Here is a 243,793-nt window from a genome sequence, read left to right as displayed (position 1 = left end):
GTACATGGCCATATTTTGCAGCATACGAGCGTACAGAGTAAAGTATGGCTCTACTTGTGGTGGCTGGGAGCCACAGTTGCAGCGTATTTTTGCCATAAGATTGCAGTAGAGAAAGCGTTGTATGCGCTATGCACGCGTGAGGGCATATTTTTTAAATGTAAAATTTATAGGCATGAATGGCATTTTCTGCACCATATTCCTAAGGAAAAAAAAACAGGCCACAACTACAGACATTTTTTACAATGTATACCCATATGCTGGAATGTTTGGCCATGTGCAGGTGTTCTTACTCCCAAACTGAGCAGAAAATATGGCACAACTTTATCAACTTCTAGCCCGTCTAACCCATGTGACTAAGTCTCACTGAAGCATAACATGGGGATAATTGATAACACTTTAAATAGTATTGAGGAAAAAACTTTGTTTTGGGGTAGATTAATGACCTCTGAGTGATCATAGTACACAGCTGCAAGGACCCTAAAATAAAAGGTTCTAAGACAACATAGTAGGCTGCAGTGCTGGACAAACACAGGAACAAGCCTCTGACAATGAATTTATTTTTTAATGCTGTGGTTGTGCAGAAGCAGGACATTCCTCAAGCCAAACACTGCTTTGCTATACTGAATAGATTTTAAAAGTATTTCTTGCATTAAACAAATCATTACAGGAGATGCTGAGTGAAAGCAAACAGGCCTCTTCTAAGACCCACACCACACTAGTGACAAAAAATGCCAATATAACCATACATTTGTCCAATCCAGAATGTTTACCGGGGTCACAGCAAAGAAAATGGGCATCAAACAACTGCTACAACAAAATCAAGAAATCCATAGTAACCAATCAGTTGTCAGTTGACTGTAGTGAGATCAGAGAAAGATGATTGTGTTTGGTTGCGATGTTGCTTATTGTACGTCTCACATTTTAAAGAAACACAGCCCCCATTCAGGGCAATTTGTTTGCAAAGGGCTCCCCCCAACCCACTAGTATTTACCTTGCCAGTGCTCCCCTGCTGCTCCATTCTCTGCTGCAGCTGGCTACAATGCTCACTGCTTCTGGGTATGGAAAAGCATGTAACCTCCTTCAATGTCAGGTTCTAATGTCTACCAACCAATAGCTAGACTCAAGCACTGTCACATGACAGTGGGTGTAATGTCACTTCTCCCTCTAGTTCCATTTTAGTTCCAACTGTGATGGACAAAGGAGCGCGGTGGGGGAGTGCTGGCAAAGAGGGAGCATCTGTGGGTCTGGGCACCCCTTTGCAAAAACAATGCCAGTGTCTCTTTAATAGTTCTATTCAATATATTCAACAATTCCAATGCCTTTAAAACAATACACTGAACCAAGAACACATTGTTTTTGCTTGCTAAATACAACCTATTACACAGATAAATTTAATGCCGACATACTTATTTCAGACAATTTTTGGCAAGAAACAGATCATATGATTTGCTTTGTACTTGCTTCAACTAGCCTAGTGTTTAAAGAACTGGAAATAAGTGCAATTAGGATACAGGAAACATATCAGACCTATTAGCATCAAACATTTACAGCATTTAGGTCTTAAAGGTATGGCACATTTTAATGAGCAAGGACAAAAATCTACATCGGAAAAAAAATAATGTTCAAGTAAAATTGCCTCAATATGGTACAAGAGCTGGTAGACTGTATAAGATTCAGAAAAAAAGTCAACAATCATTTGCATGACAGACTTTATGCATTGGTGAGGACTAGCCTTCCTGCAAGAGATCACAATCACTCAAAATATTATACCAAAAGCCACACAGATAACATAGGCCATTCATACAAAACAACACAAAATAAAAAAGAAAAACAAATAAATTAAAAAGAAAAAAAAAAAATCAGACAATATAAGCTCCATCCTCATCTCTACCAAAGCTGGATTCTGGAGATCGTGAAGATCCAGAGCTGGACTTTTGTAAGTAGTTTCTGACATGGACGGGTTGGTTGGACTCCATTCCTAAAAGAGAACTGTTAGTCCTGATTTGGGGCATTGAAGACTGAAGGGCTGGTGAGGCTTTCTTGTTGCTGGTCATGACCTCTAGATGTCCTGCTGGGTCAATGATGGCATTTATGACTGTAGGGTGTGAAAAATACAGATATTAGGAACTTGTAAATTAGCTTTAAAAGGCAACATAAGCTAGCTAAATAGGCTGATTTGGAAGGAAGTGAAATTGATATGTGCAAAGCGAAGTAATCTACAGGAACCAGATTAATCTTTCTACCCATCTGATTGGTGACTACAAATGAAGAAACATGGTGCTATCTTGTTAAAGAAACCCTGTGAGCATTTGCACATATGATGAAAGGATTCACAAACAGATCTTAAAGTGGTAGTGAACCATTGCATACTGCATACCCACTGAAGTGACCAGCCTTAGATGATACACAGATCAATCAAATCCTCTTACATAAGTTGTACATGCTTATCTTCAACCCTTTCTTCTCTGCAGCTGTTCAAAGTGCACCATTTACCAGGCATCTCTGAGCAGACGGCAGGTGTGGGGATCTGATATCACACACTGCACAGCACACAAAGGAGAGCTGAGTGTAATCTGACACTTGAGTGGAGGGAATGGACACACCCCCTGTACACAATCTTATAGAGAAAAATGCACAGCTGAGGCTGTCAATCACCCGCTGTGTGCTGGAAGGGGGGGGGCTATCTCCTGGGACTGTTGGATGTTGTGTCAGAAAAAATTATCAGTGACTCCTACAGATAGCAGACGGAGGAAGGAACAGCTAGTAATCACACTAGCTGCTTTGGGCAGAGGCAAGTATATACAATAGAAGGAAATGCTTTATTCATTTTTCATTGTAGAGGTTTACAACCACTTTAAGTGAAAAAAATGTCAAAGTCATTCATGGACACGTAGATTTAGGCAGCTAGTGTTATATACAGCTTCATAAAAAAAAATGTGCTTGACCCCACCCCCTCCAATTTGCCAGACTCCCTACTGATCCTTATATGTAACAGTTGGCTTCATTAACATATAGACCAATAAAGTTTTGCAATGTGAATGGTGGCGTGAAAAAGATTGACTTACAGGACAAGTGGAAATTTAGCTATTACTACCAGTAACCCCTGCCTATGCAGTTTTTTTGTCAAATGCTCAGTTGCCGTCGTCCAAGAGTGTAATGATTACTTTTAATTTTGTCAAGACATTTAGGGCTTATTTAAAGTAGATTTGAAAGAATACTGGAAATCCCTAGAGTGTTATAGACCCCTCTGATTGAAGAGGGTTCCTGCTGGTGATATCTGCTGCTGCAACATGAACATAAAGCACACTTCCTGCTCATGGCTAAACTATCTTTTTAGCTCATTGGTGTAGTCCACCAAGCCCATTACAAATCAGCAGGATGGGGCACTATGAAAGATGGTGAACCATCCACGACACGGGTGGGACTTTCTCAGTTACTAACCCAAATTATGTGATACTGGAAACAAAAGTGGAGTACCTACCTTCTAGCTGCTTTTGGACTCTTCTCAACTCTTTCAAAATAGAGCTGATCTCCTTTAGAGAAAATAAAAGAAAATAAAAGGAGGATAACCATTTCAGCAATGTACTCCAACTGTATTTACAGCCAAGTATGAAAAGTGTTTTTTAGTACAGTGCAGAGAGCTGAAATTATACAGTATTAATCATTGCTAAAGCCCAATTGTAGCCTAAACTTTTACAAGTCAAGGAGCTCTGTTGCAACTGTAAATAAATGTAAAAGTAAAAACAAAATAAATTAAAATCAAATAGATTAAAAAAGCAAAAAAAACCCCAAACCCATAAATAAAAAAAAGTCCCTGCTCATGCCTTTACGCACATATGTAAAAACATGCGCACCTAGGATGTACATCCATACGTAAACATCAGTTGTGTAACATATATTTTGTATTACCACACAAGCCAAAACAAGAGGAATAATATTGGAGCCAATGTTTATGGTCAACTCATGAGCTGAAAAAAATCTGAAAGTTTCACCTATGGACAATATTGGGTATCATAGTTTGTTACTGTTTTGCGGCTGCACGCAATTTTTACATCTGACGTGTGTGGTATTTATTCATTTGTCATCTCATTGTGACAGAACGCCTGGCACCCAGCTTGTGCCTTCCATCAGAGAGCCGCTTTTTCGCCACTGGGACACAGGACCAAGGCATTATAGCTGGGCATTGCACCCAAGACTAGGCGACACTAGCTTGATGCAAACTGGAACTACTTTATTGAACAGAAACACAGATTTTTAATACATTCAGAAATAGGGGCAGTACCCACAAATATTACACATTGGAATAAACATTCCACACTGATTAGGTAAGAGCTTGATCACCTCATCCTAAACAAAAGCAAAAGGTAAACAGTACAGCCAACAGTGATCTAATTAACAGTCAGCTAATCAGCATCCAAGCACCCAGACAATGCTTTGATTAATCAGGGAGCACACAGCAGACAGAGCAGCAACAATTCCACCCCTGAACACACAAAGTCCATTAACCTCCCTGGCGGTATGATTATTTCAGATTTTTGGTGCTGAAAGCGGTACCATTATTTTGCATGGAAATATGTAGTTTTTTTATTGTCGGCTGTAATTTTTAAGAATAACTCACTGAAATCTGTCCGAACAAGAGTCTATTAAACATCCCGGGTATGATAAAATTTGAAACACGAAATCATAAATTATAATTTAATAAATAATCATAAAAAATAATATAATAATAAATTTAATTCAATAATATAATCAAACCAAAAACACTGAAATTTGAAATAGAGCGCCAAGTTCGTACATCACTGAGCAAAGTCGCAGAATCGTTTTCAGTGTCTGATGATGAATTTCCCCACAAATCATTATTACTCAATTCTGCAAGTGGTTCTAATTTACTATTGCTGTTCTCTAGATGGTCTAAAACCGCTTTTGACATAAAGGGACGCTTTTTGGACGCCATGGACATTTCTAAGTTTCCAGGCAGAAAGAACAGTCAAAATGCAGGCAGGGCACAGGACAAAGCAGTAGGGACAAAATGTATGTGAAATGGTTTGAAACAGCAATGTTTTACTATGTAATAATCGTTTTAAAAAAAAGTCATTTTTAAAAAATTTTCAAATTTGCCGCCGGCGCCCGTACGTCCCGACGTCACAGGCAGAACACGGAAGCTGGATGCCAGCATCGGCTGGAGGAGATGGCCGGTGACGCTGCAGGGGACACATCGCGGGAGCGAAGGACAAGGCAAGTGCTGCAGGGACCCCCAGAGCAACGCTGCATGGTAAGCCCGAGTGTAGCTCGGGGTTACCGCTTTTGGTACTGAAACTCTACCCCGAGCTACACACGGGAATACCACTAGGGAGGTTAAACATGCTGTCTATCAGGTGTTTGCTTTCACTTGTGTAATCTGTCCATCATAAGATAAAACTCATACAATATTTTAACAGTCCAAACAGTGGAATTAATCTACGTTCATAGATTTCTTGAGGGAGATTGTTGATAAATATTTCTGTCCCAAAAAGAGGAGCTTCGCCAACCCAGTCCGCATGAGGGTCAACATATTTCCTCTGACTGGTAACCTGTACAAGATTATTATTACATCTTTCCATCCACTTCAAAAGGGAAGATTTATTGTCTGTATGCAGAGAATTAATTTGAGCCTCGCTCTCAGAGTTCATCACGTTGTTGTCCATCATTAGAGAGTGATCTGCTCTCTCCATGAGCCTTAATCAGTGGGCAGAAGGCTAGCCCCTTGTCCCCTCCAAAAGCCCCTGTCCCAGGTTGAGTCTGTCACACTTATGATTTAGATTTATAAATAAATCAGGATTTTATTGTGCTTGTGTGCACTAAAATTAGATTTGGTGTATTTTTTTTTTCATAAAACTATATACTCAGCGGCCTCTTTGAGTACACCTGTTCAATTACTTGGTAACACAAATTGCTAATCAGCCAATCACATGGCAGCAACTCAATACATTGAGGCATCTGGATTTGGTGAAGATGACTTGCTGAAGTTCAAACTGAGCATCAGAATGGGGAAGAAAGGGGATTTAAATTTGAATGTGGCATGGTTGTTGGTGCCAGACGGACTGGTCTGAGTATTTCAAAAACTGCTGACCTACTGTGATTTTCATTCACAACCATCTCTAGGGTTTACAGAGAATGGTCCAAAAAAGAGAAAATATCCAGTGAGCAGCAGTTATGTGGATGAAAATGCCTTGTTGATGTCAGAGGAGAATGGGCAGACTGGCTTGAGATGATAGAAAGGCAACAGTAATGCACATAACCACTTGTTACAACCAAGGTATGAATACCATCTCTGAACGCACAACACATCGAACCTTGAAGCAGACCACACCAGGTGCCACTCCTGTCAGCTAAGAACAGGAAACTGAGGCTACAATTCACACAGGCTTACCAAAATTAAACAATAGAAGATTGGAAAAACGTTGCCTGGTCTGATGAGTCTCGATTTCAGCTGCGACATTCAAATGGTTGGGTCAAAATTTGGCATAAACAACATGAAAGCATGGATCCATCCTGCCTTGTATCAACAATTCAGGCTGGTGATAGTGGGGTAATTGTGTGGGGGATATTTTCTTGACACAATTGAGCATTGTTTAAATGCCATGGCCTACCCAAGTATTGGTGCTGACCATGTCCATCCCTTCATGACTACAGTGTACCAATCTTCTGATGGCTACTTCCAGCAGGATAATGCACCATGTCACAAACCTCAGATCATCTCATACTGGTTTCTTGAACATGACAATGAGTTCACTGTACTCCAATGGCCTCCACAGTCATCAGATCTCAAATCAATAAAGTACTTTTAGGATGTGGCAGATGTGTTTGCATCATGGATGTGCAACTGACAAATCTGCAGCAACTGTGTGATGCTATCATGTCAATATGGACCAAAATCTATGAGGAATGCTTCCAACACCTTGTTGAATCTAAGCCATGAAGAATTAATGCAGTTCTGAAGGCAAAAGGGGGTCCAACCCGGTACTAGCAAGATGTACCTAATAAAGTGGCCAGTGAGTGTAGGCTTGATACACAGTTGTCCAAATAAAATGCTAAATAAAATTTTGCAACTACCATCATTTTATTCTACATCATTTTATAGCTCTTGAAAATTATAGAATATTTGAGGGGTTTTGAGTAAATTTCAGGCCTAATATGTACAATTTTTCATGTGTGTGAAAAATGAAAAAAAACAAAGCTCTGGCTAAAAATGGTTCAAGGATAAGCCACATAAACACTACAATATGCGCTCTCTAGTAAATCTTTCATTAAAATACTTAGTTGGTGACAACAGACTGTACATGGTATAAAGTTTCCTAATTGCATAGTAATGTTGTCACCTTTCGCCTTTTCACACACCCTCTGTTGGAGAGGGCCTACATGTTGGCTTTATTTGCCTCCCTTCCTACTGATGGGCCCAATACTTTTTGTATTACCAGTTTGCCACCCTTTGGATGCTTGGGCCTACCCATATGCCAGATTTGCTTGGTAATATTGTTTTTGCTTATTTTATGTATGCACCATGTGGGCGGTGCCTGCCTCTTCCTTGTGGATATCAGCACTACTACTGTGTTGTTTATAGCTATATTTCTGTTGCATAGTTATTTTCTTACATAAAGATTACATGAAAAAAAAAAAAAACTGGAGAGCTCACTTAGGCATACAACGTATATATTGGTGATGGTGATGGGGTCCTACCACAAAACCAGACAGCATTGAAGTGTGGGGTGAAAATGTCTCTTCCTATCCAAAACAAAAAACCCAGTCCTTGGTGGAATTGCTCTTCAAAGTTTGGTTTGCAAACTGAACAGGTGACAAATTGCAGTTAATAACAGTATGATTTTTATGAAATTTACCTTGTTAGATGTTTTGAGGATTGGCACTTCATTTTCAGCATTAATTTTCGCCTCAATATCTTCCCAGCTTTTCTCTTTGTTCTTAAATAAAATTCTGTCGTAGAAAACAAAGGTACATTAATTCCTAAAACAAATTCAATAAACCAGACAGGTTTAAAGCAAGAACCTTAAAATGTAACCTACTTCATTTTTTCAGTAAGTATCTCGGTGTTTGCGCATATTGTATGTGACAGCTGCGATACAGGATTCAGCATGAGGTTGTCAAATATTACCTAAAGAAGAACAATACATAGTCATTTGTCATATAAATACAAAATGCTGATTGAACATGTACAAGCGATTCTACATAAAGCATAAATCCATCTTACTGTTAAATATATATATTTTCATTTTGTGACAAGATTCCACACACAATTTTTTTTTCTTTGAAATAAAATATAATACAGTACAAATAAAGAAGCCCGAGTTACCAGTACAAGCTTTCATTGTGCTTTACAACAGTAAGCGGTAACCCATGCACCACAGCAGGGTTCAATGTGGCACCATTCATTTAGGGATGAATGAATTATGCTGAATTTCAATCTAAGGTAACAACTCAACACAGCTGCACTGTAGTGCAGTCAAAATGCAAAAGATGTCATCCGTCTCTGAGCTGTGGTGCGATGGGTAAAAAAAAGAAAGGTTGTACACTTTTAGTGTGTTGGGAAGGATGTTAAATGTAAATGTGTTACCACAATGTTCTTGCCCTAAAGCCAAAACTTTTTTTTTTTTTTTACATTTTGTGTAGATGTTGAGAGCTCAGTCAGTGCGCTCCATACAGTGTGTAGACCTAAAGTTACATTAAAAGAGATGGAGTCGCAAAACATCACCAGCACACCTTGGTCAGCAAAAGGAAACATTTTACATTTTGGGACCCCAAAGTCAACAGTGGTCCCATTGAGGCCTCAAAATGTTTCATTAAATCTTTGGGACAATAAACATTTTCCCTTTTGGTGACCAAGGTGTGCTGCTAAGACCATGCACTATATCACCCCAAAGAGGACACCTATTACAGCAGGAACTGTCCAAAAGTGGTTTTCCTCTCACTACCTGTTGTGTCTTCAAAACAGAAAGTGAAGGTAAATCTCCCCAATGGGAAGACAGGTGAAAAAGACAGGTGTTTAAATATCCCCAATTATTTCATTAAAAATATTTTGGGTTTAGATCCACTTTAAGGTTAAAGAGCTTTGCAACACTGCTAATAAAACATTTTTTTAACTAATAGGCCAGTCAACCCATAGAAAGCAAATTGTTATGTTTCAGAAAAATTAGCATGATACTGTAGTTTACCAGATGAAAACAAGTGAACTATGAAGATGGAAAGTAGGAGAAAAAAAAAAAAAATCACCCTTGGTTTGGTATTCCCTGATCAAAATTAGAGAAAAAAAAAAAAGCATTGAGTAGTCTCTTTCACAGATAAGGTACAGTAGGTGAGTGTTGTCACCCTAGGATTGGAAGTGTGCTACTCAATTACTCAATAGATCACCATATGTAAAAGCCTCTAAAAGAAAATGAATGCTGCCGATAGAACCAGTAAGCTTTTTTGGACTCAAATACATTTTTACAGTACAATAAAGTATAACTAAAAGCAAAACTTTTTTTTTGGTATTGGCGATAGTGGAGAGGGGTCAGAACACTTGAGAGTTTTTTTTATTGCTCTCTGTGCTCCCATTATGGAGATTAACCCTCTATATTTGCCACATTTACTGTTATCAAAGAGAGTCAAATTGGAAGAAAATCCCAAATTATGAGCGGTCACTAGAAAAGGAATAGAGGGTACATTTTCCAATGGGAACAGTAGTACTGGTGACAGCCAGGGAGTGCCTCACTTTGGAGCGACTCCCACGTCCTGCCTTCACAGAATGTAAAGGGAAATCTCACCAAATGGGACACGGATAGCAAACCCCCCCCCCGAAACAAACACTGACAAGAGTTATAACTGTATCCAAATAAACAATTTTCATTTAGTTCTGCTTTAAATATAAACCTATTGTATTTTTCGTTTACATTTTAGTCATGTGATAATAAGGTTGCACAGAGCATTTTCCGCTATTTGCATCTAACAATGCAATATTTTTATGACAAACACCAATGCAGGCATACACAAAGCCAATGTGTTATATGCTCACCTCCTCTCTGTTTCTTGCTCTCCTTTTTAAAGGATCATCCTCTCGACTGTCATTCATGTTCTGATCAAATTCTATTCCTGTGGAGCCTGGTGGGACTTTTTGATAATTTAGACCTGCCTCTGGGATATGATGGACCAACTTTAAAACAAAAAGGAAGAATATATGTTTATACACACTTTTCATAACTTACCACAATTATGTATTAGAGACTGTTAAAGTGTGCTTTTTTTTACTGCATTTACATTGGGCTCAGATGCCCTTCCCCTATCTTTGGAAAGTTTGATGAGCAAAGTGCTGACTTTCCACTGGAATGTAGACTGCTGCTCAAATGTATGGGAGGACTCAGCCCAACAGTATACATTTTTTTTAGATGTTATGTAGTATCAAACAGCAGTACAGAAAAGATAAGTGTATGGCTTCAAAAGTTGTTTGGGATGGGCATTGGGGGACAAACGATTTAGGTGCACTTACACTTTAAAATGTAAACTAGAAAATGTACTTTAGTCACATCAAAGAAAGAGGATTTCTGGCTGACTACTTTGTACACCAATCTTTAACCATTCCCTCATAGAAATAACACAAAGTGCAACTCTGTTCTTCAATCAACTTTCAACAAAAACCAGAGCAATTCCAGCGTCATCCTAAAAATTGCCAACAGATAAATATGATATCTACTGGAATTCTATGAAAGCATTATACATACTTCTAGTTAATAAGACTATCATTTTCCTAATCAGAGGGATAAGAACAATGGAAGAAAAAGAATGAAAAGTAATGGCTAGATTTTAAATATATAGTGTATTACTAAAGAAAAAAAAAGTATAAATACATATCAAAATTCGTGTAAAGATATTTTCAAAGTAAACTTGCAATCCATTCAGAATATAGGCTACTAAAAGTGTTGCGTAAGAGATGTTATAACAAGGTGCCTACCATCGCCTCCCTTATCCAGAAGATACTCTTCAAAGCCTTGAGTCTGCTCTTAGTTTGCCAGTAAAGCCATGACTCTGGGCCTATGTTCTACTCACATGTGCTAAGCCCGACTTACCAATATTCTTGTTCAATACGAGAGCCCTTATTGAGTAACAAGGTGCTCAGTAGACAGGGGGCTAGTAGGTAGGTGGGCTTCATGCCATGGAGGCACTTAGGCCTTAAGCCCAGGTGTCACTAACAAAAGTAATCTTATATGAGGCACTGAAGACACGCTTTAGAGCTTTGACTTTATGTTTGTCACAGAGGCTTGGACTTTAGGCCTGAGAGACTTCCTGGTACAATGTCCACCAACTAGCCAGCCCCCTGTCTATAGATAGCACCTTTCAAGCCAATAAGAGGACTCTCACTGTGCTAAGGCCTGCCTGGTGGGCAGGCCTTAGCACAGAAGGGCAGAACACAGGTCCAAAGTTAAAGATTCATGAAAGCAACTAAAAGAAATCCTAAACAGGACTCTAAAGAAATGGTTTGGGACAAGGGAGGGAACTGGAGGAACATTATGATTCCTTCTTTTGCACTTTTATTTTTCTTTACGATATTCTCAATGGATTAAAGGGTTTATTATAAAGTGACCCATGCCATTCCGCTTTCTATCCCAGAACCTGCTCATAGCAGCTATTGTAAGCTCTTCATGGTTTCCTCGCTCACGTCGAAGCTTTCTACCAATCTCTAGATAGCAATCATAAAGACTCTGTGTAAAAATCAAAATGTATTTAAAGTTTTGTATAGAGCAGGAGAGGTTAGAACCTCTTCATAATTTTTGTGATCTGTTTCATCACTAGACAGATTTGGTCTCCATATATGACCACTATTACCAGGACTGAAATTGAGGGAAAATCCAAAGTTTTGAGTGGAGACCATAACAGGAGAAAACTGAAGGAAACATTTTCCTATGGGGACAGCTGTCTGAGATGGGGATTCCCTTGTTTTGATCAGGTATCCTCTTACTCTCTGTTGTGAAATGGCATTAATGCAATTGGCGGTGATGACACAGTACCACATACAGTGCTCAGCATAAACGAGTACACCCCAACAGATTTGTCAGAAAACGTTTACTTTCCTTTTAGAACCAACATTTTGTTTTGGGACACTATACTACAAAATACTCCCACAAATGCGGCCCATTGATTGCAAACAGGATTTGTTCATTTGCACACACAAAAAAGTATTTTTCCTAACAAATTCATTTCAGACCGTGTTGCAAAAATGAATACACCCCAATGAAAGTCTTCGGATTAAAGCAAAATTTTAGACAAAATCCTAATTAACAAGAATTCAACTATAGGCGAGTCTAATTATTCATTAAACAAGTGTCCAGCAGACAGTTGATTATAAAAAGGCGTTACTGCATGGGTGTCATCTACAAAGGAAGCCTCTCCTAAAGCCCATGCACAAAAAAGGCCACCTAGAATTTGCCAGGGCGCATGCTGAAAAAGAAGAAGATTATTGGGACTCTGTACTCTGCAGTGATGAGACCAAGATAAATGTTTTTGGAACTGATGGCTTCAAAACTGTATGGCGTTGCAAAAGTGAGGAGTACACAGAAAAATGCACGATGCCTACAGTAAAACATGGTAGTGGCAGTGTCCTTCTGTGGGGCTGCATGAGTGTTGCAGGTGTCAGGGAGCTGAATTTCATTGATGGTATCATGAATTTGGAAAAGTGCATCTTCTCTTTCAATGTAGATCAGTACATCTACATTGAAAGAGAAGATGCACTTTTCCAAAATGACAATGATCCAAAACACACATCTAAGGCCACTGTTGCATTTCTGAAGAAGAACAGGGTGAAAGTGATTCAGTGGCCAAGTATGTCTCCTGATCTGAACCAATCAAACACCTATGGGGAATTCCAAAGAGACAAGCTGAGCATCACTCTCCTTCCAGCATCCAGGCTCTAAAAGAGGTTGTTTTTGAAAAACGGAAAAAGAAAGATGTTGCAATATGTTGCCAACTTGTGGTTCCATGCCTAGAAGACTTGGTGCTGTCCTTACAAATCATGGAAGTCATACAATATACTAGATGGAGTAGTTTTTGTTGTGGGGTGTATTCATTTTTGCATCAACTAATTTGAGTAAAACTGAAGATTTTGTAATCTAAGTTATATTAGTAACCTGTCATGTAATGAGCTAAACAAATGTTCGATAAAACTCAGTTTTGTCAAAATTTTGGAAATTGTTCTTGTGTTCACCGAGATATTGATTAAAATCTTACTTTACAAAAAAGGGTGTACTCATTTATGCTGAGCACTGTACATATACCAATGCAGCCTCCATGTGTTACTCAGTCCTGATTAATATGCAAACATCTGTATAGGTAGTTTTATATATATATATATATATATATAAATAAAACAGTGATCTATAAACACTTTATTTCATTGTGACACTAACAATGAATTTATGAACACAAATAAAGTGACGCGGAAGCCGCACCCCCGCTGCCTATACATTACTGATTGATGCCTTTTGTAACCACAATACTTTTAGTAAAATGTGTTTTAAGAAATTACTTCACTATGAGGGTACCCCTTCTGTTGCTCCGCTTGGTTGCAGAACAGATATTGTGGTCTTAAAGGGCCATACACCCGGCAAGTGGGGTGTCATTATAGATGATTGCCGCATCACTTCCGCTATCGGCACCTGGCTGCTTGGTAAAAGAATAAAAGAGGACTAGGGATATTTGTAATACATTTTTCTCTTTGATGCTGAAATCTTCTGGCTCTTGACTAGTTCTCATATTGAAGATTGGGACTGTGCTGTTTATAAACCAAATGTACATTCATATATACAGGTACTGAGGTATTGCTTACATATGCATTATGTCTTTTTTTTTTCTGCAAGTAGGTGAAGTCTATTTTTACACAGAACTTTCATGACTGCTATCTAGAGAGGACAAGAGAGCTGTGACATACGAATATAAGCAACGAAAAACTTACAACAGCTTCTATGCAAGGATACTGGTAGATGAGCTAGCAAGAGGAATTGAATGGGTCACTTTAAAAAATATCTTCACCAACAGTACTGTGTGTAATATAACCATTTGACTAAATGTATCACCACCTACAGCTCAGTCGCTGAAAAACTGTTTACAGTTAGGCCAGTGGCATTAGTTTGGGCTGAGATAGTTCTTATTTGACTAACTGACCAAACTACAATTCACTAAAACAAAAAGAAAAGAAAATCAGGGCACCTGGGATGGGTATGCTCTTTGAGATGATCTTTTAAGTATCTGTGTTAAGAAAGAAAAAAGAAAATATAAAATCATAGATGTGAAAATAAAGTCAATGAAAATGTTAAAATGCTCTAGATGAATATAATAATGCACATTGTCCCTCTTGCAGAACATGGGTTTTGTTGGGAACGACAATGCTGCGGTTCTTAGTTTCACCAGTCAGAGAACTTTGGTGTTCTCACAATATAATATGGCAGAAGTTCTCTGTGATAGCGACTGTGTTCCTCCACATGGACTGAGGCCCGCCAAGTAATGAAGACAGAAGCAGAATTTATTTTTTATTATTATTATTTATTACATAGCTGAGGACCTTCTCCCCACCCACATGTGACACTCCGCCCCCATTGTGAGTAACCAATCGCCAACTATTAGCATTATCACACAGGAGAAAGGGGCACAAGTCACATGTTCTGCATCTGCCCAATGGTCAACTGGAGCATCAGGTGAGTGAACATAAAGCAGCTGGGATGGAAGGCAACTGAATGGCCTGCATGGGAAAAGCACAGGTTCAGTTTATAATCGCAGATCAAGTCTCTATCCTCTAGGTTGCTCTAATTAATTTAAAATCTTTATGACTTGGAACAGTGGGACTGTTGCTGCTTACAAATAAAGTAAAGTTTAGGAAGAAGGGGATCCTCTATGTTTCTGAATGAAATAGAGATCTCCATTGTTCTTGGATTGATGTGCTGATTTCACATTGTAGAAACACAAGGACAACAACAGGTTAAGTTTTAATTATACTATTCTTGGTCATAAGAACCTCAGTATACCTACAGTAATCAATATGGAGGAAGGAAAGAATAAAGAAGAGGAAAATGCTCAAACACAATATTTGAGAAACATGGCTTGTTACTCTCTATGTAAGGTTTCTAAAATGGACACTTCATAAAGAGATTTTTTTTAACATAACTGGGCTCAGAATCAGCTTCTTTTTTAACCATAGTTGCCCAAGGGGTAGTATAAAGGTACTCTCAATCTCTGTACAGAGTAAAAGACATTTGACATTCGTGGATTTTTTCTTTTTGGCCTTTTTCATCTCTGTGCCAGGGAAATGTAGTAGTAGTAAAACAGTAAATGATATTGTAATTCAATAATAATGTCATAGCAAAAGCCTAAAATATGGAAAATTAAGAATGGTTTGAACACGTGCATACACTACTGTTTGCACACTGTGCTTTTGTGAGCCACAAAAGTTAAGCAATTTAAAAATACCTTCTTTCCATATAATTCCCTGAAACATTTACTTGTTACTCCAAGAATGTTATCAAAACGTCCTATACAAATAATAAAAATTATGAAATTCATGTTCACTGGTCCTTGAATGCAAAAATGGCAGTTTAAGTTTTTAGGTAATAAGAGATCACATGACTAATTCTACCTCTCCCACACTAATCATAATTTACACAAACATCCACTACAATCTTATCTCAAATGCCTTCTTTTGGGACTCCCACTGTACATTATATGGGTTTGTGTGTGATGCTGTCGGCTGTGCTATACAAAACAAGAATCAAAGTAGACATTACATGCAGGGTGTTGGCAGCTCAGCCAAGCTGCACTGTAATTCAGGCTCAGAAGTGACTTCATGTGCCCATGATTCACCTCCCTGAAAATTGGTTTTCTTTTAATCTTAGCAAAGACTCTCTGCTTATACTATTCCAAATGGAAATCTGAATGTTTTAATGTGTTTGCCAGCCTAAGGATATAAGGAGCACAATCCTCAGGACAAAACATAATTGAATCCCTTTGTGAACTGATTTATAAAATGATACAAAGTTTTAAAACAGAGCAAGCACAAATACCCAAGTCTGTCTTTATATCAGTTTTCTATATTAGCTTCCTGTAATCCCCTGTAGAGCGGCAATCAGACAGAAGAATTAGCCTTTAGTAAGAGACAGCCAGGTTGCACTGCGCTGCATAGTACCGTCAGTCTAATGTCCCGTACACACGATAACAAAATCGTCCGAAAAATTTAGCGGAACCACTGATCGAATGATTTTCACTTAGTTGATGAGCAGGATGTTTTAACCGATAACGATATTGTGTACGAAAAAATCCAGGTGAACAACAGTGAAAAATGTCGTTTTGAATACGAACAACCAATTTTCTATGAGGTGGTATGACTGTCGTACGAAAAAAATCTATCAAGCGCTATCATGCATGAGCAGAAACAGAAGATGACCCGGATGTTTATGTCCAAGGAATCGTCGTAAACACGAACTAAGAATCCAAATGTTAAAAGTAGATTGGCCTAATCAGATAATGAAACCAAAATTCTGCATATTATATTTTTATGTATCACTATTTATGTATATAGATAATGTAAAACTATATTATACTCGTTGTGTATATCGCTCGTTCTGGCCGAAAGGGTGTGGCTACAAGGTCACATGCACACTGCATCACTTCTAATTGTACGGAAGACGTCAACACTACATATTGCCCGAAGAACAATTTTTTTAGATTGGTTAATGAGGGCCACGATTTCGACCAATGAACGAACGCCTCTCGGTCGTCGAATGACCAATCGGTCGATTTTCTAAACGTGTATTCCCACCTTAACACTGGTACCTTGTTTACAAAAGAAGAGAGTAGATTTATAATCTCAGTAGGTTGGTTATCAAGCTGTATTTATGGGTGTGTACCTGTATTTAGGTCAGCTCTCATTTGTGATCCGAATGTTGGTATAGTCAGAGTGTCTACACAGTTCTTGTGTTATCTTGAGTGCCCTGGGAGTCATGCCCCCTCCCAATTTTTGCAGCTTTCTATAAGTTCAAAGTGATGGGTGGCCACATTAACCAGACATCAACTTTCTCCAACTATCTGTATTTTACAGTTTTCCAGGTTTAGGGGCCCCCAAAAGGAACATAGAAGATAATGGAGGACAGTGCCATCTTAATAGCATCATGGGCCCCTGAGCAAAGTAAAGCACTGGGGCCTCTACCACGGAAAAGGTGACCCACAGCATGCTACGCAGAGTATGGCAAAAAGTATGCTACATATGGGCATGCCTTTTTAGTATGATGAGAAACAAATAAACACAACCAGGGAATTATCCCAAATTAAATTCACCCCTGTACACACTTTCCCAACCTCTCTACACACTACCATCCCTGTATACACTCGCCTTCTTTTTGGTGTATTATTTTTTTGCACAATTTTTTTCTACACAGACCCCTGGGGGTTTATTTACTAAAGCTGGAGAGTCCAAAATCAGACTCACTTCTGCATAGAAACCAATCAGCTTCTTACCTCAGCTTGTTCAATGAAGCTTTGGCAATGAAACCTGGAAGCTGATTGGTTTCTATGCAGAAGTGAGTCTGATTTTGGACTCTCCAGCTTTAGTAAATAAACCCCCTGATGTCTCACTTTTGGGACAGAAAAAAGCAACTGGGGACATAAAATTCCCCAATCCCTTTCTCTGCAGCTTCAGCTGCACTGGAGATGAATGAACAGGAAGCTCTGATGCGGTTTACTATGCATCAGTTATGAATAAACAGTGAGTGATCGGTACCGATCACTTGCTCTGCTCATTAAAGAAGGGAATTGGACGGTGAGTAAGTAGCCAGGTTACTGGCTGCTGATAGGCAGAACTGTGTAAGTCACAGAACTAGCTGAATAGCATTACAAACGCATGAGCAGTAAGACAATTTACTTGTATTTATTTCAATTTTGTGTTAGCCATCTACTGTTCAGCTTTATTAAATGTTTGTGTCACCTTTGCAAACGATCATTTTACTAGTCACAGTTGGGTTCAGTAACTACATCTACTGGTGTATTTCCGATAATGCATAGAAAGTTAAAGGTGACTTTTTGTTTTTATTATACAATGCAATCTTACCTCTTCCCTCGCAGAAATGATGGAGGCCGGTGTATTTGGCACAGAGCTTAAAGAGGTACTGTGTCCTGTCCCGGAGGAGCTCTGGGAATCCCCATCTCCAGCTACTTCATGTATCTCTTTAGCCAAGCTGGCTACATCTTTTACCAGGGTTTGACTTAACCTATGATATATATCAGACCATCATTCAAAGGATTTTCCACTGATTGGACTATTACAATCTGATTTATCTCACAAATGTTCTTTGCTCATCTGTACCTTTGATAGCAAATAGATTCAGGTTTCAATTACCTCCTGAACAATTTTTTTGTACAATACATGTATGGCCTCTTACTCTGCTATAGAACGTATTTGCTATACTCTGATTCTTACTGTCAAAGTTTTGACCACAATGATCCAACACCAATGAAGTCAATGCAGTAGATTTCTTCAATACATTTTCCCAGTTTTATCAATTTAAAGTAGAATTCCTGGTTTACCTTCACTTTAGATAGTTTGTTGGGCCAAACTGGTTCAAATGAACTATTTCTATTACAGAATAATATGGCTGCTGTGCATCCTGTAATATACTGTAGTAGCATTAGCTACATAGAATAAGCAGAGCTATGCTCCGGTAACAATGCAGACAACTTCCTGTCTGCTGCTGGATACAAAGACTTGGGTGAGCACTCCTCTGCCATTCAGAAGAAATCTTGTATTTTTTTTTCAATGAATACAAGGCTCTCTCTGATTGGCAGAGGTGGGAATTGTGACATCATCCACCCACCTCTCCACCACAGCCAATCAGAGCAGGACTTGTATTTGCTGAAAAAATTACAAGGCTTCTCCTGAATGGTGGAGAAGCACTCAACCATTTCTCTTTCATTCTGGCAGTAAATGGAAAGTCACCCGTACTGCTGCCGAAACATAGCGCTGCATATGGTGTGTTGCTAGTGCACACAACGGCAGTGTCGTTCTGCAATGAAAACATTTCGTTTGGGCCAGTGTGGCCTGAAATAACAATTTAAAGTGAAATTTAACCTGGAATTCTACTTTATAGACACTGCAAGTACAGACAAATTCCTGCTGATCTGCCAGAAATGTTGTCTGCTCCAAAGTCCTAACAATAGGCACAGTGTTAGGGTTCACATACACTTTAAAAGAGACCCTATTGTCAATTAAAGAACAAAAAAAACTGCAAAAGAAGTGTCTTAATAATAATACTTACCTGTCCCGGGGGTACACTAGTGACATAGTGGCTGGAGCCATGGAGAGATGTATGCATGCGACAAAACAGAGAGTGTCATTTTCTGAACATTCTGCTTGCCCTGTAGCTTTGTAAGAGAGCTAAGAACAGTGGCACAGATAGGTATTAATACTCTTTTTTTTGCAGTGTTTTTTTACATTTTCTACCTTTTTATTCGGTAACAGGGTTACCCTAAAATTAGCATAATAGGTCAACCTGGGTCATGCTTTGGACCAATGACAATATTATAATTTCATCTGGTCCTACGAATTACTAGACATGCCATTGTTGTCTCACTAACAACGAACGAATATAATATATCCTAATATGTGGCACTGCGGAAAGAACTGCCTCATTAATACTCAATCTCCCCAAGCTTTGTACCTGTGCAGGTGCTTATATCTTGGCAGTAAGTCCCTGTTTCATTTATTTATCTTCCAGTTGTAGCACAATCATTTCTGTATTATATACGGGAAATGAAGGCCAAGATCTGTCACATTTGTTGGTACACATACTGCATATACCAAATCTTTTTGACTAAGCTCAAACATGGAGATAAAAAGATTGATTTTTTTAAAAAGACAAATAGGCTGTTTACATTGCAAGGAAAGTTGCAGTTTGCAAGGGAATGTGCCCCAGAGTTTATTGAATGAGGGGAGGACCTGCTGACTTCCATTGTCCAATCAAGTGCAAGCAGAATGCGTTTTTTTTTCCTAGAATATGATTGAGTATTCTTTTGCAAAGTGCAATTTTACCATATTTACTACATGCTGGGGTTAATTTGCTTGCAAAGTGCAAATTTCCTTGCAGAGCGAACATTTTTTAGTAAATCAAAATTCCCTTTAGTAAATCAACCCCACTGTTGATTTACTAAAGGCATGCATAGGGCATATGCAGAAATCAATATATTCAGTCTCAGATTACTATAACTGCAGTCTTACTTTTAAAAGGTTTATAGCTGATCTTTTATTTAGCTGATCCTGATATTTTAGCTTTTTAGAAGATGTCTAAGGTCACCTAAAGCCTTGCACTTGCTTCCATGTCAACCATGTGCACACAGAAAACTCAAAGGCTGGGGAACAGACAGGGATGTCAGGAAGTTGTCAGGGCAGTAACAAAGTGGCTGTCCCAGATAGAGCAAAAAAAAAAAACAAAACAAAAAAAAACGAAATACAATAGCTGGGCAATTTAAACCTTTCATAAGTAAGGCTGCACAGTTATTCTAATTTAAAGTTGAACTCCAGAAAGGTAATAAACACCAATGAAAACAATTAAGTAATTATTAAAGAAAATAAATGAAGTTTTAAATGCAATTAGTACAAAATCTAAATGTAACTCGATTTCCATTTCATAATACACTGTACAGCAGCTCTGAGACTGGGAGAGGGAGGAACATAATAGGGCCATTCAGGTTCCTATACATGAGCATGTACTGACATAACTGTATTGCCTAACTGCAGCAGAAAAAAGTCAGGTCACCAAGTTGGCTGTACAGTCTGACAGGGCTGTGTGAATCACAGGACTGTATGGACAGAAACACACAGGCAAGTAAAACATCTCCCTTAGATGTGTTTTGTTGGTAAGTGTTTGCCTAGATTTTAGATTCATGACTGCAGATTCAAACATAAGTCCAAACATGACTAGTTTAATTTAAAGTGGAACTAAACTCACTTTATCAACTTTTTTTTCTTTTAACCCTCCCGTTCTGTCTTAAGCAAATTGTTAAAAAAAAAATTAACATTTTTAGAATTTTGTGGGTTTTTTTTGTACTGCAAGACTGTACTTTCTGGTTTCTGGCCTAGGCTGGGCACCACTGCCCTCTGGGATTGCTACATCACAGCTATCCCAGGAGGCAGTGTGTTGCAACTGTGCAGTGCTTTTTATGTGTACAGAAACACCGCCAGGGAGTATAGCGGAAATATGCCAGAGACTGGCAGGGTTTGTGCGCACGTGCAGAAGTCTGCCATGCAAGTGCATATGCTCCTAAGTAACTAGAGGATGCTGGTGGCACATATGTGCACACGCCAGAGCACAGAAGAGGGGTAACAGCTATTAATGCCTGCCCAAAACATGGTACTTTAAAGTAGTTCTAAAGGCTCAAGGTTTTTTACCTTCATGCATTCTATGCATGAAGGTAAAAAACCTTCTTTGTGCAGCAGCCCCTTCCCAGTCCACCTAATAATCACCTCAGTCCCCTCCCGATCCAGCGATGTGCACTGGATTCTCCACTATCACAGGACTCCCTCTCATTGGCGGAGACACAAGTGGGAGTCAATCACAGCCAGTGAGCCAATAAAAAGAGGGAGGGGGAGCTGTGGATCTGTGTGTGAAAGGACACACAGAGCAGCGGGTGCCCCCTTGGCAAGCTGCTTGCTGCAGGGGCACCTGACAGGAGGGAGGGGCCAGGAGTGCTGGCGGGGAACCCGAGAACAGGAGGATTTGGGCTGCTCTGTGCAAAATCACTGCACACATCAGGTAAGTATAGACATGTTTTTTTTTTTTTTTTTTAAAGAAAAAATAACAAAGTCATTAGAATCACTAACAAAAATCTAGCTAAAAAGAGCAAAAGCAAATGTGGTTTTCAAGTAACATATTGCTCTAAAGTAAAATAAATCTATTCTGTTGGTTGTAGTGTTTACTCCCCTCTTAAATGGCCTTTGACCCCGTGCTTTTTATTTCACCACTGTGGAACAAACATTACCTACAGATATTTGATTTTAGGATGTTTTTTCACAAACTGTTGGCCAAAAAATGCAAGTCCCTTTATGAACCTTTTCAGGTACGAAACGATAATCCTATTAACAATACAACACTCCACCTAACACACACATCCCCCTGCCCCAGAAATATTCAGACCTAAATAAGCAGAAGGTTACTGTGGCTTCAAGCACTCACCTGGCTATTTCTGCAATTTCAACAGATTGTGCCATGAAGTTGTTGTACACCTCCTGGTCATCATCATCATCATCCTGAAGCCGGTTGTGCCTTTGACTGTGAGAAACGCTGGTAGTGGCCCGGGGGGTCTGAGTGGCTGTTGAAGCATGGGATCGTTTGTGTTTAGGGGTGCTGTGATTAGAGCCATATTCCTCCTCAGATGTAGACAAATAATCTGAACCCTGCTGCCTCCGTCTTGATGCTTACAATGAATTGGTTTTAAAGAGAGAAAGTTAAAAGATCAATCCTCTCCTAGCCACCAGTGGGAGAGAAAGGAACGGTTTACATTGAGAGAGCCAACATACAAGTTGCTTGTAACAAAAAAAAATGCTATCCAAATGGAAAAGGGTTTAATCCCCTGCTGCAGTCTGTAGATTTATGCTGTCATGCACGAAGCCGTGCTGACTTTATGTTAATCTATGCCCACTAACCATCACTAGTCATTCAGAATCGTACACAATTATGGGATCCCTTTGTCTGCTACAACATAGTTATTATATTCAGGCTGGAGGCTTCATTCACAAAATGAGTTTAATAGTGTAACTGTCAAATACAATTACAGTATTCCTTTCCTTTGTTTTTTCTTTACATTATTGCACAACCAGCCCATTCATAAAAAAAACCAAAAAAACAGTGCAGGTCTTTAAAAAAAACCTCTATTAAATAAAACCCTTATATGTCCATAGAAAACATGTTAAAATAAAATTATTCAGTAAAATCAGAAAGGGTTTGAACCTCTGTCAAGTTATTTAGTTACTGTCCATCTTCCTGTCCAATGACCATCATCCCCCTCATACAGTATCTCGTCTTGTTGTCAAAGAAGCAGGAAGTAAGGTGCAACCACTCTACAAAAAAAAACTGGAGTGAAAGGATATGAGCATCAAGCCATAGAGATTGATCAAAATATGTTTTTTATACTGTGGTCACAATAATGGTTTACAGCTCACTTAGTAGGATTGTCTGTCAGCCCACTGTACTGAGCCAGATGTAAACTAGTTTATGAAAAATTGAACTCTAGGATTCACTACCTGTCCAGATTACTCTTGCAAAATAAATAATTCACTGGCTGTCAATCTTTTCATAGACCCTTCTGTTGTTGCAAATAAAAATGAATGAAAGAACAAACACAGGGTGCATCAGCTTAGAGCATTACCTTTTTATACCATTTATTGAATAAATAAAAGCAAATATTATACTCACAAACAAATGCCCACCAATATTTTCCAGAACCAGAAACACCAGATCTACTGCACATACTCTTCATCATGGGAGAAGCCATTCAGGTCTACTAAGGCTGACCCATTTCAAGGGGAGTCCCCTCTTCCTCAGATATCTGATGAAGAGGGGAATTCCCTTGCAATGGGCCAGCCTCAGTAGACCTGGGTGGCTTTTTCCCATGATGAAGAGTATATGCAGTAGATCTGGTATTCCTGGTTCTGAAAATATTGATGGGCTTGTGAACACATTTGTTTGTGAGTATAATATTTGTTCTTACTTCATTAATAAATGGTATATAAAGAAAGGTAATGTGCTAGGTCGGTGCGCCCTCTCTTTGTTCTTTCAGTGCTGTATGTATCGGGGCTTCCCTAGTCCTATGAGGGCAGCAAAGCTAATTTTATACTTCCAAAGTGGAAAAGTGAGAGTCAATTTCTAAGCACCATACTTGAGTGCAGGAGGTTGTTCTAACTGCCAAATAAAAACGAATACTGGACCAATCCTTATGGCCTGGCGCGGTCATCTTTTTATTTATACAAATTGGCCCTCTCAGGGACCCAACTGGGGATCCACCATGCAGTAAAGAGTTGCTACACTATAGCAATCATCTGATTTATTTGTAAGTGAATTTAATTTGATTTTATTAATCCACTAAGCTTGGAGTGTAGTGCTGCAACATCCCAATTTATTGAGTACTAAAAAATTTGACAGGTATTTTCCCTCCCCAAATCTGTGGCTGCACAAATGTGGCTGCAGTCAGGCTTTTAAATGCTTTCACAACCCACAACTCTATAGCTGGCCTTACACATACAGATTTTTTTTTCTGTTCAGCTTACATATTCTTCTAGCCACACATCACAGTGCTGATGGCTGAATCTACCACTGCAGCTTTTGTATTATACGGCTATTAAAATATCCAAACATCATTCAGCCAACAATTTTCCGCCTGGCTTCAATTAAGGGCTATCAGGTGGGAGGCAGAACAGGGCCACCCTCTGATCAAATTTTGGCCGGTTCATCAGGAAGTGGCCTAAATTTGAACAGTGTATGGCAAGCTTTGGATGTTTCATAAGAATTTAGTGTCATAGCAAGTAGAATAGTTTTTTTTTTCAGGTCCCCAAAAATATTTTTGGATTTATCTTTCATTTGCAATACAATTCAGTTGGCTTTGACACAATATAAACTCAAAGCATGAGTTAAAAAAAAAAAAAAAAATACTGGTAAGCCATTTTCTTTTTCTAATCTTCAGAGAGACACATAGATCCAGAATCCAATTGTGATTCATGAGTTGTAGGATTCTCAGTCCAGTGCACAAATTTGCATGCAGATATTTAAGCTAATAAAGCTTTCAATTCGATGATTCGGGACAGCGAGACATTTCCTGATCAACATTTGACTTCCTGTCAATAATTCCACTGGAGGGCAGTGTAGACTGTACTTTACTGCTCAACAACTTTGACTACAAAACTTTAAGAATATTTGTATATCTGATTTATTTTCTTCCATAGGGCATGTATTTTTAGTTTACTAGGATTTGTGTGTGAAAACGGCAAGTTCCCACAATAAAAAAATGACCAAAAATCAGCAACTTGTATGTTCGCTCTCATACTACAGGTGGAAAATATGTATATATTTTAAGGAGCATCCAGGAAAATGGAAATCTTTCCTTCTGACTCTTCTGAAAAGCATAAACATCTATCCAACTTCCACAGGATTTGATGACCACTCCGCGATGGACATCAGTAGTGTGCGGCAGACTTCCCCAGCTGACTGGTCTCAAAGGAAACAAGGAACAGCTGCCTTGGATAATTGAATCTAATGGCTAATGTTTTCCTCTAGACATGCCAGGTGCCCAGGCCTGCATTTTCCAGCTGGCCCCACAAATATAAACACGCATACTTGGGCAATCTAAAGGCTACATGAACAATTAAAATTTTCTACTGCTGAGAGATTTCCCGTTTGATGGCAGTCATCTGAATAGGCTAGAACTACACAGAAGGTTTCTAGTAGCGCTATCCTGCTACTAAAATCACTAGCAGTAGCATCTTGTAGCGATACAATCACACATGACTGGAGCACTGTGCGATCAATTGAGATTGATTGGTAATATACGTTAAGCTGGCAACACATGGATCGCAATTTGGCCAGTGCAGCAGGGACCAGCTGAGATTCGATCCATGCATGCGCAAGTGGATTGTACCCAAGTCGATCCATCAATTGACTTGGGTACAACCAGCCTGGTTGAGATTTTTTTCTACATTTGACTACTGCATGCGGCCATAGTCACTAGCAGTAATCATTGTGTTCTGCCATACGGGAAGACGCCCCCATCATCATCAGAACACAATAGCATTGCAGGAGGCACTACCCCATCATCACTGACTGTGTTGATGGGGAAATCGAGTGATTTTATTTTCTTCCATTACGGGTAGCTTTCTATATAGGAAACCATGTGTTCCATTTGTTTAGCAATCATTTGCTCCACCTAGTAATAAATCATTCGAAATTTTAGTAGCAGGACTGAGTTAATAAAAATTTCCTATGTAGCTCTAGCCTATTCAAGTGACTTCCAGCAAATGTTGAAATCTTTTAAGCCAGCCATAAATGACTGAACCAGCTGAGATTCAAACCATCCATGGGCAGGCTGATTGTAGCACAGTCGATTGTTGTACGACTTGGGTACAACCAACATGTCAGATTTTACATACGATTATTGCGAGAGGCTTTTATAGCCGCTAGCAGTAATCATTCACTGTTCTCTTGGCGGGGATGACTCAAAGTCAGGAGAACACAATAGCTCCACAGGAGGAATCAGTGTTGATGGAGGAATCAAGCATTTTTCTTTCCTGCAACCTCTGGTTTCAAGAAAGAAAATTGCATCATGTATGGCCTGCACTAGTACCACCCATGTAGCTTAGCCCTCAAGCTAGTCATGCATGTATAGATTGCTCTCACTCAGCCTACAGGCTGAACAATAGAAATCTACCAAATTCCTCCATCCAAGCTAAACAGTGACAATAGGGGAATCTTCCCTGCTGGCTATTGTATTCTGACATTTGACATCTGCAGCCTTCAGAATACCCAGACAGTGACTTCCTCAGATTGGATGCAGTCACTGTTCAGCCAACAATTTTTCACTCGGCGCCTTCAACAAAAGTTGATTGAAAAACCAACTTTTGACGAGCTAGGTGGGGTGTTGGCAGAATACCTTCAGCTAAAATTTTGCCTGATTTAGATTTAAGGGTGTACAATGAATTCTGATGTATTGCTGTCAATGGGTAGATGTGAGAAATTTTAGAGTCAAAAGTAAAACGCTCCATTGTCCTGAAAACCCCTAGAAACGCTTAGGAAAGAAACATGTGATTATCAGTTAGGCTAGATTTAGAACACTTGACTGGCAAACTGACTACAGATTAAAAATAATTAATCTAGAGAATATATATATATATATATATATATATATATATATATATATATAGTATTAATAGCCATTCAAAGTTTGCTAAATCTAGCCCTTAGAGTGAATGAAAACATTATCCAGGATTTCATTGAGATGGTTCACAGTCCATATAATTGGTTCTTTTGTTGTGCAAAGGCAGCCTATAGAATTTCAAAAGTGTCCAATACCAGAATAAAAAAAACCTCCCTTAAGAATCTGGTTATAATGGAAGTTTATAGATGATAATAGAATGTGAAATGATGGCAGTTATGATGAGATTTTTAGTTCTGTAATATTGGTGGCAGCTAAAGCTTTGCAAAACCTACCAAAGAACAATCTCCAAATAAGAGAGAAGGGGAACTTTTTATTTTTTTTTACGCAACAAAAGAAACATATATAGTTCTGTAGAAGAAGCTATGTAATAGTGTGGTGAAACTACAAATAACATCAACATAAAAACATACTGAACATTACTATCATTTTTAACCGTATGCAGGTGTAGAGAATACCAGAAAATTGAGATCAATAAACCAGTAACAAATTAATTGGATTTTAGGCTCTGTTATAACCTGCTACTGTCAATAATCTATACTGCACAGTGTCATAATGAGCTAGCATTGGGATCAAAGCCAGATCTACTACTAGCCACAGCAGGATTTTGCCTAAAGCTGCCCATAGATGGATCAAAATGCGATCAGTTCAGCGAGGACAGGAAGGATGAATTTTGATCCATCTACGGCCGTTCCTGATAAGCTCCTGTCAAACAGGACTGTTGGAAAACTTTTGTTGATCAGTGGCTGCAGCACTGATCAGTGTATACGGACACTGGAGGCGTCCCGCTGTCAGAATACAAATGGCACAGTGGGGAGAATACTTCTATTTACCTTGCTTGTGTAGATGAGGGAATCCAATCAGTGGACTGATTAATAAAAAATGCCCAGCTTAAGAGACATCAGCAATTTTGTAGTAGAGATTTCTAGCAGCTACAAATTTCTCCGTTTGTTTTCTCTGGTAATTTGTAGTTGGCTATAAAGTTGCTCTTGTAGCCAACTACAATGCTTGCCTAGGCAGCTTCAAATTGTTGTTGAGAGCTTGGAATTTCTGCAACACTTAGCACCGACTGCAATGCTTTTTTCATAGCGACAAAAAAATAAAAGAGAACATCTGTGGCTGCTACAAATCATTGCAACAAAGTCATTTTTGTGAACGCTGCCAAGCTGTTGACAAGGGCTAAATAAAGCCCAACTCCAGGAAAATGCTAAATTATCACTTGCAGTGGGGCTGCCTGCACTGCAAGGGTGGACAGATTGTTTTGTCTAGGAGAGAAGAGGTACAGTTTTACTTACCTGATCCTACGCTTCCTGGCAGACTGCCCTCCCCCAGGCTCTGGCAGTGGACTGACCCTCAGTATCATCACATCAAGTGTGGGACAATGGACCTTGATGTCAAGACCCTAGGCCACAGGAACATGAGGGAGAAGAGGCTGTTGGGACTACTCTAGCGGGATTAGCGGGTAAGTAAATCATCTTTTTTGTTCCCCTAGACCACATGTGTCAGCAGTCAGTAGCAGAGAAGAGGACAGAACTCCTCCTACAGATCCTGCGCCTCTGTGCAGCTGCAGCATCAAATAATGTCCGCCTCCCCTGGTCTCAGTATTCAGAAGACTCTGGCAGCTGACTCCAACCATCCTCTGGTCCTCCTCCAGACTCTGCACTTTCCGCTTCCCAGCTCCTTCCTGGCAGCAGCACAAGGTAATGTGAAGCAAGGGGGGTGGGGGCTCTTGACATCTGATGTAAGTGGTAGGGGGTGCTCCAGACATCTAGTTTTTCAGAAAAGACCGACCCTTTGAGAGCAAACACAATGGTGATGCGGCCTATGATTAAATAAATTTTGACACCCCTGCCCCAAACCATAATGAACAAATAATCCTTCAAGTGCAGGCACAGCTCTACTGCATGGGTTAATATTAGTTGCCTGGAGTTGGGCTTTAAATATTAATTTCAGTAATCTAACAGTTGACAACATTTGCCAAAGTTAAAGTTGAGTCTGTTGTATGAAGGTGACAGGTGCACTAAACAGACTGCCACAATAGACTAATATAAGGGCAGTGGTTTGTAGAAGTAAAAGCTATCACATTGTTATGAAATCAGCAAATATTTGAACATTTATTGTGCAAAGTAATCCCTGGAGTTTTTCCTTCACTGTCATTTCTAGTCCAGCTCCACCCTCCCGACAAATTAGTAATTGTGAAGCAGAACAATAAAACCCTCCACTTTGTAAGCAGTGTTTATTATTGATCTTGTTTCATTTGGACTACACAGACTTCAGAATTTTTTGTTCAGATATTTGTCTAGGAAGAGCTGCAGAGACAATCTGTAGTTCTCTTTATAGGCCTACGTGGCCATAGCATTCCATGTCTACAGTTTCCAAAAGACAAAACGCAAAATCTGAACACTGCCAAATGGACAAATAAATTATTCAAAAGCTTGTATAAGCTTCAGCGCACAAGAAATGTAACAGACGTTATTCATACTAACAAAGGGTCACATATCGACCTTCTTCACTTTCCAGTTAAATAGGATGGTGCGTCTGTCACCAATAGGTCTCTGTAATCATATGAATCTATCTTCTCGAATTGTTTTAACATTTCAACCTAACTTCTCACAAATTGATGTATTAAAAGATGTACTTGTATTCTCTCTCCATCAAAGCAGAAGCTTTAATTTACAAGGCCATTATAAATCCTGCATGAGATCACTGTCACAAGCCTTCTGCTGATCACAGACACTCACAATACTGCCATATGACAAATGTGCTGTCAGGATTACATAAAAACAGCCAAACGTTTTAGCAAAAACATAAGACAAGTCAGCACTCTGACGTCATTCCATAGGTTTTTTCTATCAAACTGGCTTCTGTTATAGTCCCAACTGACGCATTTCACCTTGATTGGGCTTATTTCAATTATCAGAGTGTGGCCTCGCCTTCTATGTTTGCTATTATATCAAACAGGACAAGCTCTTTGGAGCCATGATCAGATAAACAATACCCAAACTCAACTGCAAGTTCAGCTTCTAATGGCTGAAGATCAGTGCTCAGGCTATAGTGCTCCCATACTCAGACAATCAGATCCATAGTGAATTCAAGCTGGCAACTCGGTGTAGTCTATAAAATCCGAATATGTCTATGAGGAAGGCTGCTACAGCCAAAATAAGTTCGCTTGTTACCTGATTGTTTTACTATGTAGCCAATAAAGATTCGGATTTTACAGACCACACCGAGTTTCCAGCTTGAATTTACTATAGATCTTTGGGGTCATCATCTGGCACATCAATGGTGCTGATTCTCTTTGATTCATGACCAATAAAAGTTTTAGTTATTTGTAGATTATTATTCCTCCAACAGCCTGGACAGTGTTATGTATCAGCCCTAAGTTTAAGTCAGAGACAGCCTGCCTCAAAGCCTTACAGCCTGACATTGAGTTGACTTTCTGCACTGACAGGAAGAGAATACAAAACAAATAACAGACCACCAATCAATTCTGAGAGGCAAGGCTGCACTGTTATTACTACTGGAGATGATTTTGATTCTTGCAAATGCCCATTTCTGGCTGGTTCTGTGTAAGGGTTCATGTACACTGCAGCTGCGAAACTGACATTCAGGAGCTGATCAGTATTTTTTTCATCAGCCCCTGAACGCTCCCTAATGTTTTCCTATGTGTCCATGTACACATAGTCGTTTACAGGCAGTTGAGTTTACAGTCGTTTTTTTTTTTTTTTTTAAACACACCAAACTTGCGTTCAGAAGTAGATTTTACTGGCGTTTCAAACGCCAAACACTTGTAAACGCAGGTAACAGCGTTTATATGCATTTAGAAGCGTTTTTTAACGGTTCCATACCCTGATGCTATCCAGAGCCTTTTTTCATCATCAGAAATGCATGCACAGCGGTCTCCATGTATTCAAATGGACCCGGTACACCAGCGCAGTCAGTTCCAGGTTTCGTTTCAAGGAAAAAATGGCAGAACGTGCCGCATTATGCTCATGATGGGATCCATAGTGAATACAACCAGAAAAGACAGGTGATCTCAACACATACTGTTCTCTCTATTCCTCTCAAAATGTCTGAACTAGTTAATTTTTTACTATTTTTCAGTGCATTCTGGGCATTTGGGAAGGTCTCCTGAGGTTATCTTTTAAAAATGATTCTAAACGCAAACGCGCATAAACGCAATATGCAAATGTGGCTAAACTGACGTTTTTTAAACTACGTTTTCCAGCAGTCAGTTTCCATCGTTCAGAAGAGTTTTCCAAACGCCCCGTGTACATGAGCCCTAAAGGGATTTTGTTATAAAATAAAAATTCTTGTGGCTACATCCAACTTTTACCCATACGGAAGCTGTCACATCTGGGCTGCATGCAAGTTACAGGACAGTAAATCCACAGCAACCCAAACAGATTCCAATTGTCTATAACATAGGCATGATCTCATCGCTGATATTATTTCTGATATTCTCCAAGACATACCTGCATATAATATTACGGTTTTTCTTGCACCCATGAAACACTGCCCCTTGATTGCCAACAGGGAAGTTATTTATGACAACTGAATAACCTAAAAAGATTCTGAATAGTTCACTTAATTGTCTGAAATAACTACCATGTAGCACACAAGTTCTCCAAACTCAGATTCTACATTTTATTCAAGATCAGATAATAGTCAGGGCAATAAAGGCACCATGATAAATAAGGTCTTATATTTATGTAGTCATTTTTACCAAAATATTTGTTCATCCACGAATCCAATTTACTTGCAGTTCACCACACATTAAATAGCTCCTTGGGAAATCTACAATTAATAAATTCTTTCCTTAAACTCCATGTGCACAGTTGTCAAGCCTTTAGGGCTTCCTTTGAAAGCCATCAGTGCCATCCAGTGCTGGCACACACATTGACAGACCCCCTGTACTCAGTTATGGCCACGAGTCTGCCTTAGCAAGTCCAGCACAGTGTATAAAGTGGCCACCACACCTATCAGACTCACATAGAGATTTGACAGATGACTATCAAGTGGAAGACGTGTACATGGAGACTTTAAGGTTTAATAGGACAGGGAAACATATAAAACCAGTGATCAAAAGTACAGACTATGGAATTAAGTTAGTGTGCTACCAAGAGTTTGGAAAAACCAATTCATTTGAATACAAGAGCTACCGTCTTCGTATTCCTGGAACTTACATTTTTTAAGATAATTTTTTTGCATTCAGCTAAAATCAACATTTTCCTCTCTGCAACTATAAACAATAGCACATTTCTTTAAATTATTCTTAACACATCATATGTCAATTATCTTAATGCAAGCACACATGGATATTGACCATGTTAATGTGCAATCTTTTTTTTTTTTAAAGTGTAAGTGTAGGCAGGTATACAGCTGAAATACATAATAAACTTAGGCGAATGTGTTTGTAATTTTACTATGCCATAACATCAAGAAAGGACAAGGTGGAACAAAAAGCTATTTTTTCAGGATATGTGTGACCGTGGAAACGCGTTGGTTGTTGCACTTATTGCATGTTTGGAATAAAACCCTATTTTGGACTGTCAGGAATGGACTCACCATTAGTGGTGGGACTCATCTGCCTTGTGGGCTGCAGTACCAGGGCTGGCCAGCGGGTGCTCTCAGCAACCAGAAGCTCACTCCTGCAATCAGCCATCACCTGAGGCTGATTGCAGGAGGTGTATTTAAGGAATGGCCAGACCTGCAGTCAGTGCCTTGGTGTATGTTTCCTATGAGACCCTGTACCTGCATCCTGTCTGCTTCCTGCCTGATCCTGACTCTGCCTTGATCCTGACTCTGAACGAACTCCGCCTGTCCTGACCTCGGCTATTGCTGACCACTCTTCCGCTCACTCCTGGTACCGTTTGCCCATTTGCTACCGACCCGGCCTGCCCGACTACGTTTGATTGTATATATGGTTATCTGTTGGGTGTGGGTTGTTTGCACTGTGTTATGTATACCTTGCACTGCATTTGTGTTGTTTAGTCTTCAATAAATTGTCTTATTTACACTATACCTGAAGCCTGCGTTTCCCTGTGTCAGTCCACACACCTCTGGTCATACCGGGAGCCCTGGCATGGACTCTTATACTTTGGTCTGGTGTTTTGATTTTTAGATGAAAACATTTTTCTAAGCCAAACACTATACATAGTCCTGACCATTTACTGTTCTCTTCAAGTAATGCAATGCAGCCTGTGATTGAACAGTGAAGGAACACAAACTCATTGGTGATGTTATCTTTGTGTTCTCTCCTCCAATCAGCAAACGCCTTATTTTAGATTTACAGCCAAGGCTGGATTAACCATTAGGCAGAGTATGTCTTCACCTATAAGTGGCAGAGGCAAAGAGGCAGCTACTTTTTCTATATAGTCATTGGCCTTAAATATATTTTCCATCGTGGCTAGAAATACAATCATCCCATAAAATGTTTTAACATAATTACAACTATAAATCTAAGCCAGTTTAGATGTATTAAAAAACGTTTGAGTAAAAGATGTAATCCTAGCAGAGAGAAGATGATTTGGGAGTCATAGGTTGTGTGTCTATAGGTTTCGGTGATGGAAATTGGGATTTGTTCACAGCACTGTGCAATGCAATAAACCTGATTTGCTATCAGTGCTACCCCTTCTTTTCTCAGCCTGAATTATGAAAACCAGGCAATTACAGATGGCTGGAGCAAAAACAGATTATGCCCCGATAAAAATACACTGACATTTTTAATAAATGCATAATTTGATTAAATAGGGGTCTTTTATCACTGCCTACACTTACACTTTAAAGTGAAAACGTGTCCCCTGTGAAAAAAAAAGCACAGCGTTAAATCGATCATTAAAAAAAAGTACCCTATTCCAGAGCTGGAACCCCCTTTAGTGAACTCCCTCAAAGTCCAACCACTTGAAACATTTTGGCTTCTATCTAAAGCCAAAACATTTTTCAGTTTTGAATGGTGTGAGGAAACGTTGGAGTCTCTATCAGGTTTTCATTTCTGCCTGTGCTGTTCTAATTTGCATTTGACTTGAGTCAAGCACGTTTTGTATTCTTATTGACTTGTATGTGAATGCAAAACTTGTCTGAGTCGCAAAACAAAGCCCATCAACACAGGCCCTTAATCGTACTTCAGTTAAAAACGTTTGCCTAGATTAATATGAATAATATAATAAAAAACAGCATGTTATACAAAAAATTGCAGGCTTACAGTATGTCATGGTAAATAGAATATGTGATAAACTGAGCTAATACAGTAATCACACTAAATTATGGGGTAAAATAGATCTCTAAGGATTGTAGGCGATATAGCAAATATTAACAGAGCATTATGGGAAATTCAATTTTAGCAGGATTACATCTGTCTGATCATCATATAATTTTTTCTTCAATCCTTGTAAAACCAGGAATTGCAAAAAAATTTCCAGATATGGAGAATATATATATATATATATATACACACACATACACACATACATATACATACATATATACCCCCAATTGGGCTCAATTCTGAATTAGGGAATAAGAAGTGACAGTTAGCAATGTAAAACAATGCCATAACAGTGAGAAAACTTACAGGATATGGAAGAGTACTTGACACTACCTGATCGTGCTCTTGTTAAAGGTTGTTTGGGTACAGGTGCTACAGGTTTCTTGATGGGTTGTTTGACCTCTGCCATAGCAGGTTTACGACTTGTATAACCCTGGTCTGTGCTACGTCCTGAAAAGCCTGTCCTTGGAGAAGAAACTTCAGAGTCACTTGGAACATTGAAAGAGCCAGTCCGCTTTCTTGGCATTGCCAGGATATCAAGCCTGGAAAGTTTTTTGGATTCAGAAGAGCTTTTGGCTGAGGAAGAGTTTGCAGAAGATACTTCTGGACTGTTCAATCTTTCAGCATCAGCGCTTTCATTGTCAGAAGCTTCACCTAGTCGGGCCCGCCGTAATTTAGAAGCTCGTGTAGGCCTAGGAGTTGATAGGCTGTTTGACCTGGTGAGTGCCTGCTGAACCTTTTGTGCATTTGATGAAGTTCTGTTTGTATCTTCCTTGGCTGACTGAGCATAAGGTCTCCTTCTTGAGAGATTCCTTGATGAAGAATGTTCATAGTCTGAGGATACAGTATCGGTTGGTATATAAGGAAGACTGGAGCTTCGTTCTTCATCTGTAAAGTCAAGTGAACCACGGGGTCCAGTGCTGCGCTTCATTTCAAATCGCTTGGTGGCATCTCTCCTGGTCCCTACATCAGCACCACCAGTCCTCCGTTTTTCAGAGAGTCTCTCCCGAGCAGTGGGTTGGCTGTAATGATCTTGTATAGAAGAAGCAGAAGAGGACTTTTCCTTATGAAGGCCTACAACTCTATTTTTTTGAGGATGACTTGGCACATTCTTATCACTAACCAAACTTACAGTGCTGGCAGTATCCACATCCGAATCTCCAGATAAGGAATCATCTGGTGGACACTGAACACTGTCAATGCCCTCAAGATGATTTTGAGAAAAAAGCTTGGCTTCTAGAGCTGCTAAAGCAGTCTCAGTCTCCTTGAGAATCTGACGGGTCTCTTGGCTGTAGTCAGTGGTGGACTTTGTAACATTGAGATCTTTAAGCAAGGGATGGGTTGAGATATGTGGAAGCTTAGTAGGGGATATATTACTGCTGGATTTCTCTTTGGTAAAGCTTTCCTGTCGGACAAATGAAACGGATTCCCCCGAAGATCCATTATCTGTCTTCAACAGCTGGTTACCTATTCCTTCAGCATTTGTAGGCTCTGGAGGTTGCTGCTGGTTATCCTTTAGTTTCACTTGGACATCATAAGCTTTATAATCTTTTTGCATGTCTACAACAGGTAGTGCAGCATTTGCGTGTGGTAAACGTCCTATTTCGTTATCACTACCTACATAAAAGGAAGTAGATTTCAATTCAGTAGGTGCTTTACACGTTTTATGAACACTTTGTTCATGACTACTAAAATCATCTCTCCTCCAAACACTTCTAGATGCGTTAGGTGATGGATTAGACTTTCTACTAGATAAGACACCATCATCGGACTTGCTAGCATCACTTAGGCTATCTGGATCCAAATCTTCCTGTATGTTCAATAAACTGTTTTGCTCTGCTGGAGAAGTTTTCTCATCACCCTCTACTGCAATCTTTTTGGGAACTTCAGAAATGCACTCTGTCCGCACCAAAATAATAGGTGTAGGACTTTCAGATTTGTCATTGGGAGGGAGCTGAGGAAGGAGTCTCCTTGTCCTTGATGGGAATGAGGTATCTCCATCACCAAGAATTTCTGCAAGGTCAGTATTATGACCTACAAAACAGAGAACACAATGAACTGCTTAAAAGAACAAACATTTAAAAGTTAATGGATGCAGATGATACAATACTTCTGAAGAAAAATCAATAGAAGCTTTTTCTCTTTGCGCTCGCTGGCCGAAGGAAGCAGCAGGGGACTGAAAGCAAGGCAAGTTGCAGGTGGGGCCACCATTAAAGTGAACCTAATGCTTGACATGAATGAGCAAAGCAAAGGTTCAGTTTAACAAACCCAACTTCTAATAATAAACTATAATCCTATCCCACACTTACCTTCACCCCAAATATTTTACTAAAAATGTAACCCCCTTCCCTAACATTAACCTACTCTGCCGAATTTCTGACAAACTAAACCCAGCGACATATGTACCTAATTCCGAGTCTAAAACTGTGATGCCTAAAAATAACAATACTACAATAAAAACTAACAAGGCTGATCTACCAGCACTGAAAATGAATGATTCAAGTGGCAGAGGTTCAAATGTAGAGCTTCCAAAATAAGAGACGTGGCAGCCTTCATGTAGCACATGAACGTCTTTCATCATGGTTACAAAAAAAAAAAATTTATCCAGGAATGATGATTTTGTCCAAACTCTGCAGAATGGCTAGTGCAAAAACTGAACAAGCATTTGCCAATTTCACTACTGGCTTTCAAACTGGTATAAGCATCAATCTTAGCGGGGTTGTTTTACACTTTCACTATGAAATATTAATTATATTTACCATTATCTACAGTTAATTCCAGCTTTTGACCTTCTAAAGGAGACGTTGGAGAGGCATCAGGGTAGCTGTCAGCAAGGCTTGCCCATCGTGAAACCCATTTCTGTCCACTTTTGGCATTAGAGCCAGATGATTTTGTGGCCTGCAGATAATAACATTTCAAATAAGGAAACAAAACAATAAAGCTTGACATGTATTCCCTCTCAACTTGGAACCTTACAAGTGAGATTACTTTATAATAACCTTACTTGAGGACCTCTATCATGGTATTAGTATGATTATTTGCAAACTTACTTCTCAAGCACCAATATGCATTAATCGCATAATTTCCATAAATTAATTTTAAGTAAAAGTTTTGAATAAGATTCCTAAGTAGGTTCAGGTTTTAGATTATTAAAATAAAATACATTTAAAGTAAACCCAATCTCTAAAATCTCATAAAATCTCATCCTGTAACAACAAAATCAGTTTTAGAAATTTGATATTAGCAGCTTACATTTCAATCATGCTTGGTGATCCTGATTAGCAGTTCATGGAAGGGTGGTAATACGGGTCCCCCTCAGCTGTAAGCATCTAGACCCCACCACAGGCATTCTCAGTGGGCAGACAATTTAAAGTGGTTCTAAAGACAGGAGGTTTTTACCTTAATGCATTCTATGCATTAAGGTACAAAACTTTCTTTGTTCAGTTCTCCCCCCCCATCCCAGCCTCCCCCAAACATGTACCTGAACCTGCTCTTGATTCAGCCCTGAGCCTGAAAGCAGCTCTTACCTCCCTCTCCCTCCTCATTGGACACAGACAGCAACGGGAGCTGTTAAAAGCAGTCACAGAGCCTGGCTCAGGATTGAGCCCATGCAAGTGCTCCCCTAGCAAGCCGCTTGTTATGAGGGTACTCAGAAAGGGAGGAGCCAGGAGCACCAGCAGGGAACCCCAGAAGGGGAAGATCGGTGTTCTCTGTGCAAAATCAGAGCAGGTAAGTATGACATATTTGTTATTTAAAAAAATAATTTACATTCAAATCACTTTCATAGGAAAAAGTGAAAATACTGAATTTGAAAAGACACATTTGACCCTAAAGAGGGCACACAAGTAACTCCATGTTATGCTAATAAATGTCCAGTGGGTCATACAAAGCTGCATACATCATACAGTGTGCCTTTTGCAATGTATGATCATGCAAAGAAGCGTTATGACTTGGTCCCTTTTAATAAGGCACAATCATGGCAAACAGAGACACTCACCTGGCCATCAGCCTGAGAACCATTAAATGCTTTTGAAGTCTGAGTTATTGACAGCATCATAGACTTATGATTCACACTGCTGTCTTTCATAGAGGATTCTTCTTTTTCCAAATTAATGATCGGTCTGTACACTGTTGAGGAGATCATGGAATACTCCTCTGGATCAAAGATTCCAAACACCTAAATAAAAATAAATTTAGTTACTTAAGTACTCTTCTCTCTAAAATCAATACCTAAGTATTATATGCCACAGTATGGTTACATGCATACACTAGCCAGAAACAGAAAGGTGAAAAAATAAGTGTATGTGTGTTTGTCCCCAAGGAAAAAAAATAAAAACTCAATCCAAAACTTGCTTTTTTAGGTTTTGTCTACAGTGGGGAAAGGTTAACCCTCCAATTTTTTTTTTCATGCCATTTGTGTCCCTCATGAAGAAATTTCACCTAATTTTGTCCTGGTGACCAAACAGGAAGTGAGAAGATTTCCCCAATGGGCACATAGACAGCACTGAAAACTTTACAAACCTCCAAGCTAATTTTTATTACATTCTGTGATACCGCCGCATTCAGTGACCACATAGGAAGTGAATTAAATGCTCCTTGATGTCTACAGAAGCAGCAGTAAACAGCCCGAAAGAGATTAAAACCTGTTTTCATTGTGCCCAAAATGTCTGGAGTTGTGCTGTAATTGAAGATTGCAGAATAATTTGTGGATAAAATTTTAAAAATGTTAAAACATTTTTTAAAAAATCACCGTCCAGGGTTTGGGGGTGGGGGAGGGGGGTTGCTGAAATGAGAAAAATGCTTGAATGAGCATCAGCATTTCCAAATTTGTAGCTGCAATGGGTCAGTTCCGTGGACCATGCGCCAGTCTGGTGGATGGTACACAGAACTATCAGTTAGGGGTAGACTATGATAGGCTAATTATCCACTGGCCTTTATTATTTTTAAATAAACTCCATCAGTCATCTCTTACAAGTGCAGACCACAGCTCACTACAGCCATTACCTCTTTTCCCTGCAGTGCACACAGAAAGGAGTTGTTTAGCTCCATGTCACCATGTCCAACACCAATACAAGGTCTCCTAGTCTTGATGTGAGCCATTGTACATACTGGGCGGACTGCAGGGCAGATCCAACAAAGGAAAGAGATGTTTTCCTTTTGGGATTGAAGCATATTTTTCCATGAAATGCACTGATCTAAGCAGCCTATCACCCTCCAGCAACACAAGCAAGGACATGTGGTAGTGTTGGCAGTAAATAAACTTAATGCGAAGTATATTTTGTTGCAATAACAATAGAAAAAAAAATGCTGGAGGGAATGCTGTGATGCAACAATTGAACAGATACAACACGCCATAGGAATGATTTTATTTGGCATCTTAAAAAGTAATTTTATCTGTTTTGGGTGAGTACAAATGATCAATGATATATTGATATTATTAAAATGTTTGATATCCTTGAAAGTCCCTTTATGTCGAGTTTTTGCACAATATGGTTTTTTAGCATGTGGATATTTCTAGACCTTTATTGAACCGATTATCTGCCCACAAAGAAAGCGACTTCATACTTCAACATTTCTTGCAGTGCAAATTTAAAGCCCAGTTGTGCTTTAAAAAGAAAAAAAGACATGATCAATAGATGAAAACAGTAAGCGATAACCACAGTACTGTTTTTTACATTTCAAAGTTCTTCCAGCTCCAACAGAAAATTATGATACTGTCTAGAGATTGCAGCTAAATTCCGCTGAGCACTGTTTGAAAGCAGAGGTCTGTGTACAATGATCTAACACCCCCGCCTTGTCATCACTGCATTTGTGCTGACTGCAGTGCTGTAGCTCTGACTCGGCAGGGAGGAGTGTAAGGCAGGCCAGTGATTTTCTTTTCACCATGGCTGGAAGAAAAGAAAGTTGCTTGATTCCCCCAATTGATGGGGGAATCCCTCTGGCAGCGTTATTGTGTTCTGCCAGTGGGGAGCGATCCCTGCAGGCAGAACACAATACTCAGTATTCCCAGTTATACCTGGTGGCACTATTTGTTCAGGAAAAACTCGACAAGCTGGTTGTACACAAAGTGATCAATAGATTGGCATATGTACAACCAGGGTACTCATATATGGATTGAAATCCAGCCAATCACTGCTAAACTGGACAAATTCTGATTTATGTATGGCCAGTTTTAGACAGACCTCTACTCTCACACCAAGCTCAGTGGTCATTAGCTGCAATCTCTAATATGGCGTTGCGAGTTTTCGGTAGTGGTGAAAGGGATTTGAAAGGAACAAACAGTACCATGCCCAATGATAAGGACGTGCTTGCTTACTGTTTTCATGCAGCCCAAGTTTATAGGCCTCAATTTTAGTCAATGCACAACTGGGTTTTAATATGGATTCTAGCTACAATAACGAAACCTTCTTTTAATGGGAAGGCCAAGTGAGCAGAGCTAGGAACTAATGTTGAGAGACAACCAAAACCCAGTACATATTTTAAACCTACAGCAGCCACCCACTTCTCAAATAACAATTTTGGGTTGACTGACCCTTTGTAGAAGCAGATTCATGTTTTAGATCTAAAGATGTTTGTAGTATAGACATGCTCAATTGTGGCGAAAACAGCAAACAGATTTCATGTTTTGGTTAAAAATAAAGAAAAAGCTATACAAGTGGGTAAATCATGTTTCTGGTAAAAATCTTCAAAAGAAAAAAAAAAAAAAGATCCATCAATAAAAGTAAAAAAAGTATAGATGCTTAAGGGCATCATTTGTGTCAAAACTGCTTCTGTTTCTATACAAATAAATTAAAAAGCAAAAACAGCTTGGCCCAAGTCAAATAAACGTATATCTAAGGTGAATTGCACCAGCCAATGAACTGTAAATTACCTCAGAAGTGCCTCAAACTGATGTCAAATTCAAGCAGAATGCACCTAAAAGCAAGCTGCATTTGCCCATCAACAGAAGCTTTAAAGCCCATCAATACAAGCCCTATACCAGCAGCTCATGGCTGTACCTCATCAATTCTTTTCCGAGCTTCTTCAACCTCTTTATCTTGATTCTCAGTTTCAATTGTATATGTCCCAGCATCACTCAAGCTGTCCTCTTCTTCATTCTTCTTGTCTCTCACTGGTCTGTTATCAGGTTCTAGAGGCACAGAAGGTACAACACTGGTAGACTCCATTGGGTTGGTGGTTTGTTGCATGATCCCAGATGACAAAGGTAGGCTCATAGGTGGTTCAGCTATCTTTTTGGCTGCTTCTGCTGCTTCTTCACGCAGAAGCTCACTGGAGTATTCTTGAGCCAACTTGGATTTCTTGCCAATGCTTCCAAAGTTTTTCGAAGGAGGCTTTGCTGTTATCGGGGTGGAAGTATTTATTCGGTCATCAGTCTTTTCTCTTCTGAAAGAGTTGGATCTTTGAGGAAAGGAAGAGGTGTTTGCCAGTGGTTTGGTAAGGGATGGTGGTGGAGATGTCCCATTTATATTTGGCTTCTCTGGCGGTAATGTTGCTTTCCGTTTATCCCCATTTTTCCCCTTGGAGTCGGCATCAGTTTGAGCAGCATTCGCAGTATGTGTAAAGGACTGAGACCTCTTTTTTCGTGGGGCGTCATCGTCAAAGAATTCTATAACAAATGCCTGCTGGTTGTGCAACAGCTCTTCTGGTTCCCGTTTAATCTGGCGCTGAAGTTTTCCCTGATCAGCTGAGGCAGGTACAGACTCTTTTTCAGGGACTGCTACAGGCTGATCTTCTGAATCGCTTTGTGTACCATCTTCATGTCGGTTACCTTCATTAAAAGAAATAGTTTTTAGCTAAAAAAAAACAATGACTGGAATATACGATTTAAAAAAAAAAAAAAGCTAAATGGTGATAACTGAACAACCACATTTAAAACAATGAACTCTTTTTGAAAATTGTACCCATCGTTTTAGGGTGCACTGGTGTTTTTAAGTCTTACCGGAAATATATCTTTGTAGCATTTCCCCATTGCTACTAATACAGCCTTGTCCATTACAAGTAATCTGCAGCTATGGACCCCTGTTCTGAGAACAGTGATCTCACTGCAGCAGCCTTACCTGCCCCCCCGTTGAGTTAGACGAATAGCTCCACAATCAGTGGAAGTGCTTGCTTTATAGAAAAGGACTACTGCACCTGTTTGCTGCACTTTGATCTTCACAATGGAAAATAAATAGCAGTTGGCGTTTTTTCAGATTTTTTTGTTTTTCTTCAGATAGGAAGCCTTAACATTGTAGAAGTATTACCACCAAAACAGAGCCTCCTACCTCTACATCAGGGGCTGTACACAGACAAGTAATTTTGTGTAGCAAAGGACTTTAAAGGCCATATAGATAATGACACCACCAAAATATTTTGTTCACAAATATTAAATCACATGTAAGACCATATCCCATACTTTGGTGCAGAGTTCTCAGTTCTTTCCCGCATGATTACAGAATAGGAAAACCACATTCCACATATCATCTCAACGCGTTTCGAATAATCATACCTCTTCATCAGAAGCATGAGTGAATGAGATCCATGCAGTTGAACCCAATCATTTAAGAACAGATGATATAATTAGTTAGTGATGGGTAGACTGGAAGAATAGCACATGACTGAAGATGAGCCCATTCTTACACAAGGGACACCAGAAGAAGCCAAGCCAAAAAAAATCACTCCAAGGAAGGCAATTCCTAGGTCAAATAATCAAGAATGCCACAAAATACTCCAGCTTTGGTGTCCAATAGCCTCCCACCTGTTGGAGGTCACTGCCCACCAGGAAGTATTTTGTGGGATTGATCTAGGAGCTGCCTTCCCTTGGTACTGGTGTTATTTTTTTTGGTTTGGTGGCTTCTTATGGCATCCTTTGTATAAGAATGGGGTTTTCTTTGGTCATCTGCTGTTCCTCTATGCTCCCTTCTTGGAAATGATGGTCTACATCAACTACCCTACAAAAGATAATTTAATTCACATGTGCTCCTGATGAAGACGTATGATTCTTTGAAACACGTTGAGCTGACATATGGAATGTGGCTTATTATTAGGTATCAGTGGAAAAGAACAAAGAACTCTGCACAAAAGTATTGGATATAGTGTTACATGTGTTTTTAATATTTGTACAATAAACGCCAGGGGTTTTATAGTAATATTTTTGTGGTGCTATTATCTATGTGCCCTTTAAAGTCCTTTACTACATAAAATTACCGGTCTATGTACGATATTCAGGATGTGGGCATATAGGGTCATAGAATCTCCCTTCATAATAATGTTAGGGACTGTACAGCCTAGAAAGGCAGGCTAGAAAAAACCTTAAGGTGAGACTGTCCAATATAGCATACTAATTGAGCTGCATATGTGCGCTTTAAACATTTCCCACTGGTTAATAGTACATGACTACCTGCTCTGCTTGTAACTCAGTTGCTTACAGATCTACCATTGCATGAGAAATGCAGCCAATGGATAAATTCATGCAAAATTGTATGACACAATTGGCCCCATAAAAAATAAAACTGTCTAAGGTAAGCAATTATAGTTTCTTTAGCCTCTGTAGGCTGAAGTAGAAAACTGGCATTCAATGGTTCCTATGGGCAACACAACCATATTTCCCCCTCTCTAGTTTCCATACATGAAGTTCAGAAATCAAAAGTCCTGCTTTGTGCTTGGCTTACCTTTGAGTGTTCTGTTGTGGATGGGAAGGTCACTCTTGGTACTGTATACATCTTCTCCGGGTGATGGCCTTCTAATTAAGCTTGGGTCATTCTGAACCAACCAATCAGCCACTTTACTTTCTACAGACACCATCTCTGCTGGAGTGGTTTCCTTCCCTGCTCTCCTCTGTCTCATGGAGAACTTTGTGACATGGTCCTTAATCTTGATTTTTCCTGGCCGACAATCATCAAACTCAATGGTAAAAGAGGCATGACTCTGCATGACTGGAGGGGTCACAGTATCGGTGTCCTTGGTCGGGATTTCATGGACTTGGGCCTCTGGTGTTTTGGCTGGTTGCTGGAAGTCCTTTGTGGGAATTTCAAAATAGCTTGGTTCTCTCCTAAATGAATAGAGTGATTGGTCTGAGGTGTCTCTGTACCCCACATTACAATTCATTTCTTCTTCATGTGGGGGTATTCCCTTTGGTCGGTCTGTGAAATCAGTGTAAAAAGAAAAAAATGTATGTAGTAACAGGTCAGACTTAAAATTGAGTAAAATAAACCTATATAATAGAGTATTGGTCACAGTCTGCTGCCATGTTTAAAATCTAATAATATCTTGCCCTCGTTGGTTCAGCCAGAATCCCCCCCCCCCCCCCCAGGACATTGTATTCTGACAGTGGTACCCACTACTGTCAGAATACAGTGGTACCCATTGCTGTCAGAATACACTGATCAGCGGATGCAACTGCTGATCAACAAAAAACTTTTCTAGAATGTCCCTTTGACAGAAGACAATGAAAAAATTTACTTCTGTCAAGTTGGGGCAGCCACACACTTATTTGAATTAATCTAGACCCCGCTGAACCAGCTGAATTTTGATATATGTATAGCCAGCTTTAGGACTATGTCACACTAATTTCTTAGTGTATTGGTGTGAAATATAGACTGGACTTTCAGGGTTTGTAAACCTGCTTTGGCTGTCATAGGGGTTTCCCACTCAACCTGCTAGGATCTTTTTTTTATTTATCCTTTTAGAGAATATAACTGGAGGAGCCGGAGCAACCAACAGTAGGTTAAAACACCCAAACCCGCTTGACAGAACTATGGCTAGGGGATCTCCCTGATAAAGTGTCCAATACAAATATACTTTGCTTGCTTCTGGACTCTGATGCAAGTGACCAAACGAAGAGAAGGAAACCATTCATATGATTGTGCAGGTCATATGATAATGCCCTCTCCTTCCTTCCACAGCTGAAAGGAAAGAATTTCTCTTGATTCCCCTATCAACACAGTCAGTGCTGATGGGAGAACACCACCTGCAGTGCTATTGTGTTTCATTGGTGGGAAGCCTTCACGACCAGCAGAGCACCATGATTACTGCTAGCAGCTATAACCTCCTGCAGTAGTCGCATGTAAAATATCAACCAGGCTGGTTGTACCAAAGTCAATTGATGGATCGACTTGGGTGCAATCAGCCTGCTGATACAAGGATCAAATTTTGGCCATTCCCTGCTGAACTGGCTGAAATTGCAACCATCTATGTTCGGCTTACAGTGATAATAAAGTCTGTTTGCTTGTTTTTTTTCTTAAAAATAACAAACATGTCATACTTATCTGCTCTGTGCAGTGGTTTTGCACAGAGCAACCTGGATCCTCCTCTTCTTGGGTCCCCCGCCAATGCTCCTGGCTTGCTATGGGGGCACTAGAGCAGGCGCCGGGGCTCTGCGTGTCCATTCACACACAGAGCCACGGCTTATCCCCACCCTCTCCCGATTGGCTCAATGGCTGTGATTGACAGCATCGGGAGCCAATGTCTCCCGCTGCTGCCTCAGCCAATCAGGAGTGAGAGTCCCCAGAGAACCAAGGCTATTGTGAATATCACTGGATCAAAAAGGGGCTTAGTTTAGTGTTAGGGGGGCTGCTGCACACAGAAGGTTTTTTACCTTCATGCATACAATGCATAAAAAGAAAAACCTTGAGACTTTAGAACCACTTTAAGTGTAGTCAATACTTTTTTTATTCAAAGGTAAACAATTAATACCCCTATCACGTTTCTGTTGTAGTCTGTGTTCTTTTTAGGTAGGTTCACCTATTTTTCTGGCGATCATTATCATTGAGACAGTGATTGGAAATCCAGTTGCCACCAGAATATGGAAATCTCTTAATAAGGACATCTGTTCTGGTGACAAACATCTAAGAGAGAAATTTCCCTTACCTCTTCAAGATTTCCCCTCACTACCTGTTGTGTCTCCGGGACAGGAAGTGAAGGGACCTCTCCCCTGTGGGACACAGACAGCTACAAATAACCTAACAATAGTTTCAGACTCTTTTTACTTTATCAAAAACAAAAAGAGAAACTTTTTGGCATTTGGGATAAGCATGTACTGGCTGTGCACACAAAGTTGGTTGAGAGAACAAAATGGCTGCCTTGCTGCGCATAGCCAATGGGCTGTCTACAGGGGGCTATTACATATATTCATTGAATTTTGTGATTCTGATATAAGGGATTATGTTTAATGACCCTGTCAGAGCCATTATATGGGTTTTAGTATATGTATGATGATTTTAAAGAATGTTTGTACAATAAAGTATATTCCTTTTTACATTTATGTATGTGTGGCATATTTCAAGCTGCATTAAGTCCCAAGGGGGTATTTTCTTTTTGTATTAATGGGCTGATTACAACAGATAAAGCTTACTTACCTGAAAAATGATCTTCCGGCCTCCTCTCCTCATGTTTGTCATGCATGTTATTTGCATCATCATCTCCCCACCAAGATGGCTGCCCATAGAGCGGTGTTCGATATATTGAGGGCTCTGTAAAAACAAAAAAACACTTCCCACTATCAGCTTATAAAGACAAAACAAAAAAAACTTTGTTCAGTACTGTATTCTAACCAGGAGCTTCACAAGCCCACGCGCTCTGATGTGGTAACACCGGTACTGAAAAGTGACTTTTAATTACATGGCATAATTTCCTGGCGGAAGACCAATAAAAATTCTCCATAACAGAACTCTAGTGTTTCAGGCCTGTGTATACAACACGGTGTCAAGTTTACACAAAACAGGAACATTGGGAGTTCAAAGCAAAGCAGATTCCCATAGAAGGCCGCTAAAATAGTACATGCAAAATGATTGGAGCAAAAGGAAAATAAATAAATAGGAGAAAGCAATGGTGGTGAATGAGTTAACACGTACCACTGGGGGGTTTCTTCTCCACCTTATCCTGTTTCCCTGGCGACGGGTCTACATGAGAAGATTGTTCTTTAAGATGTTCTGTCCTCATATTCATGGAAGTCTTTAAATTCATCTGAAGTTGGCTGGTGTATTTTTCATGCTGAAAAAAAGAAGAAATCATTAGGAAAATGCATTTAAAAAAAGTAAAAAAAAAAAAAAAATCAACCCCTCCTAAAATCATTATTTTGAGTGGTTAAATACTGGCAGCTTCTATCTTTCAGGACTCCAGTGACAAGACATTTGCGCCAGAATTTTTGACTCCATTTGTCTGGTGAGCTCATTACAGCCAAATGACAGCATCAAACATCTCCATGCGCAGCTCAGTGTACATTCATTGAAAGACTGACAGGAGGCAGGTAAGCGCGTTTTATTGCAGAAGAGACATGGGGGAGATTTACTAAAACTGGAGCATGCAAAATCTGGTGCAGTACAGCATAGAAACCAATCAGCCTCCAAGTTTGACTGTCAAAGCTTAACTGAACAAGCTGATAGGCCACCATGCACCGCTGCACCAGATTCTGATTGCTCCAGTTTTAGTAAATATCCCCCATAAAACGTTTCTTTTACAAGAACTGCCTACTTGCAGTTTTTAAAATGTTAGGTTTAATTCTGCTTTAATGGCAGACAGTGCTGTGAAAAAGTATTTGGCCTTTCCTGATTTTTCATTTTTTGCATTTGTCACACTTAAATTATTCTGATCATTAAACAAATTTTAATAGTACACAAAGATAACCCGAGTAATCACAAAATGCAGTTTTTAAATGATTTCATTTATTAACGGAAAAAAACTGTCCAAAGCTGCCTGGCTCTATGTGAAAAGGTAATTGCCCCCCCCTCGCTATATCATGAATGAACTCTGTGATTAACCACAATTTTTGCAAAGCGGAGTTAAATTTCACTTGCCACACCCAGACCTGATTACTGCCAGACCTGTTAAATCAAGAAATCACTTAAAGTGATTCTAAAGGTTTTTTTTTCTGCTGTGTGCAGTGGCTTTGCACAGAGCAGCCCAGATCCTCCTCTCCTGTCTGGTGCCTCTATAGCAAGCAGCTTGCTATGGCGGAACCTGCTGCTTCATGTGTCCATTCACACATGGAGCCGCAGCTGGGCTCTGCCCCCTCTCTTTTCTCAGTGGCTCACTGGCTGTGACTGACAGCAGTGGGAGCCAATGGCCAATGAGAAGAGGGAGACCTGGTAGAGCAGAGACTCCAGTGCACATCGCTGGATTGAGAGGGGGCTCCGGTGAGTATTAGGGGGGGTGGGGGGGGGACTGCACACAGGTTTTTTACATTCATGCATAAAATGCATGAAGGTAAAAAGCCTTGAGCCTTTAGAACCACTTTAAATAGAAGCTGTCTGACAAAGTGAAGCACACTAAAAGATCTAAAAAAGCGACACATGACGTGATCTAAAGAAATACAAGAACAGATGAGAAACAAAGTAATTGACATGTATCAGTCTGGAAAGGGTTACAAAGCCTTTTCTAAGGCTGTGGGATTCCAGCAAACCATGGTGAGAGCCATTATCCACAGATGGTGAAAACTTGGAACAGTGGTGAATCTACCCAGGATTGGCCAGCCTAGTAAAATTACTCCAAGACCACAATGACAACTCATCCAGGTCGTCATAAAAGATCCCAGAACAACATCTAAAGAACTGCAGGCCTCATTTGCTTCAGTTAGGGTTAGTGTTCATGATTCAACAATAAGAAAGAGACCGGGCACAAATGGCATCTACGGGAGAGTTCCAAGACGAAAGCCACTGCTGACCAAAAATAACACAAAGGCTCATCTCACATCTGCCAAAAACATCTTGATTATCCCAAAGATATTTGGGCAAATATTCTGTGGACTGGTGAGTCAAAAGTTGAACTTTTGGGAAGGTGTGCATTGCATTACACCTTGCGTAAAAATAACACAGCATTTCATAAAAAGATCATCATAGCAACGTCAACATGGTGGTGGTAGTGTGATGGTCTGGAGCTGCTTTGCAGCTTTAGGACCTGGATTACTTTCCATAATTGATGGAACCATAAATTCCGTGCTCTACCACAAAATCCTGAAGGAGAACATCCGGCCATAAGTTTGCGACCTCAAGTTTAAGCACACTTGGGTTATGCAGCAGGGGGTTTATGGGGTACGTTTTTCACATAGAGCCTGGAATGTTTGGACAGCTCTTTTCCCAAAATAAATGAAATCAAAATTTAAAAACTGCATTTTGTATTTACTCGGTTATCTTTCGGTAATATTAAAATTAGTTTGATGATCTAAATCACTTAAGTGTGACAAACATGCAAATAAAATCAGGAAGGGGGCAAATATTTTTATATACAGTGCTGTAAAAAAGTAACTGTGGAAGCAGCTGAAAGAAACCATGTTTTGGGGAGGGGGCAGAGATCGAAGTTAATTCAGGAAAATCTTGACAAGTGGGTTTCTGAGAGCCTAAAGCTAAACTCAGGGTTTACTTTAACTTTAAATGGTTTGTTTGGGCAGGTAATATAACACCTCCTCACTGCCTGTCAAATACCCTCTGAAAAGCAGTGTGACTGGAAGGACAGAGCCGAAGATCGGTACAGTGGGGATTTCTGCAGATCCTTACCTGGAGTGAAGAACAGGTGCACGGCTCCTGGTGTTTGCAGATACAGGTGCTAACACAGGAAGACTTGGCCAGGTAGCAGAGTGGCGGAAGAGCATCAGAACATCTCCTAGGCAACGCTCTACCACCTGAACCAAGGTCCTCCCTGTACCGATCAGCTCCTCAGGGTCTCTCCTTCCAGTTCTTGAAGCTCTCTACATGGACATCTGTCAGTGTGCCTATCCAAGTCTGTCAGTTTCTTCAGTGCTGACAGTGGAGGCATTAAGGGCCAGATAAGGACAGCCAAAGGGCAGGTGTGGCCCTGGGGCTACTATTTGCCCATGTCTGATCTAAAACGATCACCCAAAGTGCTTTTATTATGGTCTACATTTCCATTAGAGAGCTTCCCCTGTTGACCATGAAGGATGTGAGGTTAACGTCCACAATGGGGACATAAAAAGCAAAAAAACCTGACAGAATTCTCAACCTTCTCTAACCTATCCAAATCAGAAAACAGGGTTTGGCTGGATTCTCACTTTAAATTTACATTTTGTTAGGTGCTGACTTCTTTATTACTGTTCAAATCATGGTCCAAGTATGTAGCTCAGAAATCAGTATATCTTTCCTCAGTTGTAGGTCTGGGAAAACACAATATTTCCTTCTTTCTTTAAATAAAAAAAGTCTGCATCAGTCTTGCTCAGCCTTTTTACCCTAGAAGAATCCTTGAAGTGGTCTTGGGTAGCCAGATTGAAAAAATTAATTGGAAGTGAGTTGGAAAAATTCCCCTATATTTGTCGGTCAGAATGCCCCTCCTATAGTGGTGCTCAGAATGCCACCCTTAAAAAAAGATCATTAGGATCACGTCACCAGCCCTGCCAAATAGTGTTGGCCCAGAACTATGCAGGCACTATCAAATGGGAGTTTAAATCAGGCACACACAGCTCAAGGAACCTCTAGAACCACTGAAGGAACCCCAGGGTGCCACAGAACCCAGGTTAAGAATGGCTGGTCTACAGGGACCACAGAGCTGTTATCAACCATCAACCCAGGTGGTAGGAAAAACAAGTCAAACACTTGACTCTGTCATGAGAGACTATGGAGGATGCCGTTGATGAAGTCCATTTTAAAAAATATAGTTCCCTGTCTATCATGTTGATGCTATGGCTTCCATGCTGCTTGAGCTGCTGTCCCAAAAGAGGTATAGAGGGCAGAAACTCTGAATAGTTTCTGACACTCATTTACTAACATTCTGAAAATGATGCCCTTTGGCATCCCCCACACTTCTCTCAAGACAGAGTCACATGACAAAATAATAATAAAATAAAAAGACATTCCCATAAGCATCATGGGAAATTGTAGTAAGACTGTGATCACTATAGATACCAATTACACACTATATGGACTAACCTTCAATGCTTCCTCCGGTACCTTATGCTGAATTTGTTCCAACACATACATATTGATATGTACAGAAGCAGATAAGGAAAAAAGAAAATCACAGTGACTAATGTACATTCAGATATCAACGCCCTGTATTGTCCTCAAAAAGAAGAATGAATGCAGAGGACTCTCATCCAGCTTGTATGAGGAGAACTCACATGGGGCCTCTAATATTCACTTCAGTGGTGAAGGAATTCATTTTTTACACTGAAAATGTAGCAACATAACGTGAATCTCTCTTATGCCAGGAAAGGCCAAAAGAGAATGTGTAAAAAATTACAACTATTTCTGTGAAAAAACATAAAATAATTCTATCCTGTGTGCAGCTGCATCTTTGGCATCATGTTGTAGCTTTTCCATTGCAAAAATTAAGGAGAAGTGTTAAAGTGGAACTAAACACCAAGTGAAGTTTTAGTAACCATTATAGAATGAATTGTGTCTAATCAGTAAATTCAAAGACTTACCTATTGTCTTAAATTGCTCCTGAAACAAGGCAGTGCACTTCCTATGCCCCTGCGCCCCTATGCCTTGAGGTTTACAGCTGTTTATTGGCAGATCATCTAAGGTACTGCTGTCTCTGACTGCTAGTGTCACAAAATTTGAAGTGAGATTTGGTGACATAACCACCTTACTGATCATTGTTCTCCTTGCTGTGAAGGAAGCTGCTTAGGAGGACTTGCAGTGCAATGATATCCCTGCTTCTTTTATCAATTCTGTGAATCTGTATTTTCTAAACCTCATCTGCTACTTCTTGATCATTACTCCACCAATCATCAGATCACCGATCACCAGGGAGGCAGCTTTGACATGTGGAATCAAAGCCCTGCCTCTACCAAGATGGCTGCCTCTACACAGAGACACAGCAAAGCTCAAGACATGGTACATCAATTAATGTGGAAAGGATGAGCTGCAGGAAGTCCACATGCAAAAATGATGACTAGTCCTCTGCTCTTCTCCACCATTAAAATAGGTCTTTTGGCAGTAGGACAAGATCAAAGATCTCCCACAATCCAGTGCCAGGTGACTAAGCAGACATTCATCATGCTTTAGCACGGTCATATGAAAAGGGGAAAAATGTGCTTAGCAAATGCAAGTTGCAACTTTCAGAAAGCCGAGGCTTGCACAGAAATTAAATGGGCTCTGGCCACAAATTTAGACAGCAGGAGAGAAATAAAGCAGCACTGGGCTTACTTTTAATTGGTATTCAAGTCTTTTTTTTTACTTTATCATAGCAAACATGTTATACTTACCTGCTCTGTGCAATTTCATTGCACAGAGCAGCCCTGATCCTTCTTTTCTCGAGTCCCCCCACCAGCACTCCTTGCTCCTCCTCTTCTTGCTGTGCCACCATAGGAAGCTGCTTCCTATTGTGGCAGACCTGCTGGTTCAATCCAGAGCCCCGCTGTCTGCGTCTACTAACACAGACAGAGAGGCTCGGCCCTGCTGCCTTGTCATTGGCTCCCGCTGCTCTTAGCAAAGCCTATGACAGTGGGGAGAAGAGGAGAGAGCCACTGTAGATGGGCATGGCGCTAAATCGGGCTCAGTTAAATATTGGGGGGTGGGGTGGGGGTTGTTGGGTGAGGGGTCGGTATACATACCTAAACATTTTTTTTACCTTAATGCAGTGATCATCACAAACTGATAAAGTATTAAAAAACAAGAAAATAATTCTATATATAATTTTTTGTCTAGAACAGCGCATTGCATATCCAGGCATATTCTCCTTTAACAATTTAGCAGTTAATTACCAGATAAAAGATCCAGGGCATTGTATTCATATGAGACTTTTCCGCATTCCTTTAAATGTACTAAATAGACCATAAACCAGTAAATTCACCACCTGACTCCCAGGGATTGAGAGACTAATCTGCTTTTCATGTGATCTCAGTATGTCATTGCACAATCAGAATGCCACCAGGAAGAAACCTTCTGCCATTGCAGCAGTTATAAAGGATATCATAGCCAAACCGAATCACGTCATTCAGTTTAAGGGTGATGTATTTCTGATCGGGGATCCTTACATCATTCACAAAGGTCTGCAGGGAAAAGAAGGAGATGAGATAAATGAAAATTGGCTTCCAGACTTCTTCTGCAAGCAAGCAATAAATATTTTATTTTTCAGAACATTTTGTGTACTTAATTAGGGAAGATATCATAGAACACATTGAAAAAGGCATGGCTGGCTGGTAGGGTCCTGGGAGAGGATTGGGTTTTCTGTAGATGGAGCTGAAAGGGTAAGTGCATTTTTAACATTCTATCACAGATCTGAAATGATTAAAGCATTACTATATAAGAAAAGTAGTAACTACAAAAATGTACCTGTAACAAGGGAGAACTCCTATTTCTGCATTGTTCGGACTTGCACTGTTGTTTCTGTGGTTACATAAATGATTCCCTCCCGTAAACCTCTAGTGTGTACTTAGTAAACAGGGAGGCGGGCTCTATGTTGGAATAGTCCTTCACCACTGGATGCCAACCTGACTCAGTGCCCGCCTTCTTGTCTTAGTTGACCAGTGGTGACAAGTGATGGCTACAATACAGGTACAGAGCAGACTGCATGTTAAAGAAACAGGGGCTTTGTATGTTTTGTACTTTTTAAAATTTTGAACTTCTAAGAAGATCAAAGTGTACAACAGGCTATGTGATACCTCTTTCCTTTGCACCCAAGTGACAACACTCAGACCTTGGATGCTCGCGCAAAGACTTCTGCATTGTGGGGGAAATTGGGGGAATGTCCTGTGTTCCCTTATACCCCGAAGTACCAATTATTTCTCTGGACTTTGGCAGCAGACTACAGCTTGCAAGGCAAGTACTGACTGTATACAGGGCATACAGTGAAGCAGCCAATCTCAACCAGAGTTCCACGGAATTCTAAGGTTCCTCAACCCGCTTAGGGGTTTCTTGAGCGTTGGCGGAAGGACCCCTCATCTGATGGTACCTGCAAAGTTCTCAGGTCAATGTGACCTGGCAAAACCAGTAGCATGACACAGCTATTTCATCAGCTGTCTGTAAAGGAGGCATTCTTCCTCTTGACAACCTAGAAGCATTTTCCCCATTGACCCTAGAAGAATTGTTTCAGTAAGGGTTCCCTGGATCCTGAAAATTATTTTCTGGGATCCTATGGGGTAAAAAGTTTGAAAAAGGTGCTCTAAAAACTGTTCTGAGTATGGGAAAACAAAAGCTTTATTTTCAGATTTATAATCTGGCAACATTTCAGAAACTACATTCGTACCATAGAACACTTTTCTTTAGATTTTCTGAAATGGCACCTTTTACATTTATACCAGCCTATTTCCAACCTTTCAACACAGAGGAATCCTTAAAAAAAAACAAAAAAAAAAAAAAACTTTCCAATCTCATGGAACCCCTGCTAAAAATGACTACATCTACAACTCTTAATGTATTAGTGTGATGGTCAGTGGGAAGAATGCTCTTTACAATTGTCATCATTGGTAAGAATTACAGATAGCTAAAAAGGATCAATGTTGTCAGTGGGAACTTATCTGAGAGGCAAAAATTGCTCATTGCTCATGGAAACCCTAGCAACCTCTGGAAGGAACCCTAAGGTTCCAATGAAACCTGGTTGAGAACCCCTGATTTACACAATTGGGTAGTTGATTTAAAAAAAAAAAAGATGTGCTAATATAGTCTAAATCAGTTACTATTTTAACAGTTACTAGGATGTAGACTAAACATTTGTTTTTTTCAGTGGCAAGCATATTTCCAGCTACTGTAAGGGCTGAAAAACCATGTATACTGGCTAAGCGTACCACATGGCTTCTATGTGGTGTCACAGTGGTGTTATAATAATACCACTGCAGGCCTAAAAGATGGCCAAGTACTGAGACGTTCTTGCCGGAAATCCTACTGTGGCATTTCACTATTTATTTTACTTTACAGAGACTGTAGCAAGAAGATGGGATCCTCAGTAAGACTGAGACCCCCTGTACTTGATGGAATTGAGAACCTGGATGCCACTGGCACTGGGATATAAAACATTGACCAATGATTCAGCCAATCTGCAAAGCAGATTTTAGCCTCCATAAACGTGATTCAGCCAATCTGCAAAGCAGATTTTAGCCTCCATAAACGTACAAAAAGTCCAAAACAAGTAGAAACCTTGAAAACTTCATAGAATTTGCAGCATAAGGGTATTACAATACAAGCTGGGACATCTCAGCGGCTTGCATTCTGAGCAGCTGCTCAACAGCAATAAATACATGAAATCTCCAGACGGCTTTTCTTTAAAAAGACCCAGATTAGTGTTCCTATTTTAATGAACACGTGTAACTCAAGATGTGTGTATGTATGAGGGCTCGGGTCTCCACGGGACTTCATACAACTGTATTACTGTCTGCTATAGTCACTGCAGAAGTGTGAATATTTCTCAAATAAGGCCTAAAGTGTAAAGTAAACGGTTTGCTTCAAACATTCAACTTTTTTTTCTCTAAATTGCCCTGCAAGTGATTGGATGTTTGAATTGGACACTCAATGGTTCATTCTCATTTGTTAATTTTATATAAAAGTTCAGTTCTCATCTATGCACCTTAGAAAATTTGTTTAGACCTCTACGCTGACCTACCCCTGGTTTTCTATTCTACATTCTGTGCATCTGGGTTTGGAAGCACGACATAGGATGCATTTTAGTACCAACATTGAAAAATTATTTTTTTTTTATTTATTTTTTTTAACCAAATTCCATACCGGGCAATTTTACACCTTCCTGCCCAGGCCATTTTTCAGGTTTCAGTGCTCTCACACTTTGAATGACAATTGCGCGGTCATACAACATTGTACCCAAACTAAAATTTTATCATTTTCTTCACACAACTAGAGCTTTCTTTTGGTGGTATTTAATCATCACTGGGGTTTTTATTTTTTGCTAAATTAACAAAAAAAGACCAAAAATTTTGAAAAAAAAAAAACATGTTTTTCTTTGTTTCTGTTATAAAAGTTTGAAACTAAATAATTGTTCTTCATAAATTTAGGCCGAGATGTATTCTGCTACATGTCTTTGGTGAAAATAACCCAAATTAGGATGTATTTTTTAGTTTGTAGGAAGGTTATAGAGTTCACAAACTATGGTATAGATCTGAATATTGATCAATCCTGAAGTACTGACAGCCAATCTAATTTCCTGAGGTCCAAGAATGTCAGAATAGTACAGATATCCCCCAAATGACCACTTTTTGCAAAGTAGACAGTCCGACGTACTTCATCAGAGGTATGGCGAGTTTTTTGAAGTTGTATTTTTTTTGTCATAATTTTTCGGAAAATTAAAAAAATAAAAAAAATTATTTTCACAATTTTTTTTTTACATACTGTCACCAGTGCAGTACAGCGTCATCATATAACTGGCATGGCGGTGATCAGGGACACTGACTGGTGACAGTGTGAAAAAAATATATAGATTATATTTCTTTTTTTTTTATTATTTTACATTTTTTATTAAATTTTTTTTAAGATTTGTTTTTCATATTTCACTATGTCCAAAGTAGTACAATGTTACCATAGTATTACTTTGCTATAAGCAAGCATTTACCTGAATGACATTGATTCATTCAGGGTTTTTTTTTTTTTTTTGTGCTTAGCTGTGATTTGGCCACAGCTAATCACATGACATGTGCATGTGATTAGCTGTGACCATTCACAGCTAAACACTAGTATACAATGGATGGCATGAATGAAGCCATCCATTGTATACAACTATCATGTGACCTGCTGTGATTGGTCCTTCTAAGGGTGTGACGTCAGGATGCACGTAGGCAGACCGGAAGTGTCACCGCGGCCATTTTTTTGGTTATTCACACATGGCTTACTGCATTTGTTTGGTAGAACTCGCATAGGAGCCATGTTTGGAGCTGGAAATGTGGAATTTTAATGTAAGTGGCTATTAAAAATCTTTCCCTATACTTTGGAGATGAGTCTTGAGACCCTTCTTATCTTTTGAGGACCTTGGAAAATATCTTTGGAGAGGAAATAGAAGATCTCTGATTGAATGCTGATTATATATATACAGAGGGTAATAGTATGTAATACTATTGGTGTTGGTGGATGCACAGTGTTGCAGTGTTCACGGAGAGGTCACAGTTTATTTTTTATGTGCACTATATATAATAACTAATTCAACAAAGAGTTTTGCACATTTTCTTAGGTTGTGTTTTGCACAGAGTGAATATATTTTTATATAAAGGTAATGCACTAGAGTATCTATATATTTTTTTTGAGGTATCACTGGATGAAATAGGATTCCTTCCGATTGGATGATAAAGTTTGGAAATCTGGGACTTTCTTTGTTTGGACACTGGATTTTTCATTGGACTTTTTCTTTTTTCTTTTGGACAATTTAAAGTTTTTTTGATTACATATGACACTGTAAGGTTTAATTAGAGTTTTTTATTTTATCACAAAAAGGTTATAATATATGACTATTGCACTTTCTAGGGAGAAGGTATGACTTTTTGAGGATTTGGGGTGGAGGAGGTTATACATTTATTTATTATATGGTACAGTTTCCAATCAGCACATTTCACATAAGGATGTATAGAACAGATATATGAATAGTACTGTATCTAAAGCGAAATTCTCCCCTATAGGCCCCAAAGCAGTTCTATCAACTTCTAGTAACCCTATTTTAGCACCACTTGCTTTGTAATACTAAATAATGCTAATAACAAAAAACGTATTGCATGTCAATTTTTGAAGAAATTGGTGTACCTGTCTCCAGCTTGAGGCAAGTCACATGACTACATGTTTTCTGAAAAAATGTTTAAGGCTCATTCACACAGGCACAGGAAAAATGAGCATCTCTCTTCACCCAGAAGTGACAGGCGTTTGCATATAGCTGTCTGTACAAATCAATGACAGGTTGTGGCTGTACACTGGTAACCGCACATACAAACTTTTACTTGCACACAGGGATGAATGTGAACCCATTCCTGTATGAAAGTAAATGTTTGGGTGTGCTCAAAGCGTAAATGAGCCCTTAGATAAAAGATGGCACTTGGCAGCTTTGACGATCAACAAATACTGCCAGACTGGTATTTATTTCAGGTACTTACATAGCATCATCAATTTATGCAGCGCTTTACACACACACACACACACACACACACACACACACATATATACACACATACACACACACACACACACATATATATACACACACACACATACACACACACACATTCACATCAGTCCCTGCCCTCAGGTAAGGTCCCTAACTCACATTCATACATACGCATACTAAGGCCAGTTCAGACAGGAGCCAATTAACCTACCAGAATGTCTTTGGAGTGTGTGAGGAAACCGGATTACCCAGAGGAAACCCACACAGGCACAGGGAAAACATGCAAACTCCAGGCAGGTAGTGCCGTGGTTAGGATTGCTGCTAGACGGAAGTGCAAGGCACTTGTGATATGTCATGGGGCAAGACAGGTAGAGTAGTTTCTTTAAGACAGATAAGTATTATGCAGATTTGGTTAATAAGGTCTGCATTAATACCAGGCGATAGGCTCACTTGAATCTGTCCTCTAATAGACTCAGCTTAAGTGAATCTGACACTTTGCCCATTTACAGAAAGAGAACACTGCTCCAGGCTGGTCTGCCACCACACTCCTCCACACCCCACACAGCTGGGTGCAAGCTCAGCTTGTTGCGCTGTATGCAGAAACTCAAAATGTCCAGACAACTGCACTCCAAACAAGATTCATTTATTGCTCATCAAAACACATAATATAGCAAAAAAGACACCGCAGGGATTAAACCAGTCAACACATTTCGTGCTCGGTGCTTATTCAAGGCAGTCATGATTAAGAGCTGAGACAGAGCAAAACATGTTGACTGGTTTAGTTCCCACGGTGTCTTTTTTGCTATATTATGTGTTTTGATGAGCAATAAACAGATCTTGTTTTCAATGCAACTGTCCGGGCATTCTGAGTTTTCTTTCCTTTTTGTTGTCCTCCCAGAACACAATGCTTAGTTCTGGGTGGCAAATGATAACATGGCGGGGCAGAGCATTCATTTGTGTAACCCCCAACACTAACCAACAGTGGTACAGGACTTAGTGTAACCCCCAACACTAACCAACAGTGGTACAGGACTTAGTGTAACCCCCAACATTAAGTGTGTGTGTGTGTGAGTTCAAGAGAATTTTTAAAGTGACAGATTCCCTTTAACTGCTACAAATCCAATGTATCTTTCCAGGTACCCCAGCAAAATAATTAATTTCAAGTATCATTCTAGTTTAACAGAAGAAAACTGAAAACTAAAATGTGAAGTCTGAAACTAAATTGTAATTATTCATCTGGCCTGTATGATCACAGAAAGAATATTTTACGGTTGATAGGCATCAGAACTTACTCCATTTAAGCTCCCAAGATCTTTCACGCGGTGTTCATCCTTCTCACTGTCGTAGTTGATGACGGCGTGCTGTTTATCCACACTGCGAGACTGAGAAAACACACAAATCTATAATTCATCTAAAGCTGTCAGAATAATGCAGACAGATGCAATGTACAGAGAAATGCAGGTCTATATCTGGTCTATATCTGGTGTACTAGCGTAACACTTAATGAACCCGAGCTGGGCCTTCTTGCACAATAGCCAAAATATTTCTTTGAAACAAATGCCTAATCCCATTATTCCAAGTGAATGAATAGAGACAACAGAGCATTGCGAGGCATTTTAGAAACTCTAAATGATGCATACCATAGGTTGGAGAATGGAAAATGTATTTAACTGCTGCACTAAAAAATGGTCTAAAAGCAAATTAGGATCATTCTACGATGCTTAAAGCAAGACCTGTCGCAAATAATAATAATAATAATAATTAAAAAAAAAAACCTGCCATTACCTGTAAAAAAAATATACACCTTTCTTGGCACACATGACCCCAAGCACCACTCCAATCACTAAAACTGGCCCCTGAAGTCTGCTAGAAAAATGACAATTTAAGGACTTTTAATCTCCTGGGTCCCTGCAGCTCCATTGTAAGTGGACCATATGGCAACTTGCTGACTTTACAAGATCCACAAGCAGTGTCAAAAAGTCTCAAGAGTAAATTCCAGCTAACTTGTTTCAGGACTGGCAATACACAAAATAATTTCTGAGTATATTTAAAGGTGAAAAAGCATTTCGTAGTGAAAGCCATCTGAGTCTCCAAAGGACGTCTTTAAATGGACAAAGATCAAACAAAAACTAACTAAAAGGAATGGCGAGGCAGTGGGTGTTTAGCTAAAGTCTATACCAAGGAGTGGCAAAACAGGAGGGGGAAAATACTCACTGTTCCATCCCTCTGACCCCATATCGCCACTCACGTCTGCTGTAAGATGAGGTCAGAGGGAGGAACCAGTGACAGTCACAGATGACCCAGGAGACTGGGAGTCCTGAAAGTGCTCTTTTTCCTAGCAGACCTCAGGAGAACCAGTCCTAGTGAAAGAAGTCATGTATGGCACTGGAAAAGATGTGTGTTTACTGGATTCTACTACAGACAACAGCAGGATAAAAAAAAAAAAAAAAACACACAGGACAGGGCCCCTTTTAATGGACGTCTGTCTTGAGACATAAATGCATTATGTCTTTACAAATCATCTGAAAATGCTAGTTGCCTGGATTTCATGGTACCAAGATGACATGATGACTTTAGTGATTCTGCAGTGCATTTTAGGATAAATTACTTCACAGAACTTGCAGCTACAGAGTTCAGTGGGAGCTGCTTAATATGCAAATATTACATGTCCCTAACATGGCCACAATTCTGCTTTAATTAATGAGAGAGTCATTTATTGGGGACCTGTTTATACAGAATCTGGTATTCTGATTTAAAAGAAACATATTTAAGCTGGCCATAGATGGATCGAATCTTGACAAGTTCAGCAGAGATCGAACGAGATGCAATCCATCTATGGGCAGGATGTTTGTACTAAGTGAATCCATCGATCAATTTCAGTACAACCAGTCTGTAGGATTCTTTTGGCACGATCACTGCTGGTGGCTATAGCCGTTAGTAGTGATCATTGTAATATGCCAGTTGGAAAGGCTCCATGCCAGTATAATGTATGCCCTACTTAAGGGTTTTGTTGGATTTAGTGCCATTACAGTCCTGAAGGTGGTGGCTGGTTTTTGAATTACAGTTACTGTGGATTTCCACCAGACCCCAGATACAACCCACAACTTTTTAGCCTTTGAAGTCAGACAAAGTTAAGACTTTGTAGTCATTTGATATTCAGTGTTAATTCTTATACAACGGACATACATAGGCTGCCATTGGTCAACTTTTTTCAAAAATGCTTGTGGCCTGGTTGTTTTGGTTGATCCAAAGGTTTCAGTTACTAACGTGAAACAAGTGTGGAATTCTGATTTTCTTCTTTTTCCCTACTGCAGGTTTATTACAGGTCAGGGACGACTACGGGTGTGTTCGGTCCTGAGCATACCTCCACCACAATTAGATTTTCTCTTTAACAGAGAACACCAGACACCATTTGAAGTGTATATGAACCCTAACAATTGACTTTCCTTAGTTGCTCCTTTTTAATCCCGGCAGAAATCCAGTGCTGACCATTGTACTCTGCAGTGTTATATCAAACAATTTTATCGAACGTGCTCAGTTCAACATTGTAAATGACAGAACACCTCTCCCCGATGTTATATAGAGAAGAGGAGTGTAGGTTTTCTGTAGTCCTATGACACTTCCTATCCTAAGGTGACGACGCTGCTCCTTCAGTGGGCGTTGTCACTCTAGGACAGAAAGCGTGTTACTGACATGATCACCAGATGAAAATAAAGAAAAATGCTTGAAAAAGGAAAAATGACTATAACCACTACATCTAAGAACTGGTAAGCAGCATTATGTAACATTTTTATTCTTGGTATGTTCACTGTTTGACCAACAAAGAATTTGTTGGTTTGTTCAGCCATTGCTGTGAAACACACACAAACTGCTGCCAGTTCATTTCAGCAGACAGGTGCAGGATGAAGACAGGATGAAGACAGGATGAAGACAGGATATGCCACGGGAAGAAACCGAAAGAGCATAGTGTGTACTTAGGATCTACTCATTAGGCCCCATTCACATGGGCGATGTCCAATCCATTCAGCAGGGGATTTGTGAACAGATGGCACATTGGTGATACGTGTGGCTATTTAGTGGAGCTTTATGGACACTTATTAAATCTTTATGTGGCTGGATGAAAACAAACAAACTTGTGTCTGTTTACATCAGACTACCTCCGATCTATCACATGAGGTCCAGAAAGACAGAAAGGTTGTTTTTCCCGACCTGGACCCGACTCAGATAAACAGATGTAGATGGACACGTGTCCATTTACACCTGCCTGCCCGCAGACGTCCGTGAAGTTTCCGATCAGGTCCACCTGAAAAACTGACAACCTGACCTGATTGCACCACCCATGTCAGAGGGGGCTTAGATTTCCTATTCATCTTACACCCATAGCACAAGGGGAACAGAGTGAGAAATTTTGGAGATCTCACTGTTAGAAAATTCACATAAGAAGCCAGGACCTGACTCAGCCCAGCAGGCTCCACCTGTCCTCTAATGGAATACCTAATCTCCATCATCCCAGGTGTACATTAGGGTAAAGGTCATCCAATTCTATGTATAGCCTCACTAATGCCGTGATGTAAGTGACAGCCAAGTCACAGTAGTGATTTATATTTAGCAGATATATCTTGGGCAGCGCACCCTAGCAAATTGTGACATTATGTATCTTCTGGAATTCTGCGGTAAAAGCTTTTCCAGTAGGTGGTAGGGAAAACCTGCAGCCAAGAAAAACACTTTATTGTGACGTATTGTAAATGTCTACACAATGAGCAGCTTTATGAGCACCATTAGAAGACAATGCCTCTCTAAAATGAAATGCATATATTTTAATTAACATTTCTTTTTTTCTTCCATAGTAAGGGTGCCCACCCATTAAGATGTTTCCCAGATGAGACCAACTGCTTTGCTTTAACTGGATTATAAAGGGTATAATTATTAGGAGAATCTGGCAATTAGAAAAGCAGTATATAGAGGTGCAGAAAAATGTATGTCACCCTGTCATAATGTGGACCAAAGCCTCAACAGCAGGCAGCCTACACTGTGCATGTTAAGGGATACAACTTCTGCAATATACAGCAATATATACAGTATATTGGTAAGCCAGAGTCTCCACACAGCTAGGTTACAGGAGTGGGAAGGACTAATTCACTACAAAAATGCTTGGATTATAAGAATAAAAAAAACAAAAAAAACACAATGACCCTTGAATAAGTTGGATATGCTTCCTAAATGCATTTAAAATGCTTTATTTTCAATATTTACAAAGTTGGTACAACCAACTTTACATTTACCAAAACTTTATAAAATGAAGACCTACCTAAAATTCTCTAATCAATCTGTATTCAAATCAGGCAGACCTTTCCGCCAGACAACTGTAGGTACATCTAAAGGAGAATGTATCATTTAAAAAAGTGCATGGTGAGCTTAAAGTGGTGGTAAACCCCAGACATGAAATATGAACAAAGCATATCCCTCCATAGTGTGTACTTTTCTCAATTAAGAGCACTAAGTGTCATTTCTGCCTGCTGCCTCCTTCCTCTGCTATCATCATGAATCACTAATGACAAGTTTTGATGACACCAAAAGAAAAAAATGTGACCGGGAGAGATTTCCAGCACACAGCTTGTTATTGACAGCCACAGCTCTGTTCCTATGTACTGGGTGAAGGGGATGCATCCCTTCCTTCTCCTCACTGAATTCTGTAATGGGTAATTTCAGCTCTTTGCCCCGTTTTCTGAAAGCTCAGACAAGCTTTACACATTCTGGAATTTGAACAGATGTAGAGAAGGGAAGACTGCAGATAAACAGGTACAGCCTGTGTAGGAGGATTTGTTTCATCTCTATGTACCACATGAGGCCAGTCACATCACTGGGTATATGTAAGGGTTTACAACCACTTTGAATTATTGTTGCTCTGGTAACATCATTCCAATCAGCTGATTTCATGTTACTTCTTTCTTTGCTTTCTTTTTTTATTAGGAGTTACTTCCTAAGAATATCACTTCCTTAAATTTTGACAGACACTACACTATATCACATGGGCTTAGAGATATTCGTATTTGTGGCCTCACCTATAGCAGTCTGATTTCAGGCCATTACAGAGATCACCAATAGCTACTATGAAATATGCGGTGTACTTCGCTCCGTAAGCAGCAAAGTTTCCAAAACAAGAAACCTTCTCTGAATGTGAGGACGTCTGGAACAGTCCACCGCTGGATTGTGGGGGAGTGCAGTTTGCCGATGGAGCAGAAGATTGGGTGAGTATAAGTTTTCTGTTCAACCATGGGCAAAATCAGCAGTCAACCCATGCGGTGCAGGCACAGCCCCACTGCATGGGAAAGCTTTTGGAAGTGTGGCTTTAATGTGAAATGCAAGCACAGAAGATGTATATACTGTACATGGTATATTATTGACCCAGCTCATCTCATTGTACATACTTGGCTGCAGGTGACCTAGTTAATTATTACGTTTGCTCTTGGAGTTAATGGTTAACTATACGGGCTGTCCATAGTTTGGAGCATTTACGTAGCCCATATAAACTATGCAAACTTGAACTTTGATGTAGTAATATATTTCTTTTCACCCCCTTTAGGAAGAGTAAAAGTTGATTAGATAAATGATTTGAATAGATGGGGAGAATTGACATATTAATGAACAGGCCCTGGTTTATAGTCTTACTTCCAAAAAAGAAATTACTAATGGTTTGTGTCATTTTCATTAACCTTTACATGTTGCATGCTGGGTTTTCTAATAGAAAAAAAGCCAAATGGTAAGGATACATCTTGATAGTCTGTATGAACCAACTAAGGGCATACTCATACTAGGCATTGGTTGCCTTGTACCATGCAAAAGCACAATGTTCCCCCTCTTGGCCTGTGCTCATCTTGTTAAAAATGGACAAAAAAAACAGAACAAAATGGATATGAATAGATATGAACCAGGCCTTGCTGACATACAGTTGCAAGAAAAAGTATGTGAACCCCTTGGGATTACGAGGAGTTTTGCAAGAATTGGGCATAAAATGTGCTCTGAACGTCATCTAAGTCACAACAATAGAAGAACACAGTCTGCTTAACATAATACTACACAAACATTAGATGTTGCCATGGTTTAATTGCACATAACATGTAAACATTCACAGTGCAGGGAGGAAAAAGTATGTGAACCTTTGGACTTAATAACTGGTTGACCCTCCGTTGGCAGCAATAACCTCAACCAAACGTTTCCTGTAGTTGCAGATCAGACCTGCACAATGATCTGGAGTACTTTTGGACCACTCCTCTTCACAAAACTGTTTCAGTGTAGCAATATTCTTGGGATGTCTGGTGTGAATCACTCTCTTAAGGTAATGCCACAGCATTTCAATTGTGTTGAGGTCAGGACTCTGACTGGGCCACTCCAGAAGGCGTATTCTGTGAGGCCCTAGCTTAATGACTTCTACCAGAGCTAATTGGAGCCAGGAGAGAGCCAACCAAAGTATGTGGAAAACTCATACAAATGAGCGCAGAGAGGCCACTCCAGGTGGAAACATGTGAACAGTTAATCATGAGCTCACCACTGCTGCCTTGTTAATCATATGCATGATAAAGAGAACTGGAAAAAAAGGCGCTGTGGAAAATGCTCTCAGACAAGCACCTTAGTGGAGGTGCATCTTTATTGGGTGAGATAAAGTAGCAAGTATAATAAAATTAACCAGCCTGAAGTGGAATCACACTGTCCACTTCAGGCTGGTTAATTTTATTATACTTGCTACTTTATCTCACCCAATAAAGATGCACCTCCACTAAGGTGCTTGTCTGAGAGCATTTTCCACAGCGCCTTTTTTTCCAGTTCTCTCAACCAAAGTATGTGAATCTTTGGACTTAACTGGTTGACCCTCCTTTGGCAGCAATAACCTCAACCAAACGTTTCCAGGAGTGAGCCAACCTTGACTCCAATCAGTGTGATTATATTGGATGTGTTGCTGACAGCTGTCCTGCCCTTAAACACACACCTGTTTTGGGTTTACTGGTTTCAAGAAGCACTGTCTGATGTGAACCATGCCTCGCAGAAAAGAGCTCTCAGAAGACCTACGATCAAGAATTGTTGACTTGCATGAAGCTGGAAAGGGTTACAAAAGTATCTACAAAAGCCTTGATGTTCATGTGTCCACGGTAAGACAGACTGTCTACAAATGGAGAAAAGTTTAGCACTGTTCCTACTCTCCCTAGGCGTGGTCGTCCTGTAAAAATGACTGCAAGAGCACAGCGCAGAATGCTGCATGAGGTAAAGAAGAATCCCAGAGTGGCAGCTAAAGACCTACAGAAATCTCTGGCACATGCTAACATTTTTGTTGACACATCTACAATAAGGAAAACATTAAACAAGAATGGAGTACATGGGAGGACACCACAGAGGAAGCCATTGCTGTCCAAAAAGAATATTGCAGCACGTCTTAAGTTTGCAAAAGAGCACCTAGATGTTCCACAGCACTACTGGCAAAATATACTGTGGACAGATGAAACCAAGATTGAGTTGTTTGGGAAGAACACACAACACTATGTGTGGAGAAAAAAAAGGCACAGCACACCAACATCAAAACCTCATCCCACTGTAAAACATGGCGGAGGGAGCATCATGGTTTGGGGCTGCTTTGCTGTCTCAGGGCCTAGACGGATTGTTGTCATTGATGGGAAAATTTATTCCAGAGTTTATCAAGACATTTTGCAGGAAAACGTACGACCATCTGTCCGCCAACTGAAGCTCCGCAGAGGATGGGTGATGCAACAGGACAATGACCCAAAGCATACAAGTAATTCAACAAAACAATGGCTGCAACAGCACAGAATACGCCTTCTGGAGTGGCCCAGTCAGAGTCCTGACCTCAACCCGATTGAAATGCTGTGGCATGACCTTAAGAGAGTGATTCACACCAGACATCCCAAGAATATTGCTACACTGAAACAGTTTTGTGAAGAGGAGTGGTCCAAAATTACTCCAGATCGTTGTGCAGGTCTGATCTGCAACTACAGGAAACGTTTGGTTGAAGTTATTGCTGCCAACGGAGGGTCAACCAGTTATTAAGTCCAAAGGTTCACATACTTTTTCCTCCCTGCACTGTGAATGTTTACATGTTATGTGCAATTAAACCATGGCAACATCTAATGTTTGTGTAGTATTATGTTCAGCAGACTGTGTTCTTCTATTGTTGTGACTTAGATGATGTTCAGAGCACATTTTATGCCCAATTCATGCAAAACTCCACGTAATCCCAAGGGGTTCACATACTTTTTCTTGCAACTGTATTTTTGTGTTCCCTAACCATTTTACTCCAAAATTTATTTAGATATTTTTTGGCTTGTGTTAAAATAAGCTGATGGCAAAATGTAGATAATCCAGCACTTGTCAGGACAAATCAGTCAATCATTGGCATCATAAGTGTTATAAAAATGTACAGCGAAGAATAGCATTATTCCGCCTCCACCCATCAAATAAATAAACGTCATTTATATATACACAATGGAAAAACAAAGCTTACTCCTCCAGCACAGACTTGCTCAGCCTCAGGTAACCATATGTCAAGAAATACACCAGGAAAAGGAACACGGACTCTAGACAGAGGCTATAGTCTTTTCAGTGAAGATATAGTTTGAGTAATTATCCTAATGGAGTATTTCCTTAAAGCAGAACAATAAAATCATGTTTGTGATGCAGACTGCCCCTACCAAAAAGACCGGGCTCTATTTTTGTAAGTACATTTTGTAAATATCTTTTGATCCTGCCAGTAGAATCATTCAATAGGCCCTTCCTTTCTTTAATAAAGTGGAAAAACTCTTGAAGTCGTGAAGTCACTGCACTGTTGTCAACCTACTACTGTAGTTGTTTAGATGCCGGGCTTATCCACATCAGTAAGTAGTCTCGCCTATCTCCAGCCGGAGCTTTTTAGATTGAGAGCACAGCGCTCCATCTGCAGGAATTTAGGGAAATGATGTAAAAGACCTGCTTTGTCCCTCCCATCTTCTATAGCAAAGTTCAGTGTTCCTTTCATCCAAAATGTTTTTGTTTTTCAAAAGTTTTTGAGATAACGTTCATAAAAAATGTGTATATATATATATAGCTGCATCAAGTGATACAGAGTATAGAGAGTGGTTTGAGGTGGGGTGAACTGGGTTGTATTTGAGAACAGATTTGCACACAAGCAACTACAAATAAGGTATTGTTAGGGCACAGGTGTAAAACAAAAAGGCCCACGGGCTGAATCTGGCCAGCCAGGCCATTTCATGTGGCCCCACCTTATCTCAGCAGAGAGGAGAACAGAACTCCTCCACCAGATCCTGCGCTTCTCAGTGCAGCCACAGCATCTCCTCTCCACCTCTCCTGGTCACAGGATTCAGTAGACTCCAGCAGCTGACTCCAGCCCTCTTCTGGTCCTCCTCAAGACCTTTCTACTTTCAAGCTTTACCCCTAGTTTCTTCCCAGGAGTAGCACAAGCACAAGGGGTGCACTCTAATGTAAGGGAGAGTGAGGGACTCTTGACTTCTGATGGTGGGGCGCTATTAACATCTAGTCTTACAAGTACAACTGGCCATTTGAGGGCAACCATAAAGCTGGTGTGGCCCACATTAGGGAGAAGCTAAGTACCAACATTCTTTCCCTGAGAGTACGCAGCAGGGGTGAGAAGGACAGGGAATCCCTCTACTTCATGACTCCATCCACCTCGTTTGTGTAGATAGAGGAACCTTTTTTTTGTCTATTGCCAGCTTTATTTTTTTTAAAAACGCAAGACACATGCACTACTCAACAGCCTTGAAACCTATGTTTCATGAAACGGTTTCTGTTTTTTGCCTTCTTGATCTACCAAACCTCTAATTTTTCCCTCAATTTTATTTGTCGGTACACGTTAGTTGCAGTCATTACACGGTTTGCACACTACACACCCCATAGTAAATAGCCCCTAGCCTATCTTGGGAGCAAACACTAGAGGATGGCTACATTCTTACATACATTGGGACCATGGGGAATGAACATAGCCACCTTCCAACTGGAAGTTGGATCACAGCACCAAAAAAAAAAAAAAAAAAAATCTGGAGATTTGCAGGTGCTGCGAGCAATAGAAGCAATTTGAGTTAGTTGTACACACTTTTAGCCAGCGTTTAGTGTCACTTTAAGGATAAAGGGTAGGCTAGAGATCAGGAACTCTGGAACATTTTATCTTTTACTTATTTTTCACAACAAAAACTAAAGTACAGTCAACAGTAATTGGACTGAGCATTTATAGATCCTTTTAGGTCTAGGACTTATCTAAGAGCTGGGAAACCCAAACATAGAAAGCATCTGAATTGACTCCAGCCCTTTTTATTAAACAGAATCAAGCCACAGATAGAAGCTTACCTGAAGCATAAGCTCGCAGTCCTCGCGGCCAACGAAGATCATCTCCCGGGGCAGTCGATGGCGAGTGCCTGAGCTGCTCACCAGGAACCACGAGGTGACGCTCATCTTGTTGCTTGGTTCAGTTCCTACCATTCAAACATCCTGTAATGACAAGACGTATAGTCAAGACATAGAGTACACAATGATTGTTTATACCAGGGGTCTGCAACCTTTAAGACATAAAGAGCCACTTGGACCCGTTTCCGAAGGGAAAAAAAAGACTGGGAGCCGCAAAACCATTGCAACATTTATAACAAATCCGACACTGCATATATTGCAAAAAGCACTCTGGTCATGAAGGGGGTTTAAGGGCCCAGTAAGCAAAGGGTTAATCAGGGCCACAGTGTATCTTCATAATCACAATCATAGCCTTAGGTCAGTGGTGGGCAACCTTTTTTTTCAACTGAGCCAAATCTCGCCAAAACCACGATTGAAATTTATTTTGACAGCCACATTTTTAAAACTGAAAATACATCCCCCATATAGTAATTCATCCCCCATAGTAATTCATCCCCCATATAGTAATTCATCCCCCATATAGTAATTCATCCCCCACATAGTAATTCATCCCCCATAGTAATTCATCCCCCATATAGTAATTCTTCCCCCATAGTAATTCATCCCCCATATAGTAATTCATCCCCCATATAGTAATTCTTCCCCCATAGTAATTCATCCCCCATATAGTAATTCATCCCCCATAGTAATTCATCCCCCATATAGTAATTCATCCCCCATATAGTAATTCATCCCCCATAGTAATTCATCCCCCACATAGTAATTCATCCCCCATAGTAATTCATCCCCCATAGTAATTCATCCCCCATAGTAATTCATCCCCCATATAGTAATTCATCCCCCATATAGTAATTCTTCCCCCATAGTAATTTATCCCCCATATAGTAATTCTTCCCCCATAGTAATTCATCCCCCATATAGTAATTCTTCCCCCATAGTAATTCATCCCCCACATAGTAATTCATTCCCCATAGTAATTCATCCCCCATATAGTAATTCTTCCCCCATAGTAATTCATCCCCCACATAGTAATTCATTCCCCATAGTAATTCATCCCCCACATAGTAATTCATTCCCCATAGTAATTCATCCCCCATATAGTAATTCTTCCCCCATAGTAATTCATCCCCCACATAGTAATTCATTCCCCATAGTAATTCATCCCCCACATAGTAATTCATCCCCCACATAGTAATTCAGTCCCCATAGTAATTCATCCCCCACACAGTAATTCATCCCCCATATTGTCTCAATTCACTTACCTTTGCTCCGCGCGTTCCTCTCGCTGTGTTCCCGCGCCGTTCTGGTCTTCAGGGCGGACTGAGAGAGGAGTTCGTCACTCTGCCCCGCCTACATCCTGGCTGCCCCACCTACATCCTGACAGCCAATGTTCCACGCTCCGCGGGCCGGATTTTTGAGGAGGGAGGGGAGCGGGCGCCCGGCACACAGAAGAGCCGCATGTGGCTCGCGATCTGCGGCTTGCCGACCACCTGGTGGGCAGTGTGCTCCGGAGCCGCAGCAAAGATGAAAAAGAGCCGCATGCGGCTCCGGAGCCGCGGGTTGCCGACACCCGGTTTATACCAATCACTTTTTTGGCCACTTTATGATCACTTTTTTTTTTTTTGTTCAATTTACACATTTATTATATCAATCTGTGAAGGTCAGCATTGACTCACACCTTTGGAAAGAATTTGGTTTACACTAAGCGCTGCACTGTTGTTATATATTTGTGTTGAATGCCTGCTATCAGGATATAGTGCCTAGCTGCTATCTTTTGTGTATGACCTCACCATAAGTGCAGATTGTTTTGTTAAGTTTTATTTGTTGAAGTAGTTCTAAAGGCTCAAGGTTTTTTACCTTCATGCATTCTATGCATGAAGGAAAAAAATTTCTTTGTGCAGCAGTGCCCCCAGCCCTTCCGAATACTCACCTAAGCCCTCTCTCGATCCAACGATGTGTACTGGAGTCTCAGCTATCCCGGAACTCCCTCGCCTCATTGGCTGAGGCAGAAGCGGGAGCCATTGGCTCCCACTGCTGTCAATCACAGCCAGTAAGCCAATGAGAAGAGAGAGGAATGTACTGTATATAATGGCAAGGGGTGCTGGAGGGTCTATTGAAGCTGGCTGCTGGGGATCTATTGTGGCTTCAGGGAATCTATTTTTGTGGGGGTATATTGTTGCTGGTGGGGGATATATTGTTGTTAGGGGTGGGTCTTATGATGCTGGGGGGGGGTCAATTGTTGCTGGGAGGGATCTACTGTTCAAGGAGGGTTCTATTGATGTTGACTGCTGGCGAGTTTATTTATGCTGGCTGTGAGGAGATCTGTTGTTGCTGCGACTGGTCTATTGTTGCCGGAGGGGTATTTTGTTGCAAGTTATCCATTATTGCTGGTGGGGGATATATTGTTGCAAGGGGTGGGTCTTATGATGCTGGGGGGGGCAATTGTTGCTGGGAGGGATCTACTGTTGAAGGAGGGTTCTATTGATGCTGACTGCTGGAGAGTTTATTTATGCTGGCTGTGGTGAGATCTGTTGTTGCTGCCACTGGTCTATTGTTGCTGGAGGGGTTTTTTGTTGCAGGTTGTCTATTATTGTTTCTTGCTGCAGGGGATCTATTTTACTGCTTTTCTTGTTATCATTACCAAATTCCATACAAATGACTTAGCACCACAAAATTATACTTGGTTCTGTATTCTTGAAAAGCGGTATGGAGAGGCGGGTAGGGGGTAGAACCAAGGAACAGTGGTTGGAGGTGGGTAGGAGTGGAGAGAAGGGGTGCCCTGGAAAGGGAAAGTTCCTGTACCTATTGTCTGAGAAAAAAAGCCCTGCACGTTAGTTTAAGGGGGGGGGGGGGGGGACGCTGGGGCTGCACCCAGAAGGTTTTTTACATTGATGCATAGAATCAATTAAGGTAAAAAAACTTTAGATCCACCTTAAAGGAGAACCACTGCTATTGAATCTGAAGAGAAATGTAATACCCTGGGGCTGAATTGCTAAAGTAATAGAGGCATTTCAATATATTTATATATTTACTAACATTCACTTTGCTAGATAAAGATGTGTTCACTTTGTATACTGGTGGTGGCAAAAATTATTTTTCTTTAGGCCTCATTCACATGGGTGCTGAGGCCCACACGTGATGAAAAGGCCATTCATGTATGCATCCATAGCAGGCAGGTGCTGTGTGCAGGCAGCCTATAAAGGAAGCAGTGGCTGCATGGACACAGCCGCTCATCCTAATGTGGCCATTGCAAATGCATGCCCCAAACCCAAACTGTCTGTGTTCAGGGCTGCTCACCTGCACCTCCACGTCTGTCACAATAGGACAAGTGGCTGTGTTAATGTGGCTGCTGCATCCTCATAGGCTTGAATGGGCTGCCTGCACACAGTACCTGTCCGGTTATGGATGATTGAATAAATGGCCCAGTCACCCTGTATGGGCATCAGCGCTCCAGTGAATGAGCACTAAATTCCCTTGCATGTGCTGAGTATTTATAATGATCACAGGATTAAACTTACTTAGCAACATTCCCTTTAAAAAGTAAACATGCACTTTTCAAACTGAACATTCACGTTTCTAGGCAAACAGCCACTATTTCTTTAGTAAACCATTCCCACTGGAAGAATAATTAAAATGGAATAGAAGTTGATTGAAAACAATACCCCCTAAAGCACTTTATTGAAAAGAGATTGAATTTTCTGCTGCTTTCCATCAAAATGCATTCAACTTGATTTCCCAGTTGTGGATAGAAAACAAGTAATTCATTATTTTTTTTAATCAAAATAGAGATTTGATGAATTAATTGTTATATGGCAGATAGGCATTACCTCCAACAATGAGCTATCTGCCCATTGCCAAGTGCGGGAATCCATCATACCGACAATTGCCAAGTGCGGGAATCCATCATACCGACAACGTCATATATGTCATACCTCTCATCCTTCACTCACCAGGAGATATTCCATCGTGTTGAAAGATGGAAGCCCGAGCAATAAGGAGTGCCTCCAAATGCCTGGGGTGCTTACGATTTAATCTCATAATGCTCCAGAGCAGATGACGAATTAAAAATATGTATACAATTTTAAAAATCAACTCCAGAAAAACAGATAAGAAAATAATATATTATATCATTCAGTTATGTTTTAATTTAAAGTCAGAGAAGGAAATGATTAAAACCCCTGTCAGGATTTTTCACCATCTGTGTCACCCTGGGGAGATTTCCCTTTACTTCCTTTCCTAAAGAAGCAACCGGAAGTAAGAAAAATCTCCCCAAAGTTACAAAAAATCCCCTCCTAGTTGCCAATAGAAAGAAAGTGTCCCCATTGGAAGATTTCCCCTATTTTTCTATTTTAGGGACAGCTCAAAAGTTTGTATTTACCCCTCACTTTCAGTCCCAGTGACAATGGTCAATATAGCATCCAAAACCAAGTGGGAAAAGTTAACAAGCTGAAATGAAAAACTTCCAAGATAAAAGGACTATACCAAAAGCTGAAAGGTGGACTCTACTATGAGACAATACTAAAGCTTCACTACAAGACGAAGAAAGACTGTCAAGATCAAGAACCTGTTTTCCTGTGATCACTTAATGCTTCCCTTTTACCCCTTCTCTGAGAAAATCATGGACCAGCTACAACAGAAACAAAGTGACCTATAATGTTCCCTATTGCAGTCAAACTATTACCAATTTTCAGTTGCTAAGAAAGGCTAGAAAGCTTGTGTATGTGTGTGTACGTATGCATATTTGTAGCACTCTGTGTCTTGTATTGTTTTCCTGTAACTGTAAGTAGACTCTAATCGCATCATTCTGGTGAAAGTGGAACATCCGTCCCCTCCCGGGCACCATCATTATGGCACATGTGCAGATGTGCCATGGGGCTCTGCCTGGCCTTCAGGTGCTGGGAGAGCCCATTGCCACATCTGCGTACGTGTAAACAGCTCTTGGGACCCCAGTCCTGAAGTGCATCTGTGCATACACTGGGGGCAGAGAGAAATTCGCACCTAGGCAAGAAACATAGAAGTGACACTTTGCAACACAGATAAATTACTGTGTAAAAACAAAAAAGTTAATTTGTAAAAAAGGGAGGAGGCAGGGCAGCACAGCATGACCTTCAGGGTGAAGGTTCGCTAACTTTTACATAAAAGCACATTAATATCCTACTGACCTTCCCTGGATTTGTTTCTAGAATTAAAATGGTTAAGCTGGACATGCATGGACTAGAATCTGATTGGTTCAGCAAGGCCAAAATTTCAATCCATGTATGGCCAGCCTGTTGGCAAATTTTCTCTCAATCAGCGCCAATGGCTATAGCTGCCATGGCTGATGTGTATTCTTAAGGCGAACTCCCCAATGTTAAAATACAAAGGCTCAGCGGGAAAGATTCAAGGAATCATGCTGAATTAAAGACAATTACCTGTGTGTCACCTGCCTTAGCTGAAAAGAATATACAAAAAACAGTCACCAGATAGACAGGACAAAATTTCCCTAACTTTGACAACAGTGGATATCAGGAAAAGAAGATCTAGAACCTCTATTTGTAGTTGGGTTTTTATTGAGGTCCTTGTCCAAGAAATCTTGTTGATCAGGTTAACTTGCTTTGGATAGGCTAGTGGCAAATACCAGAAAACGCACCCAATTGACGGACAACACATCCAACTATACAGGAAACAGAAGGAGCATCACACCAAAGGTATGAGTCCAAAGCAATGTTTTATTAAATGAACAGTACAAAGAAAGCCAACACACCTTGGAGACTTGGACAATGCCCCTTCATCAGGGCCTGTGTATTGTACAATCGCTAAATGTGGCTTGATTCAACTGAACATCAATAAATAGTTATATATTATATAACAAATTTCAACCAATGGCAATCTGTGCAGCATGGAGCAAAGTAGATCGTCAGAGCCCCCAGGGTGCATTGGCTTTCCTTCTACTGATCATTTAATAAAACATTGCTTTGGACTCTCAGACTTTTGGTGTGGCAATCCTTCTGAATCCTGCATAGCAATAAAAGCACAACAGGAATGACTATATCTAAAAAGGAAAAAAAAATTAGCTATTCGTATACTTTAAAGCAGACCTAAAGTCGGAAAAGAGGCAGTCAGTGCCTTTATCTCAAACAGAACCAAAAGGTGAAAAAAAAGGAAGAGTAGACATTGGCCTGCCAAACCCCAAAAGGACCCTGCTCCAGTTCTTGGGTAAGTGTTCACAAGGAATAACAGAATTATTTTACAGTTGTGACCAAAATTATTCAACCCCCAATGCTGTAAAGGGGTTTAGGGACTATAGTGTACATTTGGAATTGTATTCAGAATCAAATCCTACAAGGACGTTGTAACTACCCAAATGCAACTAAAATGACATCAATTGTTTATGTAATACAGTAGTAAATGGTTCTTATGTGGTTTCTTCATTGCCACAATTATTCAACCCCTTAAAGACTACCACTCTGAAGAACAGAGGTTCATACAGGTGCTTTCCATCAGGTATTGAAAACACCTGTGGATGTCACCGAGCAGCAATCAAGCATAATAAGCACCAATTAGGCAGCTTTAAAATGACTGTGATACTCAGCTCCTTCTAGACATTTACTGGTGTGGTTACAAACATGGTGAAGGCAAGAGAATGGTCCAGGAAGACAAGAGAAGAGGTGATTTCTCTTCACAGGAAGGGCAATGGCTATAAGAAGATTGCAAAGATGTTAAACATACCAAGAGACACCTTAGGAAGCATCATTCGCAAATTCAAGGCAAAGGGCACTGTTGAAACGCTACCTGGTCGTGGCAGAAAGAAGATGCTGACTTCGACTGCTGTGCGCTACCTGAAGCGTAGAGTGGAGAGAAGTCCCCGTGTGACTGCTGAGGAACTGAGAAAAGATTTGTCAGATGTGGGTACAGAAGTTTCAGCCCAGACAATAAGACGCACACTGCGTAATGAAGGCCTCCGTGCCAGAACTCCCAGGCGTACCCCCTTGCTGTCTCCAAAGAATAAGAAGAGTCGACTGCAGTATGCCAAAAGCCATGTGGACAAACCACAAAAGTTGTGGGATAGTGTTCTGTGGACTGATGAAACAAAATTAGAACTGTTTGGGCCCATGGATCAACGCTATGTTTGGAGGAGGAAGAACAAGGCCTATGATGAAAAGAACACCTTGCCTACTGTGAAGCATGGTGGAGGGTCAATCATGCTTTGGGGCTGTTTTGCTTCTGCAGGTACAGGGAAGCTTCAGCGTGTGCAAGGTACCATGAATTCTCTTCAGTACCAGGAGATATTGGATGGAAACGTGATGCAGTCCGTCACACACCTGAGGCTTGGGAGACGTTGGACCTTTCAACAGGACAATGATCCCAAGCATACCTCCAAGTCCACTAGAGCATGGTTGCAGAGGAAAGGCTGGAACATTTTGGAGTGGCCATCGCAGTCACCAGACTTAAATCCGATTGAGAACCTCTGGTGGGACTTAAAGAAAGCAGTTGCAGTGCGCAAGCCTAAGAATGTGACTGAACTGGAGGCCTTTGCCCATGAAGAATGGGCGAAGATACCCGTAGATCGCTGCAAGACACTTGTGTCAAGCTATGCTTCACGTTTAAAAGCTGTTATAACTGTAAAAGGATGCTGTACTAAGTACTAAGATTGAATGTCACTTGGGGGTTGAATAAAACTGATAATGCTGTGAGCACAGAAAAGACATTTGTGGTTATTTCATTATAACTGTTATGTTATATTTGTCTGACCTACAAGTGCCTCTTTAATGTAAATGTAAGCAAGATGACTGAATGATCAAAAGCAATGTCAAACTGGCCAAAACACTCAATTTCAGTGGGGGTTGAATAATTTTGGTCACAACTGTACATCTCAGTGACAAAAGGATGCTGCAAACTTTAGTATCTCTAGCTTTGGGAGATGACACTATGGATGTCTTTTTGGGCATCTACTGCATAGACACAGTCTTCAAGAAGATTTTGGCTGTTGACAGTACACCATGCTGAAGGCAGAAGCCATCAGATTCAGGTAGGTAACATTCGGAGGTGGAGAAAATACTTTCTCATACAGAAGGGCTAGGCATGCAGGATAACTGTACTTAACATGAAAATACCTTTACTCTTTAACACAGAACTGAAAATGAAACAAGAGTTCTGCTTTAATCCAGAAAAAAATATGTAACAAAAGGAAAGCAATCATGAAAACGTTCTAGCCCACAAAGAATGGAAAGATATCTAGTGAAGCTTGAAGATTCGGGGTAAAGAGAAGAAATAATAACCCATTATTCCGAATAGACCTACAGCTGGCACATACACAGAGTACAGAGTAAAATAATAGAATTGAGCCTTGGGAGCAGAAGTCGCTTAAAGCAGAACTCAAAAACTTGGTTTTATTTTTTAAAAAACCTTATGAGTCAGCCTTTTTAGCTCACAGAACCCTTAAAAAAAGTCTTGTTTTCTAACAATTTTGTGTGAACAGTAATTTGTAGATTTTATAATAAACAAAAACATATGGAGTACCTAGACTTGACATATGGTAGTGCTCTCTTACATTGTTAGTCAGTAGAAGATGGACCCACTTGCATTGATGGTGGAAAAATGCCCCTTAGCATACTGGCTTTTGGAAAAAATGTCACTCTTACAGACAGCAAAAAGAAAAAAAAAAAAAAAAGTAGGAGGTCAGTTAGCCACTGCTCATTACTCAAAGAACTCCTTGCAACCTCTGAAGGAAAGTTAAGGTTCCACGGAACCCTGGGTGAAAGTGGCAATAGATGGATAGCTAGGCACAGAGGCTGAGAAAGTGAAGTGACCAAGATAATTTATCTAAGGCAAAAAAAAACATCCTGTAGAGTCATTTTCATTGGGTGCTAGAACGATCTGGTGCCAGCACACAGTCTGGCAGGAAAGTATCTCAGAGCAAAGTTGCAGTTTAGAAGAAGTCTTCAAGAAGGCAGAAACACAGTAGCTGATCAAGACCAGATCCGAAAGCTTTGCTGACCACACAAGGCGAATGAAGACCTCTTTCCAAAACCCCTTAATCGCCCAGGCTTCTTTCTAGTCTATTCTTCAGGTGATGGTGTTCACAAGTTCCCTTACAGGACTGCACCCAACAAGTAGGAACTAGAAACTAGGGCAGTGCACCTGGCAGCAGGTAAATATTAATCGGATTTATAATTGCTTCCTGATTCATTCCAAGTGCAATTTGAAGATTAGTTATGCTATCAAACACACCATCCATTTACACTGCTCAGTTTCTGTAGCTCACTGAATAAATGGAGATATCAAACCTCCACACACAAAGCAGCCCAACATTCTATTAAGATAAATCAATACCTGCAACCTGTTTGAACCATTAATAACCATTAATAAATTGATGAAGGGCAGTGACTCACTGCTGCTTAGACAAATGAGTCTGAAGACTCAATCACACAAAAAAGACAAAACCAGGCAAAAAAGTCTCAAAGCAAGCAACTGCTGTGCTGTCTCTTTAGCTAACCCATAGTTCTTTGGGAATCATTTGCCATGTATTAAAATGTTCATTTGTAAACCCAAGACTGTATGTATGTATATATATACATACATATACACAGGCAGCAATAATTGGTCATCTAGGCATAATCGGCTTCTTCCTTGGCAGTGATGTGCAGTAATAGTCCCATGCAGATTCTCTTGCATCACTGTTTATCTTTAAAGAGCAAGTTCCGTCCCCTGTAATGTTGGCTACACCCCCATCTTTGAATTCCAGCCCGTGTACAAAAATGAGAAAAATGACCCTGCCCAATCTTTAGGTCCCTGCAAAGACCCTTGACACATTTGAGTACACATAAGGGGTTCCTGCTCATGTGCAGGCACCATGTTCCCGCAAGTGCAGGAAATCCCCATTTCAGATGTGCCACAGGTTTCTGCTGGGTCCTTAAGCCCTGTGGCAAATGTGTGTGCATGCACAGCGGCATGCATGTACAATCAGAGGCACTGAGAAGTGAAACATCACTCTCAACTAAAAGTGAAAGTACGAAGTGCTGAGCTGCAACACAAAAAAAAAGGCAGAAATTCTTAAAAAAAAAACAACTTTTTTTCATTTAATTGTGGGAGAAGGAGAGGGCGAAGAGCCAGGTGCAAATAAGTTGTTTTATTGGGTGAAGGTCCACTTTAATGAAGTACAATACCCACAGATGCTCCAATAGCAAGGAATCATGCAATCTTTTGACTAGGTTTTAGGTGACATGCGAGAGCTCAGAAGGAGAATTATTTTATTCTTGGAGAAAAGACATACTTGTTTTACCTAAATAAAAAAAATGTAGTCTTTATGCGTTTATGTAGAATGTGAATTTTATTGACAAGTCCACTTCAGCACCATCAAACTGAGATCGATATAAAACTAGTGATATTGACAAGCGTATCCTGAATAATTTACAAGGTGTCATCTTAACATGCAAATCGCTCAGTCCCAGCAATCATAAAAAGGAACAAATACCTGGAGGATTTATCACATTGTGAAACTGAAGGTGGGGCCACAAAATTGTGATCATCATATGTAAATACAGTCAGAATCCCAGGGAAAACCAGAAAGGTGAGCCAAGCATCAAAAGTTCCATTATGGATAGTTAGTATGTATAATGAGCTTACAGTCACCTCTGAATTATGTTAATGGCCATTATCCTTTAACTAGATATGCTATGCAGTGTATAATGTAAAATGCTACAGAAAACATAAGAGGTTGCAGAACTCAGCTAAGTACGATTTTATTTAGCAGTTTTATACACGTTGCAGATTCCTGCACAGAAAAAAATCCACACATGATACTAGTGTTGTGGTGTGAACAGGGCACATAGAGAACAATTCATTTCGTTGTGCTCTTAAAGAACTGACATCTATGCACACTGGTGTGAATGAGGCCAAACTAATTTAAACAATCACTTTTGTTATTCCACCACTAAAGCCAGCCATAGATGGATCGAAATTCATCCAGTTCAGCAGGAACTGGCTGAATTTTGATCCATTTTGTACTGATTTTGATCTATCAATCCATCTATGGGCAGGCTGGTTGTACGGAAGTCGATCTATCGATCCATTTATGGGTGGGCTGGTTGTACTGAAGATGATCTATTGATCCATCTATGGGCAGGCTGGTTGTACTGAAGTCGATCTATCGATCCATTTATGGGTGGGCTGGTTGTACTGAAGTCGATCTATCGATCCATTTATGGGTGGGCTGGTTGTACTGAAGTCGATCTATCGATCCATTTATGGGTAGGCTGGTTGTACTGAAGATGATCTATTGATCCATCTATGGGCAGGCTACTTGTACTGAAATCGATCTATCGACTTCAGTACAACCAGCCTGTCAGATGTTTTTGGTGCGATCACTGCTGTCCGCTGACTGTGTTGATGAGGGAATCATGCAATTTTCTTCCTTGAAAAGGTTGAAGGAAAGAAAATTGTGTAATGTATAGCCTGCCTAAGATTCTGACTTTGCATATATAAGCTGCCTGACTTGATGAAGCGACTTGATGAATCAAGAAAAATGAATTATTCAGTCCTCCTAATGAAAGGGATTTTTTTTTCCATGCAGTCTTTCTACAGCCCCTTCTCTATGGACCATCAATGGGCAAAGATGAATTCCAAATACTGCCTTGAGTCGTAGGGGATACATCAAAGCATTTTGGTGGCTGAGTTGAGATAGACATGCTCTTCCATGTGTGCAATTAGTGTCACCATAACTTTGGCAATAAAAAAAACAATATAATCTGATCTTTACCAGATTATACATTTAACTTTGACAGTGAGCTAGGGTACATCCCCTGATCAAGCCACAAGTGCCACTACCTGGAAAGATGATGTTGCTATTGAAGACAGAAGCACCCAACAGTGTTAAAGTGAAACTGCAGGATTTTTTTTTTACCTTTTTCATTTGTTAGAAAGAAAATTCCAAATTCTACCTACCCTCCCAAGCTTCAGCATTGTCCCTGACTTTATTAAAAGTCAATAATTTTGCATGCCACTCCAGGCAAGATTAGGTTCCACACTCCATAATCACATTTCAGGTGCTGGATCGGTTCGTCTTCATTGAACCAATCGATTGTACCAGCAATAGGAACACCACACACCAAGATGCAAAATGATATTCTTCCTTTATTAAAATAGCAGGAACTATTCTATTCTAGCTGCTGCTGGCTATTTTCATGAAGGAAGAATATTATTTCGCACAGGAACGCGGTATTCCTGTTGCTTGTACTATTGGCTGTTCCCAACATGCTGCTTGGTCCATTGCTGGCAGTTGTCTTCACGGCAGAATGATGCGGTCATTCTGCCTGTTTCCTGGGAGCCGAGCCAGTTGATTACATGTTTCCGCAAGGGGTGCGTCATCATACAGGCTGGCCTCATAATACTCCAGGCTTGAGTGGTGCTTACACGTCATTACATGAGTACCAGTCATGGATGGTTGCCCCCCCCTGCCATGAGAAACAGCATAGGAAGTCACACTGATGTCAAGGACTGGCAAGAAGTCTTCTAGAAAAAACAAAAGTACAGGGACAATAAAATACCTGGGGCTTTAATTCCTGCAGTTCTGCTCTAAAATATGAGGAAATTAATATATCTGTATATTTGGAAGAACGGTCAAGCATTACTTGTGTACCAGCCCAATGAACCATCAAGAACAAGCGTAAGGGCTTAGCTATATGAGTGATTTTTAAATTGCTTACTACTGAATTTACCAGCTCATTAGCAGCAATTGATTCCATTGTGCTGGAAATTAGGTGACTGCCAATAAATGGATAAGCCTCATGGTGTCAAGGAAAGAAGAATAGAATGACTATGTAGCATAGTCCTAAAGCCGCCCATAAATGTAGCATAGTCCTTAAACTGGCCATACAAGTAGCAATTGCCAGCCTATATCAGCAACTTTCTTTTCACTGGGAATCACGCAAACGATTGCAAGCAGTCATAAGAAACTAAGGGGTTTATTTACTAAAGCTGGTTCACTCAGGATCTCGTGCACTTCTGCATGGAAACCAATCAGCTTCCAGGTTTTATTGCTAAAGCTTAATTGAACAAGCTGAGGTTAAAGCTGATTGGCTCCCATGCACAGCTGCACCAGGTTCTGAGTGAACCAGTTTAGTAAATCAACCCCTAAGTGTCTACCTCTAATCTACCACCCACTGAACTTCTGTCGAATGCAAAGTAAAAACTGGGCAATATTTTGACAGCTTCAATATGGTTTACTAAAAGATCAAGTCAAAAATGGAAAAAAATTAGAACTTCATAGGAAGCATTATGTTCTCCCTATGCCCAGCCTAATGATACCTACAGAGGTAAAACAATGGTCACAAAGCCTTCACAAGCTGGACACGGAACAATCTAAAAAAAGTTTGTTCTACAAGTTCAAGTTCTTATTGTTAAATGCACAAAATTATGCCTATGGAGTTGGAAGTGCAAGGAGCGATGGCTGTCCTGAGGGTAACAATAGTAATTGACTGGAAAAAGGTCCCTCTAAGCAAGTTCATACAGGTCTGTAGGCACCTTAAAGTGGACCCTCACTCAAATACAAGGCTTGGTATCATTCTAAGCCTTTCCCCTCCCAGTTACATACTTGCAGGTATTTTTGGGGGATGAGAGTACCTTATTTTGGGGCTGGTGCTATGGTTCACTCCCTTATTCCATGTACACCAGGCCCACACACCTGCCTGGAGCCTTCCAGAATATGCGTCACACATCCTAGGAGGCTCCATAACGCTCGCCCTGTACAGCCAGGTTGTAGTAGAGTAAATCTTTACATTCCTGTATCAGAGGTTTCTGTTTGTGTTTAAAGTATAACTAAAAAGGCAAAGCTTTTTTTTTTTTAGTTTTGGGTAGAGTGGAGAGAAATTAGAACACCTGTCAGTTTTTCCAGAAACTGATGCGGTATATGGAGGAGCGGACGCAGCTCAAAACCAATGCCTCTGTGACCAAGCCCCGATGGATTTGGCAAAAGACGGCGTGTCTGGAGCAGCGGCTGGCGCCATCTACACCACGTTACCATTGTCCGACTCCGGGGATCGGTTTTGAGTGACATCCACTCTTTCATATACTGCATCAGTGTCTGGAATAACCTGGAACGCTGCTCCCCCTCTCCTTTCTCTGCCAGTGGGGTGACCTTCACCTGTATTCAGCCTCGATGGGCACCACAAGTATCCCATATGGTTTACACCTGTCAGTTTTTAAGGGGGTTCATACTCTCGATTTGTCCCGTTTACCATTATCATTGAAAGTGAACGTAAAAGAACATTTCAAATTTTGGGCTGTCCCCAGAAAAGTAATAGAGGGAAAATCTTCCAACGGGGACACTAGTTCTGGTGACCTGGAAGTCCCCAAGAAATTCCTTTATTTGCAGAGACTTTGTCTCACTTCCTTTTAGGCTATGGAACAGGAAGTGATGGGAAATCTCTGCAATAGGGCACAGATGGCAAAAAAAAAAAAAAAAATCTTACAGGGGTTATAACCCTCCCCAGCTCTATCCAAAATGCAAAAAATAAAAAGGTTTGCCTATAGTGAGGCATGGGTATTGGCACAGGTTAATGCATGACCTCTGACTTTAGTCTAAGACCTGACACTTCCTGTGAATAAATGACATATCCCACAATTCCTGGGTCTCTCCATCTAATGTATTGCAGATAAGAACTAAATACTAATTAGACCTGAAACAGAGACAAGCAGGCAAAGCAATAAAAAGGAAGAGATGTTATTTCATCGCATTAGCATTCCCACATTTGTGAAGCAACACAGAAGAAATGACAAGGCATAACAAGAAGTTGCCTAACTCTTTACCAAATAGGGACAAGCTAGGTAAATGAATACATGGATATAGTGGAATTGAAAGCCATGACAATACGAATTGCATCCATAACACGCGAGTCCAACATTACAAGGCAAAAAAAGTATAAAGCTTTTAAAGACCTTACATGCCTCCACGAATCGTTTTTGCTACGTCACAATATATAGCAACAGTATAGTATTATCATAAAAAGCTGTCCTTGCACTCCAGTCCAGAGCCTCTCCCTAGGCTGAGATGTCATCCGTCTGATGCAAATAGAAGGAAGCATTTCCCCATTCTCCTAACCCAGTGATCAGACAGAACTTTGTAACTTTGCAGTTGAGTCACAAGCTGAGAGGTGTAAAACATTTATGAACAGACAACAAACGCACAGGAACTAGTATGGACATGATTGCGTCATCTCTGAATCAACATCTCAGGCCAGGAAGTAGATGTTGACTCTGGATGATACCTGAACAAAGATGGCTCCTTTCTTCCGGAGGGAAAGTTGATAAAGAAATAGTCAGGGGTACTACTAAGAGGTACTATCAGTAAATACATTGAAGAGTTACTCTTAGGCCTCCTGTACCCAGGATGTTTTGCCAAATCTCCTAGAAGCCTTTCCTCCTGGCAGCAGCATTTTGGCAGAAAACACACTTGATGCTTGTAAAAGCACGTGGCACGTTTAGGCACATCAAGCACTTGGCCATTAATACATTTCAGTGGCTAGAATAATCATTTATTCTGGCTACTGAAATAAATTAACGCTCAAGCGCCTAGCTTTAATGTGCGTTTAAATGCCTCAAGCATTTTTTCTGCCAAAACGCAGCTGCTCCTGGACACACTGGCATTGGGGTTTTTTTCTGCCTGCAAACTCCCATGTGAGCATAGACACATAGGCTAATGAGCAGGAGTGTCTTGAGGCAGGAAACAAAAACTGCCAGACACTCCTAGGAGCAGCTACAAAAACGTCCAGTGTGCATGAGGACTTATATGGTATAATACTCATCATGCATGCACTTACCATGAAAAAATACACCTGATGCCCACAGTCTGTAGCTGTTACCCCAGAATCCTTGTGCAGCCTATACAATGATAGCCAAGTATGCTCTGACGTATTTTGCAGCAGTAGATGGAAAGTCTGCCTGCCCATAGTCATTATACAGCTTCCACTGTCCCTATTAGAGGCAAGATGTGAGCACTGTCTGCTGACAAGTCACCTGTATTAGGTCACACAGCAGGGGAGCTAGACTGCTCTGCCCTTGATAGGATTTACTATGCTAGAGGTTCATTTTAAATACCAGGAAACAATGGAAATTAAAAATAGCCAACTGGTCCAATCAAGGTCCAGGTGATACTATCCTTTGGTGTCTTCCTGTCCATGCATGGTCAGATTTGTACACAACTTCATCAAAGTCATGTGGATTGTTTAAGAATTTGTACATGGGGACCCTAACACAGAAAAGCAGTGCAATGCTCGGCAATGGGGTGCAAAGTCCAATAACCCATAGCAACCAGATTTCAGTTTCCTGAGGCCGGTTAAAAAAAAAAAATCAATTTCCTCTGGCTGCTGGAGGTTATTGCAGTTTGTTCATCTTCACTATACCATGCACCTTGTTACTGTATTAAAGAGATCTCTGTGTCCTACCTATAGCTAAATTGGCCCTAACGGCACACTCAACACATAAACTGTCTGTGCTGGCATTTCTATACGGAACAGAACATAATCAGACTTTTAAAGGACTTTATGTCCATTCGGAATACATATACCCTCACTATGGCTTTTAAAGGTCAGTGTAAGATGGACCTTTCTTTTCGGTGAAGCCTGGGCTGTATTCTGCTTTTCTAATGAGTCAGGATGAGCAATTTCGTCCATCTGTTCGGCTTATTGCACACAGATTTTTCAGCTTACCGAAAATGTGTGCAGGGAGGTCAAACTGTTCTTTTAATGTTGAAGAAAGGTGTTGGGTCTGGATCGCGTCTTTGCGTTGCAGCAACATGTGATAGCACACTATGAATGAATGACAGTAGTGTGTTGGCATCGTTCACTTTAAAGCTTTAGTTCACCTCTACAGAAGAAAGGTAACTGTGGACATCCTCCCCATCCCCCAGTTTCTACTATACTTACCTTCAGGGTTAAAGGTGCAAATACCAAGCGCAATGAAGTTCCAGGGGACATGTAGATAACCACAGTATGGGCAGCTCCAACAACTCATCTGACCAGCAATGAGACATGGGCACCAAACAACAAATAAAGGAGCGCTCCCAACCCTGTGGAAGTCAATAGAGTCACAAGTCCAGGAACAGTTAAAATCAAAATTCACTTTAATGTTGGCTTAAAAAGCATGACATGTAGGATTGTCCAGATTGATACATCACCAAGCCACTGGAAAGGAGAAACACATGTTCCCAAAAGCTGGATGACACATGATCCTGGACCCAACAGTAGGTTTCACAGCCCAGGAGCCTCAGGACAGTGGGAAGGTTGTGTGGATGGCAGCCGCTAGGATCACTGAGATGGCGCATCCGTCAAAAGTCATGTGTCCCAGATCCAGTTGTTATACCATACACCTGGTGAGAGACCGCCCGAAGAAGGGATGGTGAAGGCACACTGGAAGCCTAGGGGAGCACTCAAACCATGTCAAACCAAGGGAGAGAAGCTGGTCATCACGATACCACGTTTCAGGGACTTGCCTCTTCCTCAGATCAACCTCCAGGGTTGCCAAGCCCTCAGCACCCCCACAGCCACTCCAGTGGTCTGAGAGTTTGAAAACCCCACTCTTCTCCCTCTTCTCCATCAGTGCTTCCAGAATGGACCACGTGGATTCTGACTGGTCAGTGCCATCAAATTGACATTTACTTACCTTATCCTTTGTTCCCCCAGCAGACGACGCTCCCCTCTTCGTGCCAATGTATGTTTCGGGTTTTGGGCAGGTGCTCGGCGTTCTTATTTAGGGCTAGTTCACACCGGCAGCCAGGAGCAGTGAAAACAGGTAGCTGAGCCACAGATTTACTGCCCACACAAAGAAGAAAATGCAGCTGCTCAGAGCGATACACATGCTGTGGCCAAGATGCTCTGCTTCGTGGCAACGGCAAAAATTAAACCCCGTCACATTCGGTGGGCAGTAATGCTGCCTAACTTGACACCTTGAAGTGAACAAAGACAAGCTGTGACCACATGCTTGCAGTTGCAATGCAGTGGTTCAGCCTTTCCAGAGCTAAACAGGTGATGAGGAGGCATATCACCTTCCAACGGCCTGTTAACCACCTTCTGGAAAGGGATCCACCTAAAATTGCTTTTTGAAAAAGGGTAAGGGCTGCCATATAGCTGAATGAGGCCTTACAGTGCAGGACTCTTTGCTCTGTATCATACATGGTGACGTCATAGTGCAACTGCCAGCCGAAATGCTGAAGAGGCTTTCAGGGAATGGCTGCATGAAAAGAGAAGCCTGCAAGAGTAAGGAATGAGGCAAGTAAAAACTCATTTTTCCTGGTACCCCATTTTTTAAAAAGGTAAGTAAAATTTGTGTGTGGGATGGGGGAAGGGGGGTGCATGAGTGTTTCTGTCACTTAACTGAAGTTCATCTTTAAATGGTACCCCCAACTCACCAAGACAACCCAACAGCATTGAAGAATGATAAAATGCATGGTAATGCATTAATGTGCATTGTTGCTGCATCACACTGGCAACACCGGGGTGCGCTTGCAAGCTATTCAAAATGGATTGGCTGCTGTGACACAATAAACGTTAAAAAAAAAAAACACACACACACACTGTTCTCATACCAGCCTTAAATCACACAAGCAGAGCTGTATATCAACAATGCCAGATTAATACTTCCTGATCCCCTAGGCCAAATGTCTTCTTATAACCCTTCATAGCCTAATTGACTTACAAGCGCCAACAGGTTCAGTCAACATAGGCACACAAGGCACACCAAGGCAGGAGGTGGGGAGGCTGAAAAAGACGGTTTACCCACTCTGGGTCAGTTTACCTAGAACCAGAAGTGTGGGACACATTGTCACCTTCAAGTAGGTTGGTTCTAGGTTAGAGTTTCTCAACCATAGGTTGCTAGAATTTTCTTGAGCAATGATCAGTTTCTGCCTCTCAGATAGGTTCCTAAAGACACCAAAGATCTTTTTAGCTATCTGTAGGGGGAGTTCTTCCCAATGACCACAAGTGTAAGGACCATTCTTCCCAATGACCACAAGTGTAAGGACCATTCTTCCCAATGACCACAAAAGTGTAAGGACCATTCTTCCCAATGACCACAAAAGTGTAAGGACCATTCTTCCCAATGACCACAAAAGTGTAAGGACCATTCTTCTCAATGACCAAATGAATGTATAATGAGTTGTAGATATAGTCATTTTTAGCTGGGGTTTCCTGAGACCAGAAAGTTAATTCAAAGGTCCTGAAAAAGTTGGAGAAGGCTGTTCTAGGTATACGGATCCAGACTAGGTTATCTGTAGGTACACAGTACAGAATACTCAGGGAACCCCGTCTGATTATAATGGCAGGCAAGGTGGCACTTTCCCCTTCCTAGAGGCCTTGCCAGCCTAGGCAACAACCAATACCGTCTATGCAGAAACCTGGCCTTGCTCATGCACCAAGTCACACAAATGACTGCAGAGGGTCCCAGCAGGTAACATGGTAGGCAGATGTCTCCATGTCTTGGGGAGACATTTATCTTTCTTAAAGTGCAATTAGGCGTTGTTTAAAAATGGGCACCAGGAGCTTTTAGCCATAGTGTGCTAGTATTCACAGCATATTATCACATTATGGCAGACTTACCCCAGTGCTGCACTGTCAGCAGTCCAATCGGTCAAGAGCAATGCCATCTTCCTTCCAGTCTTCCTTTTGGGTTTCAACTCTTTGGCTAGGCAGCGATGAATTGACTTCCACATATGTGCATGGGGATCACATTGTCCCAACACAGAGCCATGCCATAAATGTGCGCTAAGCTGTGCATGTGTGAGTGTACACAAATTCTAACAGACGAGCAAAGAGCTTATGATAGACGGGACCAATATTATCTGAATTCAGCAGTATTGTATGCTATGAGCAAATTCACACAGTTCCATTTTGGCCCATAGTATTGAGCAAAACAGAAAAAATCTGTGTCCCCAGTTCGATTTTAACTTTTTTTTTATGCTGTGCGCCTGTGAACATTTGTGCGAATATTTACATGCGTACATTGTAAATGGACAGGGACATATGTGCTGATGCTGCCTAGTGAATTTAAGGCCAGGGGAGATGTAAACATCAACAATGTGTAGGCAACAGCGGCACAAGCGCTGATTAACCTTAGCCTTAAAGTGGAACTGTACTGCATCTGAGCACCACAAACTAAAAAATGCTATTCAATTCATATTTACTATTCAAAGCAAACTTTCCCATCCATGTCTCCATGATTTATTTTGCTGAGAAATCCCTTTGAAAGGCACCCCTCCTCCCCCCCTATAATTTCTGGCCATGGCCATCTTGAGTAAGGGCAGATGATTCATATAGCATTTACTTCCTGGAATCCATCTGCCCTTAGCTCAGGCATGCAGGTAGAAGGGTGTGCTTAACAAGAAAACCCCTCCTCCCCTCTTAAAGACTCCTAGCATTCATGACATCATTTGCTTAGGCATGGAACCCAGGAAGTAACTGAAAAAATTAAAAAAAAAAAAAAAAAAAAAAGAGAGAAAAAGCTTAAAACAAGTAAATATATTTTCCTATCTATTTACGAATGCTAGCAGCAGAAGGATAGGTAATGTTGATTGAGAGAGTGAGGTTCCACTTTAAATCACTTTAAATGATTGAAGGGCAAGGTCATTCTGCACCTGCGCCGATGCCACTGCTTACTGAATGAGTCATTTTAGAGGATGTAAACTACAATATGCAGGCAGCGGTGCAGGTGCAGAATGACTGTACATAGTATGCGACACAACTCATTCCAAAATAAAACGCATGTATGCCCATATGTGATGAGATGCATAAAAAAAACAACTTGCTGGCAGCAAGATCCTGCGTACATTTTAGAATGTTGTGTGCATCAAGACTTGAAATTAAATGATTCAAACCACAATGGAGAGATGCTTGAACCATGGAGTGTTATGCCTAGTACACATGATCGGAAAATCGTACCAAAAAGTACCGCTTTAGAAGTAATCATACGATAATCTGATCGTTAGTACACAGCTTTCGTACAAAATTATTAGAAGGGACAAGAGTAACAATGTTTCTCGTACAATACCAGATTGAATGATTTCCGGTTAATCAGTACAGTTTTCGCCCTAAAATACAATACCTTACTTTTTCATTTTTATTCTATCGTACGAGAATTTTTGTAACTTTAGTAATGTCTTCACTTTCAATATGAGACTATCATGCAAAAAAAACCAAAAAAACGGACGATCATTCGTCCGATATTTTCATCATGTGTACGGGGCTTCATAAAGTTATGATTCCAGTCACTGGCTATCGTTCTACTTTCCAAACAGTTCAAATTCCTTCACCTGAAGCTCTAGGAAACTTGATCCAATTCCATTTTCTGACAGGGGGTTAGAAAAGCATCATTGTTATCCTACAAATGAGGGTGGGGGGGGGGGGGGGTTGAGAGTCAATTACCTGGGACAATATGATGATCAGATTTTCCTAGGTCAGACTCTGTGTAAATATCTCACACAGGAAATGGGATTATATTCCTTTCAATGGGGACAATTAAAGAATATAATAGGCAATTGATTTCTAGTTAAAGAGACATGGCTAAACAATAACCACACTGATATCTATGGGAGGCATTCAATAAAACAATTGTGACAGTCAGTATGATCCTTTGAAAAAGTTACAAGCCAAATTCATGAAAGCTTTGGGGAAGGTTTTGATAAGAATTCCAACATGAGCACCAGAATGAGTTAGTTGTTGGCCTACAGACAGACCAGACTTATTGGGAAAGGTGTCTGTCTTCAACCTTATTAATGTGCTTTGTAGTTACTTCACTGGTTGCTGGGAAGAAGGCCGCCAGCATCCTAGTAACCAACGATGCAGGCTGATCACTGACAGTAGGACAAGCTTGATGGGGATGCTCAGAGACAGGGGCAAACTGACAACTCATGGGGCCCCTGGGCAATAGGGGATCATGGGGCCCCTGTATCATTGCCCAAACTCAAAAAAAGCCTATGAAAAAGGTACCAGGGGCATCTCATGGGGCCCCCTACTGACCCCAGGCCCTTGGGCAGTGCCCGAGTTTCCAAATGGTCAGTCCGCTCCTGCTCAGAGACTAGTTCCCCACCAGGTCTGCCTTCCTTGTAACAGAGCAGAAGGCAGTGGATGGACTCCATAGCCATCACTGGGATTAACCATGTTCATGAATGGAATATGCAATCCACCCACTGCCATTTGCTGTGAATCACATGGGAAGCGGACCTGAAAGGGAACTAGTCTCAGAGTTTACTATCAAGGTCCATCTACCCAACAAAATCAACTCCACACCGTTCCCCATCAAGGTCCATCCACCCAAAAATCAACTCTATGCCCACTGCTCCTGTTGGGTGCTGTGTGAAGACTATATCTCCATCAAGTATTGCTTGTGATTGAGAGCGGACAGCAGTAGGTGGTAACCACTAGTGACTATGACTAAACATAAAAATAGAATCGCACTACAAAGGCTTAGTAAACCGCTGGTACAACCATTGATACAAGTAGTATACCCAGTATAATTCCAAAAGTGCTGCGCTAAGAATGACAATAAAACATGTATACATAAAATATCAGTAACTATTCAAATAAATAAAGTGATCAAAGTGAAAAAAAGAAAGTTAAAAAAAAATTGCAAGTGACACAAGCAATCCCAAATGGTGCAAATGCAATTGGATGGAAGCAATTAATCCAAGTGTTGATTAGTGCTGCAGATAACGACACCTCATGTGCATCACCACATGGTGTAAAATAGGACTCTCAACAGAGCAAATAGGCTCTTTAAGGTAAAAAGTGTCAAGTGCACTTGTGTATCCAAATGGTTCTTCACTCGGTTCCGCTACAGCCTCATAGATGTCACATCAATAAACAGCCAATATGAAATCATGTGGAAGAAAAAAAATCCAAGGAAGCCACACTGGGAAACCGCACTCAAAATTTTATTAAAACAATTCTCTAATTACTCACAATATAAAAAATTTGACAAGCGCTCATCTGTAAAAATCCCAGAAATCGAACCAACAACTTCCTGGTTGTAGAATGCGTGGTGGCGTCATGAGTGATACCTTCTCCCTACACGTTTCGTCACATCTGATGTCATTGGGGGTAGGTGAGGCGTCGTTGCCTTCAGCGTTAAAGTGTTTCTAAAGTCTCAAGGTTTTTTACCTTTGTGCATTCTATGCATAAAGGTAAAACGCTTCTGTGTGTAGTAGCCCCCCCCTAACACTTACCTGAGCCCCCTCTTGATCCAGCGATGTCCATGAGAGCCTTGGTTTTCTGGGGACTCTCACTCCTGATTGGCTGAAGCAGCAGCAGGAGCCATTGGCTCCTGCTGTTGTCAATCACAGCCAGTGAGTCAATCATAAGAGGGAAGGAGCAGGCAGAGCAGAGCCACAGGTGTGTGTGTGAATGGAGCCGTTTGCTATGGGGGCACGCGGCAGGGGGGAGGGGTCAGGAGCGCTGGCAGGGGACATGAGAAGAGGAGGATCCAGGCTGCTCTGTGCACAACCACTGCACAGAGCAGGTAAGTATAGACATGTTTGTTATTTTAAAAAAAAAAAAAAAAAAAAAAACACAAGAATTTAGTATGAATTTAATCAACAATGTGGATTAATTACTTACACCCGCTTGCATTTGCACCATTTGGGATTTATTATGTCACTTGCACATTTTTGAACTTTTTTCACATAATTTTTTTATTTTATTTGAATAATTACAGATATATTATGTATGCATGTTTTATGGTCATTCTTAGCGAAGCACTTTTGGAATTATACTAGTGACTATGGCCAACAACAAACAAGGTGGACCTGATGGGAAGCTCTCAGAGTTCCCTATCAGGCTCTGCCCACCCACAGCAAAATTCTTCGCCCATCTTCTCTGTGTGATGGGCGCAGTGGCCGTGCAGGAAGTTCAGTTTTGCCAGGTCGCACTGTGGATGGAAGGTCTGCAATGGGCACTCCATCCTCGGTACTGCCACCCACCATGCCTCCATGAGGCAAATTCATATACCTGTTTCCAACAAGAACATGAATGCAACATTTTTCATGAGGAGGACCAACAGGATTGTAAACAGTGTTGAAAACTACAAAACAAATAATGGAAAGCTCCGTACTGTACAGTGCCAACAAACCCACTTTTTCCACATTCCAGTGTGATTTGAAATGAATGGGCTGCAAAACTGCACTGCATGGGAGCACGTGGGTATTGCACAGGAACGCGGCATTTCTGTGTGATTCTGGTGAAAACTGGCCTTATTTATCTCCTTGGCAAATTTGGAGGCTGCCATTGCGGACCTCACAGTGTTAGTTGCCTTTCGCCTGTCATGCTGACCCACTGGCTTTAATCCTTGACTGGATCAGGTACATAAGAACTTCTGATCTGCATATTTGTTCTGGGTCAGTGAATCAGAAACTATCCCAGCCAGAGGACAAGCACCAACTAGGCTGAACTCAAAGAGGAAACTATGGGACTTGTTGGAAAAATGTTATAAACATTTGGCGAAATTGACCTTTTTAGTTTTTCCAAAATGGCCGATCATTAAAAATAGACTTTGTGGTTTGTACACTGCATGTTCAGAATGTAAACTGTTCATGTTATTATTGTGCTTCTTTTCTCAATAAAATTGTTTTTGAAAAAATAAATAAACAGACTTTGGCATTTTACCGCATAGTCCAGTGGGGAAATAAAATCTTCACCCTTGCATCTCGTCGTCCTCCCCACCGCAAGGTTCGCATCTTGTTTTGCTTAGGAGATTATAATTAGGGCCAGTTTACACCATGATCACAAAGAAACGAGTGCAAAATTCCTGTGCGATTCCCACGTGCTCCCATGCAGTGCCATTTTCAGTGCACTGCTCTTCAAAACATGGAACATCAAACCGCATGGTACGGCAGTACTATGCGACTTGGTGCACTTGCAATCTACGTTTGGAGTGCCACGAACACTACATTGGCACCCATAGCAGATCACAAGGGCAATGCGTTCCAGTGCAGTGTGGGACCGCCTTTCCTGCGTTGTGTTCTACCGATACTTAGCTTACTCACGCAGGCTTCCTCCTCAATGGTTAACTGGTCCCCCAAAAGCCTTTTCCCCTCACTGCCCAATAGGTTGCAGCTCTCCGATGTCATCCTGTACCATGCAGTACCAGCAGTCCTGCCCTGTATGGGAGGACGCCCAGGGCCCCCACATTCCAATGTGTCAGGCAGTAGAGGAGAGCGTCAGCTGCCAAGGGTGCAAGGAATAAGGCAAGTCATTTGCATTCATCATTCCCATTGCAAATCAAGAGGTTAAGGCTTTTTATCCTCAAAACTCAGCTTTGATGTAATTTCAAAAGCTGATTTCAATATTTTAGAATCTGCAGCTTTAATTAACATCCCATAGTGACCCTCCCATAAAGAGCCTTGTGCAGGAGCTTCCTATTATGGGGTGACAACCGTCTCTTAATTGTGCCTACAAGTGGCCGTATTGATACGCATTGTACAAGCATTGTCCAAAGCTGGAGTGAATGCATTTAGACAGAATGTAGCTGAAAAGGCCTGCAGATCATCAGCACTAATGCAAAAAAGGTGAACAAGTTGCTATAGATAAAAAAAAAACTCCCAGAGATCACATCATCCTGTACTGTCTTGTTGCTAGGATGTTGCTAAGAGACTTCTAGCGCTTACTGTTCACATCCACCATCACAGCAGCAAACTCTTTTTCTGATTTAGACTCCCCTGATACAGTAACTCTGAGCCCAGCATTTGAGATCACCCCCATCTTCACAGGAGTGTGAACAGTAAGAGCTAGGATTTTCTTAGCAACGTCCTAGCAACAAGGCAGGATGGAATGATGATATCTCCAGGGGTTTTTCAGTGGCCCACATCTATAGCAAGAGCAGTAGTCAACTTTGGTCAAAGCTGCACAGCTTGTTTTCCTCTACAGCAGTGGTCTCCAATCTGCGACCCGGGGACTGGATGTGGCCCTTTACTTGCCTTTATCTGGTCCTCAAGGCACTATTCCTCCCACTGATACCAACGACGTGGCACTATTCTTCCCACTGATACCAACCATGGGGCACTATTCCTCCCACTGATACCAACCATGGGGCACTATTCCTCCCACTGATACCAACCATGAGGCACTATTCCTCCCACTGATACCAACCATGGGGCACTATTCCTCCCACTGATACCAACCATGGGGCACTATTCCTCCCACTGATACCAACCATGGGGCACTATTCCTCCCACTGATACCAACCATGGGGCACTATTCCTCCCACTGATACCAAGCATGGGGCACTATTCCTCCCACTGATACCAACGATGGGGCACTATTCCTCCCACGGATACAAACGATGGGGCACTATTCCTCCCACTGATACAAACGATGGGGCACTATTCCTCCCACTGATACAAACGATGGGGCACTATTCCTCCCACTGACACTAATGATGGGGCACTTCCTCCCACTGATACCAACGATGGGGCACTATTCCTCCCACTGATACCAGTGATGGGGCACTATTCCTCCCACTGACACCAACAATAGGACACTATTCCTCAAACTGACACCAATGATGGGGCACTTTTCCTCACACTGAGACAACTGGGAACTATTCCTCCCACTTACACCAATGAAGGGGCGCTATTCCTCCCCCTAATACCAAAGATGCGTTGTTTTTCTCCCACTGATGTAGGGACAATTTCTACTCCCAATGGCCACAGTTCGGCCCCCCAAAAATCTGATGAACAGTATACCGGCCCTATGTTTAGAAAGTTTGGAGACCCCCTGCTCAACAGGCACCCCTAATCTGCATAAGCAGTTTTTGGGTAAAGGTGCACTATGCCTTTATTAAGTCTATGGGAACTTGGAGGCTAGATTCACATGACAATTTTTATACAGAACAGATGGGACATGGGTGTGCTCGAGAACAGAGAGGCCAGGATGAGGAACTACTGTTGCCTATGCAAAAACCTAACTGTGCATACAGCCTTCAAAAATTAGTCAAATATGGGAGGAACATGCCACACGATGCACTTCAACTTGTCTACGTTTCCTTCATCAGATACAAAAATTATATTTAAAAATAAAAACACAAAGAGATTTTAATCTGATTGGCAGCCAGGGCACAGAACAGACTAAGGATTGGCTCACACCTATCAGTTTTGTAATGTTTTTTGCATTGTGCTTTGCGTTTTTATCACATTTTGCATCTTTTTAGCTTTCTTTTGTTTTGTCGAAGCAAAATGAGGTAAAAACGTGGCAAAAGCACACTACATGCGTTTCAGCATCTTCTCCATTGAACTTTATTGTAGCAAAAACGCTGCTTTTTACCTTTAAAAAAGTCCATGACCCTTTCCAAAAACGCAGCAGCTCAAAAAAAAAAGCATAAAATGTGAACATGTCCCATAGGGAACCATGTTAAAATGGACTGTAGTGTGTTTCTGCAAAAGGCATTAAAAAACGCATTGGTGTGAACCAGGCCCAAGAGCTGACTCAGATGTGCAGCCAGGAGGTGGTAAAAGCAGTTGAGGCATGGTTTTACTGCCCCCTGATCGTCCAACTAAACAAAGGCATGCAGCTGCCCATGGCTGTAAAGATGCCATAGCAAAAATTAAAGGGTGTCTGTAGATAAAAACAAACTGTGCAGCTCTGACTAAAGTTGAATAATGCCTTTGGTACAGGTGTAGGCCATGTATGTACCTCATGAAGCCTGACTAGAAAACTCCCAGGACACTGCTAAGTGAGGCCCAGTCATTACTGTTCAAACCCCCTCACATGCGTTTATCTCTACTGATGCAGTAGCTTGGCATTTGAGAGCTCACTCCTGTGATGGCGAGGATGAACAGTAAGTCCTCATTTACACTGTACCATTTACAGCGGCTGTTTTTAGCTTTTGGCATTTTTTTCTATAGCCAGTAAATTCCCCAGCATGTTATCCTATGTGTCCATGCACACTTAGGCTTTAACCGATTTCTCGCCGCCCTACGGCAGAAATACTGCTACAGGGCGGCAAAAAAAACAATCACGTATATATGTGATTTTACATTTCTGGGTAGGGAGCCATTGGCGGCCTCAGCTGTCGAACACCAGGTTCCGGCCGGTGATTCCCTGCCGTCACCCAGCAATCGCCGAGTATCATCCACGGGGGAGAGAACTGTTTATAAACAATACAGATCTCTCCCTTGTCAGCTCCTGCACATTGCTTAGAATGCCTGCCGCAGTCCCGCTATAAGTTGCTGATCACTGCCATTACTAGTATTAAAAAAAACAAAATTCCAGTATATTTACCGCCATTTGTAGAAGTTCTACAGTTCTACAGTTTTTAAGCGGTAAAAATGCTCGAACGCTGGTAAATGCGTTAAAACACGGCAAACCGGCAAGGTTTTTTTTTAGCCCCCCAATTTTTTTTTTTAACCGAAGAAAAATGCGGCTAAACGCTAATGCAAAAAAACTTGCGTTTTTAGGCTATGTTCACACTAGAGTTGTGTGCAGGCGGCAGAAAGGCATTTGGGAAGTGTTTTTACCGCTTCCAAAACGCCTCAGACAATTCTGCACATTGCAGCACATGGTGCTGTTCTAATGGGGGCGTTAGCGTAGTGGCGCAGCAAAACGGACGCCTCTGGTTGAGTCAGGAGGCGTTGAAGCCTCCTATTCTAGTCTATGGTGCCGCTCCGCAAATGCCCGGCCGGCGTTTGCGGTGCGGTTGCGACACGGTTGCGGGGCGTTTGCGGAGCGGTAACACCATTCAAACTTCATTATAGGCGTTTGTAGGGCGTTTTTAACGCTTGGCAAATGCCTAGCAACCACCGCTGAACCGCTCATGCGTTTGCAGAGCATTTGCTGAGCGTTAAAAAACACTCCGCAGACGCTGGACCAACGCTTGCCAAATGCTATAGGGGCGTTTGGCAAGAGTTGGTAAAACAGTCAAGTGTGGACGAGCCCTTAGAGTGACTCTGTACAGGTAACGCTACAGGCGGTTTTAAAACACCCAGTGTGCTTGAGGACTAATAGCTAGGCCTCACTTAGCAACGTCCTGGGAGTTTTCCGGTCAGGCTTTATGAGGTACCCTAAATGGCCTACACCTATAGCAAGGACATTATTTTACTTTAGTCAAAGCTGCGCAGTTTATCTACAGATGCCACTTATCTGCATAGGCAGTTTTTTGGTAAAGGTGAACTAACCCTTTAAATGGCATGTTGTATCCAGGAGGCAGTACCTCAGCTGAACACAACCCATGGGGCTCTTGCCACCATGCATGCAGATGTGGCGTGATGGGTTGACATTTTCAGGGTTAAAATAGAATGTGAGGAAGTGACATACCCCCTGTCAAACGCCTGTATAAAGCGATCCATTGCCAAATGCTTTTCAGAAGGGCAGCAAAGATTTCCACATGTATGAATGAGCCCTGAGGATGTTTTTTTTCAATAGATGCCAACTTGGCCGATATATGACAACAAAAGCAAAATGGCATGGTTGCCCATAGCAACTAACTCCTTTTCATCCTTCAGATGGGAGGACGACTTTTGCTCCGGTTTTTCTCCTCTTTCCACATATCTGCTCCAAGAATCCCACCTTTGTATTTATTCTGTTCACAAAGCTCTTAGAACCTGGTGAACGTCCAATGCTGCTTTTAGCTCTGGTTAGAACAGGCCTCGGCAACCATGTTGGAAAAGGCTGCTAAGACTCCGGGAATAAACAGTCCCTAATCTTCCTAACAACCGACACACACAAAGCCTGTGCAGGAATTCCTGAGACACACGCTGGGTACTTGCAGCCCTCCACAGCTCCACAGGACATAATAATATGTTCCAGAATGTTCTGGAGATCCGCGGCCATCACCACAGCATTTTATTGGAGTTCAGCAGCCTTAAAAAAACATGAAAGAGATATGTAGGATGCTGCTGCTGTCCACTCATTGTGAAAATGCTAGCTGCCTGGCTGTCATACTGATCCGTTAGCTTCAATACTTTGTAACTGACCCAGAACCAGGATGCAGATAAGACGTTCTGGCTTTATGATTACTTCCTAGTGTATATGCTTGTTCCAGAGCAGAGACTTAGGGGCCATTCACACCATCCCTGCCGGGCAGCATTGCACAGCGCATAGTGCATAGGCAAGGCGATCTGCCTTATGTGCGTTTATTTCAACGCATCACACCGTCCCTACACAACGCACCCCAGCAAACAAGGGGTATACAGAGAGCAGCATGAATGAGCCCTTCTACTAGGTTCACACGTGTAACTCGTACCCTCCCTCATAAATATGACATTTACCTGAAACGTCAGCAAACGCATTATTAAACGCGCCTCTAGAAATGTGCCTTAGCCCCCATTTTAAAGAGGAGCTACACTGCATCAAAGCAACACAAACCAAAAACCCTATTTAATTCATTTTTATTATTTAACCACTTGCCCTCCAGAGGATTTACCCCCCCCCCCTTCCTGATCAGGACATCTTTTGCGATACGGTGCTGCGTTACTTTAACTGACAATTGCGTGGTCATGCAATGCTGCACCCAAATGAAATTTAAGTCCTTTTTACCCCCACAAATAGAGCTTTCTTTCGGTGGTATTTGATCGCCTCTGCGTTTTTAATTTTTTTGCGCTATAAACAAAAAAAAAAAAAAAACGGACAGTTTTGAAAAAAAAAAAAAAAAAACTATATTTTTGACTTTTTGTTATTAACCACTTTCCTACCGGGCACTTATACCCCCTTCCTGCCCAGGCCAATTGTCATTCAAAGTGCTGTCGTACTATGAATGACAATTGCGCGGTCATGCAACACTGTACCCATGAAATTTTTATAATTTTTTACACACATAGAGCTTACTTTCGGTGGTATTTAATCGCCACTGTGTTTTTTATTTTTTTGAACTACAAACAAAAAAAAGAACAAAATCTGCTGTGCAGAAAAGTGCAAGATTTTTTTTAAGGGCAGAATCACACATTTTTGGCCCTATAGACTTTAATTGGAGCTCCTGAAAACCAAGATGGCAGTGCTCAGCATCAATCTTAGGACTTTTGGATGTCTACACATGGGAGCCATTTACAGGTAAATAACATACCTAGACTATGCTACATGTACAGGTAATTATAGGAAGATGCTTGTTGGAAGGAATGGTCCAAAAAAGTGCATGTGAAAACACACACCTAGAAGGACCTTCCCTGACTTCAGGGCACAGGGCTCCAGATAGGGGTAAGGGCAATATGGCCCACTTAGGCAAAAGGTCTGGTGGACCCCTCTCCGCATGGCTAGCTGAATCTGACCATTGAGTACTGGGTGCGGGCTCTCCCAAAGGCAGCCCTGTGGGGCAGGAAGGAGCCTAATGACCACACATCCTCATCTTAAACTTCAGGGTAGGCCCGAAGACCCACACCACCCTCCTACCCTATGGAGTGAAAAACACACACAAAAAGAGAGTAAAATAAATAAGTGTTGTACAAAGGCTAGTACTTGTGGGCTGATAGCAAAAATTGTCTCGGTCTTGGCCAAAAGGCCTAGTCCATGAGTTGGGGTGCAGAACAGAGGATGGTGCTGTGGCCTAGTGCTTGTTCTTACAGTGGGGTCCCAAACCCATACTGCTAGTTCAGCACCCATAGGTTGCAAATCCCAGAAGGGCTTTACACTGCCAGCTCTCTGTATTTCCAGCCCTCAGGCAGAACAAGTAGTACTGCTCATATCAGGAGTCTCCTTAAAACTGGAAAGAAAATCCACAATTTTGGTCACCAGAACAGGAATAGCTGGAAAATCTTCCAGGAGGAACAATAGTTCTGGTAATAAACCAGGGATTTCCTAACGTTGGAAGGATTACCGCTCACTTCCTGCTATGGCTATGGGACAGGAAGTGAAGGGAAATCTCCCCAATGGGCCACAGATGGCAAAAATAAAATTGAGAGGAGTTATAACCCTCCTTTACACTATCCAACATTAATTGACAAAGTTTCACTTTTAGTTCTACTTTATTGCTCACAGGTTTTAAATGAAAGAAGTTCCTTTCCTTGTATTGGTTTTAAGTACGCTAAATGGTTACTGTTGGGAAACACAGACAGTTCTGATTTCAGATAGTGAAAGAAAAACTCCAAAGCATGATGGTTTCAACCCTATTCATCTTTACAGGTCCCCGGACAATCCCTGACTGTAAAAGGAAGACATCAGGTCTGTGCCAGCATACAAACGTACCCGCCACCGGACCTTCGTGGCCTGCTCATGATCACCTCCGCCACTCTCCCTCCGCAAGGCTGGCTCATGGAGCTGCTCCTGATCAGCAAATGTTCAGGCATCAGAGCCAAGAATTAAATGAATATATAATGGAATTCATTGATGTTCATCTTTCTAAATACGCCTAGCTTTAGCATAGACCTCAATCATCTGTCACTCTGTGTGCCTCCAAACAATGTATGTTGATGTATGCTCACAAGGTTTGGAGTAAGGGCTCATTCACATTTGCATCCCCCTCCGAAGTGCGATCCACAGTGGATCGCTTTTCAGAGATCTTTTGACAGATGGCTGGGAGATGTCACCTCCTCACTGTATTTTTTAACCCTGCACGGCAGTTACGATCCAGCCCCTTGCACTTGAATGGGACACGTTTGGCTTCACGACTGCCTGCCAAATGTGACAGGGAGTATAATTTTTGCTCTGACTGCAAACCATTGCGGCTGTGGTACGTGTACAAGACCATCTAGCTGCCTTTGCAGTCATGGGCAATAAAACCACAGCTTAACTGACTATTTGTAGTGCCCCTTGACCACAAGTGAAAGTAGGCCCTAAAGTAGAACTTTAGGCAGAACTCTTTTTTACATTTCGGATAGCGTAAGTGTCCCACTGGGGAAAGTTACCTTCACTTCCTATCCCATAGCCAAAACAGGAAGTGGGAGCAAATCCCTGCAAATTAGGGGAATCCCGCAGGTCACCAAAACCAGTGTCCCCATTGGAAAATTTTCCTCTATTCCTGTTGTGGGGACAACTAAAATTGTTCTTTTAGTCTCAATTATTATTATTATACAGGATTTATATAGAGCCAACAGTTTGCTCAGAGCTTTACAATATAACGGAAGCCAATACAGCAACAAACCAGTTCAATACAAGAAGGATAGGAGGGCCTGATCCTTGGAGCTTACAATCTAGGAGGGAGGGATTAGTGGTACAAAAGGTAATAACTGTGGGAGATGGACTGGTAGGAGGAGTAGAAGATTCCATTATTAGCTGAGGGCAGGATAGGCTTCCCTGAAGAGATAGGTTTTCAGAGATCGCCTAAAAGTGAGCAGAATAGGCGATAGTCTGATAGATTGGGGTAGATTATAACGGTAAACAGGACTAGAGAGGGTGAATCACCCAAACAGGCACACAGACAGCAATAAAAACCTGACAGGTGTTCTAATCCATGTCCACTCTATCCAAAAATAAAAATAAAAGTTTTGCCTTTAGTTACACTTTAACCGCTAACCGACCGCCCTATAGTAGAAATACTGCTACATGGGGGCACAGGTGCGTAAAATCACACACACACACATATATATATATATATATATATATATATATATATATATATATATATATATATATATATATATATATATATACACACACACACGTGATTTTGCATTTCCGGGTAGGGGCGTGCCGTACCCACGCTGCCATTCGCGGCTATGGCTGTCAATAACCAGATCCTGGCCAGTAATTACTCGCTGTTGTCTGGTGATTTCGAAGATCTCCGATAAGGACAACTGTTTTGTTTACTAACAGTTCTCCTCCCTGTCAGCTCGGGCACACTGCTCTGGATGGCTGTGCACAGCACAGCCACCCAGAGCAGTGTGATTACAGTGATGCACACAGACACCGCCCCCTAGTAAAACACTCCCTGCACACAGTTAACTCTTTGATCGTCCCTCATGTTAACCCCTTTCTGCCCAGTGCCATTAGTACAGTGTCAGTGCTTTTTATTTTAGCACTGATCACTGTATTGGTGTCACTGGGGATGTCAGTGACACCAAGTCAGTTCCCCCCCAGTGTCAGAATGCCTGCTGCAGTCCTGAAATAAGTCGCTGATCGCCGCCATTACTAGTAAAAATAAAAAATAAAATATCCCAGTATATATACCGCCATTTGTAAATGCTATGACTTTCACGTAAACCAATTTACACGTATAGGGATTTTTTTTTAGCAAAGACATGTAGCAGAATACATTTTGGCCTAAATTTATGATGAAATTTAATTTTTTTACTGGACATGTTTATTAGCAACAAGTCAAAAATATAGGTTTTTTCTCAAAATTTTCAGCCTTTTTTCTTTTATAGCGCAAAAAGCACGTAAATTTCATTTGGGTGCAGTGTTGCATGATCGTGCAATTGTTAAAGTAACACAGTGCCATAACGCAAAAAATGGCCTGATCAGGAAGGGGGGTAAATCCTCTGGAGGGCAAGTTATTACTTTCCTCTGTATTGTTCTGAAGTACATTTGCTGAACAATTAGGGCCCTTTCACACTTTCCTAATGAAAAAAAATAAAAAGGCAGTAAAACCGCATATGCGGTTTTGTCGTGTTTTCTGGACATCTGACTCCAATCGTGTACCTGTGCAACTTGGACATGTGACAAAAAACGCACCAAGAATACATTTGCATTATTGAGTTTTTCATTCATTTAAATTAGGAGATGCATTTTTTTAAGCACTTTAAAAAAATGCACCCAAAACACACCACCCCAGTAGGGCACTGGTGTGAAGAGTTCCATAGGATTTAAAGTGATACATTTTTCATGCATTTTTTTTTTCACCCCAAAAATGCATCAAAATTAGATCAGTGTGAATGGGCCCTTCCTGTTGGAAAGCACAGACAGTTCTGATTTTGAATATTGAAAAAACAGCTCCAAGCATGACAATCTTATACCTATACATCTCTGCCGGTCCTAGACCTAGTCCTGACCCCAAATACAGTATATCACTTCTGAACCAGCATCTCAGTTGGATGTACATAGGCGGAATACAACAGGGATATCTACGCAGGATTTTACTGGCAAACAGATCCTGCATAAAAAACAAAAAGCATTTAATGGTCCATAAGGTGTTTTACGCATATAGAGGCCTCTTGAGGGCCATACAGCACAAAAATGTAGGTGTATATCCCAGTCTGGGAGCCACAAGGGCTGCGTACAGCCACTCCTAGTAATCAATCGCTGTACGCAGGTATGCGCCAGTACTTGCCTACACAAAATGCACGTGTAAAAACGTACAACCCTGAATGCGCACTGTCAAAGGGCAAATCTTTGCACACAAGCGCATTTATGCACGCACTGGCATACACAGCCATTGTTTATTATGGGAGGCTGTGTGCCGTACCTGTGGCTCTTGGGTGCACAGTGGCTCAATGGTTACCCTGTGTGCCTTGCAGCACTGGGTTCTTCAGTTTGAGTCCTATTAAATACATTATATGCATGGAGCATGCATGTTCCCCCTACGTATGCATGAGTTTAGCCCCACACTCCGAGGACACACTGGTAGGTTACTTGGCCTTAGCATATTCTACTGGGTGTGCCAAAGATGGCCACCTCACCATCTGCCACTACAGCAGATAAAGCTTTCTGGGTCCCCAGGGAGAAAAGAGCTTAATATTAATTATTAATTCATGAACATACCCACCTACAGCCAATAATTACCATGGGCGGCTTTTCACAACATTTGTAGCATCTGGACAGGGAAATACACCCACATTTTTTTGTACGGCCTCAGAGGTCCATGAGCATGAGGCCTCATGGTGCCCATGCATGATATGATAAAACTGAATGATTGATGGATGATTCAACAACATGATAGAATCGGACACTGGCATGGTCAAGTGATGAGCGATGGGTTGATCACATCTGTCACTACCCAAGTCTATTGATTGTGGTGGATAAAAACCATAGTTCAACTGATGGTGATCATTTGTAAAATTCTTCCTACATTCCTCTAGCTCAGTCTTTCTTAAATCAGAGCTTCACCCAAGTGTTTGTAGCTGCTGACTTTTATTTATTTTTTTAGCTTTGATTGGAGACCCCCTTTAGGATCCTGATGAAAGCTATGGACCTCCACAATGATACAAACCTAAAGTGATGTTAAAGGCAATTTTAAAAAAGACAAAAAAAACACAAACACATTTCATACTTACCTGTTCTGTGTAATGGTTTTGCACAGAGCAGCCCTGATCCTCCTCTTCTTGGGTCCCCTGCCGGCTCTCCTGGCCCCTCCCTCCTGCCTAGTGCCCCCATAGCAAGCAGCTTGCTATGGGGGCTCCCGAGCCTCTGCCCTGCATGTCCATTCACACACAGAGCCATGGCTCACCCTTACCCCCTCTCTCTGCTCACTGGCTCACTGACTTGATTGACAGTAGCAGGGTGCGTTTTCTTTAATTTTTTTAATTGGCAATCCATTGATTACATAGTTAGTCTGGCTGAAAAAAAGACAAAAGTCCATCCAGTTGAATAAGGAAAAAAAAAAAGTTATAATCCTACACACACAGTTGATCCAGAGGTAGGCAAAAAAACCCAGCAAAGCATGATCCAATTTGCTCCTGCAGGGGAATAAATTCCTTCCTGATCCCGCAAGAGGCAATCGGATATTCCCTGGATCAACTTTACCTATAAATGTTAGTATTTAGTTATATTCTGTGTATCTGAGAAAGAATCCAGGTCTTTTTTAAAGCAATCCACTGAGCTGGCCAGAACCAACTCTTGATTGGGACAAGAGGGGTGCTATATAGTAAATGTTATTTTGTATCTGACCCCGGCGGATCCCCTTGAAACCCATCCATGGACCACTTAGTCTTCATTCACAAGCAGGGGTGGACAGACAACTCATGGGGCCCCCGGGCAATAGGGGATCATGGGGCCCCTGTGTCCTTGCCCAAACTCAAAAAAGCCTATGAAAAAGGTACCAGAGGCATCTCATGGGGCCCCCTACTGACCCCGGGCAGTGCCCGAGTTTCCAAATGGTCAGTCCGCCCCGTTCACAAGACCATAGAAAAATACATAAGTGTTTTTTTAATTACGGATCTGAGCACAGCTGCATTGTTTTCAATGGAGCCATTCATACAGGTGCGTAAACATGAACTGCATTCAGATCCATAACACAGAACCCAAAAGTCTGCATCTAAGAACATGCATTTTATGCACTTACATGTATAAATGCCTGGATACGCATTTGTAAGTGCATATATTAAGACTAAACAAAGGGAAAAAGAAATCATTATTATGTACGCATATGTGTTTTTATGAATTTAATGTATATATACGAACGTATTTTACTGATCATTACGCAGGAACTTTTCTCGAAGAAAACATATATAACACCAGTAAACTTTTTATGGACGTGTGAATGAAGCCTAAGACTGGGTTCACATATGTGCGGGGCCACTTTCAGTGCGATTTTTAAAAAGAGCGCAGTTTCATTCAGCAGTTTAGGTGTGAATTTTAAATGTGTATGACGCTTGAAATCGCACCTGAACCAGATTGAAATACGTACCTGATCCTTTATAAAGATGCACTGCGGGCCGACCCGTACATATGTGAACCAGCTCCATAGAAAGTCAAGTCACATGTCATGTGAATTGGATGTGGTTTAAAACGCATCCAATTCGCATATATATGAGCTGGGGCTTAGGGGTCCATGGACCCCAAGTTAAGAGCCCCTGTTCTAGCTCAATTTGTAATCCCACCATCTACATGTGTACACACAGAGAGTATGCAGAAATACAGACTGTGGATGCAGAATTTTATACTGACATACAATAATACTGAGCATGATGCAGCTGTGTACATGAGCCCGTAATATACCACACTGCTGCGTTCAGATTTTTAAAAAGCTATGCGCTGTACAGATCTGAATGCGTTTTTTTTACGCCGTTTGCATGAGCCCCTACAGTACCCGCCTGACCTGCGCTGGCTGCATCCAGGGCGATGACAGGTACTCTTGAAGGCTAACGACCACAAGGCGGACCTGCACGCTGTCATCCCTCCCTGATCCTGTGTTCAGGCCTCTCTCCTTCATCTCCTGTCATCAGCGAGGAATATAAAGTCGCAGCACAGAGTGCGATGGAAAGACAAACACAAGCTCTGGCCAGACAAGCAGTGTGGGTGGAAGAAATCAAGCCATGCCTTGGGAAGAGACATCTGCCAAATTCAGGCGGCTCATCACCCCCCCACCCCCCCCTCCCAGTAGTGAATTACAAAATCACAGGGCCCTGCAGTGACCAAACCCAGCAATCTCATGTATTATTCACTGACACAGACACAATGTAACAGCACATCATCCCCCTATCAGATCTTTTCTTAGGAGGGGGGATCCAGGGGACTGGAGGCACACAGGACATGCCGGATGATACAGATGTCATGCAGCTGCAATATTTTGATCCCTTTAAATCCAAACCACGCCCCCTCCCAGGATCTCTGCTTGTCACAATGTAATCATTAATCCCTTTTCACTGGGGGGAGGGGGAGAGGGCATCTAGCTGCCTGACCCTCTCCCAGAAGTGAAAGTGTTAACATTTACACATCCCCCACCCTCTCCCATAGATTACAGATGGATAGAAATGACACCAAATACATGTCCATAGAATGCCATACAATGTATCAGTCCAGAGCACAGATCTGATCACACAGGAAGAAATATGGACGATCAGCTGTGTCCCTGTCCCTAGGTGACATGATGGAGGCTGGTGCTGCCAGCCACTTACCTGTCTTGGCTCTGGCATAGGATGGTCCCAGCAGCCCCCTGGGATCCAGCAGGAAGGGCAGGCTTGAGATCTGTGGCTGTGATGAGCAGACAGGAAGGTGTATGGAGGCAGGTAATGCATGCACACCAGCTACACACCCTCTCCCCTCCTGCTAGTCCGCCTGCACTTGCACGACAGGTTCATGACATCACCAGCCAGTCCCCCTCCCCCTCTGGCTTGGAAAACCAGGATAGGTGACATTCTTCTTCTGCAATGAGGGGAGGCGCTCGCCATCTGCTGGAGAGTCTGAGAATGCAGGCAAAGGACACCTGAGTCAGTGGTGGTATACACAGCCTGCAATGGAAGGATTCCACTCTGTAGCTGGCCAATCAATGGCCGCCAATTTAAAGTGATATTAATCCCTCATTTTGTAAGCACTTCCAGCAGCTGAGTATGCAGCTTCTTTATCTTTTCATCCTTGCCTATGTTCATGTTTAAAGTGGAACTGTCAGTTAAAAGACTAGTGTACTACCCTCTCTCTTCACCCCGGTCACATCGGGTGCGACTTGGCATGTGATTTTGCCAATTCGCACCCTATTGTCCGCTGTCAAATCAGTGTGGTTCCGGTCAGGGGAGGACTGATAACTCATGGGGCCCCCGGGCAATAGGGGATCATGGGGCCCCTGTGTCCTTGCCCAAACTCAAAAAAGCCTATGAAAAAGATACCAGGGGCATCTCATGAGGCCCCCTACTGACCCCAGGCCCTCGGGCAGTGCCCGAGTTTCCAAATGGTCAGTCCGCCCCTGGTTCCCACTTGGTCGGGCCGTACCGATTTCTGAAGTAGTACATTTACTACTTTTGGTGCGATTTGCATAGACAACTGTGTCAGATGTCTTGTGAATGACACCTGAAATCGGCATCTCACCCGACTTTGAAATCGTGCGACTTCACTGTAAGTCGTACGGTTTCAAAGTCAGGCTTGATGTGACCAAGGGGATAACCCAGGACCCTGAATTCACTATATCTGGTCTCCCACAGTACACAACATGGAAATGCAATTATTTTAGTAAATATAAACTTCTATATACCTTTTCTCATCAGCAGTTAGAGCAGTTTTATGACTTCCATCAGTGTCCAGCAGAGCACTGGTTAAAGCTTGTAGGAGGAGTTTTCATTCTCCCCTGATTGTCCCATGAGACTGCATAACCCCTGATCCTCTGTCTACAAAGTGTTGATTGGCCCTGTGCTGATCACAACTTTTAATAATGGACACTAGTTCTGATGACCTTGGGGCCCCCAAGGTATTACCTTAATTTGCTGGGATTTCCTTTCGTGTCCTGTTTTGCTATGAGACAGGAAGTGAAGGGAAATCTTCACAATGGAACACAGATGGTGGGAAAAAAACCCTGACATGAGTTAAAACCCTCCTTTGCTGTATCCAAATAACTATTGCCATAACTATTACCCCAGGTTTCCTGTTTCAAGGTGGCTCCTTTCTCCTGCAGCATCCTGTTGGATCAGCATGTGAATAGGCTGGTGCAAGACAGACAGGATCAGCTTGTCAGACTCTAGTAGACTTCAACAAAATGTTGGTCGTCTCCCTGTTAAATGTGAATGACAATGACATGAATAAAAGATGCCTTCAGCTCCTGTTCTCTACCCCTAGAGGACTCTTCCAACGCGTTTCACCCTTTTCAGGGCTTAAAGTGTTACTAAACCCTGGACTCACTATATCTGGTCTCCCAGAGTACATACAACATGGAAATGCAATTATTTTAGTAAATATAAACTGCTAAATACCTTTTCTTATCAGCAGAATATAACAGTCTTGAGATTTCTATTAGTGTGCAGCAGAGCACTGGTTAAAGCTTGTAGGAGGAGTTTTCATTCTCCCCTGATTGTCCTATGAGGCAGTAGGACCCCTGACCCTCTGTCTGAACAGCACTAATTGGCCCTGTGCTGATCACATGCACCCTCCCAAGAAAAACAAAAAAACTCTCTAGCAATACACACCAAACTGAGCATGTGCAGAGTTTCTCCACACGATATGTCTTATCAGGAGATAAGAGGGGGACATTGGAAGAATGGGAGGAACAGAGAAGTCAGGATCAAACAGAATTTTTACACAATGCATTGGAATAACCCCTTAGTTTCCACAGTGAGTATAACAAGCATGCTTTACTGCATATACAGACTGATTTTACTGTTGTGGGTTTAGTAACACTTTAATCATAGAGGCCAAATGCATCTGAAGAGTTCTCTACAGGTGGAGCACATTTATTTACTCATTTACTCATTCACATTTATACAACAATGATTCAGTGTCTGTGTGCAGATGGCCACCATTTTTTTTAATCCTATGGAGCCACCCTTGCATGAAGGGTCTAGTGTTGTGTCTTCCTGCACTGTGTGCATCAGTAGAAACCCAGCCAAGGATGCCAAGGCACTCCTTTGCTCTTCTCTCCTCCTCTCCCCTCCCTCCTCCAAACCAACAGACTATCTGGAGACTACAATGTCTGCTGTTAAAGTGGTTCTAAAGGCTCAAGGTTTTTTACCTTCATGCATTCTAAAACCTATTCTGTGCAGCAGCCCCCCCCCCAATACTCCCCTAAGCCCCCTGTCGATCCAGTGATGTGCACTGGAGTCTCAGCTATCCCGGGACTCCCCCTCCTCATTGGCTGAGACAGAAGCAGGAGCCATCGGCTCCCACTGCTGTCAATCACAGCCAGCGAGCCAATGAGAAGAGAGAGGGGCAAGGCTGAGCCGCTGCTTCGTGTGTGAACGGACACACGGAGCAGCGGGTGCCCCCATAGCAAGCTGCTTGCTATGGGGGCACCCGACAGGAGGGAGGGGCCAGGAGCGCCTGCTGGGGACCTGAGAAGAGGAGGATCTGGGCTTCTCTGTGCAAAACCACTACACACAGCAGGTACGTATAGACATGTTTGTTATCTTTTCTTTAAAAAAATAAGCTTTTAGAATCACTTTAAAGCCCAACTCCAGGAATCTTTAAAATTATCCCTTGCAGTGCGAATAATCAATGCAAGAGTTAACTGCACATTCTGCACGGGAGAAGCACTTTTTTATACCTGATCCTCCCTGGCAGGTGGTGCTTCCCACCGCTCCCGTGGTGGACTGTCCCTCTGCATCATGACATCAAGTGCATCCCTAAAGACCCTACATTGGTCTGGAAGATGTCAAGACCTTAGACTAGTGCAGCATGGAGGAGAAGACACTGTGAGGACAGTAGCAGCATGGGGGAGGAGGTTAAAGTCAAATCTGCTTTTCTGTGTCCCCTAGACCTAAACAAGCAATTAACCCTTGCAAAATTAACTATATTTCACTTTTAAACAAGATTAAGGAGGAGTTGAGGAGGTTGGGGAGTGGAAATCCGTCTTGGATGGGTCGTATAAACTTGATAAAAATGATAATTGTGCCCAAAGTTTTATATAAATTTCAAATGATTCCAATTAAACTCCCAGAGATTTTTTTTAAAACACTTAGGAAAATAATGTTGGGATATATATGGAGGAATAAAAAACCTAGAATACGTTATGAAATGATGACTAGACTTAAAGAGAGAGGTGGTTTAGAACTCCCAGATTTCAAGAGATACTATAAAGCGGTGATAATTGCGAGAATTTTTGATTGGACTCATAACCCAGGGAAAAGCTGGGTTAAAATTGAGAATACACTGAGTGGGACAAATTTAAGTAGGATGATCTGGTTACCTGCACAATATAGAGGACTAGATGTTAACACAAGTGTGTACACTTTTATTGTTTTAAAAGTTTGGGAAATGTTACACAGACAAAAGGGATGGGTTTTTAATTCACAGTTAATGCCACTAAGGAATTCAGAATATTTTGCTCCCGGGAAGGAAGATATCACTGGGAAATGGATCATAAAACAGGATGCGCAATTGAGAGATATAATAGTGGGTGAGGAAATAGGATCATATAGAGAGTTGGAGAAGAAAAAGGGAAAGGTTTTCAGCAGAATGGACGAGTTACAATATTATCAATTGAAATATTTCTTTGGGAGTCTCCCAAAACCTGTGAGAACTAGAAAGGAGTGGAATCCATTTGAAAGACTACTAGAAACGGGGAGATGGGAGACACGGAGTTGCAAAAATATATAGAATACTAACGGAATTATACATTGGCACAAAACTAATATATGTAGAGAAATGGGAAAAAGATATGGGAAGGGAAATAGACGAGGAGCAGCAGAGGAAAATGTTTAGATTAATTCACGAAAATATTAGCATGCGGGAAGTGGAGTTCAATTATGAGTGTTTAGTAAGATGGCACATCACACCGAATGTGGAGCACAAATTGAATGGGGAGATTTCACCACTGTGTTGGAGAGGTTGTGGAGAAGTGAGTACGTCATAACACATATGGTGGGAGTGTTTAAAGATACAAGTGTTTTGGAGGAAAATTGTTTACTTAGTAAGGAAAATTACTGAGATCGATATTAGATTGGATCCAGAGCTATGTCTTCTCCATGTCACAGAGCTTCCAGTGAGATTATATAAGGATTCAGGAATATGGCATTTCTTGAGCGCAGCTAAGGCTGGCCATACATTATACAATTATCTGGAGATTTTTGGTTTAGATTTACCAAAAACCATATAATAGGAGGACAAACCTAAGCAACACTTTCAGTTGTATCCAATTAGGCAGGCCCTTGCACTACACAGTTGAAGGTAAATCTAAAGGAAATTGGGCAGAAAATTGGAAGATAATTGTATAATGTATGGCCAGCCTTAGTGTCTTATACCTAGGTTCTGGATAAAAAGGGAGGTGCTGACAGAGGAAGATTGGATGGTCAGAATAAATCAGATCTGTGGAACGGAAAGATTGTATTATATGCATATAGATAAGATGGAGAAGTATCATATAAAGTGGAAAAAATGGGAAGAGTATAGAGAAAAAGTGAAATATATGATGATGATTCATACCCCTCGAAATAAAGACGGATTTTAGAAATGGTTTTTAGAAGGAAAAAAAAAAAGAAGAAAAGGGAAAAAGAGAGAAAGAAAGAAGTTTTGGGTTAGAAGAGAATTGCAGAGTGGGGGGGGGGAGGTGATTGAAGGAGTTGGGGAGGGGGGGGGGTAAAGGGAGGGTAGGGGAAGTGGGATATAGATAAAATATGTAAATAGGAAGATATTGATTTGATGTCTTTTTTATAGAAGAATGTGATTGTGATTTGTATTTGGTTGAAAATTAATAAATTTTTATAATAAAAAAAAAAAGCCCTTGTAGTGTTGGCACAAAAAATGTTACTTTTTCCTTTGAAGATTGGATATTCAGGGAAGTATTACTGAGGGAGCAGAAGCTGAAAATTGTAAATTGCAAGTGCTGATTTAAGAAATTTAACTAGTTGACTGGGGAATGTTTACATTTAATTGTGCTCAATGTGTTAACCATTTCACTGCCAGAGCTCCTTTTTGCATTTTTTGCATATATGTTTAAAAAATGTTTTTTAGCCTGAAGATTAGTTAAAACCCCCAAACCCTACATATTTTCTGACAGCAAACACCTTGTAGGATTCAATGGTGATAGTTCCAATTTTGAATGTCACACTAAATCTGCACAGCGGTCTAGAAAGTGCAAAATTTCAGTAAAAAACACACTAATGTTAATAATTTCAGGGCCCAGAAACCCTTACCCATATAAAAGATGTGGCTGAGCCAACTAATTAGATACCCCAGAAAAAATGCTAATGGTAACAATAAATTCCCATAAGTGACACTTTAGAGGCCCTTACAGGACATCAATGTAGAGTTAACCATGAACAGTGGCCCTAAAACATTTACTCTCACTCCAGCGTGTACGGCGATATGTGACAAGTGTATCACAAGTGACTTTTCATACGTAGGCATACTTGACAGGTGCACATACGTGGGGACAGTGTGAGTTACAATTTTTTTTTTTGGGGGGGGGGGGGTTAGGTGTTTGGGTGTAAATTGTTAATTTTGCTTTTTTTTTATATTCACTATAACTTTATAGGGCTTAAAATTTCAAGTCCTGAGCTACTAGCCAGGCCTTAGAGTTACGCGCCACCAACAAACACACACAAACAGAGACACCTGTACACAGACATGTACATACACACACAGAAACATGTACACTCGCACAGAGACACATGTACACACACATACAGACACATGTATACACGCACAGGCACGTACAGACACGCATACACACAGATACATATACATACACAGAAATACACAGACACATGTACTTACACACACAGACACATCTACATACATACACAGACACATATATATACATACACAGAAACATGTACGTACATACACCCAAACACATGTACACACACACATGTACACATACAGTGGGGCAAAAAAGTATTTAGTCAGCCACCAATTGTACAAGTTCTCCCACTTAAAAAGATGAGAGAGGCCTGTAATTGGCATCATAGGTAGACCTCAACTATGAGAGACAAAATGAGAAGAAAAATCCAGACAATCACATTGGCTGATTTGGAAAGAATTTATTTGCAAATTATGGTGGAAAATAAGTATTTGGTGAATATCAAAAGTTCATCTCAATACTTTGTTATATATCCTTTGTTGGCAATGACAGAGGTCAAACATTTCCTGTAAGTCTTCACAGGGTTGGCACACACTGTTGCTGGTATGTTGGCCCATCCTCCATGCAGATCTCCTCTAGAGCAGTGATGTTTTGGGGCTGTCGCTGGGCAACACGGACTTTCAACTCCCTCCAAAGGTTTTCTATGGGGTTGAGATCTGGAGACTGCCTAGGCCACTCCAGGACCTTGAAATGCTTCTTACAAAGCCACTCCTTCGTTGCCCGGGCGGTATGTTTGGGATCATTGTCATGTTGGAAGACCCAGCCACGTTTCATCTTCACTGCCCTTGCTGATGGAAGGAGGTTTATACTCAAAATCTCACGATACATGGCCCCATTCATCCTGTCTTGTACATGGATCAGTAGTCCTGGTCCCTTTGCGGAGAAACAGCCCCAAAGCATGATGTTGCCACCCCCATGCTTCACAGTAGGTATGGTGTTCTCAGCATTCTCTCTCCTCCAAACACGACAGGTTGTGTTTCTACCAAACAGTTCTATTTTGGTTTCATCTGACCATATGACATTCTCCCAATCCTCTTCTGGATCATCCAAATGCTCTCTAGCAAACTTCAGACGGGCCCGGACATGTACTGGCTTAAGCAGGGGGACACGTCTGGCACTGCAGGATCTGAGTCCCTGGCGGCGTAGTGTGTTACTGATGGTAGCCTTTGTTACATTGGTCCCAGCTCTCTGCATGTCATTCACTAGGTCCCCCCGTGTGGTCCTGGGATTTTTGCTCACCGTTCTTGTGATCATTTTGACCCCATGGGGTGAGATCTTGCGTGGAGCCCCAGATCAAGGGAGATTATCAGTGGTCTTGTATGTCTTCCATTTTCTAATTATTGCTCCCACAGTTGATTTGTTCACACCAAGCTGCTTGCCTATTGCAGATTCAGTCTTCCCAGCCTGGTGCAGGTCTACAATTTTGTTTCTGGTGTCCTTCGACAGCTCTTCGGTCTTCACCATAGTGGAGATTGGAGTGTGACTGTTTGAAGTTGTGGACAGGTGTCTTTTATACTGATAACAAGTTCAAACAGGTGCCATTGATACAGGTAATGAGTGCAGGACAGAGGAGCCTCTTAAAGAAGAAGGTACAGGTCTGTGAGAGCCAGAAATCTTGCTTGTTTGTAGGTGACCAAATACTTATTTTCCACCATAATTTGCAAATAAATTCTTTCCAGATCAGCCAATGTGATTGTCTGGATTTTTTTTTCTCATTTTGTCTCTCATAGTTGAGGTCTACCTATGATGCCAATTACAGGCCTCTCTCATCTTTTTAAGTGGGAGAACTTGCACAGTTGGTGGCTGACTAAATACTTTTTTGCCCCACGGTACATGTACAGATACACACATGTACATACACACAGACACATGTACAATTGTATATGCATACACAGACACACACGTACACACACACATCCCCCCCCTCATAAAAAGTTGCAGTACTTCGTTGTTCACTCACAGATCCGGGTACTGCACTCTAGGGGGAGGCAGAGAGCACAGCACACACTCCTTGCTTTGCTTTCAATGCGCTCAGCTATTGAGCAGTCTGACGGCTCCCGGTGCCAATGACAGATCCGGCCTGAGCTCCGAGTGAAATTGGAACAATTCTGATTAAATTGTGTTTTCTGATTTCGATCATTTTTTTATCAATAACCTATATTGGAATTGTCTATTTACAGCCCAGTTTCCATTGAATGCATGTGGTTGATCAACACTATGGGTAGTAGATTGCGTGTTTTATGCATCTACTTTTGATTGTATGTTTGTATGTTAACTCTATCGAAAGTGGTTGAAATTGGCCCATGAATGGCTAGCGACAGCCTAGCGCTACGGGGCGTTTTCTAATTTTACCAACTAAAAAATAGTTCTTTTATGTCACTTCTTGTTATGGGATTGCAGTTGCACAGCTCCAAACCGTCCCGTTTGCAGGGGATGTCTTTTCTCCTGGAACCAAATTCCTCTGTTTCTCTCTCCTCCTCTATTTGGTCTGATGGCTAGAGCAAAATGTATTGTTCACCTACCAAAATGGTTATGCTGCACTAAACCTTTCATACAGCCATCTTCATTATTTCATTTATTATTTTTAATTATTCTAGGGGTAAAAAAAAAAGGAAAAAGTGGGTTTGCATCTGTGTGGAAGATCAAGGCAGTTTGCATAGCTGGATTCTAGAGCAAGCACCTGCGTTAGTACATGCACATAGTCCTGCTCACAGACCTGAGCATGATCATGCATCTGTGTGTAGGTGTGTCCTTGTCTTGTGCAATGCTCATTGTGAAGAATGGCATTCAGCAGTCTATTTAAATAGGAATTCCAGGTATGGTACATTTTCACATAGTTACATACCTGGCTGATGCCCCTGGAGGCTGAAAATCATGAGACCTGGAAGCAAATGGAAATCATCAGAGTAGCAGTGTCTACTTCAATGATTTTTAGCTTCCAAGGGTATCGGCCAGGTATTTTATATGCATAGGTACACTGGTCCAAGCTGAACCAATGTAACAATGTAAAATATGCCATACCTGGATTTCCTGGTAAATATACCATACCTGGAATAACAAGAATTCTTCCTTAAAGCTGAGACCTGAAATCTTTAGCTATACTCTGTGACCTGCGATTCTAAATCTGATCAGATTTTCATTTACTGACCTTTTTTTTCTCTGACTCTTCTGTGGTTCTGCCCTGTCTGTTGATCTGCTCCTTTAATGACTCCAACTATAATTTCTACCTGCCAGTCTGGTACCCCACTACCTGCAAGTTACTGAACCAGCTTGCCCCAACTCCATCTCTGCCTGCCATATTGGTGCCATCCTGTCCAACTGTTGCTGACTCTGACTTGTTCCTGTTCTCTTCTTCCCAGTGACCCATATATGTTGACTGTCACCTCCAGACACATGACAACAGCATTTACAGGTTTCATTGACATCAGTGGTATTATTATCCACCACTTGTGCAACTCCTTTATCCTGCCACGTTCTATCCCACTACCCAGGGGTGTTTGAACTAGAGCAGTAAGAGAGGCCCCCCCTCATCATCATTTGAGGCCTCCATCAAGGTACCAGTGTCCCTTGCTGCATGATTTATGCTAAAAGGTCTCCCTCTGTCTCATCTGTTTTACCACTCCCCAACTGCCCACCTGTACAAGGACATGCAGCCGCTCAGATCTGTATACATTCTGTGGCCATGGCAAAAATTAAACCCTTGATCTCATTTGATGGGTAGTACAATCAGCAAACACAACACATTCAAGTTAATAGGGCCACAGCACAACTGCCCTGCCACACAATAGTGTGGCCTTTTGAGGGTTAAAACAGGTAGTAATAAGGCAACATGCCTATCAATTGCACCCTGAAAAATGATCCACTATAGATAGCTTTTCAGAGGGGTGGTAAGGGCTGCTGCACCGGAGACTGGTTTCCCTTGGAGCAGCGATTTTCAACTAGGGTTCTTCCAGAGCTTGCTTGGGATTCCTTGAACTTTGGCTGACTGACCTCCCATTTGATGGGGTCTGTATAGTTATGGATCCGTTCCACTTGAAAGAGCCAGCTGCATGACACCATGATCTTTTTCTCTGTTTGTAATTCTGTTTGTAAGGGTGGCGTTCTAACTAGCACCTTAAGATAGGCATTCTTCCCATTGACCACCAATGAATTGGTTTTAGCAGGGGTTTCCTAAAACCTGAAAATTATTTCAAGAATTCCTCTGGGGTAAAAATGTTGAGAAAGGCTACCTTAGAGATTTGAAATATAGTGTCACCCAAATGGACAGTGCTCATCTCCCGGAGTAGCTGAATTGCATATTCTAGAGTCCTGGTCATAATGGACCACAAGAATTCTTTGGGCAGAAAGACACCAAGGTAGGAGTAGAAGACGTTTATTCAATATCGCTCTTTCTCTTTTCAAAAAGTTGGAAGTTATGTGATTGTTAGGACATTAGACTCATGAAAGCAATCTTACATGAATTGGGAAAATCACCCAAGAACCTTCTAAATTTGTTATTTTTGAGAGAATAATTTCCTACTTCAGTTCATGTGTATTGAGAAGAGGGTAGATCAAGTGGTAATGATGTGTAGCGACACAACTGTAGTAGCTGCTAGTAGTTTTCCTAGGTCTTTCCCCAAATCTTCACCCGTAGACAAGCACACAGTATTTCTGATAGCCAGGTGCACGCTCATTTTCACTGATGGTCACCAATGACCATTCTAGGGGATGTTTGTTTTGCTGTTTTATTGGAGAACTTGGATAGGGATGGGGAATTTAGTAGGATACTCCAAGAAAAGAACTAATTACAACAAGGACACTATCTGACTTCTGGTTGAGCTTTAAGTGAAATCCTTTTGCAGTAACAGTAACTTCAGATTAGAGCAAAGTACCTTGTAGCAAAGAGTAAATGGAGAGAGCTCTTCAGAACACTAGCCAGTGTTCCCTTGTCTGGACCCTAGCTGACTCTATAGCACCATGAGGGGAGTTAAAAGTCCACAGATCCTTTAGGTTGTTTGTACTCACAAAATGTCCAAGGAGGGCTGGTTGCCTCCTTCCAACTTCCAAGCAACATTCTATACCACTGATACTAAACCAAATCTTCAATAGACAGTTTCCTCAGCCAGCTTTCTGTAGAACCAGGGTCACTCTCTCTGACTTCAGGCCCTCAGGTCGCCCACCTGAGGCCGCATGGCAGCAGATGCCAGGGGAGTCCAGCCTGCCTCGATCCTGGCAAGGTGCAATCCTCTCCTCGAAACACGCTAACCTCGCAGAATATAAATACCATTCCCCAGCATGCAATGAGGCCACCCTCCCTTGTAATTGGTCAGAGCTGTATCCATATTCATGCTGTTCATTTGCCTAGTTCCCACCTATGTTCTGGAAGGCTCCCATGGCTTCCAGAAGGCATGAGGAGCTCAAGGCAAACTCAAACAGCACCAGAGCATCATGAGCAGTCCTGACTAATAGATTGCAGCACTCTGTTAAGCAGAATGCCAAGGATAGATTTACCTATGAGTTTCTCTGTTAGGCAGAAGACCAAACTACACCAATCTAACTATGCTGTGCTACTAAGGGTCAGGTGACAGCTAGCCAATAAAACTGACAGAGCAGCATTGTGTTTAAAGCGGAGTTCCACTCACGCTGTCAAAAAATAAAAGTCAGCAGCTACAAAAACTGTAGCTGCTGACTTTTAAAAAACAGCCACTTACTTGTCCCTCGGTCCTGTGGTGTGTCCCCTGCAGCCCGTTTCACCATCAGTCCTGAATTCCAGGAGGCCAGCATCTTCAGTGTGGGCACCCGGCTGTGACAGCTTGCCGCTTCACAGCTGGGTACCAATTGCACATGTGCGAGTAGCGCTGCACTTCATGAATGGTCCTGTAGCCTTCTGGGACCTGTCACATGTTCCAAAAGACTACAGGGTGGGAGGGAGGACACCTTCCACTTCCAATTGCCTAGGCGATCGAACCAGAAGTGGGAGCGGGTACCTGTCAAATTCGGGTATCCGCTCCCCCCCCCCCGCCCGCCAATCCTTAATGGGAAGCGGGGAAGCAGTCCTTGAAGTGGAACTTCCCCTTTTGGGTGGAGCTCCGCTGTAATTCCAAAACTGAATGAAACAAGACTTACCTGAATAGTTCTGTAGAACTGAAATACAATCACATGAACTGAAATTACAATATGCTTCTATATATGTCTCTTACAAACGCTTAAAATGAACACATTTCTTGCAAATCACATTGAATACATTTAAATAACGATCTAGTTATGTATGTGACTTTGACAAACACAATGAAAGAACTTCCAGGCATATGCATATCAAAGGGAGGAAGGAAGCCTTCACTGGTGTTCTGCTAGAAGCTAAATGGGAACTGAACTGATGTGTGAGTGAAACTAAGCCTCCTGTTTCCTGCTTCAGGATTTCAATAGACAGCAATTTCAATGAACACACAATAAATGGCTCCCTACTCAACACAATGATGTGAATACAGAACACCAACTATGTACATCCTAGCACCTATCTAGGAGGGTGCTACAGGTGTTTGCTACACTATTAAATTGTGACATTGTGCACTCGTGGGAGAATGATTGCTCAGTCATGCTACTGAAAATAACATAAAAGCAGATCCAATTTGTGACGGACCTCCTGGCATCCCGCTTGAGTACCTCCCAGGGGCGGACTGACCATATGGAAACTCGGGCACTGCCCGAGGGCCTGGGGTCAGTAGGGGGCCCCATGAGATGCCCCTGGTACCTTTTTCATAGGCTTTTTTGAGTTTAGGCAAGGACACAGGGGCCCCATGATCCCCTATTGCCCGGGGGCCCCATGATTTGTCAGTCCGCCCCTGGTACCTCCATCAGAGAACTGCTTCCTTGCTGCTGGGACACAGGTCCAATGCATTATAGTTGGGCATTGTACCCAAGGACTAGACAACACTAGCTTAGGTGCAACTGAACAGAAATACAGGTTTTTATACACTTCAAAAATAGGGGCAGCCCCCTCATGAACAATAACAACAAATATTACACATAGAGATAAACATCCCACAATGATTAGATAATGAGGTAAAGCTGACACCAGATTAATCCCATCATGTAGGAACCTCCAGGAGGACTAGCCAACAGACAGAAACAATCGGTGACTCAATTAACTCAATTAACAATGGGAGAAAGGCACATTAAACACATCACACCTTAATAAACAGATTACAGTAAGAGACTTCAGCATCAGATTGTTTTGAGCTGATTACATTAACATCTGCTTAGAGTCTCTGAGTCTTGGGGGGTGGAGTTGAAGCAGTCAATGCAGGTTCGGGCACAGAGACCCCAAATTTGTATCCTGCTCCTTCAGTTCTTAAAGTCTGTGAGTTTCGGGGAGACATGGACTTGAATCCGAAGTAAAACTACTCCAAAAGGTCCCCCAGGCACACACCTCTCAAGGAATAGAGATTCCTCAGATGCCAGGGCTCATGGTCAGTAGGCAAGAGTCTAGCCTACAGTCCCTTCCAAAAGACCCTGTCCCATTTGGGTCTGTCACACCATTATGAAAGTAAAGTGATACAAAGAGATCAGTTTCATGAGGTTTTATTAGGGTAGCTGCTAAAAGCTGTCTGTGTAGCCCTTGCACAAATTCACCTGGCAATCTGAGCAGTCAAACTGTGGAATCCATTTTTTGTCAAACTCAAACACATACAATGGTGGTTTTGATAGTCCACATCGAAATCAGAATTAAAATCAAAAGTAGCTCTATCACAGAGCAAAATTGCTCTCCTCAGATCCAGAGATAGAGTGCATTTTGAGTGTATCTGCACTTGATTTACACAATGCCTGGTGCACAACCAGGTAAAGTTGCAACCTCAAATGCATCTCAATAGATGGCTCTACACGGTGGCTGCGAGTCCTGGTAGAGTAGTTACGCATGGCCCATGTACAGCCCTTACAGCCAGTGGCGTATTCAAGTTTTGTGCTGCCCTAGGCAACACAGAAATCGGACACCCCCCCTCCCCGGCAGAGAGAGCCTGACACCAACCAACACCAACCCCCCCTCATCCCATGGAGAGAGCCTGACATTGACACATTGACCAACACCAGACCCCCCCCCCCCACCGAGAGAGCCTGACAGTGACCAGCTACACCCCTGCCCCATCCCCACCCCCACCCGAGAGAGCCCTGGGAATGACAGTCGGGCTCTGCATACACCATCAAGCAGCCCCTCTTAGATCCCACCTGGTCCCCATGCTGCATATGTTCCTTCTTCTGGGGTGCAGTGCTGCCCCCCTAAAAAATGCCGCCCTAGGCAAATGCCTTGTTTGCCTTGTGGAAAATACGCCCCTGCTTAGAGCCCATTCTGACTGGTGTGGTGCATTGCCCAGCTTTACTTGCATTGCACATCTTTACTTGGCACATTAACCTGCTTTTTTGCAGGGGCTTCCAACACAACACATGTTTTAACAGACATGTAGAATTTTTTACATGGCATTGTGTTTGGTTAAAATGCATGTGTTGTACTGTACTGCCTACACGCATTGAGGTGCGATCCTAAATAAGTGGCACCACACCATACAGTGTAGCACGCACTACCGCATTTAGCCTGGGTTCACACTGATGCGGTTTCTGTGTGAATTCCACACCTCATCACAATCGCACCTCGTTCATGCGAACCGCTGAAGGTGTGTATGTTAAGTTAACAACACCCAGAAATCAGTCCGCAAAACGTGGTGCAATGTGCAGAATCGGATTGCTTGGGTGTGAATACCCATGCGATCTGATTCTAGTGCGGACCAAAAAAAGGGTTCTGCACCTTTTTGGTGCGAATGCGGTGAGATTTGAGCCATACAAAATGTATGGGTCAAATTGCGCTGCACAGAATTCGCATGTGATTTGCACAGGAATGCGGTGCGGTTCCTGTGTGAATCACATGCGGTATGCCACACCACCCAAGTGTGAACCCAAGCTTACTATAATAGTGTGAATGGACCCTTCATTTCCTAATGAGCGCATAACTGGAACAATAGCTCTCTGGATTTCAGGTTTAAGCAATCATCCACCTTTCACAGACTTTCCCTGATTCCAGGTGTTCCTCTTTACAGAAAGGGTCTTTGTTTTCCCGAAACTGAGTTGGGGTGATGTTATCTGACCAGTTTGGTGGGTTTTTCTTTTTTTTACTTCTTTTCTGTATCTTATTACAAATGTAGTCACATCTTTCCCAACATTGTGCAAACCAAGTAAAGTTACTTCTCATTAGTCATCATTAAATCTCCTACCAGAGTTGTTATCAATAAACCAAAAGGTTGACTAAGCTGAATGAAATTCCATACATACACAGAAAATGCCCAGGAGGGTTGTGTCTCTTTAAATTATCTACGCAGACAGACTAGAAGGAAATTGCTTTGCTTGTCTTCAGGCTTTAGCCCACAGTCATTCTGAGTACACAGCCTGAGAAAGCTTGCCAATATTATACAAATTCTCATGGCAAAGCAGAGTTCCATCCAATAGTTCATGTTGTGATACGTTGTGTTTTTTTCATTTTTACATTTTTATGGACACTGCAATGACTATATTACTATATTAGCAACTAAGAATCTCCATCACAGACTGATCACAAACATGTAACAAATGATAGTCAGGCTGATTTACTAAAGAATCATCATTTTTTTAATTACCCGATGATGTAAAAAGAAAATTCCTGCTTATATATTTCGTCTACAGATGACTGGATAATTAAAGTGAATATTCACACATTTTATTGTGTAGAGCAGCCCATAGATTGTAAGCTCCAAGGAGCAGGGCCCTCCTAACCCTCTTGTATTGAACTGTATTGTTGCTGTATTGTCCCTCTTTATATTGTAAATCGCTGAGCAAACTGTTGGCGCTATATAAATCCTGTATAATAATAATAATCCCCTCCTGCAGCACTATTGCGTTCCCTGCTATTGCCTTCTCTGCCAGCAGAACACAATGATCACTGTTGGTGGCTCTAGTCATTGGCAGTGATTGCATGAAAATAATCCCAACAGGCTGGTTTTACAGAAGTCAATTAATGGATCAACTTCAGTACAAGCAGCCTGCCCCCAGATGGATCGAATCTCAGCTGGTCCCTGCTGAACCAGCTGAGCTTCGATCCATCTGTGGCCGGCTTAAATTAGGCCTTGCGTATGTACACTTAAGAACAAATATGTTCTATATTTCAGTGTTACCTATAACGCTGCCTCCTCCTCTTCACTCCCTCTTTCTGTAGGGGTCCCTCAAGGTTCTGTCCTTGGACCCCTTCTCTTCTCCATCTACACCTCCTCCCTTGGTCACTTGATAAACTCCCATGGCTTTAAGTACCATCTCTATGCTGATGACACACAAATCTATCTTTCTACCTCACCTCACCCCTTCAGTCTCCTCTCGCATCACTAACCTACTAAGTGACATATCGGAATGGATGTCACTCCACTTCCTCAAACTCAATCTTTCCAAAACTGAGCTCTTAGTATCCCCCCCCCCCCCCCGTGCCCCCTCCCCTGACTTCTCCATCAAGATCAATAACACAATCATCATTGCCTCCCCTCATGCCAGGGTACTAGGTGTAATCCTAGACTCCCATCTGTCCTTTCACCCCCAAATCCAATCACTGTCCAAATCTTGTAGACTTCACCTCGGCAACATCTCCAAGATACGGCCATTCCTAACCTCGGAAACAACTAAGCAACTTATTCACTCCCTTGTTATATCTTGCCTTGACTATTGTAACTCCCTCCTCATTGGCCTACCGAATCACAGGCTATCCCCTCTTCAGTCTATCATGAATGCTGCTGCCAGACTCATCTACCTTACTAACCGTTCTGTATCTGCCACCCCTCTCTGCCAATCCCTCCACTGGCTTCCCATTGCCCAACAGATAAAATTCAAAACATTAAAAATAACGTATAAAGCCATTTATAACTCTGCCCCAAATTACATCAATGATCTTGTCTCCAAATATCACCCAAACCCTACTCTCCGCTCCTCGCAAGACCTCCTGCTCTCTAGCTCCCTTGTCTCCTCCTCCCATGCTCGTCTCCAGGACTTTTCCAAAGCTTCCCCCATCCTCTGGAACTCTCTACCCCAATTTATCAGACTATCGCCTACTCTGCTCACTTTTAGGTGATCTCTGAAAAGCTATCTTTTCAGGGAAGCCTATCCTGCCCTCAACTAATAATGGAATCTTCTACTCTTCCAACCAATCCATCCCCCACAGTTACTACCTTTTGTACCACTGGCCCCTCCCTCCTAGATTGTAAGCTCCAAGGAGCAGGGCCCTCCTTTCCCTCTTGCATTGAACTGTATTGTTGCTGTATTGTCTCCCGTTATATTGTAAAGCGCTGAGCAAACTGTTGGCGCTATATAAATCCTGTGTAATAATAATAATAATAATATATTGAGGTGGACTAGTCCTTAGATCTGGTGGCCAAAGGGAATAGATAAAGGGTTCGAACCCCTCCCTCAGAGGGTCCATGGTACAGCAGCTATCACTGACTCTAGCTAGCACCCAAAGAATTCACTCCGCATCTCTTGAAGGGTGCCTCAGGTCCCAAGGCTGCCACTGCCTGACATTTCTTTTTTTTTTTTAGTTTTGGCAGTGCTGCAGTGACTATTCTACTTTTCCTGTCAGTGTCAGACCTCAGATGTACTTCAGAGCAATTGAGGCTCTCCTTAGGGGGTTTGTCTGGGGGGGGGTGAGGGGGTTTCATTAGGGGGAGACCTGTAATGAGGGAGATCTGCAATGGGAAAGCTCTGTACCAAGGTAAGATCTGTAATAGGGGGAGATCTGTTATGGGAGTGATCTGTACCAAGGGAGGATCTGTACAAGGGGGAAATCTGCAATGGGTGGGATCAGTAACAAGGGGAGATCTGTACTAAGGGAAGATCTGTAATGGGAGAGATCTGTAACAAGGGAGGATCTGTACATGGGGGAGATATGGCATGGAGGAGATCTGTACTAGGAGGAGATTTGTAATGGGGGAGCTCTTTACCAAGGTAAGATCTATACTAGGGGGAGATCTGTTATGGGAGAGATCTGTACTAAGGGAGGATCTGTACAAGGGGGAGATCTGTAATGGGGGAGATCTGCAATGGGGGAGATCAGTAACAAGGGGAGATCTGTACTAGGAGGAAATTTGTAATGGGGGAGCTCTGTACTAAGGTAAAATCTATACTAGGGGGAGATCTGTTATGGGAGAGATCTGTACCAAGGGAGGATCTGTACAAGGGGGAAATCTGCAATGGGTGGGATCAGTAACAAGGGGAGATCTGTACTAAGGGAAGATCTGTAATGGGAGAGATCTGTAACAAGGGAGGATCTGTACATGGGGGAGATATGGCATGGAGGAGATCTGTACTAGGAGGAGATTTGTAATGGGGGAGCTCTATACCAAGGTAAGATCTATACTAGGGGGAGATCTGTTATGGGAGAGATCTGTACTAAGGAAGGATCTGTACAAGGGGGAGATCTGTAATGGGGGAGATCTGCAATGGGGGAGATCAGTAACAAGGGGAGATCTGTACTAGGAGGAAATTTGTAATGGGGGAGCTCTGTACTAAGGTAAAATCTATACTAGGGGGAGATCTGTTATGGGAGAGATCTGTACTAAGGGAGGATCTGTACAAGGGGGAGATCTGCAATGGGGGAGATCAGTAACAAGGGGAGATCTGTACTAGGGGGAGATCTGTAATGGGAGAGATCTGTACCAAGGGAGGATCTGTACATGAGGGAGAAATGTAATGGGGGAGATCTGTACCAAGGGAAGATCTGTACTAGGAGGAGATTTGTAATGGGGGAGGTCTGTACCAAGGTAAGATCTATACTAGGGGGAGATCTGTAATGGGAGAGATCTGTACCAAGGGATGATCTGTACAAGGGGAGTTTGGCTTGTGGAGGCTGGTATTTTTTTTTTTGCTGTACTCCATCTACTGACCTTTGCATTATGCTTTCCTGACTCCTGTGTTCTGTGAAGTAAATACCATTGACTGCTACACTCTCTGCATTACAGTATACTGACCTATGTGCTCTGTTGATTATGCATTCCTGACCTCAGCACTCTGTGTGTTACACCCTCCTGACCTCAGCACTCTGTGTGTTACACCCTCCTGACCTCTGCACTCTGTGCTTTATACACTCCTGACCCCTCCACTTATACACTCTTGAGCCCTGTACTATATACATTATGTTGTGTATTTCATACTCCTGACCACTGCACTCTGTGCACTGTGCTGTTTGACTCCTGACCCCTTCATCAATATATTGTACAAAAGTCAAGTTACGTTGCACTGACTATGTTAATGAAGTTATACTTTAAGTCTGGCTGTATGCCAAAAATTATATGTAACAAGGGTTTTTTTTGTTCTTTTTTTTACAAATTATTGTAATAAACTTTGTATGTATCTGTGAGACTTGCTTCTGGCACAGTAATTAAGGCATATTTCCGGGTTTAAGAACTATGGCGTACAGTATGCTACTGTGTAAACAATGAGTAGGCTCAAGTTTTAAACCCTTCCACTGTTTGCAGAATGTAGCCACCACTACACTGTTACACTGCTTCCCCCTAGGAAAAAAAATATCTACAACCCTGGCGGTGGCCGTATTAGTTTTTTTTAGATTTTTGATGCGGACAGTAACACATTTCCTGCCCTAGGATGACAACGCTCACTCACTTTACTGTATTTATGGAGGAACAATATTGTCACCCTAGGACAGAGTTGAGTGTGTAATACAGAACACCTTCCCTTTTCTTATCACATACCATGTGGTAGGTGTTCTGTAGTTAACAGAAGAGAACTGGTGAAAGCTTGAGATTTAAGTTCAGTGCACAGGAAGTTACAAGCAGACTGGAATTCTGGCAGGATCGACAGCTTTTTTTTTTAAGTGTAATTCCACTTTTGTTGAAAAAAATATTCCCCTCTGGGTGATCAATGTATATTTGCGAGGACCTTAACAAACTTTGTGGCAGATTGCTACCTTATGTTATTCTGAAGAAATAGTGGTTTATTTGTCTGTGTCCTTGTGCAAAGTGAATCTGTATGGGAGTAATTTTATAATTATCAATCAGCTGCTGCACCTGCAGGGTTCTAATGAGGAAATTGGCAGGGCCTGCATCCCTTTAGATCATATTTCCCTTTGGGCGTATCTCACCAAAAATGACATTTTTTGTTTCAGGGGATGCTCAAAATCTGACTTTGTATCTTAGTGCAGACTTTTGGGAAATTTAGTGAGCCAATCACAGAAGCAGGAAATGACATGTCGGGGGGGGGGGGGGTTCTGTAAACAGTGTACAGAAGGCCTCCAGGTTGCCATATTGCATTGCATTTTACAGAATATCACAGCGCTGCAGAAAATTAATTTTCAATAACATTCAATTGCAATATGGCTTGTGTCACAATTGTATATGCTATATTATTTTTTTTTTATTCACTATTTTTTTTCCCACGCAAGTGGAGTTACCCTTAAACTTTGAGAATACAATAATGGTAACCACCACTGGTAAGGTGCAATATATTAGATTTTTGTTCTTGGGCTTAGATAAATGTAGCCACATAACAGAACCTTTATCAGGAAGTGCACCCCTCCAATATACACAATTATGTGTCAGGCTCGGAGGTCGGTGACTGTAGCAGTGGAAAGGTTTGCACAGTTATCAGCTCAATAAATACACAAGAAGATCCCCTAGTGCAGTGGTTCTCAACCTGTGGGTCGCGACCCCTTTGGGGGTCGAATTACCCTTTCACAGGGGTCGCCTAAGACCATTGGAAAACCCATATTTCTGATGTGTAAAGAGCAGTTACTGTGTAGAAAGCAGCTGCTGTGTTGAAAGCAGCTACTCTGTTAAAAGCAGCTACTGTGCTGAAAGCAGTAGTATTGGAGGTAAAACAACACTTCATGAATTATAATTACTGGGTAAATAATTTTATGGCTGGGGGTCACCACAACATGAGGAACTGTATTAAAGGGTCACGGCATTAGGAAGCTTGAGAACCACTGCCCTAGTGGATGGCAGGGGTCTAAGCACTGGCTGGTCTTCACCAGAGCTCCTGATGGTGGAGATGGATTTCGCTGCATGCTAATGCTAAGTCTTAGCAGTCCTCTGAATAGCCTCACCAGGAAGAGAGCAAGAAAGCAGACAAAGCAGATATGAAACAAGCAAAAAGTGTAATCAATCAACAAGCCAAAAGGTCAGTAACGAGTAGTAGCTGGCTAGGATCAGGCAGAAGTGAAGTCGATGAACAAGCCAAGGGTGGGTAATGAGTAATAGTGAAGATAAGGACAGCAGCAGGAATGCAAGGAGCAAGATATCAGCTGCAGAGAGCACAATAATCTGGCAAACAGGAATTTCAGGAAAATTGATTGAATGGGAAGTTCATGGGAGGAGAAAAGAGTTCAAGGTTCAATAGAGACAGGAGATAAAGCAGGAATGTCCACAGACCAGGCAGGGAGCTGTCCAGTATTTCAGATGGCACAGCAAGAAAAGCCACACCAGACACCACAGAGGTCCCAGGTTCCCATCCTAAACCTAATAAAGTTTAAAGCAAACCTGTCACAAACCTGGGCAGTTTAGATCTCAACTGAAACTTAACCTCAGTATGAATAACAGATCAAGAGATATAGGTAGTTGATATAATATGCAAATGTTTATGTGACGGATGAGCTTGGCCTACCCTTCTCTCTCGTCTAGAGTCTTCTTGTTGATCCTTTAAACTAGAATTAAAATAAAATAAAACATGCTAGCAGGTACAGATTTTATTTAGAAGATAAATGTATGTACACCCTTAGCATCTGTAGGATGGGAAAAATGGAGCCAGCTGCCAGAACAGTGTAGCTCCAGTGCTGGAGTTACATAATTGATGTCTGTCCATCTTACCACTGTGGTTACAGAACAGTGACAGAACAGTGACGGAGACCGTCAGCATTGAAAGAGGCCACACTAGGAGGAAAATCTACCATAATGTGCAACAAATGTCATAGTTTAAATGAAAAATCCTTAGGAGCCTCAAAGTTCTAATTGTTCAAATGGTTACAACAACCAGGGCAAAAGGCAACCAACATGTTTCGGGACCACTCAATCCCCCTTCATCAGTTCAGGGCCTCACTACTTCTATTGTGAGCCCTAGCACTAACTTTTGTATATACCATCTTCTGCCTGCAGATCAGTCTCTCAGGAGTACTTTGGTTCCATTTAACATTCTGCCATTTCACCCAGCCCTGTTGAAGGGAGATTGTGTGGTACCCAAAACAGGATATCTTTTGCCCTGCTTGTTTTAACCAACAGGACAGTAAAGACTTTGGACTCCTAATGGTTTTTCATTTAGCGCTCTGTTCAATCTTTTACATTTGGATTTCTTGATTCCATTGAATGTCCTCCCCCGGAGGGTCCCTGTCTTTGTGGTGGGCTGCCAAATACAGGCCAATTGGGCTCAAGTAATGACTTTGTCTGTATTTTGATAACCTTGAAATTATTGTCCAGCAACCCTCTACTGCTAACTTACTCCGAAGATAATATGCCACTATAGTAAGCTGTGCATAGTTGCACATTATATCAATAGCTGTCTCTGCTCCTCTACTATTCTGATTTAATGTGGTAGGCTTTCCATGTAGATAAAGTCAGCAAGCAGGTCATAATGAATAAAAATCCCATTTATTTCGTGCAAGGAGTACACACTTTCCAAACAGAGCCAACTCATGAACTATAAGTAAGGCCCCTGTGTGGAACATGTGAAGTCCTTAGACGAAGTAAAGAGAAATTTTATTTATCCTCACCTGGTTTACGACTTTATCTACATGGAAGGACTCTTGTGTTGCAGGCTGGAGACAGCAAGTCAGGCATGGTGAGCTCTTGCTGGCCCTGTTTGCATGATTGGGTTGCTGTGCCAATATTTTTCATGTAATGTGGTAGGCTGCCTCATTGTCCAGTAGGGAGCTGTAGGAAAGTGAGACTTAGCCGATCTATAACAGAAAAAGTCAGGATTTACATATGATGTACACAGTGGCTTAGTCATTAGTACTCCTGCTATGCAGCATAGGGTGCTTGGTTCAAATCTTAACTAGGTTCCATTCAGTTTGCATGCACTCCCTGTGTTTGTGTGGGTTTCCTCACACACTTCAAAGACATGCTGAAAGGTTAATTAGCCCCAGTATGTGTATGTACACAGAGGTAGGCACCATAGATTGCAGGCTTTTTTGAAGGCAGGGACTGATGTGAATGTGTAATATGCAAAGTGCTGTGTATAAATGTAGCACTAGCTCCCTTGAGGGCCACTGAATTTGATTGGGTCCCTCTAAGCTCTGCACATCCAAGCAACAGGCATTTTCCACATTTTCTCTCAGAGGCAGTAAAACAGTCCTTGAGCTTGGTTTTGTTTTTATTAGGGGATAACAACTTGGATGGGGTCTAGGACTATATGGGATCTCCAAGGAACTGTATAAATTGAAGACAACTGCTTAGCAGCAACACCATACACTGAAAAAAAATGTGGAACAAAAATTAGCAACTGTCTCTTTAACCATTTCAATACCGTGCAATTTTACAGCTTCCTGCCCAGACCCATTTTCAGCTTTTAGTGCTGTCTCACTTTGAATGACAATTGCACGGTCATGCAACATTGTACCCATATGAAATTTTTATCATTTTTTTCCCACAAATAGAGCTTTCTTTTGGTGGTAATTAATCACCCCTGAGTTCTTTATTTTTTGCACTATAAACGAAAAAAGACCGAAAAATTAGGAAAAAAATACGATTTTCTTTGTTTTTATTATAAAATTTTGCAAATAAGTAATTTTTCTTCATAAATTTAGGCAAAAATTTATACTGCTACATACCTTTGGTAAAAAAAAAACAAATCGGTGTATATTATTTAGTCTGTGTGAAAGTTATAAAGTCTACAAACTATGGCACCAATCATTGCAAATTGATCACACATGAAGCACTGATGGCCTATTTCATTTCTTGAGGCCCTAACATGCTAGGAAAGTACAAATAGCCCCCAAAAGATCCCTTTTTGGAAAATAGACAGTCCAAAGTATTTAGTAAAAGACATGGTGAGTTATTTGAAGTTGTAATTTTTTCCCACAATTCTTTGGAAAATGAATAAATTATTTTTTTTTTTTTTCACGCATAATTGCCAAAATAACAAGTTATTTCTCACACCTGGCATAGACATACTTGCAATTGCACCCCAAAATGCATTCTGCTACTCCTTCTGAGTATGGCGATACCACATGTGTGAGACTTTTCCGCAGCTTGGCCACATACAGAGACCCAACATCCAAGTAGCACCTCCATGCATTCTAGGAGCATAAAAGGGGCATAAATTACACATCTAATTTCCTGACTCCCTATCACAGTTTTGAAGGCCCTGGAGCACCAGGACAGTGGAAATACCCACAAAATGACCCCATTTTGGAAAGCAAACATCCCAAGGTATATTCTATCAGGCATAATGAGTCTTTTGAACGGGTTATTTTTTTCCAAATGTTTTTAGAAAATGTGGAAAGAAAAATGAAAACTTTTTTTTTTCACACAAAGTTGTCAATTTCTAAGATATTTCTAACACACAGCATGTACATACCAAGAATTATGCCCCAAAATGCATTCTGCTACTCCTTCTGAGTATGGCGATACCACATGTGTGAGACTTTTCCGCAGCTTGGCCACATACAGAGACCCAACATCCAAGTAGCACCTCCATGCATTCTAGGAGCATAAAAGGGGCATAAATTACACATCTAATTTCCTGACTCCCTATCACAGTTTTTAAGGCCCTGGAGCACCAGGATGGTAGAAACACCCACAAAATGACCCCATTTTGGAAAGCAAACATCCCAAGGTATGTATCAGGCATAATGAGTTTTTTGAACATGTTATTTTTTTCCACAAGTTTTTAGAAAATGTGGAAAAAAAATGAAAAAGTATTTTTTTTTTTTTTACACAAAGTTGTCAATTTATAGGATATTTCTTCTATACTCGAAAATACATTTTACTACTCCTCCTGAACATGACAATACCACAATCTGAAACTTTTTCACAGCTAAAGAAAGGATAAGCAAAAGATTACCTATGGTTTTAGGAGAGCATTGGACCAGGAAGCAGGCAACAGCAACAGGATTCGACCAGGCAGCAGGCAGGAATATAGTGGATAAACAAGCCAGGGTCAGAACAGGCAGCAGGCTGAGATCCAGGTAGAAGGAAGAAACATGGTCCATAAAAAGTCCTAGGTCAGTCCAGGCAGCAGGCAGAGATATGGTCAGCACAGCCAACATATTAAACATAAGGAATGCTGCGCTACATTCAAATCAACCAAATTGTGAATGTGGGATCCCAAAATATCAAATCAAAAAATGTGACAATGTTAACAATATTAACAATGCAAATCTATGCATGCTTGCTGATAATAACAACAATCAAATAAATCACTCAAAAAATGTAAAAACACAAAAAAAAACAAAAAAAAAAAAACCATATCTATATGTATGTGCATGAACCAAAAATACACATACATATAATTAAATCACACGTGCCTATTGTGAAGTGAAAAAATAACCATAATATGGTGACACAAACTAATATCTCAAAGTCCAAAAAATATAAAATATTGTTGGTGAACAAAACAGTGCTTCCAAATTATACTGTTAGTGACCACAGGTGAAAACTCGTGTAGGTTTCTGGGTGTATATAGATCTACGAATCCAACCACCTTCTGGATTAGCCTCTCACCTCATCCCTTCGACCCTTGCGGATCAAAGAGCAGTAGTGGATCCCTCTCACAGATCCTCCAGGTACCAAAGCACTCCAAGACAGCTTTCAGGATATAATATTCCCACTATGGCTCTTCTCCAGGAAAGGTTGTAATATCAATCTCTCAGAATAAGACAAAGGAATCCTCCCATAGTGTAGTATATTTAATTATACCATAGGAACATGTAGCATATTTAAATAAAAACTTACGTAGCAGCCAGTCCACACTAAAGCCTCATGCTTTCAGATGAGGATATATCTGTTGGGTGTACAGCTGAATGCACAGGTGTACCAAGATGGCCGCCATGCCGGAAATACGTCACCGCGTTAAGCCGACGCGTTGCGTCACAATGTCATGTGACTTCATCAGGGCTGTCTCTTTTTCCGGCGTGGCGGCCATCTTGGTACACCTGTGCATTCAGCTGTACTCCCAACAGATATATCCTCATCTGAAAGCATGAGGCTTTAGTGTGGACTGGCTGCTACGTAAGTTTTTATTTAAATATGCTACATGTTCCTATGGTATAATTAAATATACTACACTATGGGAGGATTCCTTTGTCTTATTCTGAGAGATTGATATTACAACCTTTCCTGGAGAAGAGCCATAGTGGGAATATTATATCCTGAAAGCTGTCTTGGAGTGCTTTGGTACCTGGAGGATCTGTGAGAGGGATCCACTACTGCTCTTTGATCCACAAGGGTCGAAGGGATGAGGTGAGAGGCTAATCCAGAAGGTGGTTGGATTCGTAGATCTATATACACCCAGAAACCTACACGAGTTTTCACCTGTGGTCACTAACAGTATAATTTGGAAGCACTGTTTTGTTCACCAACAATATTTTATATTTTTTGGACTTTGAGATATTAGTTTGTGTCACCATATTATGGTTATTTTTTCACTTCACAATAGGCACGTGTGATTTAATTATATGTATGTGTATTTTTGGTTCATGCACATACATATAGATATGGTTTTTTTTTTTTTTGTGTTTTTTTTGTGTTTTTACATTTTTTGAGTGATTTATTTGATTGTTGTTATTATCAGCAAGCACGCATAGATTTGCATTGTTAATATTGTTAACATTGTCACATTTTTTGATTTGATATTTTGGGATCCCACATTCACAATTTGGTTGATTTGAATGTAGCGCAGCATTCCTTATGTTTTATATTTACTTGATCACTGGTATATGATTTAATGCTAGCAGCTCCCTTTGGGATTTATACACATATTTATTTGATTTATACACTTGGAGCGCAGGAGGGTCACACCACTACAGCCAAAATATTGGTCCTAGACAACAGGCAGGAACATGGTCCATAAAAAGTCCTAGGTCTGTACAGGCAGCAAGCAGAGATATGATTAACCTGTGTTGGTTTGTATTGGTCCATGCAAAGTATTGGTCCAGGCAGCAGGCAGGAACATGGCCCGAAAGTTTTGGGTCAGTACATGTAGCAAGAGGAGATATGGTCAGCACAGCCAAAGTATTGGTCCAGGCAGCAGACAGGAACATCAGGCTTAGGGCCTTGATCAGGTAGGACTGGGGCACAGGGGTAGAGGCTTTGTCCCACCCAATCTCTTCGAAGCCTCCGGACAACAGACCCTATTCCGGGACTAACAAAACCCGGAGAAAACCAAAAACTGGTTTTTATCTATTCTGAAGCCCCTCACATATGCGAGACCCCTGTGTTATCTTGAATCCCACTACTGCAGTAGCAGGGCAAAAGATCAATCCAAGCAGCAGGCAAAAAACATTGTCGATTTAACAGGCCAAGGTCAGTCCAGGAAAAAGGCATAAACATGGTTGATAATCCAGACGGCAGGCAGAAGCATAGTCGATAAACAAGCCATGGTCAGTTTTGATGAAAAGCAGAAATGTGGTGTAGAAGCAATTCAGACGGCAAGCAGAGGCATTGTCGGTAAACAGGCCAGGGTCAGTTAAGGTAGAAGGCAGAGGCATGATAAATCATGGCAGTAGGCAAAAGATCAGCACAGATAACAAAAATGGGGAAGTTGTAGGCTGTTGAAAATATGGGGAACTAATATCTTATTATAGTGTGATAACGTTTGAAGCAGTCTTCGAAGCATGGGCCTGGTTGGGAGGGACATTGGGGACAATGAACACTGGTGTCTTTCCTAATTCCCCTTCTGCTGCATACCTTACATGTTTTTCGACGTCTTCTTCCTGTTTCTGATGGTGGAATTCTCTCAGGGAAATGGCGTTCATGCAGTCTGCTGACACAATCGGAGTGAATGGTTTGTGGTGGAGATCCTTGCTGATAGATTAGGGCAGTGATGACATCTTCAGTGTATTTGAAGAGGTGGCTAGGTCTTTCAGTTGATTTTTGATAGATTATATATGAATTATAAATTGCCATGTGGAAAATGTATATTGCAGATTTTTTGTACCAGTAGAGGGTCTTCCTTGTTGGTAAGTATGGCTGCAGCATGCGATCGTTTAAATCCACCCCCCCCATGAATTGATTATAATTGAAGATACACTCTGGCTTTTGGACTTCCCCTCGTCTTCTATGAATGTCCACCATGATGTCATTATGGATTGTGGACAGGACATAAACATCTCTCCTATCCCTCCATTTCACGGCCAGCACTTCCTCGTTCCTAACACTTGCAGATTCCCCTCTTTGTAGAGTCGTTCTAATTAAACTTTGTGGGAAGCCCTTTCTGTTTGTTCGGACAGTACCGCAGGCCATTGTTTTTTCAAGGTACAGGTGGCGGAAAAGGGGCAGGCTTGTATAATAATTGTCAAGATAGATGTGATACCCCTTTTGGAGGAGTGGAAAGGCCAGGTCCCAGACAATTTTGCCACTTATGCCAATGTAGGTTGGGCACCCAGGGGGCTGAAGGTGGGAGTCTTTGCCTTCATACATGCGAAAGGAATACACATAACCCGTGGCACTTTCACACAGCTTGTTGAGCTTAAGTCCATACCTGGCCCTCTTACTGGGCATGTATTGCTTAATTCCCAGCCGGCCAGTAAAGTGGATAAGAGATTCGTCCACACAGATGTTTTGGTCAGGGACATAAACTTCAGAAAATATTCTAGAAAAAAAAATAATTAGGGGGCGAACTTTGTACAGTTTGTCAAAGCCTGGCTGATCTCGGGGAGGGCACTGGGAATTATCACTGAAATACAGGAAACGCATTATCATATCATAACGTGACCTGGACATTACGAATGAAAATATGGGAATGTGATGGATGGGGTGGGTGGACCAATATGAATGTAGTACATTTTTTTTTGTAAGCCCCATGTTGACCGTAAGGCCCAAAAACAATCTAAGCTCTTCTAGTGTTAGCGGTCTCCACTCGAATGGACGGGCATAACACGAATTGGGGTTGGCTGCAATAAATTGTTGGGCAAATAGGTTGGTTTGATCGACAATTGACTGAAGGAAACTATCAGGGAAAAATAAATTTAAAAAATCAATTGGGGAAAAATTTTCTGTGTTGATCTGCACTCCTGGTTGTGCGGTGAAAGGGTGGATTGTAGCTGATCCTGTGTTGGAAGGCAGCCACAAAGGGTTTGCAAGAGAGTTTGGGAGGCAAGTTTGGGACCTGACTCTTGGGGTCTGGCGTGATATCCCAGTGCTGGTACTGGGCCTGTCATCCTGGGGTCTAGCTCTGTTGGTATTTTCTGACTGACCATTTGTGTGTAATGGCACTTGTATGTTGGCGCTGCTCGTTGTTGCCTGCTCTTCAGAGCGTCTTACTCTTTTTGTAGGGACTACTTCCTCTTCCGATTCGGTCACCGATCCACTGCTTTCTCTTGGCTCGTAATCAAAATTGGAATCGGACGGTGAGAGCTCCCCGCTGCTCTCGTCCGTCATACTCAGGATTTGGAAAGCCTCCTCACTAGAATAATATTTTTTGGACATGTTGGCAGTATGTCAGGCAACTGTAATGGGTAATGGGTAACTACTGATGGGCTGCAGTGATGGTGGCTTTTATGGGTACTCTGATGACAGGCTGATGACAGGTACACTGACAGGCTGCACAGTTGTATGCGCTGACAGGTACGCGGTGATGGGCTGCTGACAGGTATGTGGTGATGGGCTGCGGACAGGTACACTGTGATGGACTGATGACAGGTACACTGTGATGGACTGATGACAGGTACACTGTGATGGGCTGCTGACAGGTACACTATGATGGGCTGATGACAGGTACACGGTGATGGGCTGGTGATGCGCTGACAGGTACACTGACAGGTACACTGTGATGGGCTGCTGACAGCTACACGGTGATGGACTGCTGACAGGTACACTGTGATGGGCTGCTGACAGGTACACGGTGATGGACTGCTGACAGGTACACGGTGATGGACTGATTACAGGGACACTGTGATGGGCTGATGACAGGTACACTGTGATGGGCTGGTAATGTGCTGACAGGTACACTGTGATGGGCTAACAGGTACACTGTGATGGGCTGACAGGTACACTCTGATGGGCTGACAGGTACACCGTGATGGGCTGGTGATGCGCTGACAGGTACACCCTGATGGGCTGACAGGTACACCGTGATGGGCTGACAGGTACACCGTGATGGGCTGACAGGTACACCGTGATGGGCTGACAGGTACACCGTGATGGGCTGACAGGTACACTGTGATGGGCTGACAGGTGGGCTGACAGGTACACTGTGATGGGCTGACAGGTACACTGACAGGTACACTCTGGCAATCTATAATGTGCTGCACTGTACTGAGCTGTAACTCACGGTTCCCCTTCTTCTCCTCACACAGTATCCGTGTGTGAGGAGAAGAAGTGGTGACAACAAGTGACAGCTCTTTGTTTATACTTCTGATCAGCTGTGATAGGACACAGCCGATCGCAGGGTAAACAGCCAATTGTATTGGCTGTTACCCTAATCAGGGAAAGCGCTGTGTCCATGGGACACAGCTGGCAAGATACCGGCTCGCTGCGCCGCCGGGGGCGTGCTTTGGGGGCGTGTCCGGGAGGAAGCCAAGTGACAGCTCCTTGTTGCTACATTTGATCGGCTGTGATAGGACACAGCCGATCGCAGGGTAAACAGCCAATAGTGTTGGCTGTTACCCTCATCAGTGAAAGCGCTGTGTCCATGGGACACAGCGGACATGAGACCGGCCGGATGCGCGCCGCTGGGGGCGCGCTTTGGGGGCGTGTCCGGGACAACGCCAAATGGCGTGGACCCGGAAAGCTAGAGCGCTTTTCAAGCCGCCAAACGGCTATTGGCCGGGCGGCTAATGGTTAAGGAGCACTGATGTCCCCTCTGGTGTACCTCCTCAGACACCTTCCTCTTTCACCCAGTTGTCCTGAGGGTATCCCTGGGCAAGGGATTCCAAGATCTGCACCTAAGTACAGACACTCCTCGCTTAACGACCTACCTGTTTAGCGACCGCTCGCACTTACGACCATCTCTTCACCGTTACGACCGTACTTTGCTAACTTTATGTTCTGTAATACAACATTCCAGTACTGTGTGTAAATTACACAACCTATGCAAATTAAGACAAGTGGAAGTTTTCAGTTTGATCTTTCTTGTTATTTTACTTATTCATAATACTGTATTGTCAAATACTATGCATATATTGTACTACTGTATACAGTACATGCAGTTCCTCACTTAACGACCAATTCGCTTAACGACCAAGTCGTTGAAACGGAACTCGGTCGTTAAGCGAGGAGTACCTGTAGTCCTGGATGAGAGCTAGTTGGATCTTGCAGCTGACTGCCCCCTCTCTTTATCTGGCCCAGGGGGCGTAGAAATACTCACACTGTCTTGTTCTGTCAGCTTGGTGGGTTATAGCTGCTATCAGGCCTAATGCTGGGCTGGCTTCTTTCTGACTGAAAGGTTGTCCTCCCTAGAAGACTTGGCACAGTGGAGATCCTTCTGTCCAGCAACCATCCTGTAGGTAGGCTTCACTTCCTGGGGCCCCCTCCCAGGAGGTGTTCCAATCACCTCCATGGCCACAGGTGTATGAAATCAAACACCTAGGTATGCAGACTGCCTCTACAAATATTTGTGAGAGAATGGGTTGCTCTCAGAAACTCAGTGAATTCAAGTGTAGTAACGTGATAGGTTGCCACCTGTGCAATAAGTCCATCCGTGAAATTTCCTTGCTACGAAATATTCCACGGTCAACTGTTAGAGGTATTATAACAAAGTGGAAGCAACTGGGAACAACAGCAACTCAGCCACAAAGTGGTAGGCTACGGAAAATGACAGAGCAAACAGTGCGCAGAAGTCACCAACTGTCTGCAGAATCAATAGTTAAAGACTTCCAAACTTTGTGTGGCCTTCAGATTAGGGTTTCCATGGTTGAGCAGCTGCATCCAAGCCTCACATCACGAAGTGCAATACAACACGTTGGATGCAGGGTGTATAGCACGCCGCCACTGGACTCTAGAGAAGTGGAGACATGTTCTCTGCAGTGACCAATCATGCTTCTCTACCTGGCAATCCAATGGATGTGTCTGGGTTTGGTGGTTGCCAGGAGGATGGTACCCTCCTGACTGCATTGTGCCAAGTGTAAAGTTTGGAGGAGGGGGGATTATAATGTGGGGTTGTTTTTCAGGGGTTGGGCTTGGCCCATTAGCTCCAGTGAAGGGAACACTTAAGGCATCAGCATACAAAGACATTTTGGACAATTTCATGCTCCCAAACGTTTTGGGAACAGTTTGGGGATGGCCCCTTCGTGTTCCAACATGGCTGCACACAATGCAAAGTCTATGTAGACATGGATGAGCGAGTTTGGGGTGGAAGACTGGCCTGCACAGTCCTGACTTCAACCCAATAGAACACCTTTGGGATGCATTAGAGCGGAAACGGCGAGCCAGGCCTTCTAGTACGACATCAATGCCTGACCTCACAAATGCACTTCTGGAAGAATGGTCAAACCTTCCCATAGACACACTCCTAAACCTTGTGTACAGCCTTCCCAGAAGAGTTAAAGCTGTTATAGCTGCAAAGAGTGGGCCAACTCAATATTGAACCCTACAGACTAAGACTGAGATGCCATTAAAGTTCATGTGCGTGTAAAGGCAGGCCGACCAATACTTTTGGCAATATAGTGTATCTTTGATCTGTTTATGCAGTTTCCATTATATATTCAGACACAGTTGATCAGCTTAATAACAAGATTCCCCTCGGCTGGTGGTAATTTGAGATCCTGCTGATTGGTAGAGGGGTATCCCCGGTTTAAAATCGCTGCTAGCTATGAGACCGAGATATACATCTCATAGCATCCCTCAGCCATACTATCAATCGGGGTGAAGTTACGGATCTGACATTATTGTAGGCATCCATCTATGGGACACACATATATCTATAAGATGAACCTTTACACTCAAGGTAACATTGTAAAGCTAGGAATACATTTAATTTCTTTTTTGGATCAACCTACTAGTGATTCAGAACCTTGTGCTTAGTCACAAGTCAACACTGAATTACTCACAGAGGAAAATATCTTTGAAAGGGAGCACAGCAAAAAATAATTATACAGTATCTTTCTCTACACGGACCTTTAGGATGGTCTTCATTAGGATCCGATTGTTAGTATTTTCTTCTAGAACAGCTTTCTATTTTTGCAAACAAATACCCAAGTATTCTTACTAGAAAAAAAGAAAAACATTTTTTAGTTCAACTTTTTTGCTCCTCTTTTGTTTATAGCGCAAAAAATAAAACACCCAGCGATGATTAAATACCACCAAAAGAAAGCTCCATTTGTGTGAAAAAAATGATAAAAATTTCATATGGGTACAATGTTGCATGACCGCGCAATTGTCATTCGGACTGCCACAACGCTGAAAGCTGAAAATTGTCCTGGGCAGGAAAGGGGTATAAGTGTCCAGTAGGCAAGTGGCTAAAGTGCCTCTGATTAACCCCATATAAAATTCAGCTGTTCTAGTAGGTCTTTCCTGACATTTTCTTAGCCGCATCCTACAGCAATAGCCATGGTTTGCAGAGAGCTTCCAAAGCATCAGAGGGATCTCATTGTTAGAAGGTATCAGTCAGGAGAAGGGTACAAAAGAATTTCCAAGGCATTAAATATACCATGGAACACAGTGAAGACAGTCATCATCAAGTGGAGAAAATATGGCGCAACAGTGACATTACTAAGAACTGGACGTCTCTCCAAAATTGATGAAAAGACGAGAAGAAAACTGGTCTGGGAGGCTGCCAAGAGGCCTACAGCAACATTAAAGTAGCTGCAGGAATATCTGGCAAATACTGGCTGTGTGGTACATGTGACAACAATCTCCCGTATTCTTCATATGTCTGGGCTATGAGGTAGAGTGGCAAGACGGAAGCCTTTTCTTAGGAAGAACAACATCCAAGCCTGGCTAAATTTTGAAAAAACATACCTGAAGTCTCCCAAAAGCATGTGGGAAAATTTGTTATTGTCTGATGAAACCAAGGCCGAACTTTTTGGCCATAATTCCAAAAGATATTGTCAGCAAGCACGACGGCGCACGGATCTGCGCATGCGCAGAACGCCAATGCGCTCTAATCAGCTGGTGCTAGGACCTGGGCGGCGGCCGCGCATGTGCACTCGCTTTCGCGGACGCGCACCTGGCACCAATGACGGCACTGGGCGCCCTATTTAAACCAGCTCTGCACAGACACTAGTTGCCGTATGGTCTATTTATCCTGTTCCTGTGTATCTGCTGATTGACTTGTTGCCGACCCTGCTTGATCCTGACCTCTGCTGACCATCTCCTGCTCTGACCCCTGGCTCCTTTGACTACTCTCCTGGATATCCCTATTGATCTGAACTCCTGTTACCGAACCCGGCGAGTGACCTGACTATTCTTTGCCTGCTGTCTTGTACCTCGCTGACCCCACCGTTACCAAACCGGCCCGTCTGACCACGCTTGCTACTCTGCTATCCATCCGTCCTACACGGATCCGGTCATCACTGCTCAGGCCTTTCCGCCTCTTCACGTCAGGCTCTCTACCAGTATATACCTCTGGAGGATCCCTCTACGGATCACCAAAAGAACACCATACCCACAGTGAAGCATGGTGGTGGCAGCATCATGCTTTGCAGCTGTTTTTCTTCAGCTGGAACTGGGGCCTTAGTCAAGGTAGAGGGAATTATGAACATATATATATATATATATATATGTGTGTGATATTGCACTTCAGGGTAACACCCACCGCCATTGGCAGCTACAGCTGTCGATCACCAGATCCCGGCTGGAGATTCCCCGCCGGCACCCGGCGATCGCCGAGGAACAGTGAAAGGAGAGACATCTGTATGTAAACAACACAGATCTCTGCCCTGTCAGCACGAACAGGTTGTTTTGTAGTGCTCTGCACAGCAGAGCAATACAAAGCAGCTTGTTTCCTTAGTAAAACACAGCACACTTAGTAAAACAGCACACATTTAACCCTTTGATCGCCCCAGATGTTAACCCCTTCCTGCCCAGTGTCATTAGTACAGTGTCAGTGCTTTTTATTAGCACTTCAATTCCAGTATATATACCGCCATTTGTAAATGCTATAACTTTCACATAAACCAATTTATTTACATGTATTGGGATTTTTTTTAGCAAAGACATAGCAGAATACATTTTGGCCTAAATTTATGACGAAATGTAATTTTAAAACATTTTTTACTGGACATGTTTTATAGCAAAAGGTCAAAAATATAGTTTTTCTTTCAAAATTGTTGGTCTTTTTTTGTTTATAGCGCAAAAAATAAAAAAACTCAGAGGCGATCAAATACCACCAAAAGAAAGCTCTATTTGTGGGGAAAAAAGGACATACATTTCATTTATGTACAGGATTGCATGACCGTGCAATTGTCTGTTAAAGTAATGCAGCGTCCTATCACAAAAAATGGCCTGGTCAGGAAGAGGGGTAAATCCTTTGGAGGGCAAGTGGTTAGTGTTTTTTTTAAATTATACTTACCTAGGTGGATGCAGCATTGATCCAATGCTGCATCTATCCCCCACCGGTTCTAAGGGTGAGACCTGAGCAATCAGACACAGCTGATCACTCACAGATCACACAGTTCTCCCCAACGTTCAGTGACTGTTAGTCTCCTACTCTCTGCTATGCCCCCCCAGCTCTCACTGGAGTGCTGGGCTGTGCAGGGGGCAGGAGTGGTTGGATCAGGCTCTCAGTGGCTCAACCACTTGGTTGGGATCTTTCCCTGTCACTTCAACTACAGATGGCGGATGTTATATGGAGATATTGCTATGGTCACTAAGTTTATTTCATTATATTACTTTGGACATGACTGTCTCTACTTAAGATCTTACCACTCATCTTGCCCAATAGTGTCTATTTTGAATTACTACTCATTTTTCTGTGTGTCATACAGCACAGCTTTAGGCCCTGTGCCTACATCAGTAGATATATATTTTTACTGCATAAGTCTCTCATTGATTACTGCCCTGAATTGGATGTTCATATATAGTACCTAGTTCCTGAATCCATCTTTAACTGGTACCAATATATCTGATATATACAGCCTTGCATTTCTGATGTATAGACTAATATGGTACAATTTTTTTTAGCACATCCCCTACATGGTGGTGTAACCTGTGTGACAGTGCTGCTCATGTACTAGACCAAGTGTCATTACATTTACAGCACTACATACTCACGACCAGTTATGACATCTGTTTTTAACTAAATTTTGGTTTTAGGTGATTTTTTTTGTATTGTCTCATGTTGTGGTGATGGCTAACTGAGGTATTCACCTAAATGTCTATATGTGCAATTTTTGTAATAAAGCATCATTTCTTGAGAGATCTCTGAGTATCGCCTTTTGTTCATGATGTAACCGCTTTTTCTGTGAATCCCTTTTCACACCCCTCTTTTTTGATGCCTGTTTTTTGGCTACTTGGCAGATAATATACATTTAGCGATACGTTAAATTTCTGGTGCCTCTTGCCCCCTTTTTTTGTTACTAGTGGGATCTTTCCCCAGCCTGGACAGGATGAGTGACGTCAGCCAACAGTGGACTTTAGCCCGCTGTCGGCTGGAAATGGATCGCAGGAGTGCAGAACGAATTGCACTCCTGTGATCCACAGGAGAAGTACAGCCAAACAAGATTTGGCTGTTCTTCTCCTTTAAGGTTTTCTGGATTACCTTCTTATCAATCAGACAGAGGTGAGGCTGATTCATAATCCAGGGAGCAGGATAAAAGCAGTCACATGACACTGGAAGCTGAATTGCTGAACCAGGGGGTTTGTATTTCACAAGAGAGCCATAAAAACCTTTGGCAGGTAAATGAGTAAACAGCTTTCATTGTGTATATAGTCCTTTGTACAAGTATTAGTTACCAAGTGCAGAACAAATGACCATTTTGAAAACACTTAAAAGGCTCAATTCACAAAGCTAACACACCAGGAGAAGAATCCTTATACTGAAAAAGTGACAGTTATTTTCTGCTGTGTGCAATGCTTTTTGAATATTATAGTCACTTGACTAAAAAAAATTCTTATGCTTGTGTTCAAGCCTAGTGAAAGTGTATGATATTCTGATGTGTACAGTCACCGTTCTACAAACTCCTCTAAAGAAGAGGAAAAAACAAATGCAAAAAAAAAAGGGCAGAAATCATACAATTTGAATGACAGATAAAAAAGTATTTGGGCTGGTTTAGGGACACAGGCTGTTTTCTTCTAGATAAGAAACCTCTCTAAGTAAAGATATTGCCTTTTAAACCACAAACTGAATTCACACACACAGTAGATAAATTGGACTAGGCATAATGATAGTCTATGTAAAGTGACAACATGTCTTTTTTAGTTTGGGATAGAGTAGGGAATAGTTAAGACCCTTGTCAGTTTTTTTGTTTTCTGCCTGTGCCCCATTGGGAAGATTTCCCTTCACATCCTGTCCCAGAGACAGATCAGAAAGCAAGAGCACAACTGTGTTCTCTTTGACAGTTGTCACCAGAATAGATTTCCCAATTGGAAGATTTTCCCACCCCTCATGTTTCTGTGGCAGCTCAAACACTTTTGATTTCCTATCACTTTCTGTGCAAGATAGAGTGGTCAATAGGAAAAATAGGAAGGTTCAATTTTTCCAGTGGGGACACAAACAACAGAAAAAAACTCATGTTCTATCCAATACTTATACAAAAGAATTGGCAACATGGTGACACTCCTTCTCAATCCAATGACCAGGTAGGGATAGCCCTTGACTAGGTTCTAGTACTTTTTGCAACACGTTGACCTCATTAGTGTGATGCCATTGCCTCCAATCACCAGTTGAAGATGGTTGTTGACTATGTTCCAGTACTGTTCTGTCCTCTCTACATGTTTCCTCGTTTGTAACTCGACATGCAGCTAAACCCTCCTATTCTGCAATAAGCCAGACGGAATGTAATCTTGAAGCTTTAGTAACAAAACAGGGTGGGGTGAAATTATTAGGAAAAAACAGATGAGAAATACATACAATGTATGTAAGAACATACAGAAAACACAAAGAACAGTTAGAATATAGATGGCGATATGTGATTCTCACCAGCGATGCTGCCTTTAGGGGATGCAAGTTTTACTCCACAACATATGCTCTGATAGCTGGCTCTTTCTCTCTCAGTTACTAAGATGGAGTCTGAGCTCCCAAGATGCATATCTTTCCTTTTTCTCAGAATTATGGGAATTTTTATTAACTCTTAAAGTGGAGCTCAACCCAAAAGGAGAAGTTCCGCTTTAAGGCTTCCTTCCCCCTCCTCTTCCCCAAATGGCACTTTTTTTTTTAAGGTGGGAGGTGTGGATACCTAATTTTGAAGGTACCTGCTCCCACTTCCACTCCTACCGCCTAGGCAATTGGTAGCGGAAGTTCTCCATCCCCCTCCCTCCTGCAGTCTTCTACAACATGTGATAGTTCCCAGAAAACTGCAGGACCATTCACAATGTGCAGTATAGCTTGTACATGCACGGTGGGCACCCAGCCATTACACCACAATCTGTCACAGCCATGTGCCCCCAGTTAAGATCCCGGCTCCAGGGACAGAAGACTAAGCGAAGGGACAGCTTGGGTGAGCACATTGCTGGCTCCTGGGACAGATAAGTGTCTGTTTATTAAAAGTCAGCAAGTACAGTTTTTGTAGTTGCTGACTTTTAGTAAACACACAACTGGCTGGAGCTCCGCTTTAACTCTTATCTAAACAGTCTAGTTTCTGTAAAACAGTACAGCTCCATCTAGTTACCAAATTTGATATTGTAGGCAGGACAGGCATAATATATTCCCCTGCTGGAGGCAGAACAAGTACTTACTGCAGTGTGATGACATCATTAGGGTGATGCCCAATTTCTCTGTTCAGTCACCAGTTGGGTATGGTCCTTGACTGAGTTCTAGTACATACTGCAGGGTGATGACCTCATTTTTGTGGTGCCTCTCTTTTTTTTGTCCATTCACCAGTTGGGGATGGTCCTTGACTGAGTTCTAGAACATACTGCAGCGTGATGACCTCATTAGTATGGGGTCTCTCTTTTTCAGTCCATCCAGTTGGGGATGGTCCTTGGCTAAGCTCAAGTTCTTAATGCAGAGTGATGTCCTCATCAGTTTGGTGATGCTCATTCTTAGTCCAGTGACCAGTTGAGGATGGTTCTAGACCGAGCTCTAGCGCCTTTTGACTGTGTTGACCTCATAAGTGTGGTGCCATTGCTGCTCTGTGCAAAAATGCACAGGGAAAGGGTATTGACTAACCTCTACTACTTATCTGCAGGGAAGAAAAGTAAGGTCAGGGACTTTCCTATGCTGCCTGTGCCTAAAGTCTGGCTGAACAGAATTAGAAATCTTTTGGCAGCTGTGAATAATATCAAGCAAGGGAAGAGCAGAGGAGGTGGCTTTACTAGGAAGTGCAGAGGGAGAAGAAAACTGATACAGAATGAGGGGATACATGAAAGTCATGCCACCCATAATTTGTACTAAGACTCACTTTGAGTACAAAGTTTGGAGCTCCACAGAAGTATCATTTACAATGACTTGCATCAAACCGATGGATGATTGAAATGTTTTAAGATTCATTCGCCCATAAGGACATTTTTAATATACAATGATGATGAACTATTGCCAGCACAGAGCCAGTGTATAAAAACAATGATGTGCCCATGTTACTCATGTGTGCCCACAGATTGCTTTGTAAAGTATGTGTTTTTGTTGAAGAGCTCTTCTTGTTGGAGTGCTGTAACCTACTCATTAGAGAGTGCTCTGGGCCTCTCTAATGATAATGTACAAAGGCGGCTGCAGCTTTGTTATATGCATGGGCTCTTGGATGGATGCCATCTTTTGCCCATGGATTTTGGCAGTAGTGTGGTTTGGAAGAAAGAACTGTTTTTCTACTAATGATACGCATCAAAGATCTGGACAACTTGGTTGCACTGCAGCTGGTGCTGAACTACAAATCCCAGTGTGGAACAGAACATTTAAACGAATTCCACCCAAAACAGTTTTTAGGTGAACACCTGTGAGATGAATCACCTACCAGCTACTGATAATGTCTCAGAAACTATGTTTTGTAGTGGAGTGTTTACCATTCCCTTCCAGAAGGCTATAGCCTGTATGTCTATCCCTGTTTCACAATTGTTCTGCCATGTTGTCAACCTGTCACATCCTTTACCAATGAAGACTACAAGCAGCAAGCCAATACACATTGTGCAGGTCCATTGTTGTCACCATCAGGAAACCCACCCTGAGAAATGCCATGCGGCAATTGCTGCAATGGATGTAGACAGAATCTGGCAGAAAAGAGGCTGCAAAAAATAAAAACCAGTATTGTATTAAAGCGTAAATATACAGCGTTTGAGCACCACAAACCAAAAAGGCTGTTTAATCCATTTTTAATATCTAATATAAGTAAATTCACCCATCCATCCATGTCTCTATACATTCTTTTACTGAGAAATCACTTTGAAAAACACCCTCTAGCATTTCTGGATGTGGCCATCTTGAGTAAGGGCAGATGATTTATGCAGTATTTACTTCCTGGATTCCATCTGTCCTTAGCTCAGGCATGCAGGCAGGAGCTTAGCTGAGAAAACCCCTCCTGAAGACTCCTGGGATGTATAACATAATTTCCCTAGGCCTGTAAACCAGACAATAACTGAAGAAATGTAAAAAAAATGTTTAAAACAAGTAAATATGATATACTTTTTGCTAAAACTAGCATAAGGATTAAAATAGTCAATGTTGATTGAGAGAGTGAAGATCATCTTTAAAAATAAATGGCATCCAGTTAGAGTTTACATTTACTTTAACATGTTACTAAACCCACAACAGTAAAATCAGTCTGTATATGCAGTAAAGCATGCTTGTTATACTCACTGTGGAACCTAAGGGGTTAATCCTCTGCATTGTGTAACAAGGCTGTTTGATCCTTTGTTCTCTGTTCCTCCCCTTTTTTAAGTGACCACCACTTATCTCCAGACTGAACCGTAGGCATGCACATGCTCAGTTTGGTGTGTATTGCTAGAGAGGTTTTTTTTTTTTTTTTTTCTTGGGAGAGTGCATGTGATCAGCACAGGACCAATCAGCACTGTCCAGACAGAGGTCAGGGGATTTGTATCCTCCTAGAGCTGAAAGAAAACTCCTCCTACAAGCTTTAGCTAGTTCTGGGCTGGACACTGATAGAAGTCACAAGACTGCTCTAACTTCTGATGAGAAAAGGTATTTAGCAGTTTATATTTACTAAAATAATTTCACTTCCATATTCTGCATACTGTGGGAGACCAGATATAGTGGATGCAGGGTCCGGGGTTTAGTAACACTTTAAATCTACATTATGGAGAACCCATCAAAGGAGTCATTTATCTCTGTAAGTGCAGCACCCTCTAGTGTGCTACTAGAATAGTGTAGTGTATTATAGGCAAAATCATTGTGTATGACTCATGGTAGTTGTGTGAGTCATGTGATTAAGGTTGGGTGACTCAACAGATTGTGGCTCTATCGCCTCATCCTGAATCCTAGAACCTTACAGAAGTCAGTAAGCAGGAAGGGGTGGAGGCCTAATCTTCATATTCATGGGGGGGTCCGGCCATTCCTAGGTTTCATAGGTACTTGAGGCCATGCCTCTTATTCTGAGCCCAAACATTGCTTAATCACATGTGTAATTCTAAGAAGCTCACTTTCTAAAAGGTTGGAGAATACTGGCAGCATGCATAGTAATGATGCCGACATCTGCAGCCTCAAGTTATGCAGGTCTCTGCTTATAAAGTCTCTTCCATCTTAGAAGTCCTCTTTGGTTCTGTTGAGTGTAGCTGGGTCTTCTGCTCTCCTGGCTCAGGTTTTTACTATGATCAAGCAGGACCTCAGGTGGAGACCATTGGTGACGTCACATCCGGCCACTGGAATGCAGGCCGATGCGTCACTTCAGGTCCGGCAATACTGCCAGTAATCTTCAATGTAATGTGAATGCAATTGCTTTTATCTTTTAAATGTATTAAATGGAATCACACTATGTGGGCCCCTTTTATAATCTCCTATGCCAATGAGAACCGCAATGTGAACATTGCTACTAAGTTAGGACATACCAGTGCTGAATCACCATAGGAGAGGACTACAAGCCCCAGGGACCCCAGGATTATCACATACGCCTCTATGCCTTATATACACTTAAGAGTCCACAGCTGTTGGTGAGTGAATGGGATCACAGGTGGGAAGCACAGCCCAAAAAGCATGCACCCTGTTTAAGAAATAGTGCACAACACAGATAAGAGACTACACTAGTTATTTTGCACAAAGAAATATGTGGATATGGACTCATTAATATTGTGTTCACTTTTATTCACACTAACTGGACAGCACTTGATGGTGACATATATTTAATTTAATCACTAACATTTAATTTTTCATTTTATAGTAAAAAAAACAATTTAATATAAATTTGATTTAGTTGTAATATAGGATTTGAATATACCCATAGATCCTAGTCTGGGTATAAAACGCTAACTCTCTCCCGAGTCTCCAGTTGCTGCAGATATGTAGGGCATTTTGGCTAGAGTGCTGGACTGCGGAACTGTATTGTCATCAATGATGTTACTGGTGGTAAAAGCACTCATCTTCCTCAGCAGAAGAATCCCTAAAGAGTAAACTGACAAGTCATCTCCCTCTCAGAGCATCAAAAAGTATTCATTTAATTTCTTTCTTTAAGTATCAAGTTTCCCAAAGCTGGGTACCCAATCAACCTGCTAAGCCCGGCACTCCAAGTCCGCTAAGCCCTCAGACAAGCCTTCCTCAGTATGAAGATGTGTCCCCACTTTTCAGAGTGGGGAAATGTTTTTTGACTTTTATGGATGTTTAGGCATCTTGCATTCCAGATGCTTGGGTTCAGGAGGTGGTATCCCATGGCTATAAACTTGAGTTTCGATTCCTGTGCCCTCCTCACTTTCTCCCTCCAAACCTTCCTGTGTTTTCCTACTCACTGGAAGATCTCCATTAGGCCCACTCAGGCTTTTTGGATCAAGGTGTCATAGCTCCTGTCCTTGCCGCAGAGTGATTACAAGGGGTTTTACTCTAGCCTAAACTCAACATAGGCAAAATCCTCATCTTGGACCTCAAAGCTTTTAATGTCCTCATTCAGGTATCCAAATTCTGAGTAGAATCCAGCAGAATCCTGCCTTTTGTGGACATATATAGTGCTTACTTGCATCTACCCATCTTTCTAGTTCACCAGCATTTTCTAAAGTTTGCTCCTGGACCTCTGCACCACCAGTTATTGGCCCTGCCAATAACTTCAGCTTCAGCTTTTCTGGTGTTCGCCAAGGTGCTGACTACATTATTGGTATTGACACGATCTTGTGGCTTCCCCATTGTAAGATACTTTAACAACATTCTGCTAACAGAAGAGTTGGCGAGGGCTCTGATGGAAAACATATGCCTGATTGTCCAAACATTACTAAGGTTAGAATGGATGCTGAATCTTCAAAAATCACCACTGGTACTGACTCATCACTCGGAGTATCTGTGGCTGGTCCTGGCCATGTCTCAGGCCAGAGTGTTCCTTCCCATTAAGAATTTTCAAAATCTTTGATTTCAGCTTCTTCAATCCAGAAGCCATCTGACTCTCAACTTTGGATGAAAATCTTGAAACTAATAGTTGACTCCTTTGAGGCAATTCCTTTTGCCCAGTTTCACTCCACAAATCTACAACACAATGCTCTATCACTGCAGGAATTCAGTCCTGTCTCTGGACAGGCCAACTGAGTTCACATCAAGGACTAGGCTGTCCCTGGCTTGGTGGCTGAGAAATCAAGCTCTGGAGTCTGGGAGGTCATTTCTTCATTTGTTTTGGAAAATTCTTGTGATGGATAGCATTCTGTCATATTGGGGAGGAAAGTCCTGAGAAGCTTGTCGAGGGAAGGTCCCTTCAGCGTTGCACCAATCTGTTGGAAGACCATCCAATCCCAAAATAAATCAGACAATGCTACAGTGGTGGCATACATCAGTCATCAGAGAGGAACCAGATGTCTTGCTGTGGCAAGAGAGGTAGAGCATCTACTGTCTTTGCCAGAACTACGTGTTCCAGTCTTGCGGGCTGTGAAAACTGGCAACGTCTGGACCTGAGAGAATGGTCTCTACACTCAAATGTGTGCCAAGACCTGTGTCAGAGGTGGGGGACATTAGATGTGGCCCTCCTGGCCTCCAGGTTTAACAACAAATTGGAGAGGTTTCTATCCAGTTGCAGTGGATGCTTTCTGTGGCTCAGTGAGATCAGAACACCCTGATCTATGCCTTTCCTTCCCAGAGACTTCTTCCTTGCCTGTTCCACAGGATCAAGACTGAACACACTCCGATGATCCTCATTGTCTCAGATTTGCCCGGGCAGATATGGTACACCGAGCTGATAAGAGCTCTAACAGGCAAATCATGGGTCCTGCCAGACTGTCTGAATCTAGAGTCCGATAGGCCAATTTGCCATCATGCTTCTCAGTTGCTGGACTTAATGAGATGGCTGTAGAAGCCCAAGTTCTAAAGGGCCTGTACATCTCTGAGTCTGTGATTCTTGCCATCTATAGGAATAGAATGTCCACTTCCTGCAAGGTCTGTCTTTGGACCTGGAAGCTCTACTTCATGTGGTGTGAGTTTAGAGACTTTCTCACCAGGGATTTCTATGTGGGACAAATTCTCTCCAATTTGGTCTGTTCAGGTGTTTGGCTCTCAACACCATCAAACGTCCAGTCTCTGCTCTTTCTATTTTTTATCATACACTGTTGGTCTCTCATTCTTTGATTAAGACCTTTGTGCAAGGGATCTCAAGTGTGGTTTCCCCTCTGGATGTGGTTCACACTAATTTCAGAATGACTGATTCCATTTTAGTCATTCCAGATGGACCTTCAAGGGGTACCTTGGGGTCTCATTCTACCATCTCTAGGTGGTTCAGACAGACCACTGTTCAGGCTTGCAATATGTACGTAAAGTCGTAGTAAAGTTTCTTGTTTTTTTGTTTTTGTTTATGATTTTGTGATTTATGATGTGGTGCAGAATTCGTACTGAAAATGCTGAGAATTCCGTACCACATCAGTGTGAACCAGGGCTCACGGTTGGTAGTAAGGTTATAAAAAGGTTTAGTGTTAGTATTACATGGAGGGTTAGTCATGGAAGGTAAGTATTAAGGTTATAAGGATGGTTAGTGTGAGGGATAGGACTGCATTGAGGGTACGTGTAAGGGTTTACATGGTGGGTAATGTCAGGGTATTCTAAATAATAGGATTAGCAGTTCAGAAGCAAAGGGATGCATTCAGGATTGAGGAGCTTTTTTTTACTGCTTGCCATTCTCTGTATGGTGTCTTCTACCTATCCATGCTCAGAGACAGTTAGGGCTCATTTACACTTGCTTCGATTTTAACAACTATTAAAGTGCCTAGTGGTTCAACACATTTTTGATGTGTTTTGATGCTCCGATGATGCTTTGGTGATGCTTTTCTGAAGCTTTAATGAAACTTGGCAAATGCCCTGGATATGTGTTGACTTTCAATTTGTTTTGAAGGGGCCCAGCTCAGTAATACTCACACTCAGCAGATCTGCAGCTCATTAGTACCCCTGTTCAGCAGCTCCCCAGCTTATTAAATAAAACAAGAGGTTCAAGCGCTGAAACCCAGGTTTGGGGGGGGGGGCACTTGCACACTGCTGCTAGTGTCACCCTGAAGAAACTGAAAATTGGATGCAAAAAAACAGCGCTGGGGTGACTGTGGCTTGAAACAGTGATAAATAATTATATAAACCCCACATCAATTCCATAAGGGGTATACTTTATTATGTGCAAACTTGGTTAAAATGTATCTAGAGATAATCCGGAATCAGCGGTATGCCCAGGCATGACAGAAGGAATGTCCGCTCACCTGTGTCTCCAGGGTTTTTGCATCCCCAGCTTATTAATACACTCATTCAGCATATCCCCAGCTTATTAGTACCCTCGTTCAGCAGATCCCCTGCTCAGTAGCACCCCAGCTCTGCTGATCTCCCACTCAGTGGTAACCCTCAGCTCTGTTGATCCCCAACCAGGGGCAGACTGGCAACTCATGGGGCCCCCGGGCAATAGGGGATTATGAGTCCCCTGTGTCCTTGGCTAAACTCAAAAAAGCCTATGAAAAAGGTACCAGGGGCATCTCATGGGGCCCCCTACTGACCCCGGGCCCTCAGGCAGTGCCAGAGTTTCCAATTGGTCAGTCTGCCCCTGTCCCCAACTATGTAGTAACCCTCAGCTCTGCTGATCCTCCTTTTTCTTTGGTCCCCGCTCACCTCCCACTATATTGCTCCCATGCTGCGCACCATATATGACATTGCTAGCTTCTCCTGCTTCATTCTCCTAGCTCTGCTGATCCTCTGACGTTCAGTCCTCTCTCTATGGTCCCCACTCACTCCTGCTATAGCGTTCCCATGTTGTACACCACGTGTGCCATCTGCTAGTTACTCCGCTCTGGTCCGGACACCGCCCACCTTCCTGCTGCACACCAGATGTGATGTCTGCACCAGGCACTTCTAGAATGTATACACATGAAGCAGGAGTGCCTGCTGATGATGTCTTTCCAGTTCACTTGTTGGTTTCCCAGTGCATCCTGGAATATCTCATTCCTGCAATACCTCCAAAACAAAAAAAAGCTAAAGCTGAATAACAATCTTTCAAAAGCTGCAAGTGCAGTTAGTAAACTTTGTCATAAACATCTGTGGAGGCTTTAGAGATGCTTTGAAGCAACAAGAAAGCGTCGTGGGGTATAATTTTTGAATCATAGCAAACGCAACGTGTAAAAAGTACTGTAAGCTTGCCATTTTATTTAGTGACAGGTGCCTTGATTGGCATTCAGAGTACTTCAAAAAAACGTGTCCAATGCCACATTTTAAAGCAAGTGTAAATGAGCCCCTACTGTGTTTACACATTTTATAGGACTCTGCCAAGTGATGGACAAATAATTGTGCAGATATGGATAATGGTCACTAGGTGGCGCTCTAACTTAAAAAAAGCAGCACTGGTTGGTCCACATGTTTTTATCTGTTCATTCAGAAAAAAAACCATAATACTAATCTATATTGTCCAAGACACTTCTAAATGCTGTTTGCACTTTTATAGCTTTAGTTGGAAGCAACAATACGAGCCATTCAATGCAGATATACAGTTTAGTAAAAGAAAAAAAAAACAGTAACTAAATAGAAAATTTTTAATTATTTTTTTATCAACCCAACACCTAATTTGCACCCACTGTAATTTTTACATTTCTGTACAAGTTTGTAAATAGGCTGATCTAACAGGTGTTATATCATTTCATAATATATACTAATATTATGTATAAAATAACAATAAAAAAATAAAGTGTGTGTGTGTGTGTGTGTGTGTGTGTGTGTGTGTGTGTGTGTGTGTGTGTGTGTGTGTGTGTGTGTGTGTGTGTGTGTGTGTGTGTGTGTGTGTGTGTGTGTGTGTGTGTGTGTGTGTGTGTGTGTGTGTGTGTGTGTGTGTGTGTGTGTGTGTGTGTGTGTGTGTGTGTGTGTGTGTGTGTGTGTGTGTGTGTGTGTGTGTGTGTGTGTGTGTGTATTATATATAATTTTGTAATGCTTACCACATGAATTTTTTTTGTATAACAAGCCTTAGAAAGTCTATTTTCTGCACCAGTTATCTTTCTCTGTCCCCAAACACACTCTAGAACCATAGCAAAACCAGAGCAGGTGTATCTACGTGCAATTCCAGCTTTGCTTACACATCCTATGATGGGTTTTGCTGGCATTATTCAATGCATAGACATGCTTTATATTCTGGCACTACCTACCAATAACAGTAGTGGAGGACGAACATAAACATGAGTCATTGTGTGGGTGAGGCTCTCAGCCAACCTGCTGAAATAAATTTAGAAGGTTTAATGCATTGGTGCTTGCAGCACCAGCATGCTCTTCAGGGAGCTTGCAGCACCAGCATGCTCTTCAGGGAGCTTGCAGCACCAGCATGCTCTTCAGGGAGCTTGCAGCACCAGCATGCTCTTCAGGGAGCTTGCAGCACCAGCATGCTCTTCAGGGAGCTTGCAGCACCAGCATGCCCTTCAGGGAGCTTGCAGAACCAGCATGCCTTTGAGGGCGCTTGCAGCGCCAGCATGCCCTTCAGGGAGCTTGCAGCGCCAGCATGCCCTTCAGGGAGCTTGCAGCGCCAGCATGCCCTTCAGGGAGCTTGCAGCGCCAACATGCCCTTCAGGGAGCTTGCAGCGCCAGCATGCCCTTGAGGGTGCTTGCAGCACCAGCATGCCCTTCAGGGAGCTTGCAGAACCAGCATGCCCTTGAGGGCGCTTGCAGCGCCAGCATGCCCTTGAGGGCGCTTGCAGCGCCAGCATGCCCTTGAGGGAGCTTGCAGCGCCAGCATGCCCTTGAGGGAGCTTGCAGCACCAGCATGCCCTACAGAGAAACTACAGATAGTTGAGCGTAGCCACCTTCATACAGGGAGGGCCAGTTCACACTGATCCATTTTTTTATGCTTTTTTAGGGCAAAAAAGTTGAAGAAAATGTATCTCTTTAAATCCTATGGAGCTCTTTACACCAGTGCGCTGGGGGTTCACTGCATTTTTAAAAGTTCTGTATGCTGCATCTTTGCCGAGCTTTTCAGAAGCACACTAAAACCACATCTCCCATAGAATTTTATTTTAAAAAAGCATCAAAAACACATTAAAAATGCACCTGAGTTGCGTTTTTGATGCATTTTTAAGTCACATTTACAGTTTTACAGATGCATGATTGGAGTCAGGGGTCCATAAAAAACGTCATAAAATGTAACAAAAATGCATATGCGTTTTTACCACAATTTTTTCATTTGAGCAGTGCAAAAGCAGCCAAAGTGCAACAGGAGGATTTTAGGAATAAATCAAATTGAAAAAACGTATAGAAAGTCAGATAAATATTGGTGGACATGAACAGGTAACACAAACTCTAATTTTTGTTTTTTGGGTTTAGTAACACAATGGGTCTAGTTTTCTAAAAAAATGGCTTTGCGAATTCCTTAGCATTTACACAACTGTGGCAAATAACCCCAGTCATGGTCATCAGCTCCACCTAGTGGCCATATTTTTTTTATTTTCCTGATTGCGTATTTTAGGAAAATACTGAATTATGGCCTCTAGATGGAGCTGACGGTCAGGGCTGGTAGAAACCAAGGGACCCCATACAGCCAAATTGACAGGGACCCCCAAAGAAAACAAAGTTTACCATCCTTCATTTATGACTGAACACAGTGAGTGATCGGTACCAATCACTCAGTATGTTCATTCAGGAATAAAAAGGGGCTAGTAAATGTAAGGAGGGAAGGACAGGGGGGCCTGGACAGCAGTGGGAAATGTATGGTGCATAGGGAGGGTGATGGGTGCGACCGGGGGGGGGGGCAATTACTGGAAATGATCCCCTTTATAGCTTTCTCTGCAACAACTAAAAGCCAGTGGGAGGGAGAAGAGAAGAAGCCAGCTTTCATCTGCTGCCGAGAGAGCCATACAGGGGATCATTTCCAGTAATTGTGTCCCTCCCACCATGCCGATCACCCTCCCTGCCTACATCCGATTCACCCAGCTGCTTGGGCCCTCCTGCTGGCCTTGGCCCCTTACAGGAGGACTGGTGGTACCCCTTTATCCATGGCCCTGCTGACAATCATAAGTAATACACATATGAGACACATGACGGGGGTTATTTGTGTTGGCTGTGCTTATGCTGAGGCATTTTTAAAAGGAGTTCCTGACCCACAGCAAACGTGTAGAAATGAAATGCTGGACACCTCATAAGTACTTCATTTGGTTGGTCAGTAACTCACCAAGCAGTGAAGGAAAAGAAAGGATCTTGTAACCTCAGAAACAAGTCATCAATTGCAACGTCCATGCCAATGGGTTCCTTGTAAGACTACACTAACGCTTAGAAAATGTTTACTATGTTTTTGAGTTTTCTTTTTCTTCTTCTAGTCTGATTTCCTATTATTTGGAGTCCAAAAACATATCTCCCTACAAAGACATTTGTCTAAATAGTTCCTTGACAATACAAGGGAAGCCACATAGCAGGGCAGTTTGATATCCTTCTCAACCAGTTCTTGCTGTTGCACCAAGCCCCCCGAGCAATGTGCTGGGATTAGATGGCCCCTGCATAGTGATGAGTCTCCCTGGAATTTCCATGGCCGGACAGGTAGTTGTAGACAAAACACGGCAGCAGGAAGAACAAGTTCCACCGGGTAGTCCTGAGATGAATCTGAGAAGGAGATGACATTGCACTGACCCTTCGTAAAAATCTATTTTCGTTGTGTGTTATCTAATCATTTCTCCGCTTGCCAACTTTTTCTTCACAGCTAAAATACCGAGGATGGAGGAGACATGATGGAGCAAGCGGCAGGGAAGTCCCGGCATTTCTGCAAATTACCCAATAACAGTCGCTCTATGGACTGCGTTCCATGTCCGGTACTAAGCGTCTTCTAACCACTTAGGACAAGGGGACTGAAGAATAGTAGCAGGCTTATTTCAAGGGGACTTCCAACCCATGTCATGACAAACGTGCCACAGCTACCATATTGTAATGTATATGTTAAAGCCTAAGCACAAGGGATTGTATTGACATTGAATGAGAAGTGTCCTTTGTGCTGGTTGCTGCTCCCTTAAGCCAGCCATAGATAGATCGCATCTTGGCGGGTTCAGCAGGGACTGGCTGAGATTTGACCCATCTAAGTCAATCCATCGATCAACGTCACTACAATCAGCCTATCGGATTTTTTGCATGTGTTTACTACTGAAGGCCATAGCTGCCAGCAGTAATCATCATGTTCTGCCGACAGGGAGCCTAACGCAATAGCCCTGCTGGGGTGATTCCCCAATCGACATTGACTGTGATGATGGGGGAATCAAGAGGTTTTCTTTCCTGCAACCTTGACTGGTTGCAGGAAAGAAAATTGAGTCATCTATGGCTTGCCTTAGTTGAAATCTGTTAAATTGCATCAAAAACGCACTGGAACGTGCCAAATCGCACCAAAAACACACTGGACCGCACATATAATAATATACCTATTAAAAATGAAGAAAAATAGAGGGGAATAAATTAACTGGAATGCATAAAAAATACACTGGAACACGTCAAAAACGCACTGGAACGCACCAAAAACATGGCAAACACGTGCATGCAAAAACGCATCCAGAACGTATCTGGACTGCGTTTCTATAGTGTGAACTGGCCCTAACTGTTCTTAGTGCTCTGGCCAACCTGATCATTCTGTGGCTGCGATGGTTAGAGAAGAATACGCAGACAGTGAAGTCCAAAACCCAACTATGAGTACCTTACAAGAAGTATAGAGACCATCACTGCTAACATCTTGTAAAAATGCTACTTACCTGGCAGTCCTGATGAACCTTTTGTTTCAGCATTCTGATTCTCAGGCTTGAAACAAGTTTGCAGAAAAGGACTCCTAATTTTTCTGATCTGCATACTTGTTTGGGGTCAGTGACTGGGGAAGCCGTGGGTCAGCATACTGTCCAGGCAATTAGCATTTTTTTCAATGAATTTTCTTTAGATAGATCTTCAGTGGCTGGGTCATACATGCACAGATATCTATTGCCTTTCGGTAGTGTTAGGGTGCACTCACACATAAACGTCAACTGGCAGCTGCAGGGTGTGGGGTGCAGGGTGTGGGGTGTAGGGTGTGGGGTGTAGGGTGGTGGATTGCAGTACTTTTTTTACATTGAACACCACAGTGGTGTGAACTAGGCAGATAAAGAGATAAAGGAAGAAAAAAGCGCTTCTAAGTGCGTATGTCAAAATATTTATTAGGGAGCAATGTAAAAGCACTCACATGGTGAAAAAGGTAAGAAAGCTCAGGTAAGTAAGGTAATGGCTGAGTCCTCGCTGCAATAGCCACGTCCATGCTGAGGGAGACTGTGAATGTCACAAGAAGCCGGCTGGCATGTGAAGTCTCTGAAGATGGCGTCTGGAGTGCACCTTAGAGCGCAATGTCTGTGTAAGCGTGATGACATGGGAGAGACCAGCATGCAAAGCGATGCATTTCAGAGCATGCGCTAAACCACTAGGCAGCAGAAGCGCGCTCCCTTCTTCCCCCTTGAAAGATGCTGCTGCCCCCCTATAAAATGCCGCCCTAGGCAAATGCCTTGTTTGCCTTGTGGTAAATACACCCCTGAGGACGCGCTCCCTGTCACACCCCTTAAAGGAGAATTGCAGAAAAAAAGTGTTGGTTAAACCCACAAGTATTGTTTTGACCACTACTATTCCTTTATATTGGCTTTGGAGATATTCAAATGCAGCAATTTAGAAAGGGGATGAAAGGTTTAACACTGCAAAATACTTTTTGATAGATAATTATTGCATTTTACATTCAACTTTATAGATCAGACCAAAATGAGGAACAAATGAGGAGGAAAGAGGGACTTTGTTCCAAATGAGGGACAGTCCCTCGAAATCAGGGACAGTTAGGAACTATGTCACATCTAGTATGAACATGCACTATAAGGCCTGGTTCACACCTATGTGTTTTTTCAGAAATGCACTACAGTCCATTTAACATGGTTTCCTATGAATCTAGTTCACATCTGTGCGTTTTGAGCTGGTGCACTTTTAGGAAAGGGTCAGGGACTTTTTTTTTTTCCACAGCAGATTGCATTTTGCATGTAATAAACTTCAATGGACTCACACTAAAAAAGCAAGAGTTTGTTTTGGCTAATAGTAAAGTGTGACAATTCTGTTCATGTAGTGCGACTTGGATGCTACTTGAGTGCCAGAGAGTGTAAAGATGCATCAAAGTCACATCACAATGATAGAACTGTCATACTTTTCTATTAGCCAAAAAATGCGACTTTGGAAACATAGAAGTTACACTACTTTGATGCTACTATGATGCTACTTGAGTCCTAGAGAGGGGAAAAAAGTTGCATCAAAGTTGCACTACAAGAACAGAACTGTCATACTTTCCTATTCACCAAAAAAAGCATGAAAATGCATTTAATATATGTGTTCAAAACGCACTGGAAAAACACATCAACTGCAACCTGCATAGATGTGAACCTAACCTCAGGCTGGATTCACACTGGAACAACTTGTAGCTTAAAGCTCAAAGCTCCAAAAAGCTTGAGGAAAAAAAAATCAATTATTCTCAATGGAGATGGTTCACATCTCCACTCCAAGCCGCCTGAAGCCAAATGCCCGAAGCTCAGATTTTTGCGTCTTTGAGCATTTTTTAATTCCATAGAGATGAATGGAAACGCGCTGTTTTGCAAATTTTTTGCACGCGTTTGTGTGTGATTTTTTTGCTCAAATGAAAATTTAAAAAAAAATATTAATAATAAATACATAAATACATGTACAATAAATACTCAAATTAAAATCATCATAAATAAATTAATTGATAATAAGTAATAATAAATACATAGTAATTAACCTCCTAACCATAAAAAAATAAAATATATTAAATAAATTATTATTATTTGTTTATTTTGTATTAGGGTGTTTTATTATTTTATTATTATTAGCATTAATAATAATAATAATTAATATTATTATTTTTTAAATGGTTATGGGGTAAATTATTATTTATTTATTATTACATATTATTTAGTGTATTTATTTATTATGATTATTTTTATTATAAATTTATTCATTGTTTATTATTATTATTAGTGTTATTGTTAACACCCTAACCCGAAAAAAAACATGAAAGAATAAGAAGACAATACATAAAATATTAACCCCCACACAACCCTACTCTAAAAAAAAAATTATAATAAATGAATAATAATTTAAAAAAATAAATAAAAGCTGATGGAAAGGCTAAAGATGCTGAAATAGCAACAAATGATGCAACAGATGATATTTTTCTCTATTGGCTGATAAGAAAATACCAAAGCTCAAAAATGCCTGAAAAACAATGTATGAAACTTAGCAAAAATGCTTTAAAAAAAAAAAAGACACTATGCTCAAGTGTGTGTCCCCAGGCATGCTAACATCCCATTCACGCTATGGCGTTTTGAATCACGGGCAGAATCACCACGCTAAAATGACAAATCGTGGAACCGCGTGTTAAACCGCGTTAAAATTATTGGCACCTGAAAACATGGTGTGGTTTTGCTATGATAGTTGTGCAATAAATTGTACTGCAATCGCTGCAAACTGCATCGCCCGAAGCTTGTCGCCCAAAAGAAGTTCCTGATCTTTTGGGCAACACGCTTTGCACTATGTGTTGCTTCTGCCCGCCATTCAATCCACCATAGTGTGAATGGGGCCTTAGGGTGCACTCACACTGGGTTAAAAGTGTTTCTGAGTACACTTGGGGTGCACATACCTTGGCACTTCTAACTGCGCCGGGCACGGTTCACCTCCTTGGACCAGTTTGTGTAGAGTGAGCGTGCTGAACCGCAGCTGGGATCAATTATTCGTGCCACAGCCAGGACCACTTGGAAGAGGTGGTCCTGGACACGGTTCACTTATGGTCACTGCTTCACCGTGCTGGAGCATAGAAGTCTCCATAGATGACTTTGTACTGAAGGAAGGATCACTCAGTGAAGCAAGTATTCCCGGGAACACTTCCTTATGGTCCAGTGTGAGTGCAGACCAGTGGGGGAGGGGCAGGGGCGGACTGACCATTTGGAAACTTTGGCACTGCCTGAGGGCCCGGGGTCAGTAGGGGGCCCCATGAGATGCCCGTGGTACCTTTTTCATAGGCTTTTTTGAGTTTGGGCAAAGACACAGGGGCCCCAAGATCCCCTATTGCCCAGGGGCCCTATGAGTTGTCAGTCTGCCCCTGGGGAGGGGGCAATCGATCTTGGGCATGGTTCAGTTAAAACAGTTCCAGTGTAATATCACCGCCTCTGTCAAACTGACCACAGTGATCCCTACTCTGTGCTCAAGGATCTTTAGAGGATTCTGTACTCAGGCACGGCTTGCACCCACACAGAAGCAAACTGTACTGGACCACAAGTGAACCGTGTCTGGGACCACCTCTTCCAAGTGGCTCAGGGCACGATACACCTAGTCATTCCTGGGCATGGCTCTGAGCACTTACACTACACAAATGAACCAGACAAAGGGGGTGAACCGTGCCCGGGCTTGGTTAACACTGCCAGTCTGAGTATATCCTTAGCACCTATCAGGTCCTATAACTACATCATCACAAGCACTCGTAGTCAACTAATATTTTATAGGGTTAGTTCACCAGATTTGCAGTGCAGCCATGGGGCCCCAGTAGGTTCAAAATCATAAAACATTTCAGCCTCCTTTAGATGACATACGTGGAAACCAGCCATGACTTCCCCAAAGCTTGGCCAAACAACTGGCTTTCTTACTGATTGGCACTCTCATATATAAAAAGAATACCAGTCTTAAGGCTTCAAAATATCAATTTCCATCAAGTGCAAAAACCGTAGTAAAGGTAGTTGCTGCTATGGACACCAGATAGAGACTGGTACACTACATACACCAGGGGTGCTCAACCTGTGGCCCTTTGAGCCCTCTAATGTGGCCCTCGACTTCAAACCAGGTAAAGGCAGTTCTATTATATCCTGCAGGTTTGCTATGCTTTCAGAAAGTGCAACACACTCGCAAGATATAATAGGACCACAGCGATCCCTACTTCTTGTGGCAAAGTGAAGCTAATCTGTAGGAAAGCCACAGAAGCTCTGTGCTGCACCCACGTTGCGGGTAAACCGCAGCGCATCAGTGTGAAAGCAGCCTTATAGGGGTTTCAGGAAAGTTATATTTGCAATTGGGGGGGGGCAGTAAAACCCCAGAGTTGAGACATGTTTTTACCACACACCCCCAATCACTGGTGTACGTAAGGGGTTGCAATAATGACTCTGCCCCATGCTCCAGGAGACCCGTGCAGCCTCTCTGTCACATTCTGTTTTACACTTGGACAGAAAGGGCGATCCTCTCCATTTTCTTCCTGAAAGATGGATTTTCCTCTTCTCCCTCCCAACAGCATTCAGCGGCTGCAGGAGGAAAATGTTCATTATGCTATTCAAAATAAAAAAAAAAAAAATCGAAATTTTGAACCATTTTATTTCATTGCGGCGCGTGATCGGTGACCCTCACTCTTCAAAAGGTTGCACACCCCTCACATACACTAAAGAATAAACCACGAAGCGCAATAAGCTGCCCACAATCAGATAACAATATAAAGTATGTCTATATAGATGTGCATTTTAATAGCAAAAGAATAAAATAAATAAAATCAAGCATACAGAATGTAAAAGTGAAAACCAGAAAAGTCCCCAAAAAATCTTTTTTGGAACACTTTTCTTTTTTAACCCCTTACATTCCTTAAAGCAAAGTTCCACCCAAAAGGGGAAGCTCCGCTTGTCTACCTACTCCCACCCTCCGCTGCCACATTTGGCACCTTTTAGAGGGGAGGAGGCAGAGAGTACCTGGTTTTGACATTTCCATTTCTGGCTCAGTTCTATGCAGTGAACTGACTCGGAAGTTTCCCCTTCCCCCCATAGCCTTCTGGGACACTTCACAAGTCCCAGAAGACTGCGGCCCATTCACAGTCTTGAAGCTTCACTGCCAGTTTCCCTTAGTCAAGATGGCGGCACCAGCTCCAGATAGCCAATTGAAGAATTGGAGGACACGGCTGGATCAATGGACAGGTAAGTGCTCCAATATTAAAAGTCAACAGCTACAGTATTTTTAGCTGATGACTTTTAATTTTTTTGGGGGTGGGGGCCGGAACGCCTCTTTAAGCTTCATGTTTTTTATTATATCCTTTTACTAATAAAAGGTGTACTTTATTATTATTATACAGTATTTATATAGCGCCAAAAGGTTTGCTCAGTGCTGTACATTAGAGTTGGGGGACAGTACATGAGACAGTACAGTAACAATACAATACACGAGGGGTTCGAGGGCCCTGCTCTTTCGACCTTATATTTTTATTTGATTGCAGGTAGCTTATGGCGCTTTGTGGTTTGTTGTTTGACAAGCTGGCACTCAGCAACTCTGCAAAGCATGGACAAAAAAAAAACAGCATTCTCCTGGATTCGAAGCATGCTATATAGGCTATCCTAGCACTCAGGAGGAGGGAGAGCACGCTACGCATGTGCAAATATGTGGCTGAGCCATACAGCAGCTCCACGAGTGTTCCTGCGATGATGGGGAGACGCTCACCATACATCCATCCTAGCTTATATGTAGGATGGCACAGATCAAGGAGAAAGTTTGTTTCTTGGCTTGACTTTGTAGAAATCGTGGTTGGCCTGAATGTACATCATTTAAAGGAGACTGAATTTCTCTAAATTGCACCATGGTTTTGAACCTACGGTACTTGTCTGCACTGCAAAATGTATTATGAAGCTGAACTAACCCTTTAACTCTGCAAATACCATAAAGAGCAATACTGTCTCCTGCAATCCTGTTTCCATGATGAGGTCAGTAAGTGTAAGAGGTCTGTCTCTGAGCACGTGCAAATGACAATTTGAAGCACACTACACTGTAATCAATCTTCATCTGTTTGACAACAGCTCTTGTCCTAGGGCAGGTTTAGGTGGCATGTGGCTCCTCAGCTGTTGCAGGAGTACAGCTGTTGGGGTGCTGCAGCTGTTGCGGACCTTCAACAACTGTGGTTGTCATGGAACTACATGTAGCCAGCTGATGGGGCCCTGAGAATACGGTGATAGTGTAACCTCATCCTGCTTTCCTGTATAATGCTCAACTCGGAGATTCTTGTACAAAAATACCCTTGTTGTAGCCCCACCACCCTTGTAAGCAGGTAGACATATAAGCTGAAAAATGTGCCTTATTCTCCCCTCCAGCCGGCTGTGTCTGGCTCAGTGTACATGCCAAAAAATTGTATTTCTGTACATCCAGTCCTGAGATTTGCACAGCTCTACCTCACAGCACAATCCTCCTTGGTAGATAAAGAGACCTATGGCAGTTCCACTTTCACATACAGGTCTCCTCCCCAACTCTTCCTTGTAAATGGACAGTGAAGGGAGAAGTAGCAAACTGATGAGCTCATCTCTCTTTCCCTCTGCTCTCTCCTCCTGTTAACGTGCCCTCTGCACTGCAAAAACCAGATTGGCTCCTTGTGACTACTTCTTTCTCCCTCAGTGTGAGGTCTGCTGTATAAGGATGATGAGAGTCTAATGCCAAGTCATATTAAGGTATTTACACTACTTGCATTTGAAAATAATGCATTTATATAACCGAAGATGTTTTGTTTTTAGATTTGGATAGAGTGGAGGTGGTTAGAACATTAGAACACCTCTCAGTTTTTATTGCTGCATGTGCCTCCATTAGGGAGATTCTCCCTCTCTAATTGTCTGAAAATCCCAAATTGTGGATGTTCCTCAGGAATATGGGACTGGAAGCAAAGGGATATCTCCCCAATGGGGCACAGATGGCAAAAAAAAAAAAACGTACAGGGGTTTTAACCCTTCCTTACTCTACCCAAAATGAAAAAGAAAAAAAGTTTTGCCTTTAGTTCAACTTTTAGAATGTCAAAATGATTAAACAGTTTAACAGCTGCAATAATTTGTGTCTTTTAAATCTGTATAGGGAACTTTACAATGGGAGCAATACAGTGACTTAGCAGTCCTGGCTTGCAGCACTGGGGTCATTGGTTCATGTCCCAACTAGGATACTGCCTGCATGGAGTTCTCATGTTCTCCTCATGCTTGTATGGGTTTCTCCTGGGTATTCCGCTTTCCGGCTACACTCCAAAGACATGGTGCTAGGTTAACTGCCTTCTTGTATATGCATGTATACATATGAGTTAGGTACCTTAGATTGTAAGCTCCTTGAGGACAAAGACTGGTAGTAATGTACAACGTGGAAAACACTGTAAACTATTGGAGCTATGAAAATGTATATATATATACTGTATACACATGGATCAGTCCTAATGTTATGACCACTGAAAGGCTTAAGCGGTAGTAAACGCCACTTGGTGACTTGTACCTACAGGTAAGTTTATAATAAAGCTTACCTGTAGGTACAAGGAATATCTTATAAATGTGCACCATTTAGGAGATATTCTCTATTCCTGCAGCCGATGACATCACCAGTACATGTACACAGCGCTCTACATTGCTGAGTATGCTGTCAGTCCAGAGCATTGTGCCGCAACCTTGACTCCCATGCTTATCCATGGGTGTGACATCATTGTGGCACGGCCATTCTAATGGCCAGAGCCCGTGAACCCGAAAGGAAGACCGGGTGAAGATGGAAGCCCTGTCAGCGATGACAGTGCACTGCTGGAGGGCTTCATTTTATAGTAAATCTTTCATAATGTGCTATTACTGCATATCTTGCAGAGGGCTTCTTTTTTTGACAGATTTAACTACCGCTTTATATGAAAAACATTGCTTATCTCATTGCAATGGCATCTGAAGGTCAGTGGGATATATTAGGCAGCAAGTGAACCTGTTGTCCCTGAAGTTGATGTGTTGAAAGCAGAAAAAATGGTCATTGTCATTTGTCACGTATGGGGCTGTGTAGCTGCAGACCAACTAGGGTGTCCATGCTGACCCATATCCACAGCCAAAAGTATCTACAATGGGCACATGATCATAACTGGACCACAGAACAAAGGAAGAAGGTGGCCTGGTCTGATAAATCATGTTTTCTTTTACATCATGTGGATGGCCAGGTATGTGTGCATCACCTACCTGGGGAAGAGATGGCACCAGGATGCAGTATGGGAAGAAGGAAAGCCTGCAGAGGCAGCGTGATGCTTTGGGCAAAGTTCTGCTGGGAAACCATGGGTCCGGCCATTCAGTTAGATATTACTTTGACACATACCACCTACCTAAACATTCACCTAGTACACCCTTTCTTGGAAATGGTATGCTCAGATGGCAGTGGTCTTTTACAGCTGCATAATGTGCCCTACCACACTGCAAAAATGGTCCAAGAATGGATTGAGGAAACAACGGTTTATGGTGTTCACTTGACCTCCAAATCTCAATCCAATCAAGCAACTGTGGGATGTGCTGGAAAAACAAGTCTGATCCATGGAGGCTTCACTTTGCAACTCACACTTAAAGGATTTGCTACGCACAGCTTGGTGCCAGATACCACAACATACCTTCAGAAGTCAAGTGGTGTCCATGCCTCAACAGGTCAGGGTTGTTTTGGTGGTAAAAGGGGAACCAACTTTATGTTAAGTGGGTGGTCAGAAAGTTAGGGCTGATCAGTATATATAATAGTATAAAAACTGTATATACTATAAAAAGTATTATCTAACAAAGCTACTTTTAGAAATGCAGACCCTTGCCTAATCATGCTGTGCAGCCTCACTATGCTCTTGCCCCATCTTGACAAAAGTTGGACTTTCTATGGTTCCACACAATGTATATGAAGAAATTAGGGGCACCATCATTGGACAACTACTGGGATTTCTCTTGGAATTGGAAACCCCCTTAAATGCACTATTTCCTGCACATGGACTGTAGTGCATGAGAAGTTTAGTGCTGAGACAGGCTCTTGTGTGCTAGCCATTCTGATGTGTTCTCTTACGAAAAATAGGTTTCTTCTGTTTCTGCTTTAGAGAAGGAAGTCCAACCACAGAGAAGACATACCCTCAGTGTGTTATCCCCTGCTTCTCTTGTCTGTGAAATATTTGAGACTGTTCTTTTTTTTTTTCTGGTTTGAAATGTGATAATTCTGGTGAATGCAATGCATTACAAGAATATGGAGGTCATGACACAAATGCCGTCTATGATTAGCATTGACACAGCAGTTTTTGTGTTTTCCGAGACCAGCTATAACATAGATTTATTACCTGTACATCCTTCCAGTACAGTGATCTCCAAACTGTGGCCCTTTGCTTGTTTTTATCTGGCCCTTGAGCCACTACTTCATCCACTGATACCATCAATGGTGCATAATCTCCCCCCCACACACACACACACTGACTCCAATGATAGGATCCCTCCCATTGACACCACCAAAAGGGCACAATTCCTGCCGATGACACCAAAGATAGGCAAAATTCCTCCCAATGTCACCAACGATAGGGCACAATTTATCCCAATGCCACCAACAATAGGGCACAGATCCCCGAATGACACCAATGATAGGGCACAATTCATCCCACTGACACCAAAGATGGGGCATTGTTTTTCCCCACTGGCATCGGTACCTTTGCTATTCCCAATGGCCACAGTTTCTCCCAATGCCACCAATAATAGGGCACAATTCCTCCCATTAACACCAACCTCCAATGACACCAACGATGGGGCACAGTTCCTCTCAATGACACCAAAGATAGGACACAGTTCCCCCAATGACATCAACAATAGGGTACAGTTACTCTCAATGACACACAAATCATTTCACTGACACCAAAAATGGGACATTGTTTTATCCCCACTGACTCCCAATGGACACGTCAAGCTCCCCAAAGTCTGAAAGACAGTAAACTGGCCCTTTGTTTAGAAAGTTTGGGAACCCCTGTTCTAGTAGATCCATTATTTTTCTCCTTCCTGTAATAGGGTGACAACACCGCTTGTTCTGAAGTGACATTGCACACCTGAGTTGTCACCTTATGAACATGAAGTTTTATACACTGGGCTTTTTTCAGGGGGAATGTGGGGGAACGCAGTTCCTGCACCTCCAGCGCTGAATGTATGTAATAGCAGGGGGTAGTGGGGTGTGCTGGGGAATATATTATCACTGGTGTGATCTATTGTTGTGGGGGAGCTATTGTTTTCCTAGGGGTCTATTGTTGATGATGGGGCAGATACCTACTGTTGAGAAGGTGGTTTATTGACGCTGGTTGCTGGGTGATTTGTTGTTGCTGGCAGGGGTCTGTTGTTGCTGGGGTGGATGTATTGTTGCTGGGGGGGTATTTTGTTGCTAGGGAGTCTACTGTTGCTGTGGGATCTATAGATCCTGGCTGCCAGCAATCTAATGTACTGTCTTTCTTGTTATCAGTAATATATTATACAAAGTACTTAGCCCAACAAAATGATACTTGCTTCTGTATAAGGGGGGTACTGGGAGGTAGGTAGGGGGTGGAACCAAGGGATGGTGCTTGGAGGTGGGTTGGGGGTGGAGACAAGGGGTGACTTGGAAGGTGGGAGTATCTGCACCTATTCTGTGAGAAAAAAAGCCCTGCTTAGGCAGACTGGGCAACCAGCAATAGGTCACTATTATACGGGATCTGTTGCTGCACAGCTGTATGTCCAGTCTGGATCAGATCTCCATTGACCAGATCTCCATTGGCCAGATTCAGTTCCCCATGAAGAAAAAAATCAATTTTGGGTTTACATGCACCTTAAGTCATATGAATAAAAGATGACCTTTATAATGTACCCCCCACCAAAGTATGATTTTACCCAACACTGTAAATGCAACTTTTGCTGCACAGTTCAACCTGTTATAGGAAGTGGCAAAATAACGTGTCTACTGGCAGATCAACAGGTGAAATATGTTGAAGGGGTGACTCAGAAAAACAAAGACTGTTGTGTTAATACTAGTGACATACTGCAGTGTATGTTATATTATTTAATTTGTCCAGAGGTACAGTACATTTGGAGCAGTCAGGCTTTCTGATAGACTCACCTGAAACTGCTCCTGGGTGGACTGTGGACTCTAACCACCCCCTGCAATGGTCAAGGTCAAAGAGAATTTGAACATAAAGTGAAACAGCTGCCACAACATTTTTGATATGGATAAAGTAAGGAGGGAATTGAACCCGTTGGGAAGATTTCCTGTCATGTCCCTAGTAAATCTATCAGCAATAACCCTTTTTTGGATACAATGAAGATAGAACCTTATTGTACTTTACTCTGAGTCCCTGTTGGGAACATCCCAGTGTAACATCCACAGCCAGTACAAGGTCCTTTAGCACCCAAGGCCAAAAGGAGCCATTTGCTTCTCAGAAGAACGGGCATGAGCTGCTACATGTAATCAGCACTAAAATTAGAATTTTCCACTTCAGCCAATTAGAGCAAGCCTTGTATACATTGATATAAATACAAGGCTTCTCCTGAATGGCAGAGAAGCACTCAGCCTGACTCTCTTTAATTCCATTTGCAGACGGGAAGTAGCTAATGCACACTGCACACACAATGACTGCCTCACCTGGTAATGAAAATAGTTAGTTTGGGCCAGTTTGACCAAAACTTATTTTACAAAAAGATCAATCTGGAATTCCACATTTCTGCCTCTTTTGGAGACTTTTTTTTTTTTTGGGGGGGGGGGGGGGGGGGCGCGAGGCGAGCGATACCTGGTTTTGAAAAGTTGCAGGTTTCCATCCCCCTCCCTCACCCCCTAACCTTCCCCTCCGCTCTACCCGCAGCCTCCTGGGAAATGTCACAAGGCTAGGGGATCATTCACAAGGCGCAGCCAGCTACCCACAGTTAGCATTAAGCCTGCCCATTGAAATGAATGGGCTGTCAATACACCCCAGTGTGTCCAAATATTAGACATAACCCTTTTTTGTTTTTTTTTTAACACAATACAAAGAGCTATTTGTAGTGCGCTTCCTTACTGCATTGGGGTGCCATTTAAAATGAATGATCCGCTCACTGTCCTGAAATGAGGAATAATTTGCTTATTTCTGGGATATATGAGAGATTGAGACCTAACACCTTCCTCTCTAAATGCTTTACTATGTGCTCTCTCTATTTATATATGTATATAACACTATATTGCCAAAAGTATTGGGACACCCCCCAAATCATTGGATTCAGGTGTTCCTATCAATTCCATGACCACAGGTGTATAAAATCAAGCACCTAGGCATGCAGACTGCTTCCACAAACAATTGTAAAAGTTTGTAAAACTGTAAATTTGTTCCAGTGAAGGGAGCTCCTAAGGTGTCAGCATACCAAGACATTTTGGACAGTTTCATGCTCCCAACTTTGTGGGAATAGTTTGGGGATGGCCCCTTTCAACATGACTGTGCACCAGTGCACAACGCAAGGTCTATAAAGACATGGATGAGTGAGTTTCGGAGTCCTGATCTCAACCCGATAGAACACCTTTGGGATGAATTAGAGCGGAGACTGCAAGCCAGGCCTTCTCGTCCGACATCAGTGCCTGACCTCACAAATGCGCTTCTGGAAGAATGGTCAAACATCCCCATAGACACACTCCTAAACCTTGTGGACATCCTCTCCTTGTGGAGAGAGAGTGAGATCTGGCACTTTACACTGCTCTTTGCATATTCTCCATCAGCTAATTAAGTTACCAACATGTCTTTACCAAGAGGAAATAACGACACAATCACAGGGAGAACATACAAACTTCATGCACGTAGTACTGTGGTTGGGATTCAAACTGGGGACCCAGTGCTGCAAGTCAGAATTGGTATTCACTATGCCACCATGTAGTACTTATAGCAAATAGTAGGCACATGCAGGACTTCAACAGGGAGGCTTATACACACACTGAGTTTTGGGCCTCATTCACTACAGTGTACACCCATGAGAAGGCTGTGTCGGTCCGCATGGCGATACACAATGTCCACTGGGGTGCAAAGGCTACTCTGAATTTAACAGCTGCGTGGCAGTACAGCCCAAAACACACACAATATGCCTGGGCGAACAAGGCCTTGAAGTATAACTATAGACCAAATGTTTTTCTTTCAGAGTTATAAACCCTGTCAGTTTTTTTTTGCCATCTTTGTCTCATTTGGGAGATTCCTCTTCATTACCTGTTCCTTAGCCGCAACAGGAAGTAAGAGAAAATCCCTCCAAAGTTTGGGAAATCCCTGGTAGTCAGCAGAACTAGTGGTCCCATTGGAAGATTTCCCCATATCACTGTTCTGGGAACAACCCAACATTTAGGACAGCAATAAACACCCTCTCCACTCTATCTATAACAGGGTGGATTTGATTTAAATCAAACTGATTTAAATCACAATTTAAATCACTAGTCAGTAAGGCTTGATTTAAATCCTAGTTTTCTACATAAAGACTAATTCTTGCTGGTATAACTTTAATATGCAAGTAGATGAAGATTTTTAGAATAACAACTTTTCATATTAGTTTTTTTATCCCCAGTTTAATAGGTTAATCATTCATATTTGGACAACTTTTCTGTTGTACTTAGGAAGGAGAAAAATAATCATTACCTTAATAATAACAATTTAAATAGATTTATTCAACTGAAACAATAACATTCTAGCATATGTTATTTGCTTAAACATCCATGTTTAACTAATTTGGCTAAACAAAATATATATATTTTAAGAAACTTAGACTGTCAGCCCCTTCCTCCTCACACTTAGTTTCACTTTCTTCTTGTGCAGATCTATTCCACTCCAAACAATCAGAAAAATATTGTTTCTATTCACTGAACTTCTTGAAATTTAGCACTGAAGGGGTTGATTCTGTATTCATAGGTTTGTAGAAGTTAGGATTAAGGTCTTTTTCTTACCTCTGTTCATGTTATAACATTTTTGCTGTGAAGAAGAGGCATGTGATCTCCGCTGAGTCAAATTCAGTTTTGAGAACTGCAAAAGTAAACCAAACATCTGTGATAATATCTTGTAGGCAGAGAAACTGCCCAATAATCTTACAGAAACCTCTGGAAGAGCATGACATTGTGAATGGATTCATGGAATTTATTTACCAAAAAAATTAAACATATACAGCCTTATTCTACATAATTAAAAACCTAATCTTTATTTCATGATGGAATAACCTTTGGATGGTAATATATTTTCCTCAAAACGCATTTTATTTAAAAAAATCCGATTTAAATAAAAAAAAATCTGATTTAAATCAAAAAAATCAATTTTTTAAAAAAAAAATCATTGATTTTTATCCACCCTGATCTATAACTAGGGGTGTTCTAATCCCTCTCCACTCTATCTAAAACTGAAAAGAAAACTTTTGCCTTTAGTTATACTTTAACCCTTTCCCACCGGGCAGGACTTTTGTATATCTGGGTGGACGTCACATGACATACCTCTGAATCGCCGCCTTGCGTGAGTCCATGGGGCAGTGCTTTGATGACTAATCTGTGTACCGGCCAGTTGCTGGTACCATATGCCCAATCGCAGCAGGTCACATGACAACTGTAAACAATGGATGGCTTCATTTCATACCATCCATTGTATACAATTGTTATGCTAGCTGTGATTGGTTCCAGTAATCACATGGTACAAACTGGGCCAATCACAGCTCATCTGTGTCATATGATTAGCTGTGGCCAATCACAACAAAACAAACTGAATGAATCAATTTTAAACCAGTAAAATGCTTGCTTATAGCAATGAAATTCATTGCTATATGCAATCATAATGTGTGAAAAAAAAAAATATTGGTCACTTCCCCGGAGTAGTACAATGTTACTATGGTAACATTATATTACTCCGGTCACAGAGTGTTTAAAAAAAAAATTCATAAAAAAATGAAAAAAGTAATACAAAATAAAAAAATTCAAAAAAATATTTTTTTTTTTCATACTGTCACTACTAGTCAGTGTCTCTGATCCCCGCCAGACCAGTTATATGATGACACTGTTCTGCACTGGTGACAATTGTGAAAAAAATAAGTAAAATGCTTGCTTATAGCAATTAAATTCATTCATTGACCGCACAATTGTCATTCAAAGTGTGACAGTGCTGAAAACTGAGAATTGGTCTGGGCAGGAAGGGGGTAAAAGTGTCTGGTATTGGAGTGGTTAAGCCAAACTGTAATTTTACATTACTGTCCTTTGGTATTTGTATTCGTGTATTAAATAATATTGCTCAGCACAACAGTTGATACATTTTTCAAGCTAATTAACACGCTTCTTGTAAACTTTTGAACTCCAAGTTTGGCTGGAGATGCAGCTGCTGCAGCGGCCAGATGTCAGAGAAGATATGATGCTGGTAGACATGTGCCTCTGCTCCTTTATGGATTATAGAACAGTCAGTAGTGGAGAACTGCAACAAGGTACAATCTGTCTATAATTTCCCTCTCTTTCTTCTCACTTTCCCTTCTTCTGTCTCCTCCATTCCTCACTTCCATCTTTCTCCCCCTACCCTTCTCTATCTTCCATCTTCTTCTCACTCTATTTGTGTGTGTGTGGTGTGTATATATATATATATATATATATATACACGCACACACTATATTACCAAAAGTATTGAGACACCTGCCTTTACATGAACATTAATAGCATCTTGGTCTTGTTCTGTAGGGTTCAATATTGAGTTGGCCCCGCCCTTTGCAGCTATAACAGCTTCAACTCTTCTGGGAAGGCTGCCCACAAGGTTTAGGAGTGTGTCTATGGGAATGTTTGACCATTCTTCCAGAAGCGCATTTGTGAGGTCAGGCACTGATGTCGGACGAGAAGGCCTGGCTCACAGTCTCCGCCCTAATTCATCCCAAAGGTCTTCTGTCGGGTTGAGGTCAGGACTCTGTGCGGGCCAGTCAAGTTCCTCCACCCCAAACTCACTCATCCATGTCTTTATGGACCTTGCTTTGTGTACTGGTGCGCAGTCATGTTGGGACAGGAAGGGACCATCCCCAAACTGTTCCCACAAAGTTGGGAGCATGAAATTGTCCAAAATATCTTGTTATGCTGACGCCTTAAGAGTTCCCTTCACTGGAACTAAGGGGCCAAGCCCAACCCCTGAAAAACAACCCCACACCATAATCCCCCCTCCACCAAACTTTACACTTGGCACAATGCAGTCAGGCAAGTACCGTTCTCTTGGCAACTGCCAAACCCAACCACGTCCATCGGATTGCCAGACACAGAAAGCGTGATTGGTCACTCCAGAGAACATGTCTCCACTGCTCTAGAGTCCAGTGGTGGCGTGCTTTACACCACTGTATCCGATGCTTTGCATTGCACTTGGCGATGTAAGGCTTGAATGCAACTGCTCGGTCATGGAAACCCATTCCATTAAACTCTCTATGCACTTTTGTTGTGCTAATCTGAAGGACACACAAAGTTTGGAGGTCTTTAGCTATTGACTCTGCTGACAGTTAGTGACTTCTGCGCACTGTGCGCATGCACTGACCCCGCTCTGTCATTTTATTTGGCCTACCACTTTGTGGCTGAGTTGCTGTTGTTCCCAGTTGCTTCCACTTTGTTATAATACCACTAACAGTTGACCATGGAATATTTAGTAGCAAGGAAATGTCACAGATGGACTTCTTGCACAGGTGGCAACCTATCATGGTACCACACTTGAATTCATGGAGCTCCTGAGAGTGACCCATTCTTTCACAAATGTGTGTAGATGCAGTCTGCATGCCTAGTTGCATGCTTTTTATACATGTGTGCTCATGGAGGTGATTGGAACATCTGAATCCAATGATTTGGAGGGCTGGCCCAATACTTTTGGCAATATAGTGTGTGTGTATGTATATACAGTCAGGTCCATAAATATTGGGACATCGACACAATTCTAACATTTTTGGCTCTATACACCACCACAATGGATTTGAAATGAAACGAACAAGATGTGCTTTAACTGAGGACTGTCAGCTTTAATTTGAGGGTATATACATCCAAATCAGGTGAACGGTGTAGGAATTACAACAGTTTGCATATGTGTCTCCCGCTTGTTAAGGGACCAAAAGTAATGGGACAGAATAATAATCATAAATCAAACTTTCACTTTTTAATACTTGGTTGCAAATCCTTTGCAGTCAATTACAGCCTGAAGTCTGGAACGCATAGACATCACCAGACGCTGGGTTTCATCCCTGGTGATGCTCTGCCAGGCCTCTACTGCAACTGTCTTCAGTTCCTGCTTGTTCTTGTGGCATTTTCCCTTCAGTTTTGTCTTCAGCAAGTGAAATGCATGCTCAATCGGATTCAGGTCAGGTGATTGACTTGGCCATTGCATAACATTCCACTTCTTTCCCTGAAATAAACTCTTTGGTTGCTTTTGCAGTCTGCTTTGGGTCATTGTCCATCTGCACTGTGAAGCGGCGTCCAATGAGTTCTGAAGCATTTGGCTGAATATGAGCAGATAATATTGCCCGAAACACTTCAGAATTCATCCTGCTGCTTTTGTCAGCAGTCACATCATCATTAAATACAAGAGAAGCAGTTCCATTGGCAGCCATACATGCCCACGCCATGACACTACCACCACCATGCTTCACTGATGAGGTGGTATGCCTAGGATCATGAGCAGTTCCTTTCCTTCTCCATACTCTTCTCTTCCCATCACTCTGGTACAAGTTGATCTCGGTCTCATCTGTCCATAGGATGTTGTTCCAGAACTGTGAAGGCTTTTTTAGATGTCGTTTGGCAAACTCTAATCTGGCCTTCCTGTTTTTGAGGCTCACCAATGGTTTACATCTTGTGGTGAACCCTCTGTATTCACTCTGGTGAAGTCTTCTCTTGATTGTTGACTTTGACACACATACACCTACCTCCTGGAGAGTGTTCTTGATCTGGCCAACTGTTGTGAAGGGTGTTTTCTTCACCAGGGAAAGAATTCTTCGGTCATCCACCACAGTTCTTTTCCGTGGTCTTCCGGGTCTCAGGGTGTTGCTGAGCTCACCGGTGCGTTCCTTCTTTTTAAGAATGTTCCAAACAGGCGTTTTGGCCATGCCTAATGTTTTTGCTATCTCTCTGATGGGTTTGTTTTGTTTTTTCAGCCTAATGATGGCTTGCTTCACTGATAGTGACAGCTCTTTGGATCTTGTCTTGAGAGTTGACTGCAACAGACTCCAAATGCAAATAGCACACTTGAAATGAACTCTGGACCTTTTATCTGCTCATTGTAATTGGGATAATGAGGGAATAACACACACACCTGGCCATGGAACAGCTGAGAAGCCAATTGTCCCATTACTTTTGGTCCCTTAACAAGTGGGAGGCACATATGCAAACTGTTGTAATTCCTACACCGTTCACCTGATTTGGATGCAAATACCCTCAAATTAAATCTGACAGTCTGCAGTTAAAGCACATCTTGTTTGTTTCATTTCATATCCATTGCGGTGGTGTATAGAGCCAAAAATGTTAGAATTGTGTTGATGTCCCAATATTTGTGGACCTGACTGTATATATATATAATTACTGACATATGTCACATCACTTTACTGAAAACATTGAGGGCCCATTTAGATCTATACAACTTGCAGAATAGTGAGTGGGTAAAATCCCTGTCATTTTGTTTTTATTTCCATGTCCTGGTGGGTAGATTTCCCTTCACTTACTGTCCTGGAGACACAACAGGAAGTGAGGGATCTCTTCAAAGCTGTAAATCCAAAGCTGGCCATTGACTATTAAGCTGGTTATACAATAGTACATTTTTGATCGAACATTCATATGCAAATTCTCTGTAATGTCATTCAAGTTCAAAATATTATTTTGTCTTTCAACATTTCAGTTTGGAACAAATGCACTTTAGTGAACAAAAAAACCACATTCGTGTTTAGGAATTAGCTTGAGAACAATTTTCCATCCCCTTGCTTCAAATATTCTAGTCACTGCAGTTGAAAATGCACACTGATTTGACACCACTAATGATTAGAAAATTGAACAAACATTCTTAAAATGAAACATTTCAAAACTGAAATCTGCAAGTGTATGATCAATTACATTGTTTTGTTGTTCAGCAAACAAATTCATTGATCCACACAGACTCAGTAGATGGAGGAATCCCGCCCAGGGACTTCGTATTCTCACAGCAGGACCTGCCTCTGTCAGCATATGCTGATCAGCAGCTGCAGTTGATGATCTGCAGAAACATTTCCAACATGTCCTTTCAACAGAAGATGATTAAAAGACAAACGTCTGTCGACTGTAGGACACCCACACACTGGTTGCAATGCGCGGTCTCTACATTTTAATCAGTGTAAGGTCAGCTTTACAATGAGAACTTGTGGTGGGAGAGGAAAGCAGAGTGCTGACCTTCAGGGTACTGATGCTTCTATAGGGGGACTAAAACTGGAGCAGCTGTGCAATTGTAGCCAATCAGCTTCCAGGTTTAATTGTCAAAGCTTCATTTAACAAGCCGAAGTTAGAAGCGGATTGGTCACTATGCACAGCTGCACCAGTTTTAGTAAATCTCTCCAATAGTGTGCAATTGACAGGTGGGAGGAATGCCTTGACCACACTTTACTACCTAACTGTATGGCTCCATTCACAGTAGTGTACACTTTGGCCCGCAGCTGCAACCACCCGCACTGTACCGATAACTGCACTGTAGTACGGGCTCCTATTTCTGGAAAGGTGAATGGACCTTTTTCCTGCTTTCAAATTAATGATCTGCCGTGCCGCAGCCTGCCAAACTGCACTAGTGTGAACCGAGGATAAGCGACAAAAGTGAGGTCTGTAACCTGGCTGTGCTGTCTGGAAGGGGAGCACATCTTTGGACAGATAATGCAGATTTTTATTGAAACTGTATGTTCAACTGTTAGATTGTAGTCATGTGTATGCAAGCAGCTTATGTAAAATGATCTTACTGATATTCATGCAAGTGGGGTGGTCATATCTTCTAATCATATATATGTTTCCTGCTTAAAAGTACAGTGCTGTACTGTTTGCTTCTGCTCAAGGGCGGACTGACACCTCATGAGGCCCCCGGGCAATAGGGGATCATGGGGCCCTTGTGTCCTTGCCCAAACTCAAAAAAGCCTATGAAAAAGGTAGCAGGGGCATCTCATTGTGGGAAAATATGAGCTAGGGCTATTGATTCATATACCATTTAGTTTTCATTATGCTTGCATTGTCTTATAACGAGTTAGAGTGATGCTTTAAGTAAATGAAATAAGAAATAGCATTATATTCAAGCTTATATGGAAAATTTTAGAATATGTTTTAGAATGTGTAACAGGTATAACTGCAATTGTATCAGGATGAAGGCTATATTGCAGATCTTCTCAAAATTTCTTAGAAAACATAGATTGATACTCAGATAAGAGATCCGGGGACATAATCAAATAGGTAGAATGTGCAGACTGGGGTTTAACTTGGGTTTGTCTTACTATTGGATAATTTGGGTTTGTGGTTTTTGTCAATATAAGCTGTAATGTACGTAATAAACGTCGCAATCTTCTTGTATCCCACCTGAGTGTTGGTTTACTTTGATTGCCCGATCGATCGAGCCTGTGCCACACCCAGACAGCTGCACAGCACAGAAAAAGGAAAATACTGATATAAAGGAAAAGGGGTTTAAAGGTTGGAACCCTTTCACTTATGAGGCCCCCTACTGACTCCGGGCCCTCGGGCAGTGTCTGAGTTTCCAAATGGTCAGTCCGCCTCTGCTTCTGCTCTCTTAATACCAATATTTCTTCTTTTTCAGATGGACTGAATACAATGCACACGCTATGGGGTTTATTTACTAAAGCTGGAGAGTCCAAAATCAGACTCCCTTCTGCATAGAAACCAATCAGCTTCTAACCTCAGCTTGTTCAATGAAGCTTTGGCAATGAAACCTGGAAGCTGATTGGTTTCTATGCAGAAGGGAGTCTGATTTTGCACTCTCCAGCTTTAGTAAATAAACCCCTATGTGTCTAATTGATTTTATTGCAGCAGTTGCTCACCATACTTACTGCAATTCCTGATACATAACTGTCCACTAGGGAGAGACATTAGCAATATATTTATTACAAACATGAAATAGCAACCAACGAAATGTATAGAGCAGTGGTCTCCAAACTTTCTAAAAAAGGGCCAGTTTACTGTTCTTCAGTTTTTAGGGGGGCCGGACTAGGGTCATTGGGAGTAGAAAAGGTTCCAACGCCAGTGGGAAAAAAATGCCCCAGCTTTCATGTCAGTGAAAGGAATTGTGCCCCATTGTTTGTGTCATTGGGCCCCATAGTTGGTGTAATTTGGAGATATTGTGCGCCTTCATTGGTGTCAGTGGGGGGGGGGGGGGGGAGATATTGCCCCATTGTTGGTATCAGTGGATGAAATAATGCCCCAGAGGCCAGATAAAAGCAAGTAAAGGACTGCATCTGGCCCCAGGGCTACAGTTTAGAGACCACTGGTATAGAGAAAGGGTTCTCTGGTTGTATACACACACGTGAGCACACACAATGGATTTTATAATGTTACTTACAGTTGTTAAATTACAATTTCAATTAAGATGTAAAAAAATTATCCTCGCCACATGGACAATACATATTGCAAAGATACTGTTAAATTTAAACTCCAGGCAGGGAAAAAAAAAAGTATATATATATATATATATATATATATATATATACATACATATACATACATACATACACATATATATATATATACACACACACACACACACACACACACACACACACACACACACACACACACGCATGCTGCCTACAGAAAACTACAGGAGGGGGCGGAGACAAGACCAGTCACCCTGCACAAGGAGAGAGAGCAGTAGTGACCGGTCTGTATTACTGGAAACTCCCGCACAAAGGAAACGTTTCACACTGGATTACTGCACAGATCTGGAAGAAATATACAAAGCACACCAAGATACAAGTAAGAATAATCATGAGTCTTGTATACAGACAATATCTGCTTTTCCCGGAGTTCAGCTTTAACACGTGCTCTTCTTCTGATGATACTGACCAAGGCTTACCATGCCCTTTCTCAAATTGACTGCCAAGTAGGAAGGTCTGCCTTCTTCCTAACCAAATGAATAGTCTCAGTGTTGTAACAATAAAAGGCATCCCTTTTGATCTCTGAATGCATCTCAACAAAAATTAAACTCCTATTGCAGTGGATGCTTAAAATTTGGCTTCGAGCTCAATGCAAGTATTAGAGAAAAGCAGTAAACTGACCACTGAGTTGCAGAATGGTTCTTTTTAACCAAAATAAATTAAAAAAACGGTATTTGTAGCAATCCTATAAAACACATTGTTTGCAAAAGTTTGGTTTTACTTAGAAAGCGGAAATCTGAAAAAAATGAACTAAAAAAAATGGCCCTCGGAAGCTGTATGCCATAACATACTGACATGCATAGCATATAAGCACATCATGACAGACTTCTCTGCCAAGCGATCCCCTCCAGCGTTGTGGTGTCAGTTCCCTTGACTGTCACTGGCTCTTCCTTCTGTGTTCAGACTCTTCGGCTGTTTGATTGGCTGGGCTACTATGATGTCACATCATCACAGCACAGAGTGGTGCCATAAATGTACACTGAGCTGTGCATGCGCAGTTCGGTGCACATTAATGCTGACAAGCAGGGAGAAGTAGTTTTGACAGAAGAGACCAATAGGGTTTCTTCTGTCATAAAAATCCTACCCGTCTGTGTTTTTCTGCTTCAACCCCTTGGCACCAGCGCCTCCTGGCCCTTTAAGGGGTTTTAGATGCCGAACAATTGGGCAGGGTTTGTGATCATGTGACCGCCGTGATGGGCAGTGACAGTGGTCACATGATTGGAAAGCTTCCAATTGCATGTAGAGAACTGGAGCTTTCGGTTAGCAACCAGTAACTGTGATGGGAGCGCACACGGTGCAAGCTCTCGGCACAGTTCTGTTTTTGTTTGGGTACGCATATATGCGGCCTCTCAGCGTTAAGGCCCACCTGCCAAGAGGCCACATATAGCCCAATTCCTAGATTGTAAGCTCCAAAGGAGCAGGGCCCCACGAACCCGTCGTGTATTGAATTGTATTGTTAGTGTACTGTCTCCCATTATAATGTACAGCGCTGAGCGAACTGTTGGTGCTATATAAATACTGTATAATAATAATAAACGTGTTGCAGCAATACATTATACACAATGCAGTAAGTTACATCAGCATTCATTTTGTACGGCACCTGAACACACCAAGACAGCTCACCAGCACACAGATGACAACAATTTGCACGCTGTGGCATGTTGCATTAAAAAAATGCTTGTCTTTTTTTTTTCTTCTTCTTCTTCTATCAAAAAGTATGCTAGCAGCCTTTTCAAAATGAATGGATTGCCTGACAGTGGTTTATGTGGAATATGAACAAAGCACATCCTTCCACAGTATGTATTTGTCTCAATTTAGAGCACTAGGTGTCATTTCTCTCTGCTGCCCCATTTGTCTACTATCACTTCTGACAAGTTTTCTTGAGGCCAAGAGAAAATGGTGACAGGGGAGGACCTTATCTGTGTTCCTGTGAGCTGTGTGTGGAGGGGGTGTGTCTCTTCCCTCCAATCAGCTCTCAGAGCTCTCCTCACGGAGCTCTGCAGTGTGAAACTTCAGCTCCCAGTCCCGTTTTCTGACAGCTCAGACAACCTATATAAATACAGCACTTTGAATGGATGTAGAGAAGAGGGGGCTGCAGTTAAACAGGTACAACTTATGTAGGAGGATTAGTTTCATCTCTGTGTATCACCTGAGGCCAGTTCACTGAGTATATGTAAGGGTTTACAACCACTTTAACGCGGTACACCCTAAAGCAAGGCAAAGTTTTGCATTAATGCAACACATAGGGGCTTATTTACTAAAGCTGGAGAGTGCAAAATCAGGACAACTTCCGCACAGAAACTAATCAGCTTCTAACCTCAGCTTGTTCAGTTAAGCTTTGGCAATAAAACTTGGAAGCTGATTGGTTTCTATGTAGAAATGAGCCTGATTTTGCACGCTCCAGCTTTAGTAAATAAACCCTTAAGTCTGAAGACGGACTTAATGATACAGGCCTAAAGAAATGCAATAGACAAATGCCATTTCTAACAGACTTAAACTTTATTTTTTGACAAAAAAAAAAATATAAAGACATCAATCCTATCCACGATTGTCAGTTTTACACACACTGAAAAAAATTGTACAAATTAAACTCCACGCGAAACTAAGAAGGTAAAAGAATTACCGAAAGAAAAAAAAAAACAAAATCTTTTTTTTTTTCTGCAGAACAGCAAAATATTTTCTTATAAAATATATTCCAAGTCAACAGGTCTGTCTACATATTATATTGTATAAAAAATTTTTTTACAGAAATAATTAGTGTTTTTACATATACATTTTGTCACCTCGAGAAGAATTAGAAACTGATAATTCTCAGTGATTTCACAGCATTGGTGTGACTATAGCTCACATCCAGTGTTAAAACCCAACAGCAGCTCTGCAGGTACATACAGATTAAAAAAAAATAATAATAATTAAAGATTCTTCATACCCAAAACTGCAACTGTGCAATGTGTACAAAAATTAAACAAATGCTATAATAAAGTATGCAAGTTTATTTTTTTTCAACCAAAAATATCAGTGTTACTGACTTGAAAAAAAACAATAAGTGCAAGTGTCATTGCTTTCCAACAAACAGAAATACAGCGTTAACAAGGTAAAAGGACATGGCATGCGAGAAGAAAATATTTACCATTCCTTAACTTCTGTAGCTATGTCCATATTTGTCCGGCAATTGGAAGCAAAATTGTCCTTGTCATTTACCAGTGTTTTCACACATAACGTTTTCCATGTTTTATTAAAGTTTACATAAATTAAATAGTTTAGCGCAGAAAAAAAATACAAAAAAAAAAAAAATCATCTCATTTTTTCATAGATGATCACATGACTTGAAAGGGGTCAAACAGAACACTAAAATAAAATCTCTAATTATAAATCATTTCACTTCAAATAAGAACTAATAAATACTATATCAAGTACAATCAGGAAAAGAAGAAAAAAAATAACTTAATTTTAGTAGTTTTTTTCAGTGCTATTTCCAATCACAGCAAAATATAACTAAACATTAAATACAACTATTGTACCTTGGTGCAGACTACCCAACATTGATGTTCACACAAATAATATATTAAAAAAAAAGAAAAAAAAAAAAAAGATATATAGTATCATAGATCCTTCAACATGAATGTAACAGCTTTAGAAAAAAATAAAAATGCAATCTGTTTAAGAGATTGGACTGTCTTTTTAAATGTGTTTCACATTACACAAGCATTTTGAAAATGTTTTGTTTTTTTTTTTTTAATTCTGCAACTAAGGTTGTCCATCTATTTTATATAATGCATGTTAAGTCAATATATCTTTAACTGTTCACTGCCAAGATGGCCTCACACAGATCCAAACAAAAAGCCAACTTTTTATTTCAGCACTTTGATGTTGGTATAAAAAGAAAAAGAAAATAGTGCATCCTGTGAATGGGAGGATATCCCATTTTTCTGTGTACTTTCCACTTCCTGCAGCATTTTAGACATCAGAGAAGAGTTTGTGATTTAGCTTGCTATAAACCATAGCAACCAGATGCTTGCTCTCTTTTCCTGAACACTGAAAGCTCAATTCAAGTTTCTGACCGGTTGCCATAGCTTATGATTGCACTTTTCTATATTCCTTTTAATGTCTTACCATTTTAAGGCCATTCGCAGGATTTTTGGGAGTACACCAGACCCTAAAGTTTGAAACTATTAGATACAATTGCTTTGCCACAAGAGAGCGGCTAAACAGTAGGACTGTTCAAGTGGATTGTGATAGATAATGGTTATCAGGCAACACTGTATCCTGTACAATGAAGAAAAAAAAAAAAAGGGGGGGGGGGGTCCTTTTTGTCACAGTTAAATACCTTTCATGTTTTAAGAATACTCATTTCAGATGATAAGAAAAAATATATGTATTTCACTGTCTCTGTGCTACCGTTAATTCAAGCCAACAGGAAATTTTTCACCAGGCTTAAAATGAAAGGTTATGCCATGCCAATTAAATGACATTTTTCGGTGAGACTTTTCTAACACCAGAATGTTAAATACTGGACTATAGTAGTTACTTTTACATGTATCAAACGTTCAATACTTTCAATCAGTAGTCTCTGTATGCATATTATATTAGTTTAACATGGGTTATAAAACAGAACTGGAATAGTAGTCATAGTTGGCCAATCGCGTAAGGCAATAAAACAGTGCCGCGGGATACCAGTTCCTTTTTTTGCCGACCATTATGTACAGAAATACTTTTCAGGACAAGATACTGAAAGATTTGAAGTCTTTGCCAAGCACTGATCAAATATATTATTAGTCTAAATCTTAAAAAGAAAGAAAAAAAAAAACAATGATAATAAATTAAAAAAAGGGGGGGGGGGGCTTGCAGTTCTCATATTTTGCCTTCTGGAGGACTATAAGTCCACTTCATAAATACTGCTGGGAGACAGATTCATATACAGCTGTGAAAATGACTCTAGCAAATTGACTTTACAAAAAAAAAAAAATGGTGTGGGCATTTCAGAGATCTGCAGTGGGCCAGTGCTTTAAAAATATTTACAATTTTTTAATTAAAGAAGCTATTTTTGTATTATTTATGAAGCTATATGGCCCCCAATTTTATTTGGGGTAAAATGCTTTGTGGTAATGTATAAGACTACCCAGTGAGGGCTAATTTATCAAAAGTAGAGCCGAAAAAAAAAAAGGAAGAGAGGCGGAGCTCTTGTGCTTCCTTTGCCCCTTGGGCGAAGGATGGAACCTGACCGACCCTTCTGGACAGCAGCTTCACCTTTGCTTGCGTTTTCTTTTTTTTTCGTCAGCTTTGATAAATTAGTTTAATATTGAATGCAGAAATTGTCCTGCGTTGGCAAATTTTCACCAAAAGAGAAAAAAAAAAAATTTGACTGGGGGGGCGAACCTGCACAACACACGTTTAAGTTTGCAATGGCCACACTTGGTCATATTCAGACACTGAAGCCAAGTGGTTGAGAATGTTCATACAATAAATTATGTAAATAAGCACTTTAATTTTCCAATGGTGTGCAGATGAAACAAGTAAACAGGGATTGGACTACGGAAGTGAATTTTCACCCAATTTATGTGAACATTCACAACTCTTTTAGTAAATCATCCTTGCTATAAGAGTAGGTAGTAAAAATTCAATGAAAGGGCAGATATTTTTCAAGCTGGGCATAACCAGCATAAGGCTGCACAGTATGTCACTCGCATCACCAATACATAAATGACTGAATATTTAAAACTTAGAAAAGTTGGGAGACACTCAATGGGAATACAGAAGTTTTCCAATACATAAGAAGGATACTTTCAAATATTAACATTTTGGGTCTTTTTTTTTTTTCCACCAATTTCTTTTTATCTGCAACAATTATATGGACAGATATTAAATATATTTATACGTTAAAGTATCAGAAGAGTAGAAAGAATTGCTTTATACCCAGTGTTTACTACCAGTCTTGTCCTCCTAGGCTTGAACAGGCTCTTGAAGGACCCGCTCTACTAAATGGGATGTTTCAATGATTGCTCCCTGCCCCAGGGATGCCTTAGCCTAAGGGCATTTTCATACTACCATGCTGCGGTTTGGTTGTAGCACAGTGCACCCATGGTTTTTGTGCCGTTTACCCACAGTTTCCTAAAGACTTCTATTAGTTTGAGCGTTTTTAGTGCGTTTTCTGAAAGCGCACCAAAGATGCTGCATGTAGGACTTTTGGGGCGCTTTCAAAAAACGCACCAAAAACATGCGATCTAATAGAAGTCTATGGAAAACCGCAGGTAACCTACATGAGAACTGCAAGTACACTGCGCTGCACCCACGCTGTGGCCAAACCGCAGCACGGCAGTGTGACACCATCCTTAGGCTAAACCAGTTTGGCTGCAGCGACTGCAGATTATCTAAAGAACGATTGGACAGACAGCATTCAACTATGGCAAACTGCAATTCCCAATAACCCTCAGGAACCAACCAATCATATTGCTTCACTTGCTGTAAACTGACTACAGCTCACCACATGTTGCAAGACTTTTTTGCAGGTTGCACTTTGATTGTACGGTCCTCTTTAGATCTACTTAAGCAGACCAAACATTATACAATCCTACCAAGATCAATGTAGTGCAAGGGCCTGCCTGATTGGATAGTTTAGATAAATCCTCATATTACATAGGTCCGCTAGATCTAAAGTTGATTACACATAGATGGTACAGTCAGAAACATACAATACATGTTATGCCATACACTATACAATCAGATTGTACACTCCCCTTTAGATCTACTAATCTAATCTAACATAAGGGCCTGTGCAGCTGGGTAGAAAGTGAATGGCTTGTATAGGTTTGTCCTCCTATTACATTACATGTAGATGTACAGGGATTGTAGATTTAACTTTGGTTTTACCAAACCTATATAATAAAAGGACCTACTTAATCTACGCAATCAATTTGTACCCAATCAGGTAGTAGGTCCTTGCACTATATAATTGTTGGTTGAACTGAAGGAGATCGTACAAATTGCAACATGTGGGGTGAGCGCTAAACATATCCAATACAGTGCTTCTAAATACCATTTGCATTTCCCAACATAGGGGCTTTCACCCAAGATTCACACAATGTTTGAACTGATAAATATGTGAATCTCAGGTTTGTGTCAATCTTGAATGAAAACATGGATAAACGGACCCCTGGATGTTCCTTATATTTAATAAGACAGTGCAAGGAGCACAGAAGACAGCCAAGGAGCAGTGATCAATAGCAGCCAATAGGATTTCAGTTTACTGAAGGTAAATCAGTACATAGATGTCTTCTGATTGGTTGTGGTGGATCACTGTGGTTTGGCTGTATAAGACTACTAGTATCTACATTCCCCCAATAGCAAGCAATCTAAAAGCCTGAACAAGCTCAATGGAACAAAACTGGTGATAAATACAACTCATGTTGGAATATTCTGCCATTGTCACATACCATCAAATTTGACTAAGAGAACATAGGTTTGGGGCCCCATGCACACATGCGTTTAGGGGCCGATTACGATTTCCTGCAGGAGACTCAGCGGGGTCCCTGCAAGTGGGCTGACAGTGGCCTGAGCCAATCGCATGTACTTTGGCTTGCAGCAATTACCTGTGGATGATTGGTCTTAGACACTAAACAATCCAGGGCCGATCTTCTACAGGTAATTGCTGCATGTCCGATGACATGTGAAGGGTTGAGGGGACTTACGAGGTTTCTGGAAACAGCTGCGGGTAGGATGCCAGCAGCTGCAGCAATTCACATTACAGTGATTACCTGTGGCTGATTGGCCCTGGACGCAAATGGTCATCCGCAGATAATCGCTGCATGTCCGGTTACAGCCGTGAATGGCTGCCATTGCTGTCAGCCTCTCATTGCTTTGTATAGGACCCCCAGCCTACTGCCGAGTCCCCTGCAGGAAACCACAACCTTCCCTAAACACACGTGTTGAGTTGCAGAGGAAGCGAGGGCTTCAGCGTGATATGCCGTACCGGTGCGATTATTGAGGTTCTTACACAGTTCAGCTGAAGGAGAATAACATTAGTGGGCTTATGCAATAAAAAGAGGTAAAAAGCCAACACAATGGGGAATGTCCAGCAACCCACAGCAACCAGACAATACCGAAGACAAGTCTGCTAAAAAAAAAGACAACTTCTGATTGGTTGCCAAGACTTACTGAACAAGACCCATGGCTTTGTGCCATCCCGGATAAGCCCCCATTCATTACTAGACAACCAAGGACTTCACCAGGCCACAGTGAAACTTACGAATGTGTCTATATAAGTCACCTGACTGGGTGAACCGTCTCTCGCACCATTTACAGGCGTGCGGCTTTTCCCTCGTGTGCACCACCGCGTGGCGGCTGAGGTTGTGTGAATATTGGAAGCTCTTGCCGCACTGGCCACAGGTATAGGGCTTCTCGCCCGAGTGCGTGCGTTCGTGTCTCTTTAATGTGTACATACAGGAGAAGGTCTTTCCACATATCGTACAGGTGGGGACAGAGCCATCGGGGGACATCTTGATGCGGGAGCCGTCGCGGTCCCGGAAATGGGAACTGAGGTGGAGCTGAAGGATGTGGGGGCTGGGGAAAACTTTACTGCACAGGGGGCAGATGCAAATCTGCCCCGGGGAGACCAGGACGCCTGAGGTGGAGATGTCAGAGGAATCCATGTCGTCCTCGCTCTCGTCGCGGTCGTGGTACAAGTCGTCCTCCCGAACATGTGAGTTCCCATTTCCTGCGAACATGTGTCCCAGCCCCGTCATGAGGCTTTTGGCCGGATTCCCAACATGCTGACTCTTTGGACTCTTTGCCTCACTGTCCTCCTGTTCTGACAGCAAGTCTTGTTCATCTTTAACAAGTGGCACCGTGCCCTGCTGCTGGCTGTCGGAAGCCAGCTGTCCAAAGACGTAGGAGGGGTGGAAGGAATCTTTCCCAGACACGGGCTTGAAAGACAAATCCAGAGCACAATCCCCATCACTCGGAGCCTGTGTATGGTTAGCAGACCTCTGGGACAAAGGGCAAGGAGAACTGGTGACACCGGCCTTTGTTGTTCCAGCTGTTGTCCTACACGACACAGCTTCGATGGGAGCCGAGTTGACACCTATGGAATTAGGAGACCAACCGGGCAGGGCGTCCTCCACCGCAAAGTTCTTCTCTTTATTTTCACCGCCCCGTCTCCGAGGCTCCTCGCCGTCCGAGAACGCGTCCTTCTCCTGCTCGGACCCATCCTCTCCATTTTTCAGTTCTTTCTCTTTCAGCTTGCCCTTGCACACTTTGACAATGTCATACATGTGAAGGTAGCTGGCGGCAGCCAACACGTCCTCCACCGGGAGGCTGCCGAATTCCAGCTTGCCTTCGTACATGAATTGAAGCAGCAGACTGAAGGCCGGGGCCGTGACAATGTCACTGTTCAGATGGACAATGTCCCTTTTGTCTAGCTGGTCCCTGTAGAAGAGATGGAAGTACATGCTGCAGGAGGCCAGGACGGCTCTGTGGGCTTGGAATTGCGCTTCCCCAACTAAAACAGTACAGTCACACAGGAAACCCTGGTGACGTTGCTGACTCAGACACTGCAGCAACTGTCGGCTATGGTCTGGAAACTCCATTCTTCCTTCATAACCTGTTCAGAAACAGGAAAAACTTGATCGTTACTGTAAACTCAAATCCTCTTAGCAGCTGCAATAGCCAGAGCTGGCTGGCAACAGACAAGAAAAAAAAAAAAAAAAGAAAAAAAAAAAAAAAGGAAAAGAAAATACAAGCACACAACGTCCAACCGTACAATCCTCTCTCTCTACAGCAAGCTGCCTTTTTCCAGGCAAGCCTCTCATTTAACTGCACCTGCTAGGAACAGGAAAAACTAGATTTTAAATAAACAATGGCTTCCACAAGGCAATTTTGAAAGCTTTGTCCCCTCCTGGTCAGTGCAGCCGATCGGAGGCGCCGAGTAGTTATGGAAACCGCTGCCTTTTAAAACAGAAAAAAGGCTGGGCAGGTCTCTGGAACTTCACTGCAACTTGGACTACTACTAGGAGGCTCCGAGCGACAACGACAAAAACGCAACAGCAAAAAACTAAATAGATAAATCAAATAAAAAATAGATATATCTCATACAAAACACAACAGCAAGAAAAATAAATAAAAGTAAAATACAAAACTATAAAATAGAAATCATGAAAAACACAAACAGCAAGAAAAAAAGAAATAAAAAATATATATAAAATAAAATATATTGTAAAAACAACAGCAAGAAAAAACAAAAAAGGAAAATAAAAGAAAATAATAATAATAAAAAAATAAATAAATATATTTTATATATATATATATATATATATATATATATATATTTAAACCCAACCGCAAGAAAAAATAAACATAATAAAAATAAAACATATAACATTCTAATAAAAATAAAACTTTACATACATACACACACCCATACACACTTAGTTAGGCAAGTGTCTGTAACCATAGTAACCAGACTTCAACTGTCACCAAAGACTGTTTAAGCCTAGTTGCTCAGGGTTACTGCCCTATACAGTCTTACCAATTCACCAAAAGCGTTAAAATCTGTCTGTCCAACCAACTTTAGATTTGCCAAATCTATGCAGTATAAAGGGCCTACCTAATCTATCCAATCATGTAGGCCCCTTGCAGTTGTTGGCAGATCTAAGGGTGGCCATACATGCTATAATCTGATTGTATTGACTGACATTTACCAAAATTATGTCATAGGAGGTCAAACCTATACAATCCAATTGATTTCTATCCCATATCCCTGCCTCAGTTATTGGCAGATCTAAAGGAGATTGCACAGATTGTATCGTGCACAGCCAGCTTTAAGAAGCCTGTACAATCAGATTGTATCGTGCACAGCCAGCTTTTAGAAGCCTGTACAATCAGATTGCTTTAAGAAGTCTGTACAATCAGACTTTATAGTGTACAGCCAGCTTTAAGAAGTCTGTACAATCAGATTGTATAGTATACAGCCAGCTTTAAGAAGCCTGTACAATCAGATTGTATAGTATACAGCCAGCTTTAAGAAGCCTGTACAATCAGATTGTATAGTGTACAGCCAGCTTTAAGGAGTCTGTACAATCAGACTGTATAGTGTACAGCCAGCTTTAAAAAGCCTGTACAATCAGACTGTATAGTGTACAGCCAACTTTAAGAAGCCTGTACAGATTGTATAGTGCACAGCCAGCTTTAAGAAGCCTGTACAGATTGTATAGTGCACAGCCAGCTTTAAGAAGCCTGTACAGATTGTATAGTGCACAGCCAGCTTTAAGAAGCCTGTACAGATTGTATAGTGCACAGCCAGCTTTAAGAAGCCTGTACAGATTGTATAGTGTACAGCCAGCTTTAAGAAGCCTGTACAGATTGTATAGTGTACAGCCAGCTTTAAGAAGCCTGTACAATCAGATTGTAACACGTGATCCTACGAATGGTCAATATCATGCAATGCAGGTAACACAATCTAGCTAAAAAGAAGACAGAAGTAAAGTTTTACAACAAGGGAGCATGAAAGAAAAAAAAATGCCCTTAAAGTGATAGTTCCAATTTTTTTGGCAAGCCTTACCTTCCCCCCTCCCCCCCAGTTGTCGGGGTGTACCCCGGGGACTGTTAGGGTGAGCGGGCTCTCTGTTGTGCCATGGCTGGTGGTGGTAGCAGGTCTGGAAGCAGACAGAAGAGCGGTGGCGGTGTGTCCCTGTGTCAGTGTGAGAGTGTGAAGGAGGAGGAGGAGGCAGGAAAAGAGAGAGAGCTGGCTCTGCTAATTACACAGCAAGCTGGAAAGTCAGCTGCTCTGCCTTCACTAGGATGGAAGCGCTACCTCCAGCTGTGCTCCTCTTAATGCCATATGTTACTGCAAATCTCGCTACCAGCCAACCACGCCGCTCGCTGCCTTTTAAAGTCCCAACTTCCCCATTTATAGCCATCGATTAGACGGCCGCCCAGACCAGGCAAGAACGCACGGCCGATGGCCAACTTCGGGCAACTTCCCGCACACGTACAGGTGCGCTTAGCAACCATTGTGTCCGGTCAACACGCTGCCCGACGCCTTCACCGAGCAACTGCAGGGGGGCCCCACCGTACACTACAATGCAGCTCCGCTCCATCGCATGCCTCCGACATGCAACTTCAAGGGTCCTGGACTTCCAGGGACACTTATTTGTTAAATAAAGACTGAGAAATTCTGATTTATTACCTAGAAACAAGAACTTTGTAAATAATCCTGTTAACAGACAGATGTAACAGGATGGGGCAGACAGAGACTAATGTTCACCGTACACGGTACAATCTGACCATACACGGTACAATCTGACCATACAATCAACTTTACAATCCCTGTGATAGGAGGACCTACCCGATCTACCCTATCAATCTGTATCCAATCAGGCGAGACCTTACACTACTGTAGCTATACAGGCTTCCATAAATGATCCATTTCTTTTTTTTAGGAATAATCGATCTATCATGGACAACCCAAAAGATTGATATGACACAACTGGATAGTTTAGGTAGGTCCTTGTATACATCCAGTGGTGGCCATATAAATGGTCGCTTTGTTTTCTGATCGATCTATCCTGATGGGAATAATCGATCTATCATGGACAACTCAAACGATTGATATGACACAACTGGATAGTTTAGGTAGGTCCTTGTATACATCCAGTGGTGGCCATATAAATGGTCGCTTTGTTTTCTGATCGATCTTTCCTGATGGGAATAATCGATCTATTATGGACAACCCAAACGATTGATATGACACAACTGGATAGTTTAGGTAAGTCCTTGTATAACTCCAATGGTGGCCATATAAATAGTTGCCTTGTTTTCTGATCGATCTCTCCTGATAGGAATAATCTATCATGGACAACCCATACGATTGATATGACATGACTAGACAGCTCAGGTAGGTCCTTGTATACATCCAGTGGTGGCCATATAACTGGTTTCTTCCTTTCTGATCGATCTCTCCTGATAGGAATAATCTATCATGGACAACCCAAACGATTGATATGATACGACTGGATAGATTAGGTAGGTCCTCATATTGCTCAAATGGTGGCCATACACACTTTGCTAAATGATCACTTTCCTTTACGATCGATCGATCTCTCCCAATAGGCATAATCAATTTATAGATAAACCATTCAATTGATATGCCACACGCAGAGAAGTTGATTCCGATCAATAGCTGGAATATAAAATCATGAGTTATCGATCACATTTATGTTTTCACTATAGAATCTTACAATCTGATTGATCCAACTGCGATCAAATTCCTGAGCAAAGCAACAATCAATACATTTCCGTCGCAGTCAATCAAATTGGTTTGACTGAATGTGATCGAAAGTGTGTCTATTGATCGAAAGTGTGTCTATCGATTGAAAGTGTGTCTATCGATCAAAAGAAAAGTTATGCCAATTCGATCATTTTGATCGATCACATTGAAACCTCCATAAAGGAGCATGTGATCAAATTGCACATCAATTGAATTAAAAACTGGCAGCGCGCACGGCCACCATGAGGGACATTGTACAATCAGATTGTATCCTGTGTGTGCCGCAGTTTACTAAACAGGTGCAAAGTTGCTGATCCTCTGCCCTTCTTTACAATGGCGGGGCCTTTTATTATTGACAAACACTAACTTTCCAATGACAAACTCTCCGCTGGGGGTCTAATTAGGGGACTGGGGGTCTAATTAGGGGACTGGCCATTAAAGCGCCCTGACAGATCGCACTTACAATCTATATAAAAAAACAAAACAAATTAATGTACCCTCAACCATCTACTAAGAAGGGTCTCGGGGGGGTCTACAGCTGGTGCGATCACCCCCTGGGGGCGGAGGTCAGGGGGTGCCAAACGTCTGTGACCTTAGCAGCCAGCCCCCCCCCCCCCCCCCGGGGCCCAGCCGCTTCCAACTGCAGCAGGTTGCTGAGAGTTTAAGGAAGTGCAGACAGACCTCATTGTATCCGCAAGCACCCCCCCGCCGGATGATTTCACCGTGTCCCTGCCAATCCCAGCCCGGATCGTTGGTGTTTTCCCACGGCTAAGCCTGACTGATTCGCCCTCTTAAAAAAAAAAAAAAAAAAAGAGAAGAAAGAAGGAAAAGTTGCTTTTTGCAAAAAAAAAAAAAAAGAAGAAGAAAGAACCTGCAAGCCAAGTTGTCCCCTTGTGAAGGCAGCGATGAGATCTGCTCCTGTTGTCTGCACTGTGTCCCCAGGGGTGCTGGATTAGCCAGAGTCCAGATGGGGACAGCAGAAACTTGTCTGATCCAGAGGAGAGCCCCCCTTCCTGGGGGAATGAGATCACCAGAGCTGGGGGAGAAGGGTAATAAGGAGGGGGGTGGTACTTACAGGCTGCTCTGGGGGATCCTGGTGCTGGAGTGTGCTGACAAGGCCAGAGTTTGTAGGGATCCTGCGGCTTCATGGAGATCCCCAGATGTGTGTGCTGGTGTCACCTCCCTCCTGTGTGTTGGTGGCAGCCTAGCAGCGCCGTGTTGTTGGAGCAGGTTGGTAAGAGGACACTCTCGCGATAGGCAGGCTCTGGCTGTGCACACAATAGTTGCAATGCTCCAGGGCTGACTTGCTCTCCAGTCCCCCCCCCACCCCCCACCTCCCACCTCCACCCCTGCGATCCGGCCTCAGCTTCGCTGTGTGTGCAGCCTGCTCTCCCCGCTGCCGTGTGTGCGCACAGCCCGGACCTGGACACACTGCCGCCGCCACCGCCGCCGCTGTGCCTCCCCCCCTCCAACACCACACCACCTCCTCCCCAGCCAGCAATGGGAAGGACCAATGGGAGAGGCGGCTGCTGCAGCTGTGCCCTTCTCACATAAACAGGCTGCTCTTGTTAGGAGGCAATGATCGCACAGGGCCAGGCTGCCAGCCTCTCCTCTGCTGGGATGGGGGGGATGGGGGGCACTGGCCAGATGACAGGCCTCGGCTCTCATCGCTGCTTCCACAATCATCTGCTGCTACACTTCCTGGGGATTCCAACAAACTTGCACGATTCTGCTTTCTTTCCTTTTCTTCTTTTTCTCTTCTTTTCTCTTTCTTTCCTTTCTTCTTTTTCTTCCTTTTCTCTCTCTTTCTTTCTTTCTTCTCTGTCTTTTGCTTTCTTTCTTTTCTGTCTCTCTTTCTCTTCTTCACCTTTCTCTTTCTTTTCTTTCTCTCTCTCTTTTTGTCTCTTTCGTTCTTTCCTCTCTCTTTCTTGCTTTCTTTCTTTTCTGTCTTTCTCTTCTTCACCTTTCTCTTTCTTTTCTTTCTTTTTCTCTTTCTTTCTTTCTTCTCTCTCTCTTGCTTTCTTTTCTGTCTTTCTCTTCTCCACCTTTCTCTTTCTTTTCTTTCTTTTTCTCTTTCTTTCTTTCTTCTCTCTCTCTTGCTTTCTTTTCTGTCTTTCTCTTCTCCACCTTTCTCTTTCTTTTCTTTCTCTCTCTCTCTCTTTGTCTTTCTTTCTTTCCTCTCTCTCTTGCTTTCTTTTCTGTCTTTCTTTCTCTTCTCCACCTTTCTTTTCTTTCTCTCTCTCTCTCTCTCTTTGTCTTTCTCTCTCTCTCTTTCCTTCCTTCTTTCTCTCTTTCTTTCTCTCTCTCTCCTTTCTTTTCTTTCTCTCTCTCTCTTTGTCTTTCTTTCTTTCCTCTCTCTCTCTCTTGCTTTCTTTTCTGTCTTTCTTTCTCTTTCTCCACCTTTCTTTTCTTTCTCTCTCTCTCTCTCTTTGTCTTTGTTTCTTTATTTCTTTCTCTCTTTCCTTCTTTCTTTCTTTCTTTCTTTCTTTCATTCTCCCCCCCCCCCTCTCTCTCTCTATTTCTTTTATTCTCTCTCTTTTCTCTCTTTCTTTTTCTATTCTATCTCAGTTGGGGGCATGCTTCCTGGATTATAGGTTCTTGCTTCACCTCCTAATTCACAAAGCCTTAACCCTGGCCATACACTATGTAATCTGATTGTACAATCCTCTTTAGGGCTCATTCAGATGTATGGTGCCCCCTAGAGAGCGACACTCACCGGCTCTGATCACATCTTCCAGGATCAGATTGTCTGCTGCACAACTTCTTGGGGATTAAAAAAAAAGAAAAAACTTGAATTAATTTTTTTTAATAAAGGCTTGTTCACACTTGGCTGTTTTACCAACGCTTTCCAAATGCCCCTATAGCGCTTGGCAAGCGTTGGTCCGGCGTTTGCGGAGCGTTTTTTAAGGCTCGGCAAACGCGGTTTAGCGGAGGTTGCTAGGCGTTTGCTGAGCGTTAATAACGCCCCACAAATGCCTATAATGCAGTTTGAGTGGTGTTACTGCTCCGCAAACGCCCCGCAACCGCGTTGCAACCGCACAGCGTTTGCGGAGCGGCACCATGGACGAGAATAGGAGGCTTCAACGCCTCCTGACTGGACCAGAGGCGTCTGTTTTGCCGCGACGCTAATGCTCCCGTTAGAACAGCACCATGTGCTGTAATGTGCAGGATTCGCAGAGGCCAAACGCCTCTCTGCCGCCTGCACACAACGCTAGTGTGAACGTAGCCTTAGGTTTTTGACTCGCCTCTTAAATCAGAAAGCCTTAAACCTGCCCATAGACTATGCAATCTGATTGTACAATCCTCTTTAGGGCTCTTTCAGATGCCTGGTATGCCTTAGAAAGCAACACTCTTCTGCTCTGATGCACAACTTCTTGAGGATTAAAAAAAATGTGCACCAATTAACTTTTTTTTTTTTTGCTCTTACGGGCATGCTTTTTGGATTTTATGTTTTTTGCTTCACCTCCTAATTCAGAAAGCCTTAACCCAGGCCATACACTATGCAATCTGATTGTACAATCCTCTTTAGGGCTTATTCAGATGCACGGTGCCCCCTGGAGCGACAGTCCTCTGCTCTGATACACAACTTCTTGGGGATTAAATAAAATGTGCATGAATTGATTGACATACACTGTACAGTCCTATTGTACAATATTTTTCATGGCTCCCTCAGATGTATGGCACCCCCTAAAGAGCAATGTGTGATTTAATTGGAAAGGGGGGGGGGCGAGGTTACTGGGAAATGACAGTCCTCTGCTCTGATCACATCTTCTAGGATCCAGCTTGTCTGGCGCAGAAACTCTTGGGGTTTAAAAAAAAAAAAGTTTTATGAATTTACTTTTATTCTTTTTTGGGGGGTTTTCTTGCATTTAGGGGCGCACATCCTGGACTCGCCTCTATTCTGCAGGCCCTAATCCTGGCCATACACTGTACAGTCTCCTTGTACAGTCCTCTCCAGGGCTCGTTTAGATGCACAGCACCCCCTAGAGAGCAATCTGTGTTCAGATCACTTTTTAAAGGATGTTTGACAGGTGGTGAGCAGGTGTTATATTGTCACTTCACTGCCTGATTTAACCCTGTAAATGCGGCATTCCTGCGACGCAGTGCATGCAGTTGCAGGGGAGTTGCGGCACGGCCCATAGACTTGCATTGGTCACGTTTGACCGATTGCGACTTGCTGTTCAGTTTTCTCGGCAGTCATGATGTTGTGCTTCAGCTGTGTGTACAGCTGTTAATGGCTGGATGTCAGTGTTCAGTTGGTGGAGGGGTAGATCTCAGTGAATGAATGATGCGGCGGTCTGGGTATAGCCGCGCAAAATTCAGAAGTACGACCGCACATTGTCACCGGGGGGGCTTTCAAAGGAGATCACTTGGCACCATGTTAAGCCATTAATACGATTTCCAGAAGGTGGAATTAGCCTTTAGGCTAGGTTCACACCTAAGCGTTTTCCACAGCGTTTTGCAGAAACAGTCCATTTGACATGATTTCCTATGGGATACGTTCACATTGCCGCATTTCACTTGGTGCGTTTTTTGGAAAGGGTCAGGGAATTTTTGAAGGCAAAAAGTTGCGTTTTTGGTTCTATAGACTTCAGTGAAAACACTGTAGAAAAGCATGTAGTGCGTTTTTGCTACGTTTTGAATTTTAATATGCCTAGCAACAAGATAAAAAAAAATGCAAAACGCATCAAAAACTCGTAAAAAACGCATGTGCAAAAATGCAACCTGGCCTTAAAGTGTGTATGAACTAATCCTTAAAGTGGATCTCCACTCAAAGGAGAAAGTACCACTCACCCTCCCCCCCCCCCAGTCCTAACACACCTGAGTTTTTGATTTTTTTTTTTTAATGGGAGGCGAGTAACTTTTTTGACAGCTAGGAATGACAGCACTCATCCTTTTTAAAGGGGAACTTACCCCCCCCCCAAAAAAAAAACCAAAATAAAACCCCAGACCTCTCCCTGTCTCAAATAACATTAACCACTTGCGCTCTGGAAAGTTTTATCCCCTTCATGACCAGGGTATTTTTTTTATTGGGCACTGCACTACTTTAACTGGCAATAGCGCGGTCATTCAACACTGTACCCAAATTAAATTTTATCATTTTTTCATACAAATAGAGCTTTTTTTTGGTAGTATTTGATCACCACTGGGGTATTTATTTTTTTATTATATAAACAAAAGAAGACAGAAAAAAACAGTATTTCTACTTTCTGGCAATTGAGCGGTCATGCAACACTGTACCCAAATGACAATTTTTTTCATACAAATAGAGCTTTCTTTTGGCGTTATTTGATCACCACTGGGGGCTTTTATTTTTTATTATATAAACAAAAGAAGACAGAAAAGAAACAATATTTTCTACTCTCTGTAAAAAAACATAACCAATTTGTAAATATATATTTATAAAAAAAATCAAATTTCTTCATAAATTTAGGCCAAAATGTATTCTGCCACGTCTTTGGTAAAAAAAATAACCAATCCCATTAAATGTATATTGATTGGTTTGTGTGAAATATATAGCATCTACAAACTGTGGTGTGTATATATAGTGGATTTTTATTCTGGGGGGGGGTGGAACCTGGCCTGAACCCGGAACAAGGCAGCGACGTACAGGTACATTGTTTAGCCCGTATGAGTGCCTCCCAAAAAAGACCATGCGGTTTCCCTGCGGATGCATTTTCGAAAAGGTGCATTGACCTTTTATTTGCCGTGAAACGCAGGCACAGCAGCCCATTCAAATGAATAGGCTGCTGTGCCCGTGCAATTGCTGACCTCACGGCCCGCACTAGTGTGAACCTAGCTAAATGTAGCACAGCGGGAGGATTCCCCCATCCACAGGGATTGGGGACATTTTTTTTCTTCACTTGCATATGGGGGGAGCAATAAAAATACTGTAGGTGGTTAAGCCATATTTTAACCACCCCCAGCTGCAAAGTCAGCAGTGTGGGGGTATACATATGGCGCGGCATAGCAAAAATTACACCCCCGATGTGTTTGCCAAATGCAATCCATTCAAGTGGTTTCAGAGTCGTAATGTAGGCTTTCAGAATTTAAAATGAACAGTGAAAGGTGACATAATGGGGTTGGTTTACTACAGGCGTACCTCAGTTTACGAACACCTCGGTGAACATGATGTTCGGTTTACGAATGAAAATCCATTGAAAATAATGCCTCGGTTTACAAATTTTTTTCGCAATACGAACGGATTAATTGGTTTTCAATGCATTTACAAATTTTTTTTAATCATGTCCCTGTACAGTACTATGCCTTTACAGTGCACTTTATAAAGAGTTTAGAACAGATAAGCCTTTTTTTTACTTTTTTCTGACCTCCGGAATGGATTAATTGGTCTTCAATGCATTCCTATGGGAAACCGCATTTCGGTTTACGAATTGTATGCAATACAAAGGTCCCGCAGAACGCATTAAATTCGTAAACCGAGGTACGCCTGTATAGGTAAATATACTGTTCACCGCAAGTGCATGCTCCCCTCAGATCTAGAGCAACTGCACTTTCACAGAACTTCCAAGTGCACTTGGAGTGCACAGCTTATTTGCCTTTAGTAAATCAACCCCAATGCCTCATTGCCTCTTGTCAAGCGTCCTCTGAAAAGGTGATCCACCATGATTCACTCTTCAGAGGGCTACCACTAGCGGAAATAAGCCCTGACTTTAAAGTTTAGTATTTTTAAAGAGTAACTGGGTGCGTATCATTCTCTGCCTGTGCACACAGGTGTGAATAGGACCTTAATGGATAACTGTACTTTTACCTCTAACTGTCCCCCCTCCATCTGTCCTTCCTCCTGCAATGTCCTCACTATATGCTCACTGCAAAGTCTCGCAGCTGGACATTTGCATCTTCTTCTATCTGTGCAGAATTTGATCTATGGAGAGGCCATCTATCATTGTGACACTTGAATTGTTACAAAGCCCAGGACCCAGCATTCACTATATCCGGTCTCCCCGAACCCTGCATTCACTATATCTGGTCTCCCCAGATCCTGCATTCACTATATCTGGTCTCCCCGGACCCTGCATTCACTATATCTGGTCTCCCCAGATCCTGCATTCACTATATCTGGTCTCCCCAGATCCTGCATTTACTATATCTGGTTTCCCCGGACCCTGCATTCACTATATCTGGTCTCCCCGGATCCTGCATTTACTATATCTGGTCTCCCCGGACCCTGCATTAACTATATCTGGTCTCCCCGGACCCTGCATTCACTATATCTGGTCTCCCCGGACCCTGCATTCACTCTATCCGCTCTCCCCGGACCCTGCATTCACTATATCCGCTCTCCCCAGGACCCTGCATTCACTATATCCGCTCTCCCCGGACCCTGCATTCACTATATCCGCTCTCCCCGGACCCTGCATTCACTATATCCGCTCTCCCCGGACCCTGCATTCACTATATCTGGTCTCCCCAGATCCTGCATTCACTATATCTGGTCTCCCAGGACCCTGCATTCACTATATCTGGTCTCCCCAGATCCTGCATTCACTATATCCGGTCTCCCCGGACCCTGCATTCACTATATCTGGTCTCCCCGGACCCTGCATTTACTAGATCTGGTCTCCCTGGACCCTGCATTCACTATATCTGGTCTCCCACAGTACACAGAACATGAAAATGAAAATATTTTATTAAATATAACCTGGTAAATACCTTTTCTCATCAGCAGTATAGTACTTTTGTGACTTCTATCATTGTCCAACTGAGCACTAGTTAATCTGGTAGGAGGAGTTTTCATTCTGCTCTGACTGTCCTATGAGGCTGCATGACCCCTGACCCTCTGTCTGGACAGTTCTGATTTGCCATGCCGATCACATGCACCCTCAAAAAAAAAAAAACTTCTAGCAACACACACCAAACTGAGCATGCGTGGAGTGCCTCCAAAGGCTCTGTACTATTTGCAGATGGACTGGAGACTGTGGAAGGAGAGAATCAGGGAAGACAGGATCCAACAGCCTTTTTACACAATGCAGAGGATTAACCCCTTAGGTTCCACAATGAGTATAACAAGCATGCTTTACTGCATATACAGACTGATTTTACTGTTGTGGGTTTAGTAACACTTTAACTCACATAAATGAATAGATATTTTCTGCACATACACGGAAGAGGGTGTCAGTTCTGAGACACTGCAGCGGGAAGTGTACCCTAGTTCCCCATCGGTCGCACAGCAAGGATCTGGCAGACCCGAGGACAGGTGAGTATGAGATGTTGGAAGCTCCAATTCATCATTCAAACTTTGCCTTCCAGATTTCATAGAAATACTTCACAAATTCAAGTCAGAAGTCAAACACAAATTTATGTACACTAACCTTTATCCACAGGAATGAGCCTAGGCTAATTGCCACCTGAGGTGATTAGTTTTGACTCCCGCAGCCCCAAGAATTATCTAACAGCTAATATGATCTTCAAAGGGCATCCCCATTAGCCACCTTACTGTATATCTCACTATGTATATGTCAATGTGCAGCATCCTAGCAACCATAGACAATGTGTGGCTGTGTTCAATTGGTTTCTAGGATGCTGGCGGCTAGGCTGCGCAGCATTGTTGGATGCTAGGTTGCTGTGGATGGTTGGTTCCTAGGATGCTGGCAGCTAGGCTGCACAGCATTGTTGGATGCTAGGTTGCTGTGGATGATTGGTTTCTAGGATGCTGGTGGCTAGGCTGCACAGTATCGTTGGATGCTAGGTTGCTGTGTGGCCGTGGATGATTGGTTTCAAGGATGCTGGCGTCTAGGCTGCACAGCATTTTTGGATGCTAGGTTGCTGTGGATGATGGGTTTCTAGGATGCTGACGGCTAGGCTGCACAGCATCGTTGTATACTAGGTTGCTGTGTGGCTGTGGATGATTGGTTGCTAGGATGCTGGCAGCTGAGGCACATACCATCATTGGTTGCTAAGACACAGGTGGTTAGGCAACACAGCTTCAGTTGTTGTTATGGTGCAGGAGGTGTTAGCATCCTAAAAAACAGCTCAGGAACACGGCCTTTTGCATACAGGGTAACATTACTAATCAGCAATTAGGACAGAGTGTCCAGTATGGGCACTCCAACCTCATTGAAACCCCCCTCCCCCCACAGCTCAGTTTGTCTCATTTGCAGCACGCCCGATTGTGCATGATTCCAATGAACTAACAAGAGAGGGATATGTACTAAACACAACCCAGCTGAGCATGTAGAGAGTATGAGAATGCAGGCAGAGGGTTTATAGACAGGTCATGGGACTTAAAGCTGAATTCCAGGAACTTAGCTCCTTTGTAAAAAGTTAATAGAGAGAAATCCAGGAGATGTTATGCACCTTGCTGGACTTATCTCATAGTGTGCCTCACCTGGATTTCAGCTTTAAAGTGTATCTTAACCCAAGAAACAAAAAAATATATATATTGAAGGTTAACAGTCCTTAGATGTGGTGGCTGCATTCATTTTCTTTTTTTTTCAGGATTTTTCCCCTTTTATATTCATCAAAGAGCCTACCAGTAACACACCTCTCATCCCAGGGTGGGAGTGCCTACTCACTGTACTGAACTCCACAGGAGAGGTGTTGTTGCCCAAGGACAGGACGTGTGTTAGGACTACATATCATTTCCTCTCTATCTCCAAAACAAAGTGGGAGGTGTTCTGTAGTTCACAGAAAGAACTGAGAACAATGTAACCAATAACAGCAGAGTACAGACAGAGAGCACAGGAAGTTATCAAATTAATGGATGTTTGCCAAATCAACAGGTATGTGTTATTGGCCATTATGTAGTTAATGTCAGATACAGTATGTGACAGTTCACAATTGAGCCCCATACATGTAAGGGGTACTTTATTCCATCTAATACACCAAAAGAGAATTACAGGCCTGACAGATGCAAACAGGAAGGGATACACAATGACAAGCAGGGGCGGACTGACCATTTGGAAACTAGGGCACTGCCCGAAGGCCCGGGGTTAGTAGGGGGCCCCATGAGATGCCCCTGGTACCTTTTTCATAGGCTTTTTTGAGTTTGGGCAAGGACACAGGGGCCCCATGATCCCCTATTGCCCGGGGGCCCCATGAGTTGTCAGTCGACCTCTGGTCTGATCTATATAGTTAATGCACTATTTATCTTTTATCTATCTATTTATCGTCCGCCCCTGATGACAAGTGTGTACATAAATATGCTCATTAAAAATTTGGTCCCACTGAAATAATGATTAAGGCAGGCCATACATTATACAATTTTCTTGAGAATCTTGCTTTAGATTTACCAAAAAAACACATAATATGAGGTCAAACCTATACAACATTTTCAGTTGTATCCAAGTAGGTAGGCCCTTGCACTACATAATTGAAGGTAAATCTAAAGGAAATTGGGCAGAAAATTGTATAGTGTATGGCCAGCCTAAGACAGAAAAAAGGTAGCGAGGAGCCACAGAAGGTATAAATAAGCAGATTAAACATCAACTTTATAATGCAACATATTATACAAAAATGAAGGTGAGCCCATGTGAGTCCTCATGCACACGGTATGTTTTTACAGCTGCTGTTTTTGGCTTTTGACGTTTTTTTCTACAGCCAGTAAACCCCCCAGCATGTTATCCTATGTGTCCATGCACACATAAAGGAAAAGAAGCGCCTCTAAGTGCAGCAGAACCACTTTAATAAATATCAAATGTAGGAACACTCACATGTAACAGTACTAAACAGGCATGTATTGGGTACAATATCCAAGAAAATTGAGGAACGGCTGTGTTCCAGCTTCGGACATCCACATCTGCGCCCAGCTTGACAAAGGAGCGCGCTTCCGCCCTTAGAGTTTAGCGCATGCTCTGAAACGCATCGCTATGCATGCTGGTTCCTGACGTCATCACGCCGACGTTGGGGCACCCTATTATTTTGTTATGTTCATATGAAATCATGACCCTGGGAAGCCTGTGAAGTCCCAGATATACAGTATGATCTCTTCTTCCTTACCAACAAGTGGTTGCAACCAGTGATGTTCAGGCCTGTTTAGATTGGTGAGTGAGAGGTCAGCTACAAGTACATCAGAGCCTTGCCTATCAGGATACAACGGTGCATTAGGCATACAGGCCCCAGTGTGTGGATGAGCTTCAGAGAAAACAGTGCCAGTGCTAAATACAAGAGATATGCCAGTGCTCAGGGAACATATAGGGACTAGAGTGTGTGTGTGTGTGTATATATATATATACTCTAGTCCCAATATGCTCTGCTCAGGTGTGATGTTCAATATATATATTGAAATGAGCTGAAAAACATTCAAGTGTGAACTAAAGGTGTTAAAAGCCACTTGACTTCCAGGCCTTTTTCTGCCACTTTTGTTTACCTGTAAAATCACAATTTTTTTGTTAGAAAACTAATTAGAACCCCCAAACATTATATATTTTTTTAAAGCAAAGGCCCTAAAGAATAAAATGGTGAGTTTTGCAAATTTTTTTATGTCACACAGTATTTGCGCTGCGGTTTTTTAAATGCAGTTTTTGGGAAAAAATATACTTTTTTAATGCAAAAAAAACCCAATACATACCCCAATTCTTTTGTAAGATATAAAAGATGATGTTACGCTGAGTAAATAGATACCAAACATGTCACACTTCAAACTGTACACGCCCGTGCAGCAGCAACAAATGATGTAAAGTGTGCTATCCATATCCTTTACAGGTTACCACTTTAGTTTTACAGGGGAGGTCTGGTGCTAGAATTACTGCCCATGATCTGATGTTTGTGGTGATACCTCACATGTGTAGGACAATCGCTGTTTGTGTGTGTGTGGGACCGACATGTGCGTTCACGGGGGGACGTGAGGACGAGGGCACTTTACATTTTTAAAATGATTATTTATTTACTTATTTTACACTGTTGCTTTAATTTTTTTAGCACTTTTATTTCTGTCACAAGGAATGTAAACATCTCTTGTGACTGCAATAGGCAGTGACAGGTACTCTTTATGGAGGGATCTGGGGTCAATAAGACCCCAAATCCCTCCTCTGCACTTAAACGTATTCAAAACACCAAGATATGTGTTTTTGAATGCTTTTACTTTTTTAAAAATGGAACTGTTTAGCACCAGGTCAGTGATGTCAAGTCATCGCTTCTGGGTTACTATAATGGAGAGCCAATCAAAGCTGATCGCGGCTTTGTTCGGCTGGCTGGCCAGCTGGCGGATGTGCTTGCTGGTCACTAAGGTCTCCCGGTGGGACGGGAGATCCTAAGAGAGTGGCAGGGGGCATGTCCCCTCCCTCTGTTTGTAATAATAGCAATCGAGCAGCTAGTTAGCTTCTCTGATTGTTTTTACAAGTCCTAAATGGTACTGGGGTGATGCCCCCAGTGCTGCAGGCATCATCCCGGTATAACTAAGTCCAGCAACGTACGGGTACTTTGCTGGTCCGCAAATGGTTAGGAGCCAGAAGTTATCCTGGTATACAGCCAATGTGCAGTATATGATGATTTACTGTATCATTTAAAGAAGGATCAGAAACAAGTTCTGGAGCACCTGGTGGTCCCCACTGCTAAAACCAGGACCACTGTCCCAGAGAGAGTATTAGTTTTGGTGCCCATTTTACAGAGTAAATTTTTGGAAAAGTGGTAAGGTCACTATGAGAGAGAATATCAGTGATGTCTATTACCAGGTATACTGACCCAGAAAGGGAAATTCCATCGTAACCTAAAACATCCATGGGGGAAGGCTCTCTCCAAAGACAGCAACCCTAAATTATCATCAGAGAAAGGTATACCAAAGGATAGGATATGAGAACCTGCTACCCAGAGATGAGAGAGTTCTTGCATTAAATTTAAAGTGGTTGTACACTCTTACCTATACCCAGTGAAGTGACTCGCCTCAATCATACACAGAGGGGAAACAAATCCTCCTATATGAGTTGTATCTGTTTATTTACAGCCATTTGTCCTGTACATCCTTGTGAAACTCAGACATGAAAAGCATTTTTTCAAAAACTTACAGACCAGGGGGTGGGGAGCTGCAGTTCACACTGTACAAGAGCTCTGGGAGCTGATTGGACGGAATGGACACCCCCCCCCCCTCCACACACACAGCATATAGAAGCAGAGCTGAGGCTGTGAATCAAATTCTGTGTGCTGGAGCTCCCTTCCCTGTCACCCTTTTAGCCCTTGGTGTGTCAGAAGTATTCTGTGCTCACCAGGGGCGGACTGACAACTCATGGGGCCCCCGGGCAATAGGGGATCATGGGGCCCCTGTGTCCTTGCCCAAACTCAAAAAAGCCTATGAAAAAGGTACTAGGGTCATCTCATGGGGCCCCCTACTGACCCCGGGCCCTCGGGCACTGCCAGAGTTTACAAATGGTCAGTCCGCCCCTGGTGATCACATAATTAAACTGTAAGGCCTGAACTTATCATCTCTGCATAATTTAACATGGGCATGCTGGAAGCCATTTTGTTCTTTATATTCTATTAGCTTAGAAGGTGAATTCATGGATTTTGAGCAGATTCTAATATCAAACATTCTCAGTTTCTTACAGTATACTTTCACAGGTTGTAAATTTTGGGGGGTATGATTGTACCACACAGTCACAAGATAAGGACTGATCATAGTACCAGTTTGCAAGATTAATTGAGGCCATATCTCAGACTTAACAAAGGAGAAAGAATTGTTCACAATTATTTTTTTCTCATCAACATCTGCAAAATTGTTCATATTACAACTTACATTGTATATGATGGTATTATTATTTGACAATACTAATTTTAATCAAAAATGTCAATTGTATTCCTATTATTAATATTATTGCATGAAGTGAATATTTACCTAATTAAGTAATATGGTTTTTATATTACTATGAACCATCTCCATATACATACAGTTAGGTCCATATACTATATTTGGACACAGGCACAATTTTCATACTTTTGGATCTGTATACCACCAGAATAAATTAAAATGAAACAATCCAAATGAATTTGAAGTGCAGACTTTGAGCTTTAATTCAAGGGGTTGAACGTAAATATCAGTACAAATTTTAGGAACTGCAGCCATTTTTATACACAATCCCTCCATTTTCAGGGGCTCAAATGTAATTGGACAAATGAATATAATCATAAATAAAATGTTCATTTTTAATATTTTGCTGAGAATCCTTTACTGGCAATGACTGCCTGAAGTCTGGAACCCATACACATTACCAAAGACTGGGTTTCCTCCTTTCGGATGCTTTGCCAGGCTCTAATTGCAGCTGTCTGCAGTTGTTCTTTGTTTGTGGGTCTTTCTGCCTTTAGTTTTGCCTTCATCAAGTGAAATGCATGCTCAATTAGGTTGAGATCAGGTGACTGACTTGGCCATTGCAGAATATTCCACTTCTATTTCTTCAAAAGCTCCTGGGTTTCTTTTGCAGTGTGTTTTGGATCATTGTCCATCTGTACTGTGAAGTGCCGTCCAATCAACTTTGCAGCATTTGGCTGAATCTGGGCTGACAGTATATCTGTAAACACTGCAGAATTCATCCAGCTGCTTCTGTCTTCTGTCACATCATCAATAAACACCAATGACCCAGTGCCACTGGAAGCCATGCATGCCCATGCCATCACACTGCCTCCATGTTTTACAGATGACATGTGCTTTGGATTATGAGCTGTTCCATGCCTTATCTGGCGTTTCTATTCTTCAGGCTTGATAGAAACAGTATAAGGTATACATGTGTGACCATAAACATTCATGTACTATTCTTCTCATGTAGCACTGCATTAAGCCAGATAGGACACATTGTATGTTTGTGTTTTGTATTCATTATGTCAGCATCCATTGTGACACCTCTCCCTGCCCCTGGGAGTATCTAGGATGGCCCACATATAACCTTTGATGATTCATTAGTGAGCATATATAAGTGAGGGTACAGACATTTGGCTCTGAGGAAGAGGCAAGTCCTCGAAATGCGTCAGCCTGTTGGAGGTCCAGAGTTCCCATTACAGACAGACACGTAGGCGGAAGTGCTAACCATTTAGCCACTGTACAAAAATACATTTTTAAGGTAATGCAATAGGCCGGTGCGCCCTCTGTTTGTTTTTCTCTACTCAGTATATCTGGACTTCCCCGGCCATTCGAGGGCAGCAAGGCGTGCATATCCCAAGAATTTCATGATGTGATCCTATCCATACAGAGTCCATCCATAAGCGCAGGAGTATCTAGCTTTGCCGTTTCTTTACTTTATTAGGTACATCTGTTCAATTGCTTGGTAGCACAAATTGCTAATCAGCCGATCACATGGCAGCAACTCAATGCATTTAGGCATCTAGACAAAGTGAAGACGACATGCGGAAGTTCAAACCAAGCATCAAAATGGGGAAGAAAGGGGATTTAAGTGACTTTGAATGTGGCATGGTTATTGGTGCCAGACGGCTGGTCTGAGTATTTCAAAAACTGCTGATCTACTGGGATTTTCATGCACAACCATCTCTAGGGTTTACAGAGAATGGTCTGAAAAAGAGAAAATATCCAGTGAGCTGCAGTTATGGACAAAAATGCCCTGTTGATGTCAGAGGAGAATGGGCAGGCTGGTTTGAGATGATAGATAGGCAACTTTAACTCATGTCAATATAGAACAAAATCTCTGAAGGCAAAAGGGGGTCCAACCGGGTACTAGCAAAGTGTACCTAATAAAGTGGCGGGTGAGTGTATACATACTGTATCATATGTGTACAAAGCTGTCTGAGTAGAATTCAAACATTACATATTTTCATATGTCATTTACTGCAGATGAGGCAGCTGTCAATAAGGTCATTATTGTCATGCTTCCAAGACCTTAAAACTCTCACATGCAGTAAGACACTTGCTGAGCGCTGTGTAATCCTTCACATGTGGCTGGGATTGGATCATGCGGCAGTCATAAAAGAAAGCTAATTTGTGCATGGGTTAAAAATAAATGAAATAAGCAGCATGGAAATCCCAGGATAATCTCTCATTGCATATTTTCCTGTGGAAACTAAAAACAAGGTAACTATTTTAGGATTTCCTTTGTGGAAGTAGTTTATTTATTTAATGCACCTTGTCTTGTTAATGTAGTTTGAGGGCACAAACACGCCCAAGATACAAAATTGACCATACACTGGCCCATAAACTTGCCAGGAGGGAAATATGTAGGCTGATCTTGTTGACCTCCTTCTGAAAATGCTAGTTTTCTGACTGTCATGTTCAGGGTCATCATTAGATATCATGGGGCCCCAAAGTTTGTCTACAGACATGCTACAGGGAATGGTCACAGACCAAAGACATGCAACATGGGACGGTCACTGACCAAAGAAATGCTACAGGGGATGATCAGAGACCACAGACATGGCACAGAGGATGATTACTGACCAAAGACATGCTACATGGGATGGTCACAGACCATAGACATGCTACAGGGGATGATCAGAGACCACAGACACAGCACAGAGGATACCAAATTAAAAAAGAAAAAAGCGCCACTTACAAAAAACACCAAAGTGTCAGCAGCATATCCCACCCAAAATAAATTTTGGCAACAATAATACAAATTAAAAGGTATGCGCTAATAACAAACTTATACAAAAGTGTATATCATCATCCAAAAAACATTAGTGTTTTAAATAAATTATAGTGTCCAAACATAAATTAGTGTCCAAAAAAAATATATATATCTTCAGTGACTTGAACCAATTGTGAGAAATCCACCACCAAAGGAGATTAAATGAACTCACCAGAGCTAATGGCCGGTCAGATAATAAACCAGCAACAGCGCTTGTGCTCTGGGAGCAATGAACCCGATGTCCAAATAGATATGGTGATGTTTCAGATACTTCCAGATAATAATAATCACAGACAAACAACTTTGCAGCCCAAGCTCTTATGATGAACTTCTCCACTCTTTCTCATACCTCCATGAGAGCATGCAGTACACTCAGGGACAAAAAAGAGAACATAATGGTGCAATACGTTTTTTTCATTTATCTCTTTAATAAAAAAGGTATAAGGAAACTCACAAACAAGGTGTCCAACAGACACCAGCTTCAATCGCAAAAAAGGGTTGAGATACAGTTAACGCTCACCGCAGATCTCTCCCATACAGCACAGACCAGCAAGGCTCTCTAACGTCCACATCAAGTAGGCTACGCCCAACCGGTTTCGTCACACCGACGTCATCATCAAAGTTTCAAGCATATGAAACTTTGTCCTTTGCCTGGTCTCCAGTTACTAAAGTGGTGTATGCAAGTAACTGGCACACATGTGGTTTCCGGTCTGGGTCAGTAGGCACATTGGGGTATGAAGACACAAATGGTAACTAAGGGTAACAGAAGTCTAGCAAGCAGCCTGTTGTGAAGTATGTATCTGTGATAGGGGGGACATCCTCTTGTAGCGAGGGAATGGTTGTCGGCATCTCCCCTGGTGGTGCATCGCACATAGTATTGGGAGCAGATCAGCGCCAGCCTGTGTACTAGGCAGAAGAAGTGTTAAGTGAGTGCACAGATGAAGTCCGGACTAGGTGCACGGCCAGGCTCCATTTCGTTACTGGGATTGAGGTATCGGAGATACTCTGGACAGGAGAAGTGGGCATAAGCTCAGCATGTCCCTCCTGAATGCAAGAGACACTATGGTCTACATTGATGCAGGGACAAGAGAGTTAACTGGGGGACAGTTTATTGCTCAAGTGTACACAGTGTATGGCCATCTCTAAAGTTAGAGGTCCACCTTAAGGTTGAGTATTCTCTGAAAGCGGCCTTTGCTTTGCCCCGGGCATTGATGGAGACGGCACAAGTAAAGGTACCCCAAGTAACAGGAGAGTGACCCTATTCAAGGTGTCTAGTGTAGCCCAGAAGTACCCACCCCGGGGGAGGGTTCCTATGTGACCCACACTTGGCATCCAACAAGGAGGGGAAAACAGAGGAAGTACCACCCACCTACCCGTGCAATATTTAGCCATAAAGAGTATAGCTTAACAAAAAATTGTAAATACTGCCAGTCCTGTGGCAGCTGCATTCTCTTTTTAGGCTTTTTTTTAATTTTCACCTGGTGACAACACTCACTCACTTTAGTGTATCTTTGGTGCATCTGCAATGCCTTCCTAGGAGAGGACTACAGAACACCTCCCGCATTCCTTTTCTACATACCATAGGGGGAGAAGTTCTGCAGTTGACAGAGGGAACTGGTATCAAACCTAACAGATAACAGCCGGCAGAGAGAAGAGAAAGTTATCAGCTCACTGGATTTCTATCAGGATCAACAGGCATTTTTTGCACTTATTGAAAAGATATATCAATGCGCTTTCAATGGTATATTTACCAGACCAAATGGGAGCAAATAAGGGATGTTCATTGTCAGAGTTTACATACACTTTAACCCTTTTACTGCCAACCGTCAGTGGCAGCTCCTACAGGTTACAGCTCCTGATTGCTTTCACAGACCCCCAAGATTACAACCCCCCCCCCCTGCCATGTTTCCTGAGATTCATTGTACCACCTTGGGGTCCAGAACCCCTATGGCGGATGTTGTCAACTAGATGGGAGGGAGATCAGTGAACATCTGATCTCTCCTACCTAGTAAGAACCTGGAACTGATGTGTATAACCAATCACTTTAATGAAGAGCAGGTGACACATTAGGGGTCTGAAAGACCTCTTATATCTTGTTAAAGAGAACCTGTCACAACAACATTATATCACATAGTGGACTTTTGTTCCCCTATGTGATATAAATAAAGTTGAAAAGAGTGAAGAAAAAAAATGTAAAAAAAAAAAAATCTAAGTTATACTGAAGCCTTTAGGAAGAACAAAAAAATGTTCAGCCTGCCCCACCCCCACATACATATGCATATAAACGCATACATAGGGGTGCCTATGTATGAGAATGTCATTTGCGCTACACAAGTTACATATCTCCACCCATGTCAGAGGGAGAGCAATAACTCTAGGCCCATTATCCGTGGATAAATCGAAAATGATGATTTTTTTTAAGATGATGCCTATGGGAAATGTAGGGCACCAACGTTTGCCGCCATTTGACAGGCGCATGATTAAAGTATTTTGACAGCAGCGGGTCAGTAAACAATGTTATGGTCAGGGCGATTCTTCCCTTGACCTCCTGTGTGTGGATGGAGGAATCTGTTGTTCAGTCTGCTGTGCATGGCCAATTTTACTCATGTTTGTGGTACAGTAAAGTATAGATTTATTTAAAAATATACCTGTGTGTATGGTTTGATACTTTATACGCACAATTGTTGAAACTGCATTTCTTCATCTGTCTCTATTACATTAAAGGGGTACTCCACTTTTGGAAAAAAATTATCAAATGAAAACAAATTATCTAGCGCATACAATTGGGACACAAGTCATATTGTTCTTGAATGTTATTAAAAATGAACTTTTCTTTTCAATCTGCAGCGCTCTAATTTTCTGTAAAATGCATGCAATATGGCTACCTGGCGGTGTTCTGTACATGAATAGTGTATGAACACCCCCCAGATATGTCATTTCCTGCTTGTGTGATTGGCTCACTGATTTTCCCAGAAATCTGCACTAAGATACAAGTCAGATTTTGAGCATCCCCTACAACAAAAAATTTCATTTTTGTTGAGATACGCCCAAGGGATATCTGATCTAAAGGGATGCAGGCCCTGCCACTTTCCTCATCAGAAACCTGCAGGTTCAGCAGCTGATTGATAATTATAAAATCACTCCCATTAGATTCACTTTGCACATGGACACAGACAAATCAACAGCTACGTATTCAGAATAACAAAAGAGAGGAATCTGCAACAAACTTTGTTAAAATCCCTGCAATGTACATAGATCACCCAGAGGGAAATATTTTTTTCTCAACAAAAGTGGAGTTACTCTTTAAATGGAAAATCTGTCATGTTAGATTGGAACTTACCTTTAGGGTCGGTTCACACTGTTGCAGTGCAGGAAACCCCATGTGATTCAAACAGGAATTGCTCTTCAGATCACATGCCATCCTTTGCAGTGCGATTTGAGCCCATTCATTTTGTAAGGCACCTTTTTTTTTTCATGCTGGCATTGGATCATATGGGTGTAGAAACCCATGCAATCCGTTTCACCTAATCGCACTGCATTCTACAAATCTTTTTGGGGTGTCATTAACATAGATAGCAGCAGTTTGCATGAACATCTTAGATTGTAAGCTCCAAGGATCAGGGCACTCCTATCCCTCTTGTATTGAACTCTATTGTTTCTGTATTGTCTCCCTTTATATTGTACAGCGCTGAGCAAACTGTTGGCGCTGTATAAATCCTGTATAATAATAATGAACAGAGTGCGATTCTGATGCGGTATCGGAAACACACAGAATTCGCTGTGAATCCGCATCAGTGTGAACCGACACTCAAATAGAAGAGAAATACTGAAATGAAGGAAAAGCACTAGAATGGCATTAAAAGAGAACTTCTCCTGTAGATCACAGGCGTGCAGTTTGTTCTGCACTCCTGTGACCCATTTTCAGCCATCAGCAAGCTAAAGTCTGCTGACATTACTCAGTCAGTCCAGCCAGAACATATGGTCGGTATCTATCCGGGAACCTGGACCGGAACCTGGCGCAGCCTCTCAGCGAGCCGCTGAGAGCCTGAATCAGCCGCTCCTGCCCTCTCCGCAGCCCAGCGCTCCAGTGAGTGGGGAGTAGGGTGGCAGAGAAGACGGCTGTGCGGTAGGGAGAACTGAGCAATCAGTGACATTTGATCGCTCAGTTCTCAGCCTTAGAGCTGGCATGGGGCAGATGCAGCATTGGAGCAATGCTGCATCCACCTAAGTATGATTAAAAAAAAAAAACAATCCCAAACATTTCTTGTAGCCTCCCTGGAGGTATTCCCGAGTGTAGGTCGCGGTTAAGTTTCAGTACCACAAGCGCTACACTTGGCCTTACCATGCGGCGCTGCTCCGGGATCTGTTCTTCTCTTACCTCGTCCTGCGCTCCCGCGATGTCCCTCCTGCAGTGTCTCCTGTAATGTCCTCCGGCGGATGCCGGCATCTGTCTTCTGGGTTCCGCTCCCTGTGACGTCGGGACGTACGGGGGACGGAGCGGCGGGAAATTTGAAAATGACAAAAAGTAACATTCACTAAAATCACATAGTAAAACATTACTGTATCAAAGCATTTCACATACATTTTGTCCCGAGTGCTTTGTCCTGTGCCCTGCCTGCATTTTTACTGTTCTTTCTGCCTGGAAACTGAGAAACGTCCATGGCGTCCAAAAAGCGTCCCTTTAGGTCAAAAGCGGTTTTAGACCATCTAGAGAACAGCGATAGTAAATTAGAACCACTTGCAGAATTGAGTGATAATGATTCGTGGGGAAATTCATCATCAGACACTGAAAATGATTTTGCGCCTTTGCTCAGTGATGTGCGAACTTGGCGCTATATTTCAAATTTCAGTGTTTTTGGTTTGATTATATTATTGAATTCAATTTATTATTATATTATTATTTTTTATGATTATTTATTAAATTATAATTTATGATTTCGTGTTTCAAGTTTTATCATACTCGGGACGTTTACTAGACTCTTGTTCAGACAGATTTCAGTGAGTTATTCCTAAAAATTACAGGCCTACAATAAAAAAATACATATTTCCATGCAAAAAAATGTACCGCTTTGAGCACAGAAATATGGACATATTTAGACCGCTAGGGAGTTTAAAGTCAAAATATACGTCTGACATCAGTTTCATTGTGAGGGAGAATTTAGGGGGGGTAGACAGATGCCATACAAGGCCTGGCTATAAATTACGGAGGTCATCTATTCAGATGACATTATTCATTATTCTCTTTTTCCTCCCAACTGGCTCTATCTGCTCTGCTTCATTGGCGTTGTTAGTCAACATACAATCAATGGGTTGAGGTGGTTTGGGGTTGGGGGAAGGGAGTAGACTTCCACAATCATTACTTCCACCAACCGATTAAGTAGGGGCTCCCAGAAAGGGCGAGCTAAAGTCTTTATACGAATCCACTAAATGTTCCTTATTGTAATCAGAGAGAATTTTGGAAAAGACGTTTCTTTTTTTGCAGTCCTGAGTTTGTGTTTCAATAAGCATTTTATCTGCACTAATGGTTATCTGCCAGTTAGAAAACGCAGACCTCCCAACTTTTTGAGATGGGAATGAGGGGCGCCTATTAGCAAAATTATGTAGGCATAGAACACACACCTCCTGCCAACGCCCCTTAAAGGAGAATTATAAAAGAAAAAAAAAATTTGTTAAACACAAGTGATTTTTTCTAACCACTACTATTCCTTTATGTTGGCTTTCGAAATTTAAAAATGCACCAGTTTAAAAATTGGATGAAAAGTTTAGCACTGGGAAACACTTTTTAAAAGATAAATAGTGCATTAACTATATAGATCAGACCAGAGGTGGACTGACAACTCATGGGGCCCCCGGGCAATAGGGGATCATGGGGCCCCTGTGTCCTTGCCCAAACTCAAAAAAGCCTATGAAAAAGCTACCAGGTGCATCTCATGGGGCCCCCTACTGACCCCTGGCCCTCGGGCAGTGCCTGGGTTTCCAAATGGTCAGTCCGCCCCTGGATCGGACTAAGATGAGGAACAAATGAGGAAACAGGGAGAGAGGGACTTTATTCCAAATCAGGGACAGTCCCTCGAAATCAGGGACATTTGAGAGCTATGGCAAAGGTGACCCAATCGCATGGGTTCACTGCAAAAATGAAACGCGCCAGTTTTCCCTACCTGCATCACGTTCCTTCCACAAGCTGCTGTCTGCGACTTTTCTTCCACGCTTCCTAGCGGTGTCTTTGTGTGAATGAATCCTATCTAGGGTATGTTTTATTTTAGGAAACTAAGTTTTGGAACCATGGGATCTTGACTGATTGGTAAAGATGAACTTGAGATAAAGCAAAGGGTAATTCAACTTACACAGGAAAAAGATAGCAAATAATAAAAGAATAATAATAAAATAGTATATATAACTGTTACACAAGTCATATTGTAACTGAATGTCATTAAAATTACATTTCAATCTGCAGCACTGTTATTTTATGTAAAATGTAATGCATTGTGGCTACCTGGAGGCATTCTGTACACAGATGTTGTACAAAACGCCTCACAGAAATATAATTTCATGGTTGTGTGATTGGCTCACTGATTTTCCCAAACGTCTTGTGATAACATACAAGTCAAATTGGGCATCCTCTGCAACAAAAATGTAATTTTTGGTTAGATACTCCCAAAGGGAAATCACATCTAAAGGGATGTAGACCCTGCTACTCTCTTCATTAGAACCCTGCAAATAAAGCAGCTGACTGATAATTACAAAGTCACTCCTATTACCATTAAGTCTGGGTTCACACTGATGCGGTGTGGAATTTGCAGCGTTTTCTGTGCGAATTCCACACCGCATCAGAATCGCACACTGTTCATGGGAACCTCTGCGGGTGTGTACGTTACGTTAACAACACCCCGAAATCGGTCCGCAAAACACAGTGCAATGTGCAGAATCAGATCGCATAGGTGTGAATACCCATGCGATCCGATTCTAGTGTGGACCAAAAAAAGGGTCCTGCACCTTTTTAATGCAGGTGCAGTGCGATTGGAGCCATACAAAATGTATGGCTCCAATCGCAGTGCACACAAATGGCATGTGATTTGCACAGGAATGCGGTGCGGCTCCTGTGCAAATCACATGCAATATACCGCACCGCATATGTGTGAACCCAGGCTCACTTTGCATATGCACACAGACAAACAGCTATTTCTTCAGAATAGCAAAAGGTAAGAATCTGAAACAAATTATGTTAACATTTCTGCAATGTACATTGATCACCCAGAGCAGAATGTTATTTTCTCAGCAAAAGTGACATTATTCTTTCTCCTGCAGTGGGGCTCTGCCCGCACTGCATGGGTTAACTGCTCATTTTGTCCAGGGGTGAACAGAAAGGCTATACTTACCTGATCCTTAAATCCTCTGGAAAACAACACTCCCCCACGTCCTGCAGTGGACTGTTCCTGCCGTCCTCACGTCTAGAGCTGATCCATGGGCATGATGATATCGGGAACAGTCCACCGCACAAGCCTGGTAGTGTGCAGGGGGGGGAAAGCAGGAGCAGCAGAGAACAGTTTTACACTCAGAAAATCGGTGGATTAGGTAAGTATATCTCCGCTCTCCTCCCCCTTGACAAAAATGCGCACTGCATGGGGGGGGGGGGGGGTGGAATCCTGGAACTCTTCTTTAACTTTGCTATTCTCTTAGTTTTATTCTCTTAAGGAGACAAACTGGTCATAAGACTAGAAACCTCTGATTTTGGTTACAACAACTTTATACTTCTTCTTTAGTGGGCATAGGAAGTTGCAGTTATCTAGCACTCCAAGGACCTGTGTTGATCAAATTTTGCTCCTTTCAGCCCATGTTCACACCATTGCAGTATGGGAAACGTTGCAAATTTGTGCGTTTCCCACACTGCTTTGCAATTGCATCTTCTTCATGCGATCTGGTGCGGGTGTCAATGATAAATTAATGACATCCCGAAACAGATCGCAAAACGCAATGCGATTGCCAGAAATCGCATTGCATGGGTGAGAACACCCATGCAATGCGATTCAGGTGCAGTTATAAAAAAGGGTCCTGCACCTTTTTGATGTGGATACAATGTGAGCGATACAAAATGTATGGCTCAAATCGCACTGCACAGACAAATACCACCCAACCCGTACTCTTCGCTCCTTACAAGACCTTCTACTCTCTAGCTCCCTGGTCCCCTCCTCCCACGCCTGACTGCAGTACTTCTCCAGGACTTCCCCCATCCTCTGGAACTCACTACCCCAATCCATCAGACTGTCACCTACCCTCTTCACCTTTAGGCACACCCTGAAAACCCATCTCTTCAGGGAAGCCTACCCCACCCTCACCTAACAGCCGATCTCCTCCACTCCTCCTACCACTCCATCCCCCACAGCCACCTCCTCCTGTACCTCTACCCCCTCCCTCCTAGATTGTAAGCTTGAGAGAGCAGGGCCCTCGCACCCCTCGTATATTGTTTTATTACTGTGTTGTCTCACGTACTGTCCCCCACTATAATGTACAGCGCTGAGCAAACTTTTTGGTGCTATATAAATACTGTCTAATAATAATATAATAATTTGCATGTAATGTGCACATAATGTGAACACGGGCTTAATCCATGCATTCTTTAAACTGTGCTGTACATTACATTCTACTGACTGCTTCATACACAGTGATTTATGTTACATAGCCCATGGATCTGTATCTTCTGATCTCTGCAGTCTGTAGGATGGTGCACATTACTTACTGCTGACTTCTGCACTGCATAGGCTGTGATTTATATTAGTCCTCATGCACACTGGACATTTTGATAATGCTGGTAACGTTAGCTGTGTAAAGTCACGTTAAAAATGAGTTTTTCAGCTTTTTAGTGTTTTTGCATTAGCGCTTAGCGGCGTTTTCCCACATTTGCAGTTTTTAGCATTTTTTTTTTTTACAAAAAAAAATAATTTTTTGTGTTCAAAAACAGGCTAAAAATGGCATTTTACCATGTTTTACCACGTTTTTCAACATCAGAGCTTTTTTAGAGCTAAAACACTCCTCTGGAAACCCACTAGTCCTGGGTTTTTTTTCTAGCAAACGCTGATTACAGTCTATGTGTGCATGGACACATAGGATAACATTCTGGGGGGTTTACTGGCTGTAGAAAAAAATTTCAAAAGCCAAAACCAGCCGCTGTAAAAACGTCAAGTGTGCATGAGGACTTATAGTCCTGAACTCTGTAAGCTGTGCTGTGTAGTATCCAACTATTTTATTGAAGGCAGAGGCGTCCCTAGGGTTGGTGTCACCTGGTGCGGTAACAGGTGGTGTCACCCCTCCAGAGAGGAAGTAGCGGTGCCGGTGTAGCGGTAAAATTACTATCCCGACCCGTGAAGATATGTATCCCCTGAAGCAACTGCGCATGTTCCGGTTTCAGGCCAAAGAAACCAATCTCCGACTTCAACCTATATGGGGTTAACTCAGTGGTTCTCAACCTTCCTAATGCCGTAACCCTTTAATACAGTTCCTCATGTTGTGGTGACCCCCAACCATAAAATTATTTACCCAGTATTTATAATTCATGAGTGGCGTTTTACCTCCAATACTGCTGCTTTCAACACAGTAGCTGCTTATAACAGAGTAGCTGCTTTCAACACAGCAGCTGCTTTCTACACAGTAGCTGCTCTTTACACATTGGAAATATGTGTTTTCTGATGGTCTTAAGGGACCCCTGTGAAAGGGTTGTTCGACCCCCAAAGGGGTCGCGACCCACAGGTTGAGAACCACTGGGTTAACTGATCTTGCAACCCACAGTGATCTGTGGGATCAGCTTCAGCAGTTTGCAGCCTGTAAGGGGTTAACTGTGGCAGCTCTGTGCTAAAGTCGGAGATCGGTGATTGGCTTCTTTAGCCTGAAACCGGCACATGCGTAGTTGCTTCAGGGGATACATATCTTCACGGGTCGGGATACTAATTTTACCGCTACACCGGGGGCAGCTGTCACTATGCTGGGAATTCGGGATCACCCCAATAACTAGCCAGGACCTTCACAGAGCCCAGAAGCTCTGCTGGCATCCTGCTCCTGCACCCCCTGTGATGGTGTCACCCGGTATGGCCCGCAGCCCCCTAGGGACACCACTGATTGAAGTTCTTCTTGAATCTAGGATCAGACAAAGTGTTGGGTTCACATGTGTGTGCTACGTTTTTGGTGTGGCATGTTTTACATGTATAGCGCCCTCCTAGATAGGTGCTAGGAGTAGGTAAATTTAGCTTGCTCACTGTAGACAGTGAGGATGTATTTTTTTGTGTTAGGAAAATGTTACTTTGTCTCGCTATAATCAGTATGACTGCAATGCTGGGGTAGACAAATGTAATTCTAGCTCACTGTAGTCAATTCAGTTACATGTGATTGTTTGGGTTCTACTCTATGATTCACAGGCTGCTGATTTACCCTCACTCCGTATCCCCAGTGTTACCTAGATAATTTTGGAGTATAGGTGTGAATCAACGTAAATGGACAGCATGAATATTTATACTGCCTTAACCAATCGTGTGGGCCCTTGCACAGGTGGCTGCTGGGTAATGGGTATAAATAGTCTCAGATCTTGTCCTGGAGAGAAGACCAGCCTGGAGGGCAAGCTGCACTCCCAGGCAACCCTGCCATTTGCTTGATGTACGTGCTTGCTAGTTTATTCTCTAAGGCAGTGGTTCTCAACCTGTGGGTCGCGACCCCTTTGGTGGTTGAACGACCCTTTCACAGGGGTCGCCTAAGACCATCGGAAAACACATATTTCTGATGTGTAAAGAGCAGCTACTGTGTAGAAAGCAGCTGCTGTGTTGAAAGCAGCTACTCTGTTAAAAGCAGCTACTGTGCTGAAAGCAGCAGTATTGGAGGTAAAACGACACTTCATGAATTATAATCACTGGGTAAAAAATGCTATGGTTGAGGGTCACCACAACATGAGGAACTGTATTAAAGGGTCGCGGCATTAGGAAGCTTGAGAACCACTGCTCTAGGGTGTCTGCTCTCAGAAAATACAACACGCGTGGGGGTTTTATGTGATCTTCAGGCCTAAAATGATTTTTTTTAAATGTGTGCAAAACACACAAAAATTGCTCTGGCAGCAAAAGGGTTAAGGAACAGTAAAGATCACTTTCAACATTACAATTCACAAATTCCACAGTTCCCGGGAAATATTTAGATGGAGGAGTTTCCTGCTTGTATTTAGAACTGGGGAATCACAGTTCGTTAGGAAAGTCTCATGTTTTCTCAGTCCGTGGAGTGATGCCCGCACCTCTAGTACCAGCATAGGAAAATATTCTGCTAAACTGTTATACAGCAGTAATGGTGCACATTAGTTATTATTCGTCTTGTTCTAAAACAATTGATTCTCTTTAATCCATCAATTAAGCAGCAGGAAGTCCGGGGTATACTCAGGTGAAGGGAAAGTACTGTATATACCGCCACAATGCTCAAAAATCCATCATTTGTGAATATTTTATGATGACTTCCTCTTGGGAGCTCCATATTCTAGCTTCCTCCTACTGACATAACTGTCAGACCTAGGAATGATATCCCCGGCATGACACCTACTACTCTAAACAGTCAGTTATTCGAAATATGTAACTGAAACATTCTTTGGTCATTTAAAGTTTGCTTGTTGTATTGTTTATTGTTATTGTAGCACTTTGATATCCTGCAGAACTTATTGGCAGTTCATACTAGCAGAGCTCCGTCAGCTGGAAATCATGTGACTTCAAACAGAAAGAAACCCTCCTATCCTCAACAGCCCAGGAAACTTAGCCTCTGTTTGATCTGCAGGTGCCATGGTGCTGCACATGTGATCAGTAATGACACCAACTATTTGCTGGCTAGACAGTTCAGTTGGGAGCACAAACAACTGTGACATTATCATTCACAGCAGGCCTTGTATTTGGGAAAACTATTAAATCTATGGGTTTAGATCCACTTTAACTCTTTCACTGCCTGAGGCATTTTTTTCTTTTATGCATACATACTTAACCCCTTGACACCGAGCGCACACAAATATGCGGCCTCTTATTGGCTGGGCCTTGACGCCAAGCGGCCGCATATTTGCGTACCATTTGAAAATGCATATGTGCTGAGAGCGCGCACTATTGGTAACTTTTAGCACACACTTATGTGGTTTTTTGGGAAAAAAAAACTGTTGTGTATTCAAATACCACCAAATGAAAGCTCTCTTTGTGTGAAAAAATTAATTTTAAGAATTAATTTGGGTATAGTGTTGGCCTTCAATTGCCATTTAAATTAGCACAGTGCTGAATAGCAAAACATGCTCTGGTCATGAAGGAGGTAAAACCTTTCCGGAGGTCAAATGGTTAAAGGATAAGTTCACCTTTTAGACAAAAATAATAAATACACATGTTTTTTGTAGGTAAAAAATGTGCATTTATTATTTTTGTCTACAGGAGCCTGGAAAGCATTGCATTAGCGATCAGTAGATTGCTGATGTCATGCAGGTCTCCTGCAGACCTGTCAGAATATCTGCTTGGCCTTACGGGATGTACTAGCAAGCAGACATACTGATAGGAAGCTTCAATGAACCACCACCCCGCTCCACAGCACCATGGTAGTTCATTGAAAGCTACAAGCCTACAACCGCTAAGGCTGTCGGGACTTGCAGTTCATTCATTCACGGAAGTCTAAAAACAGGTGAAACATGTAACATGCTCCCAAAGGTGAACCTATCCTTTAAATGCTCATTTTGTAATTATTATTATTATACAGGATTTATATAGCGCCAACAGTTTGCGCAGCGCTTTACACTATATAGGGAGACAGTACAATTACAATACATTTCAGCACAGAAGGAATAGGAGGGCCCGGCTCACGGAGCTTACAATCTAAAGGAAGGGGGAGGTGATACAAAAGGTGATAGCTGCGGGGATGATCTGGTGGAGGTGATTCAAGTACAGTTCTTAGGTGGAGGTGGGGTAGGCTTCCCTGAAGAAGTATACATTGCATACTCCTGGCACCTTTGTACTAAGTACGTTACATACTCCTGGCACCTCTGTACTGTGTACGGTACATACTCCTTGCACATCTGTACTTTGCAGGTTACATACTCCTGGCACCTCTGTACTATGTATATTTCATACTCCTGCCACTTGCACTCTGGAGTATGTAACGTACATTGTACAGAAGTCAGGAGTTGGTAATGAATGAAATGCAGGGGTCAAGTTTGTGTAATGTATATAGTGCCGGGACAGAGGTGTGTAATGTACATATTGCATGGGTCAAGTATAATGTATATAGCAAAGGGGACAGGTGTGTGCAATGGGCCAGTACTCTCCCTGGCCATACATTATCCCCTATATTCCTCCTGCACTTCAGGCTATGCTCACTTCTACCAGCAATCCAGGCCCTTCAGATCTATAATCCTGCACCCAGCTTGATAACCCCTCAGTCCCCCCACTCATCAATTCCCATGTACCCAACACAAACAAATCCCATCAACTATCAGTGTTACATCTTGCAAGACTGCAGCCGCATCCCCCATCACCATGGAATCCATTGCTGTCTGAGAACAAGTGGCACAGCGGTTCAGAGGGGACAATCTTCTGTAGTGTTACACTGCAAGATACATATGCAGGACGTTCTAATGGGGGGGGGGAGCTGTATGGGTTGACCACACGCAGCTCCTGCTGGACCTAGGCCTTTCTACTGTCCTGACGGGGCCCAGGCCTGATACAGGAGAAGTGCCCATATCTCTATTGGTGGCCTTGATGCCAGTTGCAGTAACCAGGACCTGACAGCTGAGAACCTGGAAGGGCTCAGAGCTGAGCGTTTCCAAGCTTGTACCTCACAGGGAGATCGAGAAATAGGGTTTTTTTGTCCCTGCTGAATGTATTCTCTTTTTGTACTGGTGACCATTCTTACCAGCACAAATAAAGTGATGCTATATTCAACATTTTACTCTTGATTGTGGCTGATCGAGCTTATCTTAGGAGTTGTTCAGCAAAGGTGCTGAATGAAGTGGCTAATTTAGGGACAGCCACTAGAGGGAGAATAGAAAACTCACAGGTATATAGAATAGCAAACCAAGTTTCTAGCTGCCTACAAAGGATCCTTTGAGAACCTGTAGAGACATAAGGGCTCATGTACACTGCAGCTGATAAACTGACGTTCAGGAGCTGTTCAGTATTTTTTTCAGCAGCCCCTGAACTCTCCCTAATGTTTTCCTATGTGTCCATGTACACATCGTCATTTACAATAGTTTACAGGCAGTTGAGTTTACAGTCGTTTTTTTGAATGCACCAAACTTGCGTTCAGGAGTAGATTTTACTGGTGTTTCAAACCCCAAACGCTTGTAAACGCAGTTAACCGCATTTATAAGCGTTTGTGTTTAGATGCGTTTTTTAACTGTTCCATGTCCAGATGCTGTCCAGAGCCTTTTTTCATCATCAGAAATGCATGCACAGCGTTATCCATGTATTCAAATGGACCCGCACACCAGCCCAGTCCAGGGGTGGACTGAAAACTCATGGGGCCCCCGGGCAATAGGGGATCATGGGGTCCCTGTGTCCTCGCCCACACCCAAAAACCTATGAAAAAGCCAATAAAAGATACCAGGGGCATTTCATAGGGCCCCCTACTGACCCTGGGCCCTTGGGTGATGCCCGAGTGCTTGAATGGTCAGTCTGCCCCTAGCCCAGTCATTTCCAGGTTTCACATGAAGGAAAAAATGGTAGAACGTGCTGCATTATGCTCATGATGGGATCCATAGTGAATACAACCAGAAAAGACAGGTCATCTCAACTTGCGTTCAGGAGTAGATTTTATCAGCTTGTAAACGTGGCTAACCGCGTTTATAAGTGTTTGCGTTTAGAAACGTTTTTTAACTGTTCCATATCCAGATGCTGTCCAGAGCCTTTTTTCATCATCAGAAATGCATGCAAAGTGTTTTCCGTGTATTCCAATGGACCCGGTACACCAGTGCAGTCAGTTCCAGGTTTTGCGTGAAGGAAACAATGGTAGAACGTGCCGCATTATGCTCATGATGGGATCCATAGTGAATACAACCAAAAAAGACAGGTCATCTCAACACATACTGCTCTCTCTGCTTCTGCTCTCTCTATTCCTCTCAAAATGTCTGAAATAATTCATATTTTACAAGTTTTCAGTGCATTCTGGGCATTTGGGAAGGTCTCCTGAGGTTATCTTTTAAAAACGCTTCTAAATGCAAAAAACACATAAACGCGGTATGCAAACGTGGCTAAACTAACGTTTTTTGATCTACATTTTCCAGAAGTCAGTTTTCATCGTTCAGAAGAGTTTTCCAAACGCCCGGTGTACATGAGCCCTAAGAGAAGATGATAAACAATGAATATTCGAATCCTGCATTATATCATGATCCCTACAAAAGTGGAGTTACACTTTAAAATACTAGACTGATGAAGCAATAACAGCTTGTCACAGATCTATTTAGGTTTCTAATTTCGTGAGAAGGAAGTGATACTTTCCCCTTTTCAGTATTGTCTGAACTATTTCCCGCAGACTTCCTGCAGCAGTCTGGCAGACGGGTTGCTGCATTTCGTATTATTTGTGTAACACTCAGCACTGTCCGGATTGCTCTACAGGCAGTGGTAAGAGTTGAGTATTCATAATATCACTGTATTATATTTCTTTGTGTGATATTTGTATATCTGTCTCAGGTGATCCAATACACAAGACAATGCTAAAGAATTGTGTCTTCCAATCACTTCCCTCAGTTTTCCAGCATATGTTCATTTCAGTGAACCATGGATGTACTTTGTCAGTAGACATGCCCGCTATGAGCCCATTCACATTAAAGTGATACTAAACCCAGGACCCTGCATTCACTATATCTGGTCTCCCACAGTACACAGAACATGGAAATGCAATTATTTTAGTAAATATAAACTGCTAAATGCCTTTTCTCATTGGCAGTATATAGTAGTCTTGTGGCTTCAGCAGAGCACTGGTTAAAGCTTGTAGGAAGAATTTTCTTTCTGCTCTAAGAGGATGCAAACCCCTGACCTCTGTCCAGTGCTGATTTGCCCTGTGCTGATCATATGTACTCTTCCCAAAAAAAAAAAAAAAAAACTCTCTAGAAATACACACCAAACTGAGCATGTGTCTTAACAGCGTGGACATTTGAACAAGAGGAAGGGCAGAGAAGTCAGGATCAAACAGCGTTTTTACACAATGCAGAGAATTAACCACTTAGGTTCCACAGTGAGTATAACAAGCATGCTTTACTGCATATACAGACTGATTTTACTGTTGTGGTTTAGTAACACTTTAATGCATCACCACAACACATGATAACACACACATTGCAATGCATTGTGGTGCCACTGATTTTAAAAAGCAACCCAATGCATTGTTGCAAGAGTAGGTGATTCCCATACAAAGAGTCATGTCTGATTTTTTTTTGGGCATCATCTTATGCCCCAAAAAAATCAGACATGACTCTTTGTGTGGGAATCACCTAGTTTGGTGTGTATTTCTAGAGAGGTTTTTTTTTTTTTTCTTGGGAAGAGTACATGTGATCAGCACAGAGCAAATCAGCACTGGACAGAGGTCAGGGGTTTTGCATCCTCTTAGAGCAGAAAGAAAATTCTTCCTACAAGCTTTAACCAGTGCTCTGCTGAAGTCACAAGACTACTATATACTGCCAATGAGAAAAGGTATTTAGCAGTTTATATTATAGTATATATAGCACCTTCTCTGCTAAACTATTTAATTTGAATAAGCTGCCCCAACACAGCACATCCTAATACACAATCATGCACTTTGTTAAAGCACATGCGTTACAGCAACACAAATGGGTGTATTTATAAAAAGTTCACATAGATGCTTGTCCAATGAAACTGCACGTACATTTGTTCTGTGCAAATGGGGCAAAATCCAATGGAGATTGAATGTTATTATTTGTGAAGTGCCACATTATGGCCACTAGATGGACCTGAGTATCATAGGAAATAGGTATGCTTCTCAGCTCCATCTACTGGCCGTAATGCAGTATTTTCCCAACTCAAAATCTTTATTTTTCTATGAATAACATTTGATCTACAGAGAATATAACCTAAGCACATTCAATTTTGTTCCATTCGTACAGAATTAGCTATGCAATTTTGTATAAGTACACCCTAGGTGTGAATGAAGCCTGCTTTTAAATTGTGCATGAGTAATCATTTGTTACCAATATGAGACAGACAGACAGACAGACAGACAGACAGACAGACAGACAGACAGACAGACAGACAGACAGACAGACAGACAGACAGACAGACAGACAGACAGACAGACAGACAGACAGACAGACTGACTGACTGACTGACTTGGTTCATAGACAGTGAAGTTTGCAAACCCCATAGAAGTCCTGTTAATCAGTTCTGGGCAAGTGTAGAATAAGCTATCATCAAACAAAAGGATAAAGAATTGTCCATATGGTAAAATTGTCCATATTGGTGCAGCCTGGGCTAAGACAAGCTACATATATGAGACGGACAGTATCCCACATGGAAGAAAAATATATTTGAAATATATTTTAAAAATATTCTTCCCAAACATATTGCTATATATTTGAAATGCTACAATTTTGGCCATATTACACTGCATGTTGAAATGAGTTTTTATTATAAAATATATGAAAAATATTGTTAAAAATACATTTCAAATATACTGTATGTCTTTAAAAATAAATTTTTGGAAAGCATTTACACATGTATGTAAAAATATATGTTAAAATGACTTTTTTGTATGTTAAAAAAAATCTGAAGAATATATTTTTAAAAATATATATTTTTTTAAATATAGTCTTCAGATTTTTTCAACATATAAAAAAGTCGTTTTAACATATATTTTCACATATATTTGTAAATGTATTTCAATAATATAGATTTGTATTTTTAAAGACATACAGTATATTTGAAATGTATTTTAAAAAATATTTTTCATATATTTTGCAATAAAAATGCATTTCAACATGCTATATATATATATATATATATATATATATATATATATTTATATATATTTATATATAAAAATATATTTTGAAATATATTGAATATGTCCAAAATTGTAGCATTTAAAATATATGGCAATATATTTGGGAAGAGTATTTTTAAAATATATTTCAAATATATTTTTCTTCCATATGGGATGGTATGAATCTTCAGGAAAACTCCTATGGCTTTAGGGACTGCTGAAGAATCCAATCCAGCACACCTAACACAGCACTTTTGAGAGACTGAAGAGATCTCTAGGCGGCAAACATACAAAGAGAACAAAGTGCACAGACTAAGTGTAATGGGTGTATAGACATCTATTAAAAAGACAATTAGCAACTCACATGAACTAAAACTAATTATGCTTGTCATGGCTATCAAAAGGATTTCCAGCTGTGGAGGCCTCCACAGCAATGGTCACAATGGATACACTGGACATGGTTTGGATGGCACCTTTAATAACTATGAGATGGCAAGAGGGCGCCAATCTAAGTGCATCAAGGTGGAGAGGTGGACACAGCACACAATAATTGGCAACTCACAGTGTGTCGATTATCTCATGTATTAGAGCAATTGGTGCATCTGCAGCTGGAAGGTGGAGGCGATTCTGCAGGGGTGGAATATAATAGCCGGGATAACCAGGTAGCCCAAGGACAGAAACTAGGAAGCGTCATGTGTGAATCGATGGAGTGCACACGAGGACCTGAAGTGACTAACCAAGCAGTGACATTGCGGGCCGTAGAGGGGCCTGGCTACGCATTTCGAGGCTCAAGTCTCTTTTTCAAGCCCAGGGACCAGAAAAAGAGGCATGAGGCCAAGGCTATGCACTGTATTATAGGTGGTTCCCTATTTCTGGTGATGAACCTACAATATTTTCAGCTTAAAGTTTGCAATTTGCATACTTTGTGAATTGTGGGGAATTTGCGGCGAACCAACACCACATTCCAGATAAATAGATAGATGTGCAAATCTTATAGAAGCAACACAATTGTCCATCATCCAAGTAGAGTGCCAAGGCCATCACTACATTCATTCTCTTTTATGAAAAAAAGGAAAAGATTGAAGGTAGAGGATGGAAACAATTGGATGATCTACAGTTGCCTTGAAGGACAGGATTTCTGAGCAATCACAATGACAAAAAGGATATTTTTGTTTTTGGTACTTGGTTAAAAGTGAAAACATTTAGTAGTTTGTTCTAACACTCAGGTCCGTACATCCATCACTTCTCATAGGAGGGTTCCCAGTTTTCCTGATGAGTTTCTTAATTTGTAGGAGGAACAGGAACACCCAGAGGTGGCCGGTCACACCCAGACTATAGCACAGAGTTATAATTTAGGGATTATCATTTTTGTATTTTAACTCCCATTTGTTGTGTTTTATTATGAATGTTCCTCTAGACATGATAAAGATTATATATTTAGGTTGATGTAGTTAATTAGACTAAGACTTTGGAAATGAAATTAATCACATCAGAACAACAAATGGACCTCTTCAACATACTGTATTTATTATAGGAACTTATATAGTGCCATCAGTTTACGCAGTGCTTTATATATCTTGTACATTCACATCAGTCCATGACCCTCAAGGGGCGTACAATCTAAGGTCTCTAACTCACATTCATACATACACATACTAGGGACAATTTAGACAAGAGCCAATTAACCTACCAGCATGTCTTTGGAGTGTAAGAGGAAATCAGAGTACCCGGAGGAAACCAGGCAGGCACAGGGAGAACATGCAAACTCCATGCAGGCGGTGCCGGGGTTGGGATTTGAACCAACAACCCTAGCACGACCAGGTGGAAATGTTAACCATTTAGCCACCATGCTGCCCATACAGTAGATATTTTCCTGATATTGTAATAACGATTCCTTTAAAACTAGTATTCTCTTTTTTATTTTAGGCTTTATTTCTTCTGAACAACATATAGAGTAACTATGTCCAAAGATTAGAATCCTATATCCATTTCCACATTGTATTTCAATTATTTCTAGCCTATCCCTATTAATCTAAATGATGTTAACTCTAGATGCTGTGCACACGCAAATATGTGGTCTTTCGGCATCTGGGCCTTGACGCCGAGCGACCGCATATTTGCATACCATTTGAAAATACATATGTGCTTGGAGCGCGCGCCCTGTGCGCTCCCAGCACATATCTCCGTGACTCAGGGAAAGGTCTCGATCTCCCCTTGCGATCGGGACCTTTTCTGATCATGTGACCGCCGTGACAGCGAATCACGGCGGTCACATGACCCTAAAACCCCGCCCCACCTGCCGGGTTCTGAAACTCTTAAAGCGCCGTCGCAAAGGGGTTAAAGTAGAGCTATAGGCAAAACTTTTTTTTTTTTTTTTTTGGATAGAGTAAGGGAAATTTACTAGTCCTGGGTTTTTTTCCAGACAGAAAACGTTGATTACAGTCTATGTGTACATGGACACATAGGATAACATGCTGGGGGGTTTACTGGCTGAAGAGAAATAAATGCCAGAAGCTAAAAACGGCAGCGGTCGTAAAGCGGTAGCAAACTGCGTTTGAAAAAAAAAAAAAAGGTCCCCCCTGTAGGGTAAAGTCATAATGCATACTAGCACAATATGACAGACTAACCTGTAAAACGGATCCCTCCAGCGAAGCCCTGTCACCGCTGACAGGGAATGCATCTTCACGCAGTCTTCCAGGTTCACAGACTCTGGCCACTTGAATGGTCAAGCCACAATGGCGTCCATTGAGAGTGCAGTGTGCATGATGACGTCACAGGCTGCTTCACATGTAAATATCTCCTAAATGGTGCATGTTTAGGAGATATTTACAGCACCTACAGGTAAGTCGTTATTATAGGCTTACCTGTAGGTACAAAGCAAAAAAGGGAGTTTACTTCCACTTTAATAAACATGCAGATTGTAAGCTCAAAAGAGCAGGGCCCTCGATCCCCTCATGTTTTGCATTGTATTGGTATTGTTCTGTCACATGTTCTGTCCCCCTTTGTAATGTACAGCGCTGAGCAAACTATTGGTGCTTTATAAATACTGTATAATAATAATAATAATAATGTACCGGTCCATGGATCCACTGCCTGTCCTCACCCTCGCCGGTTCTTCACTGGTCTTCAGGTCCAACTTGCGCTCCTAATACTCATCCTGATGCCTGGAGCTATAGAACAGTAAGCCCTCATGCACACGGGACGTTTTGATAACACTGGTAATGTTAGCTGTGTAAAGTCACGTTAAAAACTTTTTTAAAGCTTTTTTTAGCGATTTGCATTAGCGTTTAGCAGTGTTTTGCTGCTTTTAGCGGCGTTTTCATGTGTTTTTCCACTTTTGTGGGGGTTTTTTTTAGCGTTTTTTTACCAAAAAAATTTTTTTTGGGTCAAATAAAGTCCAAAAACACCGGTTTGCTGCGTTTTACCGCGTTTTGCAGCATTAGAGCGTTTTTACAGCTAAAAAACTCCTCTAGAAACCCACTAGTCCTGGGTTTTTTTTCCAGCCAAAAAATGTTGATTACAGTCTATGTGAGCATGGACACATAGGATAACATGCTGGGGAGTTTACTAGCTGTAGAAAAAAATGTCAAAAGCCAAAAAAAGCCGCAGTAAAAACGTCAAGTGTGCATGAGGACTTAGGCTCATTACACATAGCAGCTTTCTGAAGGAGGGTTCACATTGGCGGTAGCCCATGCTGCCTCTCTGATAATAAATCCATGGTGGATTGCTTTTCAGAGGGCAGTTAACAGGCATCTGGAAGGCAATAAATTGCTTCCTTAATGCCCGTTTTAACCTTTTACTGGCCAAACCACTGCACTGCAATTGCATTGCAGAGCAGTTGCTGCATGACTCCATTCATTTTCATGGGTCGCCGCGTTTGGTAGGGGTACTGCCTGAGGGGGTAGGGGTGGGGCAGTAAAATCGCAGCTCGGTCTGCTTTTATCATCCCCTAGCCACACATCTAAAGGAGCCCAAATAGTTTGGCTTTGGCTGCACCATGCGACTAGAATGAATGTGGCTGCAGCATCTGTTGTCATTGACACTCCAGCCCTCGCTCTCTCTGATGCCTTCTGTTCAGGAGAGTGCCAGGGGAAGGCAGGGGGTGGCAGAGGACATTTAAATTCTGTGATTCAGATGAGCCGCTCATTTCCAAGTGAAAACAAAAACATCAAAATGCTATGAAGAGATAAATTCTAGAGGGATAGAACGGGTTATGATACTGGTCTGGTATTTGGCTGGAGTATAGAGCAACGAGTTGTAGGAGAGTTGGGGAAAGATCTCCATCACATTAATGTGCATTTTCCCGATCCAGAAACAATGGCACTTTTAGGGCTCATTCACATGGCACTTAGGGGGCGCACACCAGATTCTAGGGGCTCGATTCTTGCGGCAGATGTATGTGAACAGCGGCAGCCAGTCAGCCTGTACAAAGTGAGAGGAACCATCGCAATGTTTAGGCCCCATTCACACCTTCACAGTTCGGGAATACATGCAGAAATGACTTGCAAATGTGCAAAAATGCACCAAAATGTGCATTGCGGTGCCATTCATTCTTAATGGACCTCCAAATGGAGGTTTCAGTCAGGTGTTTTGTCGCACATCAAAACATGCATTGCAAAAATGTGCGAGGCTTACTTGCAAAAAAAGGTGAAGAAACATTGAAGTGAATGGGCTGACCTCTGTTGTCACGGGACAAACGCAAAAAAAATTTGCAAAAAAAGCGACTTATTATGCAGGAGTGAATGGGGCCCTAGGAGATGATGTCTAAACCAGGATGCATCTTTCTGCATCCAGCAGTGGTCATCCTTCCATAACCGCTGCATGCAAGTTTACCCTCCAACAGCTGCAGCCGCTGATTCACACTGCCAATTCCAGCTGCAAGAATCTGCTGATTGTGATTACCATTGTGAATAAGGCCCAGGGGCGGACTGACAACTCATGGGGGCCCCGAGCAATAGGGGATCATAGTTTGTAGACGCTATATATTTCATACAAACCAACTAATATACACTCATTTGGATTTTTTCCAAAGACATGCAGCAGAATACATTTTGGCCTGATTTTTAATAGAAATTGGATTTTATTGCATGTTTTATAACGGAAAGAAATATATAGTTTTTTTTGCTTAAATTTAAATTTTTTTTTGTTTATATATTAAAAAATAAAAAATCCAGTGGTGCTCAAATTCCACCAAAAGGAAGCTCTATTTGTGTGGGGAAAAAAATGATATAAATGTGTTGCATGACCGTGCAATTGTCAAAGTAGCGGAGTGCTGAATAACAAAAAAATGCCCTGGTCATGAAGGGGGTAAAACCTTCCAGAGGTCAAGTGGTTAATCTGAATGATCAGGAAGTTTGTAAACTTACTTTGTGAAGACCCCCACGTATTTCTTTCCTGGAGCTCTGTGACACACAGTCACTATGCCCTGTGGGAACTTATCGCTGTGTCACACATTTTACAGAGCCTGCCTCCTGATCTACAAGAGGTGCTGAGAGGAGGAGTTTCAGGAGGCGGAGTCAGTACAGGAGTCACAGCATAAAGGCAGCAAGGTACCATAGGATATGTAGTCCACAGAAAATGAAATTAAACAGCAGAGGAGAAGCTGCAAAGCATGCAGGGTCAGGAAGTAGTGGAAAGAGATGGCAGCAGACAGGCAGAACTCACAACACGAAGGGAGATTTTTCAAGTAAGATTATATTGGAATGTCAATAAGAACTTTTCTTTGTTTTTACAATCCTGATGCAGGGGCGGACTGACAACTCATGGGGCCCCCGGGCAATAAGGGATCATGGGGCCCCTGTGTCCTTGCCCAAACTCAAAAAAGCCTATGAAAAAGGTACCAGGGGCATCTCATGGGGCCCCCTACTGACCCCCGGCCCTCAGGCAGTGCCCGAGTTTCCAAATGGTCAGTCCGCCCCTGATGAGGCCCCAAAGACGCCGACATATATGTGACAAATGGTGCTTCTCATGAAAATGACTTTTGCCAGATCCCTCAGCACAACAGCTTCAGAGATTCCCATGAATCGCATTGTTGGAATAGGAGAAAGAAAGATGGGGAATGTCGAAAGGAAACATAGTCACAGATCAGATACAGAAAGACAAATGTTATTACTTTGTCCTCCAAGAAATGAATCCCTTGTGAAAGTAATCTCTGTACAGTATCCATCATAACTGAGGGGAAGTCTTCTCTGTCTACTTAGCATGAGAAATCCAACTGAACTCCGCTCTAAAAAAAAACATCTAGGGCTCATGTACACTGCAGCTGATAAAATCACGTTTAGGAGGGTTTCTGCGGGGTTTTTTAGCAGCCCCTGAACTCTCCCTAATGTTTTCCTATGTGTCCATGTACACATCTTCATTTACAGACATTTACAGGCAGTTGATTTTACAGTCGTTTTTTTTAACGCACCAAACTTGCATTCAGGAGTAGATTTTATCAGCGTTTCAAATGCTTGTAAACGTGGCTAACTGCGTTTATAAGCGTTTGCGTTTAGAAACGTTTTTTAACTGTTCCATATCCCGATGCTGTCCAGAGCCTTTTTTCATCATCATAAATGCATGCAAAGTGCTTTTCGTGTATTCAAATGAACCCGGTACACCAGCCCAGTCAGTTCCAGGTTTTGCATGAAGGAATAAATGGCAGAACGTGCCGCATTATGCTCATGATGGGATCCATAGTGAATACAACCAGAAAAGACAGGTCATCTCAACACATACTGCTCTCTCTGCTTCTGCTCTCTCTATTCCTCTCAAAATGTCTGAAATAGTTAATTGTTTACTGTTTTTCAGTGCATTCTGGGCATTTTGGAAGGTCTCCTGAGCAGGGGCGGACTGACCATTTGGAAACTAGGGCACTGCCCGAGGGCCTGGGGTCAGTAGGAGGCCCCGTGAGATGCCCCTGGTACCTTTTTCATAGGCTTTTTTGAGTTTGGGCAAGGACACAGGGGCCTCATGATCCCCTATTGCCCGGGGGCCCCATGAGTTGTCAGACCGCTCCTGCTCCTGAGGTTATCTTAAAAAAACACTTATAAAGCAAAGGGGCATAAACGTGGTATCCAAACGTGGCTAAACTAACGTTTTTAACCTACTTTTTCCATCGTTCAGAAGAGTTTTCCAAACATCCCGTGTACATGAGCCCTTAGGTAGAGTTTTTTATGTTTAAAAAATGATTTTAAAAATTACATAAAACCCCCCAAAATATTATATGATTTCCTGAAAGCAGACACCCAAGTCAATAAAATAGTGGTTGTTCCAATGTCTCATGTCTCACAATATTAGGGCAACAGTTAAGAAAAGCAAAATTTCAGTTAAAAAATACTTTAAAGTTAATTTTAGGGCATACAAACACAATAAATGATGTAATTTTCTGTAAAATATAAAAGATGAGGTTGCACCGAGTAAATAGATACCCAACACATCAAACGTTAAAACTGTGTGCGCCTATGAAGCGATTTCAGTTCCTTCTATTTTACATAGGCAATGCTACAAAGCATCAATTTAGAGTTAACTGTGCATAATGGGCCTAAAATCGTAACTCTCACTCCAGCATGTGTGGTGATATGTAACATGTGTATTGCAATTGACGTTTTAATGTGTAGGTTCCCCCAACACGTAAATTTATGTTCATTTGTGCACGTATGTGGGGGGCTCAAAAGATTTTGGGGGGAGGAATTTTAAGTGCTTGAATGGAACTTTAGTTTTTTTATATATTTTTTTAAGTGGGCAAAAAGTCCACTATATGATGCACTTTTTTTGCTGACAGGTTCTCTTTACTGAGACATCAGAGATCTAAAAGATCCCTAATATCTCATCTGTTTTCATTGAAGCTAATAGAAAGCAGTTTCTCCCCTCGCCCATAATGGCTGGGGACAGTGACACCAGGACCCAGGAAATGGCATTTTACATGAGTCAGAAACAGGAGGGGGAGATCAGTGAATGAACACTCATTGATTTCCCTCCCATCTTCCTGGTGGGACACACCAGCAGGAGTGCACAGGAGGTTGGAGGCCCGCAGTTACTGGGGTGTGTGGAAGCGATCCAGCGGCTGCACAGCTTAGTGCATCATGATTGGTTAAACCTCATCTGCTTGTAAGGAGGATGGCCACAATAGTAAAAACCAACTTAGGTGAGAAAGCCTACTCAAGAAGATGTCGCTAGATTACATTGTTGTGGCTAACATCCTCTAAACATCTGTCAAAAAAGGGCCCAAATACTTACTAACACATGTGATGGACAAATATACTTGATCTAAAAATAATACCGCTACACTTACAATAGATGACATAGCATAAGAGGCCCAACACACTCATGTCATAATTAAAAATGGAGCCTGTTATAAAAATCCAGAGTCATTAAAGTGTTACTAAACCCACAGCAGTAAAATCAGTCTCTATATGTAGTAAAGCATGCTTGTTATACTCACTGTGGAACCTAAGGGGTTAATCCTCTGCATTGTGTAAAAAGGTCATTTGATCCTGTGTTCTCTGTTCCTCCCCTTTTTCAAGCGACCACCTCTTATCTCCTGATAAGACAGACTGAACCGTAGGCATTTTCCACATGCTCAGTTTGGTGTGTATTGCTAGAGATGTTTTTTTTCTTGGGAGAGTGCATGCAATCAGCACTGGTCAGACAGAGGTCAGGGGTTCTGCATCCTCCTAGAGCAGAAAGAAAATCCTCCTACAAGCTTTAGCTAATGATTGGCTGAACACTGATAGAAGTCACAAGACTGCTCTAACTTCTGATGAGAAAAGGTATTTAGCAGTTTATATTTAGTAAAATAATTGCACTTTCATGTTCTGTGTACTGTGTGAGACCGGATATAGTGAATGCAGGGTCCTGGGTTTAGAAACACATTAAATAATCAGACTTCTGCAAACAGGAAAAAGGCACGGCTCATAAAAGAGGATACTAGTGCAAGCTTCCCATTTTAGTACTTCCTATTCATATAGCAATGGTTTGGCCTACTTATACTGTAGTTTTGATGTTGCTATACTGATATGATGGACAATTTGTTGTTTACTCCTTACCCCTGCACTCTGTGCATTACTAACTCCTGACCTCTGCACTCTTGACTGAGAAAACAGTAGGCTTTAACAATACCACTTTAAGTCCCTCCCACTGATATTTGGCCATATGCACCAATTGGCATGGCACGCTTTGCATGCCATTATTGGCTTTACCCCTGTCCCACCAACTAAAAGTAGGCGTGGTTAGTAGGTTGTCCCAAGACTTCAAAGAATCTGGTCAACTTATCACATAGGCCTGGAACATTGTAGGGATATAAGTGTAGACCAGGGTTTCATAGAACCATAGGGTTCCTCTAGAGGCTGCTAGGGGTTCCTAGAGCAATGGGCAATCTCTGCCTCTCAGATAAGTTCCCACTGACACCAATGATCTTTTTAGTAATCTGTAAAGGGGTAATTCTTCATAAAACATAAAAATATACAGATCATTCTTCCCACAAAGATATTGTAGGGACAGAGGAAGAGTTGGCATGTTTTGCACCCGTCAGCGCTTAGTCAAGTTAGTCATAAGCAAGCACTGACAGCACGAAACGCGTCAACCTTCTTTCTGCCCCCATAGTATCATTTTGCTGTATTATGGTGTTTTTACATTCTTAATAAAGTTGGATGCTTTTTCAGAGTGCAGCTGTCTGAATTTCTTGGATTCTTCACTGCACACGGCTAAAGGAGATGAACTTGCACCCAAGTGTTAGAGGTGTTAAGGATTGTGGTGACAGACTCACCTGGAGCAGCGGCATACTTTTCAGGAAGTACCAGGCAAATTCTTCCAACCTGGGCTCCTGGACAGAAAGTAAATGCAGTAGCTTCATTCTACAGTATGAGAGGGAGAAAGGAGTGTGTTCCGGCATCACTAGCAGGTGATTTCCAGGATCATTGCACATAGCTAAATGAGCTGAGATTGCACCTGAGTGTTAAAGGAGGAGTAAAGGACTGTGATGGCAGGCTTACCTGGAGCAAAGGCAAACTTTTCAAAGTACCATGTATTTTCCTCCCACCCAGGCACCAGGATGGAAAGTAAATGCAGTAGCTTCATTCTACAGTATGAGAGGGTGAAAGGAGTGTGTTCCGGCATCACTAGCAGGTGATTTCCAGGATCATTGCACATAGCTAAATGAGCTGAGATTGCACCTGAGTGTTAAAGGGGGAGTAAAGGACTGTGGTGGCAGGCTTACCTGGAGCAAAGGCAAACTTTTCAAAGTACCAGGTATTTTCCTCCCACCCAGGCACCAGGATGGAAAGTAAATGCAGTAGCTTCAGTATATCAGAGGGAGAAAGGAGTGTGCTCAGCTAACACCTGCAGCTGTGTTCCAGGATCACTGCAGCTGTATGGATTGAATTAAATACAGAGCTACTCAGCAGATAGGATATGTTCCCTGTATGCATCTCAAGGTTTAACCCCTTTTCGCCGGTGCCTCCCGGCCCTTTAAGAGTTTCAGAAGTCGGGAGGTGGGCGGGGTTTTAGGGTCATGTGACAGCCGTGATTTGCATTCACGGTGGTCAGATGATCGGAAAAGGTCCTGATCACAAGGGGAGATCAGGACCTTTCCGTGAGTCATGGACATATGTGCTGGGCGCGCTCTCAGCACATATGTATTTTCTAATGGCACACAAATATGTGGCCGATCGGCATCAAGGGGTTAAGCTTCAACTTATACTATAGTCCCTCCAATGTTCATCCTGAATTTGTTAAGAAAAACTTTAATATAAATTTTGCCGAAACTCTGCAGAGCTGGGATAATAATTTTGTTGAGTCCAATAAAGAAAAGGAATACAGCTCAGGTAAAGCAATCAATGTCAAACCCAACACAGGTGCAGACCCTGGCTCGCCACCACGCCAACATGGAAAAAAAGAAGGAATTGGCCGCACACCGGAGGCATGATGAAAAAGTGAAAAATATTTATTGATCCATAAAAAGACACAAATAGCACCAGCACAATGCTAGCTGTTAACGCGTTTCACACAGTCACGTGCTTAGTCATAACAAAGAGAGAGTCTCTTATAGGCGTCAATCTATTAAAGAACACCTGCCTCAATCAGTACTCCTGAGTCCCAGAGATAAAACTACCAATTACAATGTTACAAAGTACATTTTATCAAAGAAAGAAACAAGAAAAGAAAATAAGGACCAGAAAAAAATATATCAAGTACATACATATCAGTATCCCCAAAAAGTATATACAAAGATACCACATATAAACATAAACACAATAAATACACATCCGTCCAAAATAAAATCAGAAAGTCCATACATATTCAGACAGATGTGTCGGAAGGTTGGCGAGTGATTGTGAAAACCTGGATCCCATCGCGTCCCCGCACTTCTGGAGAAAGAACTCCCTATTAAAAATAATGTGGCATGAAACACGTTAACAGCTAGCATTGCCCTGCTGCTATTTGTGTCTTTTTATGGATCAATAAATATTTTTCACTTTTTCATCATACCTCCGGTGTGCGGCCAAACCCTTCTTTTTTTCCATAATATTTCTGTTACCGCATCACACGATATCTAATTTATTTGGAAACAGAGAAGATGTAAGAGATCCGGTGAATGGCTTTGTTGTAGGGCTCCTGGTCTTCCCCTCTCCATCTCTGTGACTGGTTGAGTACGCTCCATCTGGCCGCACTGACATCGGAATCCCAGGTTTATCGGAGCCCCGTACACAGGTGTTGGTCTAGTTTGCAGCGTCTAGACTAGAAATGATGTGTACATGTTTGGAATGGTTAGGGGGGGGGGGGGAGATGTTTACAGACTCAGAAAATTCTCTCTGCTGATGGAAAAGCGCTTTGTAGATGGTTTGTTCTGTCTGTGAGCGAGATGGCGGGAGTACTGCTTTGTATCCACTTATTATCACCAAGTACAAGGCGGTATTTATGACGTCCTAGTTATGTCTGAAAGGTGATGCAGACAATATCATCCGTCTCTTGCCAATTTTATCACCAGATTGTTGCAAAACATGAAAACCAGACCGTTTTGCTTTCACATCAGCACCAGGATAACGGCGCTGTGGAATCCAACAGGACCCTACGTTCACACCTAAGCGTTTTCCAGCGTTTTGCAGAAACACACTACAGTCCATTTAACATGATTTCCTACAGGTTTACATCTCCGCATTTTCACCCGCTGCGTTTTTTGGAAAGGGTCAGGGACTTTTTTGAACGCAAAAAGTGTTTTTGGTTCTATAGACTTCAATGGAAATGCTGCAGAAAAGCATGTAGTGCGTTTTTGCTGCATTTTTTCTGCGTTTTAAATCTGCCAACAAGAAAAAAAAAACGCAATGCAGAAACGGGTCAAACGCAACCTGCATAGGTGTGAACCTAGCCTTAATGGGCACATTTGATAGGCAATGCCGCCTGTCATACTCTGTTAGCTGGGTTAAAATTCCCATGGCTATGGCATACAGTATGTATAGCCCCTTCTGGATGTAACAGAACAATTAAGGTAAAGCGGTCGGGGGGTGGTAAAATCCCAGCTCACCATCTGTTTTTTCTACCCCATGGCTGCCAGTGTGAACAGGAATAATATTTAGGTACATTGTGTTTAGTGATCAAACAGCATAAATGAGAATATGAACCAGGGGCGGACTGACCATTCGGGCACGCGGGCATCCTCTTTTCCTTTTCTGTTCTACAGCAGTGAAGTGAGAGCTGAAATCTGATTGGCTGCTTTGAGTGACAGCCGTTTTTATAGTTTCATGCAGATAAAGTGCTAAAGAATGGAACATAAAGGCCAGTACATCATAATAGCACTGTTTTTTCTTATCAATGATCACAAACTGCGTTGAGTTTGGTCAGAGGTCGAGACAGCGTGTTCAAATTCGGAATAATTTGCTATTAAAAGAACGTCATTTGGTTAGTGGTGACCCAGATTCGTGTGCAAAGCCTCAGCACAAACTCATACTCAGCTATAGCGGTAGAACCAGCAACTGCCACATTCCTAAATGTGTACATAGAAACAAGGCTGAGCCGTTGTATTTGTACTGACACTGTCCCTCAGGGGGAGTGAACGGCCAATGGCCTAACTGCCATTCTTAGTCCTTATTCACACAGGTAGAAGGCTGGAAAAAAATGCAGGCATGTGCATTGCTGTAGTTACATGCATGTGTGTCACCAGGGGCAGACTGACAACCCATGGGGCCCCTGGGCAATAGGGGATCATGGGGCCCCTGTGTCCTCGCCCAAACTCAAAAAAGCCTATGAAAAAGGTACCAGGGGCATCTCATGGGGCCCCCTACTGACCCCGGGCCCTCGGGCAGTGCCCGAGTTTCCAAATGGTCAATCCGCCCCTGTGTGTTACTTACCTTACTGCCGAAAAGGCCCGTTCAGTCTTGAGCAAGCCATTGTCATGGGGACCGCTTCGCAACCATGTGCCAAATGTGGCGGGGCTGGGTGTGGCGCATTATTTCAAGTAAAATTCCCCATGGGAATAAAAAACAGCCATTTGGGAGGCAGCAATATCACAGCCTGCATTTCTCTAAACTGACTTTAACCTACAATCTGGGAAGTCATCCACTTCTGCCACTTGGTGGCTGGGCTGTGGAAAAAAACAGACAGCTGAGCCGTAGTTTTACCACCTCCACTATCCGCTCACCTGGACTATCACAATACAGCCGGACAGGGCTGTACACATGCTGCAGCTGTGATGCTTTGTGGTCGTGGCATTTTAACTTGGGGTGCAATGTTTGACAAGCAGAACCATTTGTCAATTATGCCCACTGTGTTTAATGGAGCTGCACTGCCACCACATGCAATGCATGAGATTGTGTTGTGGTTGTGTTGCATTACAGGGTTACACCTGGGGGTGAGGAGGTCTTATATCACCTCCCTCCTCTTCACATCAGTTGTCCCCATCCGTGTTTCCCTTTAAATCCGAGGTCCCCATCAGAGTGCCTCCTTACATCAGAGGTCGCTATCAGAGTGCCCCGTTACATCAGAGGTCCCTATCAGAGTGCCCCCTTACATCAGAGGTCCCCATCAGTGTGCCTCCTTATACCAGAGGCCCCTATCAGAGTGCCCCCTTACATCAGAGGTCTCTATCAGAGTGCCCCCTTACATTAGAGGTCCCCATCAGAGTGCCTCCTTACACCAGAGGCCCCTATCAGAGTGTCCTCTTACATCAGAGGTCCCCATCAGAGTGCCTCCTTACATCATAGGTCCTCATCAGAGTTTCCCCTTACATCAGAGGTCCCCATCAGTGTGCCTCCTTATACCAGAGGCCCCGATCAGAGTGCCCCCTTACATCAGAGGTCTCTATCAGAGTGCCCTCTTACATCAGAGGTCCCATCAGAGTGTCCTCTTACATCAGAAGTCCCATCAGAGTGCCCCCTTACACCAGAGGTCCCCATCAGAGTGCCTCCTTACATCAGAGGTCCCCATCAGAATTTCCCCTTACATTAGAGGTCCCCATCAAAGTTTCCCCTTACATCAGAGGTCCCTATCAGTGTATCCCCTTACATCAGAGGTCCCTATCAGTGTATCCCCTTAC

The 243,793-nt window shown here is 42.0% G+C and overlaps 2 protein-coding genes across 6 annotated transcripts; both read right to left on the bottom strand.

The window, feature by feature from the left end:
- Positions 1-539: 539 nt before the first annotated feature.
- On the bottom strand, positions 540-108,430 carry CEP170B (centrosomal protein 170B). Of its 4 annotated transcripts, XM_089680306.1 has the most exons (20): positions 108,255-108,430; positions 69,551-69,691; positions 59,482-59,571; positions 53,075-53,153; positions 51,085-51,143; positions 47,065-47,203; positions 46,570-46,683; positions 43,885-44,355; positions 41,233-42,002; positions 38,232-38,411; positions 36,994-37,132; positions 34,541-36,268; positions 22,224-22,464; positions 18,107-18,266; positions 14,224-14,262; positions 10,043-10,180; positions 8,058-8,146; positions 7,875-7,968; positions 3,482-3,533; positions 540-2,095 (listed from the first exon to the last, which is right to left on the bottom strand). In XM_089680306.1, the coding sequence occupies exons 2-20, from the start codon at positions 69,680-69,682 to the stop codon at positions 1,860-1,862; spliced, it is 4,950 nt and encodes a 1,649-aa protein (XP_089536432.1). In that variant the 5' UTR covers positions 69,683-69,691; positions 108,255-108,430; the 3' UTR covers positions 540-1,859. The 4 variants fall into 4 exon arrangements, with proteins under 4 accessions (XP_089536432.1, XP_089536429.1, XP_089536431.1 ...); XM_089680303.1 differs by lacking the exons at positions 53,075-53,153; positions 59,482-59,571; positions 69,551-69,691; positions 108,255-108,430 and having other exon boundaries at positions 34,568-36,268; positions 51,085-51,137; XM_089680305.1 differs by lacking the exons at positions 53,075-53,153; positions 59,482-59,571; positions 69,551-69,691; positions 108,255-108,430 and having other exon boundaries at positions 22,224-22,359; positions 34,568-36,268; positions 51,085-51,137.
- A 75,595-nt stretch (positions 108,431-184,025) lies between these two features.
- Positions 184,026-196,112, bottom strand: ZBTB42 (zinc finger and BTB domain containing 42). Of its 2 annotated transcripts, none has more exons than XM_089680301.1 (2): positions 195,882-196,112; positions 184,026-191,143 (listed from the first exon to the last, which is right to left on the bottom strand). In XM_089680301.1, exons 1-2 carry the CDS (start codon positions 195,952-195,954, stop codon positions 189,750-189,752), a joined length of 1,467 nt encoding a protein of 488 aa, XP_089536427.1. In that variant the 5' UTR covers positions 195,955-196,112; the 3' UTR covers positions 184,026-189,749. The 2 variants fall into 2 exon arrangements, with proteins under 2 accessions (XP_089536427.1, XP_089536428.1); XM_089680302.1 differs by lacking the exon at positions 195,882-196,112 and adding an exon at positions 193,100-193,518.
- Between the last annotated feature and the right edge of the window lie 47,681 nt (positions 196,113-243,793).

This window comes from Staurois parvus, unplaced genomic scaffold, assembly GCF_062004578.1.
Source record: "Staurois parvus isolate SC_StPar_1 unplaced genomic scaffold, SC_StPar_1.0 ptg000239l, whole genome shotgun sequence".
NCBI lineage: Eukaryota > Metazoa > Chordata > Amphibia > Anura > Ranidae > Staurois > Staurois parvus.
This window is presented reverse-complemented; position numbering and strand designations above follow the sequence as displayed.

Excerpts from the sequence above, each read along its gene's own strand:
- CEP170B (XM_089680306.1), bottom strand. The coding sequence starts at position 69,682 with ATGGTAGGAACTGAACCAAGCAACAAGATGAGCGTCACCTCGTGGTTC. Across the intron at positions 37,133-38,231 it reads GTTCTCAGGCTGATGGCCAG|GCCACAAAATCATCTGGCTC; the intron begins GTGAGTGTCTCT and ends TATTATCTGCAG. Across the intron at positions 3,534-7,874 it reads TCCTCAAAACATCTAACAAG|GAGATCAGCTCTATTTTGAA; the intron begins GTAAATTTCATA and ends TTTTCTCTAAAG.
- ZBTB42 (XM_089680301.1), bottom strand. The coding sequence starts at position 195,954 with ATGAAGCCGCAGGATCCCTACAAACTCTGGCCTTGTCAGCACACTCCA. Across the intron at positions 191,144-195,881 it reads AGGATCCCCCAGAGCAGCCT|GTTATGAAGGAAGAATGGAG; the intron begins GTAAGTACCACC and ends GTTTCTGAACAG.